At 41.4% G+C, this 288,358-nt stretch overlaps 2 protein-coding genes across 13 annotated transcripts; both read left to right on the top strand.

Annotated features, from left to right (window-relative positions):
- Positions 1 to 104,647: 104,647 nt before the first annotated feature.
- Positions 104,648 to 108,044, top strand: prmt6 (protein arginine methyltransferase 6). Its single transcript, XM_049565287.1, has one exon. The coding sequence runs from the start codon at positions 104,781 to 104,783 to the stop codon at positions 105,834 to 105,836; it is 1,056 nt and encodes a 351-aa protein (XP_049421244.1). The 5' UTR covers positions 104,648 to 104,780; the 3' UTR covers positions 105,837 to 108,044.
- A 14,437-nt stretch (positions 108,045 to 122,481) lies between these two features.
- ntng1a (netrin g1a) lies at positions 122,482 to 263,081 on the top strand. 12 transcript variants are annotated; one of them, XM_049565285.1, is made up of 10 exons: positions 124,603 to 125,366; positions 134,452 to 135,128; positions 190,526 to 191,169; positions 223,216 to 223,388; positions 239,926 to 239,952; positions 244,758 to 244,802; positions 245,903 to 245,962; positions 247,555 to 247,722; positions 251,203 to 251,337; positions 261,444 to 263,081. In XM_049565285.1, exons 2-10 carry the CDS (start codon positions 134,880 to 134,882, stop codon positions 261,698 to 261,700), a joined length of 1,758 nt encoding a protein of 585 aa, XP_049421242.1. In that variant the 5' UTR covers positions 124,603 to 125,366; positions 134,452 to 134,879; the 3' UTR covers positions 261,701 to 263,081. The 12 variants fall into 12 exon arrangements, with proteins under 12 accessions (XP_049421231.1, XP_049421242.1, XP_049421233.1 ...); XM_049565276.1 differs by lacking the exon at positions 247,555 to 247,722 and having other exon boundaries at positions 245,906 to 245,962; XM_049565277.1 differs by lacking the exon at positions 247,555 to 247,722 and having other exon boundaries at positions 251,230 to 251,337.
- Positions 263,082 to 288,358: the final 25,277 nt, after the last annotated feature.

The raw sequence follows: 288,358 nt of genomic DNA, 5'->3' as shown, positions 1-288,358 counted from the left end.
GAGTTGGCAAGCCTGTGGCAAAGAGAAGGAAAAGCTGCTATTGATATGCATGTCTCTTATTTTTATGAGTAATATAGCAAATTAGCTGCTTCTCCTCAAAGTAAAAGTAGTCTGTAGGAGTGCATTTTGTTTTGATGGTCCAGATGTATATAGGAGTGTAACCCCACAGCAGTCAGGGGAGATTGGGGCTTTATAAAAGCTAGTGTCCAGGTGCCAGAGTGTAAGCAGCACACATCCAAGAGACACAGCCACGAAGACACACAAATATAGTGAGGCAAAACGCCAAACGAGTAAATCTTAGGTTGGCTTTTACTTAGCTGGTGAGCATGTTTACAAACAGTGACTGACGGTCCTGCATAGTATACCATTTTATATATTTACTTAAACTATGTGGACCAGACTTCAGGATTTTAATATTGAAAGCATCAGTTTATCCACGAAAACTGTGTCCCTGCCTCTCCAGAGCATATCCATGGTAGTCACAGCGTGCTCGGTGTAGGTGACGGCATCACAGATCATGTTTTTCAAGACAATCTTCTACACACCGCAGGTCTTCTAGTATATCACAGATTTCCTCCTGAGACCCGAACTTTTGTTCGGGATGCATTTTTAATTTCTCCTAGCTATTTAGGATCAGTAGGACCCGAAGACTATAAAGTCCCAATGTCTTCTAACGAGTACTTCCTAATTAACAGCGTCTTAGCTTGTTACTTTTGCTAAAATTGGTCAACTTTGTTGCCATATCAAACTACAAACGTTATTAATCATAAATAAACAAGTCTCAACCATAAAATGTGATCAGGTTTTGTACCTTGTCCACTTTTGTGTCAGGATCGGCTGCAGACTGACTTGGCAGAGATGCCTGCCATCTTGTTTTTACATGGATTGGTGTATTGTGCTCTTACTACCACTAAATGGCACAAAAAGTGTCCACAGACGAGGACAACAGGCCTAAATTAACAAGATTGAAGTATAAAGTCAGGTTAACCCAAAATGGGATGTCCTCATATGAGGACTCAGGGTCTCAGGAGGTAAGGCTTCACTCCACCATGGTGAGCAAAACGGATTATCACTGCAGGGTTCATGGTGACGCTTGGCCTCTGCTTTAACGAGTCTTTTTCCTCCTTTGCATCTAGTGAGTTACTCTGTTCAATAGAATGTTTCTTTTCTTTTCAAGTTATTTAGTTTGATGGGCTTGGAATGCAAAGTTAATGTTAACATTTGTGTTTTTGTGTTTGGATGCTGTTTAAATGTAGGCTAATATATGGCTACATATGTCTTGTAGATGCTCTATATGGTTGGAATTCTTGGATATTAACAGCCCTAGGGGTTGTCAAAAAAACCCCACAAATTCCGTGCATGTTTTCATGGATGTATTCTAAACATGGATAGGCTGAATTTTATTGCCTGACCGTGGATGGCTAGTTTTTCTCTAGTGCCACTCTTTGATCTGTTTGGCCTGTTGTGAGGTCCTGAAGTGATGCTGTGGGAGAGGACAACAAGCCAGCTTCAGAGGGCAAAGACCACTGTCAGATAAAATCACTGCATAAATCCCATTCAGCAAATGGCCGCTGCACACAGCTTCAACCAAGAGACACGCAAATCCTCTTAAAATTAATGTCAATCATAACACAGCGCTAAAACAGGTCAATGTGCAACTCAGAAAAATGGACAATGCCTCTTCAACAATCAGATGTCACAGTTAGGGCTCTTAAAGCTAAATTACTGGTGTTGTGCTGCGGCGGAAATATCAATAAGTTCAAGGCAGCTGATTATTTTAAAGAAGTGTGATTGCTATCATTAGTGTTCATTTTTCGTAAGTTGTGAGAGTGGCTGACAATGATGCGTTGATTTTCGACAATGACCCATGGGACTTTTGACGAGCAGTAAAGGCAGGTGGAAAGGAATTAGACAAAACCTGCCTGAACGTGGCTCTGTATTCTTCCATACACATCAGTGTTTGACCTAAGCTTGTTTAAAAAATTGTTCGAAGGCCAATAAATGTGTAACAAAAAAAGTACAATGGATTTGCATAGAAGGCTGTTTAGGAGTGAGAAGCCTCTGAAACAACATTTAGACTGTCAGTGGACAGAAACATTTTGAAGCTGTGGTGAACAAGACAACCGGATATTACTCAATAAAAGGCAAATACTGGACAAAAACAATAAATACTGTGTATATGTAATAAACACTAATACAAGTACCCAGTGTGGTGGAGTATTTCAATCACGCATGCACAGATTTATTGGCTCAACATTGGTATGGGCTCATATTTGCCTTGTTGACCGCCATTAGCCTATCGGTAAATAAATACGATAATAAAAGGTAGCTATTCCATTATAGAGAAATTAATTAATACACGCGGTGATTGTTTAGGAATGCATCAGTTTATTGGCTGATCATCAGTATCGGCCGATATTTACCTTGCTGCCATCAGTCCATTGGTAAATAAGATTCCCTGAAGACAGCAGCCGATATTTTTCCATTGCGTCGCATCAATTTTGCACAGGCTAAAAAGCAGAGCTCCAAACTAACGGCATCCAGTTGTTCCCAGGATAATAGAAAATGTGTTTGGGACGAACTCATTCATTTTTTTGCCAGATAATGTTACACTGTAAACAAGAAATCCATGTTGACATCATCACAAGGAGAGCTAGTTAGCATTAACTGTTAGCAGCTGTTGGCCAGAGTTAACCTCTAACAGAGGATGCATGGAGTTACATTATGATGAGTTCAAGCTCTATTCAGTAAAACACAGTGAAAGTACATTTTAACAAAACATAAGAGAAAACATCAGAATGGAAAAAAAATATTATAAAATATTCTTTAATTTCTTTTACTTTTCAGTGTGGAACTTTTTTTTTTAGTGCCAGTACTTGTTTCAGTGCCATTAAAACTTTTTCCAATACAAGTGTTTCAGTGCCAGTGTTAACTTTTTCTGCTCAAGTTTTGTTGTCAGTGCCATTTTTTTCAATGCCAAAATTTATTAACTCTTTTCCTGTCGTAAGTTCAGTCTGCCTCACTGCTTCAGAGTAAAAAGTTTGAGGAACTGCCTTGATTTATTTTGGCTAATGGAGTTGGAACTTGGCTTCATAATTGAAGACAATTTGGTTCAAACACTATTATCTTTGACATAATTGCCACCTTTGCTAGAAGACTGAGCTGCCCTAAACCAAATTAAACCTGTTAATAGCAGCCATGTTGTGAGGCGGGTGACCTTAATGCTGCTACACTGTACATGGAAACTGAGGAGCCTATTAAAATGACCAGTAGGTGGGACCAAAGGAGGGGAAGGTTTCTGAGAAAGAAATGCACCTTCCACAGTTCTGTAGAGAATTCAAAAGACTGAAAACATTAGCAGTGTCAGCAGTTCTGACTGCTTTATGATGTTTTTGGACGGATGGGTGTTTAAGACAGAGTCAGCAGCTGCTCTAGAGTGTCTAAATCTTATATCTGGGAGACAGTTGTGAGTTAGAGCTGATCTTCATCTGTCTGGTGGTGTGATCACAGATGATGAGCATCATAAGAGACAATACAGGGTGGAAGGAATATTACAGTTATAGAGATTCTGTTGTTGAAGGGAGACTGGGTAGTTTTGTACAGTGTTCAAGGTTAACAAAACTGATACAGTGTTTCTGGTTTTAAATCTAAAAGCGTTACCAAATATGTGTCTCTCTGATATGAGTGTGATAAGATAAATACAGGCCCAGTTGTCTGCCTGGGGTCACGGAGGCAACAGCTGAAAAGAGGCTGGAAGTGGGGCTATCTGACAGCAGGGAGTTTGAGAGAGGGGTGGGTCTACAGTTGCTCACACACATATGGGACCTGCAAATGAAGGATTAAGAAAAAGAAAATACTAGAACCAACAGGAAAAATACACACGTAAATGACTCAAATGAAACTTTTTCCCTCAGCTGTGCTGACGACACAAATAGAAGGCATCCCAACTTTTGATTTCCCTTTATTATCAGAATATTCTCTGAAATTTGTCTTGCACAATTAATCAAATATTAATAATTATTTTGGCTTCCCACAATTAAATGATGTCTGTGACTGCAGATGGGCAACACAAATATTATCCCTGCATCAGCGTTCATTATCTATTGTTAGGAAGTTTTTCGTATTTTGGAGAGAACAAATCATATGCAGAGAGTGCTTTAGCCATAATCGTGCAGCCCAACTGGGACGAACACATTACTACACATAAATACAAAAATACAAAACACAACATTTAACTAAACAACAAAACCATTGTAAAAGTCTACATAAATCATCAGGTCTTACAAAAAGTGGATGCAGTGCAATCAATTTATGGTTATTTATAATATGGATTTGTATTTATTATGAATACAGTCCATGTGATGCTTATTTTGTTTATGTTTTCGCCATTTCATCACTACTACAAATCCAATTGTAGCCGGTATCCCACTATCACTATCCTCATTCATATTTTAAGAAGCTACAAATTATATTCAGCCACAAAATAAGGCTGAAAAGCTGCAAATCAGAACAGAAGTACAGAGAGTTGTTGCATAGAGATAATACACCATCTCATCTAGTTGCACTGGTGTGAACCGGCAGGTTTTTGAACGTTGCAGAACGGCACATTGCAAGTTGTTGCCTGTTTCAGTTCCTCTTGTCGTGATTCTGCAGTCTGAACTGGGCATTAAGCCACTTCGAACCCTTATTTAGTCATTTGAATATGAATTAGAATGTGAACTTGAATGTGAGTTTCACTATTTCAGGAATGTAGATGATGTATTTCCATCTGTTCATGGTCTCTACCCATTTATCCTGTCACATTTTTCAATGAAATCTATTAATGCATGTTGGAGGCTGCAGTTTTTTAAAGTTTATTTCAAACGACTTCTAATGTCATTGTCAGCGTCCATTGTCTTCTATCAGCTTTACCAGCAGCAGAACAAAAGGTCAGATCTTCCTGGGTGGTGGCCGGTGATTGTGGTTATGGGGTGTGTGTGTGTGTGTGTGTGTGTGTGTGTGAGTGTTGCTGCATACAAAATGTAAGATGTGAGGATTAAAAGCACAGTCTATGTAAAACTCAGAGGAGTAAAAAAAAAAAAAAAAAATCCCTCCCTTCTGCTAATCCACTCATCTGATGTGACCAGATGATGTGGTGTTGCAAAGTCACTTTAATCAGTTGTAATGAAGTTTGAATAGAAAGGATGCAGCCCAAGCTTCCACCGCCTCTCCAGCTGTGTCTCGCAGCTCACATCAATAAGAACTCAACGAGTCCATGCTGCTGATTCATCCAATCAGAGACTTAACTTTCACTTTGGTCACTCGGGTTAGTTTCAGTGAACGAATAGAGGTAATTAACGCTGTTTCTCCACAAGAGGAAACTGGTATCCTACCCTGAGCAGACATATTGCCTCTGGCTGTCTTCACCTAACACTTTCTACCGGATTAGGAGGAAATCATGATCAAAGGTTGGGGGGATTATATTGGACGTTTGGGGCTGATGGGTCGGGGCAACATGCGGGCCTCGACGTACCTATGCTTCACAGTCAGGCGTCAGCCTAGTTATAGAAGGTCAGGTGAGGACAGAGCCATCGGAGAAAGTCACAAGTAGCAATTATTGTGTTAAAAATATGGGAAGAGGTTATGAGACATGGCTCACTCATGACTTCTGAGATCATGTGTGGGTGTGATAATATGACATGCATAGGGCATTAATCAAATCGTTGCAAACACATAGCTTGGAGCTTTTCTATCTGAGCTTTTGGCATCAAAGAATAATTGAACTGTGGCCTTGACAGACCTCCTGGGCTGTGCCAGGTTCCTTAAATAAAGTGAGTGGGCGACATGTCAGGTCAGCATGACACAATTTAATCGTCTTCAATGTCGGATACAGGCTTTTACTGTAATTCAAAATCAAAGGAATAGCTTTGTTGTGTGGCCTGAAGCTTAGAGGAAGATTTCCCTGTAAAGCTCTGAAAACATTAAAACAATGTTGCTACTGTACCATCTCCAAATTAAAATGTTACTCCCCTGACTATCCTTTCATCCCCATGTATGGAGAGGGATTAACTTGGCAGAGAAGATTCGGACCTTAACTCACCTCAGCCAAACCCCATTCCATCAGTGAAGGACAGGACATGGCTTTTCAAGTATAATACTCTTGTTGCATTTCATTGAATAAAGTACATTTTTGCTGCATTTGATTAGTATTTACCTCAATAAAATATCAACCAGCCATTGGACTACTGTACATGACAATACTGCTGACTCGAATTAGCAACAATCACTACACAGCACAGTGAGAGCAAGATGAGTTATTCGACAGAGGAGAGTTGCATGGATTTCTGGGCACAAATTATGATGGAAGGTTGTGAGGAATAGAAAAAAATGTATGTTGCTTTTTCACTTTTTCCACAAGAGTTTATTAGCTGCAATAAAATCCCAAGTACTGAACCACTTATTGTAAAAAATGGCCACAGGATTTAATAATATCAACACATATTTAGCTAAATATCATATATCTAACCAAGAGTTTTCGTTCTCTAAATGTCAATCTTGGAATTTAAGCTCTAAAAGCAATAGCTGAATATTTTTTTTGACACTTATTTGACTCTTATTCTTATTCTCTTTCTTGAGGAAAATGAGAAGATTGATACTAGTCGGAGCTTATTTTACAATAAACACAGGAAAACAGCTGTCTCGGCTCTAACCAAAGGTAACAAAGTCCAAATAAAACCAGCACCTCTAAGGCTCACTGTTTATTATGTTACATCTTGAACAAAGCGTTAAAATGTCAGGTTGTGGTTTTACAGCGGGGTATGTGCTGGATTATTTTCACAGTGAGGTCTCCAGGCAACCAACAACTTCTATGACATGGCAAAAGAATAAGTGTATTTCCCAAAATGTTGAACTATCACTTACTTAATACTCAGTTATCAAGCACTTAATCTCTCAAGACAGATTCTGCAATTTACATTGTAGAATCCGTCGGCAGCCCTGTATGAAAGACGACTAGAGAGGGAGGGCGGGGCTTTGAGTTTGAATGACGCTGCGCTTTAGCCAATCACAATGGAGGGGGTGTGGCCGAGACGTGCCAGTGTCCCCAGGAAATGTGTACCTACATAAACAGCAAGCTCTGCGTCCATAGCGACCGCTCTACCTAAAATGCCGTTTCGGCAACATGAAAAAAAATATTTTTTCCAGCGGATGTCTTAGTTACAACATGATTGAGCTAACTGGAACAGTTTCATGTTGTATCCGACAACGGGAGGCTTTTAACAGATGACGCTCTGATGTTGGCTTTGCTAACTGTCCCTGTCAGCTGCAGCCACTGATGCTTTCTAGACATCGTGATTTCCCATAACTGAATAAATACCACACATAGCAACACAAAACTGCTTTGCTAGCTCAATCTTTCCAGATTGTCAAGCACTAAAATAGATCAGATAGATGATGTGAATGAATGTGAAAGGATTCAGATATTTGGATTTGAATTTAATAAAATGCTTTCGGACCTTGATCCTGTTGTGTCTCGTGCATCTCCCACAATAAGAAAACAGAGAATCCACATCACACATTGCTCCATTCTCTCCATTCAGGCCCGAAGGCAGCAGAATAGATTAATTCATGAGTTAACCACAATCGTGGTTGGTGCCTTGACTGTGGTAGATGAGAGGCAGCTCATCACAATGCAATATTTAACAGTCAACTGAAGACTGCGGCCTTTGTGTATCCAGAGAACTCACACAGGGCATTTTCTGCAAAGTGCGGCACCACAACATCAATAAAATATGGGCTTTGCACGAGACAGTGGCAGACTCCTCCTGGAGGTTGCTACAGTATTGTCAGATGATTCCCTAAATATTCAATCAGTTCAAATAATGGAACATAGAAAAGTTCAGGATTGGCATATACATGGCTCCCAAATATCTGCACAAAAGTCTTTGTGGCACTTTTTTCCCCCTTTTGTGCTTTATTTAAAAAAAGGAAACATTACATATCTGCCTGAACCCTTTCTTCACTAATTTGGGGAAGCACCATTAGCAAATGGCCAAAGCAAATGCTCTGAGTCGTCTTGGCTTTAGCTGTCAGCTTTGCTACTCTTGATTTGGGAAATTTTTCCCTTTCTTCCTTGCAGATCCTCTCAGGCTCTATTCAAGGGGAATGGTGTCTGAGAGCTTTGATCCCCAGGGTTAGGTGAAGGATGTTTAGACTGCATCATTTTCTTGATCCTGTGCTTTGGGTTACTGTTGAATCTGAGGTCATGTGTGTTTTGGAACAAGTTTTCTTTGAGGACTTTACTATATTTGACTGCGTTCATTATTTCCCCAATCCTTACAAGTTTCTAAATACATGCCACTGAGTAGCGGTAATACTATCCCCACCATCCCTCTCCTGCAGGGTGGTTTTACCTTGATGGTTTGCCAGACACACCGCTTGCATTCAGTTCACTTCCTCTCTCCTCAGACCAGAGGACTGTTTTGCCACTTGGCAGGCTCCAGACAGAATGTCACATGCATGCTTTTTTTGTTTTGTTTTCCTTCAGGAGTTGTTTCCGTCTGGCCACAACAGAATAAAAGCCAGATTGATGGATTGCTGCAGTGATGCTTGTCTTTGTGGAAGGTTTACTCATGTCTGCAGAGAACTCTGAGGCTCTTAGTTCTTGGTCACCTCACTGGCCAAGGCCCTTGTTGCCTGGTTACCAGAGTTTGATGTTTTTGAAAGTCTTGCTGACTCTTAAAATCTAATGTTTCACAAAGAAGAAGCTTTCTAGTTTCCTGAAAACCTAAAATACGTCAGCAGTATATCCTTCACTTTCCCTGGATCTATAGAATTTCACAACCGCTCCGTCTTGGGGGTCTATAACGTTCATGGATAAGATGTCTTAGCTTTGCTTTGACATGCTCTGTGAACAATGTGGCTGTACGTGGACAGGTGTGTCCAACCCCAAAGGCCTGGACACACTGGGATTCAAAACAGGGAAATGTCAGTCAGTTCAAAATCAATTCATTTATTGGAGTCGCCATGACTAGAGGAGGTGAAATTAAGTACACCTTCAGTGAACTTTGACACTCCAGTTTGCACCGTTGACCAGTCGCAAGCCGTCCTGACAGTGCTGACCTTTGAGTGGACGGAGAGCCAGAAAGTCTGAAATAGAGGAATCTGTATTAGCTGCATTGCACCATTCACTTTTATTTAATCTCCTCTGTTGGAGTCAAAACAGTTCAACAACAGATTGGTGGGCTGCAGATAGCAATGAGACGGGAGTTGATGGTACATGTATGTATTTTAAAAAAATCTGTGTGAATGTATTGTCCCATTGGCAACCTAGCAAAGCTAACAAGCTAAGGGCTTACTAAATGGTGTATGATGGTGAACATAATGCCAATGGCAAAGAGGAAACAGGGAGAAGCTTCAGGGGCTGTCCTGAATGACTGCCTACCAAGTTCGCCGTTAGCTCACCAGCTACATCAGTTCACCATCCAGCTCTGTAAGAAGTCTCTACATCACCAAGCTCCCAGCCTCATCTCTTTCTCACAGACGAATGAATGTCACTTTGTGATGTAGCCGCTACTGAAATCATAAGCATGAACACAGAACAAGTGTTCTATATTTTGGTATGTCCCAGAGTCACAGAGAGTGTCACTTCAGAGCTGCTGCTTGGCACGGGTGTTCAGAAATCACAAAGGGAGAAATTCACTGCAGAAATAGACGTGATATTATCCTCACCCAATGTGGCACAAACTGACCAGTGTGCAAAATACTGTACGGGTCAAATCTGGGTAATTCTCCACTGTCACACTCACATTCTTGTTCTTGTCTTGTACATGGTTTCTATAGGCCCTCTTTCACAGCAAACATCAGTCTGTTTTGTGTCCACTTTCATCACTGATCCCTCATAGACTTTAACTGATGTCATCTGCATATTTTGGCAGAGTTAAAGGTCCAGTGTGTTCAGGGGAATTTTGTGGCAGCTAGTGATGGGAATTGCGGATTGCAACCAGCTGAGACTTCTAGTTACACTTCCGTCAGTGTTTTTGTCAAGTGCCGAATTATCCGCAAAGGTCTCTTCTTCTCAAAAAGAAATGGATCAGGTAATTAAAACTGGTAAAAACACTGAATAAAGCAGTCTCATGTCACAAATCAGTGTTTTTCTGGTGCTGCTTGTCACAGATGAGCTCTTAAAATGGGTAAGTGAAAAGTGAAAACCCTAATGGCTCTGTTTGGAGCCAGTGTTTGGTTTATCTGCTCTGGGCAAATGTAGAACCATCTCCATAAACGAGGACCAGAAATGCAGAAATGAATGGCTCATTCTTAGATAGTTGAAGCTTTTTGTTCAATCAACATCTGTATTTTGAAAAAAGACATACCAGAAAACATTTTTCCCGGAGGTATCTCACCCCCATTCGTCATTTACTTTAGCTGTGATGTTCTATAGTTGAGAGTTTTGAAATTCCAGTGGCTGCAGAGTTTTAAGAATAAAAAATAAAATAGTTTTAATAACAGAATGACCTCTGAAAACCTTGCTTCAGAAATATGTCCTTACACTAAAGGATAAGTGGGAGAAGAGTACCACAAACTTCACTTTTTCTCTTTTTTCTTTTCCCTTTCCATTGCTCATCTTCTGTGTGGTTGCTTTGTGACTGGCATGTGCTGTGATGCCACATGTGTAAAGAAAAATGTCATCAGAGAGTCTGTTCTTCACCTCTCTGTTTACCAGCCTCCCGTCATTAGGACACTGCACATGAAAGCCATGACAGATATAAAGGGAAAAAAAACCTCTGGAATGGAAGATTGAGTTTACCTTCCTCCCCCGTTACCCTTTTGTTTGCCTTCCATTCCTCAAAAGTCAGCGTAATATCCATCTGGCTTTCTCCCACCTCTGCGGCACCTTCTTCCATCTCTCAGCTTAAAAGACAGAACAAGAAATGATTACCTTTGCCCAGAGATATCGGGCCCTGACTCCAGTGTAAACTCATTTGGAAAGCAGATGCTCATACATCATATTTCACTCACCAGAATACAAAACTGATTACCATGACACCAGCTGAACCATGATTGGCAAACTTAGTTTGAGGACTTCCTGCTTTGTTGATGAAGCGGCACACTATAGCGTTTTCTACCTCGAGTACTGTGCAATCTCGGCAACCTCTCTAAAGTGTTTTATACACTGGGGAAACACTTACAATTTTGAAGCACAGTGGATTTACAGTAAAGTTAAATGATTTGGACTGTAATAAGGGTGTATCAATTGATTAATCATTGGGAGTGAAGACCTTTTGTACTACTATAAAAAATAATGTGTGTATAAAGCTACATATAAAGATAAAGTGCTATATATCCATGGTTTGAATGGTAACATTCACAATGTAATCCTCTTTAGGTCACATTTGAACAAATACTTTTTCCAGAGGCCCTGTGTCCCTGAGCTACACTACACTTATTGTTGTTTATGGTAATCCGATCAAGATTTTGGAGCCGATCACCCATCGCTGATTACAGGCTCTATCTGAAGCCTTCTGCTTACCGTGTAGCTTTATTTATTAGTTTATCAAACTATTTTTATATTACATCATTCATACAGTATTATATTACTTTGTATACTTGATATCTAAATTAAGTGATGACAAAGTATCATGAATAGAAAACTGTGTAATGTGCAACATAATCCAGTTTCTGTCTTAGAGACACAACTTGAACTCTAACAACCTACGATTGGTTATAGAGCCTTCTAATGTTAGTAAACAGTGTGATGTTTTTTGGTGGGCGGGGCTTAGCCAGAGGCAAAACAATTCTCAAAGACAATAGCTAAGGCTAGCTAGCAAGCTCTGTTGGCTTGTTTTTGGACAGTGGAGGAAAATGAAGTGCATTCTGGCACAAACTGGACCGTCTGTAAATTCAGAGCACTGTTGAAACGTACCATTGAGTTATCCAGAGCACTGTACTCTCAGAGTGGCAGAGTGCACTCTAGACGCTGTCTGTGGAGATTGAGCAGCAGAGCGCTGAGCGCAGTTTCTTAGAGACAGGACCTTGTGGTCGCCTGGACATCAGTCAGACCCAGGCAGACACTGGGGAAGACAGTGGAGGACTTGATAGTCACTGTCTACATGCCTGAAGCTGTGCTCACACTGCTCAGTGCCAACCTCACAGCCACACGGGGAACTTGGACCTACAACCTCACTCTGGGGCTGTGTACTGTCAGTGGTGAGACCTGTTCATTCCAAACGACCAAGTTTTAATCTGAGAAGCAGTACGATTTACCTTTGCCTCACGTTGAACATTTGCAGGACATGTTGTTGGACATAATTTAGTCCAAATGTCAAGATATTTTATCACATTTTAGTTGTGCATATCCTCCACTCTAATGTTATGACAGTCAGTCTGAGAATTTATTAGCTGTGTGGTAAAAGTCATTTAAAAATCTGCAGGAGTCTAGTCAGGGTTGCAGCCGTGCCAGGAGTACAAGGAGCAAAAATTTAAGTGTTTCTTTGTAATTCAGTGATCATTACAGTTAGTCATGCGATATTGTGTAGGTTTATTCGTGGGGTTACGGTAAAGATGAGGTTAATAAACAACATCTTGGTCACGGTTTTGCTACTTTATCCAAGTGGTGAGACTACCAACAACCCAATGAAAGCTGATGGGACCGCACATCAGGCACACGACACTCTGTGTGGTGCAGGACGTAGGAAACTGCCTCAGCTGAAACCCCTTGTTTATAGGGCCCGTGGACAAATGTGTGGTCTGTGTCAACACCCGCCAGTGACATCACAATGTACTGACACACCCCGCAGTACACTTCTACATCACTGCAGAAAGGCGAGAAGTTAAACGACCTGACATTGGCAAAAAATCTGCAGGTTTTCTAATCTCTGGCCAAAACATGCTTATATCTAAAGTGCAGCTCAAACAATTTTACTCAACTCCAATGGCGTTGGTTATTTCTTTAGCGCGATGGTCAGGGAAACGCTCTTTCTTTTTAAACGACGATGATATCGTAGTTTGCACCAGATTGCTTTTTCTACTCGTGCCGGTTAACGTTCAAACTCGGGTGGTGTCGCTTTAGATGCGTTTGCAAGTTAGACGTGTTTCCAAGTACATACCCGACCGCTGTTCTGCAGTGTCGGCACACTGCTTTTGTCTTGTCAGCTTGTTTATTTCCATCTTCGTATTTTACTCTGAAACCAAAGTGAAACCAAAGGGAGGACAGTTTGCGGGTGGGTCTTCAGGTTCGTCATGCTCACTTGCCATGTTGTCAAAATGCGAGAATGCGCTGCACGGTCCGTCACTCAATTATGTCCGTCGGGGAACTAGATATTTTAAATGGTTCGGCTCGCAAAAACGGAATTAAAATAAAACAAAATAAAATAAAATAATATCCTGCGCCCAATAATTGAGTACAGGGTCGTGCCGAACCGAAAGTCGCGTACCGAATGGTTCGACACAAATACATGTACCGTTACGGCCCTAAATAATACCCATAACTGTTTCACACAATAAAGAGATAATCAGACGTTTTGAGAAGGACCTGATGTTACAGTGACCTGATGTATACAACCTTTCTTTTTCAATAGCTCATAATAATTATGCATTTAGTGTCAGAGCAAGATGAGTCAGAGCCACAGCTTTCATTCATGTGGGGTAATGTATTTACACTATATCCCAACAGGCTTTTCAGGATCTGCGTCAGCGTGACATATGGCTTAAGGCTGTGCAGTGACAGCAGAACATACATACTAACAGGCATTCATCAACAGTATTTTGATATGACAACACACTGTGCTACTACACTGGGATTAATCTGACATGGTGTATCAAGGGTGATGGCATCAGGACTCCTTGTATTACTTGCTTAATCAAATGATTCAATATTTTAAACATCTAAGCTCGAGCAATTTCATAGTTTTTAGTTTCTAGCAGAGACTCAAGTTTTTATTTCTTGGATTCTTTGCACAGATACGAAATATGGTACAGTGTTTTGATATTAATTTAATTCCACTGCTGCTTGTGGGCATGTAACATTTTAGCATGAATACTGTCACTTTGCTGCTGTAAGGGCATTGCTGCGAGCTTTGCCCTCAGACTGTGAGAGCAGCTTTATCCTTAGGAAAAAATTCATCTTCAGAGGAGACGCATTCATAAAGCCAAACATGGAAGGTCATACACATGTTAGCAAATACCGCGTTGCGTGTTAGTCTCGTGAAATGCATTGGAATGTCATTCATGGAGGCCGTAGGGTACCCACATACATCACAGCTTAACAAAAGGCAGATATACTGATGGATCAGTGCTGTAGTCCACATCACTTTTAACCAATTCAAGTCAGTTATGAGGCCAGACACGATGTCAGTACTGAGGCCACAAGTCAAAATGGGAAAGCCAGTTGTATGGTCGAGTTTGTATGCCGCCCCCAAAGTACTAAGAGCTACATAATATATCCATGTTATATTGATATTGTAAAACGAGACCTGATATCATTGTAGATTTTGGATATCAGAATATCGTAAGTGTTGTCTTTTCCTGTTTTTAAAGGCTGCGTTACAGTAAAGTGATGTAATTTTCTGAACTACCAGACTGTTTTAGTTTTTCTATTACCTGCCTTCACCCGCTTTGTCATTATTCGACAATACTGCCGATTATTTATCGAAAATCTTTTTGTGTAAATATTTTGTGAAAGCACCAATAGTCAACCCTACGAGATTTTCATATCAACACAAAATAGATTATATTTGGTTTTCTCCATATTACCCAGCCCTACTTGCCTACTGACACTGAAACTAAACTGAAATAGAGACAAACAACCATTCACGCTCACATTCACACCTACGGACTGTTTAGAGTCATCAATTAACCTAGTCCCCAATCTGCATGTTTTTGGACTGTGGGAGGAAGCTGGAGTGCCCGGAGAGAACCCACGCTGACACGGGGAGAACATGCAAACTTACATCTGCAGTTTCAGTCATTGTTATTTTATAGTTATGTTCTTTTGTTGTTTGTAAAATGTATGATTATTTTGTTCACTTAAACAAAATCAATATTGTTACTGTTCAGCTTGACATCAGTTACTTGAATGCGTTGTCATCCGCCATTGCGACCTCTGACCGCTGTCAATCAGCTGTCGATCAGCTGTCATATGTTTATGGCTCAGCCGACTTGATGTATCTTCCACTGCGCAGGGGATTGTGGATACTGAAAATCAGACAGATGTAGTAGAACATCCTGGTATTTTTGGCTTACTGCATTTCACCTACTATGCACTGATACATACTAAATCTGTTTCTGGCATACTATATAGTATGGTAGTATGGGTATTGGAATGCACAGTATTTGTGGCGTCTTGGCTGCGCCATCTTGTTTTTTTTGGAGCCCGTGGTGACCATTTTTGGGTGAGGGGTTGGAGCTAATTTTTGTAGGAGCAAGGGGTGGATCCATTTTTCAGTCCTGGCGGATGCCGCTTGGGATATACAGATTATTATTATTTATTGTATTTTTCTTTTAGCAAAAATTGATTTTAATTTCAGGTCAGCTTAAAAATGTTTTGTCAAAATGAGGAGGAACTAAAACAATCAGAAATAAAATGTTTAATTTTTATAGAGAAAGTTGAGTCAATATCCAATATTGGCCTCCACAATGTTGAAGGTAACCCCAAAGTGAGACCAATTTCCAAATTCAGACAGTACAAGACATGGACAAGCTCTTATACTCTTTATGAAATAACTGAAAACATTTACTGTAACTAAGTAAATGGAGAAAAATAGCATAATCACTGTGGATTATTTGTGGTAATTATTTAACTCGTTGCCACAAGGTGCCATGAGACCGTACAGGAGTTGCTCTTCCTCTTTAGCATGCTTGTAAATTGTAATCATCATTAGCATGATGTTTCTGAGTTACCACTTTCTTCCCATGATACATTTCTTCACTAATTGCAGTGTCTTCCAGGATGACAACACTTTTATCTACAAGGCGTAAGAGCAGTGAACTGAACAGCATGATAATGATGTTGAAAATATAACAATTTATTCTCTATAAACAGCCATCCAGGCCGAGCATTAGGGGAGATTTTTCACCGAGGTTTAGAGACTAAATCTTCCACAATATTCATGACACGCTTTGTTTTACTGACAGTGTCCGAAAGAGATAAAGTGACCTGATTTTTGTCTGATGTGGTGAAAAGGGGAGCCACTTTTTTCAGCCACTTTAATTCTTTACTGAAAAAATGTTTTTGTTGAATCGGAAAAGCGAACACAATCAGTCAGCATCAATGAACATCAGGCTTGGCCTTGATAAAAAGAATACCTGTCATTCTTTGTTAAAAAATTAAATAAATATCGAATATTGAGGCTCCAGTGACATACCATGATTGACTGAAAGGCTTCTGCACTGTATTAAAGTTTCACATCATCTTAAATTTGCTAACACGTGTTGTGTAAATCTGCTTGCACCATACGAGTGTGTTCACAACACACATTTGGCTCTTCAATTCACAGTCATTTCCACCAGATGTTAGGAGAGGTTTACACGGGCCATAAAGTTTTAATAGTCTGGAAATACACTGCGTGAAAATGCCTCGACAGGCAGAAGAGTGTTTGAGTCATTTTGTCAATAATCTCTAAAATGTAATACAGAGTTGTAATGGTTCTTTTGAGGTGTGTGCAGCTGTAATGATGGAGGCAATTTAACCACTGTGCCTCTTATTAGTAAAGGCAGATTGGCTGACATTAAAAAAGCCAGTGCTTCAGCCCTTTAAAGGCAAAGTTTAGAAAACTTTGCTGAGGCCTCTGCTCAGCCATCCTTGTCTCTTTCTGCCTCTCAGGCTCTGTTAAGGGGAATTAAGGAGGGAATCAGGTGCTCTTTGGTGCCTTTGTAGTCACGGAATAAGTTTGCTCCAATCCAGAACCAAAGCTCGGTTTCACCCCTGCTTGCCCCATACTCCCACAAACTGAAGTAGGCTGCTAATCTGGGCACAACAGTAGACCAAAAGGATGCTGTTGTTGAAACCATTTATTTTATCTATGCATTCCGGATGTGGAGGTCACAATTCACCTGGCCAGTTCCAGTGTTGAGCATGATTTTTGTTCTGTTTCATGATTCACGATTTTTATGTTGAGACTGAGTTTTGTTCACAATAAATTCCTCTCGCAGAGCTGAAGGTTTCCTCTAGATGTTGACACAGAGAGTGAAAGCCTGTGTAGCAAAGTGAAAAAATGATAGATAAAAGTGAGAGGCCCACACTGTGAATGCAGCACTGCTTCATTCAAACATTTAAAAGGCAGCAATTTCTATCCCTGCCTTGCATCGAAAAAGCTTGGTGAAGTTGGATTTAGTGTGTGTAGTCATACCCTATGTGGAGGGCACGGGCAAATGATATGTGTGGCCACGGTGGAGATCTTTGGCACCTAGGGTCCTTTGCCACAGGCTTAACTCAGAGGCACCACACACAGAGGCTGAATCAGTTTAACCGAACTCTGAATGAGAGAGAGATGCTTAAAAAGAGGAGAGCAGGGACTAAATGTAAAAAAGACAACAGAATGAAAGGACAGAGAGCCTTTGGCAGAAGAATTGGCAGTAAAATGACATAGAAACTGTTAAACTTAGTGTCCCTTGAAAGTGTTGTGAACCAGCTGGAAAGAAATGAATCTGAAAGGTTATACAATCACTGACAGATGGTTAGGCCATGATATGATGGAATTGGTATTAGGAAAAGGTAATGTGCCCCACCAATCCCCCCATGCTGGAGCCCACAGGCAAATCATTTAAGTGATAGTCACTTATCTAATCTGTATTCTATATTTTTCATGCATGGCTAACTGCTATTAAACAGAGCATGGCTTACTGCAGGACAGCCCAGTCACAACAGTTTCCTCTAGTGATGTTTTGAATAAGCTCTGCACTTTCTAACTTTAACTGCACCTGCAAGGTCATACGCCAAGGACCTCTCTTGTCAGCTGCAGATCTGTTGGAAAAAAAAAAAAAAGAAAAAGAAATTGTGGATAGAGAGTTGTTATGAATAAGAAATGATAAATTCATGAAAGATTTAGCCCTGTCTATACTGAGATTTTAGGTTCTGACTTTGTGTCACTTGCAATGTACTGTAGCCTCGGTGATGACTTCAGGTTTGGTGGCCGGGCAGCTGAGACTTTTTTCTTTTTGCGCCGTAAGCAAATGTCGTGGTACGTCAGTGGGTGAGCAGGACAAGCTGACGAGGTGAAGGTGTGTCTCTGACTCATAGGTGCACTGTCACTGTGAAAGTAAGCCCTTCTCTCGGAAAGCCTCATGGCTCAATCATGATCTCCAGTCTCAAGTTTGAGGTTTTTGGGAATTAAATTTTAACTGATAAAGCACAGTCAACAACAGTCCCCGAATCGACAGCGAGAATTGCAACAAATGCCAAAAAATAGTGATCGACGTGCTCCCAGTTAAAAGAAAACCAAGTAAAATCAAGGTTAATTCATACTTCATTCATACTCTGATTTAGAGTCTGGGGCAGGTTGTCTACACACATTTCCCAACATGGCGCCGGCAGCTAGCTGCTAACGATGCTAACAACATGAACAGTGTTTACAACAGTGCCAACAGAGCTCATGGTGTTAGCCAGAGGGTGGGTGCTTTTGCGTCAATGTCGTTATCAGCTGTGTTTACCCAGTGCAGAGCGCCGACAGTCAGCTAGGCATTGGGATAAACACACGGTGACTTGTATTCACTAACATGCACACACAGCCAGACTTTCTACCACAACCAAAAACAGACAAGCTCGGATTACAACACACACAGAGAAAGCATGGTTTCGTTCTTTGCTCTGTACTCCACGTCATCTTTACAAAGCAAATAGTGGTTTACTGTTCTGACTATCATTTGCAGAACCTTTAAAAGTTTTTGAATGAGTTGTATTTTTGGGAAAATATCAGATGTCATACCTAAATGACACAATGTGAGATCATAAAAATCCCATGAGCCATTTTTGGAACCATCCAAAAGGGTGAGGTTTGGCAACTGAAGCCACTTCCTAAAGATTATTCTAACATCCGTAGTCGTAGTTGATGTTAGAAAACATTTGCTGTCAAAGTGAGGGAATGAATTACATCATATAGTCAGTCTAAAATTGGGAATTATTCTCACTTTGTGTGTGATACTACATACAGTATTGTGTTGCTGTGTGGGAAAAGCCAACTTTCAAATTATATCTATGATTGTTCCCATTATCACTAGAATGAAAAGCAAGTCGTGCAACAATAAAACAGGATATGTTTTGATAGGCCTATTTATCGTGGCCTTGACAGGCCTTCAAATGAAACAACACAAGAAAATACAGAAAAATAAAACAACTCTTTCTCAGGCATTTGACAGTAATTTATTATCATGAGAAGCCTAATGACATACAAGTGATTTCAGCTATTTACAAGAACAAAAACACACTGAGGTTTTTATTTTGTAACATTAACAGTTATTCAAATCCTGCACTTGGACGAGAACTCACAACTATGAGTCGAAGATCTGGAGGAGGGAAAATTATGTCTATACTTCCAGGAACGCAAGCTCAAATTGCCTGTGGCCACTGCGTGCAGTGACACACTGATGCTGATTGATTGATTGATTTGCGTCATTTATTGCACTGCAGTAAGGTCCGGTGACTAGTCATGCGCAGGTTTACCGGCATTCTGAGCAACATTAACTTATTAATGACTTACAGAAACATTGCGCGCAGCAGTCCACCTTCTCCTCCCCTACTTCAATGTGTCTTTCTTTAACACACTCACTCACACACACACACACACACACACACACGAGTCAGAGGGGCTGAGCACTGCTGACCGGATCTGCAGTGACGTTAGGTCATAGCCAGGAAATAATCAGGGAATAGGCTGCGTTCGTCTGCTCTGATCAAGACAGAAGTAACAAGCCCATTTAAATTTCAGTCATTGTAATTGCATTATTTATTTGAAAAAATAATTAGTTACATGTCTTACCCCAAAAAGTAGTGGTATTACAATAGCAGATTACTTGGTGACTGTAATGTTTCCATAAATGTAGCATTGTATTTATCCCGGTTGACATACTCGTGCTCTCCTCCATGTTGTAGGATTGACACATGTTGATGCAGTGTACCTGACATTCCCGAGCCTTCACCTTCTCAGCAGGTGTTTATTTTCTTTAATTATAATCATGCGGGTATGAAGTGAATAGAATTGAATAAACAAAGCCTTGAGCCAAAGCGTGGATTCTATTTACAGTGGATAATTGGTATGGGTATGTCTAGACTCTAGCCTATTAGACACAGCTTAGCCGACCACGCTGCCGCTGATATCATTGCTCGTATTAATCTGAGCAAATAATGAAACGGAGAATGAAAAATGCACCTGAGGCAAATCTGTGGATTCTCTCTGAGAATAATAAGCGAAAAACAAAGATGACAAGCACACTGCAGTGATGCATCAAGGAAGGCGCGTGGGTCATGCACTGATATTCATCACATCTGTTAAAAGATAGATGGATCCCTCATCTTTCTCTCTCAACTCTGTGTCTGTGTTTGTGAGGAGGACATACAGAGCGTGGCATACATACACAAGTGTTTGTGTGCTGTTATGTAAGCTTTGTGACTGGGCATATCTGTCCTGTTTACACCCACATCTGCCTGTAATCTTCCCATATGTTCCCTGTATCTTTTATTCCTTCCTGTGTACCAAATCAAAACAATGTGACAGGTGCAAAAGTGGCGAAAAGTCTCAACTGAATAAGTCACGCACATGAGCTGCTGTCATTTAAAAATGATCATGAATCCAATATTAGTGATTGAACGTGTTAATAACTTCTCTTCTATGAGATGAAAAAAGTTGTGCCAACCTTGATCTTATGAAACTCTTATGAAACAGGATAAAAAATTAAAGTAAAGCCAAGTTCATGAGTACATCCACTGTGTAGTATTTCCTGTAAGGTGCAATGTTAGCTGCTCTGTCCTGCTCTCTATTGCTCATTTTGTATTAGCTCAGTGTGAGAGCCTTTACTGTGTTTTCCTGTTGCCCGTCATGAGAAAGGAACATGACCGGCAAATCTTCTAAACAAGTGAAATTAATTATCGTAATCCACTTTAAACCAAAGATAGGCACATGTCGACCCCAAGCTAGTTGAGCCCAAGCAAACAGGCTCCTCCCCCTCCAACAAGCGTGTGTTGTGGCTCATCTAATGTCTGTGCAGCAGCGTAGAGTTTTAAAAGTGTCTGTATGTTCAGAAGTTTTGTAGCTTTTAACTGAATTTCTGTGGTTTGAAGTTCAGTTTCTCTCCTGAATTGGTGTTTGTGCTCTCAGATACGTGCCGTATTTTACCGTTTCATGTTTGCCTTCAGATAAATACAAGTAAAATGCAGATGAAAACCCCATATGTCCTGTTTTGGCTGCTTCACAAACAAAACAATGTGGGACTTTTATTGTGAAGAATTTATAGGAACAGCCACTGTTTTACAGTTGCTTAACTGTAGACAAGCGCATGATATAGTGGTCAGTGGTATTTATTCTGAAGCTGTAACTTTACATTTTATTTTTATATTCCACAGAATTTAAGTTAATCAGTTGGATATTCGAAAATAAGAGACACTTTTTTTTTTGTTACAAGTGACTTTTAAGTTCAAGCCCAGCTATTTGCTAGGTGTTAGGTTAATGCCGTCTGTTTAAAGCCCATCTAGACAGAAAGCATCTCAGACATGTTTTTGTTTAAAAAAGAATTGTATGAGAGAATTATGATTTCAATTCTGAATCAACAAATTGTGATTCACATTTTATCAAGAATCATGCAGCCCTGAAGTTCAAACTTTGAAGACTTTGAAGTACTTCACAAGAATCTCTCTTTAAAATGAGTCAGGATAAAATGTTAACAATTCAGGCGGAGGTTACATTTTCAACCAATTCATGGAGAATCTGTAAGCAATAGTTTTTAAATCACACAGCAAAATTAACAGTTGCAGGCTAGACGTGAGGAGCTTTCTCTACTTTTGTCTGAAATCAAGAATGCTGTGAATCTGCCATTGTTATTTTAAACTGCTTTGTGAGAACAGAAAGCTTGATGTAACATCAGTAACTGGGTCTTATATTAAAATTGCTTACTTCTGCTGTCACTTTTTTATTTTTCCTCCATCTCACGTCCGAGCCTTTCCAACAGTTTCTCTGTTGAAGGTGAGAAGTGTGTGAAAGCTTGAAGGCTGTCACAGCCTCAGCCTGGACCTCCCAGAGGGCAAACACCGGTGCTTCACTGCCATCACAGCGAGTGAGGGACTCTGCTTATTGACCCTGTATATCTCAGTGGGCTTTAACATGTTGGTTTTGAATGGTGTGGCTTAGAGTCTGGGCTGCCTGCAGGCTGGCTGAGTAAACACAAAGCTTGTCCATGTGCCCACAGGAAAGATCTTCCATAGATCAATTGATAAAGAGGCATATTAGGCTGTAGATGGACTGGTAGGATGATATTATCACAATTTATTAGTTTAGTTTCATTTAGTTGATTTTCTGTTGATGCTTTTCATGAGTACCAAGGCAAACATTAGAACTAGACAAATACGGTGAAGTATTTTGAATAAAATATGGACAAAATCTGTGTTTGTCTGCAAAATCACATTCAAATGTACATTCATCAACCTTCTTTCATGTCCTTTTAATGCTTGACTGTCCTCTAAAACAGCACACTTAACACACCATAGAAAGGATTCTTCAAAACACCACATGGAAATCTGCTCTATGATATGCCGTGCACTCTGTTTCCCTATAAACCCGTAGCAGTGGTGGCTGCTTTCGCTCTGCCTCCAAGGGTCCAGGAACATAAGCAGTCACTTGGAGGGGATGAGGAAGCTGTTTTTAATGATCCCCAGAGACGAACCAGTATATTTACCATAATCCCAAGCCTGAGGGAGCATCAACTTCTAATCACCTCCATCTTCCCTCCCCACTGCAGATAGAGATCAGTGCCCATTATAAACCTCATAAAGCACCAGGCTTTAAGATGAATCTCTTTCTCTCCGTACTGAATGGCTTATACATACCGTAGGAAACGCTGCTTTGTAGCTCGGTGTGTTTGATCGATGTTTTTCACACCATTTCTTTTCAGAGACATGATGGGATGATAATGATGTCGGAAAAAATACTTTAACATGTTTGTACATGTCATATTTAAAAATATCATTGTCAAATTAAATGTAAGATATTCATTCATTTACAGTAACCGCTTATCCTGTTGGGCGTCATGGGGGGCTGGAGCCTATCCCAGCTGACACTGGGCGAGAGGCGGGGGACACCCTGGACAGGTCATCAGACTATTGCAGGGCTGACACATAGAGACAGACAGTCACCAGTTAAGCTAATCTGCATGTGTGTGAGGAAGCTGGAGTACCCAGAGAAAACCCATGCTGACATGGGGAGAACATGCAAACTCCACGCAGAAGGCCTCCCCCAACCTAGTTTCGAACGCCCCACCCTGGGTTTGAGCCAGGAACCCTTTTGCTGTGAAGCAACAGTGCAAACCACTGTACCTCTGTCTAGATGTTAAGAACTCTAAAAGCTGTGGTTTTATTTTGATTGGTATAACGAGTCCCTTTCTGTTTTGTACATGTTGGGTACTACCACTGGGTTGGTAGCCAGAGTTGAGAAATGTTCCAATTCCCTAAAATGATGTGGTCATTTTGTAGTCAGAGAGCATTCTGACTCACCTAACGCTGGTGTTGTAGTAAGACTGATTTGCCTCTTCATCTTCAGTTGGACATTGTCAGCCATTTACAGTTTGAGAATTTTTGCTTTTTGGCCCTGACCAGTCAATGGCATGTCATGTATCCATCCGACATAGTAATTTTTAGTTGTTATGGAAGCTGTGGCTGTTGCGAGGAATTGATAACTGTATGTTTGTCATGTTTAAACTAGTGTATTTTAGTCTAGTAACATTCAGGCAGCTTGTAGAGCTGTGTCAGTCTCATTCACACAATTTTCATTGTCATTTTTCTGGCATAAGAAGATTATCACCCCCCTCTTATTTATGCCTACAAGATATTGATTGGCTTCTTTTTCTTACCATGGAAACCAGGTTAAAAACACAGTATTTGTAAACTATATAATGTAAATCTCCATCATGAGAAGTAGAGATAATATTTAATACAGAATATGAGTGTACAAATTAACAGTTGATTTTGCTGATTAAGATTTCACAGAAGATATTTTATGATCGAGGGACACCTCAGCTGCAGCATGGAGTCCAGACACCGGTGGTGGTGGCTGATGAGTCTGAGGCTGTTGACTACTGATGAATCCGTAAAGACTGGGTGGTAATGGGGAGGAGGAGGGCACACACGAGTGCAGCAAGAAAGAACTACAGCAGAAGAAGAACCTTATTTAAAATGAGGAGCAGTAAGACGATAGGCTGACAGAGAAGGTGTGTCGCTGTGCTATTGGTTGACTGTGAATCAGCTGATGACTCAGTTGACAGACCCAGACAATGACAACCTAGAGATGTGAGTGTTCATGTGTGCAAGCAGTGAATGGCAGGGTGAAAAAGAAATCTTATAACCTGAGCATGAAAAGTGTTGATTTCCTGACTGAAATTGTGCAAGAGCTTCATTTCTGAACTGCAGCTTGAGCGGGTTTATCAAACTGACTGCACATGTGAAGACATATTGCTTTTTGACCATGTGCTTTATAACACAGGACAAAACAGAATACACCCAATGAACATTTAATCTCAATTATCTTGTTTTCATAATCGTAGAAACCCAAAATTCAAATTGGAAATAAAATTCAATTAATCCCACAGCCCTAAAGCAACATATGTTTGGGTTGTGCCCAGATCTGGATTTCCTGTCTCCAAATAACTGGAAAAAAAAAAAAAAAAAAAAAAAAAAAAGAAAGAAAAAGAAAAAGTGGCTCAGCGAGAAAAACCCAAACATCAGTATTAAAATTGCTCCCTCAGATGCCTGTGGGTGACATCAGAGATGTTGGTTCTCTATGGTCTTTTTCTTTGGGGCAATCAGTTGCTATTTCTGTCATAAATTAAATCCAATAGAAGATGTAGCGTAGCATTATGGTGTCTGATATTCTCTTTATGGTTTCTTCATGCAGTAACGACACACATCTTTCAAAGTTGATGTCATAGTGATTTTATGATGAAAAAATGACACACACAACACCTTTAATAACCACACTAGCTTGGCTCGTAGATTTTAGTCAGTGGTCCATTTTTGAATTTGGGAACTGCTTTTTGAAATGATCATCTTTATTTTTTTTTTCTCCCTTCATTTTTCTGCATTTCAAAGCCTTTGCATTCAGGCCTCCACTTCCACTTGTGGCACGATGAGTCATTCGTCACTAGTCTCGGGCCGTCATTATGTCATTTCCATCTGCCTTACAGCCATGAATGAATGCCAGCCACTGTCTGCTCTGACAGACCACGCGAACGCACTTGCACTGCCTCACCCAATTAGTGTGACCTCACTTTACATAATTACATGTGTGGTACAGTAATTACCTAGATATGTGTCATGTAGTTCATCCAGACAATTAATAACTGATCTCGACTTTTTGTACTGTACGTACACTGTTATCTTCATAAGCTGCGTCAACTGTGACATATCGTGTGATCAGGGCATTTCCACAGGTGACAGATTATGTGAGGATGGAGTGAAAGAGTACCAGGTCAGGGCCAGCCATCAAAACACGATGTGGCCAAATTAAGTTTCTTCAGAGAATTGTAATTGGGTTATACTTAGGTTTGTACAAGGAGGAGAACATTTCACTTCCTGGGGGGGAAATTGTTGGTCCACCATATTGGCAGATCAAGCAAATTAATCCCTTCTTTATTCTTAATCCCTTTCCTTATCATAAGATTATGAAAATCCAGATCCCTCCCTCCTCTCAGATATTAAATTGCACCCATAATATAACTCCTGGCTTAAAGAGAAAAAGAGGACGGAGAGAAAAAAAAAAAAAACAGCCCAGGCCTTCAGCCCTCGCAGATCGCAGCTCAAGTGCTCTTTGTTTTGAATTTCTTTCAGTAATTTCTAATTCCTCCACTCTGTGAGCCTGGTCCACCACGCCATGAATAATGTCAGGGGGCAGCCAGGCTTTGGTATTCAGTAGTTGACAATCTGCTTAAACAGAAGCAAATTGGGAAAAAATAGCTTTCAAATGCACTTTCATTCCTGTGTGTGGGGGAGAGGTTTCGGCAGGGTTATTTTCTCAGCAGAGGGCGTTTTTGCCCTGACAAGACATCAGCCTTTCTCACTGTAGCCACTGTATGTGTGTGTGTCCAAGAGCTAGTCGTTGCAAGTTCATTTAGACATTGCAAGTACTTACTGTCAACTGTTGCCTTGCTTTATTTGTTCACACGTACAGCATCTTGTCATACATGTGATATCTTGCCATATTTATTAATTCATATGCCGCTGCTGCTCGCGTTACTGTAACTACAGCACATAGCAGTTAGTTCATTAGTTTGTTGGTTTTGTGTCATGCTATTTTTGCTAATACTTGTCACCTGCCACATGAGGATGTTAATTCAGCCAGTGAACATATTCAAATGTACATACAACATTAAAAAAACTACTAGCTTGACAAAAGCCCTCGGCATGGACGTTTTTCCATGGGATTTCTAGTCCTTTCGTCTATGAGCTAATAAAATTTGTTAGAATAAAGTTGTCACTCCACAATTAATTGGGAAGTTCAAAATGTGCACTTTCAGTGAAACTAAACTTTGCCCGATAACAGACGGAACTGTCAACTTATTGCACTCAGTTTCCATCGTCAGCTGACACAGAGTGCTCCAGGGATGACGTTTTTTTTGTAGGCTGACACTGAAGTTAGCGTCACCGTGGTTTCCCTCATTAAAAAAGCCTATGGGATTTCTCCATTGAATTTTGGATCATTGCAGGAAAACAAGCTTTGTGGCAAACAAACTTTTATAATGCTTACACATCGGGTGCTACACTGACTTCACAGTTGAGTTCTGCCTCTTTTGTTTTGTCATCATCATGTTATGGACAAACATTTACATAAGCAATTATTGACGTGTGAATCGATGTCGAATCGTCCCCGTCCCCGTCACGATACATCGAAGACTCGATTTTTCCCCCACCCCTAGTACTTACTGACAAATTTTATATCGTAGAACAAAACGTAAAAGTCTCTTAAGCTTGCGTTAACCACAAACTTTACTTCAGGCATCTAACGAAAAACCATTCCTGAACCACTCAATTGTTTCCACTCTGATTTCCATGGACGAGTGGGATGCAGTTTCCCCTCAGCAGTCACCACAGTCCAATGTATCCACTTGAATCTAATGTCATTCAAGGCCACACTGATACGCAGGCATGCTGACATACTTGTTTTACTGGGGTTTTTAAAAGTGGAGAGGAGCAAGGTAAAAACTAACTAATACGTCAGACAATATTTAGAAGACATGTCAATTTAGAAGCCTCGATAACAGCGTCTGTCTTGTGTATTGCGCTGGTCATTGTAGTTATTACTCCTCATTGGTTTCAGTGCACAGCTTGACTACATTTGAGAACAGCTCTACAACGGCCGCCCATTGTTAAAGTGCTGTTTCATGTCACTATTCCAGACGAATCAGTCGACTCGAACTCTTTGGAGTGGGCGTATTCAAAGGTCTGGACCCGGGCAAGAACTAAACCTGGATCTTTAAAAAGACACATGTCACCATTGGTGGCTTTAACTGCAGAGAGCCAACTGGCACCTTAGTGACAAGAAAAATAAGCTGTATGTCAAATAATATGAGCACATCATCTGCCACCTTTTGTCTTGGGTTAACTTGGACGTTAATTAAGTGTTTGACTCTTTACAGAGGGCAAACAAGAGAAAGCTGCAGTACCTGCCATTGGTGGCATGGGGCAGCCCTGTGAAAATACTGCATCATTAGCACATTACTGGTGTGTCTAAATGTCACGCAGCCACAGAGGGGACACTGAACCACTGGGAAAAAGCCTTCATGCACGAGCCAAGCTCTTATTTTGTGTCACAGTCCGCCTTGACCTCTCAGAAAGTCACACCGGAGATCATTATTAACCTTCTGCAGAGGGTGGCAGGAAGTGGAGTCTGCATGTTTCTGTGTGTACGTGTGTTCTTATTTGTGTTTTTGTGTTACTCATGTATATGCACAATGAGGCACTGAGAGAGTGTGGGGGACACCCTGAGAGAGAGAGAGAGAGGGAGAGAGGGAGGGGGAAATAAAAAGAAATGGAGTGTACTCATAAATCAAGTCAAGGTCCAGCCAGTTGCCGCTGCCACTGCATTTTTTTTTTCCCTCCGTGTTTCCCGACATTTGACGCTTCCATCTTCTCCTCTTTTAATCTCATCACCCTCAACAAGTGCAGGAGGAGGGGTGGCGGGGCTCTGCGACGGGCTGTCCGCTGTGTCAGATGAGGTCTGTCGATATCTCTCATCAAACAGGAGCTGATCAAAGGCCTGCCTGTGCCCATGCAGGCGGAAGGATTAAGCCACATCATGCACAACCTTCTTGACAAAAAAAAAGCCTCTCCACACGAATAAAGAGATTAAGTCAAGAGTGAAATCTAATTCAAGGGGAATTGTTAAAAGGGGGCCTCCACGTCGTGCTCTACACCTGACTACATCTGTGTGACTGTGATGCATTTTTAAGCTCTGTTGCACGTTAATAGTTACAAGCTGATGTTTTCTCAATGAATTAAGTCTCACTGGATACAACAACATCAATTCGATTTGTTTGCAGCTATTGTGATTTAACAATGACTACGTTTACATGCACAAAATATTTACGACTTCTGCCCTCATTCCAAAAAACACAAGACTCTTTCTAAGCTGTGCACATGGCTAATGAAAATAAATATTCCACTAATGTTCCCATTTACATGCAGCCATGCATATTCTGATTAACGTGCCTTAACGTGTCATTTATCACGTCAGAAAATGGAAAAGTGGAACGGCTGTCGTTAGTGCCAGGATTTTTTAAAAGTTTTCCATCTGTGGCAGTGGTGTTTTAGGGTGCGAACATAGCCCCCCTCTATCATTCTTTCAACCACCTTCTTTGGAGGTTGGTGTTGCAATATATCCAAAAATCTATTGATATCCAAGTCTTTCATGATGTTCAAAAGTAGGTGTGTTTCTTCTTTGGACCAGAAATGCTGGCTTTTATTTCTTTACCTCAGCCAGTTTTTGTGAGTTGGTTTATGGTAAATGGACTGCACCTTCTAGTCTTGGTCACATTCACCTATTCACACACACAGTCACACACACAGTCACCGAGGCTACCATACATGGTGCCACATGGTGTCACACACTGATGGAACAGCCATCGGGAGCAGTTCGGGGTTCAGTATCTTGCCCAAGGATACTTTCGCATGCAAACTGGAGGAGCTGGTGATCGAACCGTCGATAGTGGACAACCTGCTCTACCTCTGAGCCACCGTAGCCCCAAACTGTGTGCAACATATCCAGATACTGTAGAGATACTGTATTTGGCAAACTGCAGTAAAAACCCCAATTGAGATGCATATTCTGAATGTGTTGTGTACATGCCCAAGGGATGCTATTAAAACCCAAATAACACCAACATGTCTTGACTGGAAAAAGCTTCATTTGGAATAAAGCGTGATTCGGCATGTCCGAGACAAATATGTTGTTAATCTGATTCTTATTAAATTTGAAATATTGTCATATTCAGGATATTAGTGTGACATTAGTAGGGCTGCCTTCAACTAATAATTTTCCTAGTCGACCAATAGTCATCATTTAGGGCCATTGGTCGACTAGTCGCCCGCATGTTTACGATATTAATTTAATCATTAAATGATATATTTTGGTGGTTTGAGTTGAAGGTGTGAGAAAGAATAGTATCAGTAACATTGTTAACACTGTGCTACATTACAGAGAAATACAAAACTGTACTAATGAACCTTCATTAATATAGGCCTATATTTTATCTCCAAGTGCACGTCACACACTGAGCGAGCCGCCTGTTAATGACGCTGTGGGCTAATGGGCATGTAGCTACTTCCATGTTTCACATGATACGTCATGTTTGTAGTCGACCAATGAAGATGAGTTTACATATCACCTTGGGTTCGTCCTTCACCTTCTCAAAATGATCCCACACTTTGGATTTCCTGCCCGACATGTTATTAACTAGCCTGTGGAATAACCGCAGGTACCAGCCCTGGAAATTAACCTGACTCCTGTCTGACTGCTGAGCGTGGACACTTCCTGTGTCTGTCCTGTCAAATTAAAAAAAAAGTTTTCAAGATTACCTGTAAAATTTTGAAAATATTTAAATTAACGACACCGATGACACTGATGACATACAGTATTGAACAGTTTATATCAGAATATCAAGCACTGTATTGATGGACGCCCACTTTTCATATACTTCCTTATAATATGCATAAAATAAAATAAAATCCAGTCCCGCATCAACCAGGTTAAAGGAGACATTGCATATTTAAGTTGTAACATGAGTCGTCCTTGGAGCCTTTCCCATAATGCCAGACCCCCTGGCTCTCTGAGGACCAATCAAAACATTATCGTTACAGGGCCAATCAGCAAGTGGGATTAGTGAGGCTTTGATCCAAGGACTGGGCTTCGCCTCCTCTGATCCACTCCTCACAAAGTATTTACAGGCTTTGAACTGCCAATCATGTTCCTGTACTATACCACCCTAATGTTTTAGTACAATGCCTTTTACAAAGTAGCTTAATTGCGACACATGCTTGCTCCAGTGGACCCACCAGACTGCTGGTAGACTCTAGATGTTGACCTGTATTGTTGTTAGTTTGTCTTACCATTGTATTATTCTCCATAAATAAACACAGGCTATAGCCAGGGATGTACTGGGGAGTACAACGCAGTCACCTTTTTGATTTGTTAGGTAGACTTCACTCACCTGGTTCATTGGTTTTAAATCTAAAAGGATCCAAATTTATAAAATATAATACAGTCAGATGTATCCAGGCAAATCATGATATGTGAGTGGTTGTTTGTGATATAACATCACCTGGTCACTACCCATTATCCAGGCCGGCTGTGGCACATTAGAGACATCTGATAATAAGTGGAAAATGACCAGGGTCAGAACTTTGCTCACAGATACAGTGCTCATTGGCTGGGATGCAGCTTTGAAGCCGCTCTCTTTGATGTGAACAAAATACAAACGTCAAAAGCATCCATGTTTAATTCCGGTGATAAAGAACAGACAGCCTTAATTTGCCTTTATGGAGTTAAATGATATCAACTTTGTTTAACAATTAAATGAAACATTACAGCTGTCATACATGTTTTGGCATGCTTTTAAAATTACAGCTTATCTGTGTGTGACATTCATTTTTAGGTCAAATACAGTATCCAAGTAGCACCCCGTGATGTTTCAGAAAATGTATTGTAAACAGTGTTTATATATAGATATATATATACACATAAACATATGGCATTATGTATGATGATTGACATTATGTCTTCATGTACTCACTCAGTTGACCCTTTGCTAAGCCCCACACCTTTGTGATGGTCTGTCAAGCTGTCAGAGCGAGCATGGAGCCCACACTGTCACTACCTGATCTCCCTCAAGAAATATCATTAGATCAAACGAAAAAGCGGTTTCAGAGAGAAGCAGATAGAGGGGTCTACAATAAGCAGATGTCTACTGAATTTTATAATTATTAAAAAGCAAAAGCAGCATGTGTATACATTCAGTAGGCGATACCTTCAGTAGCGAGCTGGCTAACAATACACTTTTCAGGGTTTGATTTGGGTTTTGGAACAGGGAAGAAACGTAGATCTCCTTCCAGCCTCTCCAGGTAACGAGTATCACACAACGTTTTGTGCAAAACTAGCCTGTAAACGAAGAAAATCTGAAACCATTACATGAGAGTTTATGGAGCACAGCCTTGTCGTTGTTGGACCCTTGTTGAAGCTAGCTGATGCTACACTATGATTGGCTAGTCTGTGTTCAAGTGGTGTTTCTTTAAGGTCTAGATCCAAGCTCAAAGACAGAGAGGGAAAGAAAGGAGGAACTTCCGCATTTTTGAGACTTGTTAAGAGATTTTTTGCTGCATGACTGACTAACCGCCTTTCTGAAGTAGCTGTTTGGGCCAGGCTGTTCTCGTGCACTGGTCGTAAGTTTTCCTGTAAAAGGTAATGCACCAAAATTCCCATGTAATGATGAGCCAGTAATTGGTGCATAACCCATATATTTTGGAAGGCTGTGAGCCCCTGACCAGTGTGCTGACAAGAGTAAAGAAGTAAGCAGTCCCGAGCGGTATAGTTAATAGGTGAGGCTGGGATGGTGGATGGGTCATAAAAAACAGGACTTTCCTCTGGGACTTTCCCCTTGAGAGCGATGTTCAGAATGATGTGAAATTTAAGTGAACTTTGGGTCATTTTAAGGTCCTCACCTTGTTTGTTTTCCTAAACCTAACCTCTGTAACTCTGTATTAATTATGGGACTTTAGGTTGAACGTAATGTCATCTATGGTGTGCTAATTCATAGGATATCACATGATGTCACATGTGGTATGAGTATATGTTGTTTGGGCCCATTTCCACCTTTTTTTCTGAACTTCTTTTTAATGCTTGATAACTTCTCCTGTAAAATAAATAACAATCTTTTAGTGAATGAAATCAAAGAAGACGCTGACCACTAAGTTAAGATACAACTACATGTATGAGTATAAGTTAATTAATTAATTTATGTACATGATAATATAGGACAATGAATGCATTTCCGAAATAAAATAAAATCATACCTAATTATTTTTTTTGAACAGTAAACCTACTAAAATAGGAATTGAAAAACTTTTATATTTATTACTTTCTCCCCATCTTGGTGTACCAAATATCAGGTTGATATGTAAAAGTTATGTCTTACAGGGCAATTACAGGGCTAAAATGTGCTTTTCAGTGTCAAAAACCCATCCGAAATGTATTCAAATCTCTCTTTCCCACCATCTGTAGCAATCGACTTGTTTCTTTGAGTGACTTTACAACTATTTACATCATCTACCTGGCGTAGCTGAAATGGAGTTGTGCATACCTGTGGCCCTCTGCAGATCACGCTGCTCTGTGAAGCAGATCTGGGATTATGCACAGGTGTATATTACTTATTATATGAGCGACATATAAGACCTTCACTTGAAGATTGTTCCGTTTCTCTTCTTCAGGGCAAAGCACAGAACACAGTACTTCCTGCCTGTAGTTGCCTTGGTCCAAATATTTGAGGAGTTCACATCAGTTACAGACTCGAGAAAACATCCATCAGGCTTCTTTTCAGCTGCCTCTACCTGTGGCTCTGAAGGAAACAGAAACTCAAGAAACCAACACAAGAAATCACATGGGCAAACGTGTTCCTCTGAATAAAAGCACCTCCATATTTGCTTGTATAGATTATGCAATTTATAAATACCTGTGCCTCAGTAAGTGACTGCACAGCGCACAAAGTGCTAACAATGCCAACAGCTAGATTACAGTGACAGGAAAGAAAAGAGAATTGCTAACACCACCCATTATACTTCCTCTTAACTAAAAACCCACAACAGAGGTTGTTTAGAATAAAAAAATAAATACACAGTTGTCTTCTAATGAGTCCTTTTGGGTGAAAAACTTGACAGCCACTGTTTCAAGACCAACAAACAACAAAACCTGTTGTGATTTACCGAGTCATTGTGTTTCCAGCGGCTTTTAGGTACTAGAGGTGGGTGATTGTAGAGACCCATTGCTTAATTTCAAACTGGGATATTGGCAAGGAAAACTGTTGTTTTTTCCTGAGACATTGCTGCTTCTCCAGCAGGGATTGTGCCCCCCAAATATCAGGTATTTTAAGCCTAATCTCTCAAGACAGATTCTGCAATTTACACTGTAGAATCTGTCGGCAGCCCTGTGTGAAAGACTGACTTGGAGGGGGCTTGGCCGAGACGTGCCGGTGTCCCCAGGAAATGTGTACCTACATAAACAGCAAGCTCCGCGTCCATAGCGACCGCTCCACCCAAAACGCCATCTCGTCAACGTGAAAAAAAATATTTTTTCCAGCGGATGTCTTGGTTACAACATGATTGAGCTAACTGGAGTAGTTTCATGTCGTATCCGACAACAGGAGGCTTTTAACAGATGACGTCCTGATGTTAGCTTTGCTAACTGTCCCTGTCAGCTGCAGCCGCTGATGCTTTCTAGACATCGTGATTTCCCATAACTGAATAAATACCACACATAGCAACACAAAACTGCTTTGCTAGCTCAATCATGTTGTAACTAGGACATCCGCTGGAAAAAATATTTTATTCACGGACCGTTTATTGAGTTATTACCTTATTTTTATACAGTCTATGGTGATTACGGACACTGCTAACAGCTAATGTTAACAGCTAACGGTTAGCCCAGCTAATCTACGATAACCATGTTATTAATTACAAAACGTGCACACAGAAATAATAACGTTTGTTCAATCATTGTGTTTATAGACTTAACAAACATGAGATTAATCTACACAGTGATACAGTGATGTGAAAATTGTGATATATAGCTAAACTCTGCTGGTTTTCTACCCGAAGTATTTGTAAACAACACGGCGATTCCCTGGGGGCACCACCAGAAGTGAAGGGCGTGAGCGATCGCCGAGGCCCCTGCACTTCCGTTAGTCGAAAAACTCCGGCTGTGCCTCCAGAGGTAAAGGAAGGGGGAAAAAAAGGAAGCTTTTTTTTGTTGTTATTTTTTTTAACGATGGATTTCCAGAATGTTTTAAGCCAAACCAGGATCTAGCCACACGATAACCACAGTGTTGCTTAAATATAAAGTTAGTTTAGTGTCTCGGCAACATATTAACGTACAAATGTAATGTATCCGTGGTTTGCAGAAACGTTTGCAGAAATGCAAGCATTTCCTCTGGCGATTGAGTTGCATGCCCACAATGAAAATGCTAACATGCTGATGATTAGCAGTTGGACTGTTTACCATCTTAGTTTAGCCTGCTAGCATGCTAACATTTGCAAATTAGCAACACACAGTATAGTTTAGGTTGAGAGAAATGGCATAAATCCAAATATTGACCTGACGATGGTGCTAGATGAGAATTTAAATGACCCACCCAAGTCGTCAGAATCCATCCCCTCGGAAACGTGAATTTCTGAACCAAATTTCCTCACAGTACATTCAAGAAGTGTCAAGATATTTCACTATAAAACAAACATTTCAACCTTATTGTGGCACAAAAGGAAAAATCAGGGCATCACCAAGGATTTATAAGTTGTGATGAGTATCTGGAGGCAAATGTAAAGTAAGAGGTCTCCTTACCTTTGCTTTGTTTATCCACAAGATCAAGCTCATATTCTTCTTGGTACATCTATTAAATAACAAACATACTTGTAAACATTTTGACCTACACAAGACTCTTCATCAGAGTGTACACAACAGTCTGCACTGGACCCATATTCTGTATTATTTGCAAAATATTGGCTTGGGACCTGGATGCAATTTGTCAAACATTTGTGCTGAGATGTACTCATATTCTTCTCGGGTATCTTTTACAGCAGCACTTTACCATTTTTTTCCCTGATTTTATCTTTTTTCACTCATCTTTCTATTTTAGCCTTGCCATGCAATTACAGCGCCCATTAATGTCTCCATTCTCTCCCCTGCCCCCGACAAAATGCCCCAGATCAGTGTCAAATGGGGAGGAGGACTGAAATAGTCTCCCTGTGACACGCATGTAATATACCAACCTTGAAGGATGATTCAATATTTATTCACAAATGTTGGAAAGCAGAGGGTTTCAAGACTAGTAATGTTTCAGATGTCTTCTTTAGTTACACACAGGACAAGGTTAGCTGCACTTTAACCGCTTTGTAGGATTCAGCATATTATTAAACAGAAATCAGGGACACTTAGAATATCTGGCAGATATTTTGCCAACGCAGGTTAAGGTGGGCATCCTTTATTTACCCGTCATTTACCGCAGAGAGGACAAAATACTTCAGAAATCATCACAAAAACAAGTTTGAATGTGAAGGGCCCTTTTGTGTCTTTATTTTTTGATGTTGCAAGATATTGTCATGCAGTCCCTCTCCTCTCAGTATCATCATGCCTTATTTTTGTGACCGTCAAAGGCGTCTTGGCATAAAGAATGTGTACATGAAGGGATGTTTACCAGAGATGACAGTACATGCTGAGGTGTTTGCACGATATTGGCATGGTAGAAAACCGAGTGATCATCCCTGTTGTCGTGTGTGGGCGACGACTCACTGGCAGGCAGTTGCTAAAGGAACTGGAGTCTGTGATAGTGATGCATCGCACCAATACTAGACACGGGATATAAAAAGAACTTGGCACCTCGGGCAATATGTCAAACTCGCACCAGTAGACACAATCTGGGGTTATGATCCATTCAGACCACAGTTAGAGACTGGTCGGCCCTCAGCTGAGCGGATTTTGCAAAAGCTGTGATAAAGTTCTTTCATGTCGTGGCCAAGAGAGACCAGCATGAAAGTGAAATTCTGAAGAGGAAACACCTTAAAGAAACATAACTAACTGGAAAAAAAGAAAGCTTTTAAACATAGTAGGTATATTATTTCCTCTTGACAGTACAGAGCTTGAAACAATCAGCTCACTCTATACGTTGTACACAGAAGCCCCTATGCATTAAGACAGCAGGACTACATGAATACCAATCAAGTCTGAATGATCTTAGAGTGCACGGATAAAAACACCACAGGGAGAGGAAATATCAAGACATGAGCTGTAATAACCTCAGAATCCACAGGATCAGAGATTACTAAACATAAAAACGGCAGCAGTCTGACATATACAGACCTGATCTACATGCATGCACTGTACACCTCCATATTTGTTAGTCTTGAAATACAACCTCTGTAAGCCATGCTTAAGTACTGTACCAGCTTGCTATTACAAACCATGAAATGTAAGCAAATATGTTGGGGCACGTTAAAGACACAGTATCCTTCTGCATTTTGTTTAATAGAGAGAAACACTGTAGGTTCAGGCATCGTCGACAAGCCTCAAACGTAACATTTGATCATGAGCCTATCACAAGGCCTTTTTTTGAATGAAAAAGCCTCATCATGTAAGTCCATCCTTTCCGAGGGTGGCTGACACTAATGAGCAGTCATCCATCACTGTAATGAAAAAGCCTCATCATGTAAGTCCATCCTTTCCGAGGGTGGCTGACACTAATGAGCAGTCATCCATCACTGTAATAAAACCAGCAGGGAGATTATTCCTGCAAGCGTCTGTACTGCTGGTGAGTGTGCGGTCATCAGCGTGAGGCATGGACTACTGTCAGGTGGTGTTGCATTCTCATGACTGTATATCAATCTCTAGGCCCATTGATTTAGACTTTAATTTTAGGATAGTAGATTTTTGGCTCCATTTGGAGACTGTAAGTTAATAATTGTAAATTCAGGTATTAGGGGTGTAACGCAATGTTGCTATTGGTGTTTATTAATGTCACAAATCTGTTTTTAGATTTATACTGGAAGTGAGCGGGGGCTAGAGAGGACAGTGTCAAGACTGTCTGATGTTTTATGTGGATGCACCGGTTGTAAAATTCCGGGTCCGTTCCATGTTTAAAATAACAATTTGGACAACAGCCGATACCAGTCTTTTTTTTGTTTGTTTGTTGTTGTTGTTGTTGTTTATTTTGTTTTAGTTGTTATTCAGTCCCCCTTTTCGGCCAGGGAAACAAAGAAATATTAATTAAATATAAATTTAAAAATTACTCAACTGTTTTAAAGTTTGTTAGGCCTTCATTATACTAATTAGTAATTAATAATTATTAAATAATACTTAATTAAAAATAAAACTATTATCTTATTTGCTGACAGGCCGATGGCAAGTCACCAAGGTAAATATCAGCCAATACCAATATTCTGCCGATGAATCAGTGCATCCCTAGTTGTACTAAATTGTTTTCTGGTGCCATATGCTTCTTATGTACACAATATGTACAAACTTTGGGTACATGATTTCAAACATGTTTTAATTGATGATTTGTGTTTGAAACCCAAATCCAAAAACAACAACAAAACCGATCACATTTGGCAAATCTGCCTCATGATTTTATAATTTCTCTATAGATCACTATATGTGATTTATCCTGAATGGACAACAGAGTATGAGATGTGGCTCTTCAGCCCCTCTCCAGTGGCTCCCAGTGACTTTGTCAAAAAAGTTACCAGTATATGGAAATGATTAAATGATTACATTTTTTTTTTTTTTAAACATTTTATTTTTCCTTAATCATTGCTGTAGGCCTAAAGTTATTTTTACATTATTTAATATTAAAAGTGTGTAGCCCGGACAACAAATTCACAAACATTTTGTGAACTTAAGTGTGTGCTATACCTCCATGACCTGGCACCTTTCCATCTAAATTCTGCCGAACCTCAACAGCAATAGCTAGTTTTGAGTCTCCATTGCTAAGTTAGCTATTGTTATGTTATTATGGATTCCAAATCCAAAAAAGGAAATGTTTTGGAGGAAAATAGAGAATTTAATAGTGTGTGGGTAGATTTGTTTGCTTTCACCGCCAATGCTGCAAAGTTACATTACCAAATAATCATAAATAGTCCACTTTAGACCTTTTAATAATGTTGATAGGCTAATTTAAGCCCCATTTCCACCAGACACTTTCGCTATGATACCTTTAGGACCAACACTAACCCTTCAGACATGGTACCTAGACCCTAGCATTTCCACCCCAAACAGTACTCTTAAATGTGGGCGGGTTTGTTGTCACTCACTGCTCTGTCCAGCACTCACTGTATTTCCTCCTTTATCAGTCTGCACCTTGTTTATCGTCCACTGAACGAGGCTGCACGCCAACATTTTCAGAATAACAGGCTGCAGTGAGAGTCTCTCTCCATGGGATATTTAAAAATAGCAGGTTTGTGCATTTAGTCCTTCTCAGGCAAGCTCAGGGGTTTAGTGTTGCTGGAGCCCACAGGAACAACGCTCTGCAACGCTTTTTTTTTCTCCAAGTGAGGATTAGAATATATGCAGTTCACTTATCTGGTCAAAATTAATATATATTAAGGCTTTAAGACCCCACATATCACTAAAAGTGTCTATCATCAGGCCTCAATAATAAGGATTGCCCGATTGCCCGGGGCAAGTAAAACTCACGGTCGGGCATGTAAACTAACAACTCACTTGCCCGATCGGGCAAGTTGCTAAAAACAGTAAAAGTTAATAACTAATTGATAAAATAAATGTATTTTAAAACGTGCTCCTTCGGCTCTGATGCAGCGGTCTCTCTGCCTGAAGTCACAGGCACACGTAACAATGTCCTGCCCACAGCATCCATTGATATTATTTTGCGCGACGGACACTTCATATAATAACATAACAATATACTATTTATGGTTTTATGCCATCGTGTCATTTCTGTCTCTACATGGTCACGTGTTAACAATTCTCCTCTGCTCTCTGTATCGCGCACGGCGGAGTTCCGCCACACACACAGGTGATCACGCTAGAGTGTGGCTCGAGCCGCATTTTCCTGACCAAACCTGACCCCGAACCCGGTGCAGTTTGTCAGCTGACAAAGTTATTGTTACGGACACTGTGTAAATAACCAACAGACTGCTGTTACACACAGACAAACATGCTGCTCGCACAGCAGCTCAGCACGGCACTCATGCTGAGCTTGTGTTGCGTTCAGGCGTTGTAAATAACGTAACACGTAAATAACAACTTCCAACACTTAAATAGGTCATAGCACAAAACAGCATGTCAAGTGACTTTTTACTTTATTATATTCAATAAAATTGTATGTTCCTAAATCTTGAGACACCTCATATGTAAGCTAGACAGACATTTCACCTGGTCATTACTGTGTACACATGTACTGTATGTACTTAGCCCTAAAGAGCCCTTCTGGTGCCAGTAGATACATAGAAACATCCCAGCAGGCTGTGCTTTGCAAGCATACAAAAAAGTTTCACGCATGTGAAAATTATTTTTCATGCATGTGCTTCACCTCCGCTGCTACAACTCCATCCTAGGGGAAACACTGCTGTGTGCGTTTTGTGCAACAGGTGGATGTGGTAGTCTACTGGTAGAGTAGAGAGAGAGCTAAGTAGCGTTGAAGTACAGTAGAGCAGGGCAGAGAGATGGAAGCAAAATATATTAAACCTGGTGTTAATAGAGCAGAACTGGAGAGAGGGGTGAAAAATAAATAGAGGTGGGCATGGCTCAAGTAGGGTGCAAAATTATAGACGGAGAACGATTGACAAATTTTTCACTTTAAGCCCTGACACTGTCATTTTTGTGTAGGAATTAAGCTACAATACATGACATATGTTGTTTTAATTAATAAATACAGTGTGAATAAAGATTACATAACATAAAAATAACTGCAGTCTTTGTTAATTGATAGCCGCTTAAATTAAACAATTTTTATAGGGCAAGTAAAAACTGACTTCGGGCAAGTAGATCTCTGACCACCTTGCCCGACCGGGCAAGTGAAAAAAAACCTTAGCATTGAACCCTGATCATATAAAAGTCATGGTCAAAGTTGTTAAAGTGAAATTTAAGGTGTGCTGATGGATTCACTTCGTCAACTCATATACTGAGTAACAATACAAGTTAAAGTTCCACCTTAAAAGTCGCCAGCAGTCGGCCCAGTGAATGAAGTTATTTTTTCTCTGACTCCAGCTGCTGTGAGAGGCAGCGAGACATCCTTTATTTTTATGGTTATAGTTTACTAATGTATGAAACGCTCCACAGTATGAACAGTGGTTACATGAGCCTCAAAACCAGACACAACTCAGCCCTGAGCAGAGTGACCGTCCTCTACTGACCAATCAGACTGCAGTGTTCACAGCTCCACCTTTTAGTACCAGATCTGTGTGCTAGGTACCCCAACAGAGGGGGGACCAAACATGGGGATAGTATGGAATGGTTCCACTGGTACCATCCACAACTTTTCACAGTGGAAAAGTAAAAAAGTGTACCGAATTAAACTGTAACCATTTTGTGGGCCAAAGAGGCTCTTCTGATAGTAAAGGTTGTTGATCCCTGCTGTAGAAGAAGGGGTCGTGTGATGTGTGGCAAATTGTGTCAGTTTGGCACGAATGAAAGTGTTGGTCGGTCATTAGGGGCGTATTCCACATTTTTCGTTGACATTCTTTCTAGTATTGTACATTTTGCTGCAGCTGATCTCAGCACAAATCTGTCATCATCGCTGTACATTAAAGTCGCAGCGAACCTGTGATGTAAGTGAGGAGATTTTTATCATCATTTTTGCCCACACATCAGAAACACACAGATAAACAGATGGTTATAATTCATGACAAGACCAATTTTTCAAAGACAGCCTGTTCAGAAATGTGCATCCTCACGCTCACGTTCTGTACATGCATGCACATAAACGTTCTGTCGAGTTTCAGGTGCCTCTGAACACTCGCACAGAAGGGGAAACATTTCCTCATCAAAGTCACTCTTCTCTTCACTTCTGTCAAGGAAACCCAGTGGGATCCTGGGAAAGAGCAATGGCGGTGCTCTCGAGTGAGGGCTCACGCTGCTGCCTGGCTCTCACAATGAAAAGGAAAGCGTTCATAGTTTCTGGCCAGAGCCTTTCTCGCTGTTTTATGGAAATGCCATTTTGTTTCAAGTTCTTTGTTTTGGATAAACAAAAAGACGAGATGGAAATGAGAGTTTAAGATAAATAGTGGAGCCTCGTCGCTATGCCTCAGGGAGTGTTTTCAAACATGAACCCATTGAAATAAATGTCATTTTTGCTGCTTTTATTGTCGAACAAACTGTTCCCTGATGAGCCCATTAAAGTATGTATTTTTTTTTTCATGTTAAGTTGAACTAAATAATTTTTTGGTCTTCTCTCCTCGTGTTGGCGTTGATGAATTTAAAGGCTCATTGTTTTCACTGCCTTTTTCTTCTATTGTCTCTGTTGTCCTCCTTTTGAAGTTCAAAAACTCTGCTGTGAAGTGGGAACTATTTTTTAATGTTTTTCTGTAATAAATCCAGTGGGAAGGGAAAAGACTTATTTTTCTTTTATCAATCTGTTTGCTGATCTTTTTGTGCGTGGGCCAGTGAATCCAATCAGAATGCAACCCCTAAGCCCTTTGATTCCACCAACAAAAGTTGATGGTCTCCCAGCTTGTAAGCTGCCTATCAGATAATAAGGGGGACTTGAATACCAGCTGGTGTGCTGCAATGAGGGTGGTCCTTGTGTTTTCACCTGACGGCCAACGTGTCTCTGCCGGCCCTGTCTTACTGTTTTCTCCAGGGAAATCTCCCAAGAGCAGCTGTCCTTATCAATGTGCCGACTTCCCGCTCACTGCCTGCCTGGGCTGCATTCTCCATGACAGCGGCACTGAGGTAGCGGTAATCTGCCAACACTTCAACAAAATTAAACCGCCAAGCAGGCCACCAGGGGAGACGCAATGGGGAAAGATTTCCTGCTCGCCGTGATACGGCAACAGAGGCCACAGACATTAATATGGCTTTGCATCTGCAAGAAATAAGCACTGCTAAGCGTACAAATCTGTAGCCCATAGTGATTCTACTGCTGCTTTCCAGTTAAAGGGTCAATCCGAGCAAAATACAGTGAAACCCCTTCCCTTCTTCCTTGAATGCTACCTGTCTACCCAGATATCGCCAATTTAATTCGTGTTATCTGTTGTCACCTCAGTGTAATGGTGCTTAAAGCAGATTGATTGCGCTAAGAAGTAGGGGTGTGACTATCCATCGATCTGGATTGATACATCGATTCAATGATCAACAATCCAATATCATAGATGCAAAGTAAAAACATCGCTCCATATCGTCATCTTCAGGATATGCTTTTATTTTGAAAGTCTTTGTCACCATCAAACAGCAGCGGGCAGATGGCGAGCAGCCAAGAGAAAGATGACAAGGATAACTATTAACATGGGAATAAATCAACAGTGTGGAAATATTTTTGATTTCGGAGAAAAAAAAGGGGCCAACAAAGCAGATTTTGTGATATCGGCATATATCATATCGTTGTCCAAAGAACTGATAAAATACAGTATCTGAGTTTTAATGAAACTGGTGACGTACACCCCTACTAAAAGACCAAAGCTTAAGAAAAGCAGCATTTTGCTGTGAACACTTTGTAGAAAAGTTTGCTTTTGGGTTCTTCAGATACAATGCTTTGGCATTTTAATTACCACAAGCCATATGTCAGTGAACTCTTTTACACTGGTGTGTTGGTAATTCTTAACAGATTATGATTTTACGAATTAACCCTTAGGACCACACACTGCATATATCCTGCATTTAAAGTTTAAGTTTTCATTCTTCCATCTGCTTCAGCTTTACTTAAGGGACTGGGAACAATCATAATTGTTAACCTGGCACATGCATGAGTATAGCAGGCAATTTAAGATAATTGGTGGTTGTATAAAACTCACCAGCAGGAACGAAGCACGAACAATGCCTACCATAAAGTAGTCTAATGTAATTTAAGACACAGATAGGTGAACATTAGCACCAGAGGGGTATTTTATAGCACTATTGTACCATTTCTATATCACTATATGCAATATTTGATGTGTTAGCCGAGGAAAAAAAAAATAGTCAAGTGAAGTACGCAGTCAACACCATGGCTGAGCACTTCTCCCTTGGAACTGCAGTGTGCCAATCACTGTCCTGCAAACATGGATACTGACTTCCAGGGTTCGTCACAAACCTACAGCCCAGCTCAGACCGATGATTCATGACAAGACAAAACCGTTTTGCAGAGAAAAGTTGCAGTGGTGTGAACCGGCCGACTCAAGCCAGCTGATGGTGTCACCTGCGACTCCGCTGGTTTTAGAACGTCAAGCATGTCACCTGTTTCAGCAGCAAATCCGCTTGTAGTGAAGTCTGCTGGTCAAGTCAGAATTACAGCTGAGGGCGTCCCCACCAAGCCCTCTGTTTCCGTCCTCATGGTGTGCCAGTGTTGGACGGTGGGTCGCTGCTGCCCCTGCTTGCTAAATGAGACGTATGAACACAGTCCATCTGATGCTTGTTTTGTGTATGTTTTCCCAGTTTCATCACCACTACAAATGCAGCTGTAGCCAGTATCTCACTATCACTATCCTCATTCATATTTTAAGAAGCTACAAATTATATTCAGCCACAAAATAAACCTGAAAAGCTGCAAATCAGAACAGAAGTACAGAGAGTTGTTGCATAGAGATGATACACCATCTCATCTAGTTACATTGGTGTGAACCGGCAGGTTTTAAGAACGTCGCAGAATGCTCAGGTGAAACGAGGGGTGTCACAGGTTAAGCTTCACTTTCACTTTAACCGGCAGCCTTACCTCACATTAGCAGCACATTATTAGCTGTTTGGAAATCTATTACTGCTGTTTATTACTGTTTACAGGAAGAGGTTTGTGTGTTTGATGAGCAGAGTCGAAGTTGAGCAGGTACGCTCTCGCTGCAGGTGAGCGACGGGACTAATTTGCATTTGCTGTGGGAAGAGTTAGAGAGGATGAAGTGAGATTCCTGTACTGACAGATATAAAACACGCAATGCTTCCATACGCTGAGAAAACAGACACAATGCAGAACAATGGGGCGCTAACACAGAGCGGTGCTATTGAATGTTACCATGTTGAGACACACTACATGGTGTGTCATTGCCGAAGCGCTTGTGCCATTTTCAAGCTTTTTCTGCAGCTCTTTGTTCCGCTCCTTTCCTGCTGTTAAACCTCCTCACCATGTCGTCAACATTGTGAGGGGTTCAGGGTAAAATATAGTCAGTTATTGCATATGAAACCAAATTCTCCTTCTCCTTATTTGAAGTATCTTGGGAAAGCAGCACAGCTCATTGAGGGCTAAAACAAGGAGAGGGAAGAGAGGCATGAGGATTAGATAAAGTCTGGCACATACTGAGACGATAATAAGCAAGGCAGGAAAGTGAGGAGAAAGAGAGGGGAATGGAGAGAGAGGGACGGAGAGACAGGGGAAGACACAAACAGATGAAAACGGAGAGGGGGTGGTTATAAAATGATTAAGGGGCATGCTATATAGAATTTCATGATTTGAAAAACACAAACAGGTCTGTCAGATGGCTCTGCCTCACCATCTGTTGTCTGCTGCCAAAATGTACAGCGGGGAAAGATTTGTGACGCTTCACAGTCTAAACGTAAATAGCTCTCTAATCCTGCATTACTGAAATAATAGTTTGGCCTTAGAAAGTTAGGTCATGTTTGTACTCATCAGGGCTGAACGCTTACTTTTATCCCAAGGAGTCATGTGCATAAAAAAGCAGCACACGAGGAAATATAGGAGTAATGTGGAGTATGTTCAAGTAACACAGAGTTTATTAATTAACAGTATATCACATATTTTTACTGCACATCCTAGTGTGTGTTCTCCTTCTTCTTTATGTGTGACTGCAGTGTGAAAACCAGTGGAAGACCCTGGTATCTAGGCACTGGCCTGTGCCTTTAAATATTGACAAAGCTTTTTAAGATTTTTTTTTTTTTGAAAGTTTGACATGTTGAAACATCTTTTAAATCATTGATACAGCTTTTTAAGAAACTGACATGTTGTAACAGCTTTTTAAATATTGCAATTGAATGTTTAAAAAGACATTCTTGCACTGAAGCAGTAAAATATTGAAACTGCATTTTAACACACGTATTGGTTCTGCAATACGTTTTTTTTTTCTCACTCTATCTAGGTATTTACAGGCTGACTGACGATACACAATATATATATCTCGGTATTTTCTATGAAATAGGCTACATGTTCAGCTGCAAGTCAAAGCCACGTTTGAGATGTCACAAGCCCTTTTATAAAAACAGACTGTGATCAAAATAAAATGCAAAGACAGGGATTTTATTCCCTGTTTGAAAATATACAGCTGCGCAACATGGAAGTGAAAAATGATATAAATAAATATCAGGGCTGTACGTTAACTTTTTTGCACACAGCACTGGAGCTACAGAGGTTTAAACGTTTGCAACACAGGACACTGAACTATAACATGACTATAAAAGGATCAAGTAGGCCTGAATCCATTGTAGTTTGGAACGATTACAAATCTTTATGGAGGGAGTTAAATAGTTGTTTCCCTTCTGTTGGCCTTTCAAATGAATCTAGTGCTGGAAAATGATATAAATCTTTTAATTTATTTTGGCAATAAACCTTATTAATGCACAGAGCATCAACAGAGAGGCTGAGGAAGGGACGAAGTGAGAGACACTTTGTCCACATTATGTACGTCTTCTATGTGAAATGTCATCCCGGCGCTGTTACACTGTCACAAAATAGACTACAACTACCAAGAAGAACAGCGACACGCTATGATCCACCTCACACACAAACTAGCGGCACAGCGCTGTATCGCACATGCGGTGCGGTGATTTCACTCATCTCACAGACTGATGTAGCGTAGCACGTGCAACACATAGAGCCATGTCACACTCTAGACTAGTGAACAGACAGATTAAACAGCGGAGCAGCTCAGTGTCTCTTTGAGTGGTGATGGAGAACTTGTGAGTGAGTGAAGGGGCGGAGCTGTGTGGAAAGCATGAAAAAAGGATGAACACTGGTACCTGTTATGTAATGCAACTTGACCCTTATATTGATAAACACGGTGTTTTCTAAATTTGTATCTTGCTTGAAAATATATCGATACATCGAACATAGTTGTATCGCCCAGTGCTACTCTGTGTTGTGTGCGTGTACTAACGGACTAAAAAACACAGCACTAAAATCACACGTTGGCCCACACCTACGCTAATGTTGGTTGTCCAGCTGCTTTTGTATGTTGGCTGTCTGGCTCCAGTGGACAATGAAGTGACAGCGCGGGTTGCGATAGCTCAGCGAATGTTGTTCTCAGCCGCCCTCCTTGCTACTCCCTAGGTTTGCAAGAGTGTGCAATTTTTATGGTATGATAACCGTCTCAGAAAATGTCACGGTATCACAGTCCATGGTTTTACACATAACACATTCAGACCTGTAAAGGAATGAAAACTTTCATTTTCAGTTTTTCTTTTTCTTTTTTTTTGTTTTAATCGAAACCTGAAACCGTTTTTTCATGGAAGTATGTAAAAAGTCCAACAGGCAGTGAAGGGGTGTGATGTGCATGTGCAGGTGAGATTCTCTGCCCAGTTTTCGTCCTCGTGATATTGCATCCTTACTGTCAATTGTCATACCACTTACCCTACTAGTCGCCATGCTTACGTTAACGTCAGCTGCCTCACTAAGTGCAAAGTGTGAAGCCTTGTTAGATGAATCTTTTATTGGATTCTTTACTTTCTTCTCATCTCCCTTTTGCTCAAAATGAAAATTAATTAGTTCATTCTTGGTGATGTCTGCACATATAAGTTCACCTTTCTCTCACTTGACACCAGCTGTGTCATTACAGAACACACTGTGATTGGTGCATTGCAGCCTGTGGAATTGTGGGACTTGAACAGTTAGCAGCGATAATTGTAAACTGTACCTGCACACTGTGCTCATAAGTTATTGTTCTGGTTCTTACATTTCTATTTTTAGGGGCAAATGTGAGTAAAATCCTCACACTGAAAAGCCCTGCTCACGGAAACACACACACATACATTCATACACAGTAAATCTGTGTGGAAATATAAGGTAAATGCGGGATTTGTTCCCTTATGATATCTACTATATACATTTTATTGTCTGGTATACTATATACAGTACCTTTAGACAGATAAAGGCTGTAAATTGTAGTGAAAGCTTTAAAGGTAACTGTTGTCATACACAATTGAATAAAGGGTTAACATGCTGTAAATACTCATCTGGTATTTTTGGTCTGCCTCTGGCCCCTTCCTGTCCGGAGCCTGTGAGTCTGGACACACAGACTAAGGGCCAAAGTGCTCCTGGCTCACTAATGCTGCACGGACACACACACATGCACACACATGCATATGCATACACACTAAAAGAGGGACCTTTCTTTTGCAAAACCCCCTGGCATGTAAAGTGCACTGGGCTTGATCACATACTGCATACAGTACAAGGGGAGAACCCGATATTGGCTCACAGTATCATTCAAAAACTATTGATTTTTTTAACTTTTCATAAGAGGAAGGTGCATTATAGTAATATGATGCCTGCTCATCGCTGCACGATGATGAATGGCTGCGGATAACTCCTCAATCATTTGAGCCTCTGCTTACTGTTAATGTGCACCGCTTCAAAGGTAATTATCTGAAAATGTGTTTATTTAAGGCTCTACATGTCGCATTTCAGCATGAATGAGTTATTATCATAGTCATTGTGATCCATCAGTTTAAAACAAGGGATCGTGAAGGAGACTCATTACTCACTGTGTGACTCTAGGTCAGATTTGGAGGGGAATCCACTCAACAACTTTGAAACAAACAAAAAAAGAGCACAGGGGATCGAGAATGGCTGATTTCCAGATAAAGGAGTGAAAGGATGACTGAAATATTTTAGATATCTTTATCATCCTTAATAAAGGCAAAGAGAAAGTCCTTAAAGGTTGGAGAGATGTTTACATTAGTTAATCCCTGGTTTGAGTTTGAGCTTGCATGTACAAATGTGTTACGTGTAAACATGTACATCCAGATATGCACAGGTAATGCTGTCTGTACAGATACAATCAACGTCTGACTTATTGCAGTAATAAAGCAGGATAAAGCTCCACTAATGCGGCACAGCTGTTATTTTTACCTCATGATCCCATGTTGAAACCAGGCACCTTGCACAAACAGATGAGTTGAAGTTAGGGGCTGTTTCTAAAGAGCAAGCACAGTGGCTGAGACGCCTTTTCAGATAGTTAATAGCTTTACTCTCTCTGTGGATGTCAGTTTCAGTTGATTTTGCTTTTGATAGCTTGATGCCCATCAACTGGTAGCTAACCAGTTAAATGATGTGAAATACAAGAGGTCTTTTCTTCTTGTCCAGCGCTCCATTGACTCAGTGAGCTGTAGCGCCACATTCCAGTGTCATCTGTTCAGAGCTGGTGAAATTTGAATCTAATTTTTTTTTTGTCATTTTATATATTTTCTGTATAGCCCCCATAGGGCCACCCTCTAGTTTACACTGGTTAGCTAGCGTTAGCATTTGCGAAAGCAAGAGAATAACCCGCCCTACTCTTGTTATGACTGTCTGGTACTTGTTGCTTTTGTTGGTTGCATTGGTTAGATTGAGGTAAAATGAGTGGGATTGGTTAGGGTAAGGATGTCAAGGTAAGCTAAGCAGAGGCAGAGTAAGATGGGCCATGCCTTCACACCCAGGTCATGTAGAAGTTAGCTAGCCATGCCACTTATTTGGAGATTACTGCTAGCAATGCTGTCTTGGCGACAGCATGGCCGTACTGTGGTGCATGGTGGCCATGCTCCGAGCTTTCCCTAAGTCGCCCTGGTGAGTAAGCAGCTTCATTTTAAGCCGTAAAACCCCTTTAGCATCGTTAACTTTGTTAGCACCACTAGCTGTGTCGTGCTAATGGCACAAACAGAGCTAACAGTAGTTATCGCTACTCACCGTTGCGACCTGGGGGCAGACTGGAGGATGGGCCAAGTTTTATAGAAACCGAAACGTTTTTGGGTTGGGACGACGCACAGTTACAAGCAGTAATTGCCAAATGAGCTAGCTAATGTTAGCTCCCACCAGATGCTGGTGGTGCACAGTGCAGCATACTGAAGAGCAGAAAAATTAACCTGTAGACATGCATAACTGATCAAAAATATTTTAGGGATTAATCAGTTTATCAGCTAACGGTTGACATCCTCAGGCAAAGTGCAATCCTGACTTGTATCCTATGTTATCTTGATGTGAAATAAACAGTTACATAGCTTATTTGGACTCAGTTTAGTTTGACATTTTTCTTTTTTTTTAGGCAGGTTTACAATACAAATCATGTTTTATTATTTAATTAATTTAGGTATATTGTTAAAATATTGTCATATTTGTTCTATTTTTTGGGCAGCTTAACTTATAACTCTGGTATACATTTGGATTACGGTATTTTTCTGACATAAACAGATACAGACACAGATAGTAGCTTTGCATTATACTCCTAATGAGTTACATGCTATTCTGCAAATCAGTTTGCAACAAAAAAGACTGAAAAACGTGCCAAGGTGCCGAAATAGGCAATGTAAAAGAAGATGTAGTGCAACATTTAAAATATTTAAAGAAGTAATTTTGAAATTGTTTTATATGGAAGGGATTACACTCAATACATTTGTTAGACCTCAAGGACACACACAGTGCACTGTGGTGAGAAACACTAAATGTAGACATAACTTTTGATTGTTTAAAAGAAATCTCCTAAAGGCACCTTTGACAGACGGCGAGACATCTGTGTGTCCAATCCTGTGAGTTGATTCTGGTCTGTTTTTTACTCAGTGTTTGATAGTTCAAACTGTTCTGGAGTGTCTTTATTTCCCATATAGTTCCTGAAAAAACAAAATGTTTAAGCACCATAAAAAAGAAATAACCATTGGGACATATAATTAAATATATGATTCCTGAGTAAAGCTAAATTGATTTTGCAGAAATAACTTGAGATAATAGGAAACTGCATTCTAAGCAGCACTGCAGAACAACAAAAATAAAAGCATGCCTGGTCATTAGCATCTACATAATCAGGCTATGACTGTTTAAGAAAAAGGCTCTTAGTCAGCAGTATTAGTTTATAGGAAGTTGTAATGGCTGACATAAAAATACAGGGGGAATGACTGTCCCCATCATATTACAAGGGCTATTCCGCTGCTGTTTTACCTTCATAGTCCTCCTGGATGATTACAACGGCAGCACAGTGGGAGGTGAAATAAAGCTGTACGGCAGGCTCTATAGCTAGCATCAGATGACTTAATCAGGCCATAAAGAAGGCCTCACTTACAGATGCTGTGTTGCCCCTGTGCTCCGCATTTCAACAGCCCCAGGGAAGGGTGAAATATGCTTCCTCTGAAGGTAATGTGCCCTATCTCTGTCCAAGCGGTGACAAATTTATCGCCCCCTCGACTATTTACAATCCATCCGAGCCGTGATGATCTGGCTTGTGTTATTTAAGCTCCAGAGGTACAGCCATGTTGATAACACTGCCGTTGTGAGGTGCCAACAAAGGGGCACGGCGAAAAACGAGGGGAAGTAGTAAAAAATATATTTGTTTCATGTGTGAGGTTTTGTAGTCCCCGCATGAACCACCTCAGCTGGTTCACCATGACATGATTAAAGTAAACCAAAACTGGCATGCATTAAGGAGCTGCATTCAAGGAAGTACTGCAGCTTGAATCATAAAAGCAGATGTATTCAGGGTGGGATAATCTCATGTTTCGACCACATTGTCATGGTCTTCCAGAGCCAAGTTCTGCCACAGCAGCATTGTAAAGATGTGGGCACTGTCAGACCTCAAGGTGTAGTCAAAAGCATGCACAAGTCTTCTCTGTGGTGCGGCACCCATACGATGAATTGAGAGTTTAAAAAATTGGAGGCACACTTTAGCTACAATTTGGTTGAATGCAAAGCTGATTTACATCCTTTTCTCTTGTATCCAGAACTTTTTATTCCATCCAGAAAAAAGGATTAACAACCGAATAATAATGCCAGTATTTCAAGTGCCTACTGTGCGACTACCTTGGTTAAATAGCCCAAGTTTCCAGAAAGCAATTAAAATGAAACCAGAGGCAGGTGATAATTCTCTCAAACACAACAAGAATTTCTCTCAGAAAGCTAATTAGCTTCTCACATTTAATGAACCTAATTAGGTGCATTCCAAACTACCACTCACAACGGTATTACAATATTGATTTACTTATGTGTCCAAGAAGTATACAACCTCAATCAATAAAAGCTAATTTGCACTTGCTAAATTATGAATGATATGTGTCCACTACAATGAATAGCCGACAATATTCTCATATAACGAAACACATCTCACGAGATTAAACTGCACAAAATTTTAATTGTAAATCTGCCTAATTATGAAAATGTGTCCAAAAAAAAAAAATGTGCAGAGAAGCAAAGAGTGTTCTGTCTTTTACCTCATTTATACATTAGAGGACTGTACACGAATCAAATAGCCAAATGTGCAGGAAATTAACTTCACAGGAAGAACAGTATCATTCAACACAAACACACAGCTCTACACACACACACACACACACACACACACACACACACACACACACACACACACACACACTCTTTTGAACCATCAAACAAATGATCCACCTCAGCCAGTGTGCAGACTCATCACTAAATGTGCTCCATTATGCTGAGCAGCTCCAGTTTGCATGTTAGCACAACAGAAGCTGCTGGACAGGCCATAAAGAGGAGCTGCAGGTCGCTGAGAGGGCTGAACGGCTATTTGAGCAATTCTTCTGTACATTTAACATGAACACAGTGCTGTGAGGTGGGGCAATTACAGCACACACACACACACACACACACACACACACACACACACAAGGCTTCATTACTCTCCAAACATCTTAAAGCCGTAACCTGGTGTTTCCTTGTTTGATTTTTTTGTCTCTCAGTGACATAGTTTAGACACTCTGAATTTAACCATCCAAATAAAATACAGGAATAGACGATAATATTAAAAAAATATATATGTATGCAGGATTTCCTAAAACAATGTATAGACTCACGCAGAAGTGATTCCTTTTAATCATCACGTAAAACCCACTATAAGTTTGTGGTGGTGTATTTTTCTGCGGAGACTTTGCCCTCTGCCTGTATTTTCTCATTTTCTTCTTGTCCTCTGTGTTTGGGACGTAATGGCGTGGACCTCCACAGCACTCAGGTGAGGTTGGGGCTTAATAAGAAGGTAGCATCCAGGTGCCAGATTGTTAGCAGCAGGCATCCAAGAAGCACAGCGCTTGAAAAAAAGGCAAATATAGCGAGTTGAAATGCCACGTGAGAGTGAATCAGGGCTTGGCTTTTACGTTAACTTTCACTGGTGAGCTTGTGAACAAACAATAACAGACAATCCTGCATAGTATACCTTTAAGCACCAGCCCCGCTGCCCACCGAGCCCCTAAGAGGCTGTTTACACGTACACGGTGATTTTGATAAACGGAGACATCTTCCTTCGTTTATGCCCTTCGTTTACACGCAAACGAGTCTTTCTAAAAACTCCGGCCAGAGTGGAGATTTTGGAAAACTCCGGTTGCGCGTTTGCATGTAAACTGAGATAAACCGAGATAAACGGAGTTATAGGCAGCCGACGTCACAGTATGCGCCGTAACTTGCGCCTGTGTCAAAAGTGCGACCTATGTTGCTATGGTGACAATGGATACATGGAAGGCTTGAGCTTCTCGTTACACTGCCACCTACAGGTTTGGCATGCTCTTGTGTATATACACGGGTAAGTGTAAACGAAGATCTTTTTGAAAACGGAGACGGTGAAATGTCCATTTATGAAAATAGCCGGCCAATTGTAAACGGCCTCTAAATCTGGTAGCCAAGGCACATTTTTGATGGCCCAAATGTAAACTTAAAAACAAGAGCCTACAAAAAAAGCAATTTCATGCATCTTAACTGTGACACTAAGATATATTGAAAGACATTAACAGAATGAAAATATCATCGTAAGCATATGGTATATTCTTTCCCAGTCTCATTTTATTATCATCTACTGTATCGTTGTTAGACACACAAACGTTACTCAGCTGAAGCACTTCAGTAAAGTTGCATTTATTTGCTGTAAACTTGTTGTACTGTCACATTAAACCACAGTTTGCTTTAACGCTTTAACACCATACACACTGCAGTACTCTTCCGCACAAAGACGAGTTCTACTGTAGTCACGTGATTCACTTTGTCATTCACAGAGTAATAGCTATGCATACGAAAATCCCTTTTTTCCCGGAGGCTTTCTGTTGAAGATCTCCTTTCTGCCCACACACTCATAGGCATGTTAACTTGCTGAATCAATGAATGAACTTCCACTGGTACGTCATACATTCCCGGTTCCCATTGCAGTGCGAAACGGTCACTGAAGTTCCAGATTTTCCAATTTTTATGAATAAGCGTATGACATGACGTTGAGCCACTTTTGTATTTCAGGTCATTTGCATGTCATCTATTGCGCTGCCCAGCGGGAATACACGTCTTATCGCGTCTTTGCATGTAATTCTCTTGCGCAAATTGTTTTATTCGAGCCCGGTATGAACAGAACGTTGGCCTTGAGTCCTGGCTTGGCTAGCCAGCGATGGGTGCTGTTTGCTGTTTTTGTAGAATGTTGAACTGAAAGTGGCAGATGAACTGGGATGTTTGGGGAGCTGTAACCTTTCCGTAGTGACGGCTTGGCATATTGGGATTTTTGTTTTCTAAGTTAACCTTTCTTTAGACGGATATCAAGGCATCAAGACACGTAGTCTCATTCTCAAGAGCCTGATAAAGCTCAGGGGCCACACACAGGGGCCACCTACAGTCAATATTTGGTGCCACGGGAACTTTTTGTGGCCACAGGCCATTGGGCCAGGGGTAAAGTAGACTCTGAAATTAGTGGATGTTAATACAGTGCACCTTATAGTAAACAGGAGGGGATTTGGGGAGGGACACTAATTCATGTATGCTTTGCCACAATAAGCCTGCTCACAGCACACTGTAGCTATGAATGCACAGAAGCCTTCCTGCTGCATTTCACAAACAACTAAACTGGTTATGGACAACTCCGATCTTTATCATGACTCCTGTGCTGATCTGTAATTGTATGCTTATGGGGGATAATGAGGTCAGAGGCTACTCACCACATACCAGCTTTCTACACTCTCTCTGTCTCATCTGTTCCCTTCTGGCTGATTGAACTGTTCGTAAGATCAATTGAATCAGGAAATATCTGGCACTTCACATCAGTGACCAGAAGAATGGACTGAAATCTCGATTCGAGACACCAGACACCAAACCTTTATGAAGTATGAGACAGTGCAGAGACTACGGAGACAGTTTAACTTCCCCTAGATGGCTCTTTGTGTCCGTTACTCTGGAAACTGTCATGAGATCAGTATTTGCTCTGCAGTTTAAATTGTTCTCCTGTATCTTCAAAGCTGTCTTATCTCAAATCCCTCATTCTCTTAATGTAACAGGATGCCAGCTGGATATCTGCCACGGGGTCATATTGTTGGGCTCGATTGTGAGAACACTGCAGTGTTAGCACAACTAGAGGCAATAATATTCCTCTTCTAAAGGGCAATACGGCTTTGATGGAGAACTTTATGGTATGAGACAGTTAAGTCATCAGGAGTAAACAATGAGATCTAACTGCTGATGCTGGTAACTAGGCAAGCAGATGATGATTAGGATGATGGAAACAATTACGCCATGACAGCACCAAAATTTATTTTTATTTTTTTATTTATTAATTTATTTCAAACATGTAAACCATACAGCACTGAAATCAGACAAAAAAAAGAAAGTAAGTGAACAAGAAAATAATACTATTAATAATAGAAAATAATAAAATAAATAAAAATTAAATCTTTAGATGTTTCCAAGTATCTATCGTACATATTTTAAAATTAGCTTTAAATCACACAGAGTAATTATCCAGAGGTACTTTGGGTAGACTTGAACCTGTGCATCATTATCACTTGGCTGCCTCCATACTGTGCGCACATGCTTGCTGCACACACTCTGAAAAACACCATTTTCACAAACTACGGGATATTTTTCTCTCTGCTGAAATGCACTGTGCAGGTGTGATTGTAGCTGTAATTATCAGAGGTCCTGTTTCTTTGGTCATTATAACTCTTGGCATTTTCCTTTGAGGGAAATCTCCACAGCCATTCACAGTATGTTTCATTATTCTACTCAGGATCAGCCCTTCAAGGCCTGAGGGACTGAGCCCATTCAGAGTTTTAATAGTGTAAAACGTAGTGCCCCGTGTAATTATTGTCCTCATTATTATTACTTATCAGGCCATCTTGACAATTAGTTAGGATTAAATTCACTAATTTCTGCGTTTGTTTGGATCTTGACGGGGACCTATTATGCTTTTCCATATTTTCTGTCATAATATTACAGTGTCCGACATTCATATTAAATTGACCATAGTTTCAAATAACAAGTTAAACATTTGTGAAACGAATCCCTTTGAGCAAAACCTCAGGCTTGAGACGGTTATGAATACTCTGTTTCCACAGTCTGAGGACAGCTTGTGACGGATTTCTCTGTATGGTGCAAGTGTTTACACTACGTACACTGCTACATGTAGCAACATGCTAACGTAGCTACACTGAAACTTGTTGCCAGAATTGTTCATTTCTCCCCAATGTCAGATTATATTTCTGCTGGAAAATGTCCACTTGTGTTGAGAAGCTTTTACTGGTGATTTTTCATGGAAGAAAGTGCCACTGTTTTTCGGTTCAGTCATTCTCCGGCTGCACTGACGGTGCTGAGACGCAGAGATATGTAGAGACTCTTTCGAGAGGGGGGCTTAAAGAGACAGGTGTTAAAATGGAGTGTAACGACAGGTGTACAGTGTTTAAAGTGTTTTTTGAACATTAAAGCATGTTAATTTGTTCTGGGAGAATCCTCAGATGCAGCCATGAACCTGAAAATGAGCGTAATATCTTTTTAATGTCTTTCATTTGTTTCGTCATATGTTGGAGTGGTTGCATATTAGCAGACCGTGTCACATGACCTGCTAATTTGTTTATGGCATCTACACCAAATCGCTGCAAAGCCCATAGACCTGTCTGTGGGAGACTTTGTGATTAAGGGTTTTGATTTCAGTAAATGATAACTGCCTTGCTCGGGATGCCTTTTGACATCCTGTGGAGTAGGCCTGCTGACCTTGAGCTTGTTTCATCATCTGTGGGTTTTATACTTAATGTACTGTAAGCAGGAGAGGTTAGCAGGCTGAGCACCTTTTAATAAATCTTAAAAGGTTCTTCTTCACATGTTATCTGGCCAATGAACTGCTGCCCAAAGGTGACATTGACAGAAACTCTTAGTCTCTGTTGTAAACACACATCGCAGCATGAATAATCCCAGTGAGCAGAGAACAAGGTGTGGCTGCAGTAGTCTCTTGTCTGTAAGTCATGAGATCTGTTAAGAACATGAGTACAGGAAAATTGTGTTACTGATAAATTTGTCTTTGGGGCAGTGTAAGATCTACATCTGCCTTGTTTGCACTTTTTGTTGATTGTAAAGTCGATGATTAATGGAAAGTTATTTCAAAATATCTGATGTGGGACTTTTGTTGAGATTTTGTTCCACTGGAAGCAATATATCAATTTAATATCTGAAGTTTGATTGGTGACGAGCTTCAACTGCAGAGATCGACATCATGCAGTCAGAAACTTACCCATTCTCTGCAATATTTTACAGCAGCATCGATAAGCTGGTGGAAATGATGGATGTCCAGCTTGTATTTGATTTTTAGAATGACCCAAACTGTCTCTGTGTGGTCAGCCTCAGCTCGCCGGTGGAATTTTAATGCACAATACTGAATATTGTTGATTGGATAATTAAAGTCTCAGTCCCTGACAGCTTCTTACTGTCTGGCCTCAGTGAGATCCAGTAATCTTTCCATCGTCACAATAAGTTCGGTGTTACATCTCTTGGTTGGGGCACCTGCACAGTGATGTAAAGTATAAGGCTATTCTCATGCACTGTCCGTACATTTTCCTACAAAAAGTAATGCACCAAATTCATACCCAATATCCCAAGTTATGATCGGTGTTGGGCTTGTTAATTTAAAAATGTTATATATCACTCATTACTCGTTACTCTTTTCCAAAATAATAATATTACTTTACTTCCTGCCAACATTATTTTTTTTTACACTACTCATTATATTACTTTTCCGTTACACCCCGTAAAATTGGGAATTGCATATCTCCTCAAAATTCAGATGTGTGTAGGTAAGCGTAGCTAAGGTTAGAGGGGGTTAAGGGGGTCTTCCACTGCGTTTTCCCAAGGCTCTGCCTCGAAGACGGAGAGTCAGCAAAATTTCATCCACCACATATCCATCCACAAGCTTCAGTACTTTGTAGCCTGCGTCTGTCTGCGATTAAAATCCAGTTTTGGTTGTTAAGCTAGTACAGCCAACCTCTGGGGATGAGGACTGCTCCCATTCGGTGGGGTGTATTTCCTGGAGCTTCATGTTGTTGTGCTGTCGGTCATAGTAACTACCTGCAGCAATAGTGTTCCTGTCATCTTTCCGCCCGACAGAATCAAAGTAATGGTATTAGTTGTAGCTGCCAAGGTAAGCCTTTCCATCTGCCAAACTAGCTTGCTGCTTCATGGCGTGCCCACGCAGTGTAACAATTACTAAGTCAGTCCACTGATGTGATGTTTTATTTCATGTCAGAAGTGATGTGAGAACAAAAGTAACATTGTAAGAAGTTGTTTGGATTTGGGGTAACTGCAATTTTATTACTAAAATTTCATTTGTAATTAGGTACACTACTTGTTACTGGAAAAAGTAATGTCATTACTTTGTGGATAAGCCACATATTTTGGAAGGCTGCGATCATGTGTCGAATGGGCCGACAGGAGAAAAGAGGAAGGCGATCACAAGCTTCAAACTTTGAGTCATTTTAAGGCACATCATCAACATGTTTGTCATCCCCTATTCTAACTACAATATGTTTACTTGCCTAAACATAAACTATTACTTCATCTTAATTTTGTAACTTTACCTTGAAGACAAAACGTCAACCCTGGGGGCGCTAATTCATAGGATATCATACAAACTGTAGTGTGTGCATTTTTGTAGGATATCATACAAACCACTGCATGAGGATGTGTGGAAACCTCTCAAGTGTCACAGCTTCCCACTGACAGTCCTCACCGGCAGGTAAAAAGGAGCAGTCCAATACTGTCTGTGATGGAGGAAGCTATTGCTATCTTCACTCATCTACAACAGTATAGAATTAGCAGTGTCAAAGACTTTGCAGTGCAGAGTGAATTATATTGTAAAGTGTTTTAAATTGCAGAGAAAGTGGGGTAAAAAACATTGTAGTTACCTCCAGTGGGTTGAGTGCCCATCACATTCTGCTCCCTCTACAAACCAGGCCCAACATGATCGGCACAAGGATGGCCAACATGCTCCACTGTGCACACACGCCTGTCAAACTGCCACACAAAAAATAAATAAATAAGTAAAATAAAATGAAATAGAAATCAATGGCTGGACCTCAGTAGAATGTGCCAGTGTTTTAACATCCCCTGTTGGTTTGTCAGCCTCTCTCAACACGCGTGCTCCCAACATCCTTCGCCTCTTCCCTGTGTCAATATGATTCCCTTCCACTTGTCCTGCTCGCCAACTTCTCTCAGCATTGGCTTAGAAATTATGATTGCTTATTGTACTGTGACTTTCCCAGCCACTGCCTCTCAGTCACCTACACACACAGTTTACTTCCTCTATTGTAGCCTCAGGTCCCTTGCCTCCCTCGTGCTCTCCATCTACACCCCCACCCCCAATTCTCTGCTTCCTCCTGCTCTTCCTCTCCATCCTCCATTCACTTCAGTGCCTTTGTGATCGGAGTGACAGGCTTTACAATATGTCGCTGTGGATCTACCTCACCTTTAATATTTCAATAAAATGCCAATGCAGGGTGGTGTAGGACCCTGGGGAATGACTGGCAGAAGCCTGTTCTGCCTTTCTCTCCCTGTCTGGATTTTATTCTCTCTTATCTACCCTTTTCAGTCAAGACAAAAGGCTAAACAAACAGCCACAACCAGTAATTATCATAGACAATATAGAGGAGAGGTGGATCCGTGTTCAGTTATAGCTGAGGACAAAAAGTCAGCAGAGCCTGCAATCTGAGTTGTTGGTGAAGCTAAAAAAGTGAAGTAATGCGAAAAAATATAAATATGTATTTGTTAAGAATTAAGCAACACCCCTGTGGAGCTTTGACAGCCCCTTAATGGTTGAGTCAGAAGTGTTGAGAATTGTGCAAAGAAGCCTAAAAGTGGAGGTGATGAATTTGAAGTGAAAACCACATTTATTAGAAATAGTACAAAGCGCCTATCTGCAAAGTCATGAATGAAGTAAAAATATCTACTGCAAATGCAAAAAAAACAAACAAACAGTCATTTGTGTAATGAATGGAGGCCAAAAAGCATGAAAAAGGTAGATTATAATGTTACATTCTACTAATTTCACAGTTTTAGCCATGCTAGCAGCACAGCTCTATGAATGCTAATATTGGTGGTCGGGGTGTTAGTCAACCACTTTGGTTCTAGCTGAAATATCTCAACAACTATTGGATGGATTGCCAGGAAATTGAGTACAGACATTCATGGCCCCAAAAGAATAAATCCTACTGACTTTGCTCATCCTCTGACTTCTCTAGGGCTGCCCCCTGAAAGTCAAAGATTCAGCTCACCCCTCAGTCGACTGAGATTCGTCATGTTCGAGCAACACCTTTCAGTACTACTGGGGACATTTTGGGCCCCAGGTTAAGTTACAGAGTGAGGCTTCCTCAGTTTCACGCAGCTCTCCTGTACAGACAGCTGCAGACCCAGACATAGGGTGAGTCTGTGTGAGATGGAGGCAGCTGCTCTGAGGAAAAGAGGCTTTGCCCGGTCACGTTCAGAGATATCGTTATCTCCCCAGAAATGTAACTACTCCTTGTGGCGACGCAGACCTCCTGTCGGTTTTTGTAAGCTGAAACCATTAGCAAGTAAGCTGAAATGAAGCTTTTATTTACTTTAGTTTCACAGATAAGAAACAATAAATTGTGTAGATAATAAAGCCTCCACTAAAATAAAATTTAAGTCTTGTGTGTAATTCATCCTTTGGGGATTTATACTTTTTATACTATTTTTACTATTTATCCTGGCTTCATATGAGTAGAGGAAATCTCCGCTCGTCACTCGGCTAATATAAGACAGTTGTTTTGTTGGTGAACTTTGTGAGTTGTGATAGAGTAGAATTTTATAACGTTACCTTTGTTAAATGTTGCTTTTGTCCCTGGTTTCATATGAGAAGAGGAAAAGTTCGCTAGCTGCTAGGCTAATTTATACAATGTAAAATGCCATAGGCTTGTGCTAAAAACATTAGCATGTTGTATTTGTGGGGAAAATGTGTCCAGATATATTGTCTGTGAATACTGCGAGTTATAGTGAAGCTGATTTGTGTACTTGTGTTTGAAATTATTGCTCTTAAGCCATGTTTACTGTGTGTTTAATGTGTGTTTTGAATCATATAAATTTAACAGCACTTCACAGAAACCTCCACTGCCGACTAGTGTTTTGGAGGTGTAACTGCAGAGTGACACAGACACACCACCGCACAAGTATGAATGCTCACAGTGGTGTAGGCTCTGCTGCACAAGTATAAATCCTGCTTTAGTCCAGTAAAGGCGTAGACTTTTCCTTTAGTGCCACCATGAGATTGATATTTGTGGTTCAGAGGGAAATATCTCAGCAGCTCCCGAATGTATTTACAAAAGTTTTTACCAGATAATAAATCTGAATAACTTAAATGATCCCCTAGTTTTTCTTGTAGTGCCACTGGCAGCTTGACATTTTAGGTTCAGAGTGAAATGTCTTGAAAACTGGGGTAGACTGATGTGGAATTAAGCGCAGATATTAATGTGTCCCACTGGATGAATCCTACTGACTTTTGTGACCTGCCCTTTTCTCTGGTGCCACTGTAAGGGTGACGTTTTGTTTTTGTTTTTTTTCTTAAAAGATCTCAACAATTATTTGATTAATTGTCGTGGAATCTGGTGCATTCATGTTCTCCTTAGGACAAATTTTGGTAACTTTGTTGATCCCCTGACTTTCCATCTCACACCATCACCGGATCAAATATTTCATTTGTCCAGTTCTTTGGTTTGTAAAGGAATATCTGTAGTACTGAAAACATTGCCATCAGCCTTAGCTGTGCTTTGCTTTCAGTGCTAATTAGCACTTAGATAGTGAACATCGTAACTATTACCTGCTTATCATCAGCATGATACCATTGTCCCTGTGAATATGTTAGCACTGAGCTAAAAGCACTGCTGTGTATGTCCTCACAGAGCCACACTGTGGCTTTAGGCACAGTCTTGTTAAACCAGGAATTCCCTTTTAGATTTGCCCAAAAAGCAGCATAACTGTATTACATAAAACAAAAGTATAATACATAATCAAAATGCCCCCAAGTGTAAAGTCATAATTCGTTATAAATGCCCTCAAAAGGCAGCAGTTTCAGGAGCAAAGCAACCTATTAGCCCAGCTTTCACTTCCACTGCCAACAAATAAAAGCAAACCACATTTCACATATCCTTGAATTGATGCCAATTAGACAGCAAATGAATATTTATCAAGGTCTTATCTGAAGCATCTCCGAGCTAAATGTGGTTAAACCTCCTTGAGTAAACTCCTGATAACAGATGATATCTAAAATAGATGACTGCGCACCGTGACTAAAGAGCATATTTACTTTTCCCATCATTATCTTCCATCAGCTTGTCTTGTTATTGGGTTACTGTAAAAATCTCTATTTATTTGCCTGACACAGATCTTATTTTTTTAATCAAGGATGTCAATTTAGCGTTTTAAAACTTATTTCTTATAGTGGGTGTGCCTGCAGTACAGAGAGATGATGTTGCCATGTCCCTGAACTGGAGGATTTGTCTCCAGCACAATAACCACAATGAAAACAACCTCTTGTATAAAGATTCAGGATCAGTCGACAGACATCACTACAACACAGTATCCTAACAGAGATCTAGAAAATTATGTGTGCGTGTGTGTATGAGAGAATGAGAGATTGAGACAGAGAGAGACAATACTCCAGTCTCCAATATTAGAACATGGCCTGGGGATAATGGTTCGCACTGGGGCCTTTGAATTCTTAATCCAGAAGACAAGAGGCATGGATTAATCATGGAGGAAATCTATCTAAGCGACAGGTCAAGTATGTTTGATAGGCATTAGCAGGGGGCAGAGTGTTAATACGCAAGGTTAAAGAAGCTGCCGATGTGATCACTTGAGCAGATGATGAGACATTTTTAAAATGCATCCAATGGTCTTTGGTTGTGGAGTAAACAAGGGCACTCTAAAGTGTTTATTGAGTATTTTGTGCCTGAATGAAACAGGGAAGTTGTTAAAAAGAGGTTGCAGAAAAATTCATAGTGCCTTTGGGTAAACTGTGTGCACCTTAGCCTATTGAAAATACCACAAACTGAAGCATTTTAAATGAAGAATCTGTGGGAATCAAAACTGATTAGGTAGGAGTAATGGCATACATATTAATGATTGTGTATATAAAACACCGTCCTGCTGTGGGCTTTAACTGCTGATGGAAACTCTTTTTATCATGAAACTGCTGAAGTATTTCATGTTTTTATTGGACTCTCACCGTGTTGATACTAGTGCTTTAACCACATTATCTGATCTTAGAATGACATCTTCAAAGTTATGATCCTTGGGGCCAATTCCACACATACATGGTATATTTCAGGGTGACTGTGGCTCAGAGGTAGAGCAGATCATCCATTATTTGGAAGATCAGCTTGTCGATCCCCGGCTCCTCCAGTCCCCATGTGGAATTTTCAATACCCAAGATACTGAGCTCCAAATTGCTCCTGATGGCTGTTCCATTGGTGTGTGAGTGTATGTGAAGGGTTACTGAGTAGCAGATGGCACCATGTATGGTAGCTTCGGCCACCAGTGTGTAAATGGGTGAATGTGACATCTGTTGTTAAAGTGCTTTGAGTATAGTCCATTCACTATTACAGTATTCGAAAATGTAGCTTTTACGTGCGTTACGGCCTTTTGTCTTCGTGCTAACTGCGTTTTCAGTCACTGAAAATGGATCTTTCACAAAACTCAATCCAGGCTGAAGATTTAAAGAAACTCAGTTTTCAGAGTTGACATGTAGACAGGGAGAAGAGAATGTGCCGTTGTCTACTTTGAAAGGCGTCGTAAGTGAGGCAACGTTTCGTGCAATGACAGACATAGCTAAAATAGTGCCGGCTCTAACCTTGCAAATGAGACTTTTTACATGTTTACACATATCCGCCTCGAGACCCTGTGTCCTCATATGAGGACATCCCATTTTGGGTTTACTTGACCTTATACTCCATTATACTTCACTTAGACCTGTTGTCCTCAGCCGTGGACACTTTTTTGTGCCATCTAGTGGTAGTAATAGCACAATACACTAATCCATGTAAAAACAAGACGGCAGCCATCTCTGCCAAGTCAGTCTGCAGCCGATCCCGACACAAAAGTGGACAAGGTCCAAAACCTGATCACATTTTATAGTTGAAACTTGTTTATTTATGATTAATAATGTTTGTCGTTTGATATGGCAACAAATTTGACCAATTTTAGCAACAGTAACAAGCTGAGACACTGTTAATTAGGCAGCACTCGTTTGAAGACATTAGGACTTTATTATCATTGACAATGTTGAGTTTTTTATTCTTATCAGGTTCTACTGATTCTAAATAGCTGGTAGAAATTAAACAAAAGTTCAGGTCTCAGGAAGATAAATGTACATTTACTCTTCCATTATACTGAGGAACAGAGGTGTCAAAATGTACTATGGAGGTCGCTGTTCCAGGTAGCCTTCCAGCAGTAGTTTTTTTGAGGCTTGTGATTGGCCAACATTTTCTCCTTCTTCAGTGTATGGCTAAGTTTGGGGATATTGCCGCCTGTTGCTTTGGCATGCTTTGGACATCACTTTTTGGACATGCTTTTTTGTTAAGACAAAGATCTTTTCAAAAATACCTGCATGCTTATGGACCAGGAGTAAGAGTTTGTGAAATTGTTCACAGCTGTAGTAAGTTACTACTGAGGCTAACCCGACATTTCCTGCTGCTTCTAGCTCCCAGCATATGAAAAACAATCAACTGGCAAAAGACAGGGTGGCTTTTATTGTGAAGTGATCACAGAAAATGCAATGTGTTTGTGACATTGTTGTTGCTCATGGCATGATGGAAATAGGCCAATCACGGACTGATTTCCTTAATAAAACAATGCAATTTGTTTGGCTGCACTGGAGACAGATACACGCTTCTGTTCCTCTTTTGTTGTACTTCTCACAGACCAGTAGTATTAAAGTGCACTTTTCATCCGTATCTGCAGGCATGACTAAATCTACTAGGACTGAAATCTTAAGGACTAAAACTTTTATTATTATGTATATAATCTTTTAAGTATCACATTTGTCAAGAAAAGTATACAAGAATTCTGTTTGTTTATCCTTAGTTTACTTGCAGCAAAAGATAATCATTCCTTCCAGTAATAAAGCCAGACTGTGTTGGGCAGGTCCAGCAAGACTTGAGGACAACACATGAAACAGAACAGTTTTTTTTGTTTCAGTCTTTCTCTTGTGATGAAGCAAACACGGGTATTTGGTTTGGATTCTATTCAGCTCTTCAGCTTCATTTGGTTGTCAAAGTCAGCATATTTTACACTTTATGCATGTTTATGAACTTTAGTTCAAGCTTTCTTTATCAGCCCACCCAACATGCTGGTGAGACCTTGCTACTAAAGACATGCAGTGAGTCAAAAGTCTGTGGATAACTCTGGAGGAGAAAGGCGATACCTCTGTCGCCTTTGCTTCAGTTCATTCAGACGTGAGCTTGATCAATGCTTTGGCTCTGTATGGACTGGGACTGGTGTTCTTAGGCGTCACTGCACTCGTTTGTGTAGACTACCCTCCAGTCCCTCTAACCCCCACCAGCCCAATCACACTTCTGAGACTTTAAAATGAGAGTAGTAGTAGTTAAAAGACTCACTGATTCCTGATAATGATATGCTGCCTTTTTTGAGTCTTCTTTTTAGCTCCTACTGTATCCTATCCCGTTTCTTCCACACTCACTCCCAGCGATACTGTCTGCTCCACTGTGTGACCTCAATGACAAGATAAGCAGCAGCTAGATCACCAGCCACAGTCAGTCAATTGTTCAGTGATCAAGCATCGAGATGACATCATTATGCGCTGAAATATTAGCCGAGCCCGGCTCTATCTGCCCAGTTCCGCATTCCTGTCACTTCTCCCTGGCCCCTTTTTGCATATTCATTGATGGTGTGATCTTCTTGACGTGTACCCAAGGGAAGCAGGGGGATAACCTGAAGTATTCATCTGTGCCCGTGTTTATCTGGGCCGCAGCACGGGGGGTGGGTGTTAGGGTGCAGAGCGGGCCAGCCGGGGCTCAACTGGGTGTGTGCATACATGATTTATGTGGCTTATACATAGAAACGACCTTCATCGCAGCCGAAGCCAAAGCTCTTTACCTCCATGTTAGACTGCTCTTGATCACTGTAGGCATGATGATACCGTACAAGAAATGTCACATTACAACACATAAGATGGGAGATCTGTTGCTTCAAAGATTCAATCAGGGTTTCTCTTTTATAGCTTTTGGGTTTTATGTCTGGACTTGAAAGTGGTGTTGCTATAAGAAAAGGTTCGAACTTTTTTATGTTCAGAAATGTCTGTTTTGCTGCTGTTTGCTGCTGATTGACACTACAGTGATTTAGCTCATAGAAGCTCAGCTCGTGAAAGGTTTTACTCCTCTAAATCTCTGCTGCAAACAATATGAGGCATTTAACATTCAGGAAGCATTAATTCAGAGTAAATATTAAAGCTAGAGGAAACATAGAACACTGCAGTTTATTCATTATTACACTATGTCATCAAGAAAGGCAGACATGTTAAGAATAGAACAGAATGGATGGATCACATAGTTCAAATATCACTTATAATGCACAAAGTGTTTTATGAGGTTTGGTGGAGGATGGCATAAAGGAGCCGAACAGTAATTAAATGTCTACAGTTGCATGAGAACAACCCCCTGACCACATCTATTAAACTACATGAGCCTGTAATGGGGCTGCTAATGCCTGCAGTGCTCACATGTGGTTTTACAAAACGAACGTGTTTCCAGTTGCTCCCGCCTGCCCTTTGCTTCACTTTGACAATTCAATCCAAAATCAATTGTGCGCTTGACCGTGAGGACTTTTTAAACCCATGTGAAAACAAGGAAACATGTAGGAAATGCTTCATTCAATTGTTGTGGTTGAAACCTTTCACGTGAGTTCACAGTGTCACGATTGCAAATACGACCTTGCATTGATTTGTGTTTCCAGTCTGACGTACAGGCCACCACAAAGCATGTCGAGCTTGTCACCTGACAAGCTTTACTATGCTGCGTCTGAGCAGGCATATAAAGGAGTCTCAAATGTGTTTGCACTCAGCCTGTTTGTGTTTGCGTCAGAGAGACTGCTTCATTTCGGCATCTCCTTTTGCTGCATTCAAACCAGCCGTTAATTCACTTTGCTGTTGTCACATTACGTTCCTTTAATTTCCCTGAACATTTGCTTGAATCTTATCAAACACATTAAACCACGAGACGATTTCACTTGAATGTGGATGACAGCTTGTTAGTGCAGATTAAAGCCCTCCTCCTTGTTGACTGTGCGTTTTAGGGGAAATGTGTGAAAAAGAAACCATTTACCTGTCCTTATTAACACAGAACCAATCATCCGCTGCTTATAAAACACATTGGATACGCTGCATCATGTGCAGTTGTTTATGTGACAGTTCTGTCACAGCTGTCAAATATAGGTCATGTAAAACCCTGAAAAATGAGAACGCAGGCAGCATGTTTCCTCAGACGAGATTGCACTGCGGAGGTAGTTGGTGACATGTTTATCCTTATTTTATGGGTGAAATGTGTGTCTGTGTGTGTTCATTTACCTTTCCCGCTGAGAAACTGACGCTGTAAGTAGTTTTATACAGTACAGGGACGGCGTGAGACTTCACGTTTCCAAAGGCTTAGTTCAGGATGGGACTTATGTGAGGTCATGTTGGTGCCCTAAACCAGACTTTCTCTTCTTATGTTTTCCTTTCCAAATAATTTAATCAAATTTAACTCATTCAATTTCAGTCAACTTCTGGTCTGTCTCATGTCATAAACATGACAGACTCTGCATCCCAATACCCATACTACCACAGTATTTAGTATGCCAGAAAAAGATTTAGAGTATGTTCCAATACATAGTATGTCAAATGCAGTATGCCAAAAATACCAGGATGTTCTACTACATCTGGTCTGATTTTGCAGTATGCAAGCCGGCATGCTTTTCTGGCTGTTCTGACCCACAGTCCTCTGCACAGCGGATGATACGTCTCATCAGCTGAGCTGCAGACAGCTGATTCAGTAGTCACAATGACTGATAACAGCACATTTAAATAACTGATTACCAGTGGAATAGTAATAATAGGAATATGAATTGCTGAAGTGAACAAAATAATCATTAATATTACAAACAACAACAGGACGTAACTTTAAGAATAATGATAACAGAGAACTGCAGATGTAACTTCACTGTTGCAAATATAATATATTAGAATCTACAATCTGTGCAGTTATAACTAAGGTTAAATTACATACCTTGCTAAGTAACAACAGCAGAGCTCTCAGGGTTGATCTCCTTCTCTGACGAACTCGGTAAGTGCCCGTTGCTTTATCTCCAAGATAAGGGATATAAAAGTAAGAGGGTCACAGTTCAGGGCGTAATGTTATGAGACAGTATGTCCCGATTGTGTGCATACTGTATGCAACAGTACGTACTTTTGAAGGACAGCTGCAGTACATAGAAAGAGTAAAAAGAAAGTGTATGTGATTCGCAACGCACCCATAGGTTAGTTGTGTCCCTGTTGTAAGTCTTTATCCTGGCTATAATATACAGTTTGATACGGAAGATAAGAGACCTTGTTATTCATATTCCTCATCCAGGTTACTGACCTTCTGTGACTACTTTAACTTCTTTCTGTACTGAGGGACGTGATCTTTTCCTTAACCCAACTAAGTAGTTTTGGTGGACAAAGCTCAGCAAACAGATGCTGTTTCATGATGTTAACCACATGTTCAAAACTGTGACCAGTAACAGTCAGTCGGTTTGGGTGTCATTGGCAAATGGCCTACGTGTCGTTTATGTATGAGGACATATTTGAGGGTAGGAACCATTAACCTGTTTGTTTGTATGGACTGGAGGACTCATGGAATATCTAACAGAACATGGTGTCTTTGTTAAAGAATCGTTCTACTTACATTATACAGCTTATAATACACGCTATGGCCTGCATTAAAATCTTTGCAGTTTCCTATTGTATTTTGCATGTGCGTGTGTTATAATATTTTGTACAATATGTCAGGATGGGATTTAGCAGACTCGCTTCAAGCTTGGCATGAACTGTGCTCGAATCGCTTACTGTCATTTTAGAGCAAACACCTGTCTTTATAGCAGTACCGCAGCTTAAAATTTAGGGTGTAGATCATTTCAACTGATGAGATCATACCTGCACACATACAGTACATGTACAGTATCCTGGTTATGAGTCTGGTCCAGGTTTTTATCATATTCAGAATATATTGTTTGTATAAAACATAAGCAGCCTAATCTGGTTATTCATGTGACTGATTCGTACACAGCAGTGAGAGCAAATAAACTGCATGGATAAAAAAAATAAGCAATAGTCAGCAGTTTCAATAATGATATGACAGCAATGGTTTCCCCCAGTAGAGTGTCCCCGTAGAGCCTGCTGATAGACTCCTCTAAAAAGCAGGTGTATGTAGTGTTACCATTGGCTTTATTTATAATGTAATGTATGCATAGATATAAGTGAGACAGACTTTTAAAAGTAGTTTGTCTGAAATTAATGGCAAAACAAAAAAAAAAAAAAAAGTAAAAAATAAAAACTGTCAGGACTAGGACTCGGTTACAGTTTAGAAGTTACAGAATATAAATTTTCAAACAAGTATCAAAACAAACCGACCAACATATGTATGTGTACTTTAAGGTTCTTCCCCTGTGTGCATTTGTATGAATGCTTATGCGTATGCATGCCCATACACAGTCAGCGCCTTGCATCAGCTGCTGCAAAGTCATGTTCCCGAGACCATTTTGCCTCCCTAAATGGCTCCTCATACTTATTTATACATTGCTGTCAGCACCTGATCATGTCCACACATCACATCAATGTAATAAGGCACAAACAAACAGCCTGATATTACTCAACAGCGCAACATGTCAGTGGTTTGTGTCGGTCACAAAATGTATTTACATTTACATTACGTGCATTTACAACGGTATGTATGATTTCCTACTGGGTAGGTTAGGTTTAGGAAACGGAACGCAGTTGGAGGTCATCATGATACATACTCAACATAAAGTGACATGACAATATGACGTTACTTATGTATATAACTCAAAATAAGTCAACACTGACTTCTGGTTTTACACGGGACAGGAACTCCAGTCTCCCAGGTAAAAGTCCTGTGTTTGTTTGACTTGACCTTCCTCCCTATGTGGAGCTTGTTGCTCTTTATTCTACATCACGTGACTTCCTCCTTTGCTCCTGTCACCTTGCAGTGTGATGTGTGACGTGCACTTGTAGATAAAATATAGGCCTATATTAATGAAGGTTCATTAGTACGGTTTTGTATTTCTCTGTAATGTAGCACAGTGTTAACAATGTTACTGATACTATTCTTTCTCACACCTTCAACTCATCATTTCTCTTATCATTTATCATTTAATAATCACTAGGGCTGTCAACGAATATCCTAAATTTGAATTTAAATTTGAATTTGAAAGAAAAATGGACCTTCGAATGTGAAAATTGATATTCGATTGTGGAGAAAAAAAACACCACCGCAGCTGTCCTCTTTGCGAGTGGGAGGTGGGAACGGCCACGGAGCTGCGCGGCGCGGCGCAGCTGGTGTGAATAACACAATCAGTTAACATGGGCGCTGAAAGGAAACTGGCTTCGCTTCGAAGCGCTTCAAGGCTATACGCAGCGCTTCCGTGGGCGGTGTGGCCTGATGGGGCGGGGGGGTCCGCAGTCGTTTATAACGTAATGTTATAGATAATTGTTTTATGTGTTTTAATGTGTAGGTATGTAAATGTTTTCAAAGACATTTATGTTGAAATAAAAATACCTACAAGTAGTTATGTTTCCTTGTATTAATACATATAGAACTATGTTTTCTTGTATTAGTTTGCCCTCTTGTGGACATAATGCGAAAAAAAAATTCGAATGGTTCGAACCTATGAGTTATTTTAGAAGGAATATTCGAACGTCAGTTTTGAGCAGTTTTGACAGCCCTAATAATCACACTCAGGCCCAACGGCTTCTCTATAATTTTAGTCAAATGAGTTGAGCCCGTCAGAGGTCACAGCTTTGATCACTGCAACAATATATGTGTTGACTGTCACTGTACGTCACTGTGTTTGGGAGTGTCACTTTGGAGTCACGACAATATTCAAATCTAAATGTGTCACTCAACAGCATACTCATGCATAAGCAATCCACATTTCTAAATGTTTCTAAACAAGGACAAGCAGATTAGCCCAGTAAAGTAAGAGTTTTTATTTTTAGCAGATTTGATAAGAAAACAACAGCAGGAAAGTCTTGAGACTCTCAGAGAGCCTGGGTGCAGAGAGCTCTAACAAGGAGTTTCTTCCAGTGCATTCCTTTCTCACATCCATCTCTTCTTACTTTACACCTGACAGCGTGAGCAACAGTAATTACCAGAGGGAGAGTCCCATTTGTTGGGAAGTACCAGCAGTTTAAAATTTGTGCATAAAACCAAAACAACTGCATTCTGTGAGTTCAGGTTACATGTCAGAAACTGGTTTTGGATTGCAGCTCTTATTGTCTTGTTTCATTTAATATATGTATTTTAAAGCAAAATAAACAAACAAAAAACGGACAATGAGTCCAAGGAGTCTCTCTCCCAAACCTCTCCTCTTGTCGGTGTGAAAAAGCATCTGAGACAGCATGTAGACCCACGATGTGACAGTCAAACCCTCCATTGAAACTAATTAAGTTCTAGTTTGGATACTCTTGAAGGGACAATTCTGCTCATTTTTAGTAATAAAATCTATCTTTCTCTGCCCCTTCAGGGAGAACTATGATCATAGGCCAAAAGTTTGACTCAGTCCCAGAGCCAGAATTGCCGTCTCCAGCAGGATCAGATCACAATAGCAGCTTTGGGTGCCTCACACACTAATTTGACATGTTCCCTGTCGGAGGGAGAAGATTTAAACCTGGCAGTTTTAAAGCAAAATGAGTACTTTTTTTTGGACTGCCCCTAAATGAAAATTGAAGTGTGTGGAGATGTTTTAGTTTTGCAGGCACTTCAGTTCATTACAACCCACAATATAGCAGTTGGAGGTGGAGAAAATCCTCCATCAAGAGTCAAAGGCAGAGGCAGTTTAGAGTGTCAGTGTCAGGTTATATAAATAAAACCTTGTGAAGGAGCAAGGTTGTGTCAAATAGAGAATAACTAGCGCCTTTGTGAGGCTTTAGGGTTTTTTAATAAAGAACTAAAATCACAAACAGTAATTATTTGGCTCACACTGATGGATCAGCTTGTCTGCTCTCAAATCACCTGTTTCACATCTGATCCTGACTCTCACTTAATTTTTTGTGCTGTAAAGGAGAGCATCAGAGTAGGCTTGTCACGATACTAGAATTTCAGTAGTCGATACCAATACCAGTGAATTTCCACAATTCTCGATACTCATTCGATACCACGATAAAAATCAAAAAACAGAACTTATGTATTTCTAAATTCACTACTTTATTAAAGATTTTTCAAACTTTGAATTTACAGATATGGTGACAGACAATTAGTCAGATAATAAATGCTTGAAACACAACGTTAAGCAACGTTAAAGACGGTATCGTTAATGTCACATAACGTTAGCCATCTGTTACAAGGTAAGTTATAACGTAAGGTAGCGAGTACTAGTAGCCACCCCTATAAACGTAGTAAGCTCACTCTCAAACCCAAATAATGTAACGTATATTTCAGGATAAGTATAACATAACACAAGTGATGGTAAATTGAAACTCACTCACCTTGAATTCTTTAAACAAGTCAGGGTGTCTGTCTTTTAAGTGTTAAGCCAGGTTTGAAGTGTTTCCTCCTTTGGTCTGGAAACTTCGGAGGCACCGTTTGCACGCTGGTTTTCGCAAGTTTATAATTACTCCGCTTTCATCTGCCTCAAATGCAAAATATCTCCACACACGACTCCTACTACCTGACTTTTTGACAAGCTAACGTGTTGTGGCTCCAGCAGCACTTGTAGAAGCCATTGTTTCCAGCAAAGACAGGCGTTCTTCTTCAGTGTTCATCCTCGTCACAGACTGACGCGTGTACACTGCCCCCGTCATTTCCGACAGGAATCGACGCGGCCTGCTGAGGGCACAGTTGTATCCGGTACTCACGGTACTGAAAATAAACAGGTACCGACGTATTTTTTGCGTGTTGGCATTGACTTGGTACCGAAGTATCGGTTCTCATGACAACCCTACATCAGAGTAGCATCTGAGCTGTTCAGTTGATCTCCATCTATCCTGACCCAGCTGGATGCCCCAGTTCATGCTGTGGCTCAAACTTCTTGCCTGTGATCTCAGCACCCCCCCAAGGGGATACACTCAGAGATGTTTACTATTGACAACCCCGGAGCTGTTAAGGAGAATCAGACACTCAGCTTTATCAAACTGGCTGATCATCGACTGATAGCCAGTTTTTAGTGAAAGGTCAACATCAGCAAATCAGTAAATATTTTCTCTCTCAACGCTAAACCATCACATACACCAGTATGCTTCTATTTTAAGGGTACAGAATATGAAATGGATTTATCAGCCCCATCCCCCCGTCATTAGAAGAGAAATATTCATATTAAACTCACTTGTTCTGTTCTCAAGACACTGGTTTTAACAGGCGTCCATCCCCTAACGGCTGAGTGAATAGGGAACAGGAGCATAAAGAATACTGAGAGGCCGCGGATGTCTGTGAGCGAGGGGAGGATTATCCATATAGACCCGCTTTCTTCAGGCCATATTAAATCACCTGGCATTCTGTAGCCAGTGGTTGAAACCGCTCACAGGGCCACGGGCAACTCATAATGGCATGAGCTCTCTGGCTGAAACCTCCAGCCTGACAGTGCTTTAATAAGCTGTGGGCTGACACTCAGACTGAGGCAGAGGAACTCCAGCGCTCTCTTTGGGAACGACACCTCACTCTCCCTGACGAGGGAGTGGGCTGCGTAGTTATGAAAAGGGCTGCAGAAACATCTCGGCTGAGGTGAAATCATAAGATTTTAAATGAGACGTCAAGATTCATGCGGCTGACAGCTGAGTTTGAAATGATCCAGAGCTCTGCGGTACGAGAGTAATGGATGTGTAATGGAGTAATTACACACAATAATTGTAGAATTCTCAATAACAATAGTGTTCCAATGTGAATGATCAAGGTGTGTGATAAATCTTAAACTAGTTGTACTTGTGAAACAGTGCCTCCCCATTTCACAGTGGTGTTCATACTCAGTGATCACAGCCTCAAGCGAAACTAATCCCACGATGGGGGATAAATAAAATAGTAAATCTACATTCAAGTCGCCTGAAAGTATCAGAAAGGCCTTTATTACTGGAGTCAGGGCAATAAGAATGCAGAACAACTATTAAAGCCGCTGCGACGAACATGAAGAGAAATGGAACAAATCAAGCTGAGACTTTCCTAATTGCATGCGGAGAGGCTGCGAGGACTGTAAATCCTGTGAGGGAATTACCTGGCTGTATGCATCTCATGAGCAGGACATATTTAATATCCTCTCCTGAAGAGAGCGTATTCGAATGATCCGAGGTTTATCAACAACTGCTCTTATTCATCAGACTTTTACAGCCTATTTCCATTCTGGATTGTTATTAGTGAGGCTCCTGCTTACGACCATTCCTTAGAGCGCTGGAGTGAATCTCCTGTACGTCACTGAAGAATGCAAGCACCACTGCATCAAAATTTTAAACATGTTGCTAAGCAGTCTGATATTTTGAGTCCCAACGCGGCGAGTGGGGTCCTGAGACTTCCTTTCCTGCCATGCACAGTGACCTAATGGTCTGCGCCGCTGTAACTGGAGCACAGACAGTGTTTCCAGCTCGCCTTTCCTCACCTCCATGTATTAAAAGTTGCCTATACACGACACTCTAGAATTGATTCACTTCCCCCCGCCGCCGCCTCTTTATCCCCCTCCAGATGAACAACTATTGCCGGAGTGACCAGTGGAGCTCGGAAATAAATGCCCCCTCGTTTAAAGATTGCCATCCTATCAGCCGCCCGTGCGTTGACTGAGCTCCTCGCCATGTAAAAGAATGCCACTGCCTGTCCCCGATTAGAGCCCTATCGCACTGCATTTCCATTGCAGGGTAATAAAATGTAATATACCTAGCTGTCACTCACAGGTTATATCCTGCTAAGAGAATATGGAGCTGGCAGTTTTAAGGCAGGAAGATAAGCAAGCTGTAATATTGCAGGTGTGGCCCCTTCAGTGGCAGGTGTTGGGGAAAGTGTGGCGAACCTGCCCTTTGTAAAGGATGTCTCCAGCATTGTACATGAACTAACTGGACTGTAGAAGTCCTGAGGGATGATGGGAGACAAGACAATGTCACCCATGGGGCCTGGGTTGGCAATTCACCCTTGTTCTCCATTTTTATACTTTAAAGGCCCTGCTCACCAACACAGATGTTTCAAATAACTCTGGCTAATTAGACCTGGATGAATCACGTGATGTTACTAAATGGGCTGTTTTTATTCGCCATTCGTACTTAGACGTACAAAAAGTAACGCACTGTAATTTGTATAACCCATGTAATCATGAGCCAGGAGGCCGTTGTCATGTAAGCCTATGGACTGAAGGCTTTCAAAAGCAAAGGAGGAAGTTAGGTGAGTCCCTTCAATACTAAGGAAGGTCAGAATGGATTGATGGGTCAAATAAACATAGGACTTTGACCCAGGAGGCCGCTGTTAATGTCCCGTGTAAAACCAAAAGTCAATGTTGAGTTAGTTAGTTAGTTATGTAACGTGCAGACACGTCACATCCCCACATTTTGACACAACTACATAACGTAATGACTAGGGCTGGAGCCACCAATTCTTCGAGTAATCAAGTATTATATCAATTATTCTGGCAATTAATTGAGTAATTGGATAAGAAACACTGCGTGCCGGTGGGTGGGTGGGGGGTGCATGTGTGCGTGAATGCGTGAATGAGTGAGTAAGGGGGCTTTAACAAACTGACTGCAGCCTTTTATTTTCCGTGTGTTGCTTTTTTTCTCTAGCAAAACTTGGCTAATACATGTTATACATCACTAGGCAACGTTAGCCACCACATTGATATGTTATTAATCAGCCATTATAAAGCCATTATACACGTATGTTAGATGTGTTATGAATCTCAGCTAGCAATCACTGGATACTGGTCACTAAGGTTAAATGCTATTTAACGTTTGATGTTAATGTTACCTTGTATTGGTCCGCATGGCGAACTCGACGCATACACTGGATGTTTTCTACGTAGATGTCGCATTGAGGACGTGCTATTGTGGTATGCTAACTCCGTTTTGCAACACACACTGAATTGTTTCCGTTTTAACTTATAATGATCCCACACCCTTGACACTTTGTTTTCTTTGGGGTGTCTCTCACTCTTTTCTTGTCCTTCCTCCTCCATGGTTTAGCAATCCACGCTTCACATCCACGTTACAGCTGTGTAGGCTATCAACAGCGAAAGTAACATAAGCACGTTGGGCAGTAGAAACAACCATCCATGTGAAACACAGCACACTGTATAGTTGTACTGGATTTATTTGCCTTAGGCTTTTTTTGGTCGTTGAATTATTCGAGTTACTTGAGGAATCGTTTCAGCCCTAATGACGACACCCCATGAAAATCCTTATCTAAACCTAACCGGTAGGGGTGCTAATTTGTAAGATATCATATGAAGCATTGCAAGAGGATACATTGCACCAAACTTTAGGGAACTAACAGCAATCATGCTTATAAGTAAACAGGCTACAGTCTACTTTCTCTTGTCAAACGAGCAACCTGGTGTCCTGTAATTAGAGTAAGAAATGAGAAAAAGCTGATTTCCACAGCTAGATTTCTCCTAGAGGACACTGATTTTGTTGGTCATGTATATTCAGAAACTTTCACATGTATGCATAGGCAGGACAAAGACTTCAGACAGCAGAGTGTCTGGATGAAAAGAGAGATGATTACACAGAGCGGTGGGCTCTTGTATTTAAAATGATTCCATCCAAGGTCAGACTAAAACTAAAACAGAAAGTAGCCTCTAAAAGTCTAAATAAATTAGTTTCACCAGGCTGAACCTTTGACCGTTTATTCTATTCAAACACTTTCACTCTGTGTAGAGGAGCTGCACTCTGTCTTTCTCCTGTCGGTCCTTTCACTGCAACTGTACTGGTTTGGTTCACTCTCACAGGTTATACTGCAGCAGGCTTTAAAGACCAACATGACCTGGTCTGCACTAAGCTAGCTGGTCGTCATATTGGAGTATTTAGCAGCTTAATAGATATATATTCCCTTCAGGAGTTGGTGGAGACCAAAAACAGAGCTAAAAGAGAGTGCGCATTGGACATTTATGGATTATGCTACTGCTCAGTGGACAAATAATTGGTCAGGTAAGGTTTAAAATGAGTACGCTTTGCTTTCAAAACAGGGTAAAGGGGAGAAATTAGGAACCAGTGCATGTACTGTATGGGCAGATTTACAGTAAGTGGTTTACAGTGCATGTAAACAGGTTTGCTGATTACGTACACAGCCTGAATTCTTCTAGTCACCCACACAGTCCTAAGGAGAGGCAACATTAGCGAAAACACCCTCATGAGCAGACTACAGCTGTGTAGAGACATCAAATTACAGAGTACCCACACTGAAATCAGATATCCCTTAAAGAGAAGCTCTGTTAGTGACATTTTGACCAAGGCCAAAGAGGAAGAAGAGGAAGATCAACCTTGGTCAAAAAGTTGTCTATAATTCCTTCAGTCTTTAATGGAACAATTATGTAAGTATGCAGGGGCTCCATTTTATTTCAGTGACCTTTGTATGAGGTATTTTTTTGTATTTTTTTTCTCCACACTTTTGAATACACTTTGTTAAATAATGCTCGGCAGTTATTTTACATAAGATGACTGACCTTTAAAGGAGCAATAAGCGAAATTCATCATTTCTAGTTTGAAGGAATTAAGAAATTGCTATGTGAAGAACTAGAGGTGTAATTTCATCTGGAGTATAGCATGACCTCGCACAACCTCTCTCTGTGTTGATCTCCAGCCCATTGTTTACAAGCCGGTCTGGCTGCGTGTTCATGTACGTTCATGTTCATGTGGCGTTACGGTTGTGTTTGGTGAGTAGCCCAGCAGCCCAGCTAACATTTGCAATTAGCATTGTAAAATGTAGCCCAGCGGGCAGCCTGGCGGGCTGTGTTTAGCTATTCCCCTGCCTACTTCAATGATGATGGTACCTGTAATAAATGTAATATATTTGCTGAGATGGAGGCGAGGCTCATAGCTGTAAGTTACTCCAGTAGCCGTAGTAGCTCTAGTGCTAACTCCAGGAGCTAACGTCCCTACTCTGCGTGAGCTGGAGCCATGAGCCACGGGCTCACAGAGAAGAGTAGGAACGTTAGCGTGGCAGCTGACTAGTGCTAACGCTAATGTCCCTACTCTTCTCCGTGAGCCTGGTGGGCTCGCGGGTTCACGGAGAAGAGTAGGGACGTTAGTGTGGCAGTCGACTAGTGCTAATGCTAACAGGAAAGCAGGGAAATAGCTAAACACAGCAGAGACTGAGAGTGAGTGAAAGACATCTCTAACTGCTAAACTAACTTGGCTGTTTAGGTTTTATTTTCTCGCCCCAGTGGCAAGTGAATCTGCTTGTAGTGAAACCAGGGCTAACCGGTGCTTCTTCCTCAGGCTCCACTTCACTCAGCTGCCAGCACAGCCAGTTAGCCTCCACTAGCCTCCCAGCTAGCGGGGGCTAACTGGTGCTTCCTCCTCAGGTTCCACTTCACTCAGTTGCCAGCACAGCCAGTTAGCCTCCACTAGCCTCCCAGCTAGCGGGGGCTAACTGGTGCTTCCTCCTCAGGTTCCACTTCACTCAGTTGCCAGCACAGCCAGTTAGCCTCCGCTAGCTTCCCAGCTAACGTTAGCCCTGGCTCTCTGTTTGGATCCAACCGGAGCACCGAGCCCTGGTTTGTTATTCAGGTTAATGTGGGAAGAAGCAGCGGGTATATCGGGCAGCCGAGTGAAGTGGAGCCTGCGAAAGAAACACTGGGACCATCTGGATATAATAGTCCATGGAGATGCTGCGGTACTCGGCTGCACAGACAAGGAGAGCAGAGGTAGAGGGAGGTGTGGCTCATGACAGACTTTGTTTTGGTCTATAGGCAGTGCACAACAGCAAACCTAGCGGTGAAACGATTTCGCTTTTTGCCCCTTTAAGTAGCCTAATCAAGAGCTCCGTATGTATTATGTCCTGTAGATATGCCAATTATAAAACTGAGATACCATAACCTCAAGATAGCTTATGTAGCCATGGTGCTTCTAAAGAATCCAACTTCTCCTCTACATAGTGTAGCTTTCATGTGTAGCTACTTTACATATATGACCAAATTAACCTATTAAACAGGGGGTTTAATACAAAATGCTGGCAACATACTGTACCAAGCATTCTCAAATACTCACCCCCGTAGGCTTAAGGGTGGTTGTAGACAGTTAGTAGTTTCATTCTTCTTAGAGAAGCTGTGGTTAGCGTGAATTCATGTCCCCTGGATCACTGTTACAGCTACATTTAAAGCTTACAGGGGGCGACTATTAATGATAATAAAAAGTGCTTTGTTGTGAAAGCTTGAACCCTAGGAAACAGAACATATTACAAAATTGAAGACATCATATTTTTTAAAGTGAGACAGAAACGTCTTCTTGCTTGATTTTAGTTCAAGTTAGATTTCCCGACAGTAAACAATGGCTTTCACCCAATTAAGCAGCTTGCCAACTCAGCCAAACTGGTTGTGGATAACTGTAATTAGCCACAATTTGGCTGATAAAGTAAGTGAAACAATTTATCCACCCCTCTGGAGCATCTAATACAAAGTGCATTTTACCTCTCCTGTTTGCACAAATCATGCAGAAACATCTGGTCCAAATAATTATCCAAATAAGCCATAAACTGTCAAAAGAAGTGACCAATTAGCTATGATACACCACCTCATCATGAGATATGATTTTAGTTTCTGACATAAAACCAACAAATCATCCCTGCAGGGGATTTTCCAGAGTTAAGTTGACATTAATAATGAAATACACAAATAATGCACCCAAACAATTTAATACCATTGTCATTACTAACAGCAGAGGCAACAAGTGGCACCCCATAGTCTTCCCTCACAGCTTTATGCTCATTACATCAGGGTGATGTGAGGCAAACACACGCAATCTCAAAGTAACACTCGCTCAGTATAAGCAATTATCCATAAGCGCAACTCATAGAATTGCAGCCTTGAAAATGTTACCTACAATGTTCTTATATACTACACCACAGACACGGCAATGCAGAGGATGAAAAGAAGAGAAAATAAAGGTAGCATGTGTCGCCGATGTCTTGTAACATTCATTTTATCAGTGAATCTAAATCTATCAGTAAAACAGACAGATTAAAATACATTTGGATGTGGCTCGGCGCCGTGAATGAAAGCTGCCAGACATGAAACTCCCAGTGCTTTTCAAATGCAAAGATAAAAACAGATTTGCTTGCTCGCCATGCAGGTCATTGCCACAGACAGACCCTTTGTTAAAGACACGCTTCCCACGGGTACCTCACTATGCACGGCCCACAGGAATCTCCCTGAATGCAGAGGAGAGTGGAACAAAGAAGTGTTAGCTGGCATTTCTGTTCGCTAATAAGGCTCTTTTCTGGGCAGACAGCAAAAAATGAAATGCTGTGGGGAATTGAATATACGTTTTGGGTGATCATGCGCTCACTACTCTCGTACAGAGTTACAGTCGTAACAGTATTGACGTTATTCTGAGACCATTTCATATATATTTAAAATAAGCTATAGGTGGTTGGTATCATCATTTTTAAAATATAGAATATCTTTAATGAGATGCTGTATATAGACCCTTTTAGGTCCGACATCACAATGATGTCATTTCATGAGCTGGAGGCAAAACACAACTCTCCACCACAGGGCTGTAGACAACATAGGAGTCTTAAAATGTCATCTTGTGCTGTTATTGGGAGCCAGAATAGAAGCTCAAAACTTAAATTTTATCACATACCAGCTGCCACTGCTTGTCAACAAAAACAAAGACAACTGTGGCTAAATGTGATAAGACTAACGGATTGGACGGAGGCAATCATCAAAAATGCTCACATGTGCAGCGCACACTTCATATCAGGTTACGGAAAAGTATTTCCTGTTGTAGGGATGAATAACATTATGTGTACGAAGGGTTATGATGTCCACCTCATCAGAAACTGGGGAGGGATTAAGAGGAATGTTGGACTGTTCAAGTGTCGTCCTCCTTTGTAAGATTGGCATAGTAACCAACCACAAAGCTTCCTGTGACATCATCCATCCACTGAGTGAGAGCATACGGGTCGACCAGTCTGGTCCCGTTGGTCTGTGTTTACTTATTCAAGTAATACTCGTGGTCCCAGAGAGAGAGAGCCCTGTTGGTCGAAGAAAAGGAATGTTCTCCTCTTTGTTCGTTCATCTACCTCCATTGCCTAAAACAAGCCAACAGAAGTTGCTAGCTAGCACTGGCTAATGTCTCTGGAGAATTGTTTTGCCTCCAGCTAAGCCCCGCCCAACAAAATACATCCTACTGTTTACTGACAGTAAAAGGGTCTATAAGATGGAATGACTGAGAGAGGGGAAGGACACTCAACAAACATTACATGGCTTGAAATGATTATTTAATGTACGTGTATACTCTCCTTAAAGATACCCCATTTTGACCACTAGTTGAGCGACTGAGCAAAATTATTATAAGTTGATCCCCATTTTGTTTGTTCTCATGCAGGTGCACGAGGACCCACATGCACGAGCATGCAAGCGAGGCGATGAAACACAGGACAGCTTTGCAGTGTTTTATGAGGAATGAAATCCACTTCATGCATGGTAAGTCACCAGAGACGCACACAGTGTGTTTGGTGGGAAACAGTGAATGTAAACAGAAACTTTGTTCACAAGAAAACTTACAGCCTAGAGCTGCAGCAAAAAGAGGAATTCCATCTGTTTATAATTTACCTTTTATGCCTTAAATTAATTCAAGTTGTCAGGTATGGACTCTGACTCAGTGTATAAGACGATACATGTCAAAGCAAATTCAGGTGAACTGGCAGTGAGAGAGTGATACCTCTGATCCTTCATATTACACGGCCAATTACTGTCATTGAGAGATTGTCACATACTGAATAGACTGTGTTGCCAGGCCCGTCTCCATTGCGCTGTTTGTACCTGGGGGCTTATATTATCATTAAGCTAAATGAATTTAGTGCTGGAAAATGATTTAAATCTTTTTATTTATTTAGGCTATTAATCTTATTTCTGCACAGAGCATCAACAGACAGGCCGAGGGTGGGAAGGAGCGAGAGACACTTTGTCTGTGTTATATACGTCTTGTATATGGAACGTCTGTGTTGTCGCTGCATTTCTTGAACACATCTGTCGCCTGCATCCAGGCGCTGTCTCAGTAGCTATGTTTCCATCCAAAAGGGATTCGAATCATTGGGGAATGCGCATTAAAAGAAATACGAATCCTGTGTGTTTCCATTAAATGTACAGACTTTAGTGAAAACTACGAACTCGCATGAGTTTTCCGTAGAACCGGAAACAAAACAAGTCTCGCATTCTTCTTCTTCTACGTTTTCTGGTGGTTGGCAACCAGCTTGTAAATGCATTACCGCCTTCCCGACCCGGAGTGTGGCTATCACCATGGAGAGAGGTGCGTTATGTCAGACTTAATTTGAACATAACTGTTTCCCTCCCCTGTTTTGCAAATCAACATTTTTTCGAATCAACCAAAACCCAGCTAAAGCAAGCGTATTTTAGTTTGTGCAAATCAGGGGATTTTAATTTGAATTTTGGCATTTCCATCATAATTTTCTGATGCAATGTGCATCTAAACAGGCTGATGGAAACATGGCTAGTATCACACAGTAGACTACAACTTCCATTAAGAATAGCAACGCACTATGATCCACCTCACTCACAAACTATCAGTGCAGCGCTGTATCACACGCATGCTGCAGTAACTTCATTCATCTCACAGACTGATTTAGCGTAGCATGTGCAACATATAGACCGATGTCACACTGTAGACTAATGAACAGACAGATTAAACAGAGTAGCAGACTCCTACAAGATGGAGTCTGGACTTTTCTGAGGTGCATTCATAAGTTGTTTCATTCATGGTAGATCGTGACAACAATTCACCAAGAGAACAAAGCAGGCATATCGCCTTGAAAAATCCAAATCTTTGTCAAAAGCTGCCATTTTCCAAATGTGAGTAAGTTGTTAGCTCCAAGGTTGTTGTTGTTTCTGGTGGTGAAGGGGATTTTAAATACCGTAACGTGCAGAGAGCAGAAAGGGAGTTGAATGCCAGCCAAGGGCAAACTTATAGCCGCAGTCTACATCCTGTGAATGAGACTACATACTGTATCACAGTTCTATTTGTACAATGTGCTGAACTTTATCTTTTTAAGCGCTTCACTTTTCCATGACCTCAGCTTGGATTTCTTGAATCGACACCTCTGGCGTGTTTTGTCACAAGGCAAAATAAGATGAAGTCCTACAGCACAGTGTAGTACAGTATGTACAGAATGGTACATTTTCATTTGTAATGTCTTGAGCTCTGATTTGAACACATGCTGGTGGCATGCATGTTTTTATTGTAACTGCCACATGTACTGTTAACAGGACTAGTGCTGGTCTGGATCCTAAAGGAAAAGAATAGATTTTTCTGTCCTGCCAAGCAGAAATCTGAATTACCCACGAATGTCGTGGATAATGTTGTTAAAAGCACTTAAAATTTCAGGGGACGCCCGAACCCATTAACACATTTTGCAGCGCTTCAATATATTGCCTCCGAACCTGTTTGGCTTCACCTGTTTCTGCACAGTGACCCTCAGTCACACACAAGGATCTCTTTACAGCTCACTTCACATTTCATCCGAGAGCTGGGAACATAAACCAGACCGCTACACTTGCTCTGTTTGCTGTGAATGCTGAGGCAAAGGGACAGGAAATCATTGCCATCAAAACAACTCTGGCAAAGGTCAGTCAAATCAGGGAAATTAAATTAGTCACCTTGAAGAAAAGCAGAGACCCTGTAACAGATGTGGAGGATAGGACGGGAGGCGGTGGCACGCGGTAAACTCCACATGATGGAATGGATTTGTTTGTGGCTGAGTGTGTGTGTGTGTGTGTGTGTTGTCTGTGCGTTTACTTGCTAATTAACGTGTGTAATTGGGCCATTCCCATTTCTTAATTAACATGACAATAAAGAGGGATTAAAATGATTAAATACGGTTGATAGCCCACATTTGGAAGTAGATAAAAAGACAAATCAACCCATCTACACTTTGTTGCATTACACACACTGCTATTCAGCACTGCAGGAATTTCTACAGCTTTTATTTTAGCTCTGACCCAGCCTTTTCTAGCAGAGCATTATACATTTTTTCACACTGGCTCCAAAGAAAAGGTGATGCAGAATAATGAGTTTGAAGCTGAAGGCTGGAAAAAAAACAGCATTGGGGGATATCTTTTAATAGCAGTTGCATTTAATTTACAGACAACAGTGTAGAATCTCATCTTCCAGAAAGGTCTTGTTCATGCTATCATTGGGAAGTATGAGGAAAGGTTGAAAAGGTCGCGACTGTCAAATTTGTTCCTATTGTAGGAGACACAGAGGAGCTGCTGGGTCTTTTCAGCGGGGGGATTCATTAGACGAGCAATTCATTTGGTTGTTAGCGACGTCTCATTATGTCAGATACACAAAGGCAGCAGCTGTATTCATAGAGTCATCAAGCATGTTTGCACTTGTCATGCACCACAGGAGGTATGAAATAACTCAACCTAGTGGCACGCTGGAGAGTTTGATCATGCGCACGATAGCCTTTACATTTTCCCTGCTAAGAGAGAGACACTGGTTCATTTTGTTTTCAGTGACTCTGAACAATATAAAGTGAGTAATACTGCAGTGATAAAAGCTCTATAGCCTTGAACAGTTGGTTGCTTTGATTGTCTCAGATGTGACATCCAGCTGACTTGGTACTTTAAAGTTGCTGCGTTACGGGTGGAGGAGCTATACCTTGAGGTGCCACATGTTGCTACACGACGCTTACATTCTTAAAGCTCCTTAAAATGTGGTTTCAAATCTCGCCATAGACCCATACGTGCTTGTTAGTAAATAGGTTTAAAATAATGCAGTATGTGAATATGAAAATCAGTCTGTGGCAAACACCCAGACCAGTCTTCAGGATTAAATTTGGCCTGATGACTTCACATGGGAGTCCACTTTTACATTTGGAGAATACATGAGCTTTTCTTATTTAAAAAGAAATGCAAAAGCTTCAAGCGCTTAATCATCACTATGTATTTACAGGCAGTTGTGGTGCCTGGTGTTTGTGTGAATGCTGGTGCTGACAGCTGCATCTGACCCAGAGTATGAAATTAAATTCAATTGCTCGGAACCAATTTTACATAACAATTTAAACACTGGAAGGTGCCAAGTGCAGCATTTTGTGTCCCTTAAAAACTAAGACAGCAATCCAGTTGCCTGCTGTCAGAGGAGGGTGGTGCTACTTGTCTACCTCCCCAGCATCACTCTGTTTGATTTGAAAAGCTGGAGGAAGGGTAAGATAAAGGAGCTGATGTGCGTTTGACCTGATGTGCTGATCTGAAGTGGAAACCAAGCAGTTAGAGTAGTAGATCTGCAATACAGTTATTTAAAGTAAAGCAGTAACTGTTTGTGCTGTCAAGCAATAAGGATATTAGTCCGGAAGTCATGGCACTAAATTCTGTAACTATCACCTGCTAAAGTGTTCATACCATACAGGCTGAACTAACTCTATTACTCTTTGTATTTATCACTGAATACAGACCATAGTGCTGACCTAATGTTAGTCTCTCTTTACTTCAGACTGGTACGTATCCACACTATGAGCTGCTGAAGTGTTGCTCAAGGACTTGTTAACTTAACGTTAGTCATCACAGGCTTGTGTGTGTTTGCCACTTGCAATGATAAACCTCGACTGAATGCCATCTAAAGTTTGTATTTGGTCAAAAAAAAATATCAGTAGTTTTGATCAGTCACTGAGCTCCATTTTAACATCACATTTCTCTGCCCCGTTGCAATCTCGTGTGCACCATAGTGCACAAAAGGATGTTTGCTGTGAACTTTTCTGACTCATGATAATTCATTTCATCTTTAAAATAAGTCAGTAACCATCCTATCTGTCCTTTTTTGATTGTTTTAATGTTACCACATGGATAAGGGGGAAGCAAATGTGGTTGAAACCACATTAGCTAGCTATACCTAATGTTTTGCTAACATTAACTAACTTAAGATGTGACTATATACAATGTAATGTGTCTGTGAAGACTGTGGCAGTCCCCCAGCGATATCTTCATCAAGTTTGGTTTCCTTACACCATTTTAAAATAGCACACAGAATGTCAAAGTACAACAGGAAAGGGGAAAGAGTAGGGACAAAATTCTGATTTATTATCACTTAAGTCAGTTGTCATGTAAATGTGTTGCTAACAGTTGTCTACTGACACATCCAGCAGACACATGACAGTTCAATATTCACCCTTTCAGCAGTTAGTTGCTAACTCTGTGTGCTTGACATTTGGTGAAGGTATATGGTGTACGATTGTTTATCAGTGGGATTTCGCTGAAACCAGCTGCCTGATGCTGCTGCAAATGATGCTGGTGAGAGCGGTGAGAGTGAACCAAACAGTAATTTGTGGCACATAAAACCAAAACAATGAGCTGAAAGACACTAAATTGTTCCAAAGCGCTGAGGGAAACTGCAGAATTGGATTACAGTTATTTCTACCCAGCAATCCAGTTTGGTTCAGTTCAATTCGGCATGTTTTTTTTTCAGTCTCCACTGTAGAAAGTTGTGGATGGTACCGATGGAACCATTCTGTACCGCCTCCCCTCTGTTGGGGTACGTAGCACACAGATCTGGTAATAAAAGGTGGAGCTGTGATAGTAATTTCGTTTTTTGTTATTTTACCAAACAATTATTGTGATTACAGTTGTGATGCTTTAAAAGTCACACGTAGTGAGCATTATGTCAAGTATCCATTAGTTTCCACAGAATGTCACACATTAACCAAAAAAACAAACTTCAAAGCTTTTAAAATGTCAAATTACAGGTGTGGCAGAAAATCCTGACTCATCCCGTTCACACCTGCAGGTACAATTTCATACACATATACAAAGAAAGTCAGCATGAGTTCATTGATTTATTTCAGAAAACAAAGGTTCACTGAGAGTGTGCTGAAGTCCTGTTGTCTGTAATTTACAACCATGTTACATTGAGGTAATGCTGGAAAACAAGGGATGCTCCAGGAGGGACACATTTCCCATGCTGTTAAAAAAAAAAAAAGCTTGATCCAACTGAATGTTTTCTTATTATGCCAGAAAGAATAGAGAGAAAAAGAGGGGCTGAAGCCCAGACGATTATTTACAGCTTATTAGCCAGATGCAGCGGGGCATTACTTAGCTTCATGCTGTGCGGCCTGCCGTCTTGACTGCATCCAGGGACCTCACAGCGGAATCCTGTCATCTGCAGCACATTGTATGTCTTTGCACTTTCTTCCAGGCAATATGGCAAACTCTTTAGCGGCTCTCCAGGGATGGAGAATGACCAACTTTAACTAAATGTCCTGTGCAGCGGCCCAGAGTAGCCATTTAGGAATGCAGTGTAATGTTCCCTCCGGCACACACTGCCTCGCCAATTAGAGGTCAGAATGGAGGTACTTGTGCAGAGCACTGCTTTAGATAGACGATGTCATTGTTTGGGGGATGAACACAAAGCAAAATGAAGAGTCATGGCTCTCTGGATCCCCAAGTGCAACTTTTTACCAAGCTTAAAGTGAAGGCAACGGCTTTTCCAACAGTTCACGTTTAGAAGCAGCTGCATCACACTCAGAGTGTTGTTATTTAGCAGGTACAGACAAGCAGAAGTTTGAGGAAAGAAATTAGGCAGATCCCATGGTGGGACACTGCACTTTATGCTCACGTGCCACTATAATAAGACACAGATTTAGTCTGTGGCTTTAACCCAAACAGACGACTACTGTGAGGTTTCTTTATTTGTGTAAACAAGTGTGTTTTGGGGTGGACAGTAGCACGTTGTTTACTCTGCCCGAGGACACTGGCCATATTTGCCCGGGGCCCACATAGTCACCATGTCAGGTTCGAATAAGGACATCGAAACCACCCAAGGCAAGACTGTATGTTTTACTTTGGGTCAATTCTGTGTAACAATGAGCTCACATGCAGGGTTAACTACACTCAAGCACACATCACACTGCAGAGGAGAAGGGAAGGTGTAGGCTCCACATGGTCACTACTTGTTACTGATAATTTTAATATTTAATTTAGCTGAGAGATTCACTCCAATTACAGTTCTATAAGAATATCTCTCAGGGGCTGTACCCCGGTGTGAATGTTTTTATATTCCTCTATTATTTAACAGGGGAGAGAAAAGGTCCAGGTGGGTCAGGTGATGCTTCAAAGCACAGTGGGTTAATTGCCTGACTTAAGGTTTTAAATCAGTTTATAAAAATGTAACCACTCCACAATACTTTCTATCAACACAAACTGGTTTCATTGAGACATTTTACTCTCTATGTCATTGCAGCATCTTTTTTGTATAGCAATGACTGGGAGGGGAAATCCGGTCTGACCACACTATAAGATGGGCATGTTTGGGTTGATGTCTCTCAGCTAGCTCTATCAAACTCGGCTATGTCGGCTGATTCGCGCTCGTCACACCTCAGCTTCCTCCAGGTGTTAACGTGATTTAAAAATTTAGATTTTATGGCTCCATTCAATGAAACAGATGTTATGTTGCAAACAGTTTAAGGTGAGCAACACCTTTGAGAAAACATCATAGAACTGGACACACTGATGACGAGTTATCTTTTCATTTGGCGGCAACACTGATCACGTTACTGTTGACTGTACAGTAGTACAGTAGGATTGGACCACATATTTTCAAACCATTTGTACCGAGTCTAAAATGAAAAAATGCGATTGGTGAAGCTGAATTAACAGATTCTTTCCAGAGTATTTTCTGGCTGCAGCTGGACGGTAGATTTGACGTTTTTCAAGTAAGGTTAGAGAACAGGATGTTTTAAATAACACATGTACAGCGCAGGAGTGATTTCATTATGCTGAGACATTCATGTCCTTGGACTTGAATTATTCAAGCAGAATTTAAACAGCATGTGTCACTCTAAGCTAAATGGACTCGACGCTGCTAGAGCTGAAGAAAATCCACCACTGGCCTTTACTTCCAGGCTCCATGTAGCAGCTCCTTTCATTCATCATATCAGAATCATGTGACTGAACGTGACATGAAATCCTTTATCTGTCCACTTAGGGTCTTTAATTTCACAATTCCATTTCAACTGGAGGAGGTTGTGCACAGATCAATGTGTGCAATAGGACACACAGAGCCTAGCAATTAGCAGTTGTGCTAATGTGCTTGAATAGATTTTCTGATTTGGTTGGAGGAAAGCAATACTGTACAGCTAAATCTCTCGCCACCTGTCCTCAGTCAGCGTCTCCCGCTGACAGTACAGTCAGAGAATCTGAAGCACATCTGCCTCACTACAGTCATGTACCTTTAAGCTACATTTGGTTATGTCTGCAAAGGTACAGCAGGAATGTGTATTTAAACTGGCATGTAACATGTTTTTCAGAGCCCACTTGTTCATATATGTACTGGAGTAGGGCTGCAGGATATGCAAAAAAATAGAAATAAAAAATTCATACTGCAATTATTTTGACAGATAATGCCGTTGGATTTTCACTGGGAAAAAATATATATATATATATATAGAAATGATAATGTGATATATGCTGGGGTCTGTATCAAACAAGCATGTTCCTTTACATCTGGAATCGGATTTGTAATAAAATAAAAATTAAATTAAATTAAAATGAAATAAAAAAAAAAACACTGTAGCATAATTCACATTTCATTTTTATTTTTAATGCACATTTTTATTTAATTTTATTTTACTTTATTGCTTTATTCTCTATTCTTCACATCAGAGCAACTTTAACGAATCATAATTTCCCCTTGGGGATCAATTAAGTATTTCTGATTCTGATTATAGGCTGGGGCCTCTCCGTCGCACCGCAATGCTTAATTCATGGTGTAATGTTGTACCACATTTTACATTTTGCAGCGCTTGTACTTTTAATATTGCACTTTTCAATATTATGATTTTAACAATCTTTTGATTAATTGTGCAGCTTTGTACTGGAGAAGCAGTTTTGCCACTAACATCTAAAAGAGTCAAAGTTAAGTCTCCTTCGTATTGTCCATCGGTCTTTATCTGAGCTATGTAAACATTAAGTTGTGCCAACTGTCTTCAGGTGCACAAGCATTTGCATACTGCTGGCTTCATGTAAATAAAGAAGGCAGCCAAAAAATATAAAATCATTTAGTATTTAAAGGGAATAAAAAGACTTCCAAAGTATAAAAAAAGCACAGGAGAGATAAAAACACCTGTGAGATGGGAGTTTGTTTTGACTCATTATACCCTGCAGGCAGAGAACTGGCAATAGAGTGCCAATAGAATCTCATTTGAGCTAATGGACAGAAAGTGGGACCAAAACTAAGATTAAGGGCAAGTGTCCACGCTCAGCAGTCAGACAGGAGTCAGGTTACAAACCAATCACAGCCGACAGATATCTTTCCCTTCTTCTGAAAATATTCAGTCTGATAAATATGGAAAAGTTGATCGTGTTAGCGCAGGGCTAGCCAGAGCTTTACATCTGTCCCATGGACGATAGGCCTACACACTTATAAACAGCGCCTGGAAGAAGATCCGCTCAGATCAGAAATTATTAGATGACGTGGTGATCCATATTCTTGTAGTCTGTCTCATATGATCCCTTTAAATTAGTCCTGCATCTCTGTTGTCATTGTCAACATGTCTCTCTAAGGTGTGCTATATTTTTTTTATATTTAAAGCATTATGAGATCCCAAAAGTCTGTATTGAAACCGTTCGATCTAAAGACATTTAAAGCTGCTGTTGAGGTTCTTTCTCTGTCAGCAGATTGAAGCAGGTTTGATTTGAGATAGATGAAGCTAACTGCCTAATCCTTGACTTTAAACAACATGCCACTATAGGTGAGCTATTCTCTAACCCTAACCTTTAATGTCCACGCCAGTGCCTGTGTGTGTCTGTGTCTCTGTCTATCTGTTCAGATAAACCCTCTACTGACACGCACTAACTAACAACACAGATTTTCTCTCCCCGTCTTTCCTTCTGTGGAAGATGCACGGTACCTTAACAGAAAGTGAATACTGCCTTCTGTCCTCCTGAAAGAGCATCGATTTTTACTTTGCAGCACCCAAGGTCAGCGCGAAGAACAAGCCGGGAGGATCTTATCACCTCAGAAGTACAGGCCTCTCTCTCAGTCTATTTATTGAAGGGAAAATAAACACAAATGAAGTTGAGAATACGGCTGTCTGACTTATCGTGACCTTGCATAATGGCAGAGCAACAAATGTTTAAACTGTGAGGTGTTTTGAATTAAAAGAAAACTGCACAATGCATTATGATGTTGCATATCTTCTCATTTTATGGCATCTGTTGTAAGCTCGGCATGTCAGTGTTTTCAAATTTCTCCGTGCCTGCTTATCTACTCTTTCTCAGTGGAAATGTACCTTGTAACCTCAGACTTAGCATTTCCTTGGTTGTTTGTGATATCATATTTGGGCTACAAAAGGCAACCGGCGCTGCCTCGGAGGCAGTAAACAAATAATGGGCCTAATCATGGCAGGTGACAGGATTTCCAAATTAATTCTCTCCCAGTGAATGACTTGAACTTGGACCAAAGTACATGAGAAGAATTAAAACTGACAGCAGAACACAGGAGGTAACGTCGCATCAAAGAGGCAATGAAGACGATGCAAATTTTTCCCAACACAAACATTACTCATTACATGATTGTGTTGTTGTTGTGACAGTTCTCCTGACACACGCAGTACCACTTCGTAATGAATCACATCTGGAAAACCACTTGCTTATTTATACATTTTGTGCTCACATTTATACATGAACAACATGCTCATAATGGATCCCACAAATCGTAACAATACAAGCTGTAATTTTCACCCACAGTGAATATGATGCTTGTCAACGATGCACACAAAACATCCTATATATAGTTCATTCAGTCATTATCCATATTTGCTTATTCTCTTAAGGGTCTTGGGGGCTTTCCCAGTGTATACTGGGCGACAGCTGGGTACGCCCTGGACAGGTCACTCCCCGATAGCAATGGCCTCCCAGCAGGACAATGCCCCATGCCATACTGCTGAATCTGCTCAGGAATGGCCTGCAGAACATGACAAAAAGCTAAAGGCATCGACCTGGCCTCCAAATTCCCCAGCTCCAAATCTGATCGAGCATCCATGGGATGTGCTGATACCTCAGAGGTACCCCTAGTCAATGGTGGGGCCTTCCTGGATCGGACTTGTCTCTGACACATCAAGGCATAGACACATGACCTCTTGAAGTGTCCTGTTGTGTCTGGCACCAGAGTGCTGGCTTCGAATCACTTGAGACCTGTCAGTTGTGAGGTGGGGTACCAGCACGTCCAAAGACGCTCAATCAGATTGGGGTGTGGGAGATTTGGAGGCCAGGTCGATACCTTGAGCTTTCTGTCACGTTTTTGTGGTGTGGCATGGTACATTATTCTGCTGGGGGAGCACTGTCATTGGGGAGTATTGTTGCCATAAGGAGGGTACTTGGTCTGCAACAGTGTTTGAGTGGGTGGAACATGTCAGGTGGTATCCACATGAATGCCAGAACCAAAGGTTTCCCAGCAGAACAATGCATTGGAACAAAATAATAAAAGTAATTCACTTCACCTGTGAGTGGTTTTAATGTTTTGGCTGATCGGTGTATATATTTCAGTACTGGAGAGGATGGTAGCCTAAACAGCTTATTCAAAGCCCAAATAACAGAAAGAGGTGACATCCATCCATCCATCCATCCATTTTCACTGACTTATTGGGGGTAGGGTCATGGGAGCAGCAGGCCAAGCTAAGCACCCCAGACGTCCCTCTCCCCAGCAACGCTTTTCAGCTCCTGGAAGCTATCTCCGGAGAAATGTAGCAAGCTAAGCTACGAGAAAACAGCAAAAGTAGCTCACTACTTGGAAAGCTATTTTTATTTTTTGACTTTATGTCAAATCAGCGTTATCTCAGTGATAAGAAAAACTGTCAGCCAAACAAATAGGCAGGCAAAAAATGTTCAGTTGAACTGTTTATTATAAAATAACAGACTAAAACTAAAGCTTTCTTCTTTATATTTTATATTTTTCAGTCAACAAAACCATAATAAATAAAAGAAATAAATAACATGTGACATCAGCGTGTCACTCTCTGTCCCTCAGCTCATTTCTTGGCCCTGTTGTTTTTCCAGTGTCCACTGCAAATCCACTTGATGCATACAGTCTGTGGGGAAGACACATGAGAGACGTGTCAGGAAATACAGTGTAGCCAATCAGAGGCAGAGTAGGGCAGGGCTTGCCAAGAAAAGCCAACACCGATAGCAGCAAGCAGAATAAACGGAAGAATTAGTACATGATGTCATGCGGAAGTGCTTCCCTCATTCACATGCCTTGGTGTGATGCTGCCGTGTATTTGATGCTATTTATGAAAATAAAAATCTTATCAAAATCTCATATTTTTGATGAAATGGACAAATTTATGTACAAATGGCTAGAGACTAACTGACAGAGCACAGACTTAATCAGAGTCCTAGAACATGCTGGTAGATAGATTTCTTCACGAGAGTAATGTTAGCTGTTTCCTCGTATTCCAGTCTTTATGCTAAGCTAAGCTAACCAGCTGCTGGCTGACGCTCCATATATAATATACTATCTATCTTCTGGGCAAGGAAGTAAAACTTCTAACTTCAGACAAGAATGAAAAACAAGTATATATCCTTAACTGAGTTCACGTGTCTTAATAGCTCGTATTAATCCGTTGGCATTACTCGACCCCTTCCATCTCCATCCCCACACCCAGAGAGAAAAGGCTCTTACAACTTCCTCGACATGACAAAGTGTGGAAGCTGCTAGAAGCATTACACAAAATGTCATCCTCTTTGGCCAAGTGGATTGATCCTCTCACGGCAAACACAGCATGCATTTGCATGAAGTTGTCTGAATTTTTAACTGGTGTCTTGCCCTTTGCCTCAGGTTGCGTGCTTGCTTTGCCCCACAAGTGAATTACTTGCTTCTCATAGAAAAAGAACGGAGGCAGAATTGATTTCGTATTGGTCTGCAGTTGGCGTGGCGCGCTGGTGATCCATAGTTCCTGTCCTGAGTGTAGAAGTAGAAGAAGAGTCAAAGCCTCACGTACAAAAACAGGATTATCAGGTACAGTAATCCTGCCTTGTTCAGAACACAACTGGTCCCTGAGCAGAAAGTCCCAGACACCTAACTATAAACCTGTGTGTGCATATATTAGTCCCACCAGGATTTTACTTATCCATGATTAGGATGTTATAGTCGAGGGCTGGCTCTGCTGTGGAATTATGATTCATCTAATACGAACAAGTCTCAAATGTATGCAGAATTTTCTTAAAATATTTTTACTTCTACATACATTAACCATCGAAACCATTTCTTATTGCTATAGCTGGTTGTGTATGTAGTGTTGCAGGCGTCTGAAAATAAAAGAACAGTGTAGAGCAAAATACCATTTTAAAGATAACATTGTTGCTGTTTAGTATTACAAGCCCATTATACTTTATTCATAAATTTCAGTGGATCATTTTCAATGGAAGGTGGAAGTCTGGGCCTTTGGAGGGGCATGGCTCCAATGATGGCAGTGTCCCTTGATCGGATTGTCCACCACGTTGGTCCAGACTAACATATCTCAACAACTCTTGAATGGAATTGTGGTAAAATTTTGTACAGACATTCATGGTGCCCAGAGGAAGAAGCCTAGTGACTATGGTAATGCCCTGAATTCCATCTAGTGCAATCATCGGTCATAATTTCCAACACTTTGTTTGTCCAGTACTTTTGTGGACTCTTGGTAATGATGAACAGTGGTGGTTCTAGAGTCTGGGGGGCCCCGGGCAAAGACGCCCATTAAGGCCCTGTTTCATTGCATCAGTTACAACTAATATAATATGTATTTATGTATGACAGTTACAGGAAGCTTGCTGACTGTCCAAACTGTATCCAGCTGTCAATTTGTAGCAAGAGGGGACCCCACTAAGGGGAGTTTTGGGGCAGTGTCAATGCACTATATAGTGCCTCTGTGGGAGGTTTAAGGGGGTTTATAGTGCCAATATGAGTGGCCATAATTTTTTTTTTTTGAGGGGGTCCTAAACATTTGCCTGGTTTTTCATATGTCCCTGATGTTGATGACAAATCAGCTTGTATAAACAAATGTACATCATGAAGTCACGCCCTGATAGTCTAGTTTTACTGTGATAATGTCTTTGAAGGAATAGTTTGAGTTCAACCTACCAGCACTTCTAAATACCTGTGTATAGATTGACTGCACAGTTATTTTCATCTCTCGTCCATGCATTTTCATTTAAATGCTGAACCCTATCAATATTAAACATTACACAATACTAGTCCATACCCGGGGATGTGTTATGTATAGAGGAAGAAGAAATCAAAAACAGTATATTAGAGGAGATGCAAAATGAGAGCACTGTAAATGCACTGTGTAATAAATATCAATGTAAGACAAACAATGCACACTGTATTTAGAAACATGCTTTATGGCAGAATACATAGAGCGTAGTTTTGGCTGACGGCACGGAGGTGCGCAGGGCCGTGCGCGGGCACATAGGTGCACACGCAACACGGAGGAAGAATGAAAGAAACGTGCAAAGTGCACAGCGCAATGTTTAGTTTGTAATGTTTGTAGGCTAATGTCAGTAAAGTGAAAATATGTTCCGGCTGGCTCGCACACACAGACACAGACGCGTGTTCGTTCAGTAAAATAATTACCTTAGTCTTCAGCAAGTGTTGGTGCTTGAAATTGCGTGTCCCAGCCATAAACTGTAGTCCGAGCGCAGGTGCTTTCCAAGTGGTTTCGATCCGTAAGTGTTGGAGATAAAGGCTTCCCAGCCAAACTGTTTTCCAAGTGGTCCCTGCGCATGCGCAGTTCATGCTGCTAATGGTGCTCACAGTATGAATGGGTAGTGGAAAAACGCGAGTAACAGTAGAAATGTGGGGAAAATGCAAAAACGGCATTGTGGCTGTCTGCACATGACCAAGATGAAAGCCTATGTGCAAGTTCAGAGAAATAGGTCAAAGAAGTGAGGAGGAAAAGGGATGATGACAGACGGACGGACAGAGGTGTCTCCATTTAATAGTAGGATATACAGTGCCAGGCTCTACTAACCATGTACAGAATATTACCAGGCAATTTTACTGTATTATAGTTATCATTATTATTAGTTATGATCTACCTCAAAATATCCTCATGTTCTTTGCTCTGTAGCTGACTAATGAACATGTAGTATTGCTTGTCTCATCTGTACTCAAACAGAAATGTAAAATGAATTAAACATATTAATTAATCAAATTTAGAGGCAGTTAATTTTGAACAGACTGAAGCTAGCTGTTTCCCCATTTCCAGTTTTAATGCTAAGCTAAGCTAATCACCTGCTGACTGCAGCTTCATATACAGACATTAGAGAGGGATTAATCATTGAACTCTCTAAGCAAGCGTCAATTTTAATTTCCCAAAATGTCAAAGAAACTATTCCCCCAAAGACGTAATGTGTCTCACAGACCTTTTTATCCTTAATTGATAAATGAATTAATGTATATTTTATTTAATAATTGGTTATAATAGACCTTGTTTCACATCTGTAGAACATTGTAGAATATTACTCTCAGGCAGCATAGCTACCCCAGACTTTGGGTTTGTTATTTGCAGGATCCTGACGGGCCTATTACTGCATCTCCTCATTTATGTACTTATCAAATAACCTCCATTAACAAACAGACAATATTTCCATTTTACAAATTACGCAGTGGGTTTGTCGTGCAGTCAGCATAATACCCCCCTGACGCTGCCATAGCGGCTGTCACATGCGGGTTGTTCTTAGTAATTTAATCTAATTGCAGTGTAATGTAACTGATACTGGGGTGGCATGAGGGAAGTGAGTCTGCAGGGAGAGGGATGTAATTAATGAATTGATTACCGGAGCTCTGGATTGACAGGCCAAGATCCTGTAAAGTGATTGGTTGGGGCAATTGAAAGGAAGTAGGCTAGGGAGTGGTGTGTGTGTGTGTGTGTATGTGTGTGTGGGGTTCGTGGACTGTACAAACAAGGGGAATGAAAACGCCTGGGGCAGGAAATTTTGCTCTGGCCGTTGTTATAACTTTTCCACTGATAAGTAGTGGCGCACACTGTGTCCATATAGGGAGATGTCAAAGCATGAAACTAGATAACACACACTTGGAAAAGGCATCCAGATGGATCCATGCGTGAAACAGTCTTTTGGGTGAGATGAATTATGTTTGCTGTGAGAAACAGGTGAATAAGGAGGTGGATAAGGGATGGAAAGTGTGTTATGACACACCGGCATTCACAGATGTGGGCTCTTTCTCTGGGAGTGAGATATCAAAGTAGCCTGGTATTGATCCCTGGGAACGATCAATATGAAGCCATTGCACCTTTGTATTTGTTGCTCAGCAGTCTGCCTTCCTCTGAAATGGGTGATCATGACACCCAAACTGATGGCTGTGTGTGGATGTGTGTGCACGTATATACTCTGTGCAGTGTGTGCATGTCTTCATCGTGCTGCGTCGTCTTAAAGCGGCCTCTGCATGCTTCTTCTTCAGGTTGCAATGCAGGCGTGTCAGCTATGCATGCGTGTATACATATCTAAGTATGCAAGGTTGGGTTATTGTGTGTGACTGTTTGTTGCAGCAGCTGACAGATCCAGTAATACTGACAGGACGCAGGCAGTTCCCATGAGGCTGTGCATGCTGACAGCAGCTGGCCAAGAAGAAGAGCAGCTGCTGATGGGCTTCCAGTACAAAGAGCCCACACTGTGCTTCCCCTTTATCTCTCTCTTCACTTATTGTTCATTTCACTTTCTTTGCGTTATTACTGATATATCCTCTCACTTAGTCTCTCTCTATTTACAATATGAAACATTCTTTCTCTCCATTTAACACACACACACGTCATGAACTTTTGGAGCTCGAGGGAAGAGGAAGACGAAAAAATGAAAGCGTACTTATCGATTTTTCCGCGACACCCCTCATTGTCCAAAGTGATTGGGCTATCACCCAAGCCGCCATGCTTCACCACACCGTGCCTGCACTGCTTTCTCCAACACCTCTCCCGCCTTCAGCAATATCTCTACGTATTTACTCAACATGTTTCAGGCACAAATAGGGCACTGACACACATACGATAACACACATTCATGCTCAAGCACTCCTCTGCCCTTCCTTAGACCTGATCATATCCCCGTCAGTTGTATGCGGGACTAGGATTAGCTGTGCAAACAGGAATTTGCCAAGTTTAATTAAAGAGGATGAGCTGTGCAAATATGCGGCTGTTCTTTTTTAATCTCCCATTCATTTTAGGATGGGGAAGGTATTCAGATTTTACAGGCTGTGTTTGGACTAGATGGTACTGTAAGGTACTGTGTGTCCATGTTTGTGTTTCTGTTCATATACATCAGGGAAGACATGCAGTGCAACAGCTCTGGAAAATAGAGCCCAGTATTCCACACCTTACAATTTACAATCTAATACAAATGGTCTGTGCCAAGATCAGCAAGTGGTTTGGCCCTTGTGTACATAGGCAGAAAGTGAGTGTGAGGCGGGTTGAAGTGGTGGATGGGCATGTAGCAAGTGTAACTGTCATGCAGTAGATGGGAGTTCATGATTCGTACACAAACCTTCGCCACATCGTATATGCCATGTACAAGTATTGTCACTGAATAGGATATGATCCAGGATTTGTGAAGCACCCTCATTCATTTCAATTTGGTGCAACAAAAACAAAACGCAGGGCTTCAACAACTAATCGATGAATTTGAAAAAAATGTTGCCAATGAATGTTGTCATAGATTCATTGGGTCTATGATATGATGCATGCAAGGCGCTGTGGCAGCGTCTCCTAAGGTTGGGTCATCCGGCCAATGCTGTGCCTTGTGAAGCTCGTCATGAATTACAGGAAGTGGCACCGTCTCCTTTGTCTCTGGAGCAAGTTTATGTTATGAAGAATTAAAGATTTCACTTTAGACCGTCTCCGACTAATGGCATGAAATAATGAGCACCCAGGAGGCATCCTGATCAGATGCCCAAACCACCTCAGCTGACCCGTTCAACGCGAAGGAGCAGCAGCTCTACTCCAAGCTCCCTCTGGATGTCCGGGCTCCTCACCCTATCTCTAAGGCTGAGCCCAGCCACCCCATGGAGGAAACTCATTTTGGCCGCTTGCATCTGCGATCTCATTCTTTTGGTCACTACCCAGAGCTCATGATCATCGGTGAGGGCTGGGACGCAGATGGACCAGTAAATCCAAAGCTTTGCCTTCCTGCTCAGCTCCCTCTTCACCACAACAGTCCGGCACAGTGCCTGCAACACTGCAGACGCCGCACCAAACTGCCGATCCATATCCCGCTCAATTCTACCCTCACTCATGTTAGTTATTTTTCTTTATTAAGCTGTAATGGCGCATTTGTCCATCAAATAAGACACAAATCTGCCAGAGGTGACAGATTATTTAATACTAATTAAGTAAAATTAGGTTGGAGAGACACTGGAGTATAACACACTGTTCTGGAGTTTTTCAAATATTCAATGCCATCAGTCAGAGACAGTCTCAAGTGAATCATTTATTTCTTCACGTCAGAAACTTGAGCAATATCCAATCAATTTTATCTTATTAACAATGGATTAATATTAGTAATAATCAACAGAGTAATCAATTATCAAAATAGTTGTTAGTTGCAGCTCTAGCAGGGTGAACTTTTGCTACATGGCAATAAAACATCATCTGCCACAGCACGGTGCGCAACAATCAAATATTTGCAAGCAGTTTGTCACACGCATGATGTAATACCACTATTGACCTTGCAATCATCATGAAGGAGGATAAAGTGATTGTTGCTGTGATAACTTTTCAGAGGTTACAGTAAAACTCTAGGATTAGTTTTGAATTAAGGTGAGTGTGAAGGGTGAGGTTACAGAAACTTTTGATACCAGTTTATTCTCAGTGCTAATATAACTAAATCAATTAACAGAATACTTCCTTCTTTAACTCAGCTTACAGTGTGGTGTCTGATGTAGAACAAAGGTAATATTACCATCAGGAATTATGTAAACGTCTGAACCATCAAAATGTGTCCCTAATAATGTGAGAGTACATGTTTCTATAACTTATACTCTGAGTAACAGATAGTGATTTTAACATTTTCCGGAGTTCATTTCAAGGTCTGTGTGGCATCAAACATGAAAGCGTCCTTTAGAAACGCTGCAGGTTCTAGGAAGTGAAGCAACTAACTGGGCAGTATGATGAGATGAGAATTCAGTAAGGATACAGGTAAGAGGGCAACAAACCAAAAATGTAGCCGCATAAGACGATATGATTGGTCAAGGGTACCTGGTTTACCTCAGCATACAAAGAGCACTGATTGAGCTCTGCGGTCTCTTTCTTCTGACAGGGATGCTTCAGGTGTTTCTGTGCTATTGTAAAATGTTTTATATGACAAAGACATCTTAACCTGGTTTTCCATAATCAGAGCATGATCTTCCCGGGTTATTCCAACCCAGCTACGCCACTGACCTAAACCTGGGTGAGCTGTAACAGCTCGTTGTATCGCCGACTTTTCTCTGCATGAATACAGACACATTGTCATTAAGCTACTTTAAGGATAAAGGTAAACTGTGCCAGGCATCTCAGTGGGAGCTGGGTGTTGGCTGCGTCTGGGCCTGGCAGCAGATCTACCTGAAGCTTGAGAGGAGGAGAGGACAACATGGCCAACAGCTGCTTGTCTGTCTGTTATGTCTACCGGCTACGACGCCTCTTGCCAAGTGCAAAGACTCACAATCTGAATTCCGCTGTCTGTATTTCACGGTTCACTAATCTATGCTATTGTATATTCCCATTCCTCCTTTGCACTTGGTCCAATTTTGCTTTTGACCAGTCGGTTGTGGGTGTTCGGCTTTGATATTTGGCTCACTTAAGGATTACACTGCATCTTTAGATAATGTTGGGTGTTATTGTGTTTCTGGTTTAACATAAATCAAATATATCCAAAAGGGAAAACTGGAGCTTTGAATATCAAGTCAGTGTTTACTACAAAGGTATGGCTCATTTTCCCTTGATGGTTGCTGTTTCCATTACTCAGGCTGAAAACATATCAGTTGATGCAGAATTATTTCCCCGCTTTATTCTCTATATAATTTTGAAAAGGCTGAATTATTAAATGCACACGTTCTCCCAGGAGTGCCGGTGCTTGAAAGGCAGCATCGGATACAAATTTAGAAGAAGCATGTAAATATGAATGCACGCACATACACCCACCTACACACCCACTCATACACACACATTTGCCAGCAGTATTTTCATCCTATTTTGCGATGCTGTTATTTCACATTTCCTGCATTACGCTCTGCCGTCTACTTGCTTTTAAAGCTGGTGTTGAAAACAACAAATATCTAACATCTTGCTGTGTTTCTCCTCAAACTGCTGCTTCCCTCTGTCTTTTTCTCATCTTTATGAAATGGGATACAGCTCCTGCTCATTTGTCCAGTATCTTTTGCCAAAGATCTCTGAAACAGAGTGCAGAGGGTCCCATAGGACCGTCTAGAGAAGAGAGGAGAGCTGAGCCACAAGCAGCTGTGTTCTGCCTGCCATAACTTTGGGGAGAGCTCAGAACTGGTAATGGCCGTGCTGTGTTGTGCAGCTTGTTATGAGATAGACACTGGACAGTACATGTACTATAGATGATCGGACACTGTTTTAATGATAGAGGGTGAAATGCTGCAGATAATGTATGGCCTCTGTTGATTTCTCACAGATGTTAAACCCAATACGACAAGAGGAATATCAAGAATCTGAATTTGCCTGAAAAATATAAATGGCTTCTCTAATTTTAACATGCCATATATAGTTCTATAGACATGAAATAAATTTTGAATATTGGCGAGCCCAAATGGAAGTTACAGGTTACAACTAAAATGTCTTCTTAAGTGTGGTGTGTGAGGTGGTGAACAGGTTTAGGTGACTCCAGTTGTCTGCACAGAACATTTACTTGTGGGCTTGCAAGTAATTTCTTGGTCATTATAAACAGCAAGGTGTGTGACGTTTGTGCACATTTACTCATCTGGTTTTTGGTTCTAAATTTGCTTGTATGTGTAATTAAATACACAAATTAAAATGGCTATTGAGCCACCCTGACAAAACAGGAAGTCGCCAGAGAAAAAACATTTCATTGTCTGCCAGGAAGAAAAATCTCTAATATCTCTAGTGTAAATGTAAACGTACTGTGAAAAATAATTTGGGTCTTTTTGGCGCAGATCAGAGACAAACTGTGTCTAAAGGTGCCAAAACAACAGCTGCCTGAAGTTTGACAAACTGTAGCACATTAATCAGAGGCCTGCTTTTTCTATTTAGTAATATTACATCACTGTCTTAAATATTATAACTATCAATAATAAGTTGTGCACTCTTCAGAGTGTTTTTAGTTCTATCTCACTTTGCAAACAGCAGTGAATGCTTAACTGACGCAAATTTATTATTGACACTGAAACTATATAAAGTTGATTTTTAAAAATAGCATAAAAATGGAGGCAATTAATTCTTAAGTGAATATTTTCACTCACTTCAGTTTAACCTGAGCTTTGTGTAGCTGTAGTTATTTACAATAAAAATGTAAAAAAAAAAAAAAAAGTGTGAATGAAGAAATTGAGCATAAAAAAATTGTTTGTTCCATTAACCTGTTTTAGTCAATTAACAGCTTATTTTAAGAATTTGTCAAAATCAAAAACATTTCTGACATTTTTAAGTAGAATGGAATTAAAATAAATAAGTTGGAATATCTTACATAAAATAGTTTGACCGCTACATATCAACACATCTTTTGGATAAATATTAAGTTGGCTCAACTTAAGCTTTTCAAGGCCAATGCAGCTTATGTTGGTTGTACTAAACTAATTTAGTTTGTCATATGATAAAAGACTCAGAAGACTGACTCAATAATGCCAGAGTTGGAACTATTTTAAAAAATGCATGCAAATTGTTACATTTATTTTTAATGAATGAGTTTATTCAGTGGATTGTTATTTAGAGTGTAGCCATTCCTTCAATCTTTCTCCACCTCTCAGGGACAGTCATAACTATTTATACAGAATATATATAGTGTCTATAACTACTGTGATATTTTTTCCAATAATTAACTGTAGTCTCGTCAAAATAATATAACAATAGATTAATTAATAAAGGCTTATAATAGAGGGACTTTTTCAACATCGAGTTAATGTCGTCAACGTAGCCCTGTTATTCTAAAAAAAAATATATAGGCAACACTACAGTGGGTATTGGTGTATGTGAAATTGATCATGACAAGTGGCTTTCATCCAGAAAAGCCTAATTAAGTAAGTGCCACATGTTAGACTGATGTGGAAAGCTAGAGAAAGTTACAGTCATTACTCCCTAATTGATCCTTCGCTAAGTCCCGCCCCAGGACACTGACTGGGCAATCATAACGTAGCACCAGGCCAGCTCAGACCAGGGTCCGACAACAACACAGCTGTGCTCCATTGATTTAGATTTCCTTAATTTTCAGGCTGGTTTTGTGGATTTGGAGCTAAATGTTGTGCCTGGGGCACGTCATGTATTAATAATACTCGTTACCTGGAGAGGTTGGAAAAAGATATACGTTTCGTCCCTGTTCCAAAACCAAAATCAAACCCTGAAAAGTGTAGGGTTAGCTAGCTAGCTACTGAAGATATAGCCTACTGAATGTATACACATGCTGCTTTTGCTTTGTAATGATTATAACAGTGAAACAAAGACCGACCCTGCTGTACAGGAACCAGTGAAGGGAAGCAGGGAAGTTTTGCTCATATTCAACCAGCAGTGTGTCAATGCATTAATATTGTTTGACTTCCCCCAGAGGTTTGGCGTTCATCTGCACACACTGCGATGCCACACAGCTGGTTCAATATCAGCAAAGCTTCCCTTTATATTCATTGTCTTGTGTGGCGATCAGCAGTGATGTGGTGGTTCACTTTTACACTGTGATCTGTAGCCTATAGTTCGGCTTTAGCTTCTAACTATCTTTGTCTTTTTAACCTGTTGTTGCTGCTGAGTCAGTTTGACATCCTGGATATATCCTTCAAACACAGACTGTAGACCCCTCTGTCTGCTTCTCTCTGGAGTCACTCTTTCATTTCTCCAAACATATGATAATATTCCTTCAGGGAGTACAGTTAGTCACAGTGTGGGCTCCATGCTTACTGCCACAGCTTGACAAAGGGGCGGGGCTTAGTGAAAGGTCAATTATTTTAATACATCCATGCTCTGGCCTGTAGAAGCCCATGTGTACTGATCTTCCCTCTGACAGTGAACGCAGCAACGTGCCTTCTACGTCACTCGTGCGTGGTTGTGGGAATTGTAGTCTTCTTGAACATGTGTCGCTTGTATTGTGTGCGGTGGGAAACTACAAGTTCCAGATTTTACAATGCGGAAGTACGGCAACAAAACAGTGTGAGGTAGCAGCACACAGCCGAGAAGATGTCCCATGTCGCAAAGAAAAGAAAATTGGATAAAACCCGGCAGGACAGGCTGTACTTTGACAGCTACACCGATGTAACCATCCACGAGGAGATGATAGCGGACCATGTCCGCACCAACACGTACCGGATGGCGATACTGAGGAACAGTGAGTCCATACGGGGTAAAGTTGTCCTGGACGTCGGAGCAGGAACCGGCGTTTTAAGCATGTTCTGTGTTCAAGCCGGTGCTAAGAAGGTGTACGCTGTTGAGGCGTGTTCTATCGCCGAGCAGGCGGTGAGGATAGTTAAACACAACAACATGGAGGACAAGGTGGAGGTGATTCGAGGCACGGTGGAGACGGTGGACCTACCGGAGATGGTGGAGGTGATAGTGAGCGAGTGGATGGGTTATGCCCTCCTGCACGAGTCCATGCTCAACTCGGTTCTCTACGCGCGCGACAAGTGGCTGAAGCCGGGCGGCGTCATCCTGCCCAGCAAAGCCGAGCTGTACGTCGCGCCCATCAGCGACCCGGTGGTGGAGGACCGCTTACACTTCTGGTACACTGTGAAGGACCAGTACGGCGTGGACATGTCCTGCATGTCCGACTTCGCCAGGAGGTGCATCATGAACTCCGACATCACTGTGAACTCTGTGACCGTGGAGGACGTGCTCTCCCACCCGGCCCGCTTCGCCGAGCTCGACCTGTACTCCGTCACCGTGGAGGAGCTGCGGTCGGTGAAGGGCAGGTTCAGGTGCGAGTCTTTCGGCTCGGCGGCAGTGAACGCTTTCTGTGTGTACTTCACGGTGACTTTCCCCTGCCCGGACAAACCGCAGGCGCTCGTGCTCTCCACGTCCCCGTTCAAACCGGAGACGCACTGGAAGCAGGCGGTCCTGTACCTGGACTCTCCGGTGGATGTGGTGCAAGACACGGTGGTGACCGGAGAGATCAGCATGTTCCCCTCAGAGGAAAGCGCCAGGCATATATGTATCCATGTGGACTACACGATAGGAGAGCACAAGAGACAATCTAAGACTTTCTCCATCCCTGACTGGAGCAGCGAAGCTCAGTCTTAACTCATCTACATTTAGTGTTAGAGTTTATTCACCAGGCGACACACTCAGATGCCTAAATATACATTACTATCTGTCACCAAACCTGCTCACTGTGAGCTCAGAAACAAAGTGGGGCAGTGACTGAATAACTTCAATGTTACATCAGGTCTCAGTTGAATAGGCCTGCAGCTGACATCTGTACATGCACAGTTACATTTAGACTCACATCTCCAGACTAAATCTTAAAAAATATTAGTACATCTCTCAAGTAGACACAAACACACCACTGTGTGTGTTGTTTACAGCAGTGACTCCCAACTGGTGAGCTAAGAAAGAATCTGGACCTGTGGTTGGACCAGCTTGGTCCAGTACAGTACATGTTTTAGTTTGGAGATGTTTATGTTGTTTTTACGCTTGTCTTCACACCTAATAAACAATTTGACACCTTAACTGTAGGAGTTAAAATGCATATCCTCATCGCCTTATTTATGCATTTTATTAACCTCACTCAATCATAATAACATGTTTACAACAGCCAGTGCTAATGTTTTTGTATTGCATACTGTATAATCAGTTTACAGCATTTATGACTTACTTTATATAAACACATTACTATAGGGCTGTAACTAACAAATCATTTCTCAGTAAATCATTTGATCTGTAAAGTGACAGAGAATATTTTGACCAACCAACAGCCCAAACCCCAATTATTGTTGATTTACTATTACTAATAGCAGTACTAACTGTAGCCTATTTGCTTAATGCTGTATGCTTACAAAGGAAAAACAGCAAATCCTTATAGTTTAGAAGCTAGAACAACTGGGCCTATACAAAAAGTTATGAATGAATGTTTAATTGACTGTATCAGTATGTTATGCCCACCCATTTCCTAAAAAAAGAGGCAAACTCAAGCTTAAAAATGTAATTTGATTTTAAAAACCTTCACGGAGAACCTATTTGTCGTAGTTTGCGTGTGGGAATTTTAAGTGTGTGACACATCAGACGTCCTGATTGGCAGCCAGTGTGAGGGATGCTAAAAATGAAAAGGAGAAAGCCATGAGTGGGACAATGGTTCGCTTTATTGTACGGAGCAAATTACAACAAAGTACCAGTAGAGACAACCTACCAGCATCAGTAGACAGTATCACAATAGCTACCTGTCTTATTTTTTCTTATTTTTATTGTCTTATGTCGTGATAAGAGTGATAACACACGTTACAGATGCTGCTGTGCACAGATATAAATACAGGTGTGCCTTGAGATTTTGGCTCGCCCTTTAGTGCACCTTGGGCACAAAAAGTTTGAAAACCACTGCTTTAAGGAACGTTTGGTATTTTTGAATCAGAAGTCACTTTTAACAGTTGTCATTTATTTTCTGTCCATCAACAAATTAATTAATAGACTAATCATCTCAGCTCCAGCATTTAGAGTTCAACAGTTATATTGTCAGGGTGAAAAAGCGATGAAACAACATTCAACCATCACAAGGAATCAAAACTCTCCTGGGTGATGAACAGTTTTTAGGTGTCTGTGTGCAGCTCTGTAAAGCAGAGTGAGGCAGGTTTCATCTGAGCTTTTACAAATTGTTGAATAAATTCAACACCATGCTGCAGGCATCTGATATTCTAATAAATGTAATCATGCATATTGTGTGGAATCTGATCAAAATGCTGCATTCAAATGAGGATTAGGCCGATATATTGACTTGGACTAGCTGCAGTCAGGCAGGAGGTGTTTTACATTGGCTGGTTTTCAGTTTTTAATAACAAACTAAATTGGCTCATTATTTTGGTTTAAAACGAGCACACACTGTCATCTGGTGCCAGAAACCACCGACTTCATCCAAAAGTTGTGATTCCACTGCAACATTCTGCACGACAACAACTAACTGGATTATTTTTACAACAGAGTATTTCCCTTTGGGATACTAAGGATCATGCTGAATCCAAGTGACTGAGTTGTGACAATGAAGTTTTTATCTCTTGCAACAATCAGGATAAATCTTTTTTTTTTTAAATGAAAGTTAATAGTTTAATGACTGTTTAATAATTTCTCAGCATGTACTGGAGAATGTTATCTGGTCACTGATCAGTCAATGTTTCAATTTGTATACTACTTTTGAGTAGGCATACATTAGGTGGGTTTGGATTTTGGCAGATTGTAATGCAGGGAGTGTGTGTAGACTTTGGAACAGTTTACCAACTACATGCATTATTGAAAAAATGGAAACTAGGCTCTAATAAATGGTTTGACTGTTTCATGTGTACTGAGTCCTGACTGAAAACATAGTAGCTAACTACAGAAAGAATCTTGAGCATTTGGGGTTGTGGGCCTGTGTTGTGTGTTCTGGGTCTGCCCCAGGGCCTCCTACCAATGGGATGTGTCTGGAACACCTCCAGCAGGAGGCGCCCAGGAGGCATCCTGACCAGATGCCCTAACCAGTTCAAGTGACCCCTTTCAACACGAAGGAGCAGCGGCTCTACTCCAAGCTCCCTCCAGATGTCCGAGCTCCTCACCCTATCTCCAAAGGGGGATTTATACTTGTGCAGTAGACCCTACGCTGTAGCCTACGTACACGGCCTACACCATTGTGAGCATTTATACTTGTGCAGTGGTGTGTCTGTGTCCCTCTGCAGTTACACCTCCAAAACACCAGTTGTTGGTGGAGTTTTTGTGAAGTGCTGTAAAGTTTAGTTAATTCAGAACACACACTAAACACGGCTTAACACAAGTACACAAATCAGCTTCACTATAACTTGCAGCATTCACAGACAAACACTTGTCTTTATCTGGACACATTTTCCCCACAAATACGACATGCTAATGTTTTTAGCACAAGCCTATGGCATTTTACATTGTATAAATTAGCCTAGCAGCTATCAAACTTTTCCTCTACTCATATGAAGCCAGGGACAACAGCAACATTTAACAAAGGTAATGTTACAAATTTGGCTCCATTACAACTCACAAGGTTCACTGACAAAACAACTGTCTGATACTAAACACGTTTTCCAAACAAATGTAACATGCTAACGTTATTAGCACAAGCCTATGGCATTTTACATTGTATAAATTAGCCTAGCGACAAGCAGAGATTTCCTCTGCTCATATGAAGCCAGGATAAATCACACACAAGACGTAGACTCTACACTGACGCCAAACCTGTGCTGTAGGTACACCGTTGTTTCAATGCGAAAGTATCAATCCTGCATAAGGCTGAGCCCAGCTACCCCACAGTGGAAACTCATTCTGCATTTCTTCCTTCCTATTATGTAAAAGTCATAATTAATGTTTGAAAAATGTGTGTTAAAACTGTTAAGTTAAGGAATGGGTACTAATTACATCTATACGAATTAATATGGTTAGTTGTTTATATACCATTTGAGTATTGGCATTGACCTGCTGAACTATACTGCTCTTCAGCAGTATTTATAACACCAGAGCTGATAATATTAATGAATCCACTCCTAAATGATCATTTTCTACATACAATTTTTTTTCATTATCACCATTTCTAGAGGCGCATTATTATTATTTTTTGTTTTGTTTTGTGGAATATTGTGTTACTCTCAGGTCAAACCAAGGACAATGTGTTGATTAAACATTTATGTAACTAAAATAGACAGTGCAGACTGCGCTGATTAAGTCTGTCTCGGTGTGCGTTGAATTGGAGCCGTAAGATGTGAATGAGCATCATAAAGCACCTTGTCTGCATTTCTAATTATACAGCAGTTAATAAATACACATAGATTCGTGAAGACGTTAGATGATAATTCATCTTTCACAGCCCATCATCATTTGAAATATGGTTTTCATTTGTTTCAGTGTCATCAGTACAAATGTGAATCCACTCTGTAATGAACACACTGGAAATTAATCACAAGCTATAGTGTCTACAAATCAAGGGCATTGTCTGTCAGTTTGGGAAAGAGTGAATAATAGCTGAATCGCATTTCCTGCTACAGACGACTAGCCTCTGATTTCCACTTGGATGAACTATATTGCAACATTTTGAGCCTACGAAGAGTAAAAACACACATCCAAAGATTGTGTGTGAATCAGCAGAAAGCAGATAGAATACACACACTGCTCACTGGCTTTTTAGAATGACATTAAACAAGCTGGCTGTTAGTTATGGTCACAGTGAATCGGGAAAAGGCGGCTAAAGTTGTCCAACCCCAAATCAGTGCCTCCGTGAACAATCTGAAGTTTAAATCTGGCCTGAAACTGTCTCCAGTGTTTCTCTTGACACTCATATTTTTTTCTTAATGTAGAAGATTTGGCACTTTGAGTGTACAACCAGAGTCACCAGAGTAAATGTTGGCATTGTATATTTCTGCAGATATGTAACATATTTACGTTATTATCAGGCCCAGGCAGAATATCTGACGATGATATCTGATTATGTTTTTGCGTAAAAAATCCTTTGCTGTGTGTTCCACTAACCAGTCTGATTTTGCAAGTTAGTCTTAATATAATTTCTTATTTCGAGGTATCTAAAAAAAAATGTGTCGAAGGTAATCAACTGCTTTTGTTGTTTGTTGGTCTCAAACAGTGGTCTGCAGCGTGGCAGTTGTCTCGCAACCCAGTTGTTAGAAAAATGTTTCTGCAAACAGTTACATTTGCGTTTTATTTTGTAGCAGATCTGTTAAAGCTTTACATTTCTAAACAATGCTGTGGTGCAAGTGTGGTTAGGTGTAGGCAGCAAAACCACTTGGTTATGGTCAGGAAAAGATCATTCTTCACTTTAAACACCCACATTTGGTGGGGTTAAATGTCACTGGCAAATGCCACGATGTGACGGTGAAAATGTAGAATGTAGAAAATGTGGATGTAAACGTTGGAAACGTTGATGTGATAGGTATAAAACATACAAATGTAACATACTTGTAGTTTACAGAAATGTACAATGCCAGCTTTTCCTTCTGGCACTGTGCTGCAGTGTGACGGTGATGTTTGTGTGAGACATTAGTTCCAAATCAAAATGTGAACCAAAGCAAAGACTTGATGTCGTCGCTACCTCAACACTGATGACTGATCATAGAAGGTAAACTCTATAGGCTTTGCATGCTATTTCACTTGAGACAGGAGATTCAGTTATGTAAGTGACAGCAGCTGCAACTGCAAACAATGAACAGTACAGCAATCAAACTCTTGATGCATGTGATCAGCATACAGTTAGAAAACACAAACAGTGGTAGCTTGTCAAGATGAAGACGGTCCTCCCTAAAGTCTCCTGTCACACTGGAAACAACCGTTTCTGTGGTGTCATTCAATTATAGTGTCCAGGAGGCACCATGGGGAGCTCATAAACTAGGCATTTAATGACAAATTGCTTCTTATGTAACTAACAATAATCACTTTAGCCTTTGGAGCCACTTCTGTCTTGACTAACAAGTAGTGTTGATCGTCCATGAAGGCACATACAGACACTGAAAACAGTGTGTTAGGATGTCTCTTGAATGTCAGATTTCGAATCTTAGCATGGTGTAAGATGCATGTTTTTTGGAAAGAAAGACAGATATTTCCACATGGGGAATAACCCACTGTTTGCCATTTATATCAGACCAATAGACTGAGCCTCACAGTTTATGTCTGAGAGATGTTGTAGTCACAGCCGTTTTACAGTCTGTAACTCATATACACTCTTTCTTTCAAAAGTCAAGCAGTCAGAGCGACTTAAAGCCCTGGTTGTGACCATGTCTGACCAAGGTCACATCTTTGTTGTCAAATGTCAAAGAGGATTTTTTCCTTGGGTCATTGCTCTGCTGAGAAAGGGCCGTACAGTGTGAGGTGGTCCTTTCAGTGTCTCTGTTGCCTGAGTAGCACTTTTGTGTCGGGGAGAGACAGAAATAATGTCCTGTGCTTTTCATTCAAATTAAATTCTACACTTGCAGCTGACCTGATGTGCACGTACAGTGACTGAATGTCTCCTTCTACAGGTGCCTAAAAAAAAAAAAGCCCCGCAGACAGCACAAAGGAAAGGGACCGGAGAATGGAAATGTCAAATGCAGTGCAGGCAGCCACTGTTAAGCCGCCCAGAATCAGGCTCATGCATGCATGGCCACTCCTGGCTGCTAAATGCTAAACTAATTGTGATCCATTCCTGCCTGAAATGGTTTGGAAACCATTAGAAACAAGTGTTGAAACTTGAAATGGGATTATTTGTCTTGTATCGCGCAGCAATTTAGGAGCCAATCAATAGACAATGTGCTTAATCTAACTGATTTCAAGACTCATTGTTCAATGCAGGACGTGTGGGTGAGACTAAGAGACAGCACGGTCCAGGACTCAGTGAACTGGAGTCACAATATATGCAGTTGTCTTTAAAGCCTGTGTTTTAACTTCTGGACCATAAATGTCATGATTAATGGGTAGGGATAAAGTAACGCCAAGGCCACACCGCCCGCGGATAGCCTCGAAGTGCCAAGAAGTGAAGCCAGTTTCCTTTTGGCGCCCATGTTAACTGATTGTGTCATCCACACCGGCTGCGCCGCGCAGCTCCGCCGCCAGCCTTGCAGCGATCATTTCGGTGTCTGGTCTATTTTCTGCGCGAGCCGCAAGCAAATGTGTCAAGCCGGGCAGTTACCCGCGAATGTGTCAAGCCGGGCAGTTACCCGCATTCTAGGGAAGTGACATAGCACTGTGTGCATTGTGATTAAAGCTTCTTATATTCTGGTCATATTTGGAGCTTCACTTTAAACAGACTGTGTCCACCTAGCACTTTTGAATTTTCTCCCATTCTTGATTTTAGATTTTGTTGTGCAGCTTTTCCAGTGTTGATTTGGCTAAATTTATGCCTGAGGTCTTATTGGAACTTCCATTATGAGGCATAGACTGTATAAAATAATGGACATCACCCATTGAGTTTTGGACTGCTGTTTTGATGCCTTGAAATTGGTACTTAAGTTGTTGCCATCTTGTTTTTTCCGAGCTGCAAGTGACTGAATGAGAACGTAGAGCTGTTGAGGAGCGAGGGGTGGATCTGACTCATAAATTGTGGCGACGCCTCACAGACAGCCTGTTTCTCAAGTGGCTCTGCCCTTAAAAATGCACAACTTTAAGCATTTAAACTTAAATCATTTAGCTCACTAAAATGATTTTTAATTGGGACATCTCCCACTGTCATCCCTGGGCTAACGAGCTGAAATCATTGTTTCATTCGAACAATTTGTCATTTATTTTTCAGAACAGGTTGACCTGTGATATTCAGGAGATTAGAAGTGAGATGTTTCACATGTTTACAGAAAAATAGTCTGCTGACATATGGTATAAACCAAAACTACAACTTCATTCATTCATTCATCTTCTAACCGCTTCATCCTCTTGAGGGTCGCGGGGGGGCTGGAGCCTATCCCAGCTGACATCGGGCGAGAGGCAGGGTACACCCTGGACAGGCCACCAGACTATCGCAGGGCTGACACATAGAGACAAACAACCATTCACGCTCACATTCACACCTACGGACAATTTAGAGACTACGACTAACTACAACTTATTGTCTCATAAAAAACAGCTACAGTGTGGAACCTTACGTGGGGTGTAATCTAAACAAAAGACAAAGATCCCTGTGTGCACAGTTGTGTTCAGGAACGTTACCAGTAGCCTTCGAGACTGGAAGGTTTAACGTCACCCCAGAGGAGGACAGAATTTGTTTGTTGTATAATTTAGGTGAAGTTGAGAATGAGGTCCATTTCTTTTTTTACTGTCCTGTATATAAAGACATAAGGAATGTACTATTCAGCAAAATTATCTCCTTCTATGTTGATTTCTTTTGGTTGAAGGATCATAAAATAAGAGTTTTGTTTCGGACGGGAACCTTTTTTGTTAGAACGCAGAATATTCTGTCTCTGGACTGAGCAGTGAAATAACATGTATTTTGGATTGCTACTGCAGCATAATTGTAATGATGTCCTGTAAACCCATGAGGATTGGGCACATGTACTGTAAGTGTGCATGACACAAATAAAAAAATCAGTCAATCAATAAAATGTAAATGGTTGAGTTACATAAAAATTCACCCCCGTACAGTTGTCATGAATGTTGAAATTAGCCAAAGAGACCAAAGCCGTTTTTTGTACCAGGCTGTGAACATGTTTATTACTGCTGTAAAGTTAGGCATTTTAACTGATGTTTTACAGTAGATGACAGAATCATAGTTTCTTATGTATGTCTTTAACAGACTGTTTCCCTTCCTGCTCAAATCCAGTGGTGGTCCACGATCACAATCTTTGTGACCTGCCATCCCTGTGTCTCCATTTGAATGGACATACTAAATGTGCTGATGATGAAGATTACTCAGCTCTGACAATAGAGAGTCCTTTACCCTAATCTGTGCCTCCTCATTGTCCTGTCTTAGAATTTAGATTCTTTTTAATCTCAGTAAATGAAGTAAGTATTTTTTATGCCTCCGCACCAGCAACATCAACTTTTTTTGGGTTGTCCATATGTACATTTGTCTGTCCCATTGTCCCTTGGACACAAGGATGAAATAATTTGAATTTGGTGGTCAAAGCTCAAGGTCACTGTGACCTCACAAAACATCTTTTTGGCCATAACTCAAGAGTTAATACATTAATTATGACACAATTTCACACAAATGTCTGATAGAATAAAGTGAATAAGTGATGACATTTTATATCCAAAAGTTCAAAGGTCAGCTTTACTGTGACATCATAATGTTTTGCAAAAACACTTCTGGCCATTACTCAGCACCATAACTCAGGAACAGAAGGGGAGACAGTTGGTCGGATATTGAATTGGTGACTCTAATCTTGAGTGCCCACCTTGAAACTGTGCTGATTGTATAAATCGTCTGTGCTGCCAGGTTGAAGATGTGTGCAAAGCGTCCACGTTCTTCACTACTCATATAATGTGAATCTTGACAGACATGGATGTAAACTGCAACTTGAGTGGTTGGCAGAGGCACACAACAAATTTGTTTCCCCTTAGGAGCCAGTTAAAAGTCTTATTGAATTTAAACTTTCTTTTTCAAGAGAGACCTGACCAAGAGGGCGGTATTAAAACGTTGTTCCAACAATAAATCCATACAGAACATAAACAGGCTAAAACAACTGTCACATGAAAACACAAACACAGTAACCAGGAGTGCTTCTGTCAGATCCTTTAAAACTGACTTGGACTCACCAGAAGTAAACCTCTCCAACTGTTTTAATTCCTTCTGTACATTACAATAACAATTACAAAAGTAATCATTCAAGTTTATTTATGATCTCTTGGGATATCCAAAAACATATTAAAAGTAAAACATTATATACTTAGTGGATCAAGGCTTGAAATCAGGGGGCATTCTGTCACAGCATCACACAAAGAAGTGCACATCTCTGCTTCTGAACATGATATTTTTATGTAATTCATATCTAAACATTGTTTTTTTAGGATGTTTTTTCACATATAACCATCAGATATGACCTGTCCTGAATGTGTATGTGCAATTAGGGTGACCCTTTACCCTAGAATGACCTTTTTTTAATCCAGACAGTCTGTAAAATTAGGTTATAAAGTATGTTATCATTTACATAACTCAAACTTGCAACGAATGGTGACGTTAGATATGAAATCTTACGACCAAACTTTAAGGGGAAAATTTGGCAAAAAATTGGTCGTTGGGTAGCAGTACCCCAAATACAGGTATAATACGTCAGAATATCCTCTTAAAGTGTTGTATTGAAAAGACTGACCCCCAAAACTTAGAAACGGAAACCAGATATGTTGTATCGGTGGGCATAGACCCTCCAATATTAACATAATTTCACCCAGACCATGTAACTGTAAAATGATAATTTGCTTTTGACCTTGAAAAAACATTGTGCCATGAAATCCATGAAGGTATCCACCTTATTCCTCAGGGCACTACTGTAGAGATGATTATGGGCGCAACTTCCAGTGAGATAGTGGAAGTAGCAGTAAGCCAGTTAGTCCCATAGACTGTCTGTGGTTAGTCCCAGTGGCTGATTTATTTTTAACAAATATTTAACTAATGTTAACTTAGCATTTTCTGAAATGTCTCTGCAGAGCTCCGGTACCTGTTGCACTGTCCTTGTCTGTAATGACTAACAACCAGTCTAAGCTAAGTTTTTGTCTTGAGCAACTGTGTGTTGAACATGTAACCAGAACAAAAAAGGATTGTTCCTGTTGCCAAAGATACCATTGATATGAGAAATAAAACTAGTAAAGTTAACAGTAAAACCAGTAAAGTTAACAATATTTTAACGAAGCAAGGCTAGCTAATTGCTAGCGTGCTCATTTGCTTTGAGGTGGCTGTCAGAGATGTCAGAGGTATGATCACATAATCCTGTTTGAGCTGTAACAGGTGGTGTGTTCCACCTTTAATTTCCCAATTGCTCTTGGAAAGAAGAATAGAGTACTGTGAACAAACTGTTAGCATTGGAAATCATCGGTTTCAGTTCAACGCCGGAAGTTGCACCCATAATTCACGCAAAGTATCAGGGGGGCTAGGAATAAGGTGGATATTTTTAATCTATGATGCAGTTTTTCTGGTCCATTTCTGAGTCAGACTGACTGGACTAAATGTACTTTAAAAGATTTTTTGCCAAACTCCATCTTAACACAGAAAACTAATATCTGCAGAACAATCAGAGTTTTATTTTTACACATGTATGGTCACAGGTGAGAAGGAACCAGCACATTAGAGATTCTTATACAACAGCCAACCACTGAGCATACAAACACAATGGTGTACAGTATAACCACAGCAGTAATAAAAAGCAAAGCACAGCGGTACACAGTATCCAACATCTCTGGACACTGGCCAGGTGCATTCATGAGAGCAGAGCGGGACTGAAGAGGCGAGCACCGCTTTCTGTTACATTTGAGGATTGCTAACAGGGTTGTAATAGTCTACAGTGGTCACAGGAGTGATTTCAAGTAAGTCACCTGAGACGTGAGCGACAATGTAAACCTCAAGTCACAAGTCAAATAAATACACAACTTGCACTTATGTGTTTTTTTTATGTGACGGTGGTGATATGGGTTTGTCCTTGAGATGTCAGCCTGTGGAAAGATGGGAACACGGTGTACAGCTCCTCACATCTGTGTCCACCACAGCCATTCAGCTCGTTTTACAAGGCTCCCACTGTACTGCCCTGGAAATTAGAATATTTGGTTTGATCTCTGTCTTAACGGCACTCCATTTAAAAATAACAGTAGTGAAGCCACTGCAACACAATGACAGCCTGACTTTAGGGGGAAATAAAGTACAATATTGGGCTTTTTACCATAACACAAAAATGGAAATATATAAACCACTTCACACATTGTAACATCAATAGCACTCCAAGGTGATGGATCTCAGGGTCCCTCACCTCCACATTCAATACCTCGCTGTCACCTTGCTAGAATCAAATAGTGCCCTCTGTGACAAAAAGTTATGAATTATGTATCCTGGGACTAAAATAGGAAAAATGTAAATCTCCATAATGTAATTTAGTCTGAGATAATTGTCAGTAGTGTTGGAAGCCCATTTAAATTCCTGCAGCAATTTGTTCCTGTTAGTGTTTTTAGTGACCAGATTAACATGCATATGAAAACTGTCCACGGGTCACACAGTTTAATCCCAAACTTCACTCTTCATATAAAATCTGGGGGGAAATCATTAAACGTGTTTCTACAGAGCTCGTTTTTCGATCGCTGCTGAAACCTGACTGGACTCCGGTGGCGCACAGTGTCTAATCATGGCCACTCATTCATCTTTGTATGCTAATGACACCACCAGTGAGCCAATAGGATTCAATTCCCACAGTCGCTTACAGTAACCAATATTTCTGTCAGCATATCCTGTGAGGACAATTTGGGAACATGGTATTGACAAAAGCTAATTTGGTGGCCAGTCCCCAGAGAGGTGGACTTCATTTCTCTGGGGCCCAGCAGGCCAGACCATTTGTCATCATTATCATTAGCAACAGGAACTGACCCTTGTGCCTGCTGTTAAACCCCAAAATAACTCTGCCCCACTGTATGTTCCTATATTTTTCTCAACAGTAATAAAACAGTACACTTATTTAAATGAGAAACAGTGTTTATTCTTGCCCTGAGCTGCAAATCTTGGCCGGGAAAAAAACACGCTGCCTATCACAAATGCATCCAGCTGAAAGCACTGAGGCGTGACTTCATGGACGGACACACACCGTACAACAAGGACAGATCTGGACGGCGTCTGTTAAGAAAGTAAATCCCAAATCGCTCGCAGGGGCACGTAAATCTGAACGGGATGGCCCCAATTCACAATCAGCCCGAGGCAGACGGCCTATGAGCAAAGTACAAATCCACCAAACTGTGTGGCCACATCCTCCCCACCCCCTCCTCGCTGTTAATCCTTTTTCAATCATGCACTTTTTGGATTATGCCACTATGTAATTCTTCTCAGGTATTGTTTTATAACTTAATATGATATTTCAATGTGGGTGAGTTGGGTTATGGGTTTAGGACACCGTGCACGATTGGATAAGCGGCAGAGGTCTGCAGGCAGCAGATTGGAGCGGAGGGTTAGTGGCAGGCTGAAAGAAGCGTGATAAAGCTTTGACACAAAGTCCAAATGCAGCAGGTGCATAAAGGTGCTGAGACTGACCTGATTCAGTCCTTCGGAGGCATTCTATATTGCAATGTGAACCCTGTATTTGTCCCGGCTCTCGCTAAGTGTCTCACCTCCCAAGAGAAGTTCGGATGCTTTGCATAGTCAGACGGTTTATAAAAGAAGTCAGGATAGCAGCTCTGAAGACACCATCTTGATTCACCTTCTAAAGTGATTGCTAAGAAAACATATCTCTTTCATTTGCTTCCTCGGCTCTTTGCAGGTGTCACTCTGTCCAAAAAATGTGAACTCTCTGAATCTACACAAGACTGAAAAGTCTTCTCTGAAATGTGTTTCATGCAATATAATATTAATGACTTAAACTTTAAATCAATAATACTGCAATATTATTTTACACTATTATCGCATATAGGACGATTGTAGTCAAAAGTCACCATGTGATGAATTTGACTCAATACAGGGTGTCTACAGGTCCTTAAAAAGTATTAAAATTTCTTAAATTAAGTTCTTAATATAAGGCCTTAAAGTCTTAAATTGTCTTAAATTCAGATTTGATGGCTCTTAAATATTTTTGGTCAGAATACCGTTAAAATTTCTCCAGCCTGACAGATCTAGTGACTGTTTACAATCATCAGACAGACCGAAGAATTGCAATAATAAATCACATTTATGACAGCGATTAGATTTTGTCTTAAACGTAAACTCACCCAGTTGTTGTCATTTTTCCTTACTGCTCTTTTTTTTTTTAAAATATTTTATTTGTAGATTTTCAGATTTTAACACAAACAACATGCAAACACTTTAGGCCGCTCTCGATAAACAGGACATGAATGGTTGCCATGTTTAATCAAAGGTTACAGAGCTGAGGGAAACACTGTCTCTAACTTTCCATCTGTAACAATTTGGTGTTTCTGCCAACCAGGTCTATAAAGAAGGAACATCCTCATTTTCCAAAGAGTTAAATATTCCTTCTGCCACAACTATGTCGTATTGCATTGTCTTTTGTTGCAAGAGGGATAGAGCTAGCAGATGTCGGGTGCCACCCAGGATGGCAGTGCGTGGGTCTGGCGTAATATCACAGTTGTATACATCTGAGAAGCACCTAAAAATATCTGACCAGAACTTGTTTAGCTTAGGGCAGGACCAAAAGAGGTTGACCCTTACTGTTCATTTTGAACTGACATCAACTGACACAAACACACACACATATATATATAATGTGTTTTTGCATTGCAGGTTTGGTCTTAAATTTCATATACAGTAAGTTGGCATTAAAATGGTCTTTAAAAGTCTTAACTTTAACTTGGTTGCATCTGTAGACCCCCTGAAAATACATTCACTCACGTAACGTACTTAATCACAATTTTAATGTACTTGTACTTTACTTAAGAATTTCTATTTCATGACACTTTACACTTACGCTCAGCTTACATTTCAAGGACAAATGTCATACTTTTTACTCCACCATGACATTTATTTTACATCTGCCATTACCGGTTACTTTGTAGATTAGATTTGACAGTCAAAACGTATAATATGTAAAATTATTAGATGTCAAATGAGCTTCAACTTGGGTAAAATATTCTTTCATTAGTACCATGATAGTTAAACTTATCATAAGGTATTTAATCTTTTAACTGAGGTTATATCAAGAAACTATATATAGCTACATAGGTCTGATTGGGTTGTTTGTCACTGACACTGACTGATCAAGGGACTTCATCACATGAGTACCAATTACTAACTAAACTAATATTTGCAGACTGATTGATGTGTTTATTTGAGTGTCCTGCGCCTCACGCTGCCCAGCTCTATGCTCTTCCAAGACACTAGACAGCAACAGCAGCCGGCATGGCCACAAGCCCAGTCATTATATTCCAAATATTCAAAAAAACCAAAACATACAATTTCCAAACCAAAAGTTGTATTATGTTTTTCTGTCTTAGCTGCAATGCATAAATCTTGCTAAGACAAAACATAGACATATAGACATAATATAGTATTACCAGTCCTACTGACGGATTTGCACCATTGCTTGCTACGGTCTAATAAAATCGGAAATATTAATTGCATAAATACTTCAGTGTAAACCATCTTTCAAAACCTCTGACGACTGACACATTGCTACACGGTACAGATCATTGTATTGCCCAGCGTATGAATCAGTAATACTCCATAATACTTTAAGTACATTTCCCTGTTAACACTTTTGTACTATCACTCATATAAAATGGTGAATGCAGGACTTATAATACATTGTTGTCGTCTTTAAAGCCTCTGAGTACTTCCATTTCTACTAGAGGTCACCACAGTGTGTTGTGCAGTCTGTCCCAACCCCCTGCACTCTCTGTTGATGACACAGCTGCATCTCACCACATAAAACTGTATCGAGCACAAGCTTAAACACAATATTTCTTTATGAATAACCTGCCCTCCATCCTCCCCGCGCCCCCCTCTCCACTAACACACACACTCCTCCGGATGAAGGCAACATTACCCTTCATTGAACAGGCGTAAAAATCCAATACCTCTGTGCCTGGCGTCGGCCAGACAGGGATGTGCAAAAACAGCTTTACCCATCAATTTTCTAATAACCATCATGAAATATGACAAGAATGGAAAAAAAGGAGACTTAACAACACACAAGGTTGGTGGTGAGATATCGGAACACGGGGCCACGTGATTATCGGCCTCTCAAGTAAAGAGCCATCTATTGAACCCTCGGATGGATTTGAAGACACATGGTCTTGTTGTGTGCATGTGTGTGTGTCTGTGAATTCAAACACATCCTCCTTTCATTCTGACCTCTATCACATCTTGTTTGACACACTTCAACCAAAACATTTTAATATAGCGGCACTGTACAGCCCCAGCCTGCCTGGACTCAGTGTTTTTAGGCCTGGAAGTAAAGACAGAAAACTGCCTCACAGTCTGCAGACGAGCCTCAAAAATGTATTGTGAGTGAACGTATTATACTGCGTCATTGTATTGAGTCAATAATAGGGAATTAAATGTGCTCTTTGGTAGCTTTCCACTGTGCACTCCTCCTTCTAGTCGCTGAGTGACTTAGAAAAGGAGGTTCATGCAAGGCAAGTTGCCCTTGGGCTTGCAGAGGAGAGACAGAGAGAGGCAGCTGTGTGAGGAGCTGTCTTCACAGCTGAGGTAGCCGCCACTGTATCCCTTACCTGCTGTCCACGGTTTGTCTGATAAAGTTTGAGATGAGTTAACTAACATTTGGACTGCCCCATAAACCAAAACAACAATGTGTCTTTATATCTGCTGGGTTTGCAGTGGCGGATCTTAAGGGGACACAGGCAGCCACGTAGGGTGCCCCCTCCATTCTTCTTCTTAGTTTTATGATTACGTGACATTAAAAAAAATCAAACAGTAGGGACATGGTGGAGTGGCGTGTATGTGGAGAGCTCTAGAATAATAAAAAATGGTGGTTTGTTCTTGAGATTTCAGGCTTTCAAAATATTCTTACTGCCTCATAAGTGGCCACTGAGCAACTTGCATCATACTTTAGATTTTAAACTGAATCTTTCTGATGGATTTACCCACTGATTTTCCGCTTCAGACCCTCCACTGTGACGGCATTTTGTCCATTACAGGCCACTGTACACGTGTGTCAATGTTCCATTTCTTACATGTCAATAAATGTCATAAATTTTAAGTGTAGCAGGTTTAAACGTTGCTATTATTGTTAAATCAATGTTATACCTCTGAATAATGACTCTAAACAACAAGGTATGATCCAGGAGAGTGGCAGCCTCTGTATCTGACATGTTTACCATGATCCCCTTTACTTCCTGTGTGTCTCACATCATTAGGAAGTTATTTTACCACCAGTCTGTGCAATAAAGCAGTTTCTTTTCAAAGCAGTCCAGCAGATTGCCCACAGATTGATGCCCCAGCTGATGATCAGATTGATATTGTCTCAGTAAATGTGTTTCAGCGGTAAAATGTGAGTGAATGTTTTATGAAGCAGGATAATTGCGCCGGTTAGATGTGTTTGTGCTCATGGCTGCTCTCAGCTGCGGCGCACAGGCTTCAGCAAAGACAGAAACTTGAGGTGAAAGTCAGTTGTCATACGCTCACCGCCTCATTGTGCCTGAGAGCAGAGTCTGGTCACTGTCCGCTCTCTGAGCTCCTGGATTCTTATTTTTATCCTCCGCTTCTTTTTAAACAACTTTTTCAAATAAGAAATCCCAACCCTTTGGCTCGGAGGATTTTCTCCTGTCGTCTCCACTTGTGTGTCCGGCTCTAAGTGACGTTGCGCTGGTACCGGGAGCTCTCCTCCATTCCCCGGGAGCGGCGGAGACAAGCTGGTCGCTGCCACGGCGAGTCTCCCGTTCCTGCGCCGCGCTAAGATGTCCCGTTTTAAAGCGGATTTATTTGGCTGCAACAGGCGACACGAGTGGCTGTCCTCGACGCTATGAAGCACTGAAGACCAAGGTGAGAGGCTCAGGATGCTGGTTTCTTTTTGCATTTCATTCATCTCCAGCCGAATGCCGGAGCGCGTAAACTTTTGAAGCTTCGCTACGACGCGCGCCGAGTGGGCGGCCAAATTGTGCGTCGTGATTAAAGAAAGTAAGGCGACTATTTTGGGCACAGATGGTATTTTTTTCCTGGTTATGATTGTGTGTTTTCATTCAGTATACTCTGCCTTTATATGCGTGGGGAAAGATATATATTAAAAAAAGAAATGAGGTGCAGCTCCAGCATTACAGCCTCTGTTTTGTTTCTTAACCTGCTTTACTCCTACAAATTTATCCATAACTCACCTGTATGTATATGTGAAGCCAATAAGGGCACATGCACGCGCTGTGGGCGCACAGCACCAAGGCGGTATGGGCTCTGCATTCTCACATCTTAAGTCATTTGAAATGAATCAGTCACACTCTGTGCAGATAATAACACACATGATTCCTTGTCATCTGTAGATAACACTGAGACGGCAATCTTGTCATCCAATTGATTTTTTTTCTCCCATGCTGGAGAAAAAATCTTTATCTCAGTTTCTTAAAACAATATTTGATTACAAGACTTTGACGCACGTTTTTCTCTGAGATCCGACTTTCTTCCTGTCTCTCTGATGAGGCCACTGGATGTTACAGGCACCAGCCCAGGTTTGGGTGATGTGTGCGGGGGTGATTAAGGCCTCTCCGGGCCCATGGAGGCTGCACATGCTGACTGTACGCGTCGGCACATTGAGCTGTGCAGAGGCTTGTCAGCCTGCTGCGAGGCTAACCTGTGCGCCAAGTGTCATGACCTGACTCCTGCTAACACCCTCTCCCTCTCTCCAGCCTTTTTAGTCTAATCAATGACGGTGCACCCTCCTGAACTGACAGAATTGCTCGTTAGCAATTTTATCGTAGGGTGGAGCAGAAATGTTTCGCCTTGTCGCCTGTGGTCAGTTAGAAAACGGGGTTATAACAGCAGATCTGTTTGGCTTTTTGTGTGTGAAATTATAAATAATGCAAGCTCCATTTTCTCTTTTATTTACTTATTCATTGCCCAATTACCCACCGTCACTTATTTGTTTCTCTACATGGCACCTTCACTGACGCCTTTGCGCTTGAGTGGCACCCTCTTCCAATTAAAATTATTTCACCTGTCTGGAGTTTAAACAACTTCATGAATGAGCCAAGAGATAGTGGAACTACCTTTACGCAGCGTACGCTCTGTTTTAAATTTACACATTAGAGTTAAATCACTTTTGGAACAATTACGCACAACTCTGGATTCTTGCAAACACTTCAAATGTGACATTTATTTTACATGATGCATACAATGATTAGTAATAAGCTGAGTTGAGCAGTAGGATGTGGCATTTTGACCCGCTCGCAGCGGATCTGGCAGCAGAGGAGGCAGAAACATAAACGCAATTACACTTTAAATATCTTAGTTTTTTGTCCACGCTCTTGGTTGGCTGCCCAGCACTAACCGTCAACTGGGAGTCAGAGATTTTCCTCCTACTATTTTACCCGGATGCAATAATTCCTTTGAGACTATTAACGCACTCATTTGTTGGATAATTTAACGCGGGTGAACTCCACTTAAAAGAAGAGGTTCAACTACAGGCGATCCTCCTCCCTCCTGAGTTTCTAACGGGTCCCGAAAGAGGATGGTGTGCGTGTGTGTGGATATGTGTGGGTGGGGGTGTTGCGGGCGCGGTGGAGACGGGCTGGAGGGGTGGGGAGAGAAACCATAGGTGTGCGTGGGGGGGAAACAAGCTGAGTGTGCGTCTCATCTAATAGAGCCTCGGAGCACATTATCTTCCCCGTCATCTCCGTCTGGGCGGTCGGTGCTGCGCCGTGCCGGGGAGACGTCCAGGAGAAGATGCGTTGATGCGAGTGGATATTCTCAGCCGCCGAGTCTAATTGGTGTGATTCATGTCCCTGTTGAGTGGATGAAACCTATTCATAGTGAGGGAGCAGGAGAGAGAGGAGAGAGTGGGGACGGGAGTCGCGCAGAGATCCGCAAGCAGGACTGTTTGGAAATGAAGGAATTATAAAACAGGAGGGACGCACGCCAGCAGCAGGTCAAAGTTTCTTTTTGTAGAAGTGGGCTTTTTCCTTTCCTGCGGACATCACCGTGCCTCAGATTGACGCCGTGATGGAATGACACTTGGGGAGAAGGATGATGGACACTTTGGCACCGGAGCTCCTGCTCAGAAATCCCCCCCGTTTACACCAGGCGCGGTGCTGACCGAGCCCTCAGGACGGCGATCAGTCATTTGTTTTGAAGTGGCAGGAAAATCCTCCTCTTGATCGTTTTCTCCCCCCTCGGTCGCCAAACTAGAGTGAGAAATGTTGCGCACAGCGATTCCTTAGAGACTGACGTGCGTACTCATCACATTCCCGTAAAGGAGCGCTTCTTAAAGAGCTTCTTTCTTCATTCATGTTCATTCTGCTGCTCTGAACTTGTTGAACGGCGTTAGAGAGCAGGGGGACAGGGGAGTATCCCGCACAACAAATGTAAGTTTTTCCTTTTGCTTGTAAACTTTACTTTCAGTGTATTGGAGTGCACTCCTGGTTATTGGAGTTGGAAGTTACTTGGCTCTGGGCTGCATTTATCTGCTGTAATGATCAGATGAGGAGGGGGCAGAGAGTTGTGCATCTTCTCCTTCTATAAAGCAACTTTCAAGACTCCCACATCGAAAAGCCTATTCATATTTACAACTGAGGCGACCTTGAATGCATCCAAAACTTAACACCATGTCTTCAGGTCATCTTTAGAGGCGCCCCCTTGTGGAACTTATTACCTTATCGTTGCCTATCTATCAGCATAATTACATTGGTGTCAAGCTGCAGCCAGTTGGCTACCTTTAATACATCACTTTTAATACTGCTTCACTCTCCTTTTATTATCATTAGCTTCACAATTAATGCAAACCTGCTCGTTTCCAAAGCTCCTTGTGCTCAGTAGCCCAGTGGGGTTGACTTTAGGCAGGTGATTTTACACAGCACTGTGGCTGTGCATGCTCTTTAGTTATGGTATTATAATCTGCATGATTCCACCTTGGCCTTGTGTTGGATAATACCTCGCAATTATTGTTTTAAAGGCATAACTATTATCATTAAACATGATGGGTTCAGGGCAGAGGCACATGCTGAGTGGATATGAAACTTCCAGTTGCAGTCAGTAGTGGCTGTGTTTGCACTCCTGTGTCACTGTTTTACTGACAGGTGATAATGAGTCATCTTTTGTGTGTGGTCGTCAGCAGCTGTCGCTTTAAACCATGTGGCTATTCCTGCTTATGCTTCCAGCACGAGAGAGCTACCTGGGCGAGCACATTCTTTGGAGCTAAAGTGGACATTTTGAGCACCGAGACATGTCACTGTGGTTGCAGAATAATGTGCTAGCAGCCTTTTAGGAAAAGTGTCTTTAATAATGCATAAGGTGTTCCTGTGTCGCAAAGAGAAGCATGCTTGGTGGCGAGGAGAGGGAGAGAGAAAGAGGAGTGGAGGGGAGGCCGGAGGGAGGGAGGGAGAGGCGTGATCTTGTCTCACTGTCTCATTGGGCGCCGCGTGCAGTGCTGTATATGTGGCGCTGGAGTAACTGACGCCCGAGGGTGTTTCAGCTCGACTTGGGGCAGCGTCGCCACAGTCACCCTGTCAAAAGTGCTGCTCTCGCACACACAGAGCGCATGTGGCAGCTTCAGCAGCTCAGGGGAGGGGGAGGGGGGTGGATGGAGTTAGAAGGGACAGAGGGAGTGATAGAGGATCGTGGCAGATGCAGCTGGTGGAGGCAAGTGGAGCACGTCTTCAGCAGTCAGGGACTCACTCGCCTTCGGAGGCCTGACCTGTCTGGCTCCAGCAGACGTTGGATTTGAGGAGAGGCTGCAGCCACATCCTGTTAAAGGAATGATTACCTCAGCAGGGTTCACGCATGGCTTTTTGATAGCCAGCACTAATATAGCCTTCTCAGTGATTCTCCTAAATCTCTCATGTGAGGACGGGAAAAGCCTCTCAAACATGAGAAACTGAAACTATAAACCAATGAGATTCTTTCAGGGTTGAGACGCTCTCTATGACTCAATTTTTTATTGCATGCAGGTTTCACAGACAGGTTGTACTTTACCATATCAGAGGTGGAAAACAAGCTTCAATGCAAGCCCAGTTTTGGCCGTTTGTCTCGCCAAAGAGCCGAGCCACAGCTTTGATTCCTTCTGAAGCTGCCCACCCATCCCCAAAGCACAGTCACTTAACCAGCTGTCAGCACTCCAGCCATTTGCTACCTGTCGTCATTATTAAAAGATCATAAGCCTGCCGATTGAAGGCGGCGACATTTTAAGAAGTGGAAAAGAGCGCTAAGTGATGGGCTGACTCAGAGGCAAGCCCCAGGGATGCATTATAGGCGTGCTCGCTGTTCCACGGCAACGCTGGCTGTCATGTTTGCAGGGCCATGCTCCACTCTCCATATGTTTATTCATGAGGACAGCGGCCCTATTGGCAGGTTGTTAACAGGCAAGATTAGGGATTCTGGAAAGGCAGGCAGAGAAATCTGGTGAGTGGAGCACGGAGAGCAGGCAGGAGGCTGTTTTTTTTTTCTGAAGCCGGGCCAGCTTCTATCTTTATCTATCTTTCATCTGTTTCTGACTGTCTGCCCTCCTGTCTTTCTGCCCTACTCTCTCCTGCGCTCTTGTTTCTTTTTTAGCAAGGCACTGGTGGGGAATATGAAACAGGTAGAGTCAGAGGAGATGAAAGTAGGTAGAGACAGGACAGAAGCAGGGTCAGAAATTGCCCTTGAAAGTGCATAAAATGCGTGAAATTAAAAATGAAAGGGGGGAAAATAGCAGGGATATGAGTGGTAACCTTGTAATTATTCCACCTTACTCTATGCTCAGCTTATCCTTTAGAGCTAAAGTGGACCTTTTTTTTTTCAATTTCGGGACATTTATTATAATTTGTTGAATTTTTAAATAGACAGGAAGGTGTGTAAGTACTGCCCCCTGTGGGCCGCCGTAGGTGACTCGTATGAGATTGTGACATGACAGTTCTTTCCAGTGTGTCCTGGGTGAGGAGAAAATGGGCCTTTCTGATCAAAGCAAGAGTAAAAATGCAGTCGGGAGCAGCTGGAAATGTTGGCACCGCTCAGCCAGCAGCAGGAGAAAATGCTGAACCCACACAAACCACCGGTCAATAAAAAATAAAATGATCAATATAGGCGAGAATTTAAAAATGGATGGAACGGATGGAGATGAAGTGGTTGGGGACAGCAGGAGGAAACGCTGTGGGTCAGAGTAAACAAACCAATTGTGTGTTTGCCTGTTTGAAATGTAAAGGTGTGATTTTGCAGTTTGATCAGATTGCCACTGAAATTTCTCCGAGTGATATTTACTTTCCCTGGACGACACGTACACCAGCAGGAGATCAGGGTTAACATGAGAAAAGCTGCAGCTCCTTCATTTGACGACATGCATGATTCACAAGTGACTCCCACTCGTAGTAAAGAGCAACTCCGGGGACATGCGTGTAACATTTCCCCTGCGGTTTGGAGAAACACTCAGTTATGCTCGAGTGGCCCCGGGGATGAAATAGAAGCGGACACCAAGAACCCCAGAGACAGGGGAGTGGTCGGTCCGTCGGGTTCATGGGTGCCTGTTTTGGTGGGTGGGATGTACTCGGCGGCCAAACAAACCCTCTCCTGGGTCGACCGGGCCTTGTGAAAGATTCATGTGTTTAAATATAAAATGGAGCTCAGCGTTTGCAGCGCTGGCAGGGTGGTACCTTCAGTCCCCTGTCGTGTGGGGCAGGCTGAGTGCACACCTCACAAACTGGTCGACTGTATGCAGTTTACTAGCACTGCATAGGGTGACGGTTTATGTTGATATATTTGACCTGAAGCTGCTAATAGCTGATTTTTTTGTACCCTTTTTGCACGTATTTATTTAACTCTTTTTAAATTTGATCAAGTTTTAAGCATAAAACATGTAAATGTCCAGTGCTTCCACCATGAATAATCTTTGTAGAGTGGAAAAAAAATCTAAAACTGCATGAGATCGTGAGACATTTGACTCTCCACTGCAATTTAGCATGATTTATTAAAATATTTTAAGGGTTTAATACATGCATACATATCAGGATAACATTTTGGCTTCTCAACTTTCCTGCATCTGCAATTTGTAAATATATCTTTTAAACGAAACCGTTTTTATTCCCCTCTTTTTTACACTTTAAAATAGCTGCTTTCATTTGTTATTCATTGTTTATATCTGCTTTTTTCGTCTGTTTTTTTTTTTAAATGTTTTTTAGAGCCCCCCTCTACCTAAAAATGTGTTTTGCTTATTGTTCCTTCATTTGGATGTTTGACCTTCATGGTGCAGAATGATTTGCGTGCAGTTTGATACTTGAAGGCTGTTTTCACATTCATCTGCTGAAGGAGGAAAGTCTCTCTGTGCTCACTTCAGACCTCGAGCATCACAGCTAGTCTGGAAACAAATCGTGGCCCAAAATACAACTTACACATGCGATGAGTTACACAGAGACTATGTTAAATTAGTCATGTGTCCAGTAGTTGAACCTTTGAAATGAAAAAAAAAATTGCATATTCATATTGTGCATTTTTAGTGAGGCAGAAGGAGTACATGTAATTTTAAGAATTTTAACTAGGTAATTAAAGCTTTTTTTTATGGAAAAACCATATCAGCACAAATTATTATTCAAAGCAGAGTATTTTTAATTTGTTTTTAACATGTCTGGAGGGGATCTTCAAAGTTGTTTTGCTTTAATGGTTTAACACCATTATGCACACGTGAAGAACATTTCGGTTTAAACAACTTTCCGGTTGTAAATATCTCCCAAAAGAGGCTATTTCAAATTTAAGCTCTGATTTTTTTATATTTAAATATTTTATATTACAATTTCTCATGTGTGAGTTTTTCCACGTATCAAAATTATAACACAAAAATGGTTAGTCTGGCAGTCACCCTCCCTCACAGCCTCCCACTGTTACTGTAAGTGTTCATCGCTCTGTGCCTACAGTGCAGCATATTTATTCCTGTACAGGGAAGAATTTCAGACTTCCTGCGAGCGCGGCTCCTCTGATGTCCTCGGACCTTGATCGATGGTTGGAGGAAGTGACCTGCCCTAAAATAAACCTTTTTTCCTCACTTAAAATGCACAGCCACACTTCCTTCCATCTGCTCTCCTTTTTCTCCCCCTCACCTCTTCTCCTTGGGGCGACGGCGGGTTATAAGCAGGGAGTAATGAGAGGAAGGGGCCGCAGCGTCCAGGACGGCAGAGTGATAATGACCCCCGCTTTTGTGATCTCTATTGCTTGTTATCGAAGCCTCGCCACCGCTTGTTGTCTCATTACCTACGTCTTGAACCTCTCTTTATCCTGAGGTTGCACGTGAAGCGTACACACACACCTTCACACACACATGCAGACACTTTTCGGCCATCTCTTTAGTCTCCTCCTTAACACGGTAATATTATGTCTCTTAATGGGAACAGGGAGCTCAGTGCCAAGAGTTCCTCTGGATAATTGGCTGCTTCCTCACCTGCTGACATCTCCCCCATTGACATTCTTACATTTTACATTCAAGGTGCTTCATATTTCCCCCTTTAACTTTTACCTCATTCCTCCGTCCTCTGACTTGCTATACCTGCTCTTGTATTTTTTTTTTCACACAGATTTTACATCGTCTTCCCTGATCACCTTGTGCAAAATTGAATCCCAGTTTCCAGCCATATTGGGTGGATAGCGCTTATTTCTATTGATGTGATGGATCACTATTTTGCAATAAAATGGATGTAAGGCAATTTGCAAGATTTTTTTAGTCTGCTTCCACTTTTAGAGACTATTATCCCCCCTATCCTGCCTTGTTCTTGAACGCCTCACCTTTACCAAGTTTTTCCGCCAACACCATCTTGTCTCCACTAACATTAAAGAATGTTTTTTTTTCCCTTTGTGCGCACTTTCTGCTTTGTATATGACACATTTGTATGCGACTGAGCCTTTGCCCCTGACCTTGGCAGTTCCTCAAAATGATGATCTGTATTCCATCAGATTGAAATGGCTCCGAATGGCATGATGAAAACATCCGACACAGATGCAGCTCTAAGCCTGCTATACTTTGGTACAACACATCAAATGCAAATATTACCATTAAGTCACGCTATTGTCAACATCTTCTCATATTGTTGTTTCTCAGAAGCGTCCCTTTTTCTGTACGTGTCATTTCCATGCTCATACATCTTATCAATGCCTCAGTAATCAAGTGAATCATGTGGAAGGTGTGTTTCAACACGTCTTCAGGTAGAACGCAGCTCCTATACTGTCCTGTATAGACAGTACAGTACATTATTTTTAACTTAATGTCTTTCTCCCGCTCACACTGTCACTGCATACATGCCACCTTCTGCCACAGCTTGTGCTCAACTAATCGTGCTATCTTTGCACATTTTGTTCACACTGAAATCTCTACAAGCATTCATTTGTTTGTGCTGCGTTAATATAATCCAATTTTGTCTCTTCTTTTCTGCTGATACATTTTGTTTTTTTAGTAAATGCAGCTGAGACCCAGTGTCTAATTTAATCTGATCTAGTCGTAAATGAAAATTATAATTGATTAGTAATGTGTGTTTTAATAACATTATTTTTCAATAAACAAACACCCTATCTACTCTGTAGATGCTAATTGATCACATAGGACTGGAGGGTGTATTGGTCAGCACACACACACACACACACACACACACACACACACACACACACACACACACACACACACTCTGACTGATTAAGCAGCACTAAAATGTCTACCAGTCTGTCCCTCCTGTCTACGACCATTGACTTTGGTCTCCATCCATCACCTGCCGTTAAGCTGCTGTTTGAAGGCGGGAAACACACCACATACCTGTATCCACGGGCCCAGCCAACTGGCCTACTGCTGCGTCTCTGGCTAGAGAGACTTCACTGAACACACAGGCTGCAGACAGCCTATTTAAAAGACTTTTTAAGGTCAATTCAAAAACAAAATGGAAAAAAAGGACGAACGTTTCTAACACAATAGGCTATTTCTGATCATGCTTTCACAATGTAGACACTGAAAGGAGCAGTAGGAGGGAATACACAGAAAGGAGGGTGTATGTTTGCAAGCCGGCTATGTTAACATAGAAAACTTTAGACAAAAGGAAAAGTGAGGCCACAGCTCACAATGGCTGGCAGATATAAATGGGAGCTATGTAGCCTGGGAAGTAAATCACTGTATGTGATATAGTGCAGTGGCTCCTGCTACGGGCAGCTCCACCACTTAAGAGAGGCAACTTGGAAGCAGCACCAGTCACAAGATATTTATGTTAACATATGACTGTTTTTATCCTAAGTGGCAAAGTGGGACTGTATCAAGTAAGAGTTTATCCTGTTAGAGTGAAAGTGTGGTGTCGATGTTTTCACTTGGTCACTAAAGAGTAAATGAAAGCTGCTATAATCAGTATTCTTGTATTAACTGTGGAGCAGATGATGCTGATGATGTGAGATGAGATGGATAGTGTGAAAGGTGTTTCTCATAGCGATGAAGTCACTGGAGCAGAGTTTTCACTCTTTGCTCGGTGAAAACTCTGCTCTCTGGACAGAAACACGACTTCAAATGAATGACAGTGTTGCTTTGTATATGCTGGATGTGCAAATAGGCAACTGTTGGCTAACAAGTTACATCAGTGACATGTCTCCAGATTACTGCACTGCGCCAAAGTGGCCAAACAATCCATTAAAGGACCAGTGTGTAGGATTTAGGGGCATCTAGAGGCGAGCTCGCAAATTGCAACCAGCTGAATACCCCTTCCCTCACCCCTTTTCTTCCAAGCGTGCAGAGAACCTACGGTGGCCATCAGGTAACTTAAAAACATGAAAGGCCCTTTATAGAACCAGTGTTTGGTTTGTCCCTTGTGGGCTACTATGGAAACGTGGCAGTTTGACATGGTAATATGGAAGAGGACGTGCTCCTATGTAGAACAAGCCTTCAAGATCAGTGCTGAGCTCTTTTCCCCATAGACTTACCTTGTAAAAGAGTCGTCTGTAAATCAGTTGATACCTCCACGAAATGACCTGTTTCACTGTCGAGATTTGCTCCATTCAGTGAGATAACATTTCAAAAGTCTAGAGGAGCCTCACAATTAAATCATTTTATCCTCATTCAAGTTAGCGGAGGGCTAAACTGGTAGTTAGCCACTCAGCTGGTAGAATCTCTAGGGTGTTTGTTCCGTAGGCCCCACGATGTGGGAGATTCTGGTAATCTCATATCACGGAAATAAAGATTTTTTTGGCTTTATGCACCACTGAGCAACTTTCATAGGAATGAACAGGGCCAACACTATATCCAGCTCTCTTTATACATCCATGATGTAGATATGAAGGGCTCATTCTTAGCTAATGAAAACACAACGATTCTTAGATTCAGGTAATTATAAACTGTTCATTCATTTTATCCCAGCTGACACTGGGCGAGAGGCAGGGTACATCCTAGACAGGTCGCCAGACTATCACAGGGCTGACACATAGAGACAGACAACCATTCACACTCACATTCACACCTACGGGCAATTTAGAGTCACCAATTAACCTGCATGTCTTTGGACTGTGGGAGGAAGCTGGAGTACCTGGAGGAAAACCACGCTGACATGGGGAGAACATGCAAACTCCACACAGAATGGCTCCCCCATAAACTAAGGAAGACATAATTATGAATACAACATTTCATTTCTACCAGTAGAGCCCCCTAAGTCGTACACACTGGTCTTTTACTGCAGGTTAAAGTTAATCAGTAGCCTCCAGGGCTGAAAAATGAAGCAAACACAAAGTGTCAACAACTGCAGTTCTTTGAATGGCCACTTGAGGCTGGCTCCAGAAGACTGTTAATCCCCATAGACACCCATGTTAAAATGCAAACATGTTCACAGCCAGGTACAAAACTGTTCTAGCCTCTTTTGCTAATTTCAACATTTATGACAACTGTATGGGGGTGAACTTTTATATATCTCACCTGTTTCACTTTTATTAAGCCTTAAAGTTATGTATACAGCTAAAAAAAAACAAGATGGCAACAGTCGAAACCAATGGGTGACGTTGTGGTAGTTACAGCTATTATTTTTATATAGTCAAGCGCTAACTGGAGTATATTATTTGTTGCACACTTCGGTTATTTCCATTGTTTGACAGTGATTGCATAAAACATGACATTTCTTTTGATCTCGATGTCCACTCTTTATCAGTCCAACTCATGCAGTGTGGGCTTTGTGGAGTGTGTGAGGGAATTGTGGGGGGGAGCTGTATGTAACACTGTAGGCTTGATGCCGCTGAGTGAGATGAGGCTTTGGTGTGAAAGCAGCAGGATCCAATTTACCCTGATGGCCTCGCTTACTGATTTTCTGTGTTTTGATGGACAACAAACACCAACATGGCACCCCTATCTAGCACCCATCCAACTTTCTATTCGCACACACACACCTTTCGCCCGTGCCACTGCGCCAGCTAATGTTCTCTCACTGTCAAATTCTACTCCCAGAAGGGCGGTAAACTCACCCTCCCCTTCTTCTGTTTCCCGTTTCTCCGCAGCACCAGATCGCCACGCAGGAAGAGGACCATGATTGACAGCCAGGCGAGCTGAGGAGACCTGTCACTCATCTTCCTATCAGCGTGTCAGAGGGCTATCTCCTTCTCGCCTTCCCCCCTCTTCCTCCTCCTTCTCCTCTACCATCCTCCTTCCTCCCTCAGTCCTCTCCTCTTATCTTCTCAATGGGCTGGTAACCTCACCATCCCTCGCAGTTATCCGCCACGCCAGAACCCTGAGAAAGACAGAAATAGTTAAGAAAAACAACAAGACACTTCTAAACTGACCCTCGCTCCACCTGAGGGGAGTTTGGCATGCCTCCTCACTCCAGCTGAGTGAGTTGTAGTAAGTGGAAGCAGAAGAGGGATCCCTTGTTAGCACACCTTCAGAAGGAGATACAGCTCCTCGAGAGGGAGCCCAGAGAGGACCAGTCATGCGTTTCCATTTTGCGTTGACGCTGCAGGCGCTGTGGACTGGGGTTTGCCAGGCGGCCATGCAGCACTACCCTGCAGCGTGGGGCCACTACGATGTGTGTAAGTCCCAGGTTTACTCAGACGAAGGCTTAACCTGGGACTACATGGCGTGCCAGCCTGAGGCAGCAGACATGACCCAGTACCTGAAAGTTACTCTGGATCCCCCCAACATCACCTGTGGAGACCCTCCGGAGACATACTGTGCCCTGGTGAGTACATGAAACCCCAAATCTTCCCTTTAAAAACTGTACACACACAATACCAAGGCAGCTCTCTTATCTGTGTGTGTGTGTATCGTGTATCTACTCGGCTTGTTCTGACCCCACAGCCGTGACAGACACTTCCAAAGCCTGTGTGACTCAGATATGTTGCCGGGGCTCAAGGAAAAAGAGGTTTGTGCCCATTGACGTCATGTTCTGCTGTTTAGAAAGCTGCTCCTCGGTGTGCACTGCAAACACTGTCTAATGTGCTGTTGACGCTGCTTACTTGCAGGAAACACTGTATAATGTGAGTTTACCAATGAAAACACACACACACACACACACCCATCTTGCTCACCATGCACCTCAGACTATCATAAAAACACAGTTCCTTCATTTGTTGTGATGTCAGCTTCTCTGTTGCGTCAGTGTGTGTCTTTTAGCAGAGTCAGATGAGTGGGTGGCCTAAAAATTCAAACAAACTCAGGGTGAAAAAGTGCACATCTGGACTAAAAATACAACAGCACGTATGAGAGCTTAAGTGGAGCACTATTTTAAATGCCAGTACACAAGGTTTTTGTTTTTCTTACGTTTAAGAACAGTTTTGCCAGTGTGATGCTGTAAGTGCCCATTGCTTTGATTGTTTCACTCACAGATAGTGTCCAATTTAGTTTCAGCATTCATTATTGGTCAGCTCTTATTTCTCTTCAGCCACAGTGGTTGTCAGTGTCCCTGCGAAGTTTAGCCATGCTACCAACATGGCTGTATGGATGGCAGCATCAGTGTGTCTGTCGGTTGGTCCGTCAGTCCACGTCTTTGGTCTGGACTTAAAGGCTACTTCACTGATTTTTCAACCAGCTTTGTATTGTTACAATGCCAGTTTTCGTACTGTGTCATTTGGTGGATTTTTGCTGGCTCTTGGGCTGCTGTGGATCAAGAAAGACAGCCACTCCTCCCCCTCTGTCGCTCAAACTCAGACCAAAGTCAGATCAAACTGTAAAACTAGGCAGTGCTGATGGACTATAAACCAATATTTTGTTACTGTATTGCTTATTTCTCCTCTAAAATGTCTTCAGAAATAAATTTTAGTGCACTGTTTGGCTGTAATATGAGAATTTGCCAACAGGAAGTGGACGCTGTACTGTTTCCTGTATTGTAAAAACTTAGGCTGAAAAAACTGAGATCTAATGATCAAACAAAGCAGTAATGGTCAATTATGAATTAAGATCCTCTTACTTTGTTGCCGATTTCTCACCTAAAATGTTTTCTTAAACATATTTTAGCTCACCGTTTAACGTTAATTTGAGATCGTTTGCTACCAGTGGGCTGCCATATTGTTTCCTGTGTCAAAATAGACAAGATTGCGTTATGTCACCCACCAGCGGAAGTGTTTATTGGTCCGTTGTGGCGCAGTACATTCTGGTAGTTGTAGGTTTTCTACCTCTTGAGCATATGTCAATGTTACAGCCCTTTTCCTCTGTTTTCTCTGGCCATGTGGTGCTAACACTTAGACCAATACAAGTATTTCTACTGTACAGACAGCCCAGTTTTATGAAAAGACCATCTTTCCAACTGCTGGATGGATTGTCACCAAGTTCTATGCAGGCATTCACGGTTCCCAGAGGGTGAATCCTACTGACTCAGGCAAAAATTTCATCCGGCCAATACCTTGGTTTATGACCAAATATCTGTAGAATTAATGACATTCCCATCAGCCTCAGCATTTCTTTGTTTTTAGTGCTAATTTGGAAATGTTAGCATGCTAACACACCAAACTAATATGGTGAACATTATACCTGCATGCTAGCATTGTCACTGTGAGCATGTTAGCAGGCTGGTGTTAGCATTTAGCTCAAGGCACCACTGTGCCCAAGTACAGCCTGACAGAGCCTCTTAGTGTTGTTCCCAAGCAGACGAGAAATATAATGTAATACTTTCTTATTGTACTGCATGAATCAAAGAGAAGGAATCCAAATAGCCTTTTCTGCATGACAAGAATTGCACCAATTAGCAAATGTTCTGTTTGTGTTTTGTGTAAACTTATTTTGTGACCAAAACACTTTGAAGAGGCTTTCTGAAATAATGAACCAATTAGTTTTTTTCTGTTTAATTTCACAAAAATAGAGAGTAAACATTGTTGAATCGCTGAACAAATGTGACACGATTGACTTGTTGAGGAAGGGTTCCACATTGTTGCACTGTAGTTTAATTGTGAGGACTTAAAAGAGATATTTTATTGAGGGATTTCATATTGAAACAGCACAACATAAAGCAGTGATTGGTTGATTGCTTTACCCTTTTAAGTTCATGCGGAGCTGTTGATTCTGCAAATTACATTGCAATCATGAAAATCACAAATTCCTGGCGGAGCTGAAAATAAAATGAGCAAAAGATGCATATTAGGTCAAGTATTTAATTAGCAAACCGCCCTCCTCCTTATTCCGGGTCCTTTTCACTTTGAAACTCACAGCTGGTCTCCTCAGATTAACGCTAAATGATGAATCCATTTTGGGCCGTCGTGTGTTACCAAGTCATCAAAGATTCTCTCAGAACAAATGCACTCCTCAACAGCTTCAAGAGCTCTTTGGATAAATAGCGAGATGTTCCAGGAAAAGTAGTAACTTGAGGAGTATAAATAGACAGTCGCCATCAGCAGAGAGTCAGCTGAGAGGAGACACAGAGGAACAGAGAGGGATTAACAAAACACAGATGACAAAGACAGTGAGAGAATGATCAAGAGAGAAGCGAGACAGAGCGAACATGGGGGAGACAGAGACTCAGAGGACTATGTGCAAAGCATACGGTGACTGAAGAACTAATATCTCCTGCGTGGGGCGGGATGGAGGCTCTGAAATGTGAATAATTCAACATGTTTTGTAGCTAATGTGTTTTATTCATAGGACACATTATTCAGCCCGACATCTCTCAGGCACTTTTGAAAAATGCTGACTCCCATGATCGGCCAAGGTTGGTTGAAGGCGAACAAGGTTGAGGGGGTGGGAAGCCATATCTGGGAGGTCATCGTCAAAATGGGGTCACCCTCCGTTCTCCCTCTGGGCGGCCCTGTGACCTCTGATTGATCCACATTTGAACCTGAAGTGTGTCTGGTGTTTGCTGTGCAGCCACTGGATGAACAGCGGTCATCCGTGCCTGATGCGTCAGTGGAGCCGTTCTATTTCTGGACGCACAGTTGAAACTGAGTTTATTGTTATTATTGCCAGCCTTTTAACAGTCTGATGATCGCTTATTGAATTAGTGGGAGTTTGCGCCGCGCTGTCGCCCTCGTGTCTCCGGCAGTCAATGTGATAGGAGTGCTTCAATTAAAACAGGCAGCGGTTAGCTCCCACATAACCATTTCCTCTCTCTGCTCTACTGTACTCATCACAAATCACACAAACATCAGTGAAATATGACCCCTGCCACTTGCCATAGAGCCCAATTCTCTGCAATTGGTTTATGTTTACCCCGGGCAGTAACGTGGCCCCAAATCAACATCAGAACAATTATCATTGATATTCCAGCTACTCTGGCTGCCAATACGCTGCTGCAATGCCAATAGTGGTTTGTATCGTAAGTCAGATCATTGCAGATTCAGGGCAATTATCATTAGGCCGCGTTATCGGAGAATTTCATCTCTCTGGTAATTGATTCTGCTCTCGTAGAGGCGGGTGTATTTTAAAGCCTTGCGTCTGCTTCCTGGAGTGCTCAAGGTAAGAGACACCAAAGTCTGACGAGAGGAGAGAGTGAGAGACAGAGAGAGATGCAGCAGCTCGAGGGCGTGGCGCGTATATGAGCATGGTTACCTCAGGTTGCGGCCTTCATCCCACTCAAACACACACACACACGTACGTACGCTCATACACACACACACACCACTCTCCCCAGTAAAGGCTTTTTATTCTGCTTCTAGCCTGGTGACCTTTTCAATAGCAATAAGCTGGCATTCACTGAACTCTGGCACACAAATCTGCCATCATATGAGATTTCACTGTCCCCTCCAGTTCGACTCAAGCTGGCCTTTAAAAGCCTGGACAGGTCGCAGAGCCTCGACCAGCTGATGATTGACTTTGAGCAGGATTCAGGAGAGCGGCTTTGACTTCACACAAAAATTATGTACTATTGCAGGAGAAGCTGATTCAAGTTGTCCAACTTGTCCAAAAAAAGACTAATAGAGGGTTAGGGTTAGTATGACATTTTTCTCCACAATTCTCCACAGACATTAGCTAATGCTAGCTAGCGAGTTCTGTTGGCTTTTATTCGACAACTGCTGGAGATGATACGAGTCTCACTGAATACGGTGCATGACTGTCTGAATGTGCCGTTCGGTTATCTAGAGTACCGCATTCCTAATGTGGCAGAGCGTACTCTCAGCACTCCGAGCGGAGTGAATGTGTGATTAACTAAACATTCATTAATTTGTGTAGGAATATAACGCTCCGTTTCTTTGGCCAGCAGGAGAGCATCAGACTGAATTTATGAACGCACCATGTCAGGTCACTCACTCTCCGGTCAGTATTACTTGAATAAGTAAACACTGACCAACGGGACCAGACTAGCCGACCCGTATGCTCTCACTCAGTGGATGGATGATGTCACAGGAAGCCAATCTTACAAAGGAGGACCACACTTGAACAGTTTCCTCCCGTTTGTTTTGCCATCAAAGCTAACGTTAGCTAATGTGCTACAAAGTTAGCCTTCCAGAGAAATCCAATATTCCTTTTAATCCCTCCCCAGTTTCTGATGAGATGGACATGATAACCCTTCATACACATAACGTTATTCATCCCTACAACAGGAAATACTTTTTCCTAACCTGATATGAAGTGTGCGCTGCACATGTGAGCATTTTTGATGTTGGCCTCTGTCCAGTCCTTTGGTCTTATTGCATGTAACCAGAGCTGTCTTTGTTTTTGTTGACTTGCAGTGATGGCTAATATGCGATAATATTTTAGTTTTGATCCATGTGTCCTTCTATTCTTGCTCCCAGTAACACAACAAGACGGCATTTTAAGACGACAGCCCTAAAATGATGTCATAAAAGAGTCTATTGACACCTCTGATTGCTTTGTGTTCTCAAAATCCCTAAACTTGCAATGTATGTAACTGTACTTGCTACATGTAGACAGCCCGAGCTATCGCACCATATATAGAACAACTCTCCAGGGAGTTATCAGTTTCATTTATTCTGCTGCAGAGGTTTAAACAGTAGTAACATCCACTCAGATCATCCAACATGCCAACACGCAACTTATCAACCAGTGTAACCCTGCGTGTGTTGGTTCATCTCTGATGCACGTGGCATTAAACATAGAAGAAGCTCCTTTCTAGGTGTAACTTCATAATTCATACTAACCATACTTGTGTGTGTGTGTGTGTGTGTGTGTGTGTGTGTGTGTGTGTGTCCTTATGCATTCCCGTGAAAGGACTGCATGTCTCTATTTGTGCCATCAATTTACAACCAGGAAATGCTGATGAATGCTGAAACCTGAGTCCCGGCAGGCCGGTGCATTTCATAGCCAATCAAATCTAAATGAGGAAATGAAGGAGATTATTAAAAAGGTAGTGCAGCATTTGGCATTTTTTTTTCTCATTTTAGCCCTGATGAAAGGTCATTAAAGCTGTGCCATGATAAGAGAAGGTGGCTCACTAATAATTCTGCTTAGCCGAGTAATATGATGCACTGATTTTAGCTTTTAGAAGTGGACTTTTGGCCCTTTTTAACCATCAGCAATGCAGATGAGGCTTTTTTTATACTGCAGCTCTGTGTGTAAATGTTTAAATCTGTGAGTTTGACCTTATCTTCCATAAAATGATGCTGGAAATGTTTTTTTTTTTTTGTATATGTACACAATTTGCTCTGTACCATTTGCTAATGCAGAAAATGCTGTCCAGTGTAGTATGTACGGTTGATGTACGGTGCAGTGAACCTGTGAGCTTCATGAAATACAGTAGAAATATTTATTAAAGATCAGCACAGAGAGTTTAACAATGTTGGGTTTTTTTGATGGCAGATTCCATCGGTCTAGCTCCAACATTATCAAGTTTTTTTGTGTGTTACAGTGATAATTTCAGCCCTGTGTTTTACCAGTGAAACAGTTAATTTATTAGTGCTGACAAACAGAACACAGACTTGTTGAAGTGGTGTAGTTTTAGCTTTATAACACAAGACTGTTGACTGTTACCAGTCTTAAAATGCTGCCTGTGCTTACCTGAGCAGATGGTACGTTCCAGTTGAAATCAGACTAAGATGCTAACAGTCCCTACCTTTGCATGCACAGTTACGTTGGGCCACAGTTATGGCTCGACTGGGCCATTTAACTGGACTCCTGTCTTTGTCCCAGTATACAAGCACAGGAGGGGAATCCATTTATTGACCAAGGTATGTCCGATTCTGTTACGACAGGTGGCGATATACCCCCTGTCAGCTTGTTAGTTGTGGACCTTTTTATGGTCACCTATTACGTCACAGACCAAACAATCAACAAACAAGTTAGCTATAGTTAGCTAGCGGAAAACTTGTACCATGGTGGACAACTTTACATCTCATCCATCAAAAAATGCACAGCTCTAGGTGGAGGTTTCGCCATGTTGTTACCGGCTTCTTCTTCTGTTATACGTTTCATGCTTTTGACTTTCTGGTCAAAGCCCAGCGCGGGAGAAGTGGAGCCTCCGCAGAGCGCTTCGGCCAGTTTGGGTCTGATTGACTGTACACATGCGGAGTAATTCAACTCCCAGTCGTATCATCTGGGTGTCATGCATCTTTGCATGGAAACTACTAACTAAAAATTGACACAGTGTGTTTGTGAATCAATACCATATCAAGACCATATGGCAATACTCAAGTGTATTGATATTTTCTTACACCCCTATATCTGATGGTAAAGTGTGATGAAAACAAGGGAGGGACCTAACAATGAGTGGAGGACTGGAGCTCGTAAAGGTTTGCATGCTGAAATATGTTTTGTGTTTTCACAAAGCAGACAAGTGACACTCACTGTGGTGATGTGGACCCACAACATGTTCATAATTGCTGATCCATGACCAGCATAATCTCCGTGAACCCATCCAAACACCATACAGGGGCTTTTCTAGATGTGTTTGCCAATAGATACAAGTGAGGCGCGCCTCCCATGGATTTACATTGCGATATACAAATCTGACCTTTTCCTGAGCTGATCCTGATTAGAGGTTTTAGACAGACAAAACGTTTGAACTCCCATGTACCCGCCCACCCCACACTCACAAACTGTGCCGCCTCTCGACAGGCTCCTCGCTGACATTTCCTTGAGAAACGAGTGCGCTGACAGCAGCAGTGTGTCTCATTTCATATTGTAACAGTCAGTGCAAGGGTTAGAGGAGGGCGAGAGTGAGAGGAACAGAGACGGTGGCTTTTTCGCAGGGCTACAGTCTTGTCTGTGACATTCTGTCTCATAAACTCATTTATTTTGTTTTTTTTTTTTTCCTGTGAGAAGGCGAGATCGTAAAAACAAGCACAGAGGTGGCGGTTCAGACCTGCTGATTGGCTTAAAAAAAGGTCAGATTCAGGGATGTAGTAGCAATTAACCAGCATTGAAAAACTAATTACTCATTCAATAGAACTGTTTAACATCAGAGGATTATGTCATTTTATGTGTCTTCTTAATGTTTGCCAGACCAAACCAAATCAAAGGTTTACTAAAATTTGTGATGGAGGAACAGGGTATGGACCAAAATATGCTAAAGGAAAAAACGTGTGTAATTCACCACTTCTCGTAGCATAAGTCATTGTTCTTTGCTTGATTAGTGATGGCTATCTGGAGTGCAAAACAAGGCTCCAGTTGTTATTTCTGCATAATTCACCAACAGGCAGCGTTTGAGACTCGACTGAATTGTTCACACATGATTTTAATCTGCGCTCAAGGGAATTCTGTCTGTTTTATGTGATTTAATTAGTCTAATCAACGCTCAACAAACAATTTCAATTTGAAGTTGAGGTAGCACACACTGCGCTCCGCTGTATTTCATTGTTGTAGTTGACGGATAACACTCTCCTTTATGGGGAGAGCACTTTTCGTCATCTGAGGAGCCATAAAATTCACTGTAGTATTTCAACAAGACTAAAGCTGCAGTCACATTACCACTGAGGCAACAATGTATATCATGCTACAGGAACAGGGGCTCCCAAATTACCCTAAAAATAGATAGCACTCATATATTATTATTCGACCATACCTGTATAAACATTAGCAAATGAAAAACAGTTTTAATCTTTGATAGGTGTTATGCCTTTAGTCTTTAATCTGACTATTAAAACAACTTGATTTATAGCTGGTAAAACTGAAATACTCACCCAACACAAACTGTTCATTAACATTGTCAATATTTATATTTATTTCAATATACTTAATGTTGTATATTATATTATAGGCTCTAAGGTAATTTAAGACTGTATGATTTTAACCAGTGGAAATGTACATTTCCTGTGAAAATTGAAGTTTATTTTGAAAAGACACAATTCACGTATGATATGCCTTCCCTGAACTTCCAAAACCGATGGTGGAGGACTATCCAGCCTTTCATATTTTGACGTACACTGATATTTGACGAGTCGAGTGTAGGAATGTGTTGGCATAGTTGGACAGAATTCAGGGAGGAATTTATAAAGTTAATTAAATTTTGTAAGAGGCTGTTGCATCATGATTGCTATGCAAGATTCACAATCATTTTTTATGCAATGTTTTTTTTATCTATTCATATATGGAGTGCATTTGTGATTTAACCAATAAAACCACAGGTTACAGTTAGACTTAATTACACTTTTGTGCAAAATATTTTCATAAAGCCCTCAAAGCATTGTAAATCACAACTTGAGCATCATATGTTGTTGGTCAGCGACTAATATGACAGTGTGAAAACAGCGCAGTTAAGAAATGTGAGCTACTTTTTAATCCTCGGACACCACAGAGTCATCACTCATGACAAAAGTGCTGCTGTTGGTTGATATCAGCATTTGAACTATATTTTGCCACGCTGGAGAGGCTGTCTGAAAGTGGTCCAACCCTCCTGGCTACAACACATCAATAGACCTACAAACAAATTACTACAGGTCATCAAACAAAATATTATTATAGGAAACCATCTGGAAAGCTTATGCTGCTCACAGTAATTAGGGCGCTGTGTCTGTGTGGAATCTCTTCAGAATTCCAATAAAAGATATTACGGATAATAACAATTAAATGTTGTGCAGTGTAGTTATATTAAATGATGCATTCATGCTAAATCTCTTAACTTATAGCTGAAATATGAATAACACATTTTTAGTTGTCAAACACTCTCTAGATGAATCTGCTCCAGGCCCCAGTTGTAGTCACTCGTTTAGTAATCAGCCTGCTTTTTAGGCGTATGGCCCCCCTGCTGTTCCCCTAATCTGAACCCAAAACAAGCTCTCATTTGAAACTTGATACATTGAGCTGAAACACGACCAGTACAGTGAGAATAGGTTGAATATTGTCTAACACAGCACAGAACTGTCAGACTGTATCTCCCTGCCCGATGTGAAGGTTATACACACCGCGGTCACGGGAGGATCTCATCATATTCTCTCCGACCCATCCTGCGCCATAAACTTTGCATGAGCGTTGGGCGCTGTCTGAATTTTTATCATTTTCTTATTTCCTCCCAACCGCTCGTTCCTCCAGGTCTTCAGGCGCCAACACAAACACAGACTTGTCAGCCGGCCCAGGCCAGGCTCAAGAGAAGTCCATTAAACAGGTGTTGGCAGAAAAACCCACATTTCCTGTTACGGGCATGTTGTGGCCCAGCCTTGCGTAGTCCGGTCTCAGTGAGACAGAGTGAGGAGACATCCATTACATTTTCTTCTATTATATTTCATCAGTTTTTGATGTTGGGCGCGTTCCAGGAGGGTTTTGTTTTTTTGTGTCTACTTCATTAAGCAGGGTGAGGTTTAGATAATGGTCAATTTAAGGTGCATTACTGCAGTGAGTATTGCTTTTTACTCGCCTTGCTCTCTATTTTCTGTGCTAGTATCATCACTGTCATCAGCAGCAGCATTTACACGACCACCACCATTTTCATATCGTTATCGTGTGATATTTTATGGTGTGAATGGAAGTAAAGTATTGTTTAAAAAAGTGCAGATGGGGGGAAATGTTTACTTCCAGGCAGAAAAGTTTGCAAAAGTGAAGTTGTTGAAAAGTTGGTATGCAGACAACATCAGGTGTTGCTGTGATGTTGTGTTGTGTGAGAGTGTGACTCGTCTATCTGGGCTCCATCAAGGCGTTCAGTGTTGCCTCACCATTTACGCTGCCATAACAAGATAACGGGGGGCCTCCTTGACTCCAGCTTCCCACAGGGTTTTCTGTTGACTCCTTTTTTTTTTCTCTCTCCAAAGTTTGGAGCAAAACATTTCCTCCTTTGCCATAAAGTGTGAGGAGGAAAGCTTGGAGAGGCTGAGGAATGGAAAAATCTCCTGTATTTAGATGTAAAACTGTATGTTAGACTGTGACAGCGCCACTTGGAAAAAAATGTCTTGCACATATGAGAATGACATCAATAGGAGAAGGGCTAATGTTTCATTTTGGGAAACAAAAACATTATATTTCACTTTCATTCAGCTTTGGTTTCCAGATACTGACATGATGAATTCCCAGAAAATTAGTATTGAATATAAGTCAAGGGAGGAATGATCTCTCATAGCTCAGATTTAGCCTCTGCATATCTTAAAGGCTCTCGCTATTGACTACAAGTCACCCAGAAATATCGCATTGTCTCACTGTTAAATGCTTACTGCACTCACTGGATTTGAAGACCCGTGCATAATATGCACCGAGCATATGGGCCTTCACACTTTGAATTCTTTAACACAGACATTTTTTTTTCCCTTTCTCTCATGTTTTTTTATTTGACGAAGGCATTTTTACCCCTTTTCTCTTCTATTGCTCTGTGGGCTTCAAATCCCTCTTGCAGTAATAGGGGCTTTTGTTGCATTTCACAGTTCATCACTCATGGAAAATTATGGTCTGGAACCCCCTCCATCATCCCCCCTGTACTCCGTCCACCCCTGTGCATGAGGCTTTGAGAATAGGTGGAGATACAGCTCTCGGCTGCTGGAGAGATCCGTTGACTTTTAATTGCTCTTTGAACCTCTCGGGTGGATTTCCCCTCAGAGCTCACTTGCTTGAACACTGATTTTCACAATAGCCTCTTCCCTCTCTGGGACACGGATAACAAATGGCAAGCACACACACAGACGCAGGCCAATACAGACAAGCTCACAGAGCCCAGAGCGTGGCATACGGTGGCATTCATATTTAGAGGAAACTCATGTTTTCATTTATTTGTGTTGGGGGGGCTTTTAATGTTAATTGCGGTAGATAAGTGGGAGTGTTGTGAATGGAGCAATCCCAGTGATCCCAGCTCTCATTTTTATCCACTGTGGTGGGGGTCAGATGCTCCCACAGCCGTGGCAGACGCTCTCCCTCCTCTACTCAGCATTTCAAAGCAAAAGGGCCTCCCGTCCCTTATCAGCACAATAAAAACCGTTTTATTTTTCAGACTGACTGCTGTATGTGGTGTGCGTGTGTGTGTGTGTGTGTGTGTGTGTGTGTGTGTGTGTGTGTGTGTGTGCGCGCCTCTGTCTGTTTCTATTTGTGTCTGCATCTACATCCACACCACCGGCTTTCATGAATTCTGAACTGCAGCTCACGCCTTACTGTTTCAGATGACTGTTCACATCTATTTTAGGATGTAACCTACTGTATATGCTGTGCTAATGTGAACCGCTATGATGTGGAGACAAAAACAAGAATATTCAAAATAACATGCCAGTTGTTGCCTTTAAATTCTGCTTACTTTGCTTTCTTAAAACCTCTGGATTCAGTCAAACTGCAGTGCTGCCATTTTACCAGTGTTATGATAGTCGTCTCAGGTGAGAAACATATAGGTCACATGTCTTGGGATCAGTTTTGTGACATATCTATGTCATCCTGACTGGAAGTGGAAAAACTTTAGCTTTTGTATTTCAGACGTATTGGCAGTGGTGAAGGAAGTAGTCAGAACTTTTACTGAGGCAAACGCAGCAATATCAAACTGTACAAATACTCTGTTGAAAGTTAGAAGTCCTGCATCCAAAATTCTACCTAAGTAAAAGTACAGAAGTATTAGCAACAAATTGTACTTAAATTATTAAAAGTAAAAGAAGAATATATACTTTATTAATCCCTTAGGATTGATAATACAGTCCCTTGTATTATATATAATATTTTCAGATTATTTCTAATTTGTACGTAGCATTTTATTGTTGTAGCTTGCAGAAGTTTGCGATTTTAACCAGTTTATTCACTGTTGGGTAGTTATTAAAGGTATAATTTAAAGTTTTCTGTAAACATACTTAATGTAAAAAGTAACCTGTAACTGTAACTGAATGTAGTGCAGTAAAAATACAGTTTTTGCCTCTGAGATTTAGTAGAGTATCTTACAAAAGGTTATACTCAAAGTACAAATTCCTCAAAATTGTACTAAAAGGAAAACTTTACCCTCAAACTGACCATTTGTATGTCAGTTAGACGTGTATCACCTTGAATATGTCAAGAAAGCTTTGTTTTTCTGGCATGCCTCCACAAAAAACTGCAAACATGTTGATTTATTGATCGTTTGGGGTCCACTTTTACCGAGAACAAAACTGTATCAGAATAACTGTTTACCACATCTCACCCAACTCATGGTCGTTTTTTTCTCTTGGAAAAAGGAAAAGAAAAAGTTCTAACTTGTAGAAACAATGCAAGAATAAATCGGTATAGGACTAGGCCCCAAAGATCCACAATCTTGCACAATCAGAATAGTGCAGATGAGGGTTCAGTGCTCCATCGACCAACTGTACATCATGTAACCTTTATATCTCACTATCAACACTGATACTGGATCCACATGTTGAATCAATTAGTATAAACATGTATCAGTTAATCTACCCTAAGCCTAGCCATCCTGTAACAACCTTTCCACTTTCCTTTATTCGTCACTACATGCCCCACTCTCCCATACAACCCATTCATAAAGCACCTGTAATCACATCCACATCAAAGACGACCATTCTTACATGGGCAAAAAATAATAGATCATTCAAACGCCTATAGATTAATGTCTGTTAATTATTGTCTGGATGATCTATCTGGACTCAAACAGCCATGGTGTAATTTCTTGGATTATACTCGTAGCCAGGCTCCAATACTAAGGGTTTTTTAGTAAATAAAAAGCAGGTTTTTGGGAAGTGCTGAGCATACCAATGGATAAATGTGACGTTGGGTTTGTCTATGGCGGTTTTGATATAGTTTTTCTGTTGTAAAACATGGTCCCCAATCAATCAGTCAGTGAATCAGTTTGTTTTCCATGGAAGCATGCAAGAAAAACAAATTCTTTTTTCTGGAATTCAAGTTAGCATGGCGTAACTAATTGATAAACCAATGGTCATTTTATGGGTGAAGTATTCCTTTAAGTACGGTACTTGAGCAAATGTACTTAGTTCCTTTCCACTGCGGCAAATTTGTCACCAATCTGCATGAGAAGGACGGGAAACAGTAGGAGGTGTCACACCCTCAGCCGCAGAATCAACACAACCTTTGAGATTGATTGCACAATTTCTTAATGTCAAAACTAGACAGTTTGCAAACAGAGGTAGAGAAAACCTGGTATGACCTGATGCGAAATGCTATATTTGTTGTTGGCCCAAAGCATTAATTAGTGCTTATTTAAATCAGATAAATAAAGCCAAATGAAGTGGGAGCCACTTTCACAGAAGTTTAATGTTTTTCTTGCCTGTTTGGTCTCGCTGTTTCCTCTGAGGAGCCGTCGTCTCTTCTCAGGCAGCTTTTAGGCCCATTCTGTCGTCCTCCTTGTTTGAGGGAAATGTGAGGCTGTACGCTTCACCCTGACAGGCTTTCGAAAAAGACTCCTGGATTACCTTGACTGACAGCTCCCAAACCCTAAGATCTGTTGTGTCTGGCCCACACCGAGCATAGGGCAAACTCTGAATCAATAGCAGTGCTATCAGTGATGGAAATTGAATGCTGAATCTGAACGCTGAGTACCCCCTCATGAACTGCATAAGAGCATTTTTCCGCTGCTCATCTCAGGTATTTTTTTCGCCCTGGCAGATATGAGCACAGCAGCAGCTAAGAGTGTAAAGTTTGTTGGGATGTGCACCTTTTCGGAGCATCAAAAATAGAACTCAGGGAGATGAGAGGCCGCAGATGGAATTGTCTTCAAAGTACAGAGTCGGCAGTCTTTTAAAGTGATATTACACTCCCATAAAACATTTTCATTTTCCCATGCGCTCCGCTTGATCTGACACTGAGAAGTAATTTGACATTTGCTGCCATGTATCATTTTGGATGACTACTCATTGATAGTTGCAAACAGGCTGGATTACCCGCTCAAAAAGACAGCAGGCTACAAAACATGTAAAATAAAGTGACAGTCTGCTAGAAGCTCTCCTGTGAAAGCCACACAGTGAAAAACAGCAATATAAGAACTGTCACTGAGGTTTTTAGCCATTTGAACTTTTGGGAGAGCAGTGAAATTGCCCCTCTGTGCACTGTCCTACACATGGCTGAGTTGCTTTGTAAGCTAACATCTGCTCAGCAGAGGGAACCGGAGCGGTCAGCGCACAAGACGAAGGCCTGGAAAATGTGCTTGCTTAATTAAAGAAGGGGAAGAACCGGTGCAGCTATTTACACCTAATTCTGACATAAATCTGCAGTTATCGCACTGGCGAGACTGTCCTCTCCCCAATTTAGGAAGTACCCGAGAGCTTTTCCTTAATAAGCAATCCTCCTGATTAAGCCAAGGCAGGAGTTACAGTCTCTTTCTATGGGAGAGAAAAGGACAAGAGAAGCTGAATTTAACTAGAGGGGAGATAGTTAGCAAAGTGCTGTCATGGTTATTGAGATGGTTAGCATTTTATTAACCCCAGTCAGGACAGAGAGAGTAATTGGTAAATTGGGTGGAGACTTGCAGTGTCTGCAGGACTTTGGCCTAAGGGTGCTGGGATATAGACACTTGGCATTTCAACCTCTCCATCTCCCAAGCCATCCACTCAGGCAATACTGTCTGCCTCAATCCATTGCTCCCCTAATTAGCAAGTTGTTTTATTTCCTGTGGCTGCTAAACCAGTTTTTTTTCCCCGGTCTGGAATGAGAGGACATGCAGTGAAAACATCTCCCACAAGGTGCCAGGCACTTGTCACAGAGGTATCATGTGACAAGGGTGCAAACGGTAATCTGTTCATTATGTTTGCAAGGACAGCGAGCGATTGAGAGGCTTGGCGTGAAAATGCATTTTACATCCCCTCTGTCTGCACATCAGAGGCTCTAAATGAAATGATTTAGTTCGAGGTGCCAGGCATTAGCTGTTACTCTGGGACATGCATTGTTGTCACGTTGAAGGCTCTCTTTCAACGACATTCAGCATGGCTTCAGACTATTCCCCCACCGTAAACATGAGGGCGATACGCCAAGCTGCAGACGCTGTGGCAGGGAGCGTTGGTGTTTGATATGAGGCTGCTATCCCCTCCTCGCCTGAATTCCCTTGGATCTCATCAAGGGCTTTCTTCTACATGTATTATTAGCTGGCTTGCTATTTTGCCATCACCCTTACTGCTTTAGAGAATACGAGAGAAAGACATATCAGTTGTGGATTACATATATGAATACCCGATTTCATATGGATGATAGATTTATCTGACCTGCCCTTTTAGGGTGTGATGTCATCTAATCTCACCAATCAGACCAGAGTTTTTTAAATCATTTTTCCTCTGTCACTTTACATGGAACTGTATGCCAGCACTAAAGCCCTGTTTCCACCAAGCAGTCTGGACCTAGGGTCTAGGTACCATGTCTAAAGGGTTACATTTGGTTCCAAAGGTACCATACCGAAAGTGTTTGGTGGAAACAGGGCTTAACTTCATGCTGTGTGTGGTGATGTATCCACGTTTACCTCCATCAGTGTTTTTCACTTTATGCTAGTTAAGACAATGTGTCTCAGCTAAAGGATCACAGCATATGATTTATATGCAGTAATGTAGACCCTGTGGGAAACACCCTTCTTCGCTTTCTTTCTGTGAATCAGATGAGAAAATTAACACTGCCTCACATGGAACTCATGAGCCTGTGGTTACAACCATGCAACTGTGTGATATGCTTTGCATTTAAATGGTTACGTCGTGAGAACACAACTGCTAGGCAACAGTGTCCAGAGGCCACAGAGGCCGACAGCTTAGCAAGCTAGCAAGCAGGTAATGTATTGCCAGAAATTAGAAGACACACTGAAATATGGAAAAGACAAGGCAATTGGGAATATCAATGATTTCCTCAGACATGTCATAAAATTATGAAGACGAACTTCCGTACAACTAAAATTAGAATATTCTAACTCCCCATTCACCAAAGACTGAACTTCCATTGGCCTCCGCCTTTTCTTAAACCATCAACAAACATGTCATGACTTGTGAATTCGAAGCTTTCACAAAATTTACACTTAACATGTTGTGAATACCACAAAGAGGAGGGCGTCCATGTGGACTCTTCTGGTAAACACAGTAAACACGACCCCATTTTAAGGCAGCATGATACCACCATCATGTCTGTACAGCAAATACGAGGCTACTACCAGCAGCTTGTTAGCTTAGCTCAGCATAAAGACAGGAAACAGCCTGGCACTGGCCAAAGATGACAAAAATTAACCTACGAGCACCCCCAAAGCCCAGTGATTAACTTGTCATAAGTAGTTTATTTAATCCATACAAAAATTGTGAAAATTAAAAAAACTAGACTCCGGTCTTTATGCTAAGCTAAACTGGCTTCATATTGGTGTCGCTCTTCTTATCTAACTTGAAGCAAGAAAGTGAATCGAGTGCTGCAGGAATGTGTCCTAAAACCCAGAAATGAGGTAGCATTGTATCACTTCTGTTTCCCTCATCTCGAAGTCAAAGGGTTTTCTGAATAGGTTTTTGGTTATATGCCTTAAATAAGGTCTGTGGTTCACACAAGCTTAAGAGACTTTCACATCTTGTTCTATGACATGAAATACATCAGTTAATACCCACTCGTGAATTTTGAAGCTTTGCATGTTTTAGCGATTGCCAACAAATGGCCAAATGAGGCTACAGAATAAGCCTTGTTGTGGTGGTGATGTTGTCATGTGACTATGGTGTAGTTTGTTAGCGTTTTACTTTTGCCGATTGCATTTATGCTTTAAAAAACATTAAAGTGGTGAACATTTGTGAAGACCGTCTTGCCCAACAAAATGTGTAAATGTCATAAACTTTTGTTCACCACAGAGCTTATTTTCTGCAGTAAACCAAAATCAAAGGGAACCAGAGTGACGCTAACCTCTGGGCTAGCCTACAAACAAACATCGACCCTGCAGCACTCCAAAGATGTATTTTCTAAAGTGTCAGAACCAGTCCTTTAAAAAAATATATTGACAAATAAGACACAAACATTGGGGGGGGGGGGGAAGTGAAAATAATAATTTTAGAGGCTGCACAGGTAAATTAATACCAATGCTGGCTGCATTCCATTTAGGTGAGCCAGTTCTGGGCTCTGGTATTATAACTGCTTATTCACTGACATGGCTAACTGGGACATTTAATGGAATCATTGATGTTATTATTCACAGCCATGTTTTTCCTGCTTTTACAAGCCAGAATGTCTGTTGTGAAAAGCGTCTATGATTTCAGACCTAAGCTGTGTTAATTATACAGGATCTTTGAATATTTTGATTGAGCCGCTGATTAGATTTCATAAAACCTTTTTTTTTAATCACAGAAGACATCACTGGTGTTAGTGAATCACACCGAGGTCAGCCGTGTAGCAACACTGCTTCTCACAACACATACCGGCTTTTAAAACACCTGCATGTGCACTCTGGCCGTCAGTAATTCTACACTCATTTTCAATTTTGCACTACAGCGACTGAGCAATTTGTTTGAGTCCCAGCTGAATAAAATACGTCCTGCTAATAATCCTAATTAGCTCCCCTAATGTACTCCCCCCCCCTCCTCTGAATACTCCCTCTGGTGTGCAGTTGAGGTTGGAGCCATTTCAGCCCTGCCACTACCTCTCAGCTGCCTGACTGATGGCGAGACTTTTAGCCTCTATGGTGAATAAAACTGGTGTTTTTACTGTTCAGGGCTTTAGTCTAGTTTTTTTTCATCCATGGAAGATCAACAACATCTAAATAAACACTTTATTTGCTTTGATTTGATTTTTCTTAGGAATTTAAAAGCACAGGCACTCAGAGGAGTATCATGACACAGAAATCTCAAGGGATCGCACTTGAAGGCATTATTAAAAACCAGGCCTGGAATTTGTAATTTTAGCTGCAAGGCCACTTGGCTTGGACTGAGCAATTTTTTGAGGGCACAACGGCCACATGCCAGGGCATCAAGGCCATAAGTTCAATAGATGAAACTATTTCTAAAAGCTTTAAATACCATTTTAATGAACACTGTCAGAGAAATAGAAACACAATTTTCATCAAAAGAGTGAGCCATCTTGCTACCTTCTCATCTCTGTTGAGAGCTGCACATGCTCGGTATGCATCGGCTCGTCCGAAACTTCAGAACAAGAGCTCTGAGGCTCCATGCTGAAATGAGAGATCTGTTGTTGGAAGAACTGGAGTGTTCTGTATCTATGAATAAATGAATGGCTACGATTTACATTCACCGTGCCTGGCGCTCTGCTGCTCCAGCTCCTCAAACAGAGTGCCAAGACTGCGCTCTGTCACTGTGAGAGTGTGGTGCTCTGAATAACAAAACAGTATGTTCCAACATCGCTCCCAATTTACAAAGTCCAGTTTGTGCCAGAGTGCAGTCTGGTGATCAGCGTGACTATGACCTGCCTGACTGACCACTCAAGTACATGAACTAACACCCTGTTGACAGGGTGGACTTGAAAGGGGAGGGCAGAGAGCAAGGCCACAGTGTCCGATGGGCATACGATTTTCAGAGCGGCATTGAGGCCAGACAGAGGGACAATGACGGTTTGGCTGTGAAATTCCTGCTATGCTAAAAACACTTCACATTGACACATTCACACAATGGTCCTTGAACACTATCCATAACTTTGCCACACTGCCTTTCTGCTTTAGCTTCTATACCTGTGATCTATCTTTTTTCTGTCAGTCTAGTTAGATATTTTGGACTCATGCAGGATGTGAAATCTGCCCACTTCAGCCAGTTCTTCTACCTGCCACACTCACTATAGGAGAAAGAGTTTTATAAATACATTTTAAACCTTATTTTACTAGCTGTTCTGGAAATTTAAATATGTCACAAGCTCTCTTCCTCTTCTTTCTCGGCTACTAGCATTTTTGAATATATTTTTAAAAAATCTCCTTTGTTCACTATGATGCAGATTATCTGTGAGTTCACAAAGAGGAAACAGAGCCAAATTTAGATCAGATAACTAAAGCAAGAGGAAACGACAATATTTCCAGCTTTTACCCCGGTGTTAATGATATAACGGAGCAAAACCTGGCTCCAGCCCCTGATTCATTGCTACTGACGCTTTTGAACCTGCGGAAGTGCTTTTGGGGAACAGATCATAAGAGCCAACGTGTGTCTATATGTGTGTTGGTGTGTGTGACTGTGTCTCGCTGTGTATCCGGGTGCCATGTGGCACGGAGCGACTGAGCTTTGCTCTGCCAAGAGATAAGAACACAGGGTAAGCCGCTCGCTGCGCCAGCCTACTGGATTTCACCTCTGAATCGTCTTTGTTGGAAGTTGTAGGGCTGCTCTATTTCTAAAGTGACAATTCTTGCAGAGCGCCATATTCACTTTATACGCTGTACATGCTCAATGTGAGAACCTATTTGAAATAGATTATCAATGGCAAAGCACTTGAGAGAGAAGAAAAAGGGACTTAAATCCTGCAAAGGCTGGAAACAGAAACATTGTGAAGGCATTGTTCATGGAGGATAGTTTCACATGGTGATTAGGAATATTAGCATGTAATAGGCTGGTCTAATTGTTTTGATTATGTAAGAACTCTAATCTGCACCACAAAGATTATGTGAGAGATGCTGTTTAATCCACTACGCACAGTGAAATAAAGGCAGACTGGCTTCTGAAGGAAAGGTGTTAGACTGTTGTGCTGACTGGATGCATCTTCTTGCAGAAGATTCCTGCCAGTGAAACGTTGGCAGCAGTCAGCAAACAGGTCTGCAATAAGAGGGCAGAGCCTGCTGGGAAGTGTAGGCGGAGGCTGGCATATGGCTGATGGTGCTCACAGGCTTTTGCCTCACTAGTGCTTACCCTTGTTAGGCTGCCTTTTAGCTGGTTGAAAGTGTGCAGAACAGGGATAATTCAATCTCTTAGTGTTAAGTCAGGGTCTTACATTGTTGGACAAAGGGGTCAGTGACCGCACCGGGTTATGTCAGTGTCCTCTTATTGTCCTACTGTCCTGTTGCCATATTCCAGATGAGAGAAAAGCCAAATAATATCCTCCTAAAAAGACACTAAACATCAAAGACAAAACAGTAAAAGAGTGACACTGCTTTTTGTAATTAAGATAGTGTAAGAGCATTTAACACAGTTGAATTTTATATAGATATCTGTTTTTGTTCATAGCTGCCATACCTGTGTTGTCTTGGTAACATGCATATTAACGGTGAGATGACTAATTGCCAGCAGTCCTGTTAGACCTTGTGTTTCTCACAGATACAACTGCTGTCTGACCTCTGCGGATCAGTATCTGCGCTTGAAGAAGCACACTGTGAGACCACAAACAAATAGGCTTCTCACACTTCGGTTTAGTGCTCATTATCTGATTGCTTTAACTCCCTCGCTCCAGACCTGTTAAACGCTCACTTAGGCTATAACATTTCAAATTCATTACTTCCTCTGTGCAATTTACAACAATTGATTTGCTCTGTTGTGGTGTTTTGAGGAAGCTCAGGCATCACATCCTGCGATACTGCCACTTCCTGTTAAAGGAGCAGTGCGTGGGATTTAGTGGCATCTAGTGGTGACGGCTGCATGTTGCAACTAGCTGAAACTTCTCTGTGTGCAAAGCAGAAACTCCTAGTTAGGATTCCTTCAGTGTTCATTGTTGAAGAGGTTTTTACCAAGAGCTCATTCTAGTAATGAAAACACAACTATTCTTATTTTTCAGGTGATTATACACTAAAGAAAACATACTTATTTTATATTAAAGTCAATTTCTGCCCATTTGTCCTCCTAAATCTGACACTCTGGATAATGTGAATCTTGTTCCAAAAAGTCCTTCAGACTTCCATGACATCCAGTTACCCTTGCACTTTAATGTGCTAAGCTCAAAGCACTTACTCATAACGGGCCCAGTTGTTCCTCTCTAACCACCGTGTCTGCGCCCTGAAGCAATTACAGTAGCTGTGAAAATTCAAACTTGCCCTGTTTTCAGCTACTGTACACTGAACCTGTGCTTACCTTTGTTATATAATTGCTTGTGGCGCTGTTTTTGTTTTTTTAACCTTTTTTTTTGTGCCGTTATAAGTTATACCTTATGAATATTCAGCACAGAAACTTCTACATAAAGGCCTGGTAGAAATACGATATATGTTTGAGTGACAGCCACTAAACAGCCCCCCCCTTCCACCCAAACCTTGTCTTTTCAAATCCCTTCTGGACACCGCCTGGCTGCCTCCAGCATAACAATTTAAATCCCACCTGATAATACCTCTTGTCACACTGACAGCTGTCATCAAGTCAGCCGTGTTCACTGTTTAGTTTGCTTTTCAAATTAGCAAGTGGATATTCTCACAATGGTCTTTGTTTTTCCTCTTCTGAAAAAGGAGAAATACACCCTCAGGGAATGCAACCAGGCATAGAGCGAGTTTTGTTCATGTTGCTGAGAATTGACGGGCGGTTTGATTTGACACTTGCTGCAGTTTGCTGCCGCAGTTATTGAAGTTCTGAGTGTTTCAGTTTGGATTTGTCTGGTAGATACTCACGGTACTCAATACAAACCGCCTGCTGCCACATCTGAATTTATCTGTTTCATTATAGAAACTATAAAGCCTTCGATGTCGTTCACAACCCAGTGAGTTGTTGACAAGACTGCTGGGCAAGTCCTGAGAGCGCAAAGTTCTCAGAGACAAAGTTTTATTCTTTGATTGTCGCTTTGGAAACAACTTCATGAAATGCACACATCTGACACCAAAATTCAATTTGGGCTCAAACCTAAATGTTACAAAGGTCTGATCTAAGGATGTGACTTTAGGTTAATGTTGCCTTTGATAGCCCAACACCTATTAACTGGGTTCCTTTTAGTCCAGCCCTGCGCTGACTAATTGAGCTTTAGCACCACATTTCAAAGCGTTATCCATTTAGAGGTGGTGACATTTAAATGTTTTATGTTGTAAATGTTTTGCCATTTATTTTATTTTCTGTTGGCTTTGCTGACAGGCAGCTGGCTACTATGGATGCAACGCTCCATCGATCTGGATCGATATATCGATTCAGTGATCAACGATCCAGTATCATTGCTGCAAAGTGAAAACATTGATCCATTTTGTCATCTGTAGGATATGCTTTTATTTTGAAAGGCTGTGTCACCGTCAAATAGCAGCAGGCAGATGGCAAGCAGCTGAAAGAAAGACAATGAGGATAACGTGTGGAAATATTTAGGATTTCAGAAAAAATACAGGTCAACAGACAAACATATGCCCTATGTAAGCGATGCTGGTACGAGATAAAACATGTTGTACCTGCCTAGAGGGGCATCTCACTCCGTTAACTTCTCACTACAGCAACATTAGCTGCTCTGTTTCAGCAGTGTTAGGCTGAAAATACATGCATGCAGGCTTTCATTCAACCAAGCTGTTTTGTCAGGAGCTGCAGTGACTTAGACCAATGGTGGATAAGAACAATAATAAGATTACATGTAACTGTTAAGCTATGAGTAGAGGAACAAATGTACGCTAGCCGCTAGGCTAGTTTATGCAGTGTAAACATCCTTAAGCTAATAATTGGTCACAATAATGTCCCATATTGATCGCAGGCCCCTAAATAACATAGAATCGAAATCGTATTGGGGCAGACTTTGTAATATCGGCAAATAATATTGTCCAAAGAATCGATAAAATATCGTATCGTGATGAAACTTACACCCCTACTGGCTTGCAACATTAACATGTGGAAATATAGTGCCCACTTTCTACCCTCCGGTCTCTACAAGTTAGCATTAGCCTTGGTTGCTGTGCAGTGCACCACCTGAGTTGGATTGGAACTAGCTGCTAGTGGCACTGCTCATTTGGTGTTTACCGTTGGTAACTCTGTCCTGGTGGCAAGACAGTGTTGCTGTGGAAACATGGCGGCCACCCTCTGGTCCCCCTCAAGGTAGTCTCATTGAGTAAACAGCTTAATTTTGAGCCACAAAACACCTTTAGCTTTGTTAACTTTATTAGCACCACTAGCTGTGCTGACACTGCTTATGGTGCTAGTAGAGCTGACAGTAATAGTGCGTTAGTGATGCTGAATGAGCCAGACCTGGTTGCAGTGCAGTAAACTGAAGAGTTGCAAAGTTAACCTATAGACTAATATGTGTCAGCTGTCAAAAATATTGTTGGCAGTTCACAAATCAAAAAGCTTTTCTTTGATTTATCTCAGTGACACAGGTGTAGTTTCCCATTCCCCAGCTTTAAATAAAACCTATAAGGTACTTGCAGCCAAGTTAAGTTGTCATATCAGCATCTGTTCAGCATCAACATGCTCACAGGGAAGTATCATACCTCAGCTGCACGTAAAATTGCAAAACAATCATTACATTGAATTACACCAGCATTATGGCAATGATTTAGGCTTATTGTCGGCCATAAAACACAGCGTAAGTGGAGCCTGTGGAGTAATCAGCTAATGTTCTGAAAGCAACAAACAATAATATTTAATCGGCTGACAGAGCCGGAGGGCTGAGGCGTGCCAGCCCGCAATCACTCACCTCTCCGATTACCCCCAACCATGCCAGCAGTGTCTGAATGTAACAGCAGCCATGACCTGCGCCTTTGGTTGTTTATGTGCTCAGTGTAAAGGCTAACTGTATGTACAGTATGTCGCCTTGTCTGATAATGCTACAGTACATGAGCCAAAGCTGAGTTTTTGGAAGTGTGCTGGCTTGTGTGAAGCAGGCTGAGGTGAGGAGCAGACTAGCCTGAATTATTGAGATCCAGCCTGGCTGCTGATCACACCCTTCCTCCTCCCCTGGTTGTGAGGTCCTGCTGTGAGGAGACTCAGGTTGAGGTAAACACACTAGGATTTCTCAGTAGCACTCATGTCCATCTCTCTCTGCATCTCTGTTTGTTGTTGTTGTTGTTCAGAGTTTCCAAAAAGAGATCTTTTGATTTTTATACAGTTTTTACTTTCATGCAAATACAAGCTTTACACCAGGAGGTTTGCTTCTATTTTAGCAGAATTTTAGCAAAGTAGCAGTGCTTCGACCCCAGTTTTATATCCAGGCTCACACATTCAAAGAGTCGAGGATCCATGAGGCTCAAAGGTAACAGTAAAGGTATGCACGACATCACACATTTCTGAAGCTCCCCTCTCAGTCCCTTCATTGCTCTTTCCCACCTTTTTATTATATCTGTCTTTTTTCCCTTAACATATTCCTCCTGAGCACAAACACACAACCTTTTGTTACCTAGCTGAACAACACACCACCTCTTTCTGGAGAGCTCAGCCTTCGAAATCCAATCAGTTCATCATCGACCCATTTCAGGAAATCGACAGAGAAAAGTGATGTACTAATCATTTTGCTGTAATTTCGAAGAAACTGAATTGTATTATCTATGTTTTTAAAGGTATATTTACAGACATATTTAGACTTCAATAGACTGTAAATATTTTTGGACATAATTAGGCAAATTAGAGAGCAGCAGTGCAAAATTTGTAAATCAAGGGGTGCCAGAACACAGGGAGGCTGCTGATCGGGCAGGTCAGGGGAAGAGGAAAAAGTCACACAACACATCAGAATTACAGTGCCTAGCTTACAGACACACCTACAGGAGGTGCTGCTGTGCTGAAACTAAACAAAAATTACATAGAAGCATCTATACGCAGCACACCAAAAGAAAATATTGCTGCATCTTCTGACATGACTGTGGAGCCTAGTAAACTCTTACCACCATCAACAATGACAATTATAATTGACCATAGTCTTACTTAGCTGTGGTGCTTACAGTAACCTGTTCATATGTATGTCGCTGGCCTGATGCATTATTCATCATCATACTCATAATCACTCTCCGAAACAATTATCAACACTCCACAGCAGAGAGTGGTCATAAAAACACGTGCTTACCCTACTGTGTAGTTTTCCAAAACAGCCTGCAAATATCCATAGAGCCACTGTGCTAGCATTGTTGCTATTAGCAATGCTTCTGTGCTGCTGTTATTGCCACTGTGTTGTCTCTGTGTTGATAGGATTGTGACAAAAGAGGTACGAATTTCAATCAAATAGGTGCCGGAACACAGGCCGTCAACAACCAAGAGGTCCCAGATCCTGTTACGGCAGGGTCTGGCTAGGAATGTACCATATCATCTTGTTCACAAAAACACCGGTATAATTTTGATATCACTTGAAAAATTCATATTGTGATACTCAGGATATGACACATGACGTCATACTGTTACCCACAGCAACAACAAACATGGCTGAAAGCGAAATTATTACCGACTCAGAGGTGGTTTCAAAAAGAGAAGCAGCTTCAGTAGTGTGGAATAAACTGTGGCGTCCTGAATGTTTTACTTCTCAGACTCTTTTAGCAACTTACCGCTCAGAGGGAACTCATTCAGCGGCTCCTCTGGCAGCAGCGCAGCGTGTCTCCCTCTCCTCTCTTGCCGTGCACACACAGGAGTCGGTGTCGTCAAGTGATTTTGTTGTAGTAAACCTACGTGATGCTCACGGCTCGACAAAAAAAGAGCATAAAGGTCCAGGTGGAAAAAAAACAACTCAGTCATTTAGGATTTTACTAAAAGAAGGAAATCACCTGTTGATTTATATATATAGATCCCAGGGGACATTTTTTGTATTTGGGAGCTGTTTAAATGTGTAATTTGTGGTAGATTTCATTTAGTTGAACTAATATTGTCAGAACCTGAATCTCACTCTGAGTTACTGTTGTTGTTCACAAACTAAAGAAATGAGATCATTTCTGTTTAGTTTTTACTGAATATTTGAAGGCAAACTGTAAAACTCTATTACTTATTTTGTGTTCTGAAATTGATAATAAAATATTTATCTTTACTAATTTGTCATATGGTCAAGAATATCATTATCGCAAAAATAATTTAAGCCCACCCCAATGTCAGGCACAAATTAACCCCTGGGAGAGCAGGATTTGTAATGCTTGTTCAGCTACCTGGATCAGCTTGGAAAATGTGATTGAAAGCAGATAACACCTTTCCTTCTCAAACAGTTTGGATGGGCTGACCACATTTGTTCCAGTGCAGTTATAACAGCAATATAATGCTTTATGCTGATGATATAACACTCTTCAAACACATGCCTCTGCTCAGTATTGATTCTTCCTGTCTTTTCATAATAGGCTCATTGTGACATGACTACCATTTAATATTTGGGTTCATGTGTCACATACCAATAACAGAGCTGTTTACAATGGACTTCAAGGCCTTGATACTTAATAGTAGATGGACAAAACACCATCTGTACACAGTAGCTTTTATTCCTCCCACATGAAAGCACATGTCTGCGTTTGAAGCCACTCATTTACAGAGCTCAGGCCCAAGGTCTGCACACATCATACTACCACCCTTCTACTCAAGGCAGCTTCAGAAGAAAACCCACAATAGAAGCTTACCAAATTTCCGCTCACTTAAAAGTGCAGAGTGCAAAACTCAGCTCAAGAATTTTGTAGCTTGCGACACTTCAGCCTGTTGGTTTGTTTGTTTGCTGTTTGTTCACGCTGTTATAATAGTTTAACTGTAAGAGAAAATATTTTGACAATTGCAGTGCTGTTTAGCCAATTTGGAAAGCTTGGGTGTCGGACCATTTAACACAACCAAATAATTTCACATTAAAAAGCATTTGAGCATCACCAAATTTATGGTTGGAATTGTTTTAAGACAACAGTACTAACAGAACTGCACTGTGGCTCTTACAGTATGGCAGCACGACCGACTGTCTGCAAGTGAAATTGACACTGAGAGTTTCCAATTATGTTAAATTTCCACACTGCTCCACAGCTTGTTTTCGGGGGTTTATTGATATTTAGGAGGTTTATTAATTCAGGTAGATTGGCTGTCATATTCCCATTAAGAAGTTAAAACTGGGAGGAGGCTTGGCAAGGCTGTTCTATGTCACTGCCAATAGACTCTCTCCAAGGGTTTCAGTCTGAGTGTGTGTGTGTGTGTGTGTGTGTGTGCCTGCAGTACCACAGTGCAGAGTCAGTGAAACGAGGCTGCCTTCACTGTGTGTCTGTGCACGTAGCCTCATGTGCTCTGGCATTATTTTTTGGATTAGCGGAGTAATATTACAACCCAATATTTACTGTGAATTGTCAGTGGATGTCCATTTAGCTCTATTGTGTCAGTTATTCCTACCCATTAAGCGAGTTAAGCAGTGGCTGAGGGCCCCGTGGTCTCTGGAGGCCCCCTAGAAAAGATTTTTTTAATGAGCATGAGACAGTTAAATAAAAATTGAACTTCCTAAACAACAACTGAAAACGTTATGTGCCATTTTTGCCAACAAATACTGACACCACACTGTGGAGTTCCTCATTAGAAATCATGATGAATAGCACTAATCTATGGGAAACGCTAAGATATGAAAGATCACTGTAATAACAATCAAATAAAGATTAAAAAAAAACCCACACAATAAAATAAGACTAAGTACTTACCTGTAGTTTTTCAAAATATTGTGCTTTATAATATTTAGTGCTCCACACTAAATGTTGATTTACAGATTTTGTGTCTATTTAAAATGTTCTTTTCTCTGGCAATTTAATGTTAATATTTTATTCAAACAGTGCTCCCTTTCTGTTTCTTTCTCATCTGATCACTGTAGCAGACTTTGCCCAGTATTTATTATCCAATATCTGTTATAAATGTATGCTCTTTTTTCTTTTTGGTCATGTCATATCCTTCTTTTGGACATCTTACATACACATAAAGACAGGTGAGATTCAGCCCATTCCAATGAGGCCATAACACTAAAATATGCATCAGGGGCCAGTTGCACAAAGCACCTTAAGTTTGCTCCTTAACTATGATACTTAAGGCTTACATGAGGTACTTACCAATAACTGACTAGAAAGATCCTGTTGCATTAAAACCACAGAGCAATCATTAATCGTAAAGGGGCTGGCAGAGCGCAGCTTTGGCAAGTCAATGATCATGATCATAAACTGACTTCTGGTAAAATTTCAAGTGCAACATCAATTGCTTATCATCAAGTGTGTCCATCAGGTTCTCATTTATCTCATAAACTCAACCATGTTGCGGTTAAGACAGAGGAACTTTATGTTTTTTTTCCTTATTTTCATTATAAGGGTTCTTTGCGCAAAGGTTTAACAAACTTTAAGCAATTCCTTGATCCTTTATAAGATGATGTTAAGGAGAAAAACTTAAATCCTGAAGTAAACATTTTAAGGAAACCTTAATGAGAAGACTTGGGGATGTATTATGCAACCGATTTTTTTTTTTTAATTCAAGGAAGCCTTAACTCGAACTTTAAGCAAAATCTTTAACCACACAACATATCCTCATACAGCGGGTTATATGATATCCTATCCATTATGAATTAGTGCACCACAAATGACATTATGTACTTAACGTAAAGTTGCATAATGATGGTAAAGTTATGCAGGTTAGGTTTAGGCAAGTGAAGGTACTGTTGTTAGGTTTAGGAAAAGAAACAAGGTGACGACATGTCTTAAAATTACTCAAAGTTCACTTGGTTTCACACAGTTCTGAACACCAGTACCCCAGGACAAGTCTTGGGGGTAAAATCCTGTGTTGTATGACTGATCCACCACCCTAACCCACCTTCTTACAGGGACCACTTCCTTCTCTACTCCTGCAGGTTATACACAAATGACTGGCTCGTGATTACATGGGATAGGTGTGAATTTAGTTGCGTTGCTTTATGTAGGAAAATGTGAACCAAATCGAGCAAAAAACCCTGAGAAGGATCATTTATAAGGTTAGAGGGTGATAGACAAATACTGTATTTACTGTAGTCTATTCAATGATTAAGTTGCCACTGATAGATGCCCCTTGGTCTCACTACATGCTTATTTGTACATTATGTGTGCTTGAACTAATATATACAGCACACAAGTTGGTTCAGTGCCATGTGAACACGTTACATCAAGGAGGGGCCCCAAACCAAATCCTGTGTAGTCAGAATGTTTGGGATTTGTCATTGTTGAAGGCCATTCTCGAAATGCCAATCAGCGTTGCCTGGCTAAAGTATGTGGATGAAGGAAGCAGTATGATTGTTGCAGCAGCATATTAACACCCATGGCTTTGTAGTAAGATCATCGCAGTCTTTGATTTTCTGGAAGGACTTTCCACCACATTTTGGAACTTTTTATTCCCATGTAGTCACAAGAGCATGATGAGGTCGGACACAAATATCGGGCAATAAAATACACTATACTGTACACTACTTTAATATTTGCTCTGCTTCTCCTATTTACATTTACTGAAGCCTGCACCACAGATGAATTAAAGCATATGTTATTTTGTTTCAGTGCTTTCTCCAGCAGACTAGAGTAGATTAGAGTTCACCTTTGTTCAGTCGAACACATCTGCTCAGTCAGCCAACAGACAAACTGATGCAGTGCAGAGCCAGTTCTTCCTCATTTATTTTTCTAGCGTGTTTCATGGCCATCTTTAGTACATTATCACACTGCCAGACTACAAATTGCAGCTTTGCTCTCACTGACATCAACATTTATTTATTACCCTCATCAGAACCATCTGTGCATGTCAGTCAAGTTCCTCTAAACCAAAGTCTGAAAGCCATTTCTATATGGAGCTGGCTTTGTGTATGTAAGCATATGAAAGGACAGGGCCTTCCCCAAACTGCAGCCAAAATGTAAGAAGTATTGGTGGGCGATGTGGCCCTAAAATAATATTACAATATTTGTGGGTATTTTTGCGATAATGATATTCTTGAGGATGTGACAAACATTTGCTTTTTTTATTCTCTGCCATTTCTCCTCTAATCATCACGCTGTAACCTGTGACAGGCTGTTATGACACCACAGCTATCACACAGTCACATATATGGAGCTTTCTGTCGAGCCGCGAGCATCACGTAGGTTTACATTACCAAAGGTTTATGACAAAATCACTAGGCAACACCGACTCCCGTGCGCGTACAGCAAGAGAGGAGACGGAGAGATGCTGTGCTGCTGCCAGAGGAGACACTGAATGAGTTCCTTCTGAGCAGTAGGTCACTGAAAGAGTCTGAGAAGTCCGGGGCTGTTCATAAAACATTCAGGACACCACAGTTTACTCCACACTACTGAAGCTGCTCCTCTTTTTGGAACCACCGTGGAGTCGGTAATAATTTTGCTTTCAGCCATGCTTGTTGTTGCCATGGGTAACAGTATGACGTTATATGTCAGCAAGCCGAAATATCACAAGTATCATGATATGAATTTCTCATATGATATTTAAAATTATACTGGTATTATCGTGAACGAGATGATACGGCACACCTCTAGTAGGAAGCGCACTGTTGCCCTAATTGTTAATGTTAACCATTAACATTTCCCTTAATTTAAGCGAAGGGGTCGAGCCTAAATCATGAACAAAATCAAGGACAAAACTGTTCAGATACATTTGGCTGAGACAGCTAAACAACAGCGTCTTTATAAGAGACATATAGTGTAATTTTCTCCCAGTGGTTTTTGAGATGATATGGGGGGGGGGGGTTAATTTGATTATGAGGGTTAAAGTTTGAATAAAACACTCTGTAGCTTCTCATAGACAAAGCTAACTTTCTTTGTTTGTTCATCAGTGAATCGTTTAATCCTACAGCTGGAAAACTAGAAAATTAGAATTACAAGTGATCTGCACGCACACACTTTCTTTCTATAGCAAATTTACACACACACACACACACACACACACACACACACACACACACACACACACACACAGGCTCACACAGATATTTTACAAATCCATGCAGTGGTCTGATAATGCCACAGAGATTAGATCTATAAGGAAGGCTGAATTACAGCCAGCGCTCATTTCTGCCGATACTGTTGAGTCAGAGGAAAGGTTGAAGTTTGATACTCCGCAGTGATATGCATTAACTTTATCTTTTCCACCACCGCTTCAGTGATTCCTTATTTACGTTGAAATGAAACGGCAGTTTGAGTGGTATTGACATTGTCGATCCCTGTTGCATCATAAAACGCTGCTGTTGTTTGCTCTTCCGATAATGTGCCCTGTTTGTAAATGTTTTAGTGTTTCACTCCAAACACACAAAAAAAGCCTGTTTAACCAAATACTGAACTGTGTTTACTTTTTTTACGCATCATTTGAACCAGGAATGTTTCCCTTCGGCATCCAACGCTCGCCTTTCCTCTCCCCTTCTCCTTGCCACCACTTCCCGCCAGCGGGCTCTCCCTCGCCAGCATCAAAACTAGGCCAGCTGAACGGGGTAGGCACAGAACAGTTTGCCAGTGTAGTTGAAATGAGAGATAAAGGCTGAAGTCAAACAGGCGGTGGCGAGGCAGAGCATCGTCGCCGATTTCCCAAGTCGCATCCGAGAGCTGTCGAGGCGTTCGCTTCCTGCCGTGTTTATTGCGGTGACAGAGCATTTGTAACACCTCTGCCCATGGCTTCCACAACTCTGTCATGTCAGATGAAATCAACTTTCCGAGAGCAGAAGTAAAGGGAGAGGCGGTAGAGGGGAGACAGGGAGAGGCACGTACAGGAGCAAGAGAGAGATCTTTTTCTGCTTAGCGAGACGGGGGTTGAGACATTTGTTGGGGCTGGAAACACAGGCGCTGCACCTTAGTTTCACTATGCATTGTTATTATTGTCAGTCACAAGAAAGTCTAGCCTCGGCTTGTGGTGTGCGGACGGGGTGATACAGAATCACTGAACAGGAAGCCGAGGGTAAGAATGAATGGAAGAAGCACATTGAGCAGTGAAACGGTAATCCTGGATCGAGCACCTGGAAATTAAACAACCTTGGTGTTTATATACAGTACACCATCCTGAATGGAAACCAGCAGAGTGATATCCTTAATGGGTCATAGGTAAATACAACCGGAGACCAGAGGGGTGCACCATGAATCAAGTTCGACAGAGCCAGGTTTTCTTTGTCTTAGCTGACTTGACAAACCCAGACAGAGATAATGGGCACCACAACAGTGGTCATCAACTTGATTTGTTACCCCAGGCTGTCTTCCTCAGGCTCCGTGCATGCTCCCATAAAAAAGGGGGGCATGTGGTGCGTCATTTGACTCTGCTACCCCACAAAATGGATTGATCCCTTGCTGCCTACTACACCAATGAAGAATATGAAAGAAGTATTAAACTTAATGCAGCAGATTTAAATGCTTTACTCAAGAACCGCAGTCAGGTTATAATGAAGGATACATGGAAATCACTTTAGTTTGGGCCAGATCCAAGTGAAATTAATTTTTAATTGAATATTATCTGTGGTAAATACCAACAGACTAATCAATTTTCTAACCATTGTTCTATTAGCTATAATATACCAGCGGTGGATTGGACTGTACCCAATCAGGACCGAGCATACAAACATAATCCAAAATGAACGTTACAGTATGATTTAGAAAATTATACCCATTTCATGCAATTAAATTACATCCGGATTAATAATGTAGTGAACTATTAATGTATAATGTACAATGCTACCTGCAGTTTCATGGACAGCTTTTTTTAGGGCTAGCGTGGGCAAATGGACCAGAGAACACTACAAATATATTTCAGTCAGAAGAGACAGAAGAATGAAGTAGAGATAATGTTTAATACAGACTATGAGTGTACAAATTAACAGATGATTTGTGTTTATTAAGATTTAACAGAAGTCTTTGGTGCTTGGACACCAGAGGGAGATATTTTGTGACTGAGGGACATCTGAGCGGCAGTGAGATGGAGTCCAGACACTGGTGGTGGTGGTGGTGGCTGCTGACTCTGAGGTTTATAACTGATGAGCCAAATGAGGTTGAATCTGAGAAGACTAGGTGGTGATGGGGAGCTGGAGGGTAGAAAAAGAACCATATTTAAAATGAGGAACAGTAAGATGATAGGCAGACAGAGAAGGTGTGTCACTGTGCTATTGGTTGATTGTGTAGATTAGCTGATGACTCAAGTGACCGCCCGGAGCACTGACAGCTAGAGACAGTGAATGAGCAGGCGTGCAAGGAGTGAATGGCAGGGTAAGAAAGAAAACTACAGCCCAAAGGCCTTCGCACACTGACTCCATTTTTTCCATTACACACAGAAACTTTGCACACTGATTCCGATGCGTTTTCTATTTGTTGTGAAACTTCACAATACACAACAGGAGTAAAAGACACATTCCCTTCTTTGCCTTTCTCCACTGGAGTTACCTATCTGGCTGACATCACATCCACTGCCTTCCATTTGGCACCTTAGCTGCATGAACGGGCGGAGTCGTCCTCCCTCTCTGTCCTCCACAGTCTGTGTGCGGTCCACATCCTCCTCCTCTTCATCATCATCATCCTATCTGACCTGTTGAAAGTAGCTATCTGAGTTATGAAATGATTCTGTGTGCCCCGTTCTTCTGTCTTGTTGCAGCTGTGTCCTGCTGCCTCATTTTCTTCTCTGATTCTTGGATGCAACACAGAAAATCTAACTTGTTCCGAAAATTTTAATGACAGACGAAAGTTTCATACTCAATGTGCAAATGTAATTGACACAACGTGAAGTCGCATTTATTTTTAGACGTGCGACAACAGCTTCATTTGGTGGTTCAGAGAGAGCAGGAACAATGTTGTGAATAAAATAAAACTATATTTTTGCTCAGATTTTGTGCATCACCAACTAAATGCATTCAAGTCCCTGTGGCTGCATCACTCATAGATTGAATATTAACAATAGAGTGACACTTTATTTGAAGGAGTTGATTGGTGAAAGGCGCTTTGTAGCCAATTTCAATCTAAAACTTGGGACTTAAACTGGTTCGGACGATGCAGCATACAATAAGTTGCCGTGGCAATCTAGCCAGGATAAAACAGAGCTACCTTTGTAGCACCAAAAACCGTGGCTTTAGTCTCAATGTATCCCGCTACATCTCTCTGCTTGTGCACATACTGGCTCATTTACACTAAGAAATGACTCCCTAAATAGTTCCACCTACTGTACTACTTCATGGCTTAATGTGTGCATCGCTCTTGGTGTCACATTGTGCATGTAGAGACCAACAAATGTTTATTAGGTTTATTAGGATCCCCATGAGATAACGCCCTAACTTCTGCTAGTCTGCCCGAGGTCCAACACATAAATCATACAATTTAACAAACAAGCAAGTACATTATTTCCTGTTGAATATACTTCATTCAGGAGAAATGTGAAAAGTCTTTGGAGATTAGACCCCATGGTGATGTCATCTATTCCAGGAAGGTGGTTAAGACGTAGTAGATTAGAGAATCCCCCTATGGAGTCTAGACGCTGGTGGTGGTCATGGTGGTGATGAGATGAGATGAAGAGGCAGCCGAGGATCTGGATGTGAAGAGAAGTTGGCTTTTGATGAGCTGGTTCTGGAGAGGGTGTGACGATTCTGCCTAAAATGACAGCTGACAGGAGCAGAGAGGAGAGCAGATTTAAAGATTGGCAGCAGCAACATGAATGGCTGAAGGAGATCGTGGCAAAGTTTGAACCAAGAGAGGGAACACCCATAGTCGGCTGACTGGAGGAAGTGGGATAGAGAGAGAATTGTGAATGGATATAGATTAAAGAAAGTCGTCCTGATTGAACTTACGCTGAGCTTCATATACATGCTTTACATACAAAAAACAAAACAAAATCAAATGTCAAATGTTAGCAACGTTCAAGCAAACACACGACTTCACAAATGACATCTTTTTACTGAGACCAACAAATGTGGCAAACTCAAAGAAAATGCTCCTCTTTACAGTTTCATTACTAATTGAAATCCAAAAGTCGGCACAAAAAATTCCCCAGCATCTTCCTTAATGAGCAAACCTTCCTCGGAATTTGAAATGCAAGGTGAAATCTCACTGTGGTTGCACAAATTCAGTTTTGATTGCACATATCTCTGTAGGAGTTCATAAATAGTCAAGCACCAAAATAGGACATGGGAACCTGCCGTCAGCACTGTTCTTTCATTTTACAAACCCACTCTACAAAAACCTTCTTCTAACACCTCTACAAACACAAAAATGTAGATCCAGGGGATATCACTTCGTTCTTTGTCCCAGATCACACTGTACACTGTAATTTGCAGCTACTGTTTGTGTATTAAAAGCTGACAATGATAGTACATTCCCAGGACACCTGTCTTTAAAAGAAGAATATCCTTGAAATGAGGCAGTTCTTTATGTTCCTGCTTTTACTTCTTTTAGCTGTGAAACGGTAACAAGCCAAATGATGTTCGTCACGCTGGTACCCCAGAGTCACCAGCTCTGAAACAACACACTTGAACAAGCCATTCTGATTTTGTAGTGTGTGTCGAGACATTAGACGTGCCTGAGATCTACCAATCAGCTTTAACTTAGTGTGACTCTCCTCTTGTATGGCTACCCCGCAGAGCAGCAGCTCATTAGCAGACGAGCTGCTTATATGAAACAGCAAAACGGACTGTTCGCTTGTGCTGTAGATGAAAAAGCTCCAGGAACAAATCTAAAGTACATCAATAGCATTTCTACCAATACTCCTTTCAAAGGTAAAATCTTTTCGCAGCCATGTTAAAGTTACACAGTATGTCTATATTTAAATGAATACAAATAGATTTCTTTAGATATATAGTTAATGTGTTTGAAACAGGCACGAACAGCATCCCTTTCACTCGACAGAGGTGTAGCGATGTTACATTTGAGGCAAATTGTGTCATAACTCATTCAAATCAAAACACACAGACATCACACACACACACTGCTACAATCAGTGATTGACAATTCACTTTATACAGCACTCAAAAGATCTCTGATATCTGTCGAGGATCGACTTGCAAGAACCCTTTTATCAGATGCGGAAGTATCAAAAGTAATCCAGGTGTTTATTGTCTGTACACTGCCAACAGGAACTCCAAAGCAGCATGACTTCTCATGATGCAGATTGTTTTGAGATATATATATATATGTGCAGATATTTAACGGTTCAGTGTGCAGCCTTGGAGAAAGATAGTAGACTGTTGAGTCCCATTCCAAGGTTGTCAAATACTGATGACTTTGAGTTGGCTGTCGGACCAAACCACCAACCCAGTGACCTTGGAATGAGACTCTTTACACACACAGCACATCAAATCAGGTGAGAACTAATTAAAGGGTGCGATGTTGCACAGGTGCTGTTTTTACCCCATGATTGAAGCCTGGCATTGTTTGTGTCTCAACAGTAGATGTAAACTGACTTTATAAAGTTAGGGACCGTCCTTATATTACGTGCAAGATGTGAGCTCTTCTGATTTTTGACACTTTATATAACTTTAAATTCATCTAAGATTCCCGCCCATTGTTAACACAAACTCTTTATCATTAAAACAAATCATACAGTCTTACCCAATACAATCCTGACTTGGGTTTTCCCGAGGGCTGCCCCCCAATAGTTGACCATTCGTGAGTCGACCAGAAAGGTCATTAGTCGGCATGATCCGTGGTCACTTAGGAGTTGCGCCTTGTCAAAATAAATCAAAACCTATAAGACTGGACCATGTGGGAATTTAGTTTGAAAGGACAGACACAGGAAGTGGCCACGCTCACGTTAATTTCCAGGGCTGGTACCTGCGGTTATTCCACAGGCTAGTTAGTAACATGTCGGGCAGGAAATCCAAAGTGTGGGATCATTTTGAGAAGGTGAAGGACGAACCCAAGGTGATATGTAAACTCATCTTCATTGGTCGAATACAAACATGACGTATCATCTGAAACATGGAAGTAGCTACATGCCCATTAGCCCACAGCGTCATTAACAGGCGGCTCGCTCAGTGTGTGACGTGCACTTGGAGATAAAATATAGGCCTATATTAATGAAGGTTCATTAGTACTGTTTTGTATTTCTCTGTAATGTAGCACAGTGTGATACTATTCTTTCTCACACCTTCAACTCAAACCATTGTGTTGTCCCGCCCAAAATATATCATTCAGTAATTAATATCGTAAACATGTGGGCGACTAGTCGACTAATGGCCCTAAATGATGACTATTGGTCGACTAGGAAAATCCTTAGTTGGGGGCAGTGTTAAATTCTCCACCTGGACCATGAACAAAGTCTATATTAAGACTCAGTTGTGTTATGTCAACTTAAACACGTTATGTGGAATATAAATGGCAGTCATTATTCAACACAGAAAATAAGATGTCAAGATTATCTCTGACATGCTTCGCTGACCTCTGGCATAAATCTGAATACAGATACAAAGAACTTTTTTGTGTGTGTGAAATAAGCAGCTACAGATGGTAGCTGTGCATGACACCTCTATTGTTGCTACATATGTAAATTTAGATTTACATTTGATAAACACTTCTTTTCCTTTCTCCTCCTCCTCCTCCCATGCAGCAGTCAGCATGACAATCACACTCCTTACATCACAAAAACACCTAACACAGGAGCACCTGCTGCTCACTGCAAAGCAAAAAATGAACATTACACATTGTTATTTACACTAAATCTTCCTTTACAGTGGTTTTACATTTTTATCGTCCTGTGAGTGTTAACAAAGTGATTCTCCTCCTTCCACCATTTGCACATATGCCTTTATTTTATCTATTTTAAGCTTATCTGTTGACTACTTAACGAGCACAGCCTGTGTGCAGCCATCACAAGATCAACCACTGCATCTAATCCCTTTTTAAAGTGGGTTGCAGCCTGAAACCGGTGTGCTTCTGCTGCGTTTGGTGCCAGAAATGTACACAACAAATTTTACAGGCCATCCCCCCGTTACACACACACGAATACACACACGTTGCTCTGTGTGGTCTCATTAGTTCGAATCTCTTGGTTTAATTAATCACTAACACAGTGCTTAATTCATCTATAATTTCAGCAGAGTGGAGTTGATTAGTGTAGTATTTCCCTCTGGCCCTGTTAAAGTTTTTGATTTCCTTTTTCTGTATTTTTTTTTTACCCCCGCCCCCCCACCACCACCACATACACACACACACACACACACACACACACACACACACACACACTTCACTTTTCTCTCATCTTTTGTAATGGCTGCTCATCAAGAGCTCAGAGACAATCAGCTGGCGGAGCACCCTTGACTCCCTTTTGAGGATTGTGATTACGATGGCGGCGGATGCTTGAAGTTATTGTCGTGGAATCAAGTGGATCCACTTGTGTTTCATTGTTGCTGGCTGCGCGCTATTAGAGCTTTCCTTTTAGTTTTTATTTTATGGACTGCTGCCTTTTTTTTTTAAGCCTGACAGGTGATGAAGGGGAAGACTGCGATGAGCTTTCAGAGAATCAATGTATCAAGTGTCTCTTGCTTCGGTGCATTGTTGCCGGCGGTATTGACGAGTTCCTTTAACTCAGTTTTAATGATGTGTGATGACGGAGAATTACATATTACAGAATTATTCACAGGATTTTTTTGATGGCTGCCTTTGTATTGACAAGTGTTTTCTATAGCTTTAAACTAAAGAAATAATTTGTCATGTTGTCAAAGTTGTGCCACTTTTTATTTATTGTTTTTTAATTGCTTGGCAAAAGGGGACACGGTTATATTCTGTGGTTACAACTGCTGATGATTCTGGGTTATTAAGCTTTCTTACTGTCAAATCAGAGAGACAAAATGGCAAAAAACAAATCAATTCTTGGCAAGTTTAGGAGTTTCATTCATTTTTGTAAATATACTAAGCTGTCAAGGATCATAGGAATACTGCCAAGTCAATAGTGTGTGCGCACTTGTGTGTTTGTCCTTATTTTTCTTAAGGGTTCTGTGTGACTTGCCTTTGAAATGAATTTTTGTGTGTGTGTGTGTGTGTGTGTGTGTGTACGTGCGCGCCCGCTTTGCCTGTCAGTGTGTTTGAGTGTCGTGATCCTGAGAGCTCGGAGAGAGGAAAAGGCCCGAGCTCTTTTTCCCAGGAGTCATCTGCCAATCATTTCCTCAGATTCAGTGGTAAGAAAAAAAAATGGAGGGGAGGGAAAGAGACAGAGAAAGAAGAATAAAGGGAAAAAGAAAAAGAAGAAAGTCTCCCTGTAGAATGACTAAATAGACCTTCAGTGATCTGACAGAGAGGCCTGGAGCTGAATCCCAACTACGCTCTGCACAGTTAAATATCCACACTGGGAATGCTGAGCTTTACCACACTATTGATTTTAATCATCTCTTAAAAGCTCTGACTTTAAAAAAATAAATAAAATAAGAGACCCTAAAGACTCGAGGAAAGAAAATAGAAATCCTTTGAATCCGGAAGATGATGACTGATTGGATTTTTTTGACATCTCCAACACCCGCAGCTCCCCCACCTCATCCCGCAGACCCCTTTGTGATAATTATAAGGTGCTAAATGTACGCCCTGCTCTGGCCGCTGCTGACCGAGTCACAGTAGCACTCATTAACGGGAATAGATTCTCCATGTTCTCACGGCGGTCTGTAGAGCCACTAATGAGGGGTGAAGCTCGATGACGGGAGCTTGATTGAAAAGGCTTTGCTAGGAGTGAAAATGTGATGGCACTCATATGACTGTAAGAGCTTTCGGAGCAAACATTGTGCGATGGACACTACACTTCTCTGCCTATTTTTCAGTGGCAGCAGGCCAGATAGAAGTTAGTTCCCCTTACTGCATTTTTTCTATTGTTAAAAAGTGTATCTGTTTCTCAGTGCTTCTAAATTGGAACCTAAAAGCTGTGGCGTCTATCCAAAAACTGATACTGCTTTTTTCTTTTGGCTTGAGGGGCAGAGCAGCCATTTGCAAGAGAATCTAAAGCCTCTTTTCCTCCAAGCAGTCCAGTCCAGTTCATCACCCATGAGATTATTTTTGCGTTTCCATTGTCCATAGTTGTGAATGGTAACAACAGAACCATTTCACTCCACCCTGCCCCTTTGTTGAGGTAACTAGCACAATGATCTGATAGCTAAAAGATGGAAGAAAATACTGCAGACGAACATTACTCTTGCTTAACAAAAACTTTTAAATATCCCATCAGTAGTGACAGAGACAGTGAACACTCCAGCATTTTTTGCTCTGAAAATGACAGTTCGCAGCCTTGTTCTGTGGACGATAAATGAGCTGCTGACACAGCTTGTACTCTCTGATAACAACCCAGCCTACATACTACTGTCTATGGTGGAAACGAAACAGATCTAGGGTTAAGGTACATGTTCTAGGGGTACTTTACCGAAAATGTTCAGTGGAAACGTGGCTAAATATTGGTTAAATTCAAACACTCAACAGGCTTGACATTTCGTACAGTTACTAAACCCAGCCATAGAAACATAGTCCTTACGTTCTGCTCTCTCATCAGGAACTTCTCAGTGTCTGGCGAAGCCTCTCCATTTGACCCAAAGTTCCCAACCTGCTTAAACACACCTGTGTGAATGTTTGTGACTTTGACTAACACAGTATCTACACAGGAAGCATAGTGGGAGCAGCACATTAGCAAAGCAGCAGCTTCAGTCCTCTAGCATGTAATCATGCTAACAAAAACTAAGTGCAAAGTACAGCTGAGTCTGATGGGGGTGTTGCTAGTTTTGAAAGATGAAATTTTGAGTTGATGGTGATCCTGGATGAAACCTTAAGGCCCTGATCAGACAGAGTGCATTTTGGCAGTCCATGGTGGATTTTTATCCCTCTGCGCTCGTGATATCTGTGGCTGTAGGTGTAATGTTTTCAGATTGTCTGTCCATACCTACATACTCACATCCATCCCATTCTCACAATATCTTATGAATGCCATTTGGAAATTTCTTTAAATTTGGCACAAACATCCACTTGGATGCAATGATGAAGTGATTAGGTTTTGGGGGTCAAGGGGTAAGGTCACTGTGACCCTGCATCCATCACATTCTTGTGAACGCAATATCTCAAGAATACTTAAAGGGAATTTCTTCAAATTTAGCACAAACATCCTCTTGGACTTTACAATCAACTGATTAGAAGGTGGTGGTCAAAGGTCAAGGTCACCATAGCCTGACAAAACATGCTTTTGGCCACGTTTTTCACGTTTTTCCAGGCAGAAAAATCCTTGACATTATTAGCTTTTTTCACATTGTCCAGTCAGATAAATTGAGAGATGGGCCTTCTGTGGTGACGACAACAACAAATTAGTGATGGCGATTGCTGGATACCCAGAACTACATGGCTTACACAACCATAGTTACCATGTCTGAACAGAAAAAAGCAACACAGGGTAAAATGATGTTGGCTAAACTGTAATGTTAGAAAGTGATGAAGGCTACGGTTTGTTCAGGTATGTCTTGTAGCTTGCCTGATAGGGTAATATTACAAAGTCTGAAATATGAGACAACATTACATGCCCATTTAACACAATGTCAGCAAATGTTAGCTTAACACAAACCATGGACTGTACGCTACCTGTATGCCACCTCAAATTAGTACAGTTCAAATGAATAAAAACAGCTTATCCAAAATCTGAAGTACCACACTAATTTGCCTCCAAGTCTGCTGATTTCTGTTTGGATCATCATAACTATGGTTGGTAAAGTCATAAAGCTCCAGGTATCCAGCAACAGCCGCCACAAGTTGGCTGTTTAAAAGCACTTTGTCTGAATGGGGCTGGCTTCAGCAAAAAAAGGCAGTGCGGTGCATCTCACATTGTTGCAATCCATGCCGCTATCATGACTAAACTGTAACTCTCAGTAAAACTCCACTGGATAAGTAAAAAGTAAATACAGACCGATGACTGACTGACTTTTTTATTGTTAATAAAAATTAAAATGAATCATTTTTTATATTAAACATTAGTAATGTAATTATACCCCATACTTAACAGTTTTATTTTATGCGAGGAAACAGTTGGAGGTGCACCACACCACCCATGTGTTCTGACAGCCAGCTTAGCACCTCTCTTTCACAGTCTTCATAGACAGATGGTCTTTTGATCCACAGATTTATTTGTTGGGGAGGGGTAAAACTGAAAAGAGAAAAACAAACAAAGTGTGTTCCGATGAATTTACATTAATAATAGTGACTAAAAAATTAAAATGATTAGCTAATTTCACAACAGAACTGTCGCTCATGTGGCTGAATCTTTGACCAGCTACTTCTTGTGGACATCACTTGAGAACAATGAGATAAAATATAACCTTTGACCAGTAGGAGGTGCTGTAAACAAGCTAAACATGAGCAATAACAAATTATAAACAGATGTGATTGCACCGTTGTCATCTACTTCTTATTGCTGTCATTATTTTCCTCATTAGTAATGACTGTATTTCATTTGACAAGTTCAGTTTCCCAGCTGAAACATGCCACATGTACAGCTACAATAAAGTCATCTCCCCATTAGATTCAAAGGATAGTTGCATACCTAGGTTTTATTTAGTGTTGTGTATTTTTAACACACCTCATTGCAATTTTTGAGGTCTAATGACAAAAAAGGACTTGCTAAGGCATGGTTAGTCAACACTTTGCATACCAACTATAGCTCGAAAATTCCTTTGTGTTGTACTTCTTTCCCCAGTGACATCAGGACATCAAACACTAATTTGTAAGGAAGCCATATTGTAGCAGCCGGGTCGGCGTTTGCATCCACTGGGAAGAAACTGGGGCAGCTCCCTGCGCTGGTGTTAGCCTCTTAGCTTGGTCAAGGTGACAGTGATCCATGTCTCCCTGGAGGCCTCCTATGCGAGATATGTAGCATTATTATACCATTAAAAATACCCGTGAATGGAAGGATGGTGAGAGAGAGAGGAATGGCGATGGGGGATGGAGCAGCAGTGAGAGTGTGATATGGCCTCTGCCTCATGATGTCAACCCCTGAGGGATTTCTCAGCTAAAAGATGAGGGGTGATCATGGCTTCAGGCTAGTCTTGTTTTCAAGTCCTAATGTATAGTGAAGAATTCTTCATGTTATCCGACTGGACAGTTTGATTGAGAGATGTAGCATTGCAGCAGCCAGCAGATCGATTATACCCTGGTGTACTGGCTTGCTGTAGAAATGTCATCTTAATAAACGATGAATGACACTTGTCTTGAAAATGGTGGAAAATAACAGTGATCCATTCCTGATTTGGTGGGGGAGGCGATGTACCCGTCTAAAAAATAGTATGTTTGAAACTACAGAGAACAAAATCTACTGTATACCTGGAAGCTGAGCAGTTTTCATTGTATGAGTCACAGTTTTATATAACAAGCATGATCCAAATAACCAGTTCCAGAGAGCACTCACAAAAAACTTATTACTTTTAACTTTTCTGTTTAAATTAGTCGTGAATTATTAATGCTCCGCTTTTCACTGTAGATTTAAATAAAGGATTAGGCTTTGATTTGAAGTGGTACATACTTTTTCTTTATTCTAATGCACTGCCACTGTCACTTAATATTCTTCACAGATCATTCATTAATGTTAGCTACAGTATGGATCTTCTGTAATAACACACTGTTGTCTAAATCAGCACTTCCCAACCAGGGGTATGAACCCAAGGGGATCTTTTGAAGTTCCCAGGTGGGTGGAAAAATTAAAGTGTTGCTTGAGGAATTTGAAAACATATAAATTGTATGTTAAATATATCCACATATTGAGTCAGCTATAGTCGCACATAGCCATCATAACAAAGTGCCCCAGTGACGAGTCCTAAAACCCAGATATGAGTTAGCATTTTACCTTCGTCTCAAAGTCAGAGGATTCTTTGAATGGGTTTTTGGTTAGATGCCTGTGGTTAACACAAGCTTAAGAGACTTTAATGTTTTGTGCTATGACATGAAATATGTCAGTAAATACCCCACTTATGATCTTTATAGCTTCAATGTGTCTTAAAAAGGCGGTTGTTCACATGTCTAACAATGTTTTACAGTCTTGTTATGGTGATGATGTCAACCATAGTGTACTTTGTGTATAGCCTAACATTAGCTCTTTACTTCTGCCAATTGCATTTAGGCTACAGAAAAACTTCATCCCTGGGGCACTCTATAGGTCCGACGATGTGCGACTAGTTTCACATAGTAAGTGGGATTTTGAAAACAAGCGAGCAGGAAGCGTGTTACTGTCTGAAATAGGCGGTCAGTGTTAGGCTTATACCCACAGTCATCATCCTTTGAGCTGGACTAAGTCAGCTGTAACAACTAAGCACTACCTGTTGTGATTGTGAGATAAAAAGAAATGGCTGCTGAAATAGTGAGCTACAAAGAAATGCCTTAACAGTTGAAATAGTTAGCTGAACAGTAGGAATAGGAAGCTAAACAGTTGAAATAGTTAGCTGAACAGTAGGAATAGGAAGCTAAACAGTTGAAATAGTTAGCTACAACAAAATGGCTAAATAGTAGAAATAATTAGATAAACAGTAGAAATAGGTAGCTGAACAGCAGAATTAAGTGGCTAAACAGTAAAAATAGCTAGCTGAACAGTAGAAATAGGTAGCTGAACGGTAGAAAAACCCAAACAGTAAAAATAGGTTGTTGAACAGTATAAATAGTTAGCTAAACAAAAGAAATAGGAAGCTAAACAGTAAAAATAGGTATCTGAACAGTAGAAATAGGTAGCTAAATACAAGAATTAGGTAGCTAAACAGTAGAAATAGGTAGCTAAACAGTAGAAATAGGTAGCTGAACAGCAGAATTAAGTGGCTAAACAGTAAAAATAGCTAGCTGAACAGTAGAAATAGGTAGCTGAACGGTAGAAAAACCCAAACAGTAAAAACAGGTTGTTGAACAGTATAAATAGTTAGCTAAACAAAAGAAATAGGAAGCTAAACAGTAAAAATAGGTATCTGAACAGTAGAAATAGGTAGCTAAATACAAGAATTAGGTAGCTAAACACTATAATTAGGTAGCTGAACAATAGCAATAGTTAGCTAAACAATATAAATAGGTAGCTAAGCAGTAGAAATAGCTAAACAATATAAATAGTTAGCTTAACAGTAGAAATAGGTAGCTGAACAGTAAAAAATAGTTAGCTAATCCGTAGAAATAGTTAGCTAAACAGTGGAAATAGTTAGCTACAAAAAAAATGGCTAAACAGTTGAAACTGCTTCTTCCGATCCAAATGGCAGCCTTGTAGTGCCGCCAGTAGTTAAAACTTTAGAAAAAACAAGCTCTTTAAATTTGAATACATATTTAAAATTGAAATTGTGATGCACTGTAGCCCACTGTGTATGATTCAGAGATTTCTCTTTATGCTGCCAGTTGTCATTTACCTTTTACTTTTACATTTAAATCTGCATAGACAAGGATGCAGTGAATTGTACACTTTGGCACAGTTGACTCTAAGTTAAGAAAACTTGATAATTCAGCATAAAGCACTGAGCCAATGTACTGTACCATCTACATGTCAGGTTAACTACCTCTGTTGAAGCTGTACTTACAGCCATCAAACAGCCCTTGGCTGTAGCTCTTGATGGGTGTACTTGCCTTGCTCCCACAAATATATACCATCTCTTAAGCAGGGGATATCGTCCTGTCCTCCAAACCATATCGCAGTGGCACCCGGTGGGGCTTGCACTGCCATATAAAAGATAATGGAATATAAAATAGTTTTTATATCCTTTGGAATGAGCAGAGGCTGCGTGCTGAAGGCTTTCCTACCATTGTTTTAAGGCTCATGAATCTTCTAAATCGCCACTACTGATCGCGATGAATGCAACAGGAGGACATTTACACATCGTCTCGCCTCATAACCTCCCCTCAGTCGACTGGACGGCCCGCACTGCGGTGCTTAAGGTGGTTGAACGGTGCAGCACGTTGCCTTAGATCACTATTGAATTTCCCCCAGCGGTGCTACAAAATAGCACATTTCATCTACTGGACCCTTTGAGCTGTCGGCCTGCTGTCCACCTGAAGCCGCTGAGGGTTGGTGGGGCACCAACACGCTTTGTGTGCTTGTGTGGGCGTGAAACAAATGTCATGGTGAGACTGAGTTTGGATTTTAACTTCCTCGTTAATTATTTCTCAATTAATTTACAATTGTTTTGTCTCACCAACTATTCCATTTACAATGATATAAAAAAGGAAAAACAACAAATCCTCACGTTTGAGATTACTTTAACAGTAATGATCAAAACTGTTGTCAATTTTATGTCGATCAACTAATTAAATAAATCACAGCTAATATATAATTGTTATAAGGACAACTATGTGTGTAAGAGAGTGTGTTTAAAGGCTCTAATGTCTTAATCAGGGTTTAATTATCAACCCATTCTTTATGCTCGTTATAATAACTTCACGTTCCTGCACTTTGATTGTTTTGAGCTGTAAAAATAACTAGTTATGTTAGAAACCTGTATTCAAACTACATACTAAAATCATGCCCAATGTGACACAGTTGGCAAGCTGAACCAGGTATGTGTTTGGCTGTGTGTGTGCATGTGTGTGTGTTTTCAGGTCCCCCGTTGCCTTGTTGACCATGGTCCAGGCCGGTCGACCTCCGGCCGACCCTGAGCCATTTGAAAATATGATTGTAATCCTTGTGAGGATTTGGCCTGGGTGTCTATTACCACTGTAATCTGTCACACTGGCATCCAATATTCATTCCACGTCCAGGTTAAGCCCCGCTTTCTGTCTGCACCACCCATCACCATGTGTGAGAGACGGAGAGAGAGGGAATCCAGTAAAGGTGTTGGCATGACTGGAGAGAGAGAGAGAGAGAGAGGGAGAGATTTTGAAATTGAGAGAGCACTGCTTCAATCAAGCCCCTGGGTCGGGGTGAAGAAATCTATTGTGGAACACAAGGTCTCATTAATGCAGCAGGGATAGCTTTAACCCCAACCCCCCCACCTTACACACATGCACACACACACTCACCTTGCTGAGGAAAGGTAAAGACATGGAAGAGAAATGGATAGATGTAAGGGAGGAGATTATGCATGTCTGGGGAGTAGGTGGGAGAAATTCTATACTGTTGATGCAATGAAATGTTCACACACGTGGTGCAAAGTTCCTTGTGCAATTGCTTGCTTTGTGAATTTCTGTAAGACTGATGTTGAAGTGAGCAGTTTCTACACAAAAGTCAGGTTTATTTATTAATTTTATGTCGCGGGTGGCCCTATAAAAGACAGATGACCAGTCCTGGGTGGATGTGACAGCTTGTACAGTGCACACTGGGATCGGCTTCAGTCCTATGTGACCTTGGACATAACAGAAGATGGATGGAAATAAAGTCTTTGCATCCTGAGATATTTGGGTAGAATATCTACTGTTACTTTCTTAGGAGTTATTATAACAGGAAAAAATACATTTCCATTTTTTGGAAAGGCTTAAAGTAATGGATAAACAGGAAGAAAGACATTTAGCCAGCACTCTCTTTTCCCTTTGTGAGAAAGTCTCCTTTAAATTAATGTAATGATTTATGGACATCTCAAAGCAGCACATGATCTTTAATCTTAATGTCTTTTTAACCTCCGTGGCAATTAAAAACACTCTCCTAACACACTGTTGAATCTGTAAAGACAGCTGCTGAAGATGCAAAGGATAAGAGTGGGAGAGGGACTTGGAAATGATTTGAATTTATTCCTAATAAACTGGCGTGTGGAGAGTGTTTCTTCCTAAACCTGCAAAGGATGGGGCATGTGGTGAGGAAGCAATTTGTTGCTCTCATTAGGAGTTCTCGGGCTCTGGTATTGATATGTGTTTAGAGATAAACTCCTCCAATCACTCTCCATCTGTCTCTGTCCTTCTCCTGTGCTACAATAACAGTGAAGACAGCATTGCATGTGGGTGTTGTCGGTTGGATGGATGTTTGTCTGCCTGCATTGTGTGGGTCCAAACTGCATCTGAATAAACAATACATATTTAATTTCTCGAAACATCTTAAATCAGAAGGAACAATGTCAGTGGCAGAGCAGCCCGTCTTTATCTGATTTGTGCAGCGCCGTTCAACAAATTCTCCTGACAGCAGGCAGTGTTGAAGACAGTTGACTTCATATTGTAAATGACTATATCAGTTTCAACATCATAAATTGTGTACAGTATGGGATTGGGGCTTCATCTACAACGCAGGAAACATCTTATTTCAAATAACTATATTATAAAATATCCAGGAAAACAGTTATGTCATGGAGGGCAGTCTGGTAATAGTAATCAGCACCAGAGGAACTGTTCAGCATGTTAGTGTTGTCACATTGTGCAGAATTATTATTATTCAAATGGGGACAGAAACTCATTTTGTCTCGCTCCTTGATTTTCACGGCAGTCACATGAATTTTGTTAACACAGTTCAAAATAGTTAAAAGTTTTGATTCATTCTCAGTCTGTTTGCTTTTTTACATTAACAGATTTTAAAGTTAGAAAGAGGTCAAACTGTAAAATGGTTTTAGGTACTTTGGCAATCAGAATCTTGATGGTAGTGCTCTTTTATCCAGAATGCACTACAGGTCCAGCTCCAGCATTTCCTGCAAGGTTAGAAGGTCAGACGAGTGATAAGAAACGGCTCATAAACACAGCAGCTAAAAAATAACTAAAGCCTGCGCTTCACTATGTCGAACCTTTACATTATATATTCTTTATTTTCAAAAACATCGAATCACACGTTCAGATTAATGTGTGTAAGGATCACATTTGAAATATATTAGTGCAAAAAATAAAGAGGAAGAAGGAGGGAAAGGTAGAAAGAAGAGAAGATGGAAGGTGGATTCAATTTGCTATCTGGGTTACAAGTCCGAGACATCTGTCACACAAACGGGTTTGTTTGATTGGTGGGAGCCCATCTATCTAGATGGTTTGTCGGCAGTTAGTAAATTTATATTCCCCCAAGTCCCATCCTCCATCAGCGGCTGTGTCCGAGCCAAGACTGTCAGCCACCATGGTCATATCTTATTTTAGAACTAGACACAGTCAAAACCTCTGTAATCTGCTCTACTCTTATTCTTGTATATGTGTACCCATATATGCTTTGACCTGTTTCTTACTGCTGGTGATGATGAGAAATACACAAATACTCTCCACCCTCTTTAGTCAGAACAACCTTTTACATAAAGGTTTGTTCTTGTGTTTATTTTTAAGGTAAAGGTTGAATCACATATGATGAAATGCCTTTTGTCATCGACATGGAGCCACTATGAGGAAACACGTGAATGGAGGGAGGAAAAAGAATCAGCGCAGCATGGGATGTTTGCCAGGAACGTACAGTAGTTATTCACATATTCAAGTGGAGTAATGAATCATAAAAATGTGAGAATTTGCATAAAAGTAGGAAGCATTTCTCAGTGGATAAAGTTCAGGTACCTAGTCTCATTTCATTCTAATGGAGAACTAAAGAAGCTACAGCAGAGGAACATGTTCTTAACTTTGAATTCATAATTGTTTTGATGATTAATTGTTGTTCATTAAATGGTAGCAGTTTCAGACGCCTAATAAAAGAAATCAAAACTGAAATAGTGCCTTGATTTACGAATGTTTGTGCGTTAAAGTGCACAAAGGAAAATTGTTCTATCTTCACCACATATCCTTATAAATGGGTTCATTCGATATCTTACGCACTAGTGCCCCTACTGGTTAGGGTAGGTTTAGAAATAAAATAACTCTACACTGACTTGGGACATGAACTGTGGTTTCCTCGGTCAATTCCTGTGTTTGTTTGACTTGCAGCGTCAGAAACCAACGAAAAAAAGCGTAATTTCAGATCGGCATGATACACAGCCGGTTTCTGTTATAGTTTAACTGCGCTTGGTGGCGTCAGGGGGAAATGTGGCGGGACAAGGATGAAAGTTAAGGCGGCGAAAGTCCAGGTAGGGCGGGCAGGAGGGGTTGTGGATGGGTCCAACAAACATCGACCTTCACCTGAGAGACAGGTGTTTGCGTCCTGTGAGATTCTACAGCCAAACCTTGTTCTTTTTTCCTAAACCCAGCCACGTGTTGTTGAAGGGGGAAAAAAAACATCAATTTGCAGTGTTGTACTGATGTAGTGCTTTTATTTTGAAAGAGACTGTATGTAAACGGTAAATTTCCTGTGAAAACGAAAGTGTATTTTGAAAGAAGACAATGCATGTAACAGGCAGAACTTGACACGTTGTCCCAGAACATCAACAACCAACACGTCTTGCATGTCGTATCTGGACGTGAAAAGTCCATAACCAAATTTCCATATGTGACAAGGTTGGAGTGAGAATGTGTTGGCCATGACTGTACAGGGAACGTCAGCTCAAATGATTTTGTGACTCATTGAAAACGTCCTCACATCAAATGGTGAAGTTAAAATAAAAAAGATTTTTGTGGGGGTAAAAAAAAAAAAAGATTGGTACGTCTAATTTTAAAAATTACATGTAGTAATTGTAGTGTGTAAATGCAAAGAAAAAATATTTTGAGCTCTGTATATGAATTATAGTGTGTTACTTTTTGTAGGTTTAAGTATGAGCAGTGACTGAAAACAGCCTGGTCAACATGTCTGAAAGCCTTGGTTGGCAAAGCATGAGAAAACCACTTCCCTGTAGCCTAAACACTACAAATAGTGCTGGTCTGTGGAGTGCAGCTGAATGGAATTAGTCTAATTTATTATCCTCTACGTAGCTGCATTGTTGATTTTTATTCCTGCAGTCAGCTGGTAAAATTAGCCTAAACAGTTTGACAATAATGGGGACAACACCAAAGGAATGTAGAGCAGCTTCCTGATGATTTGTGAAATCCACCCACAACAACGTACATGATAGTGTACATGAACACCCACCTGCACACACACGCTCTCTCACTCTATCTCACTGCATCACAATGCTAATAATCGGATTAAGCCGCTGTGTTTTGGGTGGGTCAACGCCATCTCTATTAGCACCAATTTAGCGTGACCTATCCGCTCTAGCAACCTCAGTGCTGGCTTTGTAATCTGCGATGGCTGTCCCCCAATCCTGGCCACTTATCATCACACTGGGATTAATAGAAACATCTTTTGTAATTACAGAAATGCTGCGTTGCCATGCCGAGTGCTGTCAATTATTTTAATGTGTGCCAAGCCATTAATCGGCTAACAGAGCCCTCAGCAGTGCCCCGCAGTAAAACACAGGAATCTGCCATTGATTTTCATGAGGCTGTACTCAGCATTTTATCTCCTTTCTCTTCTGACCGGTGAGATTATTGATCTTCATAAAGGCAGTATTTTGTCATTAGGCGAGAAGCGGAGGAGACAGTAATGAAAGGTTTTTAACCTGTGTGTTTGGGGGAGCGCTGGACGACTGGCCGAGGTTGCCAGGTGCTACACGCAGCAGATTTTCAGCTACTCGGCCACAGGGATCGATAGGGATACATCTTTGTCTGATTACAGAGATGTGCTGGTGAGGAATGCAGTTTGTGTGTGTGTGAGTGTGTGTGGGTGTTACAGTAATGGCTGATCACTAGATGTACCTCACATAAAGACAACCTATGTAGTGTTTGCTTACTGACTCAAAGTCAAAGGTAGAGGCTACAGCTCGTCTTTTTGTGGCAACGGTTTGGGCGTGTTTTGGGTTAATAGTGTAAAAAATGCTTCTATTTATAGGCTGTGGAGGAAAATAACTAAACATTTACTAGCAGTATGTAAGTGCTATTTTGAGCTTCTTGTAGGCTACTTGAGTATTTCCATTTTCTGCTACTTTATATTTCAACTCCTCCACATTCATCTGATACCTACATGTTCTCTGCAGATTAAGATTTTACATGCAATACTTGTAAAGATTATTTACAGTATGATAAATTGTGCGAGATGAACTTCCCCAGCAGTAGATAAAGTAATTAAAATGAGCTTCACCTGAACTTGCTACAACATGAAAATGCTGCTTATATATTTACGCATCAATATGAATAATCCAATAATACCTTAAACCCAGTTCATACCAAAGATTTGCACAGAGACGAGTTAAAACAGCCAACTACTTGCAATGTAACCAATGAGACGGTGTATCATCTGTACACAACAACTCTCTGTGCTTCTGTTCTGATTTCCAGCTTTTCAGGTTTATTTTGTGGCTGAATATAATTTGTAGCTTCTTAAAATATGAATGAGGATAGTGATATGTGATGTTTGTCATGTGATGTTACATTACGTTAGTAACAAACATACTTTTTTGAAGCCAAGTCGTAAAGCTTATTTCTAAACCTAACCACGTACTTTATTGCTTAAACCAAAGGAAGTAAAACTAAAAACAAAGTTTTTGACCCTTCTGAGTTTGTTTTGAAAAGAGACTGCATACATTTAACGTGCAGAAACTATACATTTTCCATGAAAATGGAAGTTTACTTTGAAAAGCCACAATGCAGGTAACAAACATAAATTGATATGACCTCCCTGAGAGCCTGGTCTCACTCTGAAGTCGTTGAAAACCGGCGCTTGGGCTGTGACTTGTAGCATCAGAAACCAACCAAAAAAGGGCTCCTGTAATGTTGGCATGACAGGCAGCTGGTTGCCGTTATAGTTCAACGCCACCCGGTGGCGTCAGGGGCAAACGCAGCAGGACAAAGATGAAAGTTAAGGCAGCAAAAGTCCGAGTGGGGCGGGTAGGAGTGGTGGTGGATGGGTCCAACAAACATCCACCTTCACCCAAGAGAGCGTTGTTCGCATTCTGTAAGATTCTAAGGCCAAACCCTGTTCTTTTTTCCTAAACCTAACCACATGTGTTTATTGTTGAAGGCAAAAAACATCAATTTGCAGTGTTGTACAGATGTAGTGCATTTATTTTTAAAAAGACTGTATATAAATGTTAAATTTCCAGTGAAAATGGGAGTGTATTTTGAAAGAAGACAATGCATGTAACAGGCAGAACTTAGGGTACCTCTGCATGTCGAATGTGGACGTGGAAAGTCTATGTCCAAACGTCAATATGTGACAAGGTCGAAGTGAGAATGTGGTGTCCCTGAACTTCCAAAAGTGACACTGGAGGGGTACCTAGAGTGTCATAATCTGACGTGTAGGGCAGCTGATCAAGCGTTGGTATTTGATGAGTTTGCAGTGGAAAATATGTTGGTCAGTTGGATCAGTGATGTCACGGGCCCTGGAGTCCACATGTACATCACTGCAGCAAAGTGAGTTAAACCACTGGATGTTAACAAAGAAAAGTGTTAAGTTACTCTTTAAATAAGATTTTGAACAATGACTTTTACTTGTTGTGGAGTTTTTTTTACATTGAGGCATTTCAGCTTATTCTTGAGTAAAGGAACTCCAGTAATTATAAATGAGAATGAAGCAAATTTACTGTAGAAAAGTCTGCATTAATGAGGGTCAGGATATAATTACACCATGTGAAAATAGAATACTGTTTAACAGAAAACTTGATTTCAAGGCAGAGATTTAATTAAAGTATAAATGTCTCAAAAAACGTTGAGATTTCAAGCATATAATAGCACCTTTTGAAAGAGGAAGTGCTGTCACAAAAAAATCCACCTGTGTAAGAGTACTTCTGTTGTTCAGTGAGTATGATACAGTAGAAATACAGTGTAATTAACAATAATTAATGGGGGCAATAAAAGGAACATGTTATTCTCTCCTCCCAAGTCTACACCTGTGCTCTGATCAGAGCGCTCCACCGTCATTGAATAACAGTTTTAGGTCTCCCTCGATGAATGCACATTTCCAACAAGCCACAGCAACACAGTCGGCCATCCTGCATGCCAAGTGTGTTTTTTAGAGAGTGTGCACGCCCCCTAAGCAGGCATAACTGTCGCCTATGAGTTATTACACATCTGTCTGTGGATACACAGTGCACCAGATGCTGCAGTTAATGGCACACCTAACCTCCCACCATGAGATGGTACACTAAAACCCAAGTGGAATTTTCCACTGTCACTCTGCTTTCTTCCTCCTCGTCTCCTCCCAGCCACCGCTGTCCAGTGCTGGGAGAAGCCCGTAGGGGACGGTCCAGACAGGATATTAATGGGGCCCTCCAACAGTCAGAAGGCCTGACAGAGCCCTGTTTCATTGTCACCTTGCCTTGGAGGACGAGGAAAAACTTGCAAAGCTTATTAGCCCAATGGAGCTGTTTCTCACTCTAACTTACTCGATCTCTGCCTCAACGCTTCATTAGACTGTCTTACATCAGAGGCCTGCTCTTCTCCCTGTTTCCTCGCCACATCGCCACGCTCGCTTCCACAGACACACACACACACATAGGCGCACGCACAGGGTGACATCTCCCACCTAATCAAGTAGTGGATTATCTTGTCCTGATAAATTGGAGCTTGTAGCACTTGAAAGGTCCTCTTGGAGGAGTGCCTCCTCCCCCTGACAGCTAGATGGAGCCCCCAGGGAGCAAGGAGAGAACATCGCCTGGTAATGATTTGTGGTAAATCGGACAAATGTTTTTGGAAAGACCTCTTTCAAGCAAGGGATGTGATGAATTTAAAGCTTGAGAAGAAACTCTGAAAACCACAAGTCAAATCAGACACGAGGGATGAAAATAGACAGATCTATTAGTCCTCTATAAATGAAGTTATATCTGAATTGATCAAATGGTCCAAAAGATTTAGGACAAGTCAGGTGCACAACCTGTTTTGAAGAGTGAATGTGCTCAGTGTTAATGAAGCAAGTTGGGAAAAATGAATACAGCAACCTAAGAATCTTGGAGAAACGTGAAGAGCTCATGAGATCACTCTGCAAAAACATGACTAAAAAGAGACTGTTGCTTTTTTTTCCAACGCAATTAATTTTATGAATTGTGTTCCTTTGGGCCATTTGACACAAACAGCACACACTTCTTGTGATTACAACATTGGAAAGCAGGAGAAAACAGGCATCTTAATTTCATGACTGGGAATGATGTGACATTTGTAGTGACATGGTTTAACAATGCAACTGAGAGGAAGTAAATGAGCTGCACTGATGAGAGTTAACAGAGGTGTTGGCAGACTCTTAAAAGATAAATGTGTAACATACAGCTATGTTCCTTCAAAAATTCATATATGACTGCACACTACGCTGAGCAGAGCACATGATACCCTCATTGTGATTCAGCTTAGGGCTTTACAAATCCCTAAATGATTCTCCTAATGACAGTGGTGTATGTGAGAGAGACAAAAACGCGCTTACATTGAGCTCTCTTCATAATCAACTCTGAAAATGATTTGTGATTTCTCACCAAGACTAACAACCTTTCATTACCTTGTCCTCCTTCTTTGTTTGTTCCCTCTGCTCCCTCTCTATGCAGGAGAACCCCTACATGTGTAATAACGAATGTGACGCCAGCACAGAGGAACTCGCCCACCCTCCAGAGCTCATGTTTGACATCGAGGGCCGTAACCCCACAACCTTCTGGCAGTCCACATCTTGGAAGAAGTACCCAAAGGCCCTCCTTGTCAACATCACACTATCTTGGAACAAGACCATCGAGCTGACCGATGACATCGTCCTCACCTTTGAGTCTGGCCGGCCTGAGCAGATGGTCCTAGAAAAGTCTCTGGATTATGGACGCACCTGGCAGCCGTACCAGTTTTATGCCACTGACTGCCTGGACGCCTTCACCATGGAGCCCAAGACGGTGCAGGACCTGACTCAGCATACCCTGCTGGACATCATCTGCACCGAGGACTACTCACGAGGTTATGTGTGGAAGTATGACAAAACAGTGCGCTTTGAGATCAAGGACCGCTTTGCGCTGTTTGCTGGGCCCCGGCTTCACAACATGGCTTCGCTTTATGGCCAACTGGACACTACCAAGAACCTGCGGGACTTCTTTACCATCACAGACCTGAGAATCCGTCTGCTCAGGCCTGCCACAGGAGCTACCATGGTTGATGAGAACAACCTGTCCAGATACTTCTATGCCATCTCTGACATCAAAGTCCAGGGCAGGTAAGACATGGATTCTTCTGTACACATGCCACCTGAGCAAAGCAAGCAGGGAAACAGAAACCTAGGGATCATAGAGGTCCTTCATGTGCATGCCAATGGTTTTGGTAATTTAATCAATCCCAAATTTGTTAGGGACTTTGCACCAATCAACTAATGTGTTCAATGAGAGATTTTTTTGCTCTGTTGAGCCAGACCAGGTCAGACCAGCTATGGGTGGACTAAATCTCTGGAAGAACACATTTAGGACTACTTGAGTGGTTTTTCTGTGGTTTTATTGCAGCGACAGTACAGCTACCCAATAGTGAAGAAAAATGCGTTTACCATTACCATTCCTTCCAATTAGGCAGCGGATCCATAATGATGTGCAGAGTTCACCAGTTGTCAGCATGTCTTAATTAACCTAGCTGCTTACGGCTTGCTGAAGCACTCTTTTTTTGGACGCCAAATTCACTCAGCTGTCTATTAGCCCGTGGAAAACGTTGGAGGTAGCATTTCAGCCGTCAGGTCACTGCACGTTGTAATTAGTGTTTGATTTACGGATTCCATAGAGGGTCATATAACATGAAAACAAGACGCCATTATTATACTGTTGGAGGATAGGCCAACAAAAGCTTCCCCCGCTTCTCGACGCTACTACAAGAGTCACTGGGGCATAGACTTAAGTGGATCTGTTTTACACTGTGTGGTTTTTCAATATAACAGATGTGAATGTGGTTGTAGGGGTGAAGGAAATGAAGATTTAATTACTCTTGTTTTGCTTTTCCACATGAGAGGCTCGCAGTACAGAAGTGCAGAGTGGCGGAACGTCACAACAATTCAAAGTTGGGAAGATGACTGCAAATAGAAACATCAGTTGTGCTCTGCTCAGTCACAGCAAACATCAGCTGCTCTAACCGATGTGGTTGTGTGAAAATATAAATCAAAGTTATCCCAGCTGAGTGCCTGGATTAGCATCAGGCAATAATTTAAAGACCTCAAGTGTTGTCATTATCATGCTACACTGGTTTTTGTCATGCCGTAATAATGTGTTTGCTGCTGTGACATTATTTACATTAATATTGTCAGATGCCTTCAAGCTATTTAATGAATCTCTAATTTGTTGATTTCTTTAATATGCCATTAAAATGGAGGACAGCCATATTACACATGGCTCTGATGCTGTGTAAATGGGCAGGTACCCTTGAGCACAAGGGGCTATGATAATGAATGCCTCATTCAGAAATTGAATTTTTGACTTTTCTCATGATTGAGAAGGTCATTCTGCAAAAATAACTGGAGGGAATTTACTAACACAAAAGAGTTGGACGGGGCATCCATTCAACACCCGCTGAAATGAAGGGGGCTGTCATAAGCGCAGATTATTTATTCTATCTGACTAATCATGACCAAACTCATACATCCCTGTGGGGCTGTAGATTTGAGCAATGGCTGTGCGCCACCATCGGGCCGCTGTCGTTTACCAGCCCGCTGCTTTAAGAGTGACGCTCGCCTGAGAAATGTTCCCCACTGTTTACCAAAGGTAACACACAGTTCAGCCATAATGAGATACACTCTACACAGAGAGGCTTCACTCTTCTTTTCCCCCCTCCCATGGCGAATCACTGCTCAGCCCCTTTCTCCATGCGTCGTATACGAGACATAAGCTCCTTAACCCCCGGAATACAGTTCTGTGAGACTCGACGGGAGCGATTTTGCAGGGGCAGTGAGGTTGAATCTGGCATATTTCACTGTGCTGGACTCGGCTGCCATCCCCCTGGATCAGGAGCGAGGGGGGGTGTGGAGGGAAATACAGTAGGAGAGCTTGCAGATTTTCTGCCCTTGCCACAACAGTGAGAGAAACAAAGAAAGGAACCTAAGCTCTTTGCCAAAGTAGGTCAACCTAGAAAAGATAGAAAAGGAAGGGAAGAAGCACAACTTTGCAGAAGTAGACCTCTCTGCATCTGTAACATGCAGCTGAAGTTGTTACAGGGAAGCCAGAGGTGTCATGCATGGCCATTCTATTATGGTTGATTACGAGGGGGGACGGGACCAAAGGCACTGGGGAGAAAAAAATCGATGCAAAGAATTTCAAATCAAACCGAGCGTGGAGCTGTGAGATGGATGTGAACAATGCATACTGCCCGGTGACTTAAATGAATTTGACACCCTCACTGTTTTATTGTATCAGCGAGGCTAAACGGGTGTGTGGCGAGAGAAAGTGAGGAGAGTTGGAGGGATTTTCTAATTATCTACTGTATGACTTTGGTATAATTGCTCTGCCTCTTTTTCTGAATGCTTTACAGTAACTACAGGCTGCAATTTGGTCAACCACCCCATCCCCCACCCCTTAGCTCAACCCCCCCCCCCCTTCCTCTCTCCTGCCTGTGATCAATACAGTGTAATTAAAGCTGGAGAAGATTCAGGCGACTAAAGGATCTCTTTCTGGCTCTCGGGTTCTCTCTTTCGGCCTCTGTCCCCTGTTCCCTGCCTTGCTCTATTTCTCCTAGACTTGTCTCTAAAGGGGCTCTGGGTTCCTGCCTTAAATTATATACGAAGACCCAGCCCCATTCCATTCCTGTGATGCTACTCAAGGAATAAACAAACACCAACTGCATGCCCAAGAACTGTAGGTGGCACTACTTTTATTTCATGCCACCGTCATGCTTTTTATTTGCCAAAATCTACAAGAAAAATCGTCTTCATAGGCCAGAATTTTAAATAACCACCAAATCTGGCAACACACTCATGCTGTTAGTTGCAAACCTGTTCCCTGTTGTCAGTGCATAAAAAGTAATGTAAGCCCCATATCCTAAAATAAATTTCGACTTGTCTCTATGCTATGTTTGTGTACAGTGAATAAAAGAAGATAGGGAGAGAAAAGTTTGTTTCACCAGTTTACCCTTGTGACTGTGGGAGTTGTGATTCAATTTCCAAAGCATATATGTACCGCGGGGCATTATCAGGCAAGGTCAGCAACAACCTCAAGGGTTCACAGACACTTTGACTGCAGGGTAGACAGGAAATTCACTTGAAGGGGCGAACTGGTCAAAAGATGGACCGACCTTTTTCTGTTTGAGATTCCACATCAGCCTCATGGAAAGAGGCAACGAACCCCCACACTGACCATGTACCCCAGCATCTCTCAATACAGCCATGGACAGTTCCCGGTCTGGTCAAAACTTTGGAAAGATCATTCTGATGTTAAATAAAGGGAGCTTTGGGCTCAACTCGTTGCCTTAATATTTAGCCAGTCTTACATTTTTCTTTTTATTGAATCCTTGGCAACAGTCCACAACACTTACAACATTTTCCAACTCTGGATCGATCACCTGACAACACATGCTAATGGCGGAAATAAACGATTTGTACTCAGCTGATGTCGGTGACTATGAAGAGACCAATGTCACAGTTCTGGATTCACATTTTCTTTTAGAATCAAACATTGCACTCTAACCACAATTTGTCAAAACAATCCTTTAATAAAGATCCATTATGTCTTTCTCCATGAAGCAGTTGTGCTGCTTGTTTTCAAAGAAGGGATATGAAAACCTCTGTATTCAAGAAATTATTTACAGTACATTGATGTTTGCTGCTGCTTATCTCTGCTTGAAGTTAGTGGCTCGAGGCTACATTAGCCTCTACTATAATACACCTTAATCTGCAACAAAACTGGTGAAGTTGCATTTTGGGTAATGTAGGTGCCAGGTTCGATATTCTTTTCGCTTTTTTGAGCATACATTGATTCGTGTTCTGTAAAAAATATGGAAATTTCTGCATTTGAATGTAGGAAGAAAATTTGTGCTCACCTAATACGTGAAACCGTTTGGATGTTACATCAAGGCAAATGTTTAGATTTTTCAAACACTGTTTGGTTTGAGATAAATTCGGAAAGTACATTAAATCATATTTGCAAATTTCTCGAAATATGTACTAAAAACGGTGTGAAATCCATCTGTAGCAATCATGTTGCCATGCTCATTGCCACCGCCCACAGAATGTAAATATGTCATCGTGCCTTCACAGTTAAGTCATCATTCCCACTCACTTAAAGGATGCGTTTCTGGCACAATATGATTGCATGTTTTGCAATAAGAGCACTGCATATCTGCGATAGTGTGTCGTGCATTTAGTGTAATAGAGCACATTATTATATCTTCGGTAATTAATTGTCATTACTTATCGTAACAGTGCGAGATGGTCTTTATTCAGGTAGTCAGATGAGAAGATTGTGTTTATACTGTACAGTAACTGTGTAGCTACCATCAGCAGCTGGTGAGTTTAGCTCAGCGCAAGTACTAGAAACAGCTGGTTCTGTTCAAAGGTGACTAAATCTGCATATAACACATTGTGGTTTTACACTGGATTGCGGACTGTTTCTTGGCAGTGTTTATGCTATGCTAAGCTAAGCTAAAAAGGACAAGTTATGTTAAGGGGGCGTAATGTGCTGTATTATTTCTTGGCTGGGAGCAGCGACTTCCTTGAGTCTTGTCTTTAGTAGGGTTTCCAGGCTTACCAGACTCTGGGAAGTCACAGCTTCAGTCGGTATGCTAAGATTAGCCAGACCCTTGGAAGTGTGCTGGGCTTAGAAGCCAATTTTCCAATTTAAGAGGCCAAACAATGGAATCACTACTTCTGGGTTCATCAAGTAATGAAGTCGGACCCCAAAATACTTTTCCCCATAGACGTAAGTTAAGAAAGAGACAGCTGGTATATTAGTGGATACATTTTTTTGAGTGTCACAAGAGCCTCATTATTGAATCATTTTATCTCAAATCAAGTTAGCAGAGGGCTAAACCGGAAGTTAGCCACTTGGCTCGCGAAAGTCTACAGTGTGCCTGCTCCTTCTAAACAGGAGCTGCTTGGTGTATCTGTTTTCTATCCTCCTCTGTGTGCCCAACAATGTGGAAGATTTGATGAATTTTATACCTGGGAAGTAGGGATGCATGATATTGGACTTTTTGCCGAGATCCAATATGCCGATATATAACAACTTATTTGGCCAGTAACCAATATCGATATATCTACTAGAGACCGTGTGTTCTCATTTGAGGACATTACATTTTGGGTTTACTTGACCTAACACTTCATTCTGCTTAACTCAGACCTGTTGTCCTCGTTCATGGACACTTTTTGTGCCATCTAGTGGTAGTAAGAGCACACTACACTAATCCATGTACAAACAAGATGGCAGTCATCTCTGCCAAGTCAGTCTGCAGCTGATCCTGACACAAAAGTGGACAAAACCTGATCACATTTTATGGTTGAAACTTGTTTATTTATGATTAATAATGTTTGTAGTTTGATATGGCAACACATTTGACCAATTTTAGCAACAGTAAGAAGCTAAGACGCTGTTGATTAGAAGTACTTGTTTGAGGACATTAGGACTTTCTTATCATTGGTAATGTTGAGTTTTTATACCTATTGAGTCCTACTGATCCCAAGTAGCTAGGGAAAAGTTGAAAATGTATACAAAACACAAGACAAAAGTGTCAGGAGGATATTACACATGCATACTCTTATTGAGATGGCCCACCTGCAGATGGAAACATGAAACAGATTGCTTTTCAATGTAATATTCATCCATAGTGCAAAATAAGAAAAAAGCATGTTAGCCGATTCTGATATCTCATTTTAAAGCCAGTGTCAGCCGACACCGATGACATTCATCCCTGTTGGCATGTCGAACTTCTTTGGCTTCATGTGCTGTTGAGCAATTTTCATAGGAATGAACAGGGCCCCACCTTTAAATGCTGCGTCCAGTTCTCTTTACACATCCATGAGTTAAGCTGAACAGTTGCCAGCTGTAGCTTCATATTTAACATAAAGATATAGAGTGGTATTGATCTTCTCATCCTATCTCTGGCAAGAAAGCAAATGTTTCTTAAAATGTAAGTATAATTCTTTAGGCTTTCCTACCACTCTGTTATGTCAGTAAGTTGTAGTAGTGTGTACTTCTTCCAACAACATCCAAAAGTACAAAAAAGACAAAGCTTTCGTCTGAGGCAAATATAACAGATGTAAAAGATTAGACAGTTCATCTCTCCCACAATGCATGGGTCATACTATCAGTGCATTCTAATTGGCGTGTAGTTTAGTGCATGCTTTGGATACAGCTGTTTCAACTACAGATCAGCAATTTGGTGAGTGATGGCTCTATCAGATCTCCCCTAAGGGAGGAACAAACAAGAAGTCAATCTGCTTTTTTTCCCCTCTCCCTCTCCCTCCACAGTGCTTGGCTTGCTCTTAGGCCTGCCTGTAGTCGACAGATAATCTATTTGTGCTAATTTCATGTTTCTCCCTGCCCACTTCCCCCTTGAATAAGTCATTCCACTTGTCTCCCCTCCTTAGTCTCTCACTGTCCGTCTCCCTCTCTCCGCGCCACCATAAGCATCTATTTACCTTCCGCTGTGCTCTGCATTTCAGCCTTGTTTTTTGAATCAGCAGTCTGCATTAGTCATTGTGTGGGAGTGCGCCATGTCTGTAGGACAGTCCGAGCCGAGAGGTCCAGATTACTTGGACCATCTGTTAACATCCACGCCACATGTTAGTTTTGTGGCTGTCATCAAATAACCCGCAGCCTTTTGTTGGTCCAGCAAAAATGAGTTAAGTGAGGTAGTTCAAGCTTCAATGAGGCTAATTGTCGAATTGTCTAATGTATGTCATATTTACTGCAGGATGATGGCGATAGAAGTGAAGCGTCCATTAGTCATCAAAGAGGAAATACTGGTGCTGTGGTGGCCTCTCAGAGGCCAGAGCTGTAAAGTGGTTGTATCATACATCCAATTCATTCTGCCCCCATTTATCAATCTGTCACTTTGCTGTCCACACGGCCATTTTCATACACTGCTGCAGCTCGTGCAAAGATGGCATTGCAATTACTGGGCCATTATGACCCGGACCCCTGCACTTACAGTGTTATGCTATAAAGTAATATCACCTTGTGCAGTAAAGCAATGCAGCAGATTATACATTAACAAATGGGAATGGGACAAATGTGTGATTATCAATGCTAGATAGTATTTCACTCTTGTAGCTGATGCGGTATAGCTAGCTTTAACTTTTTAGATTATATTTAGGAAATTCATCAAAGAGTTAAAGTATAAGATGGCTTTTAATAGAAATGATTTAAGTACAACAATTTTTAAATGTAGTTTGTTACTGCCACCACTGCTTTTTAATTCAGTTCAATTCAATTTTATTTATAAAGCCCAATATCACAAGTCACAATTTGCCTCAGAGGGCTTTACAGCATACGACATCCCTCTGTCCTTATGACCCTCGCAGTGGATAAGGAAAAACTCCCTCAAAATTATTACTATATGATAGTATATGTATGTGACCATAATAATTATATGTGTTTAATAACAGTAGAAGTATGACAAATAATAACTGCAGTAGGAGGAGGCATCAGGCAGGAACATGACAGCAGCACAACCACGACACATGATCCAGGCGTAGCCGCGATTCGAGGGAACCTGTGAGACAGTGGAGCACAAAGCCTCCGGAGTAGAAGTCAAGTTAGTGACATGAAGTAATAGGACATGAATGTTAGGAAATGAAGAACTAACTTTTCAGAATCTGAGGGAGAGAGAGAGAGAGAGAGAGAGAGAGAGAGAGAGAGAGAGAGAGAAGGGGCTCAGTGTGTCATAAGAGGTGCCCCCACAGACCTATAGGCCTATATCAGCCTAACCAAGGGCTGGACCAAGGCATACAGTACAGCACGGAAACATAAATTGCTGTGTTTGTTTTGAGAGTTGCTTCACACTGTATTGTAGTGGAACTCTTTCAGTGTGTGATTAGACATCTCATTGTAAAAATTAAATTGTTTCATGGCCTGAGTCTACCCTCCGACCCCTCACTTGCCCCCTCCAGCAGCCTCCAGGGCTGAAAAATGAAGCCAACGCAGACGTGCCAAAAACTTCTTCGAATGGCCATGTGAGGCTGGCTCCAAACACAAGTCAATCTCCATAGACCCCCATGTTAAAATGTGAACGATGGGCCACCATAGACTGTATGACCCTCTCCTGCTCCTCAGCTCCACCCTCTCATCCAAATATGGTCACGTCTGGCTCCAAATATCTGAGATGGTGACGGCCCAAATGGCAGACTCGAGGCTTTGAAACAGGAGTCCACAAACCAGTGGGTGACATCACCGTCTATGGCCCTCTCCCCTCCCTGCTCTTGTTTGTCCACCTTCTCACTTCAAAGTGTGCAGGGAAGTGTATCTTTTATTTATTTCTGCTGTGTTTTGAGTCAGTTCAGTTTGAAGCTGTGAGCTGCCTTCCTACGCTTGTGGGTCCACTGGGAGAAGAAGCGTAGGATGGTTTATTAACTGGTGACCTCTAGTTGGCAACTGAAATATCATCACTCTCCTCATTGAAGGGTTGTGGTTACCTGTCAAGATTTTGTATCTTTGCTTGGAGACTTGTTCAGTTTTGACTGGATTTGCTTAGACGTTTGAGACCTTAGATGATGTCATTTAGGGGGGTGTTCTGCTTTTGACCTGCATTAACCTTCATTTATCTCAGCAGGAAACTTTACCTCACTTCATCTCTTTGCATCTGTGTTACTTGTTAGTGACAGAGCTCAATCAGCCAGTCAGTCGCTGCCTGAGACACTACCAAACAGCCCCAGCTGCCTTTTTATTCCCTTTGTCTCTTTTTTCCTTTTTCCATCAACACCTACATCACCTGTCGCTCCTGACTTGCGTCCATTTCTCCACCTCTCTACCTTTGATCCTCCTCCCTCTGTTCGTCTCTAGCTGGCGCCCTCCCTACTTGAGTCTGCCAGGTTGAGGAGCTCAAAAGAAATTTTATGTCAGTCGTAGCGGAAACTTTTTACTCACCCTTTTCCAGTGCTCTGGAAGTGTGTGCTGGATAAGGCTTTGAAAAGTATGCATGAGTGTTTGGACAACAGAGCGTCTTACAGTTTTTGGGACCGAGCTCCAGCTGCAGAGAAGCAGGGGCAAGCTGGCAAAGAGAAAAATCTCTGCATGAAATAAATCCTGGTATGATGTATTAGTTCTAGTTGTCCTTGTAGAGTTTTGACTGGTGTTAACACCTGCAGTCCTCTTACTGTCCTCATGCAGCTCCCACTTTAATCTATCACTTTAAGAAATGCTTGCTAATGTGGATAATGAGAACAATAATGTTGAATTTGTCTTCAGTTGTTTACCTGTGTTGAACCTTTACCATTCACAGTCATTTACTCCAGCGTGTCCCCATTGAGAGGCAGCTGCAGTGGGTGTGTCTCTGTGTGAGGCGGTATTAATATAGAAGCTGGCCCTCCTGTCCAATTAATTGGATATTCCGAGCTGCAAAAACCTCCCCAAGCAGTACACATGTGAACCGTGAAGGTAAGAAAGAAAGGATACGAGGAGAGGGCTGATTTGAAAAATGCGATAGGCGGAGGCAGAATATGAGGTGCATGACGTTGGCGGCAGTAGAGCGTAGTGCACCATATCTAGAGGCCACAGTTGCCTGTGCACACACATCTGCATACAGCTGCCGGCAACGTCAGACCATAGTCACCACGTCTGTGTCCTCTATGGCAGTGGACAAAAATAGGGCAAACACATGGATGGCTGAACAAAAATATTCTGTGTGATGATGGTTTTTCTGTCAATCAAGCCTTGGTTCAGATGCTTAATTAGCTCTCATTAGGGTGAGTAGCCACATTTTTAGCCATGCCGGCAGCATGGCTGTATGGATGACAATGTCAACCTGTCAGTCCACCAAATTGGTCACCTTTGAATAGATTATCATGAAATTTAGTCCAGATATTCATGGTGTCTAGAGGATGATCCTAGTTCTTTTACTCTAGAGCCAGCTCAAGGTTGACATTTGTGGTTTTAAGCAGAATGTACCAACAGTTTTTAGATGATGATAGCAAAACACATCTATGTTCCTCATAGGCTGAATTTCCTAGTGCAGCTTCAAACCAATACGTTCTCACTCCCAACTCATTATATACAGACGCATGGTCAGTGGCCCTAAACCTCTAGGTTCCCCTCTAGCATCAGTTTTAGACACTCAGGGAAGGCATGTCAGTTGTTCATTAATCATTACATGCTTGTGTCTTTTCAAAATAAACTCACATTTTCACAGGAAATGTACAGTTACTACTTGTTGAATGCATACTAGCCATACTTAGCTTAAAATGTGCTACTCACGTTATGTAACGTCACCTGAAATAAGTCACTAGTGTAGTATACTACCCAGGACGCAGACTGGCCAATCATTACGTAGCATCAGGCCGGCTCAGACCAGGGTCCGACAACAACACAGCTGTGCTCCATTGACTCTAATGCAGTCATTTCAGATTTCCTTCATTTTCAGGCTGGTTTTGTGGATTTGGAGCTAAATGTTGTGCCTGGGGCACGTCGTGTATTAATGATACTCGTTACCTGGAGAGGTTGGAAAAAGATATACATTTCTTCCCTGTTCCAAAACCAAAATCAGACCCTGAAAAGTGTAGGGTTAGCTAGCTAGCTACTGAAGATATAGCCTACTGAATGTATACACATGCTGTGTCTGCTTTGTAATGATTATAACAGTGAAACAAAGACCGACCCTGCTGTACAGGAACCAGTGAAGGGAAGCAGGGGAACTTTGGTGAGATTCTGACCTTGACCTTGATATTCAACCAGCTCTGTGTCATTGCATTGTGCGCAGATTAACGTTGTTTGACTTCCCCCAGAGGTTCCTGCCAGTCTGGTGGCGGAGGTCTGGGTGCTGGCAGTGGCAAACACCGTTCATCTGCGCACACTGTGATGCCACACAGCTGGTTCAATATCAGCAAAGCTTCCCTTTATATTCATTGTCTTGTGTGGCGATCAGCAGTGATGTGGTGGTTCACTTTTACACTGTGATCTGTAGCCTATAGTTCGGCTTTAGCTTCTAACTATCTTTGTCTTTTTAACCTGTTGTTGCTGCTGAGTCAGTTTGACATCCTGGATATATCCTTCAAACACAGACTGTAGACCCCTCTGTCTGCTTCTCTCTGCAATCACTCTTTCATTTCTCCAAAAATATGATAACATTTCTTCAGGGAGTGCAGTTAGTTACAGTGTGGGCTCCATGCTTACTGCGACAGCTTGTCGGACCATCACAAAGGGGTGGGGCTTAGAGATAAGTCAATTGACTTTTGGTTTCACAGCGGTCTCGTGGGTGAATGTACGGAGCTTGTTTGAACCATCCACCTCCCCTCCCATCTGCTTTATGTGGACTTTTTCCACTCTTTACAGCCGACCATGGCACTTGCTCAGAGCGTCAAAAAAAAAAAAGCAGCCACATGGTACGTCTCACACCATGGCTAAAGGGTGCTTCTGTGTCAGAATTTGACTCAGAGAGCCACTGGCCAAGCATCAGTCTGACGAGTTTGTTGTGAGACCAGGTCAATCTGCCAGCATGGTTGTAGACTGTAGACGCTGCAGTGGCACCAGCATATTTCTGCCATACTCAACTGTCATAATAATATTGAGGGTATCGTGAAGTCATTTCACAGCCATTTTTTAGAAAGTTCAACATGTAGCACTTAAGATGTAGAAAAACATAATCTTCGATAAGGCTCACAGCGACCTGTGTGAGATGTCAGGCTGTGTTTTAGCCACATACCAGCTTTGACCTTGGTGCTGCTGGTGTTCGGCTGTTAAACTCCCACAGGGTTACATCAAAGCCAAAGCTACATTAGCACATCTTGTCTAACTACAGTAACTTAATATCATATAAAGAGGAGCACATGATTTTGTGAAAGATGTTTGGCATGCACCTGCCAAAGCAGTTATAATTTGTCTCAACCTTTTTGCACACTTCATATTTACATGCCGGTTTAAGATCCAATTTTCAAAGTGATATGCCATTATCTAGTGCACTTTTTGTTTTAAGATACACATTAAAAATGGAGCTTGAGAGGTTTCTAATCTCACCTAACCCAAGGGTAAACAACACAGATAATGAAATTAAACAGGCAAGTTTAAATAGGCTTTTCATTTTCCTCTCTGAGATACAGTACCATGTCTCACAGAGGAGCAACAAAATCAGGCACTTTGTCAAATTGAGCTGAACTTCAATATGTTGTTTCAATCAAAAGCTTACTCAGGGTTAGGGTCACGTTTCCAAATCCAACCAAATTTGACACTGCAAATCCTGAAGCACCTATTGTCATGCATACACCAGAAGTCATGTTGGTGTGATTTTGTTATGCAACTTCCAGGAATTTAGAGGCTGAGATTCATACAAATGATACCAGTAACACTCAGACTCGGTGCAGTGTGGATAGCAACATGAAACAAAGGTAAAAACATCCAAAGCTCCCTGTTCAGGAAAGAGTTCTCTGTGAAGGAAAACAAGTCGTGCAATGTTCTGGGTGTTGCTGCTGTTATGAGGAAAAAAGACACATTTTGTTTGAATTTCGAATGTGTTTTGTTACAACAAACAACGACTTTATTCTCATTGTTCAAGGGTATCTGTCTGAGTAGCACATTTATTTATCCTGCGTGTCTTTAGAAGGTGAATATGAGTGCGAGTGCTAAGGTGGACTTTTAACTCCCAGACTATTTCCATGTATAAACTACCTTTTCCCGAGCACAGATTCTTCTGGCTGCCTTTTTAAAACCTCCTCTGTCTTTCCCCACGCTGACTATCACTCTCACATACAAATGGCAGGATGAAAGAAGGATGGATTTTGACTGCTTAGTCTCTGTTTGCTGAATTGCCCCTTTTCCAAAGACAATCCAGCTTAAACCTATTGTACTGTACTTTCATAAGGCCCATGATATTTCTTCTTTTGCTTTTTAATATTCAAAACACAAACAGCAGAGTGTTTGCTTTCAGCCATTTCCTGTCTGAATGAAATGGCTGGATGCATTGATAAAGGAGTCTGCCTATAGAAACCTCTGTAGGCGTAGTTTGTGTGAGGGAAGGCATCCAGGTGAAAGTAGCAATCTTTGCTTTGGAGAGAGACAGTGTTGTAGAATAAAAAACAACTTTTACTGCAATAAAGAAAATCCAAGTAAAAGATTTTTAAACACAAATGAATGCTATTTGTTTCTAATAATAGCAGTAGTAAGTACTTCCCAAAGCTCGATGAGCAGCTAGAAATACTGTTTGTATGTTTGTAATGAAACATTGTAATGTGGGGTAAACTCTGTTCAAGGAAACATTCGTTGTCTTATCTTTAGTTCTCTTGTAGGGCTAAAATTACTGTGTCTGGGTTTTGTGCGACACATTTGTAAGGGATAAGTGAACCCAGTTGGCACGGGACAACAATATGACATCAGTAAGGGGCAGCCAGTGGGTAGTAGAAACATCCTATATTCAAAGACATCATGTTTGGGTCTTCATACCTTACAACTAAATGTCTTTATTCTACATCAAAATAACATTAAGCATATGAAAGATGTTGGATTTTGGTTACCCAACAACATTTTAAATCCAACAAAATATCAATGTCAGTGTTGTGCGTCAAATTGACAGTGGCATCAGATGTAGTCCTTAACAAGCAGGGTGGAGGGCATGCACATCCAAAAAACTTTTACAGGTGCTGCATCAAAAAATCAAACTAAAGCAAGAACCACACAGATCCACACATTGTATTAAAAGCTCTCTGTAATTTAAATTGTGCAAATTTCAATCCAACACTTTTTTGTGTTCCAAGCAATGACACGCTTAATATTGTGACAAGAGCGGTGAAGTCAGCAACAAGTGCTCTTTTGGCCATGTGGTTCTAGTGATACAAGAACTCTCTGACCATCTAACACTAGTACATAACCAGATAGAGGAGATAGAGACCAGGTCAGTAAAAACTTCTTGAACAAAGACGAACTGAAAGAACGATGTGAGCAGTTCAAAGAAAAACTTGAGTCTGAGATCAAATCCACAAAAAGGAAAAAGTATGAGACATGCAGAGGACTCTGACAAGGGACAGGTATACACCTAGAGAAATCCACCTTATCGTAGAGAGCGTACCAGACGGGATAACCCTGCCTACTTCCACCATGTACCTGCACCATCATCTGTGGAGACTGACTGAAAACCAGAACAGTCCAGCCTCCTCCGCTTCTTTTTTAGAAGACGCACCAAGCCAGGTTGGAGGTTGGAGCGAGTACAAGAAAACACAAAAAAGACAAAAAAATGTAGATAAACACAGGGTGAGACGATATTCAACCAGAACCAAGAAACCTTGAATGTTATCAGCTTGTCCAGCAAAGAAATGTCTTCCAGGTGTATAGAGCAGTGGTTCCCAACTGGTGGATTGTGGTCCAAAAGTGGGTCGGTGGTCCATTCTGGATGGACCACAAGTGACTCACGAGCGTGTCGAGTTTGTTATAACACATTTTTTTTAAGTACAGTGAATTTCTGGCCCAGAGCTTTCATTTTAAAGTGCTGTTTCCTGCTGTGGAGTGAGTGACTAACGGACAGCTACTTAACAGAAACAGCTCAACGACATTATCAAACACAAGTATGATAGTGACTATTTCAAACTGTGTGGACCTTGACCGTATGACCAAGGAGAAATTTGAACCCTGTAGCTGGACCAGCTGGGAACCAGTGGTAGAGAAGCTTGAAGTAAAAGTTTTTGTTTTGTACCTACAACTTATTCTGAAGATTTCAATGTCTATGTTAATTTAAAAAAAGTCTTTACCTATCAAAGAATCTTTTTCTAATAGGCCTAATATAGAATCAGCTACAGATTTAGCTAGTAGCCATATGCAGCAGTCTTCTCCATGATTGCAGTCCAAGCCCCTTGTAGGTATTGAAAGATCTTATATTTATATATATATATGCACTTATGTTCCCCTCAAAAACAGATATGCCTCGTTGCTTTGTGGAGAGGAACGTTTTACAAGCCCTTAACAAAAAAAAGAGAATAATAACTTAACATAATAACTTATCAGTAGATCACTAAATATTGCTTTCAAGCCAGCGCTGGATCTGCATGACCACGATCGAGAAATTAACCAACATTTGAGCAACTAGGGTTGAGCTGAACACTTGGATTAAGGCACAGATAATGTACTTTATACAAATACAAGTACTGTATGACTAAGATATGTCAATATCTGTACTCCTGATAGGGGGAAACTCTCATTTGGGTACCTGTGTCGAATCTCATACTCTTTTCATTAAAAAATTACTTAAAGCTCAATTCTGAGATTGTTGTATGTAAATAGTTTTCTAACAAGTAATACATAAAGCATTTTCTGATTAACCCCATATCAATTTTAGGCTTGATACAAAAACTTCCAATTAGGTCCAACCCAGTTTCATTTTCAACTCCACCCTCTTCCTGTCTAACACTGTCCATTTCGAATATAGATGCAGATACAGATAATTTAGTTGGTTAAACAATTACAGACACAGATACAGATAATGGTGTACTCACTCATCCCTATTAACAACCAACTGTTTTTCCTGATGATTGATACTAAAAAATTAGATCTAACTGGAGGTGACATCAACAATATGCTTTTATAAAGTATATAGTACATTTTTTTCTATTATTAGTGAGTATTTTTGGATGACTTGCACTATATATTTCATGTAACTTTTGATGTGTTGTATTCCTTGTATAGTACTACTTTAGTTGTTTCTGGTTCCTTTTCATGGAGACATGTCCTGCCCTCCATGTGTCAGAGAGCTCCATTCAGCTCAGCTGTGGTCAGCCCAATCTGATCTGATTGTTTCAACTTGAGAGTGGACTGACTCTCAATCAAGCAGATCACACTCACCTGAGAGATGAATGTGTTTGTGTCATTGTGATGTTAATTTCAACAGGCCTGACGAAGATCTCTGTTGCACTGAAATGTTGCACAGTTAAGATGTTGTACTTACATTGAGAAAAAATCAGCATCTAATGACACTATTTGAATTTACTGACATTTTTCCTTGGATATGATTTCACGGCTCTGTGTAACATCTCTTCTATGAATGACAAGAGCAATGGCTGCTCAGAAGAGAATTGCATTGGATGCGGGCAGAGACCATCAGATCAGTTTATTTGCTGATCGGGGTGGGTCTCTATGCTGTGTGGAGAGATGAGCCTCCTGACTGTACAACCAAAATACTGTAAAAACTTTAATTTATATTTGCTAATAAAGCCTTCATGTTTCTCCACTGGGGAAGAGGAAGAAAAGAGGCGGAAGAAAACAAAAGAACTTCCAAAAAATAAAATATGACTCCAAATCTATGAGATGGAATTTGTACTTGACAAATTACTGACATGGCAGACTCACACAGGATTATGATCACAGAAGACCTTCCGAATTATTACAAATCACTGGAGGTCCTCAGGTTTATACTAGTCATGCTGGAATAGGGCTTACGTAATAAAAACAGCTTATTACTGTTTTTGCTTATTGTGTAAAATGAAAAAAGCACTATGACATCATCCACCTTGAAAAAAGTTGCACGAAATGAAATGGAAATGTGCACTCTTGTTGTAGATTAAATTTTATCTTAATTGAGAAGATCTGTAGCCTTTTCTTGCAAACAAATTTTATGTTTTCATTCAGTGTTTCTCACCCAAACACAGTGTGTGTAATCTTGAGGTCTAACAAGCAAAAGTCTTCAAAAGACTTTTTTTTTACTATTTTAAATGGTGCATTGTTTACTTGAGTGTGTCTGGTAGCTTGCCGTAACCCTGGCTCCTCAGTGTCTACAGGGTTAGAAAAAAAAAAGTGTCCACATTCAAAAAGTACAATTCTTTTATGTTCACCTGTGGTGTCTTCGCCTGCTGAAAACAACTGTTGGTATTTCCCAGTGACAACAAACATGAAAAACGAATCCTGGCTACAGTGTAAATGTTAGAGAACAGCTTAGTTGTGAGATAAAATCAAATACACGGAGAGCTTTATGTACAAATAAAATCCAGTGATGAGCCGCCATGTCACTGACATTGAACCCACAGAAGGCGTACAAGCCAGTCCCTTACTATTTATCACAGGCCAGAGGAATCGACCGAGTCCAGAGATATGAGGAGCAGAGCTACAAGTGACATGAAGATTTTATCAGCGGTGCAGAGGACAGGAGGCGCTCCGCCTCAACAAATCCTTTCCCCGTTCTCAGGGATGAAGCAACATTCATTTTTCACTTCAGAAGCAGAGGTTTCTCTTTAACTCGACTTGTTTTCTCACAGAGTGCTGCATTGCCGATGATGCAGATCTTATATTTTGTGCATTGATTTATCTCCCAGTGGGTTCACCAATATTAGTAGCCAAGAATTATGTCATGGCCTGGAAGACTGCACCGCTGATGTGCCCCACATGACAAGACGACTCACGGCTCACTGGTATATATGGGATGTGCTGCCATCATATACAGTATTTCCACAACTAAAGCTAGTGTGGGTGTGTGACGATGTGTGTGTAAAAGGGCTTGCATGTGTTTATGTGTGCATATCCTCGAGGCAATATCCATCCCATATTTGTTCCATAAATCCAAATCTAGTTCAGCAGGAATTCAATCTAAAATCCCCACATACACACACACACACACACACACACACACACACACACACACACACACACACACACATAAAGATAATGCAGGCAACATCTTTGATTCCTGTCATGATCAGTGCATTAATACCCCCATACAACCCAAATGATTAATTACTAAATGTTTACCAGGGAGTTACATTAAAACCTTGACAATTTTAATGGGTACAATGAACCATTTTCCGATCTGATTTCTCATAAAGCTTTTTTATCTCCAAGTTAGGGTAGCCAATTTTCCGCTATTGTGCCAGAAAGAGGTCTCGGGCGCAGACACCAGCCATATCAGAGGCATTTTCTCTTCCTCACTGTCGACAGAGCACATTCAACATTCATGTGGTGACCCATTTCATTAATGGAGAGGCCTTTTTCGACGTGTCTTCCCCCCGTCTTTGTCGGCTACAGCCACCCTCATAATGGGCCCTCCTGTCAGAGTTTCATGACTAATCCCCTCATTGACCTCTCCTTCACTTTCAGCCCCCACCACCACACTCAGGATTTGGTAACTGGTGGAGAGTGAGGAGACGTTGGCAACACTTGTATAGGCTATGCCATCTGGAAAAACATAACACGCTCCACTTAGAACAAGTTTAAACATTGATCTTTATTTAACTTGTGCATTGTAAGCTTGTGAATATCAGTGGAAAATTCTGAGTTGAAAAGGTGCTGAGTGCATCGTTTTTAAACCAATGTATTTATTCAAATGTTATTATACTATGATTTTTTATGTGTGATAAATACAGAGATGCCCTAGAGCCTCCAGAGTTTCAGTATTTCTCAAAATTAAAGCCACCTCAGTGTTAAAAGAAAAAATGTACTGCTTTGGTTCCCTCTCTTTGTTTTCACAGTGTTGTTTTCAGCCACAGCAGGCAGTTGTTTTCAGTGGAAACGCTCTTAAAACCCACTCTAGGCCTTCTGCCCAGCACCAGACAGCACACACACAAAGTTAGCAGCTAGCTGCTGAACATAAAACATTTAGCAGCTGAGGAGCCAGACAGTGGGTGATTTGAGGGGGGAGGCCATCACCCTTATTTGCAAAATGATCAAAATGCATCCTCCTTGTTAACCTGCCATCCTTCACCCCTGGGTGCAGACCCAGACGCTGTGCTATCTGGACCCAGACCTGTGACTGATAAATTATTAAGAATTAATACATTTTGACACAGCTTTGCTGTTTGCAGCATTTGTAGTACTGGTTTAGGTACCAGGAAAATCTCAGACCAGTTACATACATTTACTTACGTGGTGCTATGCAGCCAATTAAATCTGTGCATTCCGATAAGCATTGCAACACGAGTAACTGAGACAAACACATGGGAGATACAACAAGAAGAGAGACAACAGTCAGAGAAACTTGAAAATTTCACAAGAAATTTTGAGGGGTGCCTGCTACTGCCACTGAGTATGGCAGTACTACATACAGCAGGTACTACAGGTACTGTATACTTCAGGTACAACATACTGCACCCTAGCAATGATGTCACCACGCTAGCTCTCTCCCATAGACAACCATTATGAAATCTAAAATGTCTAAAAAACATCCTGAAATGTAAACTGTGACTTCTTAAAAACCGTACCAGATATCAGTATGCCCATTTAGTCCAATAAAGTCAAGAGTCTCATGAGCCGTTTAAAGTTTGAATCCCTTTTCTGTGGCCTCAAAAAGAAGTGATTTTACACTGATTTCTCAACGATCTCCAATCACTTTGAATGGGAAATTTTCCACAGTTTTTTACAAATTTCGTAAAACTGCCAAGCGAATCTCTGAGAAAAGTCATAGCACACTATTCCCCAATTTCACACGCATTGTGATGTATTTTTTTGCCTGTGTGTTGCCAATGCTGCGGGACGAGTTTCACTGCAAAGTTTTTACGGAAGATTAAGATTAATAAGAAATAAAGGCGAGGAATAGTAATAGGTTGTGCCTGTGTTGTAGAGCAGGCAGCCCTAATAAGAGAGTTAGAGAAAAGCAATTTCACATGGCGTGTTCTAAAGAAAGAAAAGTAGACAGTGAGAACAGAGCTTTTAATCAAGAATTGACAGACTCTTCCATGTCCATTCTTCCCAAGGGCAGTTCAAAACCACTATGTCTCATTGTATGTTGCAAACCTACCTACTCAAATCCAAACTGAGGGGACAGAAAAGAAAATATTTTGTCATAGGCAAGTTATACAAAACTGATCGTCTACCAGAGCTAGATATTTCTCTGAAGAGCCGGAGGAGACTAAAAACAGAGCCTGAAGGAGAAACTGCTCCAAAGAAATGATATATATATAAGCAAACTTTCATCTGCAGTCAAGTTAGATATTGGAGAAGGTGAGAAATTTGAGACATTTTGCCATTGTATGTAAGAAAATGAAGAAGAAAGAAAAATGTCTGTGAAGATTCTCAGTCATCCAGGTCATGGTAATCATAACTGCTATATAGTAGGAAACTGAACCTGCTTGAGTTTCTTGAAGAATTGAAGAAGCTTCTTGGATGAGAGGCAAAAGATCTTCAAGAAACTCAAGCAAGTCCAGTTACCTACGACATAGCACTTATGAAGAAAGAAAAAATGTCGTTAGAAATGTGCAGAATCGTCCAGTATTGATGTTGTTGTCCTGCAGTGCTGTAGGGTTGCCTGTTCTGAGCCATAAAGCTATCTCCTTTTGTGCCGCAAAGCAATACTATTAGATTAAAAATACAGTAGAGACCAAAAAGTGTCTGCAGCTATGATCTTATAATGTATGTGATAATGATTTATCGATGTGAAAATAGGATATGTAGGAACTGCAACTAGTGTGCTAATGAAATCAGAACTTCAAGGGTACCCTGAAGGGCTCACCTTGACTAAAGTGAAAGAAGGTGGTGATGAGTTCTGAAGTAATACATAATCAGAAATACCAAAAAGAGTCGGCCACCCTCCCATCAGTCAGACTTCCCACTGAGCTGGCCATATCGGCATGGGTGACATTAGAAGAGAGCCTTGTCAGTGAAGAAAACACCATATGGCAGAATTTCCCCCTTCATAAGCTGAAGCAGATACTTCTAACAGAGGGAGAGGTGTGACAGCGTCATCATACTGCTCCTGTTTGTCTAATTCGACTCGTGCGCACACAAATACACACACGCGGTGACAGCGCTGATGTGGTAAGATCCCAAACCTCCCCAAGCGAGATATTTGATTCTGATCTGAAGACGACAGGGAGTGATGAATAAAAACTGCTTGATAATGGGATCATTGAGTCATGAAAAGCGTTTCGGAGCGAGTTATCTTTTGCGGAGGCCAATGAATGCAGACGCTCATTATGTATGGCCATCCGACGGTGCTTTAGCCTTCAAGCATAACAGGAGCATACAATGGAGCTGCACCTGACAAAAGAGAGGAAGAATAACAATCATACAAAGAAAAAAGTGCTGTACTGAAATTTCCAGACCTTTGCCCTTTTAGTGAGGTAATGTAACTTACTGGCGCACGACGGCTCGTGGTGATGTTGGGTGATGACTGAGATGATGGTGATTATGGTGCTAGATGATGGTGATTGGAGGGTCTGGGCAAAGTGCAATAGGTTTGACTTCCTAAGCGGTCCGCAAATTACCTCAAGAGCTGCATATATTAATGTCAGTGCTAGTTTTGCGAGTACTTAGTGACACTGCAGCACAGCAGCAGAGTTCATTCAAATGTACTGATGATTGGACTCCACCAGTGACAACGCAGAGTACCAGTAAAAGAGGTATAAGTGCTGGGCAGTATGACCGGAAATTTGTATCACGGTCTTACAATCAAGACTTTGGCAGTTTAATGATATATCACTGTATTTTTTTTTTTTCTTTGCATGACAGGGCCTATATATAGGTGCCTTATTCTACTGTCAGGACTACATAAAATACCTGTAAAAACATTTTAATGCCATTGTATACATACTGAAGGCTTTGATAACCGTAGGGTTTGATTGGCCCCTTGTGAAACATTAATCATAGCCTTCAGTATATACATGATGACATTAAAATGTTTTTGTATTTTATGTATATTTGAAGAGATATTTCTAGAATATACTATTACTTATACTATTGTATAAGTAAGAAACAAGCCAGACATTAATCACATAAGGTTATGAAGTATTTTCACCCATTTAAAATACACCTTAAATCCAGTGTCTTAATCACTGGTCTGAGCCCTTCTTTCTCGACTGTCAGTATCTGGACCATGTCTCTTCCTCACTTGCTTTTCCTGTCACATGCAATACCTTGACCAAATGCTGCCTCAAGCAATTTCCTACCTTTTGGTTTCACCATTCTACTAGCGCTACTGACAGCTTAGAATCTGGCAACCGTAATTGTGTTTTTCAACATGTTTTCTGGTGAAGTGAGTAGTCATTAGTGGTACCACAACTGGCAACAACAGCCACCCAACAAACTGATGTTACATCAGACTTTTAAAGCCAAAAAACTTCCAAACAGCTAACACAGCTCCTCTGTTGGGCTCAGGTTCGTCCGGTGTCTCTGTCTTCATCTTCCATCTCATTTCTGTTCTTCTGAATGTACTGCACGTTCTCCTCGGTGCTAACTGGCCACCTGGCTCCATGGTCTAGTTCTGTAAATGCACAATTAGTCCATTGTGTGCCATGGTGTTATTGTGGGTTATTATTGGTTTTGTTCTAAAGTTCTAACCATATGTAAGAGGGGTATGTAGTTGATAGGCGTGTCCTCTCCCATGCAGTATAAATGTGGTTGCAATAGTGCATATTCCTGTTTGCTGAGGTACGTTAACTGCCCCAACCATGCGGTGGTATGATGGTTTCTGAAAAATGCATATCACGTGGAAAATCAATACTGACACACTCAATGAACCGGTATACCGCCCAGCACTAAGAGGTAAACATTTAGTATATAAACAATATTCTCTCATCTCTCTGTCTCTCCTTATGTGCTGCAAACTTTACACCTGCTTTTCCATAGTCTTAAATCACAAATACATCTGCAGTGATAAATCAGATTCAGTGACCATTCGTATAAAGTTCCCATCTCTTATTATTCTGTAGTCATACTTAAAAACACCAACACACACCAACAAATACCTTGTGTGGTGTGATGATGACCAGACAGCTCCTGTAAACTGCACTGTAGGAAAGTAAAAGACACACACTAGGTCTCTGTCACTTTGCATTATGATATAGCTGGTGCGGACATGTTGAACGTTTCTTAAATCTTTCTACCTCTCTGTCTCTCTGTAGGTTTCTTTTCTATCTTTCCTCTTTCCTGGTTGTTCAATAAAATAACTATGCTGCAAATGTTGCACTTACTTTTTCATGATGTTACATTATGAAGATATTTTCCCTGCTGCAGCGGGCCATCTGAAACAATAAATCAGTTTCAGTGACCATTTATATGAATGTTAATTGGTTCCTCCCATACATTGCAGTTTGTACAAATACGCTTTAGTGCATATTATATAAACACAAAGATGCAGTCTTTAATGGCTTTGCTTTGTTTTTGCTTCCACAAAAGTTTGGGGTGGTCCCTCATTAAGTGTAAAATCTCTCTGACTCATTAGAGCCCAAAGAACTGCCACAGATCCGAACCTGAGATGCATTTATGAAGGGCACAAATACAAAACCTATGGCCCAGATATAACCACACAAACTCAGTCTTCTTTCCAGAAAACTTTATTTCTCTTCTCATCACATACACACGAACACACACACCTGCATGCACTCCTTAAAGCAATCCTTTACATCTCATGCAGTTCTCATTAATCACCAGAGGCCATGCAGCTTCTCATTTAATTTAGTGGAAACGTTGCCCCCTCTGGTCTATCAGAGGCTCTTGTTTTCAACACAACAGCGAACACAGTTTCAACCCGAGCCATTAATGACCATCGCTCGGGGTTTAAGAGGGAAGAGAGATGCTAAGAGTTAGCACCTTCTGCTAGCTGGGAAACCGCCAACATTTTCTGTAATTACACCTGCTCGTTGGGTCCCACCCTTGGTTTCAGATTCCGGCCCCTGGTGGGCGTAGCCATGGGAAATGTCTGCTGCAGACATCGGGATTATGTAACAAAGAAGAGGGTTGCCAAAGTTTAATGGCTGGTGACATTAGCAAGAAGCAACGAGATAAGAGAAGACAATTAAGAAGAAGTGGCTTTATCATTTTATGTATTTCCTACTATGTTGTGGTGTTATTTTGCTGTCAGTGAAATAGGGACATCAGTTCAGACTTTACAGCTAAAACAGCTAAAAAAAAATGTAGGTATAGATTAGTAGCAAAATGGTGACATTAAGTACAAAATAGATACTTGCACAAAAATGTTCACAAGATTATACGTGGCTGTGGATGAGGCAAATGTTTTACATTGCAACACTATGCACGCTTCCTCTTTTATTCTGTGTGCACACAATTACACTCTTTCTCTCTCTCTCTCTCTCTCTCTCTCTCTCTCTCACACACGCACAGGTCAAATGCAGTCTAACCCCTTGCAGTCTGCGGACTAGCTACCGACCCAAACGGATCAATACTGCAGGATCTTTGGGGAGTTACTTCCTTTAAGGGCTCCAGTCAGCGATGTCGCTTATGACATGACAAGATCGCTTAATATCTCCCCTCCACCGGCCTCACCTTAAAATGTGTGTAGCACCATCCTCCCATTGATGGAGCTCTCTCCCTCCTCCGCAGTGCACTTTCTGTCGCCAGCTCCACAGCCAATAGTCTTTAGCTGAAAGCAGTATCATTGAGGCCCAGCATGTCGATTCTATTGAACTGGCTTGGCATGTCACAGGCAGTAAAGACCTCTTGATTGACTCCTGCTTGGATAGCATGTCCAACTGCATACATTAGTAATGCTGAGGATTCAATAGATGGATGGCCTGGACGGATTGATGCAGGCAGGCGGCATATTTACCTCAATGCAGGGAATCGGAGATGAACTGAACTTGCAGTGCAGTGACAAGGTTTACACAACATATTGCACTGTATCTTGGCATTTTAGTTTTGCAGGATCTAGTTAGATAATAATCTCAAAATAATGAATTATTTTGAGAGAAACATACAACATTCATCAGCTCACCAAAACAATCATTAAAATAATTTAAAGTGCTGCAGTTTTTAAGATAGCTGCCATAGTTCAGCAGCTGGGTCACAACTCTGTGAGCCTCTCCAAGGCTTAATTGGCTACTTAAGCAAATCACTTGTCCAATATCTTGTAAATATGAGCACAGCTGGACAGTGCAACAAAGCAGGTCTTCTGTGTAGACTCAGTAATTTGTTCATGTATGTTGCATTATACAAACTGTAATGAAAACTGCACACCTGGCTAAAAACATTATTTGAAAGAAACTTTTTCTTGCTTTTTCTTTTGCTTCTTTTTCCTTCATTAGCCGCAGCTGTTACAAACAGCCTTACCACACAGAAATGTGGTAGCCACTAGTAGTTACTAATGATGGAGATGTTGTTTTATGATTGCTTAAATCCCCAAGACGGTCTGCTTATCTGTCAGACAGTGCTTTCACCTGTGTGAAAGTACTGTACTGTACTGAGGCCTTCAGATTTAACTGTGTTCAGACAGAAGCATATTTTCTGCCTTGTGCCTTTCTTGTGAATTTGACGCCTTGTATTTCTACAACCCAAACAGCCAGTGTACCATCTGTATGTTAGTTGTAAGCTGATTGTGTGTGTGTTACTGTTCAGCCCAGCCTCTGACTGAACTCACCAGAAACTCTAGTTATGTCTGTTATTTCCAGGATTGGGGAGTACCTGGAAGTAACAGTGTTACTTGTTTAATATAGAAATAACAGCAATTGTATTCCGATACAGTTACAGTTTAAATTGGTGGTATTCTGAATACACTTACTGTCTTTAAAAATATATTACTTGAAGGGATTACTTTATTTGTTTTGCTTGATTTGCTTTAACACTGTGTCCTAACTGAATGTTACGTGCGTGAACGTCAGTTTGATTGCATTGTGTTCTACTGAATTGTTCCAACTGGCCACAAGTGACACAGAGCTGCTGCTTTGTCCGACACCCTGTTTCTGTTTAGTCCTGTATCTCGCTTTAAAAGCTAAGGCGAAGAGTGACTGATTCATGAAGTTGAAATGAGGAGGGACCTACACAGCACTTCCTTATTTAACTTCAATAATCTAAATAAGGTGCGTTTTTTGTACAAAGATACAAGTACTTGCCCATCTTTCACGTGGTTACGTCAACAGTTGTGCACACAGCTGATAGGTAGCCTGTGTGATTTGTGTACATGACGTAACAGAAGTGCATATTCAACAGACTCAGTGTGGACAGAGAGAGACGCTCACTTGCTGTAGGACATGGTGTAAAATTCATTTGAGGTACGCATTTCCTGTGAACAGATTTTGTGTGTGTAGTGCAGAAGAGATGCAGAGTCAGGAAACCGAAAAAAAATAGGATGGTGAAGGTTTCAAAAAGTAAAAAAGTACATTTTCTTATAGAATACATTACAAATCTTATTTTAGGGGGTTAGGTAGTAACCCTCCCAACACTGATCATTTTCCCCCCAGTTCCTCTCCTTTTCCCTGATGTGTGGATTTATGAAGCAGATTCATCCCCTTATAAGTTCTGCAGCAATATCTGTACTCTTACATAGGTTGAATTCTAAGTGTATATACTGAACAGGTATGTTACGTGTTCCTGCAGTGTCTCTGTAAATGTTTTTTTTCTCATTCCAAGAAACTGAACCAAAAATAGACGCTGAAGAGACGAGTAATACACAGAACGTGCCGTGATTTCCCACAGCCTCCACTTTTCACTAACTGCCCACTTTCTAGTGAGAGGAGAAGGAGGGATGGCGGAGAAGGATATAATTAGGGGGAGGTTGGGGGCTTAGGTCCATCCCTGGAGAGCTGATGCTGATATCTCACTCCTTCCACTTCCCACAATGCACTACAGTCCGGGGGGGCGGAGAGGTAGAGGAGGCAATTAGCAGGTAACACGTTAGCAGACAGGCTGATCTGTTTTAAGCCAATACAGACGTCAGCTGCAAGCTACATGTCAGTGGGTAAGAGCTTTATTGCTACAGAGGTTTGTGTGTGTGTGTGTGTGTGTGTGTGTGTGTGTGTTTGGGAAGATCAGGTGGGGCAAATATATTGTATAGTAAATTTCATTCTGTGTGTTTCGTGCAATTATCCATACTACTGACAACAAATCGCCTGTATACACACACACACACACACACACACACACACACATATACCTTAAGGCCTTTTTAACAGCCACTCCTGTGTTTCTATATTTCATTTTCATCACACATAATTAAGCCGGAGTGTTTTTTGAACCACCCACCCCCCTGACACCTCTCCCACCTCACTGCCTGCCTCGTGCAACCCCTGGTGTGTTGTCGCTCATTTACAGCACACGCTGAATGCAGACACGAGCTAAAAAAAAAAAGAAGCGTTTATTAACAGAGTGTTTGACCCAATTGGCTTGCGTATGAAAACACCTGGGCGTTAGATTGAAATTTAATTGCTTCACTTAGTTAACCCACTTAAGGACCATGTTGAGTTTAGTCTGCTCAATTTGTTGGGATCAGCAGCTTTGTGCGTCAGGGATGTTGTAGGCTTGGATTATGGATAATTACTATCAATTAGTGGCTGATACTTTTGGCTTTGAAGCCGCAATGAGCAAATTGGAGCAATGTCGAGGAATGAACTCGGCTGAATGGAATTATTTGGATAATGGCAGAAGAGATGGAAAGGAAAAGGCCTTTATTTTGGAGAAACGGGGCATTGTGTTGCTCTGTTTTTGTTTGTTGTCGCTGGCATCATCAGTGGGAAGGAGCAATATGTCGTCTGCACCCATGGTGTCAATCAGAATCCCATTACTGCAGAGGTCATAGACACACTGCTCCAGGTAAGCTACGTCTCAACGGGCTGCTCTGCTCGCATTTCCACCAGGATAAAGAAAAATAATAAATTTTGCGCCCAAGAGTATCTTCTGTCTCCCACATTTCAAGGGGAACTTTAAACTCTTGTCAGATATGAGAATATGTTTGCTGCTTTCTCTCAGACAAAATGGAATCAAAACTTCAATCGAGTTTTTTTTCTTCCCTCTTTCTCTTTTTTTACCCGTCTAGCAAATTGAGCTTATAGCCTCATGGGTAATTTTCTGAATACATATCAGGACCTTTAGCTCACAGGCGGTGGCTGGCACACTCAATAATGCCTCCAGCAATATCACTTTGAGAGCACCACACAAAAACAAAGATGCCTTAGCTCCATGAATATTTATTAATAGGAGATACTGGAGTTAACAATGACAGGTGGATGGAGGAGAGAGATATGAAGAGAACAATACAAAGACTGATGGAAAGTCAGGAGAAGGCAACCCACAGAGCTTTTAAAGTAGGAAATGAAGACACAACACTGTACGCAGGGGGAACCCTGGAGGAAATTTGCTATTAAAATGCTGTTAAATACACGTTTACTTGGCTCCGTCTCTGAAGCTGTTGTTGCTGGTGCAGCGGCGAGAGAGCCTCCCCTGGTATCCACACATTCAGGAGCCACTGCTGATTGGCAGCACAACAGCACTAGTGAGTAAGAGACCCTAAGGGCCTCACTGGCGGTCTCCATCATTATGCCGACGGCGCTATCATTTCTGGACGCTGATTAAAATGTTGGCGATGTTAAAAGAAGCTGAAGGTTAAACCACAAAGGGCTCCATGTGAAGTCGTTTCACACCACATCCTCTACCCACTCCTCTCTCACACACACACACACACATACACACTAACAAGGCAGACTTTTATAACTGAGAAGGAAAGAAAGTACATTGAGCAGGGCTGTGACATCTCTGTCAGTGCGACCAGACGGATGTGGACAATTGAAATGAATAGAGCAGTCTGGATTGCATTTTATCCAATCCTTTAGAATCCCTCTTCAAATCCATTCAGGGTCAGCCTCAAACATTCGTAACCAAAGTAAAAAAAATAAACCTCAAAGATCATACTGAGGTATGTTCTTACCTCTTGTTGGAGTAGAAGGCAGAGAGACTACAGCTGTGAGTGTCAGCCTTATTACTGCTCACATTCTGTAGCTACAACCTGAAAATGACATGAGCAGCATGAGGTACGAAATGCTGATTAAAAATGTATCTGACATGATGAAATAACAGGTGTAGCCCACTTACTTTGACTCACATAATATATTTTATGAGCTATGTACTCCATATACTGCATGCCCCATATCAGAGCTAACACACAGATAAGCTTAAAGGTACACTACGCTGGACTTGTCCTGAAAAAATAATGTATAGACTCAAAGGTTATGATCCAGTAGAAGTGTGTGCCGTAGTATTTTTCTGCAGAGACTCTGCCCTCTGCCTGGTTTTTTCGTATTTTCTTTTCTGTGTTCTGGACATTTATGGGTGTGTACACCCGCAGCGCTCAGGTGAGGTCTGGACTTTATAAAAAGGTAGAGACCAACTGCCAGACTGTAAGGAGGCACAGCGCTGAAAAAAATGCAATTATAGCGAGGCAAAATGGTAAACTACAGCAGGGGTTTTCAAACTTTTCGTGCCCAAGGCTCACCAAAGGGCACCCAAAATCTCAAGGCACACCTATATTTATATCAGTGCACAATAGCCTCTGAAACATGTGTTATCGCTCTTATCATGACATTAATGTTTGCTTTTGTTTACCAATATCAAATAGCAATTGACAACCAACTATTACTCATGAAATATTTATTATCAAAATGATGTAAGAATTCATTATAAACCTTTTTAAATTACTTAAAAGCACCAATAACACATTAATTTAAATGGGAAATAATGTAAGATAATGTGATGTGTCACACACTTAGAATTCCCTCTTGTGAACGGCGACAAATTACATTTTTAAAGGTACAGTGTGCCTCTTTATTAGGAAATGGGTGCGTACAACATGCTTAAACAGTCAACTAAAAATGCATTCATAAATTTTTGTATGGGCCCAGTTGAATATTGTAATAATAATGTGATGTTATCACAGTATCCCACGGCACACCTGGATTTGCATCATGGCACACCATTTGAGAACCACTGGTTTAGAGTGAATCTGGGGTTGGCTTTTACTGTTACTTTGGCTGGCAGTATAATTTAACCTTTATCCATTCTTGGAACCCATCGGCTGTATTCGGCGTCTGACTTCCGGCAGATGGCGATACAGCCTCTGGGGGCAGACCCCCGATTTTTTGGCATTCCGGTTTGATTTTGGCGGAGGAGGCGAATTTCCGTTTCCGACTTCCTTTTATATATAAGTAAATATGCTGAACCATTGCGATGGATTCAGAGTTTGCAATGACGCCAATTATGTTCCGCCTCGTTAGTTCACCGCACGGACTGTTTAATCTGGCAACAACTGCAGCCGGCTCAAACGGGGTTTGTCAATATCATGCGGACAACAAACAGCCTACAACCGGCGGCAAGATCTCTGGGGTTTGCCTACAGACTCTACATTCACTGAATGTAGAGTCTGTATATAGAGACTAACCTTTATTTAACCAGGAAGTCCCATTGAGATTGAAAATCTTTTACAACAGAGACCTGGCCGAGGTAGCAGCCAATCAAAACACATTTAATGAATACAACATATAATACAAAAATCTACAATAAAACAACAACTATTCAAACATAGTGGCCTCTCAAGAAAAACAAGCACATGTCTCTGTCACCGAATTCTGTATGATGCCCTTAGATTCATCAGCGGATATAAGTGTTTCTAACGTGAGATCTTTTTGAAGATGTCCTTGTCCTATGTCCAAGGTGCAGATTAGGAGAATGCAATTTTCCCCAGATCTGTTAAAACCCAGGGTTCAATAAAAAGCAACCACCTGGAGGAGCGTAGCTGGTAAATAAATGAATACTTCTCCCCCCCCTAACATACATTGCACTTAGGATGGTAGAGAGATGTTAAATAGAGGTGTCTCTTCTTCTCGACCTGTAACATGATCCTAAATGTGACCAGGTATCGGAGCCCAACCCGAGTCAACACACAGCCCATGAATTTGGGGCGAACAGCAGATATGTGGGTACTGGGGTCAAGCAGTGGTGAGTGGGTTAAGGCTGTGCTTTTCCTCCAAATTATTATATTTCAAGTCAAGCTTTGGTGAAGCAGAATGGGCAGGGTGACGGCGGCCAGCTGTTGCCTGAGTTTCTCACAAAGATATTAGCAAACCTAACTGTGGGGCTTTCCGTGTCATCTCCTCAACACCTTGCCCTCCATCTCTTCCTCCCTTCCTTGGGAACTCATGGAAGGATGCCACTCACCTGGCTTCTAGTTTAAAAACACATTTAAATAGCTAAATAAAAGGGTACTTTCAAAAGAGGGAGACAGGCTTGAATAGTGCCATTTTGTCTGCCTCTCAGCACTTTATCCTGAAATAAACAAACACAGCTACAGTTCCATACTTTTAGGATGAGTCATGCGTGTTGGAAGTCAAATATCCAGATTTTATTTAAAGTTGCAGCCAGCGTTGGCTCTGGCACTTGATCATGACTCATGTTGCTCCTTGGAAACAATAATCTTATCTTAGAGATTCGAGCATCCTGGTGCTGATGTTTCAGGAGTGTGTCATATCACATTGCAGCATTAGATGTCGAGCAGTGAGCGATTCCAGCTCGGTCCTTGTCGCAATTAAAAAGGCAGACAGCTACTGAACAAACTAGATCTAGGAACATTTAATCCTCTTGTTTTTGTGTTGAGAAAATTCTCCTATTTCTAATAAACCGTTTGAAAACCCACTCACATATGTTGTTCTCTTTTGCAAAGTTCTCCAGAAAGAGGTCTAGCAATACCCCGTATTCCTCAGAGTACTTTATGCTGCATGAGGATCATAAATTAATTTAACAGATAGATATCCCCTCAATGCTCATCTAGCCACAGCAGAAAATGAATTTGCTGAGTTTATTGTTAAATGAAGGTTCTGGTGAGCAGGATGTGAGTGAGGATTTAGTGCACCTTAAGGGAGTCCCTCTTTCCGAACTGGAAATATGCTTCTGAGATCTCATCTCATATTAATTTGTCATAGCGAACATAGCCGTGCTGTTGCTCCATGCCGCCCTCTGGCTAACTCTGAGCTATTCATCGCCTCACGGAGCTGCAAGCCTCGCCGCTTTCATTCTCCCAGTGCTTGTTCCACAATTTAACTTGGCTTGTTTTCCTCAGCATCCCCTCGCACCTCTCTGTCCCCCTCTCCCTCCCGATCTTTCCTCGCCCATCGACTGTGACCTTACCACAATTATGCATCCTCCAGTGGGACAATTAAAACCGAGCTACCTTCCCGAGTGGAGGGAGGAGGGTGGGGAGAAAGAAAAGGGAGGAAATAATGATGCCAGATTTGTTCGTGCAACCGCCTGCCTCCTTTGAACTAGCTCCTCTTGAAGTTGAAGACGCAACTGTTTTAGCCGTTCTGACTGTGTTCCAATGCCACCGCTAGTCAAGGACACGCTGCCCTTCAGCAGCATTGTCCAACAAAATAAAAGCTGTCTGTTGTTCATTCAGTGCCAGAAAATTCACTCATGTTGACGTGGTTGTCCTCTTTCAACTCCACCCCGCACCCCCCTCCCCGACCACCCTTCTCCCTCTTTGACAGGTGCAAGTGCAACCTTCACGCCAACAGCTGTGTATATGACAAAGAGAAGTTGAGCTGCGAGTGTGAACACAACACCACCGGGCCTGACTGTGGCCGCTGTAAGAAGAACTACCAGGGGCGAGCGTGGAGTGCTGGCTCCTACCTGCCCATCCCCAAGGGCACGGCTAATATCTGTGAGTACTCACACACACACGCACACACATCACAGACATATTGAGTGATTAAAAGGATGGGTCACATGACAAAGCAGGTATTAGTATGGGTCTTACAAGCGCTGGACAAAGTAATGGACATTTCCCATGAGATCTGGAATCAAAACAACAAAGGCATCCACACAGACAAGAGATTAAAGTTGAATCCCAATTAGCAGCATCCTGCATGTCATCTTTGAGAGTTCTGACAATCACCGCGTTAATAGTGAAATATGAGTTGTGGGGTTTCAAAGCAATGTGAAGCAATTAACGATGTTTCAGGCAGATAAAAGGCAGAGATGCAAAGACAGTGGGGGGACCAACTTTTGTATGTTTCATTGATCAAGTCCGATGGAAGCAAATGTGTCCAAAATTCTGTTCTGTGGTCTTGTGTTGTTGTGATTTAGCCGTATAAAGCAGGAATAGTGTTACGATTTGCAAAATTACGTCAGGTTTCACTAAATATGGGCAAACTGCATTAGCAAAGAGAGCAGTGTTGGCAGGTCATACAGTAAGTCACTGACTTACAACAACAGCAGTCACTAAATATATCAAATCTATACACATAATTATCTCTAAAACGTGTACAGAGGCATTCAAATACAAGGGAAATATGCACAAAAAGGCTAATATATTAGTAATGAATCCTGCAGTGTACAGTAGGTGCAGTATTGCATCTGTGAGGCACCGAGTCCTTCTGCCTGACCCTCACGTCAAGTGCAAGAAAAGGCTGCCCAGAAGCAGCAGCAGGTGCCCTGTGTCTGACTTCGCTCCTCGTTACCATCTTCCTATCCTTCACAAAACACCCACGACATCAAATCAGCGCTTTGACTGAAAAGACCACGCACACTCTCTCCTCCGTATGCGAACGCACAGAGTGTGCAGGGGCAGGGTTTCAGTTCATGTCTGCTTTCAATTACAAGTTTATTTTATCTGTGTTTAAGGGAAAGTCACTTGCAGACCTAATGAAATAAGCAACTGTAATAATTGACAACAGCCTTTTTGGAGGTATTCATTAATAAAGCAGTGATTATATATGATATAAATAACTTGTAGCATCTCAGCTTTCTGTACCTCTGTGCCTTTTTTTTAAATGCCAGCTATGACTTGGAACAGTAAAAGCAGAGATCATTCAAATGATCTTAATTCTTTACGTTTCTTTTTACTAAAGAAACACTACTGCTTTCACCATGGACTGTGCTTACCAGTATCAGAGACGACTTTTTGTGCTGCTCTCTTGTTCATAGTTCTCAAAAATGGAAAGACTGTTTCTTCTACACCTACCTACGTCTTGGGATTTCAAAGGTTTAGATGAAAAATATGCCAAAGTGGTCGTGTCATGGATTTATTTTACACCTGGAGGAGAGAAGACATGATTAAGGCTAATTTCAGACTGCAGTCAAATCACATTTGTTTCTCAAATCAAATCTTTAAGACGGACTGTCTGCACTGTTATTTGCATGTGATGACAACATCAGTAACTATGTGGCCACAGTAATGACGCTGCTTTTTGACGTGGAAGTATGAGAAATGGAAGTCCATCATTTTGCCCTCCAAACTATCAGGCTGTCAAGTCGTGTTGCAGAATTCCAGCACTGGCATTCACAGACTCTTAGGGTGTTTTTAGACCTGGAGTTGTCTTGCTTTGGCCTGAATCAGGGACTCATTTTGTTCCAAAGTTGTATAACTGCCTAGAGTTGGTTCGTGTTCTCACGGCAGCATTTACAAGTGGACCAGATCAAATGCCTTGTGTGAGAAAGCTGCTCTTGATTGGTCAGAATTTCCATGTGGGAAAAATCCAGGAAGTAAAGCAAACGTTGAAGAAGAGTACACTTGCAAGATAAATGTGACACTTTCTAATGTCACAATGGAGGGACAGCTACGCAGGTTGATTTTAGCGCTGCTCATCGTGGACTATATTGCTGTCATTGTTCATTTTAGTCAAAGCATACAGTTTGAAAACGAGGCGCGGCTCCAACTAGAAAACAATGTTTTGATGCATTGGATGTGCTGAATGTGCATATTAAGGCAGTACAGGAGGAGGTGCACATTAATAATCCTCCAGGACTGTAACATGCTCATGTTTAACCCAAACAATGTGTCATGTGACTGCAATTGGTTCAGGTACAGGTCGGATCACCTTCTCACCACAAATGAACTGCACCAGAGTTCATTTGTAACCAGATTGAGACCACCTCTTGAAGAAGGTCTCAGTCCGGTGGTTTTGGTGTGCACCTGAGTGTGATTGCTGTGTTCACACCTGCTCAAACGAACCACACTTAATGGGGGAAACGAACTTGAGTTGGATTGAACTGAACCAAACAGGGCAGGTGTGAAAGCACCCTTATTCTCCATGTTGTCCTTCATAGTGTTCTGCTCGTGGCAGCATGGATTCAGCTCAGCACTTACTTCACTGTGGATTTAATGTCGTTGACACTTTGAAATCCAATTTGAGTGTCCAGAGTGTCTCAGACCATAGACTGTATATAAAGATAGACAATATGACAGGTCCCAGGTGCTCGCAGTCAGTGGCACTGGTTGTGATTGGTTTAATAGGTGTATGGGTGGAAACTTAATACTGTGGATATAGCTATTGCGCAGACTCTAGCTCCAAATGAGCCAAGATGAGAGCGACCATATCCAGGATATTTGGGCTTCATTTTTGTACAACAGGACTACGTGCTGTCCATCTTTATTTACAGTGTATAGTCCGGAATGAGACGCATTTTGTAGAAAGTTTTAAATGGCCTCCAAATGTGGTTTGGATCAGATTCGCAAAAAATTATTTTGCTATCCAGACTTCCTAAAATAAATCTAGATACAATCTGAATATGCCAAAAAAATAGATTTTGGCCGGCTGTCTAAAAAAGACCTTTGAAACACATACCAGCTGAGGGCTTTTCCACTTTGCCCAATTTTTGGCTTCAACTCTTGAACCCCAAGGCCTGTTCAAAGTTTGGCATGTTCCAACACTATGATGAAAATAACACTGCGGCAGGTTTCCAGTTGTCATCATTGGACAGTATTTAATAAACCTACATCCATGTACAGTTAACCATTCATTCCAACAAGCAGCACACTGCACAAACTTGCATCAGTGTCATTGTGAAGTGTCTGCTGATGTCTGGTAGGGACACAAACATTGCATACTAAATGTGTTAGGGTTAATAAATAATGTTCTCCAGCTGCAGCTTCAATGCTAATGTAGGATAGAAGCACTTATTTACTCCTGCGTGGGCAGAAGGAAGTAGGCCAGGTTTACATTAGCCTTGTTGTCTAATGTCTTTGGCTACGTCACATCATATGAGGAATGTTTCTTCATCAAGAGCCTAGGCTGTGGTGGGAACTTTTGTTCATGTGGCCTCTTAAAACCACTGAGACTGTGGGCCTCATGCAAGAACAGGTTTGTTCTTAAGTGGCCCATATGAGAGAGAAACCTGTATTAATAATTGGTTTGGGTCCACTATCATGACTCCTGGAACTGCTCTGTTGGTTTGTGCTGATTTCTGCCTTGAAGCTCTGGACTAAAGTTCTTTTATCATTTCATGAAACTGTTTGTGATTTAAACTCGTCACAAACAAAGTGAAACCCGTACATGCTAACAGAGGGGCATTTATGCTAAAAATCAAATCTGACGAATGCACACTAGTCATGAACAATTGGTTTTCATCAAGTCAACAAGCAGATAATTCAGTGCAGTTAGGAGTGCCACAAGTCAGATTGAGCACAATGAGTATGAGCAACTCTCAAATGGAAAAATCAAAAGATTTAAGAGAAAGACATTACAGTATTCTTGTATGAGACTTATTGTTGTGATACTGAGCTATACAGATGAACTTGCCTTGGCTAGAAGGAGGAGGACAAAACTTTTACAAGTCAAAATTTGGCATATATTATAATCTCCATTTCCTCTTTTTTTCCAAAGCTTCTCTTTCCAACACATACCCAAACTCTTGCTGTTTATTATTTATTTGGATCCCCAGCAGAAAAAGCAACAGCTGCTCTTCCTGGGGTATGAACAAAACAAGGACACGGTGTCACACAGTACTCCCTACATACGGTAGTTTAGTGGCACTGAAGTGAGGAGCTGAGCAATGATCCAGGTCCTCACATGTAGACTTTTTCAGCGCCTGCTAATGGCCACTAGGGGGCAGATGAATTCTGAGTGAATAAATGAAAGACTGAACGAATGGATGATGGACCTGTGAGCAGATATGGCATTCACGTTTGTCATAAAACCAGTCAGCGCCATCCAGGTCTTGTTACCCTCTCCAGTTCGTCTGCCATATATCAGCTAAAGCAGCAGAGAGAAGAGCGGCGGTGCTATAAGTTCGAGTACGCCGGCATTCATTTGAGAGCCCAAGTTTTATACCGCCCTGTCCGCCTTATTGCATCCACTGTGATTTCTGCCTTTCTCTGCGGTGCTCGAGGACTCTCGGTCACCGGCTGATGACTTATTCTCACTCCCAGAGGATCCGTGTTATGAGACTTAGGGAGGGTTAGTGAAATGGCCATTCCCAGAGCCCAGATTGACAGCACATTATTAAAAAAAGGTCACACACACACACACACACAGGTGCTCATCCAGACCTCCACTCCTCAAAGCAGTCACACATACATTCATAACTACTACACAAGGACACACACACACTCCCTTTGCCCGGCAAGTGATGAAAAACAGTCTTAGTATAAAGTGCATTATTATACTTTGTCTTGGAGGGGAAAAAATCCATAATGTAATAACGCAGTGAAAAATCTATAGGAATGCAAGGCTATCCCTCCTGAATAAAAAAAAAAAATCACAAGGCTGACAGAAAAATGCACCTTGTGCTGTTGTAATTTTCAAGCCCATTCAACTCCAATTCCTAAAGTCTCCTTCCCTCTCAATGTTTTCACCCGTACCCAGTGAGCATATGGCAGCTCTTCGGAGACAAATTTGTCAAAGATGAAAATTTAATTAAGATTTAATTTCTTTTTACTATGCCCATCAAGTCGTCTGATGCGATAAGGAGATCGATGAATCATCATCCGGAGGGGGTGTGGAGTTAGGGAGGGTGGGGAGTGTGTAGAGGGGGGGGGCGATATTTCGCATCACAATGGCACAAAGAAGAAGAGCAGGATTTAAAAAGTGATGAAGAAAGAAAAGGATGGCAGAGATAGAAGGAGGGGAAGTGGGCATCACTCTCTGTCACAGCTAACTCAGCCTTCTGGGGTGGCTCTGTCTCTCTCGCTTTCCCTCTCTCCATCTATGTCTCTCACTCCGCCCCCACCCCACCACCCCACCCCGCCCGTCTCTCAGCCTCACTCATTCTTGCTTTCTCCCTCTGTGGAGACAGAAGGAGAGGGATCAGTTTGAGAATTAACCATGGCAGTTCATTTCACTGTAGGGCTGAGGATACTGAGGGAGATAGGAGGCGGTGGTGGAGGGGGGCAGTAACGGGTGGCCTTTGAAAAGCTGATTTCAAATAGTAAAAATGTATCCTGAATGTTATATAAAGGGAAAAATCCTTAAATGCACTTTAAACTCATAATTGGATTTGGAGAATTGGACTTTTTTGTCTGCATGCCGTATACAGCATGTTGAAAGCAGACATGAGCGTAGCTTTGCTTCAGTGCTGGATTTCTGTAGGATCAGTCTGCTCACAGTTGAAGTTTCAACTAGCTTAAACGCATACAAGTACACACACACTCACATATAGAGTGTGTGCACACACTGACCACTTAACAAGACTGGTAGCAATGCTAGTGCATACTTGTACCTAGCTAAGATGCCACAATCCCACAGTTTAACTATGTTAACTACAGGAAATGTATCTGGATTAAAAAAACGTTGTATAAATGGCCACATGTTGTTTCTGTTCACACAAACACCACCTCACCTATTCTTTTAATTAACAGAAAAACAAACAGTGGGACTTTAACAAGACTGTTCTTGGTGAAGGTGATAAAATAGAGGTTGTAAAACTGCTTTGGAATACTCTGATATTTTAGGAAATTGCCTAGCATTTGAACGATACAACCACATCGTCTGTTCGTTAAATATTAAGCTTTAAACTCTCTAAACTCTGAACTATCTAAACAAAAGGACAAGTTGTGTAATCTTGAGAGGGATTATATGCTGTATTGTGTTTTATAAGGTCACCAGGCAGTTTTACCAAACTACAGGAAATTTCTGTTTCAGTGTCTTTGCTAAACTAAGCTAACAATCACACACAACTCACAACAAGGAAGCCAATAAATTTATTTTTAAAAAAGGTTAAAAAAACTTCAAAGGCAGAAGTGTCGGGTCACAACTAATATAATTAGCAGGCTGATCCAGAAACACAAAGCTACATAATTCAAAACCACTTGAGAAGTTGTATAACTGTAACAAAACTTTTTGATCTTCAATATGTAGGATAATATTTTGCAGAGGTAGGCGACTCGAGTCCCATGACTCTACTGAGACTTGGTTGACTGACATCAATAAAAGACCCTACTTGACTTGAGATGTGACTCAAAAGGACTTGACCTTTTTTTTTTTTTTAAACTTGACATTAGGATTTTTCTAGATACAGTTGCATATTGTTTTCGAAACATGATTGGTTGATTTATAGTGTGAAGCGCACAAATCTGGCCACCTACTAGGATGCAGCAGACCAACAGAGCAAACGCACAAGGCAGCTATCATTAAGAGGGCTAGTTCAAACGTAATGAAATTTGGATTCAACAGTTGATCCTTTGCTAAGTCCCACCCCCGGATGCTGATCGGCCTATCATAACGTAGCATCAGGCCAGCTCAGACCAGGGTCCAACAACAACACAGTCAATTCAATCAATCAATCAATTTTATTTATAAAGCCCAATATCACAAATCACAGTTCGCCTCACAGGGCTTTAGAGCATACGACATCCTTCTGTCCTTATGACTCTCGCAGCTGTGCTCCATTGACTCTAATGCAGTCGCCTCAGATTTCCTTCATTTTCAGGCTGGTTTTGTGGATTTGGAGCTAAATGTTGTGCCTGGGGCACGTCGTGTATTAATGATACTCGTTACCTGGAGAGGTTGGAAAAAGATATACGTTTCTTCCCTGTTCCAAAACCAAAATCAGACCCTGAGAAGTGTAGGGTTAGCTAGCTAGCTACTGAAGATATAGCCTACTGAATGTATACACATGCTGCTTTTGCTTTTAAATGATTATAACAGTGAAACAAAGACCGACCCTGCTGTACAGGAACCAGTGAAGGGAAGCAGGGAAACTTTGCTCATATTCAACCAGCAGTGTGTCAATGCATTAATATTGTTTGACTTCCCCCAGAGATCCCTGCCCTTTCATCTGCACACACTGTGATGCCACACAGCTGGTTCAATATCAGCAAAGTTTCCCTTTATATTCATTGTCTTGTGTGGCGATCAGCAGTGATGTGGTGGTTCACTTTTACACTGTGATCTGTAGCCTATAGTTCGGCTTTAGCTTCTAACTATCTTTGTCTTTTTAACCTGTTGTTGCTGCTGAGTCAGTTTGACATCCTGGATATATCCTTCAAACACAGACTGTAGACCCCTCTGTCTGCTTCTCTCTGCAATCACTCTTTCATTTCTCCAAAAATATGATAATATATCTTCAGGGAGTGCAGTTAGTTACAGTGTGGGCTCCATGATTACTGCGACAGCTTGTCGGACCATCACAAAGGGGCGGGGCTTAGCGAAAGGTCAGTTATGTTGTCGATTACAATAATAGGAAGAGAACAACAGTATTCAAGGGCTGCAGCTCAAACAATCTGTGTCACAACAACCACAACATCTAACTTTATAGTGTTGCACTTCTGTTTCCACTTTAGAGTCCTGTAGAGCTGTCGGGCTGTGTTGTAACTTCAGAGCCTCACTCTCCTTTGTTTTTCCACAAAATGTCAAATAACAGTAAGATGTGTAAGGTGTAAGCAGGCTGCAGCAGCTTTCATTAACGTTAAAAATTAAACATGACCACTGTCTTTAAACTGGGCAGGGACTCGACTTTACTTGATTCTCATGGCAGTTACTTGAGACTTGCACATGTGAGAGTTACTCCCACCTCTGCTATTTTGTAAACAGACTAATGAAAACTTTAATTTGCCAAATGCACAGAAACTGATACATAATTCATCAAGAATTTTCAAATCCCTCTGCAGATCACCAACTTTATAGTTATTCATCCAATTAAAGATACATGCTGACCTCATCCAGGGCTGAGTTTTTAAATATGTACAAATGAAAAAAAAAATTTGTTGCCAGTGAAAGACGAGCTGAGACTGTAGGAAAGGACAGAGTGAAGCTGTTGAAGGCTGCGAGGGTCGTGACCCGTCTACATGGTGACATAACCAGTTATATAGTCGTTATGAGTTACATAAGAGGAGTGCGACCTTGCTGCACGGTGACAGCAGTTGAGCTGGATGGTGGCTGATATGTCAACAATAGTAAAAAATCCTACCAATCACTTGTAGTCATGATTTTGTCCTGATGATCACACACAGATTGAGTGTCTGCGGTGTCAGTATTTAGACTCCATTTGAACAAATCACATAGAAATGAAAAAGGGACCTTCATTTTTTAAATTTGGTAAATAATAGTACTCAGTAAAAAATTATTTTGTCCCAATTTCAGAAACTTTCTAGAGATTAAGTCTTCATTAGTTCTGTCTGCAGCTTGATAAAATGAGTCGATTTGCTTGTCAGGATGGGATTAGGAGACACTTGTTCAGATTTAGCTGGAGACAGCCTCGGAGTTTACGGATCACCTTTGATCAAAGCGGTAAAAGGCGTGGACACACAGTGGATTTCACTGTAATGATTCATCCCCTGCCTGGAGAGAAGATCCACATTAGCCATCCACGGGCAGACTGAAAACCCTGCAGTTCTTGGTCCTGGGTGAGAATGGAAAGACAGTGACAGTCACAGTAACAACAAATATTATTTTTCTGACATACAAATTGCTTTATTTTTTGCTGTCGTTCTCTAATTAGTGTACGTTAATGCGGAGCCACCAGATGCTACAGCCTTATTATCAGTCCTCCAGTCCAACTGGGAGGTGCTGATCATGGGAATGTGACCAAACATACACATACACACTCATTTGCACAGACATATATATATACACACATTTAGACTTTCTTGATTAATCTTCCTCTTGTGCATAGGAAGAAGGTTTCTTTACATATTTTAATGACATGACCAAATCCCACAGGAACTAATAATATCACTATAGAATGAGTCCCATTCTTTGTTAGTGAAGACAAACAACCATGACTGTATATGTGTCTCCGAGGTGGGTTCATTATATTATTTCCGTTATTTGACAGGAAATTTGTGTGGTTTGTACAAACATACAGCAATCTCATTCAGTCATTCGTTTTCCGTCCCCCTTTTTCCTGTTGGGGGTCGTGGGGGTGCTGGAGCCTATCCCAGCTGACAGTGGGCGAGAGGCGGGGTACACCCTGGACACTTACTTACCTACTTAGTTACTATCGTTCCTATTGGATCATTGGGCTACGAGTCCCCTCTACTTGCTCGGGTCCCTAGCAACCCTCCTTGCACCATGCCAGCTCACACCCATCTTCTTTGGCTTCCCTCTCTTCCTCTTGCCGCCCTCAGGCACCCAGTCCATTGCCACACTCACTGGTCTCTCTCTTGGCAGTCGGAGTATGTGTCCAGCCATTCTTCTTCTCCTTGCAGAGACCATGTCAGACAGTTGCGCCACCCCTGCCCTTCTTATCACCTTGCCATGGGATCCTCAAGATGGTTCTGAGGCATCGTCGGTGGAAGACATCTAACATGTTGGTAATGCTGACAGTCCTCATCCACGTCTCGCAGGCGTAGGTCGCTGTTGGAATGTCCACTGACATATACAGGCGTAGCTTGATGGCCGTAGTGATAGCTTTGGACGACCATATGTTGCGGAGCCGTTAGAACACTCCTGCAGCTTTGCCAATTCTCGTTCGTTCGTCTTTCTCCACGTCTCCTGTACTCGAAGATGTTACTGCCAAGATACGTGAAGTTCTCGACATACTCAATGTCATACTTGCCTAGAGTGAGTGGTAGGTGGTGTTGATCCTGTCCGACGATCATGGCCTTGGTCTTCTCGTAGCTGATCCGTAGACCAACCTTTGCTCCGTGCTCTTGGAGAATGCTGGTCTTCTCCTGGTGTGCAACGTGGGTATGACTAATCAGAGCCAGGTCGTCCACAAAGTCCAATTCATGCAGTCTACCCTGTCCCCACTTGATGCTGAAGTTCGTCCTGGACCCTGGACAGGTCAATAGACCAGGCTGACACATAGAGACAGACAACCATTCATGCTCACATTCACACTTATGGGCAACTTTTAGAGTCTCCAATTAACCTGCATGTCTTCAGACTGTGGGAGGAAGCTGGAGTACCCAGAAAAAACCCACGTTGACACGGGGAGAACATGCAGACTGGGCACAGAAGGGCTCCCCTACCCTGCGTTTGAACCAGGAACCCTCTTGCCGTGAGGCAACAATGCTAACCACTCTACCACCGTGCCACCATACAGCAAACTGCCTTCAAAAAAACTGATCACTAACTCATTACTAACTGATGCACTGGTATAATCACATTACTTTACTAATGCAGCACTAATGAAACAATCACGTAATCACATCACACATGTGCCAATTCATTTAAAATTTCAACAAAATGATTAATAGATAATTTTTTACATGTTACCTTTTCTTGATAAAAAAAAGAGTGTATTTAATTTGAGTGTCATTGCTCTTTAAATCTAAATCCAGTGAGCCTGGTGAGAGCGACTGCTCAGTGTTTTTTCGTCAGGCTCACAGCTCTGCTGTGTATTCATTTAGTGCCATGTGTTTATGCATCCACACACATAAACACATTTGCCGTGCGCACATACCGCCACTTCCATCCTCACACACATCACCCACTCATTTATGCTTTTATTCCTTTTTCCACAGCTATTTGAATTTCCATTTTACCCCCATTCGCTTTCTTTTTTCCCCCTCATCGCCTGTTGTTTTGCATCCCCTCATTCTGCTGCTCTCTCTGCCCTTCTTCCCCACCACCTCTTTCTTTTCTTTTCCTCCTGCCTCCGCCTGTTCTCGCTCCATCTCTCCGTTTTGTTTCATGCTCGTGTTCTCCCTCCCTTCCTCTCTCTCTCTGTCTCCTCCACAACACCCCCAACCACCCCAGAGACCGAGCTTGTTTACTCTGTCTTTTCCACATCTCGGCTCTGTGCAGCTGTGACGGTAATCTTTCTTTCAAATATTTGTTTCTTCCATCTCCAGATTTTTTTTTTTTTTATTCCTTCCCCCATAGCTACCACCACCGACGTACACCTCATTCCTTCCCTGAAATTCTTAAACTGTTCTTCTTCCAACTTGGCTCCTGGGCACTTTAAGACTTGCCACCTTCAATTCAGATCTACACATTGAGAGGGAGCGAGCCGGGCACTCCGGCGAGGCAAGCCGTAATTTTGCTCCTGAGGAATTCAATCAGGTTGCATGCCGTGTGCTTGTGTTTTGGCAGCCTTTCCGCTGCTAACCAGTTAGCGATGCCTGTCACCATCACTGGGCTCTGTATAGCCAAAGAGCTCCAGATGATGATGGATTGCTATAAAATGATGGCAGCCAGGGAAAGTAATTACCAACTTTGCCTGCGGTGGAAATTCAGCAGATAAGCCCCTTTCCAGAGTAGTTCAGGTAGCGCCAAGGCAAACAGGTGAGACACATCGAAGGTCAAAGCGGAATGGGTACTGACAGAAACAATGTAATGACGCCCACACACACACACACACACACACAGACATAGACACACACACACATTCACCATCTTACTTCCAGCCAGCAACTGAATGTGCTCTTGACAGTAGAGTCTTATGTGGCAAATTCGATGTCCTCTTTTTCTTCATGTGGCACACTGAGGGTGAATAAATGACAGATTAGCTTGTTCAGTGAGGAAATAGGACGTATGCCAAAGATTTAAAGCCCACACACCCATGGGAGAACAGTGTGTGATTGGTTTCTGATAATCCATTAGCATGCATTCAGCAGTGATGGTCTTGGATGGGTGACAACATAACTGGAAATGAACCAGCAAAGGATGAACATCAAGCACTGGGACTTGTAACCACGCAGCTCTCTGATGTGAGACTTATTGTAAATCAGTTGCTGTCCCGCATGACTCCGGCTCTCTACTGTATTTTAATGCCCACATTTGTGCGAAGGAGTGTGTGTTCTGTCGCATGTGCTGACCCCACATGCGCACAGATCATGTTCAGTGAATCGCACACCCCTCGGAGATCATGTTCTCCACCCAGCAGCTCGCAACCATGATCCCTGCACAACTCATAAAAATCAATGGAGCGCACCGTCAACATAAGCAGCTCCTAATGCTCTTCCTGTGCGATAGGACAAAATTAGATTGCAGCCGTGCCCCATAATGGCGGGGCCAGGCAGGTGAAGGGGATTGGAAATGACGGTGATTGAACATTAATCGAATGACCCGACATGGGATCCTGGACATCTGCTCGAAGCCCACAGGTTGTTCCTAAAGCAGCAAATAATTGCACTGACAGGCCACTGGCGCTTCAAATCATGACCTGGAAGAAAGGTTATTTGGCCCTGAGCTGCACCAATTACCAGAGGGTCGTTTGTAAAATAAGTAGTCATTTAGACTTGGTAACATCTCCCTTTCTTATAGAGGTGTGATGAGTTCAACACTTCCAGTCTTTGGCATGCAGCTGAAGGCAAACAGCAGTCATTTGGTACTGTGCAGCACTGTGTTTATTTTCTCTGTATAAACGCTGTTATGAAGAATATTCGCTCTTCTCAAACTGAACTTAGTTTTGGTGATGCACTAATGGAAGTCACCTCTGTCTCTCTCCTTCTGTCTGGTTTTATATTTATATCCCTCTTCATTTAATGTAGTGGGTCCCCTGCTAATCTGCCAGACTAGATGTAGATAGCGCCTGTGTATTATTGCACTGTCAGCTACTTAACCAGGCCCTTTTTAGCACTGCGTTACTGATTTTTTTTTCTTCCTCTCTTTTTTTCACAGTTCAGTTGAAGAGCTAAAGCACTTGCAGTCACACATTTTTGACTTCATGAGAAACTGGAAGAACTGTGTATAATGTATGTTTGGCACAATGGTGCATGCAAACAGAGACCTATATGTGTTAGTAGATGATAATGGTGTCCTTTTGTAATAATGCAAGCTAATTGGTTATATATTTTAATGTAACCAGGCATTTAGGCATGTAGACATGGTCAGGACGGCCTGCTGAAGTTCAAACCGAGCATCAGAATGGGGAAGAAAGGTGATTTAAGTGACTTTGAACGTGACATGGTTGTTGGTGCCAGACGGGCTGGTCTGAGTATTTCAGAAACTGCTGATCTACTGGGATTTTCACACACAACCATCTCTAGGGTTTACAGAGGATGGTCCGAAGAAGAGAAAATATCCAGTGAGCCAAAATGCCTTGTTGATGCCAGAGGTCAGAGGTTCAAGGTGATAGAAAGGCAACAGGAAGTCAAATAACCACTAGTTCCAACTAAGGTCTGCAGAAGACCATCTGTGAACCAACAACACGTCCAACCTTGAAGCAGATGGGCTACAGCAGCAGAAGACCACACCAGGTGCCACTCCTGTCAGCTAACAACAGGAAACTGAGGCTACAGTTCACACAGGCTCACCAAAACTGGATCCATCCTGCCTTGTATCAAGGGTTCAGGCTGCTGCTGGTGGTGTAATGGTGTGGGGAGATTTTCTTAGTACCAACTGAGCATGGTTTAAACACCACAGCCTACCTGAGTATTGCTGCTGACCGTGTCCATCCCTTTATGACCACAGTGTACCCATCTTCTGATGGCTACTTCCAGCAGGATAACACACCATGTCACAAAGCTCAAATCATCTCAAACTGGTTTCTTGAACATGACAATGAGTTCCCTGTACTCCAATGGCCTCCACAGTCACCAGATCTCAATCCAACAGAGCACCTTTGGGATGTGGTGGAACGGGAGATTCTCATCATGGATGTGCAGCTGACAAATCTGCAGCAACTGTGTGATGTCATCATGTCAATATGGACCAAAATCTCTGAGGAGTGTTTCCAGCACCTTGTTGGATCTATGACACCAAGAATTAAAAAGGAGGTCCAACCCCGGTACTAGCAAGGTGAACTCAGGAATTCATGCGCTAATTGTGACAAATTTTTCACCCAGTCATCTAATAGGATATAATGATGTAGTGCTGACATTTTATATCCAAAAGGTCAAAGGTCGGCTTCACTGTGACATTATGATGTTATGCAAAAACACTCTACTGGCCATTATTCATATCCCAGCAACAGAAGGGGAGACATTTGGCCAGATCCTAAATTGGTGAAACTGCTGATTGTAAAGATCTGTGCTGCCAGGTTGAAGATGTGTGTGAAGCATCCAACTTGTCTAGTTTGTGGAGGTATACAACTACGAGGTGGTAAATCTGGTTTTAGCTATGCTATAAGTATATCTTGAAAAGAGACTTTATGCATTTAAAGAGCAGAAACTGTCCATTTCATGTGAAAATGCAAGTGTATTTTGACACAATGCATGTAACAGGCTTAAATTGACACAAAGTCCCTGACCATCCAAAACTGACGCTGGAGGGGAAATTAGAGTGTCATAGTTTGAGGAGTTGAAGAGTTGAGAGTGCAAATGTGTCATTATCAGCTGTAGCTAGTCGGCTAAAGCTGACAAAAGTCCAGTGAGACGGTTGAAAACGCTGTCTGATCCCCTGTAAAATGGGTCTTAAATATAAACCTGATGGCTACAGGCAAAATACCATGCCAGAAGACTGAGGCTAAAGCTGCACGTACCACAAAAACTAAGCATCCTCACCAGCTGATGATGTAAGACATGGAAATACAGATACAGCATTGTTCCCACAACCAATTTAATGTGACACTCAGAACCAGTGTTGCCAAATCAAACTGTACTTGGCGAATAACATAATTGTGATTCTTATTGTCCTTGCTCTTGTCCTTCCTGTCTCCAGTCAGCATCTGCCCACCCCCTTGAGGTTTGACATCCATTACGCTCCTCCTCCATATGTCAGTGTGGCCTCCTGCACTTCACAGCTCTCAGACAGGTCACAGATTTGGCTCCTAAATACAGCTTGCAGGCTGAGATCAGAGGAGAAGTGATTGAATGACAGGAGTTTGATCAAAGTCCACGTACACAAACACATGCACACACTCAGGAAATCCTCATGTTTCCCCTGAGTACTTGGAGATATTTTGTGACGGCTCCATTAGATGAAAGGCCCCACCAAAAATCCTGCACAGATGCCTCCCCTGCCTCCTCAGCTGAAGGTGTGGTGTTAAGCGGATGATGGGAGAGACGTGAGAGGAAGAAAGCACCCTTTTCATTTCATTTCTGCCTCTCTAGTTTACGTGGGCGCGTTTCTCCTATTGCCCAGCATGCTTCCTCTTCCCATGGTGAGGGGGTTGTTTGTTTTTGTGGGCAGGCTGCCTTATTGAGGGCAGGGGGTAGAGCGAATGGGAGGGAGGACCTCCGTTCAAACAGATGATTAGAGAAAGTGGAGCTGCCTTCGATGTCCTGAAAGCAAATTCCTCTCAAAACGAATGCAGACCAAAAATACTCCACCAGTGTGTTCACGTTCCTTTGAAGCCTACAGATGCGACCAGAGTAAAATAGCAAAGCATGTTCTAACACCGTCTGCGCCTCATGGTGTCTCAAGCCTCCACAGTGCTAATTAATACCTAAACCAAGATGTTGGTGGTTAGATCAGATGGCGAAATGATCAGCGCAAGAAGCCTATGAACGTCTCAGTCTCCTCAGATCTACAGCCAGCCAGCGTCCTGGTGTGGGAGAGATCTGGTCACCATGGGGATGAGACAGACTGTATTATCTGCTCAGTGGCTGTCTGGCACAAGGGATTGCTTGACGGAGGGATGGACAGGCAGACAACAGGATAAGACATGTCCACCTATAGCATCAGAGGCAGAGTTTGCCATCTATGATGTCATGTGATATGTTGTGTGTGCAGTAGTGTGTCAGCGTGCATGAAAATTCTGTCTCGTGTCTTAAAGCAGGATTCAACTTTTTAACTTCAAAATAACTCCAATATTAGAGTCTGTCTGTGTGAGCCCGTGGTGTTTGCTGAAATTGGTTTTTCAGTGATGCTGGCACATTTTCAAGGTGTGTACCTTTTGCTGTGTGTTAGAGGGCAGCCATGACCTTTTCTGGCAACAACAGGGACATCAAAGCAGAAATTATGGAGGAAACCAGAAGAAACTAAAGAAGCATGAGGCTAAACAGGCAGCAGACAGCAGTTTCACATCAGGGTGAATGCTAGCGTTGCTTCAGATGCCACAGTCTCAGACATTTCAAATGTATACAGCACTGTGAGGGAGGATGGCAGGACTAATGATACACTGCTAGTTTCAAGGAGAAATGCTGCAGTTGTTGCCTTAAAGCTAATTTTATGCCTTAATTAAAGTTTTTCTCTCTTTCTCTCTTGCAGGTATTCCTAATAACATTGGTCCAGTTAGTAAGTACACGTTACAAAGGAACTCTATGAATGCTTGATGCTTTGCTTTGCCTATTGAGCCACCCTTCACCATACAACCCTGAACCTGGTGCCAAGTGTTCATTTCTGATTCCAATCTTCCTACGAAAGATCACTCAACAATTGTTCAGTAACCTTGTTTTTTGGAAAGACAGACAAGCAAATAGCTGCGGGCTATATTGTCATGATGTGGGCATATTAATTTACTTTATCCAGACTCAACTCAACCAGATAACACTTGCCTGGCTCTGCATGCAGAATGTCATTTGTTTTTTTTTCTTTTCTCCCATGCATTATAAATAAATGGCATCTAGACTTTATTAAAGTGCCAAGACCTCTCTGGCAGTATAATGTCACAGGAGGTCATTTTAATATAAGCCGCAAGCGCCTCGGCTGGTATTATCTTCGTCAACCAGTAGCCCCTTAGGAGGGGGAGGAAGAAGAGAGGTGCCATGTCTCAAGTTACCCCTGCCTGGAAGGCTGTGTGATGCAGGAACCATCGGACTGTATTGAACAAGTCAAAGTGCATTCACAGCCCGGCTCAATTCTCTTTATCTTTTTTCTCATTGCCCTGTTCTTAGCAAGTATCTCCTGGGGCGGCGGATTGATTAGCAAATCGCCCCCTCCCTGTCTGATCCTGGACAAACAGAGATGGGCTGAGGGTTACAGAGACATGCACGTTTTTTTTTGATAATTGGCCCCAGTGATCAACTTACCTGTTACATGATAATAACAACAGCTGTATGTAAAGTCGTCTTTACTGTAGCTGCAGTATTGCTGGCTCTGACGCTAACACTTAAGCATACACTGGAATGAATGACGAATCTTATTATCTTCATCCATGTAATGTACCTGTAACAGTAGTATGTGCAAATTGGTTTTCATGAAACAAATTTCGGTTTAGACATATATGTGTAAAAAAGATACATCATATCGTCAATATCCTCCCAGCTGGCGTCCAACCACTGTTTGGTTGAATTTAGGTTGTGACGTTGGGTGACCAAAATTAAAAGTCAGGTCAATAACATTAATTTGACATCGAATAGTGACGACAGATGAGCTTGTTATTTTGTTGGTTTTTAGTTGTTTTGTTAAGCAGCCAAAATGTAACATCTTCCAAATCACTCATGCAAATGCCATCTTGACATAGAATAATGACATTTAGTTGTAAGTTAAGGGGATCAAAACTCAACGATGACTGAGCTTTAGCAGTAAGATGTGGTTATTGGCTGTCATCAAATGGTTTTAGTTGAGATAAAGGTGTAAAACAGAGACATCATATTGTCAGTATCCTCCCAGTGAGCATCCAGTCAGTATTTGGTTAAATTTAGGTTGTGACGTTTGGTAACCTAACAAAACAAAGTCAGAACAACGTCTATTGCCAACACCAATTTGACATAGGCTACTGACGGCAGATGAGCCTGTTATTTTGTTGGTTTTTAGTTGTTGGTTTTTAGCCAAGATCCAGTATCTTCCAAATGTCTCATGCAAACACCATCTTGACATAGAATAATGACAGGTAAGGGGATCAAAACCCAACGTCTGCAAAATGTTAACATCAAAACAGCTTTAAATTCTAATGTCACTGGACATTTAAAATATCGTGTGAGAGTCCAATGTCTTTCTGATGTAATATTGACATTCAGTGCCAGCTTCATTAAATAATTTTAGATTTAGATATAGGTGTAAAATAGACACATCATATGGTCAATATACATTTGTGTCATATATGTCAAATCAGTTAGGGATGAGCTTAAAGAAATAGTTTGGCAGAAATGTTCTTGTTTGCTTTCACATTGAGAGTCAGATGAGAAGACTGATGATTGATGCCACTTTCGCATCTGTCTCTCAAATATGAAGCTGAAACCAGGAGTCTGTTAGCTTAGCTTAGCACAAGGTCATGAAGCAGGGGAAATAGCTAACCTGGCTCCCTCAAAGGGTAACAGACAGACATGAAAGTGGTGTCAATCTTCCTGTCTGACTCTCAGCATAAAAATAAAAAACAGTTCGCAAAGTGTTCAAGTATTTTTTTAACTGTTATAACTGCTTATTTCCAGATATTCGATATACAATTCTGGTGGCTTGCTCTCACTCAATATCTAATTGATGCTTAAGTGTTACCGAGCCAAGTCAAATCACTCAGGGACACATGGACGACACATGCACGCTTGTTTTCATCATTTAAGGGCTAAGACGATGACTGGGCAAGTTTCCCAAAACGTGCTGTGTGAGGCACAGGGTGAACACAGATTATTCCCAGGTGTTTTTTTTAATCAGGCTTTAGAGTGGAAGTGAACACTGGTTGTAAAGTCTGATGCTATGTCATGAGTCAGAAATGGACATGTGGCTAAGAGGACCAAACCACAACCCCTCCTCCCCACCTCCCAATCTTCCACTGCTTGCCTCCCTCACCACCTTCTCACACCTTAGAAATTATGCGTCCACTTCATGCATGGCCTGACGAGAGCTTAGTGTGTGTGTGTGCGTGTGTGTGTGTGCATGCTCCTCGTATATGCTGTATATACATGCATACATATTCACATCAGTCCTTTCCGTCCCATCCAAATGCCAGGCCAGACCATGTCCAAAGGCTGTCCTCAAATCCTTTACGGGGAGAGTGTTCATGCTGATAAGTGCGTGGTTGTGTGTGTGTGTGTGTGTGTGCGTGTGCGTGTGCACGTGTGCATGTGTGCGTGTGTGTGTGTGTGTGAGCGTGTGTTTTGGGTAGGAGGGATGTAGAAAGGACACTCTGACAAACCAAAGTCTTCACTTCTCATCCAGATTGGCCCACAGGGATTTAGAGTTCTCACGAGTGGCTGTCTTGTCACAGCAGCCTCCCAAAGTACCGGCAAAACACTGAAAACTAAACTGAAGAGGATGAGGAATGTCTCCAGTGCGGACACAAACCAATTTAATGTCTGTGTTATTAATACAGTAAGAACAGCGTGGACCAAAAAAAAAAAAAAGAAGAAGGTTAGGAGGTCCTTCAGGTTGTTAAATGGACTAGAAGCAAAGCTATTGTGGAAAAAGAAAGAAAGCACTTTTCATGTTGTTGTTTGAAGGTAATTGAATTCCTTATTGACTTTTCTCAATTCTATTTCAAGTTTATTAAGCCAGGCAGAATTGCCTAATGCAGACCATTAAAGTGAAATTAATATTTTAAAAAACAATTCTGGCTCCGCAAGATTGCATTTCATTATGGGTATGGCATTGATTAAAATCCGTCACCACTCATTTAGCTCGCCTTACCTGAATATTCCCCATAACAAAATAATTAATGGAACCCAGATGTGTATTACATCCAATCAATTCCCAACAAAGAATAATTAAAAATGAACTTACTTTACCAATTAGAGGTTATAGATCCGGACAGTGCGGTTTGCTCATCTGTGCTTTATTTTTTTTTCCTTCCTCAAATGATGCATACTTTGTGTTGTCGTCGGAGATTAATTGCTCGTGTCCTCGCAAGTCAGTTTTGTTTCTTTTAACAAACAGCTCCACCGCTAAGTGCTTAACAGAACAACAAGGATCTAAATTCAGATAAAAAAACAAGAGACTTGACAATTTACGAGCCGTAAGACCCGAGTTTGAGTGGTGATGTGGTGTGCCCTTTTTTCTTAAGCTCTTTATTTGTTAATCTGTCATTTTCAAAGAGCCTCTCATCGAGTGACTCAAGTGACTTCAACCCACTGGAGATGTCGCAGTCATCACCAATGCCAGAATCCCCCAGCAGGATCAGTTGTGAAACATTTTTTGGGGAGATAAAAACAATGAAAGACAGGATGAGACAGGAGATACTGCATGATAGTCTTTTGTTCAAGCAGCTTGAAATCAATGCCTGGTAATGTTAGGGGGGCTTAAAAGTGATTGTCAGCGTGTCAACATGCCAAGCTGAAAGCTAATGTATTATTTAATTAAAAAAAAAAAAAAAAAAAAAAAGGTATGTCACAGTTTATTCAGATTCTTTCTAAAAGGATTCAGCCTGAGCAGCAGTCTGGTATTCGATTCACACATAGGGTAATAGGCTTCTTGCCAAGACGCCACTGGATGTTAATTACCCAAGATTGCATGATTCATGGAGTCAATAGCAAAAGGACAGAAAGATCAAGTGAAGAGATGAAGGGGCACGATGAGGAAACTTATCCGTATTCCTCCCTTTGCTTGAGTCTTCTCCATTTCCAACCGCAAAGTATTTCCCTGACACGGAAATACGGACTTGTATGTAATTATGAGGTTATGCTACCCACAGCAGTCCGTCATTCCAAGTCCCAACACCTGCCATTATTTATTCATTGTTATTCCTCACCAGAAATACACTGTAATTAGATATTGATTACATAGTCGATGTGATGAATTAAACAAAATGCCCCCTCACTTCTTAATTTGCTATACATAGTTTAGACTCGCTTGCATAAATCATGACTTAAATACGAAGTTTAGGAGGGTTTTTATCTTTTTTTTTCTTCAGTTTTTCACTCATCATTGCCATCGCCATAAACATACACATACACAGCAAGCCCATGGGAGTCACACAAATTACATACAACGTCTCTCCAATGTCCTTAATGGGTCTTTGGATGCATTCTCTTTGCTCGTCCATGTCAGCCCTGCCCCATTGTATTTGCTGTTTCCTGATTTACTGATTTGAGTCATGCTGGACATGTCCGTGTCTCCAGTTGTGTGTGTACACTACCACGTAGTCCCCTCCCACCCCCCTTTAGACTATCTGTTAAGTGCATCACATAAGTGCACATGAATAACTCCTGGTTTCTTTCAATTGCACGCAGTTCGGCCGAATGTGTCATCCCTAGGTGTCGCTAACCGAAAAGAAGGTAGGCATCTAAGAATATGCAACAACTATGTTTTTTCACAGATTCATTTATCTCGGGGTGTTTGCATAGAAGTAAAATATCACTCTTTGCTAGCTATAAGTGTATGTGGGTAGAGTCTTCCCCCGTTTCCAATCTTGGTTATTTTTCTGACAAATCAAAAAAGCATCCTCAGCCTGCTTGTCTTGCTCATGATAAAGGGTTTTGGCTCCTTCAGTGGGGGCTTGTGCATTCACGGGGCACTCATGTTGCAACACGCTGCAGTGCCGTACATTATCCTCTCAATGTGTGCACTGTACATTTATACATACACACTCGATTATAATGAAGTGCAGAGCTTCCAGGGATTCTCGGTCCCATCTTAGCGAATCAGAAAGAAAAGCAGGAGAGGTTTCACTGTGGATTTTTTATGCAGATCGATGTTAGGCTCATCTCAGCTTAATCCATCGTTCAGATGTGATGTGCAGCCACCTCGCAAACAACTAGCGCACAACCACTCAGCTCTGTGTTTCCATGACTGCAGCCAAGCGCACACAGTGTATGTGTCAGGGGCTTATGTCACCCAGTACAATGGCAGAGGCTGGGCCTATTATTTCTTTTTCCCACTGTTTGTTTTATGACCGGAAAGGAATCAAGGGATTGATGTGTTCACTGCTAGCCAGTTTCCTTGCCCACGCTCCTGTGCACAAATTTATAGGGTGAAAATTCTTGGCTGGCCTCCACCGAGGTGGAGAGTAGTTTGTCAGGGGATAGTTTCTATCTGGGGAAACATACACAGAGGCTTTTGAATTATACAAAGCACTTGTTAATGAAATGAAGCATAAAAGAGGGACCATAATATTTGAATTGTTCGGCATCTAAGGCATTTGTAACAGATGCTGCTACAAGCAGCCAACTTCAGTTGGCAATGTCACTCCTTATTTCCCAATGCCATCATTCATCATTACTGCGTATGTTTCTTTTTTTTCCTACAGTTACATTTATTATTAAGCATGATGCTCAGTATTCTTAATTCTCTGACATTCCATGTTTTTTTTGTTTAATTGCAATATCATGATTTTTTTTTGTTTGTTTGTTTGTTTTTCTTCTTTTAATTTGTCTAGTAGCTCCTCAGGTTGCATTGTCCACTGCCCCTTCCGTCCACGTTGCAAACAGCAAGCGAGGTAGGAGCTGGAATTCATACACTGCCCCCCAGATGACACCCAAGCCTTCTCACTGTATGAACTGATCTTTCTGTTTAACTGTAAGCCCCCTAACCTTTGCAGCACTAACCCGATGCTAGAGCACTGTGTGTCCATGTCTCCAGCTCAGTCCTGGACTGATGGCTCTCACTGTACAGGGCACATTGAGGATTCATTCGTCTATGGAATTGTTTCTAAACGCTATAAAAGTCCCTTGGAATCATATCTTTTTCAGTGCAAATAAAGTGGGTGCTTGAAACTACAACTATTTTTGGGAAACGTGTTTCCGAGACTCAAGACTTTTTATTCCCCGTGCGTGCATGATTTATGACCTTAGCCTATTTCTGGAACGGAGAGATTATTTGTCTTCTGAGAGTATGTCTGCGAGAGTGAGGCCTCTAATGTAGAAGATCTTAGCTTACACTCCAACAAGACTTTCTGCTTTAGGTGAAAGGTAGAGTGGACTAGACTTCCTGCTCCTTCATTTCCAAGCCTTGTCGGGTTGTTAGCGGCCGGACAGAGAGACCTGACCTCAATACAGATCCTTAATAACCACAATCCCTTGGACGAAAGCCCCGTCCACCAGCCCCCTATTCTGGATCCGTGGGCTTTTCTGTCCAAGCAGCTGCCAGTGAGGCTTAAGGGTCACATCTGTCTACGCTGTGACACGTGGTGTCAGTGGTCACTCCGTGTGGCAGACTGATCCTCACTCGGAGAGTACCCAGCTGGGACTGCACCCCTCCCATCCTGCACCCCTTAGGCCAGGGCTGCCAGTGAGTATCACAGACTGCAGCAGGAGGTTTTACAGTCCAGCCACAACTCTATATGTCTAATTAATCATGACACAGCACTGCATAGCAGCCGGTGACACACTCTCTCAGTGCAACTCAGCAGACGCTCACTTGCCTTACCGACTGCTTTCAAAGGCCGTATAAGTTAGGTTGTGATAAGCCTTTAGAAACAACTATCAAGCCAATTTGTTGGATGACTCAAGGGTTTCTCAAATTTGGAATTCATCCTGCATTTCATTACAGAGGGTTGTGATATGAAGCGCCATTACTTCAAACCATATGGACCATTACATTCAAGAGATCAATTAGACAACAACTTTAAAACTCCCTAAACACCATTCCCTGAGCTGAGAGATCCATTTCATTCATGGTTTGACCTGCCTTACGCTGTGTTGTGTTCCCAGTGTGACCATGTCTCTGTGTCATCATTTCGGAAGCCTTCCTTGCCTCGTGTTGTGGTGTGCTTGAAGTGATGTGACCTCTTCGAGTTCTTCTAACGCCGTGCTTTTTTATGTCATGTCTTCTAACTCTGGCTGTGCCCATGTCAGACTAATCACCCTCCCTCTCATCACTTCCCCAACATTTCCTCCCTCACAACGCAGTCTCCATTTCTAACCTTGCATGCCATTGTGCCTCGCTCAAATTCTTGCTAACCCCACCGCCGTAGCACTCGCAGCAACAGCAACAATGCCAACACTCCCTGCCGCGTCTCTCTCTTTCTTCCTTTCTTTCCTTCTTTCTTTCTCTTTCTCCCCTCTCTTCCCTTCACACTCTCTTTGCAAGACTGCGAATGCTTCGGCCACTCCAACCGATGCAGCTACATCGAGCTGCTAAACACCGTCATTTGCGTGAGCTGTAAGCACAACACTAGGGGCCAGCACTGCCAGCTATGCAAGCTGGGCTACTACCGCAATGCCTCGGCAGAACTGGACGATGAAAATGTGTGCATAGGTTAGTCCCCCACTCGGCCCCTTTCACTGCCACCCTGCTTTTACACAAACACCTTCCTCGTCTCTCCTCTTGTCTATGACTCGTCACCAGAGAAAGTGTCATCTGTCATCGCCCACTCCATCATCCACACCCTCCTGCCTCCATGACTTTCAGTGGTCTCCACATCTTCCTGTTTTGCTTCTTCTGCTTTCGCACAATGGCAGAGTGTTTTATGGAGGATGCTCGTCATTCAGCTTTAGAAAGATAAACACTATCACAGTGCTTGAGTGGTTTTGGTCATTCCTTTCAGGCATGGTTTTAATAACTGTGGACTGATCGGGGTTGATGCAGTTTTACAGTTAGCTAGCTGCTAGCTTGTTTATATTGACGTCCTAGGTTATGTTGCAGGTGGTTTAGAGCTCATATTTATTGATGTACGTAGGTAAGTTACAGTTGGTTTCTAGCAGCACATTCTCACTCTGACCTCGTCACATGTTTTGGTCTTGGACTTTCAACGTGGAGATCCGAAATGCAAGGTACTCTCCGTGTGTTGGTTGTTGATGTTCTGGGACACCGTGTCAGGCTGTGCCTGGTACATGCATTTTACATACATACACTTCTGTTTTCACAGGAAATTTACCATTCGCACAGAGTCAAAATAAACACACTTTGTCAGTACAATACTGCCAGGTAAAAAAAAATTCCCCTTCAACAACAAATGCACGTGGTTGTGTTTAGGAAAAACGAACAGGGATTAGCTGTACAATCATACCGGTAGGGAACACCAACCTCCTGCGTTAAAGTTGGTGATTGTTGGACCCATCCACCGCCACGCCTGCCCACTGCACTCGGACTTTAGCCACCTTTACTTTCATTGTTGTCCCGCCATGTTTCCTCCTGACGCTCCTGAGTGCCGCTAAACAGCCGCGTATAGCCGACTTGAAAGGACCGCTTTTTCGTTGTAGCCGTCGCCGAAAGTCACTGACCACGTGCTGGCTTCAGAGTGAGACAAGGTTGTTTCTAGCTACTAACTGTTTTTCATAGATGTAATGCTTGTATGTTACAGTTGGTTTCAAGTTGCTAACTTGTATTTAAGCATAAAGCCAAGCATTGACTTAAAGCTAGAACGAATGAATAGAGCTTGTGTACAAACTAATGGAAACACCTAAAACAGTCTGATGTCCGTACATTAAACATGAAGCTAGAGTCAGCAGCAGGTTAGCATAGCTTTACAAAGACTGGAGATGGGGAAACAGCTAACCTGGGTCTGTCCCACTGACTGTATAAAAGAAGTGGATGTAGCCTCAGGATTCAGGAGTGCCTTAAACCTGCATTCTCTCTAGTGGTCAGCAGGGGGCAAATCTACTGGTTGCAAAAGAAAATCATGATCTAAATTGCTAGTTTCAAGTCTTCCCCAATATAGCATGGTGTACATTTTGTAAGTTATGTTCCAAGTTAGAGTAAAATACATGATAAAGCAGAGAAGGCTTTTAGGGCATGGCTACCTTGTCAACAAGGCTGGAGCAGCCCCCCAGGAAGTGTACAGTGGTACTGCAGTTTCATCTTAGAACGTTGGCCCTGTGATTGTGTGCTTTCAGTTCATGAAAGTTGGTTTAAAATTTCCACATTCAGTTTTACTAAAAGACATTCTATGGAGTTGTCTGCTCATTTTTTCCACTAAGTACATTTTAAGCCTCTTTTGGAAGCTAACTTTGCTAGCAGCATGTATAGTGTCCTCAGACTCTCAGTCAGATCCACCCCTTGCTCCCCCCCAGCTCCACCTTCTCGTCCAAATATAGTCACTTTTCCAAAAAAAAAACAACCAGATGTCGACGACCGAAATGCCAAACTCAAGGCTTCAAGACTGTAGTCCACAAACCAATCGGTGATGTCACAGTGGCTTCTTTTATACAGTCAATGGTCTGTCCATAGGTAATAAAATCCTCATTAGTCTATATCTGCTTGGTTTCTTTAACAATAACTGAATTGTTAAAGTGGTTTCGACAGTGCCAGGCTGGCCTTTTCCCTCTGTGTCCCATCCGAATGCTGATATCTCCCAAAATGTCATTTTAAGTAACTTTATCATTTGAGAACAAGGGACTGGCCTGTGAAGACGGTGTCATGATGTCAAAGTTAAAAGGCCATTTTCATCTGGTGTTTCTGTTATTTTGTCCATGACCTTTATGCAGACATTCATACACTGCATCATCTGTTTTTCTTGTAAAAAATGTGTGAAAATTGCATTTCACATAGCTCCTAAGGCAATAGACTGGTTCCCTATTGGATTCTTTAGCTAGTATGTGGAGTGTGAGTTCTCAGCGCTCAGTGCCAGGTGCGTTTGTGAGTCCTGAGGGGGGAGTCTGACAAGCAACAAGAGTTCTGAGAGAAATGTCGCAGGGAAGTCACACCGCCAGTCAGAGGTGCCACGCAAGTGCATATGTCATATACATGAAATGGCCTCAAGAGTAGCAGCTGAATCCCGTCACAAGGCGTTAAGAGTCACCGAGGCGTTACCTTATGCCAAAGTCGCCGTCACCCTGCCTCTCTCTCGCTGACCCCCCCGTTTGTCACTTGCCGTCACCTCTCTCCTTTTTCCTGACCCTCGGATGTCACTCGGGTGCAGCCACGTGCAGCCAGCACAGCCACAGAAGGTGCAATGTGATGGTCAGAGACTGTCAAAATAGGTGTCACTTTGACTGCAGAGTGCTCCAGTCGCTGCGGAAAGCCGGAAGGTCAGTTGAGCGTAGGACACCAGAGATTTGACAGGTTGTTTTGTTCAGAGGAGGGTTTTTTTTAAGGATATTCCAAATCTAATTGAGGCTAATGAGTACTTTTTCTGTTAATGAGAAGGAGGCGTTTTAGGATTATGCGAAATTCTTTGACAATATTTACATCCCTTTGAAAATAGAGAGAATTAAAGAACATATTACAACAATGCCCATTTCAATGTGCTTTTCTCTCATTCCTCTAAAACTTTAACATTCACTCTTTGTCTTTGTTTCTTTCCATTACCCATCTGAAACCTGCTCATCAAACTTTCCGTCTCCTTTTTCCATCTTCTCCTCTCTGTACCTGTATGAATGAATCAGATTTTAGTAAAGCATGTGCAGATTAGCCCACTTTCTTCATCTTAAATCAAAGCTACTGATAATGCTTTGCATATTTGCTCATTGCATATTGTACAGCCATGTAACAGTAAAATAATTTCTACAATAATTACAAATATGCTGTGATGAATACAAATTGTTCATGCATCCCTGAATCATTCTTTTCTCATTCTGTCTCCATTACAGTTGAAATGGTAGCATTTTTTCCTGTATGAGTCTTTAAATCTATTTTTACCAGTTATAAATAATCAAGCGTCTTGTTGTTGTTATAGTTGAGCTTATAATTGAGCTCGAGGAATGTGGTCCGCGCTGTGAAAATCCTAGACGTGTGCCGGGAAGTCAAAGCACCACCCTGTTTCCAGCCTGTGTGTATGTGTGTGTCTTGTTTTTCCAGAGTGTAATTGTAATCCCTTTGGCTCAGTCAGTGATCGCTGTAATGGCACAGGATTTTGTATATGTAAGGAGGGCACTACAGGGCCTAAGTGTCAGCAGTGTCTACCCGGCTATTTGTGGGACGATGGCTGCAAATGTAAGTAGAACCACAAACCTCCCCAAGCAGCTCCCGACTGTTCTCTCCCTCAGCTCTGTCTCTCTCTGCTATCTCTCTCTGCTATCTCCTCTCTCTGTGTGATTCCTGAGCTTTGGCTGGAAGAATGTGCTGCACATGCGCAGGGTTTGCTGTCTTGACAAATACAGACCTAACCCATAACATGAGCTAACCCAATATACTAAGTCATTTGATTCACTAACTGAACCTGCATTTCACACTTGCTGCGGCTGCAATGTAACAATGTAATACCAGCAGGTGTCTTATATGGCTCAATAGAGAAAAGGCAATGGCATGGCAGGACGCATGCTGCTCGGTAACTCAGTTATCCAGCCATGTCGCACACCAACAAAACAACAGCTGAGTCAATATTGACTGCTTGACAGGCTGCCTGTGATCTGTTTGAGTAGCCATCACCCCCTCGCCCATCCACAACAGGACAATGTCATCCAACACTAACATTTTCCAAAGGAGAACGCAGGTCATTTTGAGTTCCAGCCCATTTATTACTGTCTACCGTTTATATTTCCCCCGGCCATTTTACAATGCATGCCCTGTGCAGTCATTTGTTTTCAAATGTCACCAATTTTTCATTGTTTTTTCCAAGTCAAACTTCGGTGACAAACCTACAGCAGGAAGCCGTAATAAAGTCCACACCTCACGAGGAAGGATTTTTAACTCTTTGACAGTTAAAGAAAGAACTTTGAGACACAAAACCAACAAACACAGTTTATGCTGCATATGTACTTTTAGTTTGAGAGCAATGATTCAGCCTCTTTGGTCACAAAACTCATAACTTATTGTCAGACCAGCTGATAATTGCTGCTAATCAGCATTTGACCAACCATGACCCGTCTTTGTGTCACTGTTTGCAGCTGTGATTAAGTTACTTCAGATTTATAGACATTTGTCACAAGGTGATGACATCTATTTGCCTTCCTCCTGTAGCTCAACATTAATCTATGTCCCAGCTAACAAAGGCGTCCTAAATAAGGCACCTCAACATTGTTAGGTGACATGATTTTGAGGGATTAGTTTCTACTGGCAGCCTCTATTTCTTCCTGTGGATGTAAGGTGATAGCCAGTGTAATATTATCATGAAGAATGTCAGCAATTAGTGAAAAGTTTTGTCTGCTTCCTCTGACGTATTCAACAAAGCACGAAGCCTGAAACATTTTCTGATCCAGTCAGAGGTATGTGAATGGGACAAGGTATATGAAAACTCAGGCAAAGCAGCGTAAATGCAAAACATAAACTTTGAGAAAAGATAATGATGGCTTTACCTATTTTGTATTGAATTATTCAAGCAAGGAAAGCTTCAATAGAAGGAAAACTATTTTTATATTTAAGTATAGCAACAATGTGAAGAAGAGGAACCACTTGGCCAAAAAAAAAAAAAAAAATGGTAATATCTTTTTTGGTACATTGATATAAATCTGCATACAGTGTCCATTGTAGGACATCCTTAGGTATCAGAGGTTGGTGTTAGACCTTAGATGAAAAAGCATCAGGTTTCAGGAAAACCTCTGTCAGACTTCAGATGAAACAACCACAGAAAAAAGGTCTCAGACGAAACAGCCTCAGAAACAAAGGTGTCAGACCAGCCTGTAAACTCGAAAATTACCACTCTTGCTCAACTAGTAATGCAACAGCAAAAGTGCGCTTACATATTTAAATGTATGTGAACAGTACAGTAAATTAGATAGGGCTGCTGAATAAGCAATACAAAATGGGAGCCCAATTCTGTCAGCACTGTGTAGCAGTTAACGTCAGCACAAACATGCTAGCGTTAGCAAAAACCAGAATAAAACAGTTGTTACCATTATCGAGGTCTTTTATAAGCTCCTCATACTTCTTCACTTTGTCTATTTCCTGAAATATATATGAATCAGTTACTCACCAATTTAACACATTTTTTTTTTTTTGAAGCTAGCCAGTGTTAGCTACACACAATAGTATCAGCCAGTCACCATTTTAAAAATCTAAAATGAAATTAGGTCCCCTGCTACATTTGATCATAATCCATATTTACAAATCTAACCATGAATTAATATATGTACATGACGGCGGCAGAAGTATCAAAGAGAAAAGAAAAAGAATGCCTAAAACTACTGTCGTGTTTCCTTGCTGCCAGCCGCCTGCCAGGATTGTTGAGGTTGCAACTTGATGTCATTGTTTTCCCTTCTAACACTGTTGTATCTTGATAACATATCATGTATTCCTTGCTTATAGATCAATAAATAAATAAATAAGCCATTTTTATGAGACTAATCTTTTTGAGGCCATTCCGTCTGAGGCCGTTTTTTTTCTGAGGCCATTTTGTGTAAGACCTTATTTTTTAGGCCATTTTGTCTGAGGCCTTTTCATCGGAGATCTTTTTTTTTTCCTGAGGCTGTTTCATCTGAGACCATTTCTTCTGAGGCCGTTTCGTATGAGACCTTTTTTCTGAGGTTGTTTCAGCTAAGACCTTTTTTTTCTTAGGCCTCTTCCTCTGAGACCTTTTTTTTCTGAGACCTTTTTTTTCTGAGGCTGTTTTGTCTGAGACCGTTTTGTCTTAGACCATTTTTTTCTGTGGCTTTTTCGTCTGAGACCTTTTTTTTTTCTGAAACGGCTTCGTCTGAGACCTGTTATTCTGAGGTTGTTTCTTCTGAGACCTTTTTTTTTTTTTCTCTAAAGTCGTTTCTTCTGAGGCCGTTTCGTATGAGACCTTTTTTCTGAGGTTGTTTCAGCTAAGACCTTTTTTTTCTTAGGCCTCTTCCTCTGAGACCTTTTTTTCTGAGGCCGTTTTGTCTGAGACCGTATCGTCTTAGACCATTTTTTTCTGAGGCCGTTTCATCTGAGACCTTTTTTTCTGAGGTCACTTCGTCTGAGACCTTTTTTTCTGAGGCGGTTTTGTCTGACACCGTTTCGTCCAAGACCTTTTTTTCTGAGGCCGTTTCGTCTGGGGCTGTTTCGCCTGAGACCTTTTTTCTGAGACTGTTTCATCTTCAGTCTGACAGAGGTTTTCCTGAAACCTAATGCTTTTTCATCTAAGATCTGACACCAAACTCTGACACCTGAGGATGTCCTAAAATGGACACTGTACCTGCAACAGATTTTCGTGTGAATATTAAAAAAAGAAGGCCTTCCATGATTTAGCTGCAACATTTCTCTATGTTAAAAATACTATACAACATCATATATAATCAATATCATGTTCGACAGCTATGGATCTATAATGGTAAATGACAGGTTGTGATGTCAGTCCCTCAAAATTACAGAACAAAGGCTTTTTAGGAACTGCTGTTTGCTTTTGGTGTTCAACAGTACAAGGAGAAATTCATCATCAAAGAGGCAAAGAGATCAGAGTTTTCTGCTCTGACAGCAGGCACAGTAGACCACAGTGCACCATGGGATGCAGCTTCCAGTACAGTATATACCAGTGCTTAAGTAAATAGGAGTGCATTGAGGGTTCATTATGATTGAAATTCAGTGTAAGATGAATAATCTGTTATTTTAGCAGTTCCTCACACAGGTGGATGTTCATTGAAATGCACTGTTTCTGACTAATATATTCAGCGTGTGTAGTGTGACTACACACTGTCAGCACACAAACGTTTGTACACACATACACAGTGTAGAGGGGAAGGTATGGGTTGGTATGGTGAACCTACAAACTCACTACTCAGTGTAAGAAGAAAAAGCTGTGGTGTACAACGCCAGTAATTAAATGTTCACAAGTAACAAGGAAAGTAAAAAAAAGAAAGCGAGAAGAAAAAATGTTTCTGTGAACGGCCGAGTCAAGCAGATGGGAAGTCACATACAGCGAGACGGAGCACAGCATGGATCAGTGGTTTTATTTGTCAGATTAGCAATGAAGCAGTGATTAGAAAATCAAACAAACATTATTGTGTGAAGTATTTGTATGTTCTTCTACTAACTTCCACGCCTCAGACTTTTCCCTCTTCCTATAACGAGACTGTGGAGGTCTACTGCAAATTTAGAAATCCAACCTGGGAGCGTTTTATTTACACGAAAGACATGTATGCTTTTGTGAATTAATTAGAATTTAGTGTGCTCGTGTTTCTCAATTTAAGCATGTTTTACTACATTTCCCACACTACCTCTCAGAGATATAAGGGTGTTCCCTGTGTTGTGTTGGTGTGATGGTAATAACAGTGGTGTAGTGTAATATTCAGCTGTGGTGAAGACTGCACAGGGTTTTACACTCTGCTATTCTGACAATCTGCAAATATGAAAGCTCTGACTGCATTGCTTTCTGGTCTGCTGAAACCGCAGCAGAGAAAATGAGTATTTCTGCCTCTGCTATGGATTTCTCCGTGTATTGTTGTTGATGTTTTAGTAGCGAAATAAATCCTGTACTGCTCTGGCAATAACTTAAAAAGCCCGTTTTTCACGGGAATTAGAAAAATAACTTTAACAAGTGTGTCCAAATAGTAAAATACACATCACTGTTTTAACATTGGCTGCATGAAATGTTTTCTACACAAAGCTGAAAATGGGAAACCCCTGAAATAATGCCTGCCCAAGAAGCTACTGATGCTGGAGTTATTTCTCGACTGAAATAGTTTGAGAACTTTCCAGTCTTGACCTCCCATTACTTCCCTCGCTGCTGCAGTATTTATGTGCATGGACAAGACTCAATCTGCATGCAGACTGAAGAATGCAATTAAAACTCAAATCTCTCGTCAAACACATCACAGTCCCCAACAGGCACACCTAGTTCACCGGTCCCCTCTCTAAATATTATCACTCATATCAAAAGCAAACGCTACAAATCTTATCATTTACTGCCTGTGCTGGTTCTGTTTACATGCCGAGAAATGGTTAATGTGAGAGATTGAAGAGAGATAAAGGTGCAGAGCTCTCAAAAGAATTCATCCGACACCAGCTGACTTTTCAGGCATTCGACACAACTCTTCACTCATCCTTAGGATACCCATCTGTAGTGTATTAATAACATGATGCCCTACGCTGGTTCTCTCTGTGCCTGAGTATCTTTAATCTCATTGACCCTGTCATACATCTTAGACAAACTTGCCACTGATGTTGTTTTTAAAAAATCAATATCTGTGTTTGATTTTGGACTTTAGCATCGCTTAATTGGCAGCCAATGAAATGCTTTGCCTGCAGGGGTCAGCCATTACCCGAACTTTACTTTGAAGTCAGCTGAACGTGCCATGCAGTGTTGAGCATCATGCATAATTAATATTTAAAGTAGTAGTTTACCTTAAAAATAAAAAATCACACTCAATATGTACATGTAAACATAATACGCAGCAGTGAAAGCAGACAAGGGGCAACTTCCCCTCATTGAAAGTCCTTAGAAAACATTTTCATTTCTGAAGGACCCATGCCTTAAAACTATCTCTCTGCGTTTCCACTTCTAAAAGAAATAAGCCATTTTGTCCACTTCATATGTTGCTGTTTTTGGGCTTAGCCTACTTTCTGGAAGACAGTGAACCAGTTCCGAATTGAGGCTAAATGCAACCTGAGGAGAGAATCCGTGTGCTGAAGATAGCTATTAGCAGTCAGCTATTCCACATTTATTGCTAAGCTGACTCAACTGAATTCATTTGTATTTACATTGTTTTCTGATCACCAAGAAAACTATAAAAGAAGAAAGGGTCATTACATCATGGTGACACGTTTGAATATAGCACTGGTGCCACTTCTATTGACGTTAATGGGGCAGGCATGGCAGGTCCCACTATAATCCTTCATATCTGTGGTGTTTTACCTCTGACTGAAAAATGCTTCCACTAAATTAAAAAAAAAAGACATTACATGATGTTTACTATCTAAATCTTCGCAATGTTATGGCCTTTCAGACCCTGAAGCCAAGCTAGGACTTGACCGTGTGCTACAATTTCTTTCAGTTGGCATTAGTAATTTACATCCGTACTAGTCATCTAGCCCATATTGATAGTTGAACTGGAGGAAAGAGAACTGGATACAAAGTTAGAGGCGGGGAAGCGTATAAATTACCCGCACGATCAGCACTGCTGCCACACTGTGTGGCCCACAGAGCAGGGGGATTAGACCTCTGCTGGCCAAGCCGGCTACTTTCTGGATTAGCACTGTGGTAACTTGAATGGGGATGAACTGTTAGAATTGTGCGCCTCTTCTAGACTTTCCAAATGTTATCAGACTGAATGGGTTAAATTCTGATAGATTCTTTTGCCATGTAGGTCTGAAGGACCAAGACTTTTTGGGCCACATGGCATCACACAGCGGATGTATTATCCACTGTTTGGCCACTACGAAAATTGGCTTCAAAGCCCAACACAGTTCCTGGTGGCCTGTACCACACACATAAATCGTAACATCAATTAAGCTAGACAGGCTGTGACAATTATTTTTACTTACCAACACATTAGCTTGAAGCCAAAAGATTATTTCTTACTAGCGTTAACAGTTTTTATCTCCAAGTAAATGTAGGATGTTTCATTAAAGATATTGCTGGCTAACATTAGTTAAACAAAGTGCAAATACTAACTAAGTTCATTGACGAACAACGTAACAAGTACTGGTGAGTGAGAAATGGAGTTTTATAAACTAGGTCCCAGAACAAATACCACGGCTCGAACACATCCCATTTCTGCCAAAAAAGTATGTCAGCACACCTGATACATTCTCTTTCTCTTTGATGCATTTCTCACAGTTTCCATCATTTGAACTATCCACATTTTCACTGTAGGAGTTTGAGGCTCCTTCCACACCTTAGAATCATCCGAGCACAGGTTATAGGGCAACTTTTCAATATTCTAAATACAATTTTATTTAAATTTGGCACCAAGGAGACAAGGTCTTGGTGAACTAGGCGATTCACATTCTAACCATTTACCCTAAAGTTAGCACCTGGTGGGTGCTGTTCACATTTGAAATAATATGGAAGAAAACAGATGCCGAAAGTATTGCAGCCGCGAATCTTCCTTGTTGGCCTCAGATTTGGGGCGCTTCCGCCTCCTGTCCAAAGTTGAACCCTGTGGCTCCACAGAGCTCATTTACCGGCCTCAGAGCTCCAAGGTTCAAGGCTGTGGGGCGCTTTGTACTCATCTGTACTGTACTACTTGTAATTGGAACCCTAAAAGTTTGGTGCCCAACCCTCCTGACAATAACAGGAAACGTTATCTAGAGAGCTGACTAAATTTAAGCCCTTCTGAATATTTTTATTTCATTAACAGTTCTACGGTTAATTAGATATTGATAATCAAATACATGTACAACACTACCTGCTGTTAGGAAAAAAGAGAGATTGGCACCAAAGTGCATTTACGTGCTACACAGTGACCCATTCTTCTTTTATAGTTTCCTTGTTGGCTGCCAGCTCAACCTAGCATTAGGTGAATTTAGTTGTTAAAGACTAATGAAAGTAGATTTCAGATAAAAAGTACACAGTTCAACCAAGCTGCTCTTCAAGCTCTTGTGGTACCTCTGTAAGCAAGTCAGCGTTGCATCGTCTTCCAAGTAGGAAATGCCGTCCTAAGTACAGTGAGAATCAAATATAGTGCAATTCAAATAACATGCTGTCGCCACAAAGCTTGTTTTGTGTCACATCTCCTTTAGGTGCAGTGAAAGGCTGTAAAATTGCCATCATTTCAAACCTCTTTTCAGACTAGCTTCGTCTCATCATAGCTCCCAGGTCCCTCATGATGTAGCCTGTTGCACATGGATGACCTTGGGATGGTTTTACTTTGAAAAGGTGTGCTGAAGCAGTTATGTCTAGCACATCATTTTAAGTTTTTTATGATGCATGTAGAGCACAGACATGACACAAACCACTTTGAATACCTTTACAAATACACAGCCTGTTAGTATTTTATCATGAAAGCAAAGAAGGATAAGATGGATAAGATGAAAGGTCATTGTCTAATTAAAGTAGACTCTCTCGTGTTCTGATCATATCAAGGCCTCTCGGGGAAAAACATGATTCTTTAATTAATACATTGCTCTTCCTTGTCATCTTGAAGGAGAGTTTTTTATGACCAAGTTCAGCTGTCTGATCATGAGGAGAAAGCCAAGTGAGCAGTGGCTTTCCAGGGAAACAAACAGTGGTTGCAGTTTTATAAATTGACTCATTACTTCAGTCGCTGCTGAGTGGTTGAATTGGTCATGAAATTGATATGTCAGTTGGAGAAAAAAAGGACTAAGATAGAGTTCAGGTGTCTTATTTGGATCTAGTTGTGCATGGTAATTGGTGAGCTGTGGCCTGAAGCAAAACTTACTGAGCCAAACAGTGGCTCCCTTTTCTCCTACAAAACAGACGTGGTACAAATAGGATTCACGGAGTCAATGTTTCTTAACAAGCCTCCCATAAAAGCCCTATTTGGCTATTCCTGGGAGACAGCATGCATCCAATCCTGAGTATTAGGAGAGAGGCCTGATATTTGTTATTGTGATATTTACGTCCCATAGAGTTCATAGATTGCTCACCACATTGTTTTCCACTCCCATAAAGGACTGAAATGGGCAGAAGTGGCCCCTGTGTTTATCACTGTTTATTTGTCTCTGTTGGTTTATTAGTTTGTACGGCGCTGCTTTGTTTGCCTCCAGCTTGCTTGACAGCTTGCCTCCACTGGGAATAGAGTGGCCTCGGTGTCCCAGCTCTAAATATACACCAGTTTTCACCTGACGTTCAGTTTGTCTAAAGACAGTGCTGTTCGGGGGAAAGCCTGTCAAGCTTTGAGGATTTCTGTGCAGAAACATCACTGGATGGACGGGGCTTTAATCAGCTCTGGTACTGAAGAAATGGAAACGATAAAAAGGGAATTTGCTCTCATTACAGGCAGAATAATTACGTTTACATTACAAAAACATGATCATTTTTTTGTAACTTTTAAAGGTATAATAATGTTTGATTGCATGTCATATTATTACAGGAGGATGTGAAAATGTTTTTTCAAATGGAGGTAAAAATCTGCAATCTTTAGAAAGTTAAATTATATTTATATAAGTAAATATAGGTTTGTCATCACCTTTAATCAGTTTAATTAGAATACTCGGTGTGACGCCATCTTAAAAAATTTTGAGACAACGCAAGTTTTTCATTGTAAAAATCAAAAGAGGTAATTATTGGATTCTTCCACAGGGGGGCGCCAAAAGTTGAAATTTTTTAATTCTACACATGGGGGCTTTAACGTGTGTTCTTTTACCCACAAATTTATACCAACATTACTAACCTTATAGTTCTATGGTGTTATATATAGTGTCAAATTTAACCTGATGTATTTAGGATGCATGCACTGCAGAGTTTACCTTAAAGAATTTTATACATGTTATATCCATGTAACCCACTATATGTATTAGGGATTGTTTTGCAAGTATTTTCCAGTATTTTGCATTATGAAATGTTGAAGCAATAGGTCGACATTATGGGAAATCTGCTAATTAGCCTTTTTGCAGAGAGTAAAATGAGAATATTGATAGCACTCTTACATCTGTACAGTAAATATGAAGCTGAAGACAACAACAATATGCTATTTCACGGGGGGTTTGTGCCCATTTGTGATTTTTACTCGGCTAGGAGAAGTTACCAAGCAACCAGCAGAGAATCCAGGAAATTACTGGCACAAAAAACCCTCATAAAACAGCGAAATTGCGTCTTGTAACTTAAGATTTTGTACGCATTAAACAAAAGAGCTAAGCTAACTGGCTGCTGTCTCTAGCTTCATATTTATCATACACGTATAAGAGTGGTATCGATCTCTCATCTAACTTGTGGGAAGAAATTAACTCAGTCTATTTTCCAAAATGTCAAACTGTTATTGTAAAAGTTCAGCCAAATTCAACATGGAATAAAATGTGGTAACACTTTACTTGAAGACAAAAAATGTGAGTTTTTGATTTGTTAGAACAAAACATGAGAGAATTCCTCCTCTCCCTGCAGGGATCACTGAAGTTTCATGGTGTCGTAACGGGGCACCTGAGTAGATCATTTAATAATCTGACATTTTATATTATAACAGGCGCTGTTATGATAAAGCTTTGATGCATCACATTCTGCTTCAAGTAAAGTGTCACCCAGAAACCTCTTGCCTGTTTGATTCTCACCCCTCTCTCCTGTCTTTACATTGCTCCCACCGCAGCCCGGGTGTGTGACAACGAGCTCCTGCGCTGCCAAAATGGCGGGGTGTGTATCAACAACCTCCGCTGCAGCTGTCCCTCAGACTTCTCAGGCCTGCAGTGCGAGAAGCCCCGCTGCGAGTCAGAGCTGGGGGGCTGCGGGGGCCCAGACTCGGGCCAGGCCCCCCTGACGCCTCCATCATCCCCCAGGCTGCTGCTGCTGCTGCTGCTGGGCTCGGCACTGCTGAGAGAGGCCTCCTGCTGGCCCGCCGTGCTCTAAAGAGACCCATGACCTGGGGGGAGTGATACACTCCCCGTCGCCTCCACCTTAAACCTTCCCATTCCCCCTTTCAGATAATCAAAAACCATTAAACAAGAACAACCATGAGCTTTCTGGACTGTACTGTTCTGAGCTTCTCCGCCGCCAGACTCAATGGACACTCGCGCTGACAATAAAGGGAATGTGCCAGACAAAGAGTGCAAAAACTTTTCATTTAATTTCAAAGAATATATAGAAATGAAAAAACATATACTTCTAAAAATGCCAGATATTATTAAAAAAAAGAGCGTTTGCCTAATAAGAGTAAAATGTGCAAAGAACAATGAGACCCCCTCCCCTTCTAAGCCATACCAGGTACTTGAGCTCCTTCCAGTTTTGAGAAGGGATAACTGAAGATGACAGACTCGTTCACTTCCTCCCTTATTGCCACGGCAACAACAGCTGCGACCAATCAGCTCTCGAACGAGCCGGCAGCGGCCGCCGATCCCCCCGGGACGCTTCTGCGAGTTAATGTTGGCTGGACAGACGCCGAAGAAATCTCAAAGAAACTGTCCCCGCTGAATGGCTGACTGACTGGCCTCTGAATCATAACCGTTATACTTCAACACAGCGACAAACACAAAGAGGAGAACACACAGGAAGCATTCTTTGCTGTCAGTGCATTGTGGATAGAAGGAAATCTGTCCGGACTGCCACTTTGTGACACAAAAACCTCGCCCACGTCGATCCCTCTCTAGCTTTCTGTCTCTCCTTCGAGCTCTCTCTCATCCTCCCTCCTGTTCATCCTCCCTCCCTTTCCTCCCTCCGATCCCAAACCCCCGACGCCATGCTGCCACAGACCTGTGCTTTCGTGAACGTTACTCTGTAAACCCTTGTTGGTTGAAAGATTCTTTTGTCCGATGTTAGTGATGCACATGTGTAAGAAGCCTCTCCCCTCCTCCTTTCCCCTCTTGCAAAAAGATACTCCAATAAAGCTGTCTGATTCTTTTTCTATCTTAGAGCCGCCACGCTCCCTACGATCATGGTCCAAGGATAGTTTTCACCCGAGCAGATGAGAGGTGCATAGAAAAACATTGGTGTATTTGCAAGTTCTTTTCTCGACAGAGCAAAACAAAAAAAGAGTCATGTAGTCCTTTTGTATCTTTGCCGAACTGTGATTGAAAAAAGGCAACCTTTAATGTATCTATTTAAAACATCCAAACGCAGAAGCAATGGTTTATGGTTTCCTTTTTCTTTTGAGTTCCATTTCTTTCACTCACTTATTTTTATTTGTTAATATTACTTTTAGTTGTGCAGTTGATTTTCCTTTGTATTGGCAACGTGCTGGCATCAAAGAATATCAGTTTACATATACAGTATTAATAAAGTGTAATAAAATCCCACCAAAGGACATTATAAATGTTTTGTTCTTGCTTTAACACTTGAGAATTTAAGTGAATAAAAGTTTAAAAATTAAACAGTGTTGATCGTGTGTTGATCGCGGGTAGATGCTTCGTTAGTTGTTGAACTGAGATGTGAATCTTTGACCTTTATTTTTAACACTATACGATCGTAGATGGAAGGAGAGATGTTCTGATCGTTCTTAGAGTATCTGCCAACCAAATCCAATACAAACATTTGTCTAACACTTTAATTTCAAAAAAAGACATTTCCTTGAAAGAAACATGAAATTTTGGTGCCAATGAACCTACAGACAGTGAGTAACCTATGGGAGTGATTCAGTTTGAGCACAATAAATTAGTAGTGAATAAACCCTTCTTGAAACTCCTTTTCTTTAACAAGGTCTGTGGAGGCAGCTTCATGTAAGGTCAGAACAGTAGCAGCCTAATTATTTAGTTCTTCAAATGACACACTGAGAAAATTTCAGTGGAAAACTAACCCAACTGTAACATTTTTCATTTTGGGTAATCAGTTGTTGATTCAACTTAAAGGGACAGTTCAGCGCAAAATCAAAAACACATAGTTTTCTTTACAGGTAGTGCTGTTTATCAGTCTAGATTGTTTTGATGTGAGTTGCAGAGTGTTGGAGATATCGGTCATAGAGATGCCTTCTCTTGAATATAATGGAACTAGGTGGCAAAATACAGCAATGTCTCTTTCCAGATATCATTGCCTAGTTACTCAAGATAAGCCTTGTTGTGAGCAGTTTCATGTAGGAACTATCTGTCTTTCTTCCAAACTACACCTGCTCACTGCATCACCACACAGAAGGAAACGTGCATCTACTCATGGAGGAGAGGCTCACGACAGCACGAGATGTGAACATCAATGGCGTCCTCCTCAGTGGAGCTGTAACGTTAGCTAGCTCAGTGGTGCTAGGTGAGCTAGCAGTAGATGCACACTTCCTTCTGCGCATGGATACGGTTGGCAGGTATAGTTCAATAGAAGAAACTAGTCCCTACATCCCGTCATGGTGTCTGGAAAGAGACACTGATGTTCAGTTTTGGCGCTACGAGCACCGCAAGCTAACCCAACTGTGCAGAAGGAAGCGTGCCTCTACTGCTAGCTCACCTAGCACCACTGAGCTAGCTAACGTTACAGCTCAGACAGGGAGGACGCAATAAATAGTCACATCTCATGCTGTCACAAGCACAAGCCTTTTGTCCATAAGTTGATGCACGCTTCCTGTCGGGGTCTGCCCACTGGTCCGACAGCCCATTGGTCCGACCATATTAAACCCATTGTTCCGAAGTCCCGTTGTTCCAAAATCATCATGATGCCCACTTGGTTAGGGTTATATATTTTATTTTTATTTCCACTTTGAGCACCACAAGCCAAGTGTCAACTAGTTCCATTATATCCAAGAGAAGGCAGACATCTCTACGGCTGATATCTCCAACACTTGACAAGTCACACTAAAACAATCTAGACTGACAAACAGCACTACAGGTAAGAGGAAAAATATGTACTGTGTGACCTTATTTTATTCAAGTTAAGTGAGCTTAACTGGTTCACATTCTCACAACTAATTGAAAGTCTTTGAGCTATTGATTAAAATTTAGTTTTAGGCAGCAGGAAAGGTTTTTTATACGTTAAACCAGCTTCCAGTGTTTCACAGTGCAGGTTTTTGTTTACTTTCCCTTCATCTTACAGCTGCACAGCATATCGAGGCTACATTAACATTTCATCAAAAACAGTAAAAGTAGTAAAGGAATAGAACCTGCATCTCAGGCTCTTTTTGAAGGCTTAGTATGAGAGTCGTAGTGAATGTGCTGTGGCAGGAAGCGCTCTTCATCTGTGGTGTGAGCTACATGCTGAAGTTCAGCTGCAGTTTTTAAACCAACAGCTGCACCTGAGGGTTCAGGTTCACCTTCAACACTCTGGTGAAAGACAGTGTGTGTCTTACTCCTGTGTGGTCTTTTACATGTCTTTGCCCAGGGGCCCATTGCTAAGATATTGCAGCATTTATTTAATTCTATTGATATTTAACCGCTGCATTGATAATTAGAAATACTACTTTATGACTTTAATAAAACACTACACAACAGATTAAGCACTGTTATCTAATTTATATGTGAATGCATATTATGCGACAAACACTTGAGGTGCGGCCTAAGAAGTGCTGACACGTTGGATAAACGAACACGTGATCTGTGGAACAGAAACCCCCAACAAGGCCACCCTGACAACACGACGGCATGAAAATCTGTGTATCAGCTTTGGTGATATTTCCGTGCTATTTATCTTGAATTCAATCTGGTAAAGATTTGTTTCAGTGGCATGCATTGTCGGAGGCACTGAATTAAATATTTACAGCTATCGATGTCTCCCGGAGAGCCTGTGTTCAAAGTTTATATAGTGGGTCTTGTCAGACACTCGACAGTTCATCCATAACCTGAAATATTCAAGCCGCAGCTCCCGCTAAACAGACGCCATCCTTTTGTTTCCTTAAAAGTTTGACTCAGAGGAAATAAAGGAACTTAGTTTGTTACGCTAAAAGCTAATATGTTTTCTACAGACTGTCTCTTTTTCCTCTATGGGATGGTATTAAGTAACTGAAATCGCACTTTTTCTCCTTAATGTACCGAGTCCTAGTTTCACACAGAGGAGGCAATGAAACTGGATCTGCAATGTAAACACATTCACATGCTACAGACTATAAAAAAATCTGTTATTTAATCTTTTTGTCCTATTGGATTGTTTTTTCCCCAGTCTCTTTAATTGCAAATTTTTTTTGGATATTCTTGCTTGTGTCTGATCCAGAGCCAACAAGTCAAAATACCCAAAACCAAAAAAAACAGACATTAATATATTCTATAGTGTATTTTAGCACATTTACTAAAAGAATAAAAATAAAAATTACCTTCTTTATTTTATTGGATTTAGATTTAAGCTGTAAGTGCAGGGGTTTGTTTGCAGAAGTTTTTTAATAAAATGTATGCTTTCCTTAATATTTAATTTAATTTTGTTTTTATTTAAATGAATTTAACAAAAATATTTTTGTCTTTTTTCTGCTTCTGTGATGCTTAGGAATAGTCTGAAGAAAAAAGAAATACATTTATACAGTATTTCTTTTGTTTGACACTGAATTTTAAAAAGATGACACAAAACCAAATTCCTCAGTGAAATAAAATGTATTATCTAGAAATGCAATCACATGTAATTACATTATAAAACCGAAAATGACTACGTACGAGTAACACAAACTAAAACAAAACTCTAAATCTTCCACCACTGTTGTGTGTGTGAGAAGTGTCTGACTCCAGGGACGCCCTGATAAATTCAGTCAAAGTCACTTGTTTGTCAAGGTCCCCTGCAGTGGCCCTAATTTTAACCATGTGTTCAGCCCAGGTGTCAATGCACCATGCTGCGTGGAGAATTAAAATAGAGTTGACTGCGTTTGGGGAGAGGACTTCATCCCAGATATCTAACCTCCAGCAGCTGTTGGCTGACCCAACCATGAAGCATCACCGAAATACCTCAGAGCAAGCCATCCGCTGCCACTGGATTATCTCCCCACTGTAATGTGCTTTGTGGAAATGACTGGTGAAAAGTGTTTAAAGGGGCAATGTTATTTTTTATTTCTGCCCTGTGGCAAAAACAGTGTGGCATTTATCTGTGGGGAATCAAAGACTCAACAAAGGCATTTCAGCCACAGAGGCAATGAATTTTTCTTTAGATCTACGCTGTAATTAGCTCAGATGCTCTTGAAACGTAACAACTGTTTGTGTCACTCACAGGCTACCGTAGCTTACGGGGACAAGTCTCTTTGACAGATTTGTGCAGATAAAAGGTGAGTGTCAAACCAAGGAACACAACTCAAAATGGAGGACTTCTCTTAATCGTCTTGAAGAGAACAAACACCACATGTTGAGGTGGACTGTGTGTTTCCTGCTGCACAGAGCTTTCCATTCTCTCATCTATTCCAACCAGTTCTGAATAGTAAAGCTGATGCCCCACTCTTTCACTGATTCTTGAGGATTTTCCCATTTGCAAGTGAGCCAAACTGCCATCTGATGCATACTTTGTTCTGAAGCAGACTTTAGGGATCTTTATCCATCCACCATGCTTGCATCATTGTGTTTTGGAGTCATACTTGAGCTGTTGGATATTATGCCAAACGCATCACAGGTGACGCAAGAAGGCACAGACACACATTTTGAGATAGTTAAAATAGAAACCTGCGTACATGTCGTGTTTCTAAAACACAAGGAGTAATCTTTTTGCCAAAATAAGCCACTTATCTGCAGGCTGTGGCATAGTTTGCAGGAGTTGCTGTAAAACTCTTTGGAGCTGAGGCACCCATTTCAAATGTTTTCACTCCACTGAATTGTCTTTATCATTAGTTTCAGAGATATGGATCAGACGGGAGCTTCTACACCTACTTGTAAGTTCATTATCAGTCCATTAAATGTTTGTTTTTAGGGAGCAGTTTTGTTAGTTTTCACTTTCAAAAGGTTTAGGCATCAATAGACCTTTTAGGGCCGACCTCACAATGACATCAGTTTGTTAATTGGAGGCAAAACAGGACTCTCCACCACAGGGCTGTAGGCTACATAGGAGTCTTGAGATGTTGTCTTGTGTTATTGGGAGCCAGAATAGAAGGAGTCATAGCTCAAAACGTGATCACATATCAGCCACTACTGCCCGTCAACACAAATGAAGACAACTATGGTTAAATGTGATAAGACCAAAGGACTGGACGGAGGCGATCATCAAAAATGCTCACATGTGCAGCGCACACTTCATATCAGGTTAGGGAAAAGTATTTCCTGTTGTAGGGATGAATAAGGTTATGTGTATGAAAGGTTATCATGTCCACCTCATCAGAAACTGGGGAGGGATTAAAAGGAATATTGGATTTCTCTGGAACGCTAACTTTGTAGCACATTAGCTAACGTTAGCTTTGATGGCAAAACAAACGGGAGGAAACTGTTCAAGTGTCGTCCTCCTTTGTAAGATTGGCTTCCTGTGACATCATCCATCCACTGAGTGAGAGCATACAGGTCGGCTAGTCTGGTCCCATTGGTCAGTATTTACATTTTCAAGTAATACTCGCTGACCCGGAGCGTGAGTGACCTGACATGGTGCATTCATAAATCCAGTCTGACGCTCTACACTGAATTAGAGCCCTGTTGGTCGCTCTTACTTTACGAACGGTCCAGTTTGTGCCAGACTGCACTCCAGCACTCGGAATAAGTATTTCTGGGTGAATCATCTTCCTCTATTGTCTAAAACAAGCCAACAGAACTTGCTAGCTAGCGCTGGCTAATGTCTGTGGAGAATTGTTTTGCCTCCGGCTAAGCCCCACCCATGTCGTACTGCTTACTAACAGTAAAAGTCAATACTAAGTGGTTAGATTTGTTTCATATGTAATTTAACTTGACAGACTTGTGCATTTCAGTAAGTTATGTCAATGACAGAAGTCAGTGCTGACTTTTGGTTTTACATGAGACATGATTCCTGGTCTCCTGGGTGAAAGTCCTGTGTTTGATTGACACATCCACCAACCAGCATCCTCTGTACCTGGACTTCTTTGCTCATTTTGCTAACATTATATCACCTATCTTTCTCCTTTTCTCCTATCATAACTACTACAACCTCTAGAGATTGCTGCCTATAAACATAGCCATTATATGGGCTCATAATGACCTACTATACCCACTAGTAGGTGTATTAGGCCCCTTCTAACCCATATCGTAGGCTGATAATCACTGACAACAGCCATTCAATCACTATTCATCACTATTAGTGTCCCCTCTTGCAGACTAGCAGTCATGTGATCTATAGTTAGTGTAAAGACGTTAATCATAGCCACTTTGCAGACATACAAAACCAGCTTCACCTGGACTTTACTGTGAACTAAAGACTACTGTGATATAGACAGATACAGCACTGCTTGTAGCACCTGACTTATTATCACTGTGAATATCCAGTCCTCTCCACTTGTTCAGGTCAGGCAAAGTCCTCATATGATGTGTCCTCGTTTGGTAAGATTAACATCCTGGATCTTTATCTTTGTCTGTTTTCTATCCCTGAGATTCTCTGAAAAACCATCGTCTGTGGATATCATGAAGGACATGCGAATACTTCACAAAACCTATCCTTGGCATTGGACCGGACAGCGTGGTTTAAAGAGAACTGTATTTGTCATATAAAGAGTCGTGTCCTCTGCATTAAAAATCGTATTGTTCTTATCCTCAGCTATCGTGAGATGTGTCTGAGCATTAACAGTCTTTAATAATGTTATTGACGCTAATGTGAAACACGAAGGCGGCGAAGGATACACATCAATTAAATCATCCCACATGTTCACATCTCTTAAAATAGATTATCCTTGCTTGCTAAATTTCCTTCATATCTTGACAATTTAATGATAGCTATGGAATATAATTTGAATTTTTATAAGAATTAAAGAGAGGAGTATGTCTCACATGTTGATGACTGATCCCATGTTAGAGGGCAAGTGGAAACAAACCTAAGCAGACTTGTGCCAGGTCGGGCTGAGAGGTATTGACCCCGGCCCAGCAGTCTTATTCCCGCCATGGTTGTGATGTGTTTGTTTGTGTGATGATCAATGCACTTATTGAACCGCACACAGCAGTTATTGATCAGTGTTTCTTTTTCCTACAGTGGGCACTGAGTGGTTTCTCCACAATGTAGACATACAGTATGTCCATTAATGGATACTAAAGCTGCTACTCAGCGAGGAGCCTTCGCAGAGCTGAGTGAAATTGTTCAACTTTCCTTTAGAAATGGTTCTTTTGAGAAAGTAAAGTTTTTTTTCTGTCTGGCCCACATTTTTTCTTTTAAATCACGGTAGTATTAGCAGGGTAATCTCAATGCTTGGCTAACTAATGAATACTTTCAAGGCTCAATTTATCAAAGGTACAGATTCCTTTGGAGATCAGGACACCTGAGAGTTTCCACAGTGATGTTACCAGGGCAATATGTCTCCCTGCTGGTGATTAAGTATTTTGTGTCTGGGATCCTTACCAAGCTGGAACGTATCCTTGTATTCTTTTTTTTTTGTCGTGCAAATGTCAGGTAGTCAGTTCCTGTAGTGTTTGAATAGCCAGGTCATTCTTAAAGGGATGATATTTTACCTCCTACCTATTTATCAGTGTGGATTGTCTTGTTGTGTGTTAAAGATATTGTCCATACTGCTCAAAAAAAGGGAACAGTTAATGGTCACAGTTTAACACCAAGTCAGTTAAACTTCAGGGATATCAGTCTCTTCATTCAGGAAGCACAAGTGATTGTGAATCAGTTTCAGCTGCTTTGGTGCAAATCAAAGTGACAACAGGTGCAATGGAGAGGCAAAAGCAAGACAAGCCCAAAAAGGGAATGGTTTTACATGTGGTGTCCACAGACAGCTGCTCTCTCCTTATCCTTCCTGACTGATTCTTCTCTAGTGTTGTGTTCCACTAGTGTCCTTGTCACTACTGGTAGCATGAGGCCGTACCTGCAGCCCAATCAGGTTGCACAGGTAGTCCAGCTCCTCCAGGATGGCACATCCATACGAGAGGTCGCAAGTTTTGCAGTGTCTCAAGAGCATGGAGGAGATACCAGGAGACCGGCTGTTACATGTGGAGAGCTGGACAGGGCCGTAGAAGGGCATCAACCCAGCAGCAGGACCGCTATCTGCTCCTTTGTGTGAGGAGGAGCAGGAGGAGCACTGCCAGAGCCCAACAACATGACCTCCAGCAGGCTACAGGTGTGCATGTTTCTGACCACACTGTCAGAAACAGACTCCATGAGGGTGGCTCCATGTCCTCTAGTGGAACCTGTGCTCACAGCCCAGCACCATGCAACTCGAATGACAGATGAGAGTAAAGGTTCACACTTAGCACATGTGACAGGCGTGAAAGAGTCTGGAGACACCATGGTGAACTTTAAGCTGCCTGTAACATCATCCAGCATGACCGGTTAGGCAGTGGGTTAGTAATGGTCTGGGGAAGCATATCCTTGGAGGGTCACACAGACCTCCATGTCATAGCCAACAGTACCCTGACTGCTGTTAGGTACCGGGATGAAACCCTCAGAGGGATTGTCAGACCTTTTGCTGGTGCAGCAGGCCTTGGGTTCCTCCTGGTGCAGGACAATGCCCGGCCTCATGTGGCCAGAGTGTGTAGACAGTCCCTGGATGATGAAGGTATTGATGCCATTGACTGGCCCTCTCGTTCCCCTGACCTAAATCCAACTGAGCACCTATGGAACGTTATGTATCGGTGCATCTGACACTGCCAAGTACCACCACAGACTGTCCAGGAGCTCACTGATGGCCTGATCCAGGTCTGGGAGGAGATCCCCCAGGACACCATCTGCTGACTCATCAGGAGCACAGCCAGACGTTGTCAGGAGGGCATACAGGTACGTGGGGGACAAACACGCTACTGAGTCACATTATGAGTCACTGTTTTGATTTTGGGTAGACAGCCTGTTATGGTCATGAAGAAGAAATATTCAGAGTATGATATTGATGTTATTAGGAAGCCTGATATGTGTTCAAAAGACTTTATAACTCCAGTAAAAGCCAAACACCACAAAGTCTCAGGGACTAGTTTGCATTGTGCTACTCTGTGACAGAGATTTTGTGTCCCGTACTTGAATAAAAAAAGGTTTCGACATGTTTCTTTTCTGTATACAGAATCATAGCTGTGTAGAGTTTTAAAAAAAAGACTTCTTCATTATCTTGTGATTCACATAATAACAGCACAGCATGTTTACTCAGCGCTGGGCCCCGTCACATCAGCAGAGTGAGACAACACCGGGGAAACAAAGTGATTGAGAAGTGCGACTGAGGGGTGACATCTTGGTGAAGTGAAAACATTGTGCTGTGGTGCAGAGTTAAGCCATCGGGATTCAAGCTTTGTCATGCTTTCTCCCTGTACTTTAAAACAGTTGACACTCATGATGATGTTCCAGCTGTGAGCAGGGAATGTTTGAAATGTAAAGTGAGTGAAATTCCGTCGTGGCTCAACACAGTTGATGGATGTCAAATACTGCTCTCATGCCAGCGAGAGTCAGGAGTGAAGGGAACCGACACCAGCCACCGTCACATGGGTAGAGAAGTTTTGATGTGACAGTTTGGCAATGACAACCTTTTCCTGGGCTGTGGGATGATGCACTTGTAACTGGGAACCACAGCCAAATGTAATTCTGTGAATGGAATTAAAATAGGATTGAGAAATAATCCTGTTTTAGATAACAATGCTATCTGCAAAGCTCAGTAAAGACTTTGATATTATTGTAAGTTCTTACTGTGCAGTCCCAAAATAGGAGACGGAAGATTTTTTTTGAGAGAGTGAGACCATATAATCATCTCCAGATTTTTAAGCAGACATGTTCTATGGCGCAGTTGTTTCAAATGATATACTCTGATTTAGACTGTGAATCTTAAAGTGCGTCAGTGCAGTTTTGTTGTTTAATACTTAAAGAATTAAATCAGTAATGTTCATATTGTAGATTAAAACTATCCAACAAGTCCTCCATGACCTCTGAATACAGCCCACAGGAGCGTTTCCTAAATTATCATGCCAGTGAATGACTGATAAGCTTAAACATAAACGTTAACAGTCACCATTTTAAACACGTGGGTAATGTAAAAGAGTCGCAGCTGCACCAAAGCTACGTGGTTTGGTTTAAAAAAAGCTACCCAAATGAGAGTATTCCGTAATTTTGAGTATTGTTATTGACACATAATACTAGGATGTTGCTTGTACTCATAAACAGTTCGTTATCGTACTGGGTACCCATCTCATCCGAGTACTTGGCTTCACCCCAGATAAGAGTCCAGTGCTTGTTTGACCCATCCACCTCCCTCCCTATGCGAACTTGGCTGCACTTTGTACTATACATATATATATATATATAGCAAAACTCCTTTTCTTTTCTCCCCCAATAATTGCTACAGCCATGAGAGGTTGCTGCCTCAAAATAATGTAGTTATGGGTCATACTTTCTGCTTGTAAAAAATATTTTTGTGGTCACATTAAGAGGAGGACAGTCTTGAACTATCATAAGGCTTTTAGACCAGAGGAACTTATCCACAGGTTTAAGAACATAATTGTGTGAATCCACATTTTACACTTCAAGAGCTATGAACAATCATTAATCTGGGACATTGTTTTGAGACTTTTTCAGCTCCTGTTTCAGTGTAAGTATTCTCCCAGCGCAAGAGAAACCTTAAAGCTACTCGTACCTTTCTTGCATTTCACACAGCACTTAGAAAAAAATTGAACATCCTCAACTCCCGCCTCCCTCCAAAGGCCTACTCCCCCCTCCTCCATTACGTCCTCATTACATCTATGAGAGACATAGGCGTTGGCAAGGTAACGTTAGATACACGGAAGAGGAGAGCGAGTGTAGCGTTACAAGCACAGGTGTCAAACAGTCAAACGCATCCCCGGAGTTTTAAAACTCAACCGGAGTCAGTAGCTATGTTTCCATCCAAAAGTGATTCGAATCATTGGGAAATGTGCATTAAAAGAAATACGAATCCTGTGTGTTTCCATTAAATGTACGGACTTTGGTGAAAACTATGAACTCACGCGAGTTTTTTTTTTTAGAATAAGGTTACAGTGCTAACGTTAGAAAGTAGCGTTAACGTTACTAGTAAGTGGAAACGTACAAGGAAGATAACGTTAATGTTTCAGAGGCTACGCTACAGTAGGCTAACGTTAGCCATTAGCAACTGGATGCTGTGTTGTCATATATATAACGTTATAGCCTGTTACATTAGAGGCAAACTGAATGCTACGCAAGCGGTTACGTCAGTGCAGTCGGAGTCCTCCACATGGGGAAGACAGACAGGACGCTAGGTCAATCAGTGTTTTCTTAGAACCATATGAGAATGGTACAATTATGAGTTTTTATCTCTGGTGGAATTCACTTACATTTTAGTGTGCCATCAGCTTATTAATAGCATTTTGACCAAAACAAAGAAAAGCGTAACATTTCCAGAAAGCTAAGTGTTTGTTAAATACACATGAGCGAATGCAGCCCCAGCAACCGCCATTTTTAAAGCACTTTTAGCTGTGTAAACAACAAACAACAGAATGCACAAGCAACAGTTTGTAACAAAATACCCCAACAAAAAACAGAAAAGTAGAAGAAAACAAGGTCCAGCAATGACTTCAATCTTTACTGAGCATATACGGCTGGGACTGTGAGAACTATCTGTAATATGCGGTGTGGTTTTAAAGACTGTTAGAGGGTTTATTGACATATTCCTTTTACTTAGAATAGAATAAAATAATGTTTATTCGGACATGTTTAAAAGAAACGAACAAGCTTCTTTATTTATTTATTTTTTTAATGGATTTAGTTTGTGAGGTGTAAACTGGGACTAATACTGTGTTATATCACAACTCCATGTTGATTATATTTTGATTTAGGTTTGGACTGAATAATTCCCCTGTTGGAGCGTTTGTTACACCGTGTCCATTTTACCAATTAATGTAATTCCTGCTAATGACAGCCACCTGTGTGTGGAGCAGGGGCACGAGGAAGATGTTAGTCAAACACAGTGTGTGCACGCCTGCACAGTCTTGGGTAGAGGTCTAATCAGGTAAAAGTGGAAACACCTGTGTGGGAGGAGCCTTTAAAAAGCCCACAGGTCACTAAAGACAAACCTTTCATGCATGTGTACAGCAAGAATGAGAGATCCAAGTTTCTGGATTTTTTTTTTTGTTACATTATTTAATCGTATTAAATCAGTATTGTGGTTTTACCGACTGAGAAATGTGGATTTACACTGTGAGAACATGTGGAGTAAATCAGTCTCACATCACACTTCACTCAGCTCTGATGTCAAAGTCAAAAATAAAAACAAATGCCTGAATATAGAAGTGCTGAGATTTGAAGTAACAGATTGTGTTTGTTTTCTGTGTCATGCTCTTCCCTGCAGTGTGTATAGTATCAACCTGAGTAAACACTGGCCGTTTTCCATGGATGTAGTGTGTGCTGTGGACAAACGGCGTGTGCAACCGCAGTGTCAACACTCTGATATACTGATAGACTGAACAAACGCAGGGTCAAATAAAAAGTCACAAGGCTCACGTGGCAGAAAGCAAGAAAAAAAATCCTGTGAAACTGGATTTAGTTTTCTATCTTTGGTATCGACACATCCTGCATCATCTGGGTTTTTGTTTTTTCTGTTTTGATCACATAAATCACACCTTAAGGTAAGTGCAATCCTCTTATCACAGAACTAGTCACCAGCTAATTAAATGAATCAGAGATGTAAGTGAAAATCATCTCTGTCATATCATTGTCACTGAGGGTGGATTTGTTTTGACAGTAATTTGTCGGCGCACCAGGTATTCATTCACATGTCTTGTTTTAAAGGCAGCTCCATCAGTGTTCACTGCTGTCTGTGCCGCACTAATAAGACCAGAGACATCTGTCTCGTCAGAAATAGAATTGATTCGGTGCCATGCCCGTGGCAAAACACCTGATGTGCAAAGACAGTCTCAGACACGTGAGAGTTGCAGCTTTGGCTTCTGTAAACCACAGTGGGAAAAGACAACAGCGCCTGGACCGGGTGTTGGAATTACAAATTAAAAATCAGCCAGTGATGGAAATCTTGTCATTCACAGCTTGATGTTTTCATATGTAGGACCATGCTAGCTAAATAATCCCTCCCTTCTCCTGTTTGTTTCCTCACATTGTTTAAGAAAAACGAGGCCACACTTGACAGATTGTGATATGTTCATTTGAAGTTCCTTTCACTTTAAAGACAAGGAGACGGAGGTTAGAGAATTAGCATCACCGTGGCAGTGTTCACCTTCAAAGAGGCGGGCTAATTCCTGCTATCTTTGATGTTCCTGCAGGTACACCATGTAGTGGGAGATAGGAGTAAAAGGGTGACGGTCTGAGGGAGAGAGTGATGCCTCATGCTGCCTGCTAACTACAAATGAGGGCCACGATGGTCATCTGTGCCATCATTAGCCAACATTCCTGTATCTTCCCTTTTATTGGGAGAACAAAAGAGCATCTCTGGTGCTGTAAATACAACTAGCTCCACTGCTGGCAAACCTGCCGCTGTAATAAGGATGGGATAATCAGCCGTATTGTGGTCCAGCCCTACTAATGGGAATATCTCAGCAAAGGCTCTGGCAGAGAATCAAACAAAAGGCGTTTATTGGATGGTAAAGAGACGAATATGGCTAAAAGTCCTTCGGCCTGGCGACTTGACCAGCGGGCAACCTCCGGGGTTTGGACAGCGCTGCCTGTGTGTGTTGGTTGGCAGCTCAGCGACAGCAACCAGGGGAAGTAAATGAAAACCTCCCTCTTTGCTTCTCATCAACTGGAATTTAAAATGCCCTCGAGCACACCACATCCACCCTGCGTCAGTGTGTCTGGTCAGTGACTGTTGAGCTGCTGGGCAGCTTGAAATGTGGAGCGATGCTGACAAAGATGCATCAGATACATGGCTCAATATATGAAGATGTTAAATATTTGTTAAAAGAAGCTTGTTCTGCACAGCGCAGGACACCAGAGTGACATTTTTATCTTAGGAGCCCACTATGAAAAATGCTAATTAGACACTTTTGTTTCCTGAAACGTGTGTCCAACCACCAGAATCACTCCTCCCTCTGGTTTGCACTGATGAGCAAATGCAGTCTGTAACCTAGATTGTTGCCTAGGAAGACCTTCATTAAGGAGCCATCTCTGAGCAGCAGAAAATACCTTTTTTGCTTTTCCCCTATCTCCAAGGACACAAACAGGTGTGTTCAGTGGAATAATTATTCATGGCATGTTTGCTGTAAAGTCTTCTGCACAGCTTCAGGTTTGCTGTGACTTCAGTGATGAAGATATAAATACATCTGCGCTTACCATGATGATTATCGTTTCCTGTTTTAAATGCAGTGTCAAAATGAAAAGTATACACCTGCTGTGTAAGCTTGTGTGATGGAGACTTAATTGGAAAGGAATCTTAAGTACGGCCACATAATCAACAACTTACTGTATATTTAAAGGGACAGTTCACCTCAGAATAAAAAACATATTTCTCTTAACTATAGAGCAATTTATCAATCTAGATTATTTTAGTGCAAGCTGTAGAGTGTTGGAGATTTCAGGCGTGGAGATGTCTGCCTTCTCTTGAGTATAACAAACCACATGACGCTCAGCTTGCGGTGCTCAAAGCGCCAAAAAGGGAGCCACTAGCAAGGCTGTAGAACCCCAAAAGGCAATGGTTCAACTTTCAACTTGTGAAATTTTAACCAATACAGTATATCTGCTCACATGTCATTTTACACTGTACAAAATAGACCGAGTGAGAACACAAGGCAAACAAGGATTCACTGTCCTTTTGGGGATGTCGAGCAGCCAGAGGGAGTCATATGAAAAGTATATTTATCTGTAGGTAGGAAAAGGGACATAGATCCACATGGCCCTGAAGAGATCCTGAGACCAATGACAAACAGCATTTACCATGAGCATGTTAGACCGGACAAATGACACCTATAGAAACCATAAGCCCACTCACTTATATACTCACGACAACATAACAATACTGACGGCAGCGCTGAGCTGATATATGCATTGTTATCCTCAAATGGTTCCATTAATTCTCAGTAACCTTGAACACAGATAACAATAGATGTTTAAAATAAACATTCATCCTCTGGCTGCTGAGATCTGGGAACTGCAGAGCAGAAACAGCAGTGACCGCTCAGCAGCAGGGATTATATATATTCATATATATAAAACATGCATATAACTCACATTACCACTTGAAAGAATTCAAGACAGAAATCTGTGGAGCATTTGCATATGACCTTGTGGAGTGTTTTGGCGTAAGACAGAAAGGTGCTTCTGCGTGCACGCATCTAATCAGACAGCTTGATTAAACCCGTGCAGACCCCCTGTTGCACGAGGGCTTCGCGGCTCACGTGTGTGAGCGTACACTCATTTAAGACTCACTTATCATGGTAAATGAGTGTCAGTCAAGGTCTGAGATGTACTGCACAGGTATCCGTTACCGTGCCTTCTCATTCAGCCGTCCACCTTAAGTTTCCAAAAAGCATTTTCTGTGTCTTGGGCAGAAAATGAAGAGAAAAAGATTGTTCTCTTAAGGTGTCAAAAAATGATAGTGTCATTTTTCCACTGGTGCGCTTGTACGTGACGTGAAAATGATTTTTTTCATGGAAAAAGTGATATTTTTGTCAAATATTTGGAGCCCATTGTTGAAAAGGTGTTTATGATATCATGACGAATTAGCTAATGGGGTGAAAAAGTGTTTTTCCATTTCACTGTGTCACTAATGCTTCAGATCAGCCCCCAGTGTATACAATATCAGCTAATTAACTTCCCTCTCTGGCCTCACTCATGCTCCCTCTCCCTGTCAGTCGATTTCTCTTTCCTCTGTCTCTTCTCCTCCAGTTCCTCCACCACCTCCACCTCCACCAGTCCTCCTCACACCCCGTCCCTCTGCTCTCTGTCTTCCTGTTTCGCTCACGTTTTCCATCTTTGGTAATTTGGCCCAAGTTCATCTTGTCACCTAACGGATTCCTCTGCAAAGTGAAAAATGACATTTTGGGTCGGGGACTTCAAGGATGGTCAAGTTAATGAATGGCCACCAGATGGCCCTTATTAGGCTAATGTGTTCCCCCTCTCTGCAGCCCCAGCTCTCGCCTGGGGACTTAACTCGCTGGCAGCCAGTGTGTGTGTGTGTATCACTGTCTGTGTTTGTGTGTGTGCCCATGTGAAGTGGAGAAAGGAGGGGGTTTAACATCCCAAGTGTGTGTGTTTGTGTGTGTGTGCGTGTGTTGTTGAGTTAAATCGGGTTAACCTGAGAGGATGGAAGGACGCCGCATCTCCACTTTAACTCAGCTGCTCTGCGTTTTGATGGGGTCAACTGTCCACTGCTGTCCCGGTCACTCCAGCACCCAGCTGACCCTCAGCCCTCCCCATCTGACAGCCTGACACCAGCCGCCGCCGCCGCCACTGCTGCACTCAAGTCTCAAGTTTACATGTGAAAAATCCAGAGAATGAGCGGCGAGGCTTTTCCCCCTCCAATCTGACAGCGTGTTAATTGCCTCATTTATAATCCCTGCTCATCAAAATGAATAATTGTTGTAATGCATACATCTACCACAAAGACCTTTGTTAAACTCCAGAATTATGCTAAACATGGTAATTAATTGAGTTTAATTTATTAGATCGTCATCAGCGTACGCTGCTGCTGGGCCTTTGTGTTTCCGGAGGTGGATGTTGTAGCTACAAGGGATGAGAGCAGAGCTGTCAGAGCTGTGTCAAATGAGTGTCGCTGTTAGATGCTCAACAAGTTACTGGAGGCCTCAGCGTCTTCTCTCAGCAGCTGATGGGACTCTTCATTATGTGAAAGCCCTTTCATACAAATCATATCTCTGCTGTTGTGAGCAGAATCTGATCAGTTACACAAAGACACCTGTCTTCTGAAGGAAAGATGTTTTGTGTTTTTGTAGCATCTCCTCCTTTCATAAAAAGGTTTTGTCATAATACAGGCCCATCTATGTCACTATAAGCATGTGTGTCATTACAGTCTTTACTTTCAACATAAGCTAACGTCACCTGTGGACACTTAAATGTTTACTGTGCTAATAAATGCTGTGTTGATCCTCAGAGTCTTTGGGCTCCAGGTTTATGGCATTCATCTGTCTTATGCTATTTAATTGGATAGTAAATGTAGGAACAATTCATAGAGTGAAGCAGAGAGGGGAACAAGCTTTAAAGCCAATGTGACAGTGGCCAAATGTGGAATGACAACTCCCAGGTCTGTCACATGATGCTGCTTTTCCCACAGACGTACAGTGGGAAAAAGATATCCAGTGATCCACTGAATCCACTAACACGTTGAAAGACTACAAGAGTTGCAAGATTAAATCATTTTAAGCCAATGTAAATTAGCAGAGGGTTAAACTGGAATAACCAGGGAGGAAATGGTAACTTTATTCTTGGGAAGTTTGACTTTTTTGGCTTCATGCGCCACTTTATTCATAAGAATAAACGGGGGCCCTGCTGTATCCAGTTCTCCTTATACATCCATGACTGTGAGTGGCTAGCAGAGCGAGTTAACCACAGCAGTTCACCAACCAGCCCTGCGAGTGGTCACTAAACGTCTGGCCCCATCTATTTGGCAAAGACAAGCCAATGCTACTCCACAGTGTGACTGCCTCTTTGGTCCACAACCATTTGTTATTGCAAGCTAAAAGGTCCAGTGTGAAGTTTTTATGGGGATATATAGAGGGAATCGCCGTGTTGTTTACAAATACTTCTGGGTAGAAAACCAGCAGAGAGAGAGAGAGAGAGAGAGAGAGAGAGAAAGAGCTCACATTTTACACGTCACTGTTTCACAGTTTAGACTAGTCTGATGTTTGTACAGTCTATAAACACAATGATTGGCCAAACATGGTTATCGTAGATTAGCGGGGCTAACCGTTAGCTGTTAGTCGTTATCAGTGTCTGTAATAACTCAGTAACTCAATAAACGGTCCATGAAAAAAATATTTTTCCAGCGGATGTCTTAGTTACAACATGATTGAGCTAACTGGAGTAGTTTCATGTCGTATCCGACAACGGGAGGCTTTTAATAGATGACGTCCTGATGTTAACTTTGCTGCTGCTGTTAGCTGTCCCTGTCAGCTGCAGCCACTGATGCTTTCTAGACATTGTGATTTCCTAAAACTGAATAAATACCACACATAGCAACACAAAACTGCTTTGCTAGCTCAATCATGTTGTAACTAAGATATCTGCTGGAAAAAATATTTTTTTTCACGGACCGTTTATTGAGTTACTGAGTTATTACAGACACCGCTAACGGCTAACAGCTAACGGTTAGCCCAGCTAATCTACGATAACCGTGTTAATAATTACAAAACGTGCATATATATATATATATATATATATATATATATATATAATACTTTTTTTTTTTTTAAACCAGTTTAAATCACTGAGTCTGTTTGTTTGAAGGAGGAAGAGACCTCTGCGGATAATTTGGCTCCTGGTAAAAACCTCCTGAACGTCTGGATCTTAAGTTATTAGAGAAAAAGGTGAACACACATTAGCAGCTGCTAGAATAGACATGCCGAATAGTGTGGGAGAAACAGTGCTTTTTAACGTGAAACTGCTTTTTCCAGTGTTTTTACTGTTTTTAATCACCTGGGGTCTCATTCATAAAACAACGCCATACTAGAAATGTTCGAACGGACAGAAGCCAAAAATGGTGCGCACCAAAAAATATTCAACAATGTCTACAATCAGGCTTCCACCTCACCATCTGTGTCACCAATTTCCTGTCTCCGAAATGTTTCTCCCATCAAGTCTGTTTTTATTGATCACAACTTTTGCGTGGAAAGTGGTGTACGCCTCTTTCAGGCCTTGTTATGCAATGTTCTGAAATAAGAACCCTGGTCTGTTTGTGTTGAAGAAGACAAGACAGACAATGCAGCACCTCTTGACCAATGAATGTTGGTTACAGTCAGCAGTCTTCACCACTTGATGCCACTAATCTCCCCTAAATCTTACAAACTGGACCTTTAATGTTTAATGGACAGTGGTCGCTGCTGTTCCAGGTAATTAAGCTAATTAGCTAATTAGCCTGCCTGAAGGTGGATAACATTTAATACTGTATTCTTCATGATGCAAATTAAGCTTTGCCACATACTGAAAAATGTTATGTCACACAAATGTTTTGAAAATGCTGACTCAGCAAGAGCTTTGTCAAAGAAGACATTTTGCAATGCCACATGACTCACTGGGACACATAAGCACAGACATTGTTAATGTTTTCCTTCTATGATCAGTCAGATTGTTTGATGAGAAAAAGGCCTGTTGTGCTCTAAGTTAACCTTACTGTAGTGGCCTCTACAATCAAATGTTTCAGTTGTTCCTTGCTTGGTAATCACTAATAAGAAAGCGGGTCACTAGCTTTAAATCATTTAAAAATCATTAAATGCACCAGCGTAGCTAACAGAGCTATGAAAAGTGAGCCAGCACAAAAACGAAATGCAACCGAATGAGCAGTTGATGCGTGAGCCTGGTTGCCACAGCAGACTAAATAGGGCAACAACATCATCATTATCCATCACACTGAAGGTATAAAACTGTAATAAGGGAGGAGGGTGACCTCAGGCGGGGCTGAAACTCTTCGTAGTGGTGGTGTGGTGCCATCAGTGGAGGTTGGGACATAACTGCTGACGCCACCACATTCCCAGGAATGACAAATGGGAGCTGAATACATCTGGAGGTGCTTCAGGGGACACTGGGGAATGGGCACATTGCGAATGGCACGATTGCCAGTTGAGGTTAGGAGGGAAAGAGAGAGGGGAGAAGCAAAGAGTGAGCTCGACTCAAAGACCCCAAAATAGAAGCTCTGCCTCCTACATCTCTATCATCCCTCTGCCACACGGGAGGAAATAGGGGTCTGCATACATAAAACAGAGAACTGGATGGGTGTGTACTATCAGCTGAACCCCTCCAGCCACAGCTACAGTGTGGAGGTAAAGTGTAATCAGTCGCTGCAGCTGTGTGTTAAATAAGACACATCTGTGCATCTCATAAAGCTTGTGTTAAAGGTCATCAGCACATTACTCTCCTTAGTGCTCACATGTTGGGTGCCTGAATGCTCTTGTACAGTTTGTGTAACATCCTGCAAACATCACTGCCCTACAAACACTGAAACTACATATTTAGAAGATATGAAAATTGGGAAATGACTCTCTGACATCAGAAACACTGTGCCATAGGAAACAAACTCTGGTTACTCCAGTGAGCTGCTTTTTCACTTTTCATTTTTTCTTGTTCACTGTAATTGAAAAATCGATTTTAATGCTACAAAATTAAATCTAGTCCCAAGCTGGTGGTTACTTATTAAAGTAAATCATGAAAACATATATATCTTAATTGTTGTATTACCAGGAGCTGTCTTGTTTGTCTGTGGCAATGTTTTTTTGGTCTAGTTCTGTTATTTTAAGTATCACATGTGAGTTGTTTTGTGCACTGTCACTTGTGTAAAGCTGTTGTGGACCTCAGGAGGAATAGCTGCTGCAATGTAGTAGCTAATCAGGATCCTAATGAACCAAACTAAACATCTTAGTTATACAATTTGTCATTCCAAATAAATAATGTAGTAGCAAAATAAAATTATGATGGAGAAAATATTACACTACAAAATAGTCCAGCTGATTTAACTGCAAGGTTTACAAGTTAATTCATGTATTTTAGTCATTTACAAAAAAAAATACAAAAACAAAAACACATATGTTGTACAGTTAATTATTTACATATCTATGTTCACAATTATTAATTACGTTAAAATATTCACAGCAGCATTGTTAAAAACAGTTCAGTAATTTGCTGGATCTGCCTCAGTGATTCTCACACACATTTATCTCAGTCTGAGTCCTTCCAGCTTCTCATTGGTTCATTAAGAGACATGTGACCCATAACAAGGAAGTTTAACCAGGAAATGGCATCGTTGTGAAGCTGCTGAAGTCTGGAGAATGGTAAAGTGCAGCTTAAGAGAATATCTGTCTCCATCCTGCTGTGTCCTCCCAACAAGAGTGACCCAGCCACCACACATGGAACCCTCACGTTACATAATTATAACAGTGACTGCAAAAAAAAGCATCTGACTTCAGTGGAATGTGATTTTGATGTAGTATCTTTGAATCTTCATCTTTCAATGAATATCAAACTGGCTCATTATCTGAAATGGACAAGAAATCTGATAAAGAAATGAAAACTTGTAAATGTCCTTTCTCTGCACCCTTGACATTTCCCAGGATATTTGAATACATGAGACCTGAGACCTGAACTTTTGTTTGGTATGCATTTTTAATTTTTCCTAGGTATTTGGGATCAGTAGGACCTGATAAGTATAAAAACCTAAACATTGTCAACTATAATAAAGTCAAGAAACGACAAAAGTCCCCATTGTCTTCAAATTATACAACAACGAAGTCCCCATGTCCTCAAACTATACAACAATAAAGTCCCAGTGTCCTCAAACTTGACGACAACAAAGTCCCTAATGTCCTCAAACTATACAACAATAAAGTCCCCATGTCCTCTAATGAGACAACAGTAAAGTCCCTAATGTCCTCAAACTATACTACAGTAAAGTCCCCATGTCCTCTAATGAGACAACAGTAAAGTCCCTAATGTCCTCAAACTATACAACAATAAAGTCCCCATGTCCTCTAATGAGACAACAGTAAAGTCCCTAATGTCCTCAAACTATACTACAGTAAAGTCCCCATGTCCTCTAATGAGACAACAGTAAAGTCCCTAATGTCCTCAAACTATACAACAATAAAGTCCCCATGTCCTCTAATGAGACAACAATAAAGTCCCTAATGTCCTCAAACTATACAACAATAAAGTCCCCATGTCCTCTAATGAGACAACAATAAAGTCCCTAATGTCCTCAAACTATACAACAATAAAGTCCCCATGTCCTCTAATGAGACAACAATAAAGTCCCTAATGTCCTCAAACTTGACAACAAAGTCCCTAATGTCCTCAAACTATACAACAATAAAGTCCCAGTGTCCTCAAACTTGACAACAACAAAGTCCCTAATGTCCTCAAACGAGATGACAACAAAGTCCCAATGTACTCAAACTATACAACAATAAAGTCCCAGTGTCCTCAAACTTGACGACAACAAAGTCCCTAATGTCCTCAAACTATACAACAATAAAGTCCCCATGTCCTCAAACTATACAACAATAAAGTCCCAATGTCCTCAAACTATACAACAACAAAGTCCCAATGTCCTCTAATGAGACGACAACAAAGTCCCTAATGTCCTCAAACTATACAACAACAAAGTCCCAATGTCCTCTAATGAGACGACAACAAAGTCCCTAATGTCCTCAAACTATACAACAATAAAGTCCCAATGTCCTCTAATGAGACGACAACAAAGTCCCTAATGTCCTCAAACTATACAACAATAAAGTCCCAATGTCCTCAAACTATACAACAATAAAGTCCCAATGTCCTCTAATGAGACGACAACAAAGTCCCTAATGTCCTCAAACTATACAACAATAAAGTCCCAATGTCCTCTAATGAGACGACAACAAAGTCCCTAATGTCCTCAAACTATACAACAATAAAGTCCCAATGTCCTCAAACTATACAACAACAAAGGGGTCCATGTCACTGGTCCAACAGCCCATTAGTCCGACGTCCCGTTGTTCCGATATGTGATTATACTAGGCTATACTGTATTTGTGTACCATAGAGGATCAGCAACGCAACAAAAGTAGGCTACTGGTCGAGATACAAGTGCCATAGAGAGGAGAGAGTGAAACACCATAACCTCCTGTTATTAACTCTGGGGTCCGGGTTGTGTGGGGAGCTCTCTGCGGTGCTGAACGGCTCCCGGCGGGTGTATTTCTACCTTGATGGTGCGCCGCGACCAGCTCTGGGTCAGCTGGGAAAGGCTTGAGGCGAAGCAGGCTCACGGCTTATGTGTTTGTCACTTTCTTTTTCATTTTAACCCACACCATGATCTTTTCCTGACTCCTAGGTCGGAACAATGGGCTGTCGGAACAATGGGCTGTCGGAACAATGGGCTGTCGGACCAGTGGGCAGACCACCAACAAAGTCCCAATGTCCTCAAACGAGACGACAACACAGTTTCAAACAAGTGCTTCCTAATTAACAGTGTCTTAGCTTGTTACTGTTGCTAAAATTGGTCAACTTTGTTGCCAAATCCAACTACAAACATTATTAATCATAAATAAAGAAGTCTCAACCATAAAATGTGATCAGGTTTTGTCCACTTTTGTGTCAGGATCAGCTGCAGACTGACTTGGCAGAGATGGCTGCCATCTTGTTTTTACATGGATTAGTGTAGTGTGCTCTTACTACCACTAGATGGCACAAAAAGTGTCCATGAACGAGGACAACAGGTCTAAGTGAAGTAGAATGAAGTATAAGGTCAAGTAAACCCAAAATGTGATGTCCTCATATGAGGGCACAGGGTCATATATATATATGCATAAATATATTATGTAAAGTCTATCAGTGATTATTATCAGCCTAAATAAGAAAAACATTTTTTATGACTATCTGTTACACAATTTGGTAAAGAGCATTAAAAGTTCACACCTTTCTTCCTCACCTGGTTGTCTTTGCAGGGAGGCAGCACAGCGCTCCAGATTCAAACACACATGCACACAAACATACTGTAAACTGCATCTCTATGCATTGCACAAACAGTCTGGATAAATAATGGATGTGAAGCTTCCCAGCAGCACCTAAAATAAACTTATCTAGCGATTAAACCACATGCACTGGGGAATGTGTTGAGCTCACAGTCACACATATAGTCTCCAACCCCACATCAAAACAGCTCACATGCACCAAAGCAAATATCACAGCAGGGCAAATACAAGAGCAGACACTCAGGCGGTTAACATGCTAAATTAGAAATGTGATAGTCATGTTGATAATTGATATGTCAGGCAAATGTCACATCGCCTGTTTGTGGGAGTGATTTCAGCAGTGGAGATCCTGTAACACGAGGTGTATGATGCCGGAAAATCCTTCCAGGCCCACTTCAATAACACAAGGCAGGATGAGCTAATGCATCTGGAACAGAGGGGCAAATGAAATGTAACCGAGACAGTAGCTTACCATACGGAGTGATAGTTTCCCTCATCTCCTCTGCAAAATTGGAGTGGATCAGTGTGAGCTGCAGACTCTAGCACAAACCACAGGGGAGGGAAGAGTTCCAGGATCTCCTGGACACGTGCAAGTGCCTCGGCTGTGATGAAAATTTCACTTGAGCACAAGTCAAAATACTGGAGTTAAAAAAGGGCAGCTGAGGTTCATTTACCCAATTTAAACATAACATTACTGAAAATTCTTTCAAATCCAAAGGTTGCTTCAGAGTTTGATAACACATACACATGTTAACTAAAATCACATACATATTCTGTATGTTTCCCAGCTGTGTGTTGAAGCAAAATTAAATTTATGTTAAGGAAAATATTCAAATCTGGCATGCCAAGAAAATTCTCATTACATCTTATGTATGTTTTTATGTACATTTTTTTGTGATTCAACCTTTTTGATTCTCTTGATCTGAGGACTCTTATGGACTAAAGGAATATGAATAAATTACAGGGTAATCGAGGAATGGACACATAATTTGAGGTAGCAAACAACCCACTTTTATACATCCAAGGAACTTTTATAAAAAAGTGAACTGCTTGGCTTTTATTTGTAGTTTAATATGTTTAATATGTAGCCACACTGGGCTAATAAAAGGGACCTGGCGTTGCATTGGAACTAGGCTTTTAGGCTTTTTTTGTTATGTTAAGCCTCTACAACTTGCCCTCTGTACAAAAAAACACCTGGATACACTCAAGTAAACCTTTTTATCATTTTTCAAACTGCATCAGACTATTTCCTGGATACTTACATCCAAAATCCATTGCTATAAATGGAAGAAAACCTTTCACTTTTGTGTTGCATTCAAGCAACAAAGCAACAGGCAAGGCATTATGAATGGAGACTAGTGACATAAAGCTACAAACTGATGCCCGACACTTGTCGCTGTGTGACAGGCATGATGCCCCAAAATCAAAGTTGAGCTGGTCTCCACTTTTTTTAAGGCCCCAATAACGTGGTGAAGTGTCAACTAATCACGTTCTTGTTTCTAGCTGTGATACTGTGTTATTTACCTAAGTGAGCTGACTCTATGCTAGCTGTCTATGTGTTGCAATGCACATAGGAATGCAATGGGGTGGCAGAAAGTCCTGTTCCATTGAAATTGTTGCAAGCAGCAGACACGCAGAAGCCCATGACGCCCTAACTATGTCAGCGATCACTTGAAAAAAACTTGTATGGCAGCAGGTCATTTTTTCGCTTAGTCACAGGCAGTGTGGACGCAGCATTAGATGGTTTCACTTTCTCTTTTTGTTTGGTAGTGATGAAAAGTCTGTTTTTAATAAATTGTTGAAGCTATACTTGTGCCACCGCTAGATTGAAACGTCTTTAAAATGCCTTGGACCAACTGTTTTCCTTTGAGTTGCATTATTATGTGACACATGCACACAAATCAAATGCAATGTGCGGATAATGACAGACATAGACGTGGATGCTTCCAGTTGCCTCTCTGTCAGTTCTGCTAAATATGTGCTAAATTTAGGCTCTTATGTCTATTTTGAAAACCTTGGTGGTGCTTTCTGTGGCTTGCTT

The sequence above is a fragment of the Epinephelus fuscoguttatus genome, linkage group LG21 (assembly GCF_011397635.1).
Source record: "Epinephelus fuscoguttatus linkage group LG21, E.fuscoguttatus.final_Chr_v1".
In the NCBI taxonomy this organism is placed as follows: Eukaryota; Metazoa; Chordata; class Actinopteri; order Perciformes; family Serranidae; genus Epinephelus; species Epinephelus fuscoguttatus.
Note: the sequence above shows the minus strand (reverse complement) of the source record. Positions and strands in the feature narration are given on the sequence as shown.

Coding starts and splice junctions, on each gene's coding strand:
- prmt6 (XM_049565287.1), top strand. CDS start 104,781: ATGTCCCATGTCGCAAAGAAAAGAAAATTGGATAAAACCCGGCAGGAC.
- ntng1a (XM_049565285.1), top strand. CDS start 134,880: ATGCGTTTCCATTTTGCGTTGACGCTGCAGGCGCTGTGGACTGGGGTT. Junction 223,389..239,925: donor CAAGGGCACGGCTAATATCT/GTGAGTACTCAC, acceptor TCTCTCTTGCAG/GTATTCCTAATAACATTGGT. Junction 245,963..247,554: donor CGTTGCAAACAGCAAGCGAG/GTAGGAGCTGGA, acceptor TCTCTTTGCAAG/ACTGCGAATGCTTCGGCCAC.